The sequence below is a fragment of the Dromaius novaehollandiae genome, chromosome 6 (assembly GCF_036370855.1).
Source record: "Dromaius novaehollandiae isolate bDroNov1 chromosome 6, bDroNov1.hap1, whole genome shotgun sequence".
Classification (NCBI taxonomy): domain Eukaryota; kingdom Metazoa; phylum Chordata; class Aves; order Casuariiformes; family Dromaiidae; genus Dromaius; species Dromaius novaehollandiae.
In genome coordinates this window covers 17023566-17311923 of record NC_088103.1, presented here as the reverse complement: position 1 = coordinate 17311923, position 288358 = coordinate 17023566, and the positions used below count along the sequence as shown (strand labels likewise).

The 288358-nt window shown below is 40.9% G+C and overlaps 3 long non-coding RNA genes across 3 annotated transcripts; all 3 read left to right on the top strand.

Annotated features, from left to right (window-relative positions):
• The first annotated feature begins 10038 nt into the window (after nucleotides 1-10038).
• On the top strand, nucleotides 10039-20802 carry LOC112993331 (uncharacterized). Its single transcript, XR_003261702.2, has 8 exons — nucleotides 10039-10237; nucleotides 13803-13864; nucleotides 14006-14094; nucleotides 15610-15680; nucleotides 16390-16478; nucleotides 17406-17510; nucleotides 20058-20190; nucleotides 20643-20802. It is a non-coding gene; the product is annotated as an uncharacterized LOC112993331 (long non-coding RNA).
• A 5254-nt stretch (nucleotides 20803-26056) lies between these two features.
• LOC112993269 (uncharacterized) lies at nucleotides 26057-38420 on the top strand. The gene is made up of 3 exons (XR_010389672.1): nucleotides 26057-29644; nucleotides 31409-34185; nucleotides 34402-38420. It is a non-coding gene; the product is annotated as an uncharacterized LOC112993269 (long non-coding RNA).
• Nucleotides 38421-150898: 112478 nt separating this feature from the next.
• Nucleotides 150899-261461, top strand: LOC112993282 (uncharacterized). Its single transcript, XR_003261691.2, has 6 exons — nucleotides 150899-151128; nucleotides 211099-211384; nucleotides 250298-250383; nucleotides 258903-258955; nucleotides 260643-260819; nucleotides 260968-261461. It is a non-coding gene; the product is annotated as an uncharacterized LOC112993282 (long non-coding RNA).
• The last annotated feature ends 26897 nt before the right edge of the window (nucleotides 261462-288358 follow it).

Below are 288358 nucleotides of genomic sequence, written 5' to 3'. Positions count from 1 at the left end.
CCAGGCTGTGGGTTGTGTCCATGAAAACACACCTTTGCAGCCCGATCTCTGAGGTCAGGCACCACAAACACAGATAAAAATCTTATGTGCTCCCTGTGGCCAAAGCTCTCCCGGGAGGAAGCCTTAGCAGTCCTTTTTCCTCCTCATTTTACCTCCCTATTAAATTGCTGTAAAGTCTTTCTGATAGTCTTAGAAATGGAAAAGACCATTAGTAAGGACTGTTTGTAATGGCAGAGTCCATCAAATATATAGAAAGAGGTTTCACCTACCTGCAAAGGAATATTTAGGACAGTCTTGCATCATCTGAATCTAAGTCATCCAGCGAAGCCTGACTTTTTTCTTTTCTCTTCCCATTTCCAAACGCTTTATACACTGCTGTGCCAATCCCAGAAAGGAGGGAGAGGAGGGCTTAGCGCTGTCTGCGGGGCACACAGTGATGACGGCTTTTGACCGTCATGTGAATAGACCATGATCAGGAAATGGACTCAGGTCAGGGCTGGAGGCCTAGTTAAATTTTTATTTTTGCTTGGCACTCTGAAGAATATTAGGTCCCTTCTTTTTGAATGCTGATCCCAATAATTGTAGAGGACCAGAGACTAAGCACTGGGCTCAAGGAGTTAACAACTGGGCATAAGGTGGATTAAAGTATTTTAGGAGTTGGGAGAGAAAGATGGTGTGTCTTGTGGATGTATTCGCTGATGCAAGTAGTTGGTGGCAGGGTAGTGCAGGAGGAATCCAGGTAGTGCAGTGGGAATGATGAGCAGATGCATGTCAAAGCCTGATGTGTAACATGGTAGTGTAGATTTTTTTTTCTTTTTAAAAAAAATTAGGAAAGCATTTACTCATAATGCTGTGCACTTTAATGGACAGGGCGTCAGGCCCCTGCGTGGCCAGCTCCTTTGCAAGCACATTAGTGATGCAGCGCAGCTGTGCAGAAAAGACTGAGGAAGATGTTGGAGGCCCAAAGGGAAGTGGAGCTCAAAGCATAACTCACCTGGAGATTCGTAGTCATCTCTGCTGGTGGAACACAGAGACCTTGCTGAGACAGCGAGGACTAGATTGGGCCCAACCGGTTGCATTTTACAGACACTCAATGCTCGTGTTTCAATACCAGACTTAGGTAGAATTTATTTCTTCCCTAATTATAGTTCATTAAAGCTAGGTAAATTGACAAAGGGCAGCAGGTTATTAAGACCGTATTCCAAATGGCATTGCTAGGCTGATGCGGGAGTTTGTGAGGAGAAGCTAGCATGCTGGAAATTTCCCTGGCAGCCAGAACAGGATTGCTTCCTTTCAGATCAGGGGTTTATTTAGCCTTCTAAAAGTTATTTTTACATGGTGATCATATTCCAAGTGAAAAGCTGATAGCAAAGTATTATAAAAATGAGGACTAAATAAAGAAAAGCCTACAAGGAACACCTGAGGAATGCTTAGCATTAGATATCTTAAAATGTGCCCTGTTTTCCTTCTCATAAGAATGTTTTAAGGCTTTTATTTGGATCAGATTTAGCAACAGTAACAAATTTCAGTGCTGCAATATGGCATTTAGGGAGAAACAGAAGGTTTACCTATACTTTAATTACACAAAACCATTATAATTAAAAGCATTTCAAACAGTAGGTAAACAATGAAATAAATTCCTCCATATAGTAACATTAAATGAGCAGACAATGTTCTTCTCTTTTCTCATGGCCAGAAAACAATGAACCGATTATTCTTTACTGCTTTCCGAGAGGGCTTCTCAGTGTACAGCGAGGCTTAACATCTGGATCAAAGCTTGCATAGTTTTTAATGAAGTCCTTTAGCTCTTGGAAATTATTGAAAAAGCATCTCCTGTGGAAAACAAAGATTAGTTTAGTTGGATACCATGCTGAGCAACGGATGTTTTTCTTGGCTTGCTCATCACAAAACTGCTTCCATTCTCTGTATTGTATAAGGATCTCCAGGCTTTAGTCCAGAAACAAAGATTATTTTCTTGTAATTCAGTACACACTACAGCTTCTTGGTCATCTTTAAGGATGAGTAAATTGGGCCAAATTGTGGCTGTTAACATTGATTCTTTGCATTGCACTAGTTCGGTAAAAGACTTGAACGGACTCCTGGAGGAGAAATCTCCCTGGGTGTAGGTGACGTGGGACTAACTGTAAATCTTATATCTCTTTCCCGTAAGCCCCCCTGCGCTAAGATTTGTCAGCAGAAGTAAGATTAAGCCGTTGGGGAAGGCTGTCGGCAAAGCCCCGAAAGTATGTGCCTGAGTGCGAAGAACAGCACTGCGCTAAGGTACCAGCCTGCAGAGGCTTTCCAGTTTACTGGGAGGTATGTAGTCAGCTCAGAAACAAAAAGAGGGGGGGGAAAAAAACCCTTTTAAATGTTTGAGATGATTGTTTTTCATGTGTTTTTCCCTATCCCCCTTACAGTCTGCTGCTGACAGGCAGAATACGAAACCTGCACTTGCATTTACTGAACAGTGTCAGCGCTGAGGCAGAGGCTGAGCTCAGGCCTCCCAGCACACAGCCGCCCGGAGGACCGTGCACGGGAGGGGCCACAGCAGCACTTGCTGTGAGAATTGATCATGCAGTGATTTTGATATTGCCCCCAGTCTTACTCAAAAAATGTAGGTCTTTTCCAGTATGACTCCAGGTAACCCTGTCAGGTGAAGTCACTCATACACCTGGAAGAGCAACTTCTTGCTCCTCAGTGGAAAGCATTTGAGCAGCCTGAGGAGACTGTGAGCCAATCCTTTTCTTGGATCCCAGATTTTATTCCTAAATTGCTTCACTAGTTTGCTTAAGGCTCCTTGGCAAGTCATTTCAGTTCTCTGTGTTTTCAGCTACATACTGGCTTACTACAGACACCTCTGTCTACATAAGGGCTTTCTACAGCGCACACACCCATTGCGAACAAGTATTGATAGTGCTTGCTGCAAGAGTGGTCGGGCTCGATAAATCTCTAACTGTGAGTAACTTTGATTTTTAGTTGAAGGAATAAATGATATGAGAAAGGCAGTCATGGCAATGTATTGTTCTGGTACAATGAATCGTTGCGCTCTTAAGAACGTCCCCTTCTGGGACCTGTGTTTAATGGGATAACCCTGAGTATGCTGCAAGAGCGAAGCCACGAAATCTTTGCTTTCCCTCCGAATATGAGAGAGTTCTGTGATTAAACGATTTTTTTAATGCTTTCTTTTTAAATTAAGGCATGGAAGTAGAGAGACACTGAAAGAGGGGCTTTCCTAGCTTCCCAGCAGTTATACCCACATTGATGAACAGCATGGCTCTGTGCCTTCCAATGGAGTAACTGGGGAAATGAAATTACATCTGACAGGTTCATTTCTATATTACTCCAATTTTCATCTAAAGGCAGAATTGATTAAAAAAAGAAAAGGTTTAGTATGTAAGGAGTTGTAGCTGTGTTTCTATGCTGGATTCCCAGTGTTAATCTAGACTTGACATTGGTTGCAGGAAGGGAAAAGATAATTTTGTACCTCTTTCTGTCTATGTTTATAAATAAAAGCATTGATGTAACAGAATTTTTAATGCATGGGGTTTATAAATTCATATTTTAGGACAAGTGCAGCTGTGAAGCAAAGAAATAAAAATATTTAGTAAGAAGCACATGAGAATGGTGCATTTAAGAAGGTAAATTATTGGAGCGAATACAGCCATTCTGGAGAAAAATTGTTGGGCTAGTAAAACATTAAAGTGTAATTATTATTTATAGAAACATAAAATGTTTTTTACAGGTAAGTATATAGCAACAGACATACATATAAGGACAAAAGCATCCACCTTGCATAAATGAGCAAATTTATAAGTGTTGGGAGGGGAAAACAAGTGATAAATGAAAGATTCTGCTTCATCCTCGGTGCCAAACCTTTTAGTTTCTGTTTAGTGCTTTGAATAACAGGCACTGAGGATACGGTATGGTTATGGTTTTTAGCCAAGTTGACAATTCAGACGTCAGCTGGGATGTGCAGTGCACAGTTTGCTTTACCTACTGTGTAATATTAAACAGAAAAAAGTATTTTCTGGCTTTTCATGTTTGGAGTGTAAATGAAATCAACACAAACCCCTCCATGTAAGAGAATGTTATAATAAATTAAAAGATTCTGTAAGGAACTAAATTGTTAATGTTTTGAAGAAGGATGCAGCTGCAGAAACAACAGTGAGGGATCTGTCAGAATTATTAATCCACATGTTTTGCATATATCAACCTGTGAGGCCAGTCAGTCTTTTAAATTACCTTTTTTATTTTGTGATGTTGAGTCCTGTAGCAAGTCTCTCTCAGAAAAGAAAAACCCAATCTAAATAAAACTTTTTAATATTTCATGGAGCGCACATCTTCTAACTTGGCTTTTATTTCATTTTTATGAAAATTACCCTTCAAAATTAGTTTTCTTCATCCCAGGAAGACCCATATCTTATGCATTATAATTTTTTTAATTATCTTGATTTATGTACAGTTATGACTAGAGCAAATTCCAGCTTGAATTTCCAGAACAGCTACTGTGACATGTGGCATGTAAATGATGTTCCGTATCTCTCACAGAAGACCATTTGGGATGGTTTTTGACATCTTTTCACCCAGTGGCTTGAAGGTGACTATTTCAGTTTTGTTTTCTTTTTGCGAATTAGCTTAATTCTGTGGGAATACTGGTTGTATGCAGTTCAGATATTAATTCCCCTCCCTCAGCCTTCCCTAACCTCTTTCTTAACAGATGGTGTTCTCCCCAGTGAAACAAGTGGAATGATTTCCTTTTACAGGGAAACTGTAAGTGAGAAATGAGGCATGCAACACTGATTCGTGGTGGGAAGTGGTAGAGATTAAAATACCTTTAATAAACATTTTTAATTGGTTGTAATCACCGCAAGTTTTATCTTTGCAGTGTTTTGACATTCAGCGACAGAATAACGCTATGAAGCTCGGCACAGGGTATTCCAGACCTTGCAGTGTTTTCTTCCCAATTGTGTCAACTCTGACCATTTTTCAATGATAGGGCCGTGGAAAGGAGATAAAGCTTTTCTGATTTTATATTGTTGCAACTATTATAATAAGGGAATTGGAGGTAGCCATGATGGCTGTGGTGTTCTGATAGACCAAGAAACCAGGCAAATATCCAAACTTCAAGCAGGCATTTATGTATCACAGACTACTAGACAATCTAACCAATAACAGCTAAAAAAAATCAAGTATTAATAAAACAGATTAGTCAAGTGATGTTCGTGCAAGTCTGGCACTGTGCTTTTGTCTCTGATGGCTGTGATCTTTGGTGTTTCTTAGTGTCCAAGGTCAAGATGGTAGGTCTTGAGACCTCTTTGATGAGGAAAGCCAGAACCAAAGTGGGGGTCTTCTCTCTGCCCCAAGCTGCACTGTGCACCACTGGTGTTTATGTGCACTTTTCTGTTGGTCAAAAGCAGCCTGGGCTAAAGACTTACTTTCTCTTTCCACAGGTCGGAAATAGTTTGTTCCACCTTGTCCAGATGGGTGTTACCTTCCGGGTGCTGGTCCACCCTGGCTTGCTCAGATGAGTGTTACCTGCTGGATGCTGGTCATCTGACCCCTCCTCACGGTTACAGATTGGATACCAGAATTAAATTGTTTTACTATTGTCATGCAACCCTGCCAAACAAGCAGATGTTACAAAGCATTTTGCTTCCTACCCTAAATCAAGCAAGCAGCCACGTGGTATGTCTTGGGTGCAGGGCAAGCAGGATACATTTCACTAATAGGCTACCAGTAGCCTTCAAAGTATTTCCTGGCTGGGAATGTCAAAGTAGGCTCCTATTTTTAGTCCAGATTAAGTCCATTGAGCATAAAAGCATATATGCAAAGAGATTTCTAATTAAATTACCAGAAGGGTGAGACCAAAGCAAGTGTGAACCCTTGTCCAGATCTGAGGACATCTGAAGTAAGGAGAAGGATACTGGCGCCGGAGAGAAAGAGGCAAAAAGGCAGAAACAGCACAGGGAGCTGAAGGTGAATGCAGGCACTCCAGAAACGTAGGCTGAGGCACACTCACTAACGCTAATTGTAGGTGTTGCATTACCTTTTGTCATGTTCCATGCTGTATCTTTTGTCCAAGTACATTTTTATCTTGGGAAAAGCTTTTTAGCCCTCTTTTAGCATGTGTGTAGTATGGTCATTACTACCTTTATTCCTGTTTGATTTAGACCGTACTTTCCCCCAACTGCTTCCACTTCTGCTGGTTCAGTTAGATGCTTCATCTCCTACACAATGGGTCAAAATTGTCTGATTTTTTTCAGTGTGTCCTGGAAACCTTGCAAAATCAGAGGCTTTCAGATCAGACATTCAGTTCAGCTCAGTACCAAGAGAAGCTAAAAATGTTCTGTGGGTCTATTTGATGAATTTCGATATTTTTCTTCTATCAGGAACTTAGAAATACAGAACTCTGTGAAAATGAATGAAAAGCCCCACATTTGTAAGGCTGGTGAAGCTTTACTGTACATTCAGATTATATTTGGAGCAAAGATTAACACGAAGATCAGATTTGATTATTCTTCATCCCTTATGCAGTTCCTTCTTTCCCAGTAATGGATTTTGGTTTATTTGATGATGGGACCAGAATTCTCTCCTTTGTATCATCAGGGACCTCTTCATGTTTTGCACTAAGGAAAGGGAGGGGATGGTAAGATTTGCATTATGTTTATTTGTGATTTTTCTTCCGTTGCAACTGAGATTTGAGAATCCCTGGCAAGAACAGCATGGGTTTTTTTTCCTAGCTACAGGTCCATAAACCAATGAGACTATATAAATATGCATATATGTACAGATAAGAATTATTTAATACATTATGTTACTAGCTGGATCAGAAGTAGCTGGAGGTAAAGCAAATTATTTTCTCTGTGTAAGAATATAAATGAGTTAGGCAAATTTTCCCAGCTGAGAAAGTTTCTACTGTGTATTTTTATCATTTTGTCATTCTTGTCAAAGAAAAATTGCAGAGAACTCTAACGTACTCTGAATTCATTAGTAGCTGGTAATGAGTCTACGATTCTACAAAATGCCCCCCAAACAACTGCAATGTCTGTGTACATTTGTCTGCTTTAATATTCTTTCTAGAGCTATCCTAGGTCAAATACGTATTCATCGCACATCTGTCTGTGCTTGCTGGCAAGCAGAGCTAGTAATATATGCACCAGTTTGTGTTGTACTGAAGTTTAGTTGTGTGCAAGTCTGTCCGTATAGTTCTCACTAAAAAGGAAAAAACCCTTAAGCTTACAATAAATCTTTCTATTTAGCTTCCTTATTTTTATTCTGTTTCATTTCATTATTATTAACAGACTTTTATTAATGTTACCATAGAAATGGAGAATGCCAGTTACTACACCATGCCAGAACTCATTTTCTTTCCTACTTGCTTAGTTATCCTATAGCAAACAGTGCTTACTAGGGATCAGAGAATAATTGGGAGCAGCTGAATTACTTGACTAGTTTATTTTTTTGTGTGCAATATTCTTGCATTTGGACAATATGTTCCATGTATTTTGTGGAAATGATTCTTGAAAATATGCTGAATTTTAAAGGCATTGATGAATTTCCAGAATAAAATATCCATGAACTTGAAGAGAAGGAAAGATGGGGGCCTTAATTTATCTTCACATTCTGAGTAGGTTTTTTCTCTTTGAAAACAATGTCTGACTAATCCATGGTACATACAGGTTTTAATGAAACTCAGTAATCGTTAGGCATAAACCATGTGCTGCAAAACTTTAATATTATTCCCGAGAGCTCAAACTGTCAGTAGAACTTAAGGTAATGCTCTATCAGCCTGTAGCCATCTAGAACCTAGCGGAATCATTTTACCATAATATTATAATGTATTTAATTTTGAAGTACAAATTAGCTGGGAAAATTAGAAGTTCCAGAACCGTCTAATAACTACATTTGCAATGCAGAGATTAGTTAGAAGATTAACTCTTCTAAAAAAAATCCCAGAATTCCATAATTAGTATATTTAGAGTATTCCACATTGAATCTTACAAGTTAGGAAATAATAATTAAACAAGCATTCCTATTGTACCAACTGAATCCAGTTAAAATCAACATGTTGTTTATGCTTCGTGCATCATCATCAGCTACTGCAAATTGCGAATGTCCTAGAATCAGGGCTCGCCAGGCAATCTTGTTAACGTAGCAGAAGGTGGAAAAGAATACAGTTTAGTCTTCCACAGCAATATTGACTCTGCCGTGCTGACAGCCCTGCTCATGCTTTATGGTACTGTATAATTGGAAAGAGACAAACAAATCAAAGATGCACAGCAGAAAAAGGAACATATTTTTATATAGCTGTCCTCTGTTTTATTCTCCCCCCAACATTCACATTGTGGCCATGATTAAAAAGAGAGAAAGAGGGAGAGTAAGGAAGAAACTGTCATCTAAATGTAGGATTCTGAATCTACATTTCGGCATTTTGAATAAGTGGATTGATTTTATAATGTACTCAGCACTTGGTGATTTCCTCAAGGCAGTATTTTCAGATTTGCTTGCCTATTTTATGTAATTTTTCTACCTCCTTAAAGAATGTTTTATTCAAAAATGATCTCTATAGTGTATAGTCTTTTGGCATTTAATAGTCCTTTTGTTTGCTTGTATAGTACGCATGTAGACAGCATTGGCATCTAAAAGAGTTAAGCCTTAAAGCAATATAGGTAGTAAATAACCGGTGCAGCTTTTACAATGAACTTTTTCACAACTGACAAGTTTCTCCAAGAGATAAGTAAATCCTGCGTTTTCACATAAACGGAATGTATAACTCAATTTGTAATAGCACCATCTGGAGATGCACTAATGTTGCAGTCTCTAAATCTGTACCCACACATTTGAGCATGCAGCTAGCATACTTCATTAGCCAGCGACATAGACAGCGTATTCAGATTTTTGTATGGATATTGCATATACCAAAGTGACCTCAATATCTTTTCTCACTTCTACCTCAGAACTCCATAGCTCTATGCATCGCTCAATGTATTAACCTTTTTTAAAACTATCCACCTCAAAAAAAAAAAAAAAAAAAAAAAAGTCTTGTAGTTAGAGTAGATCTTTAGCTATTAGGACTTGGAGTTTTCAGATCCTTTCAGTTTTTCAATTTGGCAGGTTTTGCCATGTGATACATGGGTGTCTGTCTATGCATGCAAACTGGAGATGCTCTAGTTCAGTGCTGTTGACCTTTTTCCCAGTGTAAACAGGAAGACTTCAGATAAATGTAGAGTGATCGTAGTCCAGCACCAGCAGTCTGCATGGTAACAACACTTTGGAACTAACCTAAAGCTGGCGTAAACAGGTACTGCTTGTTAATCAGGATTTTTTTAACTACACCTGAAAAGAGGTTTTTTTGCTCAAGGACGTCTATTTAAAAAGAAATCCCATTGTTCAATACACGTGTTGGTATCAGATCTTCCTCTTTACGCATGCTATCTGTTCATATGTCCTCATTTAAATTAAAAAATGTTCAACTCAACCCAAAACATGAAATCAAAGCAAAACTCTTGATGCTGGCAAAACTGCAGTGAGATTGTATATTATGGTTTCTTGTGTCCTAGCCATGATTGTAATATTCACAAAATGCTTAGAAAAATGCATATGTGATCAGTGATTTATCATATGCACTGTAGATTTGAGTTCTTTATAGTGTTACTTCTAAAATTCTTGCTCACCTGAGCAGAGTGCACCATGGTTATTGGCACTGTTTAGTAAATGTGTCTTTATACATGGTGGAGCTTTAAGCAGAGATCTGCTTTCCCCTGGCAGGTTCTGTAACATCTTTGTAGGATAACAGCAGAAAGGGCGGGCTGAAGATTTAGCACCGTTTGCCACGTCTGTCTGTGTGGCCATATCCAGTGTCTGACGCTTGACTTTGAACTCCGTTTCTAAGAACAACGGGATGGACTAAAGATCTCGGTATCACTGACTGATTAATCTCACTTCCCTGCACCCCTTCTCTGTGTGAATGCCAGGTAGCCTTTGTCCACCTAAGTCAGCCCATCTGCAGGTTTTTCACTCTCGGGCAGTTTGCAGAAAGTACCTCTGGCTCCTCGTTCTCACTTAGTTTATGTTTATTGTCATTTTTCTCCCTCGCATTTCTACCGAGCTGAGTATTCTCTGACTTAACTGACCTCCCACTACGTTCTTGGAAATACAGAGTCTGACCGGTCCACGCAGCTCTGTTCCTGTAGAAAATACAAAATTGGGGAATCCATCCACACTCCTCCAGGAAATGGTAGGAACACGAGTTGTGGGCTCTATAAATGGGTGATAAATTCTGATGCACCTAGAGAGGAGGAAAGTGTTAATTGCTTTGTCTGCAGAAGTGGACCACAGGGATTTGGACACCTCAGAGTTTTATACCTTTCTGCGCTGATGCCAATTTTTAATTTCTATCTTTAGTGTTGTCTGTGAAGTGTTATCCTCTTGAAAGAGTGTGCATTTACTGGAATAATCACACTTTCTCTTCCCCTCTGTCAGCTATTAATAGTGATAAATTTTAATTACATATGTAAATAAAAACACTGTGTACTCATTAGTTTAAATATGTTTTTCATTAGGCAAATGAAGTGCTCATTGGATTTGATGCAAAGCTAAAAGCAGAAGAATGTTAACAGCATTGAGCAGTTTGGGAAGTATATTGTCTCTTGATATTTTTTTTCTTGGAAAGAATAAAAATAAACCATTGTTTAAGGGATTATTCCGGGTAATTTTTACAGTATAGGCATCTTGTTTTCAGAACTGGAAAAGCCGAAGTGATGTGACTGACACGTGGGTATAGTGCCAAGACCAATGCATAATTAAAATTTCTACTAAAATGGAGATAGCACATAAACTTTTATTGCTATTTATAACCTTGGTTATTTTGGAGATGATAGCTGCAAGGAGGTTAGAGTTTTTTGGTTTCTGTTTGGAAGAATCCTGACATCTCCAATTTTGATAACTTGAAATATATTAGCCCCAAATTACATCTCTTCTTAATCATTAACTTTCAAACTCTTTGAACCCAACACTGCAAATACATTTTTGCTATTTTCGGGGGCTATGCAATTACAGGCAAGATGATACAATTTTTCAGTTCAGTAACTCATACTTTCAAGGTTGGAGTATGTTTATTTACCTACTAGGTCATAATTTGTTTCTTTCTATCCAGAATTTCATACCAGTTTACCTGTACACAGTCTTCGCCATCTCCTTCCGCAGTTCTGTTCACTGGGAAATGATAAAAATCTTCTTGCAGCCCCAATTAGTGAATCAGAATCGTTTTACACAGAACACTTCAGTCTTAGCAAAAGGATACTCTGTGGGTGTGACTTTGTGAAGTTATGGTTCAGAAGAGATCGTCTCTGGGAAGGAGTGTGTTCCCTGGGTGGATCTTCTCTGGGGCCGGTTCTTGGTCCTTATGGTGTAGTTACACATTGTAATACCCAAGCACGTAACGTTTCCTGATCAATGTGAGCTTACAAAATATTTTTCCCTTCAAAACTTGCAGCAAGAAATACACTTTCTTCTCAGTTGCTTTAGTAAGAGAGCCAAGATAAAAGCCATTTTTATTTTATAAAGATGAGCTCGAATATCCTAGTCTTGGCTATACTTCCCCAGTTCACATTCTATCAAAATTTTATATCAGAGCAGAGTTAAATATTTATATGCAAGATGGAGTGAAAAAGAGGCAACAGCTGACTAGAGGGCAGTCTCTTGGAATGAACACAAAACCAAAGCTTCAGCAGGAAATCTAAAAAAAAGTAATATGTCAGTCTTCCAGATTCTTCATTCACCAAACTTAATTGTAGCTTGGGGGATCCATTACCAAAAGAATAAAAGCAAAAAGAGATCCCATTTTGTAGTAAGAGCTATTGCACTTGACGTGGTTGAAAAAAGATTCATAGATTTTAATATCTACATGACTACTATGATATCAAATCAGAGTTTCTATGTAACAGACCAGAGGATTTCAGCTGCTAATGCCCTCATGGAGTTCACAGATTCTGGCTGAGGTGGAGCATAGCTTTTAGGATTACATTCAATGTGGTCTTGGTTGAAGGAGTTGAAGAAACAGAGAATCTCTTGCATGCTTAGCATCTTGCAGCAAATGGTTAACTACTTTCCCATTTAAAAAAGAGTACTGTATGTTTGATTTCTACTTGTCTGGCCCAATCTTCCCATCATTGCATCACGTTACATTTTATCCTGCCAGTGGGCCATCTGAGGAGAATGCGAATTACAGAGTTGGTGAGAAAAGATACAGGATGTGTCACACAGGACTGTTTAGTTTGGTACTTTGTGTTGGGAGATTAAAGGAAGCTGTGATTTAATACATGATGATATCCTGTAATATAAAATAGGTTGCGGTCTTGCTTTTGCCTTTGCTGCCCTGAACCTTCTGTTTTTCCAATCTGCTATATTAAAAAGAGTATACAGTATAATACAAAATTAATGTTCACTAGGTGTTCGTACTTACAGGTTAAATACAGTAACAATGACCTACCAAAATGTTAGCTGAGTCTGGATCCATGTGCTAATGGACCCGTGGACTCATTTTCAAAGAATTTGATCATAGCAGCTCCACATGCCCATTTGTTTATGGACTTAGGTGAACTAGAAAGCAGTCAAGTCCTGACCTTGATCCTTGCTGTAAATATTGTCTTTGCTATTCAGGACACAAGTTCTCGTTCATCTATAATCCATGTAGTGCTCCTCCAAAGTTGTCAGTATTCACAGAAAGTGGTTAGCTTTTATAAATGATTGCTCTGAGCTCCAGACTGACTCCTTTGATTCTCATCCATCATCAGATCCTCTTTAGTGATTTCTCATGAGGTTCTCCCTCCCTCTTGCTACAAAATTTCTCTAGGCAGGAGAGGATGTACTTGAAAGATGCATTAAATCTTGTAGGAAGGTATCTGCACATGCTGACACACTCACTGTAACATTTGACAGTTCCTTCTCTGAGTTCCTCGAGAAGCTTATGGCAGAGGTGAGAAATCTGAGGCTATATAATTCTTAAATCAGTAGTAAGATCTCAAATATTTGAACTGTAGATTCCTTCAGACTGAATGTTTTTAATGGTAAAATGTAACACACTACACAGGTAGATGAGGAAACAATTTTGGTATAACTCATTTCAGGCTAGCATGTCAAATTTTATCCACATTCAAATTTGTTATCTGAAATTTGCCTTAGCAGGAAATGGCAACGTGTCCAGGAGCCAGTTAATATCATCTTGCTCTTTTATTTATTTATTTCTGTGCTTTCATGGGAGCTATTTTCGGTCCTCCTATTACTCAGAGTGAAAGTATTGACTGACTTACGGCATAGTTATGGTTTGCTGATATCTTGACTACTACTGGGATTTCTGAATTTGAATAAGAGATGAAACTCCCCACAGTGAAAAACTAATTCACCAGTCCTTGGTAAGGAGCTGGATGGCTACTTCTTTGTTCGATTTGGATTACTTTATGCAAACTGCAAATCCTTCTAAACCTAAACATTATGGAATGGCCCATTTTGTACAGTCGTCCATTTTGTGCAGCGTACAACATCATCAGGAATGTGCTTTTGAAGTACAGTCAGCTTTCCAAAATTAAATTTACAATGAGGAAACTGGAATGTATTATAATAGGAGAGTTAGGAACATAATTATACACTGCAGTAGACACTAAGGAATACAAATAAGAGGAGGGGGAAGAGAGAGGTATGTGATCCATACATTTACATATTAAGTTAACTATCAGTTATAAAAAAAGAAGCTGCTGGCACAAACTAGTACATCTCACTATGTTATTTTACCTTATTTCCCCCAGCTGGCAACCATAATGACTCGCAAAGCAGTACCAGAAAGGAGTGGCCATGAAGTGGTTCTGAGGTGAGCAATGCCAAATGTAAACTATGTGAATTTTGCAAATGAATTGCCTTTCAGCAAAAACAACAGAGACTCTCTGCTTTGTGTGTTTGTGTCCCCCCCACCCCGGAAGATTCCTGGTTACAATATATGTATCTCAAACAGGTGCTGAGCTGGAGAAGATTTTGCCTCTGTTGTTCCAGGATGAATCAAATACTTTCAAGATAATTTGCCAGCCTCCATTTTGTCTTCAAGTAAGTGATCATCTGTCATGCAACTGTTAGTAGAAATTTCAAGTTAGGACGGGTCATTCACCAATGAATATAGGCAGTTGTGAGAAGTGAAGCAGGGGAAAAAAGAAGTAGGTTTCTGTCAACAAACTGTTCCCTTAATGCATTCCAAGACAAGCAACTAAAGATATGATGTGAATTAGATCTGTTTTGTGTTATGTAGTTAAAAAAGCTATCTTGACACTGTATTTGTTCCTACTGACTTACATCACTTTTGACTTGCTGTTTATCTGTATTTCAAGTAGCAGTAGTTGCAGTTCAAGTCTCAATATCCTCAGTCCCATTGTGAAGCATTTACAATCTATGAGTAACTAAGCAGCGTGAAAATTAGCGGAAGTTTGAACCAACTTGAAGTTGGCAGCACCATAGAGATAGCAACATACAGGACAATTATATAAAAAAAAAATCCATCATGGATCAGTTTTCATTCTTCTTGCTGTGTTTCTCCCTTGCTTTTTTAACAGATGGAGGGATTTACCATGCAAAGAAGTATGTAAGATAGGATTCTCCAGAGGGAGGATTAACATCTTTTTGAGATGAATATCCCTAGTGTTTTGGGAGCTATTGTTGCTTTGGAGGAAAGCTATACATAAAAACATAAACATGCTCTCCTGGGTGAGCCCAGTGATCTATCTAGCCCAATATATGCATGATCCCTGGGGATGTGAATAAAAATCCATGTCTGTGAAAATACAAAGAACAGCAAATTACTAAGCAACTTGCACAAGCCACGTTAGATCAGTTGTCAGTTTTATGAACTTCAGTCTCAACATGGTTTGAACCCCATCTGGCATGAGCCCAGCAGATGTACATAAGCCCTGATTCAAAGCATATGGAAAATGACACGTTTATCATTATAATTAACTTTGGAACAAGCTCTCTGTGCTGTGCCTAGCTGTGAGCGTGTTGCAGTGCTGGTGAAGTCACTGACAAACCACTTAAGTGCTTTGCTCTGCCCTGTGTTCAGGCCTTGGCAAGCGCAAGTGCAGTGGCATTGATAGCCTTCTTCAGTGCCATCGAAAGGCAGATTCACGTAAAAAGAAGTGCTGTGCAAAAACATCCCCACAATTGTTGAAGGGTTGCAATTCTTCATGTTAGAATCCCCTCATTGCCTGTAGATATTTTCACTTTAGAGATAAAGGAGTTCCCCAAAGCACCTACAGACGGTATGTAAAAATAATAATGAAAGCAGATAGCAAAAGAAAAATATCTTGCCACAGCTACAGAGAGTACAAGTGAGATAAGAGGTGGTACAGACAGAGTAAGTATCAAATGGAGGGTAACTCACTTGACTCCTTCATATCTAGCTCTGCTCATTAACTCACCACCTGTGTTATTAGCACAACACGATAATATACTTTGATTGGTGCTGCCTTTGGAAATGAAGGCATGTTAGGGGAAGAGGCACATATACAGCATGTAATTTTCAGTGCATTTAACCGTAAGCTTGGCTATAAGGCAATGAATCTCAATTCGCAGAATGGCTGTTCAAATACTGAAATTCCTGGGCACCCAGAGGTAAACTACAAAGCGGCCTTGTACGATTTACAGTAAGTATACAATATCATTTACCGTAGCAGCTAGGGAGCCCTGTTTAAAAGATCGTCTCCAAACAGACAGACTGACTGCTGCGAGAGCGAACTTCCTCTGCATCATGGCTCTGTTAGTGCCATGATTTCCTTGGATTCAGCAAAACTCTTCAGCACCTGGTTATGCTTATTCCTAGTTATAAGTGTTTAATACGTGGTGATGCTCTGATTTCTGAGACCCATGATTAATTTTAAACAGGTGCTTAAACAGTTGATTAGTAAGGTCCTGCTCCAAAGGCCGTGGACCTTAGTGGGAAGAGTTGCAGGTGTCTTTGAATGGTCCTAGATTACATATCGCATTAAATGATAGTTGGGCTCTTTTATTTAAAGAAGTTATAGTTTGCAGCCCCATACTTCCAGAGAATGTATTCCTAATTAGGAAAGCATTTAAGCATGTTTTTAAGTCCTATTGAATTTGAGGGTTTTGGAACATATGTTTGAAGTGAAATGCATTTTGAATAAGAAGGGGTATACAGTACAGCTCTGATAAAATGTCATTCTGAGACTGTGCCCAGAGCATTTCATGAATCATGAATGTTTCTGTTCCCTCTGGATGCTTCATTCTCTACATAGGTTGCAAGATCACAAAAAAGAGAAACTCACTAGCAAACTAGTATATATTAGCCATTCATAATCATACTTACCATTCAGAAAAAACTTTGCACTGCAGATACACAGCATCCATTGATGGATAATGGAGTATGAAGACTGTTGCAATAAGGCCCTGGCTATTTCCTTGGTTCCTTTGCAGCAGGCATGGTAATGCTGTTATTATGTTAACTCTGTGTGTGTTTGTGTGTGTGTGTGTGTATAGAATTATAAAAACTTATATATCTTTTGTAGTAATTACATAACTTTCAAAACTGGTCATCTGGTTGCTATAAACCCACAACATTATATAGTCAAGGAGGTACCTTTCTATACATTACACTGAACAATAAATATTGAAACAAAAATCCTTCTTATCTATGCTTTCTCGAACCAGCTTGTTTGCTTTTTGTTAGCAAACTTCTAACCTAAACTCTCCTAAACGTAATTGTTTCAGGTGAAATACTTGAAGACTTGTCCTCGAACCTACAGAATAAGAAATGGGCGTGAGCTTTTATCCTAACCAATGGCATTTTATAACATCATCTACATCAAATTACTTCATGTACTTAGATAGATTCTGTCTCAAAATCCTCTGAAATTTGATGAACAGAAGGTTTTCACAATGACTCTTACACTAAGTAATGCACAAAAAACCTGTCTTTAATTCCTTTTTATTAAACAGTGCAAATAATCTCTGTGTTGCATGATTTTATCTGCTGATATAGCTGTTCAGTAGGTATCTGCAGAGAACTGTTGCCTTTGAGAATGATACCAGTTCCTTTTCTAAGTTTCTCAGATAGGGGCATTCTGTTGAAAAACTCTTATAATGGGGTTTTATTCCTTGCACATCTGTATGCTCAACTCTTAACAAAACAATAAAAATTAGACTTTCAAAAGTACAAAACTAAGTTAACAAAATGTGGCCCTAGAATTGCTGTCCATCTAGCTTTATCATCCTTTCCTTTCTTCTTCTGAATTACTGTGCATTATGTGATGCAAATAAAATATCTGCTGTGGCACCTACTGACATGTAATTAAATTATTTTAAAGTAATTTATTGAAGTAGTATTATTAATTTTTAAATTATCTACAAAGGATGCAGCTGAAGATTAAAGCTTCGGTTCAAGCACGAAGGATAGCTGAAGTCTACTTAGCTGAAGGTCAGAGATCCAGATGTGAATGCAAAAAAGCCAACCAAAGGTAAAATTTAAAAAGCTTAGTAAGTCCAAACTTGTTGAGACCAGGGCATCTACATTTTGACATTACTAACTGAATGAGACACCTCCATGAATATTGGCCAAAGGAAAATTGGTCAGTGAAAGTAAGTGAAGTATCCTAGCAACAGGAAAAGTGAAAGCACTTTTAATTGGTAAAAGATTTTACTAGGAGTTTTTAAGAAGTTAATCTGCATTTCATTCCCCCCCTCCCCCCAAATCTAACATTACTATAAGGAAGAAGTGATTAGTGTACTGAAGGGTAAAGGGGGAGTGCATGATTTCTCTTTAATTACTTAAGGAAATTTTTTATCTCTTCTTATGTTTTTCAAACCTTCAGAGTTTTATAAAAAGTGCTGATTTCTGTTTGTATAGTACAGAGGTGTGGATTTTCTTAGAGTATGGATTTCCATTTTTGACTTTTTAAAATTTACCTGTCCAATAAATGTATCTGAAGTTCTTGCAGAGATTTCAGGTTTGAAAATTTGACCTTTTAGAACTTGTCACTGTAGCAGTGTGTCATGACTCGGGAGTCAGCAGGCATTAGTGGGTTTCAAGTTTCAGTTTTCAAGGGTGTCTTAGACTTTGTAGGAAGAGGCCTCTATCTGTACAAGAATAGTACGTGTGAGTATATGCCTTTGGAAGAAGAATGCTCCTCTGTTCCTGTGATTGGGACAGAAAATACAGTGGGAAAGCAAAACATACGTTTGACCGATCATACAGTGTAAAATGAAGTTAGGCAGAGGGCTTTGGGCATGTACTTAGCTTCATTGGACTATTTATCTTTCGCTATTGGTTTCTCTTTAAAGCGCCACCCAGCCTCCTCTTAATACTTCATCAAATTTAGTGGAGAGGTAGTATTTGCTGTTAGATCAACAGCTGCAGGTAGAAAAACAAGCAAGCATTTGGGCTCAGTGTCCCTTCCTGACCTCTTTTATTTTCCTTATATCCTTAGACTGTCAGAGTTATGAATACAGAACACCTACCACATGAAGCGATTTTATCAGATCCTTTCTGCCCATATAAGTTACATTATCAAATCAGAAGATAAAACCATGTTCCATGAAAAAGGTGAACCAGTACACAGACTTAAAGAGGAAATTTTGTTCAAATAGCAGACATGCAAATCAGACTTGCCAGGCCAGTATCGATACACAAGTGTATGTATGTTGAGGGAACAGACCTTGAAATCTGGTGAACACCTACTACTAATGTAACTATGCTTAAGATGGGTGTTGGCTGAATGGTGGAGCTGAGTCTCTGAAGAAAAGCATGGTCATGCAGATTTGAGGCAGGGGACAACTATAAGCACTGTAATATTCCAGTGTATTGCCTTGTGCCTGTTTTATATAAGGCATTTCAGTGATCAGTATGTAGTGGAGGACAAATCCAAAATAAATAGTGTGAGTCAGTAAAACAAAACAATTAGGTCAGTCTTATCAGAAAAGAACCAAAAGCTTTAAAAAGACATTGTACTGAAAATAGAAGGAACATCTCATAATATAAAAAGTCAGTATATGCAGTATTTAGATTCTTTCTTTCCATGTGATTTTTTTTCTTTTTCCATGTTTTTTTCCTTCCCTGTGATAGGAACACTGGATCTTATAAATTAAACCACCCATCAAAAATCAAGACATCATTAAAACTATCATGAAAAATCACCCACCTTTATATGTGATACTGAATGCTACCAATATCAGTATGTGGTTATGTGTAACAAGAAGTAAATTTTCAGCCCAAACCAAAAATGATTACAAAGATTTGTTAATTACTAAATATTATTTGAGGATTTGAGCACTGCGGAAGCTAAAAGATAAAAAAGAATGTGAGAGAGGGAACCCCCCCTCCATACTTCAGAGATCACAACCACTGTTTTAAATGTTTGACAATGAATCATTTGCTTATTGCATCTTTAATGTCTAATGACTGTAAAAGCTTTTCCTTGGTAAAAAGCAAATATACTTCCATAAATACCACAAGAAAACACCTGCAGTTTCTCAGAGGTGACACGCGGTCTAGCCCACGGAGCTCTTATGCACCCGTGCCCCGACTGCCCTATTCAGTTCTTCTCGTTCCTTTTCCAGCTTCAGGCTGAACCGTGTTATTAGCAACCTGCTGCTGCTTTTAACCATGCACCCTCTCTGCCTCTGTTTTAGCATTGGGATACCTTTGCTGGCCTTGGGAAAGGAAGTGTTCCCTTCTGGAATTATGGAACTGTAGTATGTCCACAGGGGAAGGGAGAAGATATAAACTAAACTACTCCCGATTTTCCTTCTAGTTCCTCAGCAGGCTTCTCACCGCTCTCAGGGATGAGTGCTTGTCTTTCACTAGGACCATTTCATCACTGAGAAAGTGTGGAATAACTACTCAGAAATGAACTGTTGAAAATGTGATCTTCATTTTCTTACACTGTGGATGTCTAGCATCACCCTGCATTAAAAAATCCTATGAACTGTATTTGTTTAAATTTGGCCATTAAAATTAAAGACACACAAACTAGGTTTTACCTGAGAGTTTTGTCTTACTGCTATAGGCTCCAGCCGTAGGACACTCGGACCCAAACAGCCAGTTTTGTTTGTAACTGCCTCCGTTACTGCTTTTGAAAGAGCACCCTTTTTCCTGCTTGGTACAGAAAAAGCACAGCACATCTCTGCAAGAAATCAAAGGTATAGCTTTTCCTCCTTAGCTTCAGAGTGTAATTCATAGAGGTTTAAGATGTCTCCTCTCCAGACTGAAGCAATGAATGTACAAGATCGTTTCATTTCTGGGCATACACCTCAAGTTTTAATCTCTCTCTCTCCCCCTCTCTCTCTCCCCCTCTCTCTCTCCCCCCCTCTCTCTCTCCCCCTCTCTCTCCCTCTCCCTCCTCTATTTCTCTACCACTCAGGTCACCCAACAAAGAAAGATGTATGCCAAGAAGACATTGTAACTATCTTTGCTAACATCTGTTACACTGCAATTTCAATGCTATTGCTACTTCCCTTCTCATTCTGTATGTATGAGCTGGTATTAATATCTCCAAGGGAAGTAAACGCATGAATCAATGTGTCGGAATTAAACAGGGCTGAACGAATGAAGCATGTGCATGAAAAAAAGTATGTTGTGTTTGTACATGCAGGTGTTGTGGCTGAGCATCAGGGGAGCCACGGGACACCACGGGAAGACCATGTCCAGCGTGGCAGGGAAAGGCAGACCGTCTAGAGGGAGAGACGGGGAGCCCCTTCGTGCCAGGTACCACCTGTAAAGGGGGGCAGAGCCCTGGGGCTGGTCCGCCTGTCCCCACGCCGCTGCCACTAGGTAAGGGGGACGCCAGGTCCTGAGGAAAGGACTGGGAAACGGCCACCCTCGTGAGGCAGAGCGACTCAGTGCATCATGGGGGGGGGGGGGTAGGTACTTTCTGAAAGTTGAAGCTTAACAGATGCTGTATATGTCGCAACTGCCTATTTAGCTGTTCATTTTTTTGTTGCAAGCAGCCCTTGCACAAGCCGCATTCAGAAGTGATGTTTTTTCCATTGCTTTAGAAAGTGGGTGGGCAGTTACTCACCTGATGTTTGACTTGTGGTCAGCTTGCTCAGAGATGCCACAGCTCCGTGTTTTGCTCTGGGATGTGTGCAACCGCTGCGGTGACAGTGCTCTCACTTTGCAGCCCTCCCACCCTGGGTCACCCCTTTGTCAATAAAGCAGCCCGCAGAGACTCAGTGAGTAATAATCACTGTCAGCGCAGTATTGACGCTTTCTCTGGCCCTGGTGGCTCTCTCCCCCCTGCTCATCCATCTTTGCTGTAATGTAAGGCAGGCATTTTACAGTCAGCCGCCCCCAGCTGTCCGGTCCTAACAGCACAGTCCTGGGAATTTTTATGAAAGAATCAGGGGAAATAGAAACCAATAGCTGGCTTGTAAGGGAAAAAACCTGGTTTGGCTGGAATATGCGTGGATAATAGATACCTTTCTGTATTGCTCAGATTTGCACCTGCATTATAGGGAGTATAGTGGTGGCTGAAAGCTGTCTCTGTTCGTTCTTATTGTTCTGTCCTACACTCAGTGCAGAAAGTATATGGCCCAGGAGCATTTACAGAATGTTCTGCAGAGTGGTGTCACTGATATTTTGTTTTATGTGGTAGCAGTGGGCATTTTTTGCAAGAGAAAAATATGTTCAAGAAGCTCTCCAAGGTCAGTAAAACAATGTAAATAGCCGGATGCTATTTCCATGTGAATTACAAGGTTGAGCAGCCAAACATCTCTTGGTCATGTAAATTATGAAAATTCTCAGACCTGCAGTGCAGACAAGAAATCTATGGCTGCTGAATCATTTTCTCTGGTGCAGAAATGACTATACCTTATCCTTGTGTTCCAGATTTTATTTGCATTGAATGATTGTGTTTCTTCCTGTCAGATATAGGGATGGAACTAAGATCTTTGCTTTAGGATATTGTTCTTTTATTATCAAAAAAGGCATTCAGCAGACTTGCAGAGATTCTTTTTAAGATGTGGAGGAAATAATATAGAAAAAGTATTGAGCTATTTCTCTTAAACTATCTGCAGTTAAAGTGATTATTAAACCCCAAGACAGGTTTAAGGGTAATCCAGATGAATATTTCATCAAAGCAATAGGTCTTTGGTGAAGTCATCTGGTTTTTCCCTGTTGCCTTAGGACTGACTTTAGAAAGGCATACCATCAAGTGAAATTGGAATTATTTTGCTCCAGTTCCCCTAAAGTTCAATTTTTATCTGTTACTGCTTGTAGGTATCTGATGTAAGTAAGACTACATGCTTTCTGAACAGTGCCACTAATAGTTTTTTCCCTCTTTCACTTGGAAGCTTAGAAATATAATTGTAGTGAAAATAACAGCAGTGCACTGCTTTTTCCAGTGCAATAAATACATAAGAGCCACATGCAAAGCAACAGTGTGATTGATTTGAAAGATGGGTGAGGAGAGGAGACTAAAGTCTTTTCTAAGTAGTATGGAGGTATTGCTCTTTTGTGGCTACTTCTGGCCATCACTGACAGTTGAATGCAGCTGTCCAGGTGCTAATTCTGATCCTTGAAAACTTTAGAGGGTGAAAGCAGACTGGAGATTGCTAAGACACAGGAGTGAGACACTAGAAAAGGAATATACTTTGCTGACTGTGTTTGTTAAACTCCTCCTCAAAGCTGCTGGCCACTCCTGGAGGCCTGATGCTGGGCCCTGCTTAGCCGTTTCTGATTATGTGTAGTAGAAGTTGACAGCAGAGGCAGCATGACTCTGCTCCTTGAGAAGGAACGGTAAGATTGAGACAGCTACCTGGATAATCTTCCAGAGGAAAATTAAGCTTTGGGGCTATTACAGTTATTGAGGCACCTCATTTTCTCCTCTTTGCCTAGGCAAGGAGAACAAGCAGCCAAGTTACTGGGGACGACTGCCCTTCCTGCTCTTTATCAACCATAGAGGTAATCCCTGGGATTCAGGCCCCCCTACCCAAGAGAGGTAATTTACCATCTCATTTCTCTGCTGGAGCCTGGAAACCACCCAGGCACCTACAGCTGTGACTGACACCGAGAAGAATCTACACAAATAATTGAAAAGATAAGCAGAAATCTGCAAGTGTGCGGAGAAAAAACAGTTGGCACAGCACACAGAAGTTGTCTGTGCAGGGCAGGGGTAGTGTGTATGGAACGTTATCCCACAGTCTGCCCCCAGCAAAATGCAAAGTCTCAAAAGGAGCCAATACATTGGTATGGTTCTTTCAAACATTTCCAGGCCAAGGACAATCACTACGCATCAAATTAGGTGCCAGCAGTGGGCAGTTGCCACGACTCAGATTGATGCGTGTGAAGGATTAGAGCTAATCAGCAGGAAGAATACTAGAAATGGTGACCTGGGCATGATTTAAGCTTTGAGAATTTTACAATTATTTTTAATTATGTCAGGAGCACTATTACTTCAGAAGCTCTGTTTCATTGAATATAAAGTCAAATGACAACAGACAGACAAAGGGGCAGAGAGAAATATAGGGCATAACATTTAATGAAACGACTTTTATAATATCAGGATTGTTCATGTCAGCACAAAGTTAGTAGACAATGCAACTAAATTAGGATAATCGGAGTTAATATGCCCTTTGCATTGGCATGAGTAATTATATAATCTGCAGGTCAGAATCAGTCTCCTTGGGTTCCTCTGGTACGTTTACGTTTAATAGCACATAAAAAGGTAATAGCAGAAACAAATAGCGCTGCATCTGGAGGAGGTCTGTTGCCCATATAAACTTAATCATTTAGCCTAATTCCACCCCTTTCACTGTTCAATGTTTACTGTTACTTCAGCTTGGCGCCTAGTACATTGATCAGCCTAGCTGCTTTCCTAGTGGAGAAAGCATTCCTGTTTTTTATACTTTTTCTGTTAATCATCTTTCTCTCTTACATGGCTTCTCTCAGTGATGCTGTCAGCAAGATGATGCCTAGTCCCAAGTAGAAATTCAATCAATACTCCCATAATGAGGGTTCTAGCAAAACCATGTCATTTAGTTCAAAGACATGGATATATTACTGTAGCTATTCAGGATTCAAGTAATTTAGGGCACCTCAGTGAAAAAAAGATAAAATAAAACTGAAAGGCTTAGAGGTAGTTAATTGTTACTATGGCAACTTCCTAAATAAGCTTTAGATGCTACTCTTTATTCAGTTTATTTGGAGGCAGAACAGAATCATTAAAGATAAAAATTAGTTAAGGCTCAAAACAGTTCTGGGAGCTTACAGTTTCATGCTGGTCCTTATAGAGTTACTTAAAGTTTGTCCATATTTCAGCTTTGAACTGTGTCCAATAGCTAGATGCAGCCTGCATAGATTTAAAAAATGGCAGCATGTTACATAGCAACGATCTAATTTTAATAACTTAGGCAATTGCGTTTTTACATTTTTATATCCCAGTAGAACCCTTTTAAATGTATTGTGTGGGAAAGGAGCAGTCCTCAGTGAATACCGCTCTCATCTGTCCATTAAATGAAGTGATTAGGATATGATTTTCAAAACTGGGCTTTGACAGTGAGCATGCTTTTGTCACCTCCCAGGACAGGGTGCAGTCACCTCAAAACCTTTTGGGAACTCAGCCAGTTTCAAATGCTGACTCTCAACATCAGCGTCGTGTGCTAAAATTCATATCCGGATCTGTGGAGAGTGTGGTGCTGTTGAGCTGATCCCGGAGTTCTTCCTTCCACCAAACAGCCACGTGCAGAAGAGTGGGGATACATTTTAGCTTAGTCCCTAGCCAATGTGGTAATTATGAGCCTGGAGATGTTTGCATGTCCATTTATATTCCAGATGTGAATATAAGTGAACATATTCAGCTCATGGAGCTGGTCACTTGTGTAGGTTTAAACAGCCTCAGTCCTACAGGCAGAGATGGAGACGGCCAATTCTCTGTACAGAGACAACTCAGTTGGTAACTTTCAGCCACTAAACCTGAATTAGCTGAAGATCCGTATCAACGTCAACCTTCTCAATTTTCTCTGAAGCTATAGCTCCCTCCTTGAACTACTCTGTAGTACAAGCTAAGTCTGCAAAGGCCATGAAATAAAATTGTGTCTCAGTAGGAGACACTCCAAGGCATCTTGCAGAAGTAACTTCATAGCTCAGACCAGTTTCCCCCCTATGTATGCTGCAATGCTCTGTAGTCACTGAGTCATAACTAAAAAGTTGTAAGGGAATCATGCCTTAAATACGAGGATAGTCGGTACCCCCAGAGGTGAATGCAGAGCTGCACAGATTGAAATGACATGGGTTTTTCCCAAGCAGCAGGATATGTCAGCTAGCCACGAGCTTGGGGCTGCTATGGGGGAATGGCTGCTGGCATGGCGGCATCTTTAAAACTCCCTCAGGGAGCTTAGCCATGATGGGCAGGGAGAACTGCAGTATATAGGTGTCTCTGAAAATGGGGGCAAAAGAAGACCAGGAGAGTGACAGGCTGTTTTGTATGTGGCCAGGAGTTCGTTTAGCGTTGTCATAAAATAACCCCCTTCCCTCCCACCAGCAAGCCTGTCTAATGTCCTTCTTTTATGAGTTAATGATCTTGGAGATGGGGAATCACGCAGCACAGGGCACATCTCACTCTGGGCGACAGCCTCTGAATGACAGCGCTAGACTTCCCTCAGAGTCAGTGTGGGGAAACTGCAAGGACGTGATTCATTCACCCCTTTGTAGATATTTAAAAGAAACCAGGGGAATTGGCCTGTTTATCTTTCCAGATCCTGAAGTATGAAACAGAAGAGTTTTAAAAGAATCAGTGTCTTGTTTTCATTTTTTCCCCAAATGTAGTAGTTCTGTCCTCTTTTTCCAAATGGCTTTGTTTTGAAATATAAGTTGAAAATCAAAAATTCCTGATATAAAATAGTGATAAAGGACATAAACTGGTTCAAGATACTTCAGTAGACTTAATTCTATTGATTTTTTTTCTTCTTATTTTTTTTTCATCCTCAGAAAACTCATCCAGACTATGCCTTTTTTTCTGATTTAGAACAGTAAAAATATTTTTTAAAATTTCAGCTATTCACATGGTGGAAAAGGAGTGTGCATCAAAATGCAATAAAAACTGATTTTTTTTCCTCCCATCTGAAAAGGCTGTACGATGTGCTGGAAGTCTGCATTGCCTAATACTTGCACCATTCCTCTTTTACTTCCTGTCTCCAGAGTTATAATTCAGGGAGCTACTGTGAGGACTAAATTTACTTAATTTATAAAAAAAGAAAAAAAGTCTTGCCGAGGAGGAACCCAAAGGAGAATATGGTCTGATCCTAAATGGTGTTGTTAAATCAGTCTGAGCATTATTTACTGTATTTTATTTTCTTCACTGTTATAAAACCACTGCACCCTTCTGTTTGTTAAGTAGTAGGGGTGGTATTTTCAAGGTTAGCACAGGAGTAATCACTCAATGGTGGTATGAATATTCATATCAAGACACATTATGAGAAAGTAGACAGACGGAAATGTGCAGTTTAAATATAGACTACAGCAGGAAATGGGACATGAAACAGTGATTAGATAGTGAAAATTACATGGTATTTACACAGGTAAATACACTGCGGGGCAACGCATATGATCTTTTCTATTAGCATTTGTTTGTTTGTGATTCAACCCTGATTTAAAAAGAGGATGGTTTCTTAAAGATAAAAATAGGAAAAGAGGAACACTTTGTTAGTGCTAGAAAATCTGCATTGTCTGCAGGATCACTGATTTGGGTTGTAAACCAGGTTTCACGGCTAATCTGGATCAGAATGGGCTGGTACTGCAGAAAGCAGTGGTGTCGATTCCCCAGCAGACAGACTTTCTCCCCAGCACTGCTTGTGCAGGTCACTCCGATCTGGACTGCTGGAAGCCTGCGAGTGTCAGCAATGAATGCCCGAGCTCCTCTTGCCCAGACTCTGTGGAGGTTGTGGTACATCCTTTAATTTCTTGTGGGAAGAGCAACCAAAGGGTGCAAACGCCTTGTTTTCCCTTGTTAGGGGAATATGCAGAGCTAAAGTTTCCTGCTCTTGCTTTGAAAAACAGAAATGTGTCTCTAGCCTAGTTAGACCAGTATGAGGATGCATCATGAGTCTCCATGACCATAATATCAAAGGCTGTGCTACCCGTTTTTAATTCTGCTCTGAACCACCAAGTCTTGCTGTGATTCCCTTCCTCACTGTCACTTTACTTGTGCCCTTCTCCTTTAGCTCAGAAGAATGGGAGAGAAAAGGGTTGGCTAATGCACCTCTTTTCCTCCCTTCAGCCAGTGGTGTCCTCCACTTTCCCCAACCCGCTGCTATGAACGCAGAGTTAGCTGGTAGTCTGGGATTCCCAGAGAAAGTGGAAAGCAGGAAATTAATGAAGGCAAGAGGGACGGAAACAGATGCCCCCCACCCAAAGGCTTACGAATTCCTTCATCTTCATTTTCTGGGTCACTTTTGGCTGAGCACCTTTTACTGTGCTTGAGGAGTCTGCAAGCAGGAGAAACATAACTTAGGAATACATAACTTATTTATTGGTTAATACATGCAGTGGATCGCCATGCTGCAGGGCTGCGTGAATATCTGCATGACTCCAGAGGAGTCTCTGCTGAACAAGCCATCGTCTGACAGGGGAGGAAGGGTTGGCCTCCTGCTCTCTGGGACAGGCTGATCCTCAATGTTGCTGATTTGCTGGCTTCCGATTATTTGCCTTTTCCCTAGAATTTTATATCTTTTCATGTCAGCATTTTTCTTGTAAATCTCCCTGGGCTTTGTCTAACCTCATCTCGACAAAGACACTTGAGCCTATGGTTTTGCTTTTTTTACCCTGCATGGTGTTAGCTCGTGGACTTTGTCACACCTTAACAATTTTTTTTTGTAAAACTGAGCCAACGTCACGCAATTGTGCTCTGTGAAATCAGGCAGGGCTTGTAAATAGCTGAAACCCTCAGCTGAGGATTACAAAGTCGTTACATCCTACAACCCTATTCACATTAGCTGATTCAATGGCATAAAGCATTGCAACATAAAACTCACAGAAAAAATTGCTAGACAAGTAAACGACACTGCAATACAGTATTTCCAGGAAATTTCTGTGCATGTAAGCTTCTGAACTGGCATTTATCAAATGCCCAGGATCATGTGAGAAGGCATCGTGCTGCTGGAGCCACTGCGCTTCATAAGAGAGAGAAAACTAAGACTTTTGATAGCAACTTGGTGGTTTCCCAAAGGGTAAGTCTCTCAAACAATCACTCTACCTATTTTTAAAGTTCATCTGACGTTGCAAAATATGGGTTAATCTCTGTTCTTTTTAAAATCCAATTAAGATTTCAGTTTAGAAGTCAGGATAATGTGACTTCTGTTTCTTTTGGTTCCCATTTCCTTTTCATCAGCAGAGAGGTGCTTGTGGATATAAGGGAAAAGTCAAAGATCTCTTCCCATCTTTTATGCATGCTTTCATGTGCAAAGTGTGTGTGAGTGTGTGTGTGTGTATCTGTCCTCTGTGGAATAGTTGTGTACTGCTAAGGATTTGCCACTTCTCCTTGTGGAGGTGGCAGCATATTGGTCCTTATCCTTTACAGAAAGTTTATTACTTTTTGTGAAGTACCTTGAGACTTTGTGGAATGAAAGAATGCATTGAGATAAAGATTATTTATTATTCATCACTCCAAATACATTTGTTCATACATTTTAAAGCTGGGAACACTGTGTGATAAGAGACAGCTGCATAGCTAAGACACTTACAGCAAGCATGCAAATTATTTTCCAGATCTGAAAAAAGGTGGTGAGCCCAAGCGCGTCTTTTTGTAACCGTGTCAGATGGACTAATAAAAGCTATTACATTCCCCATAAAACATAATACAGTGAGACCCCCCCCAAAATGAACTAAATCTGTTGATACTGATCACACTGCATATATAACACAAGCACACAGAAACGGCAGTAAAAATGTCACAGAAATCAGCTAGTCTCTGATTTGAATCTTTTATAGGAGGAAGACGCCCTTTGAAAAGAGCAGTGTTTATACTGCAAACAGAGCCACCATAAGTATCTGTTATCCCTACGTGCCCAGCTTCTCAGCCGAATATCACTTAAGGCAGCAAGAGGCAATTCAGCAGAAGAAATGAAAGCAAGACTAGTCTTCTTGCAGAAACTAGACATTTTGTAAAAACAAATGGAGCAGAGAGAAGACTGGATGTCCGTGACTGAAACAACCGTGACAAGACAATCTCTCAGTATGTCAGATGGATAAAATAGCAACAGGCTTCTCTGTGGAAATCTGATTGAAACACACTCATATGAGGTGTCTGGGTTTTTCTCAGAGAATGGAAATTAAGATTGCAGTAACTTTTCTACACCTGTTCGAATACATTCCAGTCCTCCATTTTTTTCCCAGTAAGGACACAGAGAGGCTTGGACATGTCCTGTAGCTTTTGGATCCAGTTCTGAATTGCTGAAGATTTCACATGAAGCAATTTTTCTGGGGATAATGCCTCTAACTTGGGCTGAAATTGTATCAGCGCCTGTGGCATTTCAGAACCAGAGAAGGCCAAAGTGCCACACAGCAAGCTACATTTACTGCAGTCACCAGACAGCAGAACAAAAACATTTTATTCCACCCTATTGTTTGGCAGTAAATAGGAGCCTCTGGGGAAGGGAAAAGGTAGGTTTTTTTCCTGCTAATGGATTTTCCTCTGAAGTAATCAATTCAGATTTGAATCAATCCCAAAGGATTATTTTTTCTCCCTTTTCCAAGAATCTGAATCTGAATCCAAGAATCCACATTTAGGATGTGGAAGTGTTATAACTGCAGACTTATTTTTATAAAAAGGATAACTACAGGTTTCATCAGTGGCTTGTCTCTGAGAACTGCAGTTGACTCTTTGAATCATAGACATAAACAATACAAAAAAGATTTGTTCCATATGCTGTTCTGCTCAGCAACATATGGTAGTTTGGTGGAGTCCATTTTCAACAAATGACGCTTAGGAAAGAAACACAACCTGAAGTGTCCTGTGAAGAAATGATAAATTTGTGGATAAAACACAAAGCTAAATCTCAGGTGCTTTTGAATTCAGGGGCAGACACCATCCTATACATTGTGTGTGACTGTGAATTCCTCCTCAAATGACAGTAAACAACCCTTTTCAGGGTAAACAGGCATCAAATCAGATTTCCAGAGCTACCTCCCTGCCTCACACTATTCAAATCTGGGCATTTGAATAGCCCTTGACAGCCAACTTCATTTTTAAGCTCCCAAGTGCCCTTCAAAAAATATTCCCTTCAGTCCTTCTCTGATTCATTTCTCCCATCCTTCCTGTTCCTCTATATTAAAATCTAAGCCTGTCTCTTTTAAAGTATTTGTATGGAATAGGGCATGGGGGCAGGGGAGTGTCTAATCTCAGTTTAGAAATTTAAGTACTATTGTACTTAAAGTGCTATTCATTATTTCTCATCTCATTTTCACTCCCTTAAGATACTCCATTTCTGTTCCCTACTGATTTTTAGTTCTCAAGAGGGACGACTATTTTTTTAAGTATTAAGTAGCTTGTTTTCCAGCTTAGCTTGTCTAGATGCACAGGCTTCCACTTTGTAAGACAGTCTCAGACAGCAGTTATTCTGGCATAACAGTTTGAGATCCTTGATGTGGGCAATTGATTTCTCCATTTCTCTGCATGTTGCCCAAGATAGGGCAGTGACTGTGACTCCAGAATGTTGTTTCAAATGATTAATTCATGCCTCACACTCAAGAACACACGAAACATCATGATGAACTTTTGCATACAGGAAAACAATATCTCTAGGTATTTGTGTTCAAGATTTGATTTATATAAATGACATTTTGCCTGTAAATATACAGCCAGCCATTTCACTGCCTGCCAGGAGGCATTTGAGCTAAACACAATGAAGCTCCACTTAATCCAAAATGTCATGTTCTCATGTGCACCTAGCACAAAGGTTATCACACACATCAGAGAGTAAACAAACTTAAATTATTTGGCAATGAATTTGTGCCTTTTTCTTCCTGTGGTTGAAATAACTTATATCAAGGAATATGACTCCCAAGTAAGCATCCATTAGTTTGTGTGCCTGATTTGAGATCTGAAAAAAATTCCTCCTCTCTTATTCACCCCGAGAAGAGTTGAGCCCCAGCTCCAATGCGAGTCAATAGACGTATGCTGAGAATGCCAATCCCAGGTTTGCCAAGTCTGCCATGTGCTCCTGCCCTTTTTAGCTTCCTCGGGGTTTTATGAACAACTGAGGGCCTCATGTTCCCATCTTTGTTGAATCTAGAGTTGCACTGGAGCCCTGCAAAGGTAAATCATTTGCAACAGGAGATCACTCTGGCTGAATGTGTGTTGAGGTATGGATTTCTTCAGAAAAGTCTAAGTGGAAAACCTTACAGTTCCTCTGCTTTTCTCCTCAGGACTCCAAAAGGTTTCCAGGCTTCTGACCTACTGCTGGAAGATCGGATCTGCTATTTCAACATGTATCTACTCTGATGTCTCCATTGTCCATTCTTCAACCACTCTTCAACTGCTGCACACCTCTCCCAAGCCCCAGCATGTTTCCCCAGTACTGAGACTGGAGAGGTAGTACCTGAAACATCCCTGACTATTAATTGACTACATCTGCCTATTGATTTGACATGTTATAGGTAGGTCTGTGGATAATACAAATCCTCAACTCTGAAAGAGAAAATGGAGTCACGATGATTGCATGAGCCTCACCCTCCTTTTGCAGAAGGCTACAGTCACTGCCTCTGTTGCTGGGCAAACTTCTGTGCTGTTGTGCTGCCAGATATATAGATGCAGACGATTCTCCAAGTTTCAGTCAGCTTTTTTACTTTTTTCCCTCCTTTTTTAAGTAATCAAAGTCCGAGTTGTTGATTTCTCCTCTAGCTAAGAAGCCCTGCAGTCTGTATTTTGTCACAGGTGTAGATATACCACTGTCATGCAACAGTTATTCTACAAAGTGACATTGAAGCCTATAGAGTGTGCTGTTGTTCAGATGGCGTTACTTTATTTTTCTACTGAGATGGCTATGCATCTCAGCCGAGTCCTGGCTGTGAGCTAAGTATCAACAACGTACTTTATTTTCTCTCAGATATTTCTCGCTAAGGCAAGCCCCCAAGGCTATTGGTAGCAGTCTGTTTGAGTAGGAATTAACTGAAAACAGTCTTAAGTTTTGAGTCTACAGGAATGTAAACCCTAGTCTAACTGCTGAAATGTCTGCAGGCTTGCTCTTGAACATGGATCCAAACCTCACATGAGTACAAGGACCCCTGTACATGAGCAGCAGAGTGCCCAGAAGGCACGGAAGGCTTCTGCATGATATATGTGACATAGGCAAAGAAGAGTGGCAGGTTGCAAAGTACAGGGGATCAGCTATTTTAACCTGAAGAGCTATCCTGACCTCCCACCTGTGATGGATGCTGATGAGGGTATCTGCTCTCACATGTGGCCCTTCCCAGTAGCAACAACAGCAGAAGTCCTCGGATTTTCTGGGCTAACCCAGCTCTTTCCCTCTCCCCTCTGAAGCCAGAAGACTGGCTTCAACTCTCCTTCTTCCCCTTCAGGCAGCAAAGAGACACTTGAGAATGGGGTAAGAAATGCTGCAAGCAGGGGGGAGCGGTTGTTTGGGGTAGGAAGGGAGAGAAGGGATGGTGGTCTGTAACAAACGGTGAGTCAAATGTTAAGGCAGAGGAAGAACTGTAGTCAGCTGTCAATGCCACTTTTTTCTATCCTTTAACCAAAGCCCTATTTGAAATCTGAAATCTCCTCCTTTCCTGCCCTTACATGTTTTCTCTCTCATTCTACCACCACTGCAAAACTTAGGTTTACCTATAGAACTGAGAAGTTTGGAGCTGGCTCTGCCTTGTGTCTGTGCCTATAGGTTAAAGGCAGTCTGCAGGCCTGAAACAGGAGGAAGAGTGGAGTGCAAAACTTTGATAGCTGCTGCTGGCCTGCATTTGCAAGTTAATGTTGCCCTTTTTCAAGGGTTGCAGTAGTACTGCTTATTGTGCACTTGCCAGCATCCGGGGCATTTGGTTCAGACTGAGCTAAATAACCCTTATGCTTATTAGTTACCCTATGCATGGTGTAACCTCTGGCTTAAAAGCAAGTGTGTGTCACTTGAATGGAGAAGGGAGGATGGGCTAAATTCTTTCCTGACTGGTAGCTGTAAATAAATATTAGAGCTGATCAAACAAAATCCAATACTCTGAAGTAACAGCAAAACCAGCAATTAGTTTAAATTTGCTATTGTAAACATGGTATCTTTTGGCTTTCAGCAAAACACTGTAGCTCTGAACTATTTTCACCTTCCAAAAGAGTTATGTAACCTCTCTTCTAGAACCCAGCAAGGGAAAAGAGGATAAAATGGAGGAAACCCCCAGATCCAGCACCTCATGCATTTGCACATCAGGACTGTGGTTTTGTTTTGGTTCCATATCCCACCATGACAGCCACAGCACACAAGCTGCTGACTGACCTGGCCCAAAAAACCCTGTGAGAGGTTGTGGTGCTATACAGGCACCGAACAGGAGTAAAACCCAAAAGGACCCTCTCGGTAGCTTCAATTTTATGCTATGGTCCCTGTCCTACCAGGAGAACTGGGAACAGGGAGCAGGACAGCACTCACAGGCCAAATGTTTTGGCCACCACCACTAGAATAACAGGGATGTCTTTTTCTCTAAAAATGCTGCATTAAGTCAGACTTTAAAATGTCTGTCCATACATGACAAAATCACTGGATGCTCTCTGATGCATACAGGCAGTCTCCTTTGGAGCCCATCTATCTTTTAAGCTGTCATGTGAGATATGAACTAAAATTAACTTTTGTAGGTGCTGTTGAGACCATTAACGTGAACTTGACACTTCTGTGCCAAAAATTGCATGTTTGGTTTTATGCACTTTCAGGAGTGTCACATGTTAGTAAGGCAGGGCCAGGACTGGGTTTTAAGTGCAGGCACTTTAAGTTGCTACTTGGTGCCAGGTATGCTGGGCTGGCACTTTCCAGTTTGTTTTTTGGATTTGTAACTTTCCCAAAATTATTCAGGAGAGATTCAGATTACCTGACAGTACTCTGCCTTTTCTTTTAAGGACCTCTAAACAGTTATCCACCTGTGCCCACAGTGCATAAATGCAAACTGACTACCTGTCAATGCTTTGTGAGTCACCTGAGACCTTGAAATTAAAGGAGGTACGTAATACTCCATTATATTGCATTAAGTAACATACACAGAATACATTTTCTTAAATGAAACATGAGAGATTGTGAGCTTTCAAGAATTACTCTCTGAAAATTATCTAGTGAGTTGAACTACCTTTTATTTTAACAGCATAGTTAGTAGTTTTCACATAGTGTTTAGGTGTGAAATCATTACCATGAATAATTCACCTGTGTTTTTTTTTTTAGCTTATTTTTTCCATTCACACTCCCCATTAACAAAGAAAACCCAGTGAGTGGAGAGCTGCCAGAACACTGAATTCATGAGTTCATGAAATAAAATATATATGCTGAAGCATTTCTGAGAGGGATTTATTATTCCTGAAGTACAATATAATTACAGCATTTGTTGATTCTAGCTTTGTTATTACATTTTCTGTGAATTATTTGTTAAAAACTACTTGCATAAAATGTGTTTCTTGTACAAAGCAAATATGTAGAACTAGATAGAGAATAGCACTACTGACATTATTAAGATATAGCAAGAAAAAATAAAAAATGAGCTTGTTAATATCTTTGTTTTATATCTATTACATATATGACTATGTAGGGTAAAGCACTGACAGGCTAGGGAGTGTCAATATTATCCCTGTACACACTTAATTCACCATTTAAGTCCATTTGCTTTGTTTTTTGACCAGATTCCTGCTTCATTTCATGCTCTTTGCTCATGACCTCCTTTCTCATATCTTGCACTCACTGCGTGGCTAGTTATTTAATATTTGTTTTTATCTTTATCATTCATTGCATGGCCTCAATGCCTTATTTACTGCACCACTCAGACTCTGTGGAAGGAAGATTTACTAGTGCCCTCAGAGGCTTTTGTTTGCTTTTTTTTTAACTACAGAATCTGAGCACTTAATATACATTGATGACTTTATCTTTACAACACCTCTGTGAGGTAAAATGGTATTCTTCTTCCCATTTTACATACGAAGATTTGAAGGACAAGATAATGGCAAAACCCTAAAAAGCACAGAGTATTTTTGATACCCAATTTCTGAGGCATTAGCTAACCACTTATATTAATGTGTATATTCAGTGAAGAGTTCTGATGAGCTCTGTTTCTTTTTTGAGTAGCCCTTCTGCAAATCAAGCCCAGATACCTCTTCTGCAAAGAATGAAATGCACTTTAATGGGCACCTCTGGAAAGCATTGGTTTTTACTAATTGCCTAACAACACATGTGTTTCTTTGCCAGGGCTAAAATCCAGTTTTTCAGAGCAGTTTCTATGCTTTGAAACCCTAAGACTGTCCTCTCTTTTCTGCAGCTCCTTGTTTCACTTTAAATGCTATCAACTTCTGCAAGAAATGCAACATTAATCGTACAGGTGTCATTACACCACTCTGACCACAATCCGCAGCTCATATGAACAAAATACAAGTAGGCAATGAAATACTATCTTGTGAAAGCACATACCAGAAAAAGACAGAAACTGAGGTGATACTAGTCTTGTTTTTCTGTGAAAACAGCTCTCCAGTCCCACAACAGCATCTTCCTAAGTTTTTGAGTCCATTTTCCAGACCACATAGATATTAGAATTTCCCAATTAAACAGTTTTAAAGTGTTTCTAATAAGATTAACATATAAGCTTTTACCCCCAATGTCTTTCTAGTAAGTGGCAGAAGACTTTTTCCCAATATTTTTAAGCTTATGGGAAGTTTCAATCTAAAATCTGACGAGGCCATAAACCACTGATAATGGCCTCCCATAATGGAGAGAACACCAGAAACCTGCTGATTTTGAAAGTTTAAGTAAACCAATAACTTCCAGTTAGGAAAAGCTATCCTTGGCATAGGTAATTTCCTATATTTTTAGGATTATGATCCTTGCATCTACCTTGGAAATAGCCTTCCAAGATATGATAGATGATTTGAAGACCAGCTGATTTAATCCAAAAGTCCAATCTCTTTATTTCTATGAGTTAGTCTGCAGGAATTTTGATCTTTTTAAGTATATTTTTCTGTGGGAAAGCTTTGCAATTATATTTAAGTGAACATGAAGTTAAACCTTGCTCATGATTTTATGTTGATTTTTTAAAAAGCTACAACTGGGCTTTTCCTTTATTAAATATGATTATTAGCTGACTTTTGGGTTAAAAGTGAGAAAAAAATCCCCATTATTTGTTTAGCTCATTTCATTGAGTTGGAAAATACCAATTAGCATGCTTTGAAAAGATAACTGTGAAGTCGATATTACAGTAATGGTAGTTGGTGCAAAGTAATTAACAATTCTAATTTTCCATTTAAATAATGGGAGTAGCTGCTTATTGGAAAAAAAGACATTCAGATGTAGATCAAAAAACATCATTATGAAACCTTGGTAAAATCTAGTGAGCTGCCAGGCTTTCTCTTTTTGGATGGCTAAGTGTGTGTAAGCTGGGCATCAACAGAGGTAATGGCAGCTGTTTTGTTCTCTAAAAAAAAATAGAAAGCTGACTTACCAATCAGTTTTTCCTATCAAGTTATGATCTTATAAGGGTCTGTGTTGTTTCATTACTGTTGGCCTTAAAATACTCAAGGCATGGGGTCCATATACAGCCAGTCATTTACCCAGCTGGCCTAGGGTGCAGTTTATTTTGTTTCATGGACACTTTGCACAGGCCTATTGTATATTATTTGTCTACTTGATTCAACAAATGAAGGATTTTTACAGTTGTTTCATCATCATGCTGGGAAGGAATATGTTTGGTCTGTTTTTAACAGCTTTGTGTCAGAGAAGGAGGTATCTTCTTTTCAAGGCTTTTCAAAGTAGAGAGACCTTAAAAATGTACTCAGTTTATATCAGCTCAAAGTGCTCATGCAACCAGAAATGAGACAGGAAAGAACATGAAGGTCAAACTTGCATAAACACACTGTTGCCCATGTTAACTGCTAGGAGAAAGAACAACATACATTTGAACTAAATTGCATTATGCAGAGAAGACAGAAGATGCTATTCTGGCAAAGTCACATTTCTTTCATGCAAGCTCCCATGTGATAAAACGGAGAAGTACTATTTCCTTTCAGTAAATAAAGAAGCATAAACTAAAATGAATTATTATGACTCCGCCATGATTTTTTCTTAACAACAAAGGAAGAAGGAGCTTTATAGTTCTGTTCTTGTTTTACTTTAACGTTTAGAGACATCAAACTTTTTTTTTTGCTTCTATCAGCAAATAATTAAATTTCCTAGCAGTATCATTCTAATAAAGCACAACTTCTTTTCAAGAATTCCACTCTCTGCTACAGAGAGAAATCCACCAGAAGCTGACCTCCTCATCTTGAATATCGTATGTAGTGGGTATCTAAATCTGACATCAAATGACTTCAGAAAGAATATTCAAAGTCAAACCATCTTTTCTGAAAAAGCTATTCAGAACCTTTGGGGGGACAGACATTTTTAATGGGGCAAATATATAATTGTAAAGACACACCCTCCCTCAAGAGAATGAAATTCTTTTAAGGAAATTTAGCATTTATTATGCATGGAAGATCTCTTCTTCTTTTACAAGACCTAGGCACTTTGGACAACTTTCTGGTTACAGATCCAGCGTTCATTTTGCTGCTTCCTAGATCAGCGCTCCCTCATTCTGCTTATGCCATTCATTCAAATGTGTTTCTACCTTCAAGAAAATGCTCCTTTGTTTATTCAGATTAAGGTAAGGACTGCTGTACCTGTAGGATAATTGCCTGGGTTTCCCTGTCGCCCAAGGAAGCAGCACCCTGCAGCCCCATCTCAGGCCTCCCCGGCAGCGTGCAATCTCTGCTCTGCTCCTCAGACACCTCCCTTTCTCCACTGACAGTACTCAAGGACTGGGGGAGAAGTTATGCTGTCTGGCACTATGTCTTTGAAAGTGTTTGTATTTGTAACGCAAAGACGACATGATTTTAGAGCCTGGTCTCTTTGACATTGAAGAAGAAGATTGGAATTGCTTAGGTCTGCATTTTATTAAAAAAGTGTTTTACCCCATAAAAGAATTGTTTTCCCTACGTTATTTGCCTTGCTTTTCTCTTGTGTGTATATTTCCATTTGTGACTTAGTGCATTTTGGTAGTTCTATGAACTGTGAATCTTTTTTTCAATTAGTCCCTCTGGGACTCTTCTATTAAAGTCTTTTTGGCATTTTCAATATGTAGATTCTGTCATTAGATTAAAGTGTAGGTACAGGTGTATAATATGAAATTGTGATAAAGCAGTGTAATGTATAATTAATAATAAAATTATTTTCATTACAAATACAATGAAATTTTCTGTTGTTTCTCACTTAAGCTTTTTAATTTTTCCCCCACCTCTAAGACAAGTAGGTTTTTCATTAGCTGTGATCTACTGTTGTGAAAGGGAGTCTTCTGTTTCTTTACAAGTAATAAGGTATTGAGGAATGAGGTGGAAAGATAATTACTGGCAGAGGGATACATGCCTTTCATCTCTCTCTCTGTGACTGGTCTGAACTCAAACTGATGAAGACAGCTCAGTTGTTGTATCTGTTCATTTTCCTATGGGAATGAGCCATTGGGCTCTCAGTTTATTTTCCAGTGGACAATGGTTTTACTGCAGGATCATAGTCTTGTAGGTAGTGTCAGGAAAAGAAGCCATGAAATACCATTTCATCTCTAGAAGTGTCCCAGGATTGATTTTAAAGACCCACTCCTTCCTCCTTCACTGCCAGGCTACCGCCAATGACAGTTTTATGTTCTGGCAGGATTCATTTAATACCTACGCTACCGTGGCTCCTGCATCTGGGCATGATTGGCAGAGAAATAAGGTGATAAAAATTACAAAGTGAAGATGATGATGAGGAAGGGATGAAGAAAAGAGGTTTTGTTTGGAGAGGAAAAAATTAAGCTCCTGGGATTTTACACAGACTCATCATAGTATAATACAATTCTGTAGAGGAGCTATTGTGTGTTGAACTAAAATTGGGCTGTACCCAACCCCCCTTTTTCTCTTGTCCACTCTGAGGGAGTGATCACGGAGGAACTGTGAACTGGTGGAGACAGAATGGAAGAGAAATGCTGGCTTTGAAGCCCACTAGTCCACAAAGAGTTCCCACAACCACACTGTGGCTGAGACGAATAGGTAGAAAATGCTTTTTCTGAGTTTTCCATGTTGCTTACCAGACAGCACTGACCTGAACTAATTCAACCAGATACTTCCAGACCTAGATCCCTTCAGGTAGTAATTCACAAAGTTGAACGTGTTGATGTAAATTAAGGAAGACTTAATTCACAAGGCTAGGATCTGTGCAGTGACTCATACCTACCTAATCCAGGAATTTCTTGATCGCTTTGTTAGATCAATGGGGCTGGAAACTAGAATCTGTTCTTCCTTCCAACATTATCTCAGTACAATGTGTGTGGTGGGGTCACTTTATTCCTTTGTATTTCGTGTGCTTATCTATTAAATGAGTCTATGATGATAATTTGGATTTTTAGAAGTATTTTTTTTTAACTCATTAGGTGCTACAATAGCCTTTAAAGGCTCCACACATTTCTGTTTGCATTTGCATGTGTGCATGCTTCCTTGTCTTGCTCTGTTAAAGTGCTTTCCAATTGCATGAGGCTGCAAGAGCAGTTAGTGAAAATGGGGACTGCATATCAGTGTAAATTAGGGTGAATTAAGCATTGAGCATAAAGCTGTACAGGACGTATTTTCCTCCTAGATTTGATCTTCTCAGTGTAAAGAAATAAGAAATACTTGTACAGGCTCTATTTAGTCTGTCCTGATGGGAAGCAAGTGAACGAAAAATCCAAATCTCTCTTAATCTGTATGACACCTTAAAGAAGCACACAGGAAATAATTCTGTCTGTCAGCCACAATTAATGGTTGCAAAGCTACCCTCAAATCTCAGTGAAGAAAACCCAGTATGTGGCTGCCATTCAAAAAACCTCAGCCCTACAGGCTACCCAGTTGAAGTGCTGAGATATGACACAGCATTAGAGAAGCAGTGTGGAAGAAGATAGCAAACAAGATCTGCAGGTGATGGCTAACACATATTTCTTTGCTGAACAATAGCAAAAAGCTATTAAGTATTAAAGCATCTGACCATACAGAACACTGGATTAATGTACAGCTCTGACACATAGGAGTCCCAAGACAGCATTCAGAGCTTTGCATGTAGGCTGGATAAAACCTCAGAGCCTCGTTTTGTGATATTTTGAAGGGCAAAGATTATTTAAAAATGTATTAATTTCTCTACTGCCTAGGAAGCAACTGAGACTGAAGCCTCCTGTCAAAGGCACTGATCCCAGAATAGGTGGCAAGACCTACAGTTGCATCTTGACACGACTGGAGTCAGTGCAGCACTGGGCACTGAAACCCCCTTTTCTGGCATGCAGGACAGTCCCTGGCATCTGCTCCTGCATGGATTCCTCTGAGCGCTGCCAGTGCTGTGGCCCTTGGCTCTCTCATTCTGGGCAGAATTTGCATCTAGGAAGATTCAAACATACTTTCTGAGCCTGGGAGCCCCTTTAACTTGTCCAAGGTATTACATAATGTGTGTGGAGTTGCCATGCATATAGCACATCTGGAGTGAATTATGAGCTACTGGTAAGTAGTTCCATAACTTGAGGGGTGGAAGGTGTCTAATTAGGAAGAAAAATACAAAACAGAAAGAAGAATGAAGAGATAACAATAATGAGGAGGCAGGAGAGAAAAAAAGAAGCAGATGTTCAGTGACTCCCATGAAGAATAGAAACAGATATGAAGGCAACTATTGAGGAACAGTAAAACTCTAATTGTGTCTTGTTTTCAGTGCCACTAAGCTATTGTAAACAGCTGAAGGGAAGGCTTTCTGAAAGAAACAAGCATGGATTGCAAGAGAATAGCAAGCAATATTCATGAAGCATTTAATGATAAAAAAATGATCAACAGGCTTCCTAATGCAAGACCTTATCTCAAATATTAGAAATGCTTTGAAGTCCGATGGCTGTTCTCTCTCTTCTTCCTCTCCAAAAATGTGGTTGTCTAAAGAGAGCACCTTATCCAAAAGGAATATGCTTCAAAAATTTTCAAATGTTGACAGAAAAAAAACCAGAAGAAGCAACAAAGAATTTGTTTCCTTTTGGGTTATGTAAATTAGTTCTACTGTTGTAATTCTATTAAAAGGGGCCTAGAGGTCCAAAAGAGGTCATGTATTAAGAGGTGTTGTTGTGTTGCATACCACGGAGTCCCTCAAATACAGAAGAAAAAGGAACAAACATTACATGAGATGGCATAGGATATCAATCATACTCTATGAATACCAGAGAATTACAAGCAAGTAATCTCTGGACTAACAGTTGCGCCAATAAAACATCTACTGAGCAATCTCAAGTAACGCACCAATTCATTCAAAATTTCAGTCTGAGGGCCATTCCTTATTAATAAAAGGTGTAGTAGGTGAATGTCTGTTCTGCATAGTTTGACCAAATGTAAGCTCAGCACATTGTAGTTTGAACTGTAGTTTGAACCTGTTGGAAGAAGCTACTATTTCTAGCAAATAAACAAATTCTCAGCACTTTTAGCACAAGTGGTGATAAACTTCATATATATTGTTTAGGCGTATTTTGAAAATTCTTGAAACAGCAGCCCTTCTTTGTAGCGGAAAAAATATTCCAAATAATACCTCTATTATGGAAAATTTGGTCACCCTGGGCATTCAAGGCTAACTTGCTTTCCTAAGCGCTGGCCAACCAAACCAGCGTAATAGCAAAACCTTTGGTTAGGAGCACTCTTAATGTTTGGCGAAGTTCATAAGATTGGTGCTTCTGTGAGGTACCCAAGCGCTGGGATGTGAGACTGGGATTTCTTTCGGTCAGCACAGTCTGGCTCCATGGCTGTTACTGCATGCTTGGCACATGGCTGGAAAATCTGAGTATAGGCCATTCTCCCTTACCCATCCTATCTGCGTAACGGGGTACAAGGAGGCTGACAGGAACGTGAAGCTGGTTACTTGATTTAAAAGATACAGAGTTTGTTCAAATTAGAGGTATGGCAAAGATAGTACAAAGGAAGTGGGGTTATTAGCTTTTCTTACAAATGTTGCCGTGTTTGAGAAAATCTTTGTTACTTTAGTCCATTTTAGTAATCTCTAGGTTTCTGCTGTACTGGCATATCTACAGTACGATGGAAGAAATCTGAATCACAGAGTTTCCTTTCACTGTGTTTATACTGAATTAATCTCAGGCCTCCAGGTTTCTTCTGATGTACTGGTGGGAGAGCAGGAAAAAGTTTTTGATCTTGATACACAGTTTGGCTTGGGGGTGCTGTTTCTAGTGCGCTCTGTGGCACTGGGGTTTGGCTCCAGCTACAGGTAGGATTTTGGTGAAGCACACAGGGTAATCTGCACTTGATGTATTGTGTTTTTCACACAAGAGAAAATCTGGATTCTGCAGAGAACGTGTTAGTAAGCTGACAGAGAGAGCAAAGAACATGAAATTCAGAGGCATTTGGTTGGTGTTTTGCTAATCCACTTAGCATAAAGCCAAGCACAGATATGGGGCTAGAAGGGGATTTTCTCTGCATCAGATCATGAGAAGGTATTAAGGTTTGTTTTCTACCTTCCTCTGTAGAGTGAGTCACGATCTTTCACTAGGGCCCCCTGGCAGCATCATTTAGGAAAGTCCTTGTTTTTATGGGGATGTTATTAGCCACATTACTACGTTATTACCTCTCTACCCCTGTGTCATTACAGCACGTTTGAGTAGGCTGTCTTAACGGGCACAGGGAGGTATCGTATCTCCTCAGGTGTGGTGGTGGTGCTTGGGCCTAACCGCAACAGGCATCTCTGGCGCTTTCAGAAAACGGTTTTATATCCAGACCCCACGGTCAAGAAACACTTTCCTGTGCTGTGCTCCCGCGCCAGCGCCATCCACATACCTGTGCACCTGGCCTGCAGGTGGAAAGGCAGGCAAAAGCTTGTTTTCTAAGCATTGGCAGAGCCCTTAAACCTGAATGAGACACTAAGCAGACCTGTGCCATCACAGCTTTGATGGCTGAGCAGGGCGTACAGCAGCAAATCTTCAGATCCTGTGGGATTTTACCTCTGGAAGTGTAAGCATCAACAAGAATAGCTGGGGTGTTTGTGACAGAGTAATGCCTAAACATTGGGAAAAGGCTATAAAGGGGAGCCAGTTGCCTAAAATGCCTCCTGCACACAGCCCTATGTGAGATCCTGCAAAATGCCACTTGCTTTCATTGTGAGTGTTTTTTTACCTTAGTTCAAGAGAAACAGCAAAGCCAGAAAGAACAAAAAACTAAACCACAATGAGTGAGACACCACAATGAGAGACCACTGTGTCGGTGCCTTCGCTTTCAAGTGCAGCCCCACAAAAGGGGAGCAGCCCCGCAGGAGGCCGCTGCTTTGAAGTGGAGTGCTGCGAGGCAGAGAAAAGGCAGCCACCTGCTTCAGTCAGAGATCCTGAAAGGTGAGCGCTGCGCTCTGCTGTTGCCTATTTTACAACATAAAGTTTAATGGGTGAATGTATCAGCTTTTATGCTGAGGTCTTTATTTTTCATAACAATTTCAGCTACTTCTTAATCTCTATTTAATTTTTCAGGTTAGGTTTGTCAGCGAGAACCTTTTTAATGCCGGAAAATTTTCAACAGAGTGGATCCAGTTGCTCTTTTTTTCTCTCCACTATTTTTGTTGGCATTTTGTCCGCCAGCCTTTTGCACACGCTTTGCCTTGTGACAAATACACTGGCATGGCTTTTAAATGCGTTCAAATACAGTAAGGTTTATCGTTTGCACGACCCTTAAGAAAGCATGCCATAATCTGCTCCTGAAATATATTGTTTCATCACGTAAAAAGGTAAAAATCGGAACTGTGCTGAGAACACAGCTGACAAAGATCAAACACTGGGGTTTCAAACCGCACCGCAAACAGGAGAAAGGGAAAAAAGGTGGTGGTGGTGGGGGGGTGTCACTTAAGAACTCGCGGAAACGCCTCGCGATCCCGCGGCGCGCGCAGGCGCCGGTTAACGGCCACATGGCGGGGAGGCGTGGCGGTTAACGGCCGCGCGGGGCACGTGACCGCCCGGCGGGACGTTTAAACGCGGCGGCGCCACGCGCGCCCGCCTTGTGTTGCCTTGCCTGGAGCCGCCGCCGCCGCGGCAGCGGCAGCGGCAGCAGCAGCAGCAGCAGCAGCAGCAGCAGCAGCAGCGCGCCGCCAGCACGAGGTACTGCTTTTTATTTTTAAGTATTAGACGAAGCGAGGGGGCTGTGGCGGTAGCTTGTGGCGGTGGCACGTCGAGCCGCTGTGAGAGCGGCGTGGGCTCGCACCTAGGGGCAATGCGGCGCGGCGGGCCCCGCGGCTCAGCCTGCTGCCCGCAGTGAGCCTGCCTGTGGTCTGTGAGAGAGAAACCTTTTAGCAGATGTCATTACCATCTGACTGCGCACTGAGTGGTTCTTAAAAATCTTGTGCCTTAATTAAACAGAACAGCAGGTTTAATTAGAGGCAACAGGAATAAATGATCTTTTAAGTAAGACTAAATATGTAAGTGTTCACCCCAGATAGAGTGTATTGGTTTTGTGGATATTTGGATTTGAGGAGGTTTTGCCTTTGACTGGAGTAATGGGGCTCATCACAGAATGGCGATGGGGCTGCTGAGGCTATTTGTGGCTTTGTAATCAGTGAAATAGTTTATCTTTGTAGCATTTGAGGTGTTGTGTGGGAGTTGTCCTATTAATGTGATATGAATTAAAACTGTTTTACTCTTTCTGGATTTTTCTCCATGATGTCTTTGCTGGGAGTTGTAAAAGAATTGTTTGTTGACTGTGTTTTTTTCTTTTCTTTTCTGGATTGTGTCATAGAATTTTCTAGCAGTTTCCTTCAGCATATACCTTGCATTTGCAAAGGCCAACATGCTGGTAAAGCCCACAAGTTTGTCTGCTATTTTTTTTTATTGGGCATGTTATAATTATGGGTTATGGCCTTCCCTTTGGGTGCATTTTGTGGGTGTTGTGTGTAGCAGTGTATGCAGAAAAGGCTGGCTGACCCTTTTGAGCTGGACATGCATGAGGGCTGGTAATGGAAGAGAAGAGGAATTGAGTACACAGGTGGTCTCTTGCAATTCTGTTTCTTCCACATAGCTATCTGCACTACTGACAATGACAGTCATAGATAATCTAGCTAACAAGATGCCTTCATACTGTATAATTTCATTGTAATTGTTGCTAGCACAGTTCCCAAGTATGGGCTTTTTTGATTTTGTCAGGTGGTGGAAGGAATTTTTATGTGAGTTTTTTCCCTAATGTGCTGCTACTTGAACAAAGTCTTCAAATTCTGAATGTGAAAGTAACATCTGGTTTGGTTTCAATACTGTTGCAAGCAGCAAATGCAAATATTTTTCATGTCAACAAAAGACTCTTGGATTGTCATTCTAATGAAAGCTGATGCCTATGTCCCAGTTATCCTAATGTCAGGGATTTGCTGGATCTTGCTTTGGCTGAGAAGGAAACAAATTTACTAAACATTTCAGTCCAAAACTTATCCCTCAGGATGACTTTCACTTTTAATAGCAGTAGCTAATCTGCAACTTGCAGTTTCTTCCACTTACCATATTTTAAAGTCTCTAGGCAATGTACAAAATCTCTTTATAGGTCTCCTCTACAGATTGTATCAGGCATGGGCTATTACTGATAAGCTAACACCCCACCCTTCACATGCATGCAAGACTGAATGCTCTGAGAAAAAGTGGTATGCTAAGGAAATGTTGACCTAGAAGTGCTGTAACTATCTTAGTTTCATTGATGTGCATATGTGACAGGGAGAAGGGTTGTTTGAGGCTCACACAATGAATATTCTCACAGGATGGTCATCCTTGTACGAGCAATTCTTGCTGGCTTTGCTTCTTGGATTTAATTTGTATGCCTGCTGTGTTGTCTGTTTTCATGGGAAGGGGTTTGTTGTTTTTTATCAGCTTTTTTAAAACTTTTTAAAATTGTTTATTTTGTAGCAGCTGCTTTGTGTATAGTTTGCTTAGTGACCTCAGATAACTTATGAAGTGTTTCCCAGGCTATACTTTGTGATAATGTGCTTGTTTCTATGTGGGTGACAAAACAAAAACTAAAGCTTTATGGGAGCTTCTTTATGTTAATGTCCTTTTATTACAGTTTTGCAAATAATAAAAAAGTATCAATAGACTTGTATTGTCCCTTTATTTCTGTCCTTCATGTTAAGCAATAGTATCTCATCTAAAAATACTTGCTGAACTCACTTGAGTGTGGCTTTGAAACTGTTATCTAGAAATTAGTCCTAGAAAACTGTATTTGTAGAAACAGATGCTGTTTTCTGAAGTGGATATAGAACTTCACAGAGGAGATTTACTTACTGTGTTCCATCATGCACAGATATTTTCAGTTTATTTTAGACTTTTATTAAACAAATATTGTTTAACCTTAGGTTAAAAAATTCTTAGAAAGGATAAGATCTGTTTCACATCAGGAAAATATAATACAAAAAGTCTGTATTCTGAATGGGGAGTTTGTAAAGCAAGACATAATAGAATGTGATAACAGGGCTAAAGAAAGCTCCTGCTTTAAAATCTGGGATGAAATGTGGAATTTATTTGGAAGACCTGTTCAGAACTGCATTTTTAAAGATTTTTATCAAAGTGTGTATATGATTGTGAAGACTGTCTGATAGAAAGAAAAAATCCAAACCTGCTCTCACTGTAAAATCTCTCACATGCTCTTGTGTGCACATGTGCACATATATCAACATACATATGTAAAAAGCTTCCTCTTTCCTTTGTAATGAAAAAGGATTTGGTTCTTCAGAGATCAAATAACTTACTCAGTTGCTTTCTATAACCAAGTGAAGAGATGTTGTTCTAGCATTTAATAAGAAGAGTAATGTGTAAATGACTTAAACTCTTACATAGAATGTAAGGATTTAAAAGAGCACTTACAAAGTGCAAGTTAAATGCACATTTTTTTAGATGGAAATGCATAGAAATTCCTGTGTGTCAAAAGAGTGCAAATTGCGGTGCTGGTAAAAAGTTAAATGTTTTTCCTGCTTACTGCTTGTAATTCTGGCAACATAGGAAAAGTTACTGAGTTTACTTGTGTTTTGGTGTATAGAGTGAGGTTGTAGGAATCTGACATCGTTTAGATAAGAGAATTAATTTAGGAAAGGACTGAGGGCTAGATTGACTGTATTAGACTACCCCTCACTTGTTTGCATTTTGAATCCTCTTGAGAAGACTGGCAAGATAAGAGGTGAGGAGGGCAATGAAATTGCCATAAATCAGATCTGATTAAACTACTGGCTTTCCAATGTGTGGTGACATTGCAGTATTGCTTTAACAGGTTTCAGGGAGAGAAATGTGATGAGAGTAAGTGTTGCAGTACTCGGGGGTAGTGTTATACATATGCTGCCATTGGCTTAGTGTTTCCTACTCAATGATCGCCTACCTGATGTGGTCTCGTTTCTCTTCCCTGAACAAACGATTCTCCAAATACACCTGGAAAGAACTGTGAAAAGTGGCTCCCCTGAAAAAAACTTGTAGGGAAGTATTTGTGGGGTTGGGATTAGTAAATAAGCAGGCAGATGATCAATTTAATGCAGTATTGGTTAATGCTTTCCTGCTTTCTCTATGTTGTGCTCCTTTGCTGACAAAAGACTAATTAGTATTTCACTTCTGTATCAGTTTCCCCTTTCCAGATCAAGTTTAATGTGATATGGCCATTGAACTGGAGCACAATCAACTGTTTAAGTAATGAAAAGCTTTCCAGGTCAGTGCAGAAACCAAAATGTTGTTATCAAGATCCTGGCACTTCATAGCTATTGAACCTAATTATCAGCTGGTACCTGGTCCTGTCATTTGTGACCTACTTCCATTCCATTTTGCTATTCTATGCTTAAGATATTTTAGGCAGATTCAGTGCAGCTGTCATTTAGCTGACAGAAAAATGTTCTGATAATCATTAATAAAACCATATTCACCTCACTGTGTGATGCTCATACTTGACCCTATCTGGTATTGGCCTATTTTATCCATTTTAATTCTCAAGCCTGTTTTGCTTGCTTTGCTAATTAGAAACAAGGATTATCTCCTCAATCCTCCACAGTGTCCTCTAGTGTGCAACATGTGTATTCAGGAACTAAGTTTTACAGGATGAGCATCTTTGATTTTCTACAGCTGCATTTCTATTTGTAAATTAGGGTTTGTTTTAAAACAGTCCTTTTATGAATTGTGATTTCTGTGTAGCATCACTGATCTTCATTGCACTGATGTGAACATTAGTACTTCAATTGCTCCAAAGCTTCCCCCAAAGTTTCTGCATATAATCTTATCACTCATACCTTGCTAAGGTACAGTTTATTTCTCTCTAGAGAGGACACAGCTAGTGCTGTTGTGTAAAATTTATGCTGATCTTTGTGCCTCTAAGCTTATTGCTGTGGGTACCAATATATAGTTCTTCGGGGTTTGTGTTGTAAAAAGCTTTGAAGTGCATCTCGTACTCATTTGTCACTCATTTTCTATTACATCACTAAGCTTTTGCTGATCGTGATAGACACTGCAGTACCACAGGGGAATACATTATGGGTTTTGGCTGATTACAGCTGAATAAATGGAGTTTGTTTTGAATTTTGGGGCCTGACTTGCATTTAGAACATGAGTAAGCTGCCTGGAAAAGTTTTATTTGAAAGAAAACTAACCAAACATATATAAACTGTAGCTTACGTCCTGTTTCTGCTGGATAATTCCGTAAGGCCTTCTGACATTGAACCCGCCTGGGGTTTCCTGTGAAACTAGAGTGAGAGAAAGGAAATCTAATACTCGGGAGTAACATTAAGGGTGAGCACTCTTCTGGGAGCTCTGGCAAGGGGAGGCTCAGTTGCTCTTTTATTCCTTTTCTGAATCTGCTATTGCCCACCATTGCCCAGTGTTCCCTCTCACTGTGACCATACTGGCAATTTACATTTCTTACCTATCTGAAATGTTTGAGACAAAAGTTATGTTACTTTTTACAGCTCTGAGGGTTCTGGCTGATAGCTGTGATTGAAGCTTGAAGCTTATGAAAATGGTGCTCTCCCTACACAGTCCTGACTGTTCTCTGAGAGAATGGATTGCATCTGGCTGCGCACAAGAGGTCTTTGAACAGCCTGCCTGCCTATTTGCACGATTAGAGTAAGCTTCTTAAACTCATTCATTCCTTAATCATTCTGTACATAAATGATATTTACTGTTTATTCCCCATGATATCCCCTGACAAGTTGGGCTGCAGAATTTTAACTTCCCACTTTGAGTGACTGATCATCTGCATCCATGTGATGCTTGTACAGATCGTGACACTAGTCTAATTGTGAACAATAAGAGCAATCAAAGTAAATATCCTCTGAGCTAAATTTCTGTTACAGGGTCCTTCCAGTCACATGCATCTAAAATGTGGATATAAATGTACTGAAGCATTTAGAACCAGCCACTGCCAGGGGCAAGATACAGGACCAGATGAGTGTTCCCTATAGTATAAGTTTCATCCATATTTTTTTTGTTGTAGTCAAATTCCAGGTCTGTGTGACTTTGATTTTAAGCATGATGCTTGTGCTTTTAAGACAGAACTTACCAAAGTTTTTCTTCTCGCAGAAGTACAGGGTGAGGCTGGATTGCTCTCTGAAGATGCTAGCTCCTCAGCTTCCTGCTTGTAAAGTCCTGCAGAGAGATCCAAACAAAAATCCCCATGGAAAACAATAAAATATGTTTACACATTCATACAAATAATGGCTTGCCCATTAATGGTTGTTACCACTAGAAGTCAGCATAATAGGAAAGCTTGCTGATTAAAAAGTTTATTGTTCCAAAGGTTTGAGAATTGTTCTCAGCCTCTGTTGCAAGTGATGTATCTCTTTCAGCTAGAGACTTCAAGCCATAGACCTACCCTTGTGCTTGAATTTTCACAGCCTTTGAAGAAAGCTAACTATTTTCAGTACAATCCTACAGTTTCTTTGTGCAGCTGATTTAGAAGCATCTCTATAGACAAAGGCAGTCAAAAGCCTGTCCGGTGACACTCTTAGATGTATGACTTATATATTGCTGATTTAGCTAGAACTGTTGTCTTTTAACAATGTGCTAGCTAAAGTGGTAGAGAGAACTTGACCTAAACAGTACAGAGCTATGGTTGCATTCTTCTGTAATGAACCAACCGAACAATACAGCTTATTTCTGTTTCAGGAGAACTTCTCTGGAGAAATGCCCAACATTGCTAACAGATATTTGATGGAAATTTGTGTTGTGTCCTTTCCTAGTGCTGTTGGACTAGGCAGTAGTGTTCTTAATATTTTAAGGATGAAGTAAAAAAGCTATTTGGAAACCTGTTTGGTTTTTTTCTTTGTCAAAGGATAATGTCACAGTGAGATAGGCAGCCTTCTCCTTTGCTGAATAATCAGGAAAGTGGTTGCCACTGCTTCTGAATCCTGCAAGAATCAGGTTTGGAAATAGACAGAGTAGCACCATCAAATACTCATCTACTGTGCTTTTCATTTCTTTTTCAGTACTTGATCCCTGCATATGCCATTTTTTCCATATTAAGAAAATCCTGTATCTGTTGAATGACTCTTTCCAGAAGTTCTAACCTGTGTGGTTGTACTCAGATGCATATGGTTGGAGAAAGAAGAGTGAGAGTAGGAAGGATAATAGTTAATGGAGTATATCTCTGTCAGCTGTGGCAGGTTTAACAGTTTGGATGAAAGCAAGCTACTTCAAAGCTCTTTGAAAACAGACAAATGTTTCACAGGGTGTAGAAGTTCAGAGTGAGGGCAAAATTGATGAACAGCCAGATATATCATCTGAAATCTGAAGTTGCTTTTCTGCTACATATTTCTGCTTCATATTGTTGTGTGTAATTCATGGCCATAAACTGAACTTCTTGCTGGAGGAGAATAGCCTCTATAGTTGCACAGCAAAATCTATAAACTGGAACTGGTAGGCAGCATCAAAACAGGGATGCTGTGCTCTTACTGAAAGCAAACAAGTTGTGTTGCTGACATTTGAAGGACACACATGGAATTTTGGGTATGGAGTGGAATGACAGATGTCAAGGGAGATTTTTTCCTTTAAAACAAGTTATACTGTTACCACCTGGGTAGTAGTCTCTGGAGACTTAGTCTCCAAAGGCTCTAGATTGATTCACCCTTTGTGTGCTCACAGAGCAAGCTGAACAGGTTTGAAAAAAATACTTAAGAAGTGGTGAAAAACTGTCAGAATTTGGCTTCTGCTCAGTCTAACTTTATGCCTCAGACTGTTCTGTGTATCCTTGCTTCTTTCTCCTGAATTATCCTGTTAGCTTTTCTCTTTTTGTTCGACAGTCGACAGTCGCAGCCTAATGGCAACACGTGCCAGCAGGAATGAGAGTTGTCTTTGTTTAGCCACCTAACTTAATGTGGTCTTCTCTGTTATGGTAAGTAGCTCACATCTAAGAGCAATCTGAGCCCTTTACTCAGCCTCTCTTATTTACTAATGTACACTGAGCTGTCTGTCTTAGTAAGATCCTTTAGCTTTTACATATCAGTATGAGTCTCCTTTGATGTGTGGCATACATTCTCCCTGTCTCTTTTTTGTAATTCCATTTACTTTTACACACAATAAGATTTTGCAGTCTGCCCAAGAGATGCTCTTTAAGAACACACAATCCCTTAATAGCTGCTTTTCGAAGACTTCAAGATTTGTAGGTTATATTCTGCATACCACTGATGAGCCAGACTTGTCTATTTCAGTTTTTGTGTTGTCCCTTCAAACTGATTTGAATCTGTCCTCAAATACCAGTGTCTGTGTCCTCAGCTACTTTCTGTTCCTGTGAGCAATAAAGATTGAAGACCTAATCTTCTGTTATGGGAATACTAGAGAAAAGCAAGATAGTCATGATCACAGCTGGTAACAGGTTGCTGGATTCAGCAGTTATATAAGCCTGCTATGAGACAGAAGTATTGAGCTTGAAGTCACTGTCCTCCTTTTTTTGGTGATCTGAGATATGCAAAATGTAGAGCTCAACTTTAAAAGCATGGTTTGTAACAACAGTAATAAAGTTAAAAAATACATCCTAGGTCGTAAACCCTTGGCTTGGTTGATCTGACTGTGGAGCTCCATCTGCAAATAAAGCAGGTGAGGAAATTGCTGCCAGGTTTCCCGATTCAGGGTTGCCATCTGATCACTTTTGCATGGTACAGAGACAAAAAAAGCTAACACTAGCTGCTTGCCTCCTGTAAGTAAATAGAGGCAAAAGATGAGTTTGAAACTGGCCATCAATTCTAGTAAAGAAATATTGAAGCATCTGTCAAATATTTGACACGAAACTGAACTTTATTCACTCTGGCACTGCTGGGAGAACATCTGGTAAGAGCAGAATCTGGAACAACTTCAAAGTCTTGCTCCTGGAAGGGTATTGCTATGGCAACTAAGTCATCTTAGCCTCACTCAGATCAATGTTCCTTTTTCCATTAGACTAGCCAAAAAACTGTCAAATTTTCCTGAAGTTAATACAAATTCACAGAACAAGTTTAGCGTTCATACTAGTAAAGATGTATCAGTATTCTTTTTCCAGGTGGGTTACAAATAATATTCTTAGAAATTAGATGTCTAAGACTAGAATGGCTAAGGAGCATAGTTGAAAATAATAAAGGCAGTGTGGCAGTTTCTATGGAAGTTGATGTCACTTTTGAGAGAGAGTGTTATAATGAATACTTGGGAAGTCAGGGTGGTTTTTAATTTCTGCTGTGTGGAAGGCCCAAACATAGCCCAGGGTTTCTATCATGATGTGAAACGGTAAAATCTTGAGCCTAGAAGTTGGTACGTTGTCTTTGTTTTTCCTGAAAATTATACCATTTGCAGAATAGTCGTATTGTAAATCTTGCCTTGAAAGTTTTATGTCGTTGGGAGAAGATGAAAGCAGGAGTACAGCTCTCACTCATGATTTGTTGAGCTCTAATCTTTTAACAATACTGTTTCTTGGGAGTATCATTTAGCTTTCCTGCTACAGTTCTCCTTTCTTTAAAATGGAGTTACAATTTGTTTGTCCCATGAAGCTGTTTTGAAAAATGCTTAATGTGATATGTATGCACTGCTTTGAAAATTATGGCATACAGGTGAACACTATTAAGTAATTATTATTAATATACTGAGTTATAATTGAAGCAACCATGTGGAAATAAAAAATGTGGAGTCTGATTTGCCATCTTAATATTAAGAATGCTACAAAGTCATAAACCTGATATAATGTGGTAAAGAAGCAGTCCTGGGAATCACTGTTATTTTTATAGAATTTCTTTCATCACTATAACCTAACTCTAAAATGAGTAAATTTTAGCATTTACTCTAAGGGAGATACAGCAGGAACTAGAGACAGAAAGGCAAGGTTTAGCATAAATGGAAACTAAGTAAGCTTCCTACACATATCTGGATAGATGATGAGTGATTTCAGGCAGCATCTTGAGTTCAGTCTTTTGTGAACACACAGCTAAATGATGCTGAATTGTGTAGTGTTTTTTTATATCATAATTAAATGCTTAACATGTATTAATCTAGGGGAAGTTATTAAAAAAATCTCAGCAATTGCATATATGAATGTGAAAAGGTCATTGTGTTAGGGTTAGGAGGTTCTCTGAGTGCAAATCACATATTCAGTGTTGATATCCAAGCTGGAGATGAAGGCTGTGATTTATGGAAGTGAGTATTGTAACACTCTGTGTCATCTGAGAAGTGCAATGTACTTACCCTCTCAAAATTAGGATATTGGAATTGCTCAGGCTGGGCACAAAAATATGTGGCTGTTGAAATCTAGGCTAAAACATCTATCTGCCTTCCTCAAACCCTTCCAGTGAGTTTTCATTTGCTAAAGACTTCTTACTCAGGAAGCTGCAACCTGGTGTACTGGGTTATAGTCAAGTCTTCAAAAAATTTATGAAAGACAGACCTCCAAGCCATCAAAATAGAAATTTTCACTTGTTGAAGCACTTTGCTATTGAATGACCTGAATCCTTTATTTTACGTCTTTACATCAGGTAAGTTCTTAGAAGTGTGTATTGCTAAACTGTACTTCATTGAAGTGCACTTTTGTTGTGTTAGACTTATGCTGAGGAAGCTTACATTCTGAATGGTCTTGAAGATTTCCTAGCAATGTTGGCTTTTCAACAGACTACATTTGACTGGTTTAGGGATATCCCTGGAAGATTAAATGTAAGTTAACATTCCTTCAGCCAACGGAAGAAATTATACTTGTCTGATTTTTTTCCTGGAATTTATCTAGTCTGGAGGCAGTTATAAAATCTGGTTGGCCAGCAATTCATTCCTTCTCTGGAAATGTCTGAAGGAATATAGTAGCTGAATTTAGTGTGGAGTCCAGTCCTTTCGGCACATGTTTACATGTGCTCGGATAACAGCAAATTCAAATAAGCCCTTGATCCTTAAGTGTATTACTCTTGGTTAATGGGTCTTGACAAGCCCAGCTATCATGCTGTATAGTCCAGTCAGCAGTTCCAGGCATCTCTGAATGCGTGGCGGGGGGCCTTTAAGTAAGGAGGTAAGGTCTTTAGGGAGTTTAGGTATCTCCAGGGTTAGATGCTGGCTGATTTTTTTTTTTGAAAGGAATGCCTAAATTGTGGACATGATATTTCTTGGCCTGGTCCTGTATGAGAAAGACATGACTGAAGTTAACTTACCATGAATGTGGCTTGTTTTGACCATCCTTACCAGTGCTGGAGCTGGAGGTCTTCTCTTGTTTCTTGAACCCAGGGAAAAACTTGTTCTTTCACCTCTCTAAAGGAAGCCAAGTATGTATCTTCCATTTTCATATCAGTTGTATTTCTTCCATTACTGCAGGTCACTAATGAACACTAAGGTCTGATTGTCTTGCCTGCCTTTGTGTGGTCCAGTATAGGTGTATTTATATAGTATTTTTGTGTTCTTTCATTGTCAGCTAAACTGACTGTCTTGACAGGAAGTAATAGAGAACAGTAAGTTTTAAAATCCTTCCAGCTACACTTGTTTTAGCACAATAGGAGGTGATCATGGGTTATGCTTGACTTCCACAACATTTTTTACCTTCATCACATCTTTCTTAATTACAGCAGTGCATTTTTCCTGTGTTGTGAAATTTTTCTATATCAGGAATATAGGTTAACTATTTCAGAATTCCGTCCAAGATCATTTGCTGCAGCTAAGGATTATTTTTTCTGAATGAAGCTTTCATCTTGAAAAATGGTTGGGAAAAGAATGCAGTCCCTAGCAATCATGTTTGACTTTACTGCCTTAGTACAAATGATGAATGTTGAGGAGAAAGTGTGGACAAATCCAGGGATTCACACAGATCTGTGTCATTTTTTAACAAGTTTCTAAATGAAGCTGATACTATGCTCCATTTCTTCAAATGATCTTGACTGTTACTCAGTTCATGGATAGCAGCAAAGGAAAAATACTGTCTTCACTGAATTTTGCTTAGTTCATTGCTGCAAAGATAACTTGATGTCCCTGACAAATTCAGATTTTACTTACTGTTAAACGTTGTATACTAAATATACTCCCTCCCCATAGGGAATGAAAAGGAACAGCAAGATATTCACTAGGATCTTTCCTTCATGTATATGACCACACAGCATTTCCAACCTGGATGAATTTTCTACAGCATTCCAAATCCTGGTATTGCTAATAGCTTGGAGCTATATGCAAATGAATTGCTAGTGATTTTTCTCAAGGTATGAGATATACATGCTCAAAAGTCGTCTAATCAATATGCTCTTGAACATATTACAGCTCAATATAAGAAGTGTCTGACATCACTGTTGCTCTGGGACTTGAAACTTGTTGGTAGTATATAAAAAAAAAGGTTAAAATTCTCTTGTAGATTTGGATGATTATTTAGTAACATATACTATTGTGCAGTTACATCTGGGAGACCATGAACCAACAGCTCCTTTAATTTTGGTACAGCTGCAATTGAGGAAATAATGATAGACTGCAAATAAACTGAGCATCTTTCCTAGTATGTACCTACCACCAATAACAAGTACTAAAAAGAATCTGTTAAAGTGACCTCTACATGTTTTGGGGAGGAATGTACTCAAAACCAAACCCTAAGAGATGGAGGACTTGGGGACTTGGTCTGTTAAGCTTTTGTAATTCATATCCAAAACCACCTTATAATAAAATATTGAAAGTTGTCAGGATAATGAAAGTAAACAATTGTTTATTTCCACTTCATGTTATACAGAAGTCTGCAGCTAAAAAGTTATTAAAGAGCAGTCTCAGAAGAGCTGAATGTGTGTGACACCTGTGTCTTGCTCATCCAGAAAAGGATTGGGAAATATTGTCCCATGTTTCAAGATGGCTCTAATCATTCTTTGCATCATTCTGATTATAAGTTTCTTGGGCTTTAATTCCAAGATCTGAAATCTATTGTGTAATGAATATCATTAAATGTTAATTTATTGCACTGATTCTTGAATTATCTCTTAAGTGATCATGCAAACCTAACAAAGTCATTAGATTCCTTTGGTAGGTTTGTGTTAGCTAGCCAATTTTTTTTGAAGCATAAAGCTTCATTAAAGGAGCTCATTTAACATGCAAGTTATATTTCATTACTTTATACATGCTAGTTTTTCTTCAAAGAGCAGTTATGTTCTTTCATCATGCAGCTGTTTATAAAGGTCTAACATTAAGCACAATATTTGCAAAATTATTCTTTAGGATAATATTTACATGAAAGCTATTCATATAGCTAAGCTATTTCAGCTGATTTACATTTGGATCATTATCATACAAGTCACTTTTCTGTGCTCACTAGCAATTTTTTTCTAATGAAGGCATTTCAATTCAGTTTAATTTAATTTTCTTCATTTTTTATTGGACATCATCTGCAGTGCTTGCTTTCTTGCCAGTGCATTCTTAGACTGTAGGCAATAAACAACTGTATATGAGCCTAGACGGCAAGCTAAGAAATCTGGGGTATGTTGGATATCAGTTACCAGAAATGTGTCCTGTATTTTGAGGATGTTTTGCTCTAGGTAGCAGGTTAAAATGGTTTGGAGAGCCCTAGTATTCATTCAGGTTTTGATTTACTTTTTTCTTCCTAGCTTCTAGTGTCAAGGATTTAACTGGTTTATGAACAGACTGCATATACAAGCTGGGTCTAGAAATGGTAGTTTGATAAGAATGATTATAAAGCAATCCTTGGCCTTTCTGAGATCTACCATATGCCTTATCTCTTCTACCTTATTGTTGTCAGACTGATAACATTTGGAATATAGGCATATCTCAAAGAAGGGCAATGGTTCTAAAACTCCCTCTTCATATAGTTCAATATAGCACAAGTATTGACAAATATCTTTTTTTTTCCCCCCTTTTTAATGCTGACTGTGTGAGGATGCTAGCAATATATCTTGTTATATGAAGTATATTCTAAAGCTAAGGCAGAGTTTGGAAAGCCAGGTGATAGCAGTTCCTGGTTAAATTGTCTTCAATGCACCTGAAGAAGGCAGATGTGGAAAAATCTGACAAAATGGTAGTTAACTTTTGCTCTATTTTGCTAAGCTACAGCAGGCCTAAAGTAGGCTTTAAAACAAATATAGCAGGCTAATAGGGCAGTTTTTTCTTGTTCTTAATGTTGTTTTGTAGAGATTCAGTTTGATAACAGATTTCAAAGGAAGACACTGGGGAGATAAAAAGGGATTATCCAGCCTTGGTGTTTCTGAGTGTTTTTGTTATGTACCATTTAGTATAGTTGGTAATAAATCCTTGAAGGAGGATTTGACTCTGAAGTTTGTTGCTGATTGAAGATTCATTTCGTACTGATCTTCTCTGCATAGGTCTGTGCTCTTTTACCCTTCTTGCATGCTTCCTTTCTGTACTGTTTTATACCTTTTCTTTTACTACATACATGCAAACTTCAAAGAAAAAGAATGTATAATCCCTTGACTCCAGAGTGTTTTTCTAGGAAAGAAACAAAAAATGCCTTATAGATCGGATACAAAAGGCAATATAAGTTCTCTTAGTGGCCTGTATGAGTTTGAAACCAAGAGATGGAGTCTCATTCTGGTAAGTTCTGTTTAAATAGGATCTGGTGCATAATGAACTACTAATCTAAACAGACAGTATGACAGTATGTGCAATGAAGGGGAAAGCTGTTAACACATATTGGTTGGTGGACAGAATAACAACCAGTAGAGGATGAATAACAACATTATAGTAGAACTTCACTCCCTTCCTATGGCACTGTCTTGTATTGAATCATAGAGGAAACAAAAAGGAATGTGGAAAAACATCTTCAACTGCCAAAGGCCTTTCCAAACTGTAAGAGTTTGGAAAATGATGCATGTTGCTCTATCAAGAGGTGATTGTGGTAATGCAAGTGATTGGGTATATGTTTCATAGGTATGACTTCATAGTCTCCATGTCTCAAAAGAAATCTGGTATATCTTTTCATGGCTAGGATCTGTGAAATCTTTGTGTATTCCTTTCCATGTTACATAGCCACTGTGCATTGTCTTGTTTTTTAACCTAAATAGTTTGCTGAAGATCCCACATACCTAAAACAAATTGTGCAGAGAGTGGGAATGGGACCCAGACCTAGTTTCAGTTTAGACACTTTTGACCAGGACAGAATCCCTCCTTCATGGGCAGTTTACTCTGAAAGTAGCTCAAAAATGGGGGCACTGTGCAAGTTTTATCAGGAAAAGGAATATGATTTAAATCTTCTTCAATTTCTTATCTTTTTGGTGTGAGTTAGGCTACAAGAACTCTACTCTTGAGCAAAATGAAGGACATCCAATCAGCTGCCCCTGTGTAGAACACACAGCTAGAAACAATTCTAACTTGGTTTTGGTTGTGTCAGTCACTGACAAAGCTGACACCTGCAACTGAGTGTTAAATCAAAGAATTTGGGGGGGGGGAGAGAAGACAGATTTATCATGAATATCATGCAGGTTGTAGGACATAGAACCAGTGAATCAGTAAAATTTATTTTTGATGGCAAATTGCCCAAAGCCAAAAATGTACTATAAAAAAATTTTCCTCTGTAATTCACTGGAAAATCAACAGCCTGAGGACATACTGATTTACACTGTATGCCTTGGTTCCTGTTTCATGCCATCTGCCAATATGGCCTCCTGTCTGCTACACATGTTTTAAAGGACTATTATATAATGCTGGATGCTAAAGCAGATCTTATAATTTTGCAAAACTATATGGAAAATTGGGCATATAATTCAAAAATCATGATTATTCTTTCTTTTAGAGTATGCTTTAGCTAAACACCAAATTTTTGTAAATATTTACATGCTATAAAGCTGTAGGGTGTCCTCCAAGGGATATTTTACTTTCAGTTATGTGCTTGCCAAAGGTAATGCTTAATTACTTGCTAATAGCTTCATACTCTTATCTTTCTTTCATCCTAGATAGTTATACCTATGCCAATACTACATTATTATACCACAAAGTTGACAGAACAGTATTGATATCTTGTACAGACTCCCATGTACAAAAAGGCACTATTACATGGCAAATGTGCTAATTCTAAAGTGAATCATTCAGATTAACATGAACAATAGTTTGCCTGTTCTCACAAAGTACTTTTTGTGGGATTCATTTAACTCTGGTTTTTGGTTATTGTATAGTCTTTGTTTAAAAAGAGGATGTCTCAAGCTACAAATTGTTAAATATGTTGGTACAGCATATCTTCAAATAGGAAAAATGTAAGGTTTAGCACCCTGAGTGGCAGTACAGTGGTGGTCCAGATGCACTAAAGTGCTGTGGGGAGGTATAATTATTACTTAGTCACCCAGTCCCTCTGGGTTGTCCTTCAGAAAAAATACTGTTATGTAAACTCTCTTGACAAGAACTCCTGTAATCTGGTTAAAAATCAATGTTGCAGCTCCTTAGTTTGTGTAAATCGGAGCTGCTTGCAGTATTATTTGGAATGGGTATTTCCTGATTAATTTTTTGGATTTAACTTGGCTCATCTAAAATCCTCTCATCTACTGCTTTGTAACAGCTGAATTATCTTCCTTCTTGTGGAGGCCATGATTTTTTTGCAGGTCCTCCATTGCAGCAGTCCAATATTGCTAAGCTTTGCAAAGTTCAGTGATTCCTTCTCCACAGTATTCCTAGAAATGTAAAAAGTAGAAGTTCTGGACTTCTGGATTTTTCCTTTCTACTGCAAACTGGTTGTCTTTTCTTCTTCCTGATGGGTGTACAACTCTGTTATCCCTGTCGCAGGTCTCAGCTGCTTTTCTGTCACTTTCATCCTTACCATTTCAATAATACTAAGCTGTGTCCCACATCTGAGCTATAAAATCCTTTTTATTCCATCTCTTCTACATTTCGTTTGCTATGATGCCTGCACAGAGTCTTCCAAATACTGATGTTCTATTTGCACAGCTGTTGGAGAAACCTATTTCTTTTTCTGAAGGAAAGAAGCAGTCCTTTCTCCTCACAAAAAAGACTAATTCCTCTGCACTGCTGTTCTTTGTGTTAGGCTCTCATGTTGAGCTTAAGATGATGAATTGGCGCTGTGCCTGTGTGGCATTATATCAAAGAGATAGCAGTCCAGGTGGGATTAGCCACAGGTTCACTTGCTATTTACTGTAATATGCATGTAGTACTTGGGTCACAGCTTTTATCTTATGATTGGTACCTGCTACTCAATGAAGAGTCTGGGTGCTAAGAGTCCAAATGTTGACTGGTGATAACAAATACATGTATTCATTGGAATACACTTATTTCTGTGGAGTTATACATGGTGCTGGGAGAAAGTCTCAGAATCTTTGGGCATACTAGATAGGCTTAATAGTTGACACCAGTAGATTCCTAATGATTTATATGCTTTCCAGGCTAATATTTAGGGGAAATACTTTCAAGTGCTACACATTCCAAGAACAATTCAAGGACTCCTAGCACTCTGGGGAGATGAATCTTCCTATTTGTCACAAGCTTTCTACTACAATACCAATACATCATCTCTCAGGAAAAATGAGATGGGTCTCTCAAATATTAACTTTACCTCAACTTGCTGAACAGTTTTTTTAAAAGGACTGAAAAGCAGATATAACAAATGGAGCAGTTTTGTAACAAGGATTTTGCATCATATAGCCTGGGTGTTATAATAAAAACAAACTATAAAGCAACTGATATGCCATGTAGTATTTGTAATAAATACCTGTGTAGAAAATAAAGGCAAACTAACAATAATTCTAGAAAATCCAGTTAGTGAATAATTATCAGTATTTGTTATGAAGACTCTAGTGCCAGAATTCTCAATCAAATGCTAGAGAAATAGAGGAGCCTGGCTGTAATGAAGCTTCTAAAATAACACAAATGTAGCAAAAAATGAGAAATACTCTGAAAAATGTTCTCTTGGGGTTTTTTGGCCACCTTTTTTTTTTTTCTTGCCTTAGTGTTTTGTTTTTCTTTTGAAGAAGTAGCTTTGTCCATTAATTATGTGTCTGTTTTTGAAGGTGAGGGTAGAGGGAAGGTGACTAGTAAAGGATAATCAACTAGGAACATTATCTGTAAATCATGTTTCTCTTCTGTTGGAATTGTTCTTGCCTCAACAGCATCTGTCTTTACCAGCAAGAAGAACTGTTTTACGATACAGAAGATGCTTTAAAGTCTGGAAAAATTCTATTCTGTTATTCCTGGACAATTCTTTTGACCTGTTACTTGTCAAGAGAAGACATCAAAGTAGATCTTTGCACTAGATGGAAACATTAAATATAGTTGATAATACAGGATTTGATAATGCATAAGATAATGCTGAGAAGAAATCATGAAGAAATCAACAAAACAAATGCAAAACTTTTCACTTCTTGTTCCTTTAATCCATTCTAGATAGCAAAATGATATTATTGTTTTCAAAAACAGACTTTGCTTATCTTTAAAATCTCTGAACACTGGGCTTGGAAAATTCATCTCCTATCCACTACAGTCTATATGGATGGTGTGTGTGGGGGGGAAATGGTATGAAAACAAGAAGCACAGCTTATTTGTTGTATTTGGATCATCCAAATACATTTCATGTTACTTAGATTTCTTCAATCAAATCAGTTTCTTCAATACTTCTGTCGTAAACAGCCTTCCTGCTTAAATTGCAGTCAAAATTTAAAATTAGAAGTGGGGAAAAATAAGACTTGAGTCACAGCATTAGATGGTATTAGATTCAAATTTGGCTGAGGTTTTGTAGAACTTGATAATGTTCTTCATCTCATCTCAGCTGTTGGATCTTCCACTAAGAAGCCCCACGGAGGATACAGGGCTGGGTAAAAACAGAAGATACTCTTTGCATTGGGCTGGACTGGCACACTTCAGAGGACATTGAGAAAGAAGGATCCCCATTCTAGATTTTGTGCTTTGGTCTAAACTTAGTAACATGTAAAATTCAATAAGGCACAAAAAGGACTATAGGAAGACTGACAAAACCCATAAACAAGATGATTTTTAAGGGAAATCTTGCTGCTGTCTGGTTGAAGAATATTTGCTTTAAATGTTTGTGTTTATTGCTTAATTTTTGACAAACAGAAGAGGTTTACATTAATCTTGTGCTATCCTTTTCTGGGTTGTCATCAATGCCACTTGTACTACTGGCTTCTGTGCTCTGGAAGAGCTATTGGTTTAAACTAACTCTGCTTGCATTGCTCCTTGTAAGTCAGGTTCTGGCAAGAAAATCCTGAAAAGTGAGATTGCTTTTGTGTTCTACGAGTCTCTTAATATAAGTATTCATAATAAGAATTCAGTCACCAAGATGAGACTGTGTTAACAGTTTTAATGAAGTCTGTACTAGATAACTCATTTTACCAGGAACTAGGAGGCAATGCATAATTCATTTCCTGTTCCCTTCACTAAAATGCCATGTTTCACAAGTAGCTGTGAATGGAGAGTAATATGTAGGTGTCCCAGCTTCCCAGAGGGAAGATACTCTTACCAGAAAGAGGGGCTCAAAACTGATCAGTGACAGGCGGTATATGCTGACTTGGAGGATTTTACTGACAACTTCACTGTTGTTAGCCTGTATAGCACTGGTTTTCCCAAACTGTATTTGTGTGGATAGCACTGCAAATGGTCACTGCCCTAGAGAAACAAAAATGCCCTTTTTTAATGCTTTTTATCCACCAGTGAAAGCTTTCCAAAACTGCCTTTCTGGAAGCTGTTGTTGAAAGTCATAGCATATCAGTTTTACTCTTTGACCTCTGGAATGTGAAAGTACTTCTACACAAAAAATGTCTCAAAAGATAGCTACAGAGGCAATAAATTAGAATATCTTTGGTAATACAATAGTTCTTGTAGGGATGTAAATATGTTGTTCTGTTGCATTGTGGGCTTATATTTGAGAAAATAAGTTTTGCTGGTTTTGATGGGAAATATTTGCAGGAAAACTTAAGAGCCATTAATCTGGATGAATTGAGTTATTTTGTTTGTCATGAATTCCCTGGAAATAAAGACTGACTTTCAGAAACATACTGGCTATTTAATATCTTTTGAGAGAGATGCTCTTTAGATTACCCTTATTATATATTACTATCCATCATGGTTAGAACACTTTGATATTTGGATTTCACTATTTGAATAGTGAAATTGCATAAAATAACTTTAGCTTATTTATACTCTTAACCAGAAATACAGTACACAGAAATAATTGGGTCTGACCTAGCTGCAAAGAACTGCTTTAAGAAAAAAGAGTAACAGTGGGTGTTTTAGTCAAAGCTTTCTAAACAGAAGCAACTCTTCATGGGGTAAAAAGATCAAAAACAACTTGAAATACAGTCCATAAAAGCTATAAAGCCACATAGAACAGAGTCCTGAAGACAAGCTTACGGGCTTCTTGTTCATATCAGTCCTTTAATGTAACTTAAAGCATACTCAAAACTTCGGTAAATGTAGGAACAATACTTGGTTTCATAATGTGCTCTTTTATATTGTACATGACCTAGAAGTTATTGCAAGACGATGTGCAAACACTTTTCTGATTGGTATGCAACAGTAGTACCATGCAGTTTCAGAATGAAAGACATCAGGACTCAAATCAAAGTCAGTCTCTGAACGTTAGCTTCAGAATGCTGACATGCTTGTAAATGCATTTGATCTGTTGAAACTTAAGTAGGAACAAGTAAAAGGTTTTGCTACAACATCTGTCATGAATGCAGAGAATAAATTCTACCATTGCTGTTTTTTTCCTTCAAAACATAAGAAATTTTCCCCAAATTCTGTGTTACCTTGAGCTTTTGTATGTCAAAATATTAAAATGATTTATATATAAAAGTTTGTCTATACCAATAGTCTAATGCTGTTTTTTATGTAGTTTCCAAATTTGTCACTTTTATGCTTCCTAGACAAATTACAACTATGTAAAACTGTTTTAGGTTGTCAGTGCCCTCAAAGACAGAGCTGGGCATGGTCACTCATACATGCCTGCCCCAATACAACACTACCCTGGAGAAAGGGGTAGGTGGCAGAGCTAGTGTCCTTCCCTGTCAGATTCTCCCCTCTGAATGTTGCTTGTGGATAAAGGGTGCGCACCAAACTCTGAACTGGGTGGTAAGGTCAGCTACATACAGAGATGGAGAGTTCTCAATTATTTTTACCTGAGAGACAAGTAAATTAAGTGTTATATTCTTTCAATCTGCCATCTCTGTTATTTTGAATTTTTGGTATTTTCACTTATTTCCAGGATTTTGTAGCTAACTTTTTAATTTGTTCTTCTGTTAACATGGCTCAGGCTAAAGGATAGTTTGGAGGGTAGCTTGCCAATACCAAAATTCTGTACCCAGGGATATCGCCAACCTTAAAGCCAGGATAGTGAGGCATTCTAGCAGTGTCCACAATCCCAGGGCAATTCTTTGGCTATCTGAAGTGTTCAGTGCCTTTCTATTTAGCTATGCAGGCTAGCTTGGGGATTTGCAATGCAGTGTTGCTGTGGAAGGAAGAGATTTCTGGTGGTCAGCTCCTGGCAGCGGTACGGTAATAGGTTGAGGACCTGAATTCCAGCTATCCTTAAGCAGTTTGTAACAGATATATGGAATTACTAGCTACATGATGTTTTTTTTTTAAAAAAAAAATAAAAAACAACAAAACAGAATTAGGTTGTCTGCTTCTGAGAGGGGGCATTACTGGCAAAATAAATCTTTATGCCTTCACAGAAGTTTTGATTTTGCTTTTAATAAAGGCTTATAATGAAAGCAGTGTAGAACACAATAGCTGCTGTTTCTGCATTAGCATGTTGAAAATAAAATGCCCCAATAAGCATGGTAGGAAAAAAAAGCTTACAACTATCCCCATATAATTAAGGTCACCATAGCATTGTCATCATGCTTATTATTTTAAAAGTTAGTATACGTAGTATACTGTCATTGCTTTCTTTCTAATGGAACCTATTATGTATGTTCTTGTAATGTGTCTTCCATTCAGCACTGTCAGCAGAAGAACTGTACACTGTTCTGTGTACTGGTGCCTTATCACCTGGTAGGAGACAATAAACCAGGAAATCATAAAATAAGTGTTGTGGTGTTTTGTTTTGTGGCATTTTCTCCAGTAGTTTTGTAGGGAACATTAACTTTGACTAGAGCCAGCTATCCTTGGCAGATACTTAGCTTTCTTTTGCTCACACTTCAGAGTGAATTCTACTGCTGGAACATCCCACAGATTTGCTGGTAGAGTTTGTAGGTCTTATAGTAGGATAACTAGCAAAGTATCCTGAAGCAATGTCAGATAAGGCAGCATCAGCTTGAAAGACAGATTTCATAAAGTTATGGTTATGCTTAAATAACCACATGTACCATTTTCAACCATTTGTAACTTACTTGCATTTCAGTAAGCCTAAGGCCTTTACAGCTTCCCGGTTTGAGCTCAGTTTCCTATGGTAGCTAATCTAGTTTATTTGATACTATCTCAGTGGAACAATTTTATTAATTATGCCTAGCTGTTGGCAGTCTGCTCCATTTAATGTGTGATTGTTTTAAAGAATTGCCTGGAAACAGAAAGGAACTTCCTAACAGCTTTTTTAGTTTTCCTTGTTTGTCAAAACTGAAAATATCTGATTACGTCCATGTATGCTCGTTCTACTGAGTTTTGTCCTACAAGATGGTTGGGCTGTTCACTTAACAGTAAAAAATCTTCATGAGAGATGGATTTCTAATAACAAAGTCCTCTAGTGAGGAAACTATGAAAAGGAATGGCTTATTTCTCCTGCATCTGTTCAGCTGGAAGGGAATGGGTTAGCTATCAGTATATCCTGACTGAAAAATGTGAGTCAGTATTATGCAACTTTCTTTTTCCTAGAGAAGGACCTTAGTCATGAAGTGTAGAGCTTTCACTGAACCTACTGAATTCAGAGTGAGGAGAAAAGTGAGGTGATTGGAAAAAGGCCTAGTCTGTGATGTTTGGATCCAGATCCAAACCCAGCTATGGTTTAGATATGGCAGCCTTTGCACTACCTGTCCAGAAAGCTTAGTAGTGAATTGCAGCTAAAAGTTTGTGTAATGCATCTGTACAGTTGCTTTCTGGCAGAAGAATAAAATAGTTTTGGGAGATGGAGATGTTAAAAGCAGAGGTCCCTGATATGTGTTGGTAATAGAAATATGCAAGATAGTATTCTAGCACATCAGGTAGATTGTTAAATAGAAAAACAAGCCCATGTTGGAAGGGGGGAGAAGATGATGGTAATAGTGAAATATTGTTGGGTATTTTAAAAAGTCAAGACTTCACTCCCTAGTAAGCACCTCAATGTTTGGTTGAATTTACCCATTAGGGATTCAGTTTTCCAGGGCTCAGGTCTGTTGGTGACCTCAGAATTGTCTTTCCAGAGGTCTTCATTTAAATAATGTGTACACTTTAAATACACTAATGTGTATCTTTACTTATGTGGATTGCTCAAGCTGAGTAGTAGTAGTAGATGGGAATTTTATTCATCTCTACTAAGTGATTGGCAGTGATGAAGACTGAAAAGCTAGTTAAAGCCTTGAATTTAATTAGCTTGGGATTTAGTTGGATTTGCAAATCCCTTCTTGACAAATGGAGAAAAATTTTGGACAAAATGTAATTTGACATTAATGAAATGTTTTCAAAAAACCCACAAAAATGAAACAAAGATGTTTCACTTTTTCCTTTCTGGGGCAGCATTTTTCATTTCAAAATCTGCGCTACATCTTTAGAGGTTGTACCAGTTCCAACAGTAGGATTAACCTGTATCAATTTTTATTCTAATTGTATGACATGGCCCTCAGGCTCAGTTGGTGCCTCTGCAATCACCATTGTCTAATGGGACAAGCACTAATTAACTGACACTAGTAATGATTGGCATTGCTTAGTAAGAAGATGAATAGTAAGGCTAATTGAATATACAGCGAAGTGCCCTTTTTGGTTATATTTGAGAGCCTGAGGACTGTGCTCAGACTACATTTTCTCACATTACTTAACAGTTGCTGATAAATACGGTACTAACCTACAGGAGATGTGTGCTCTTCTGGAGCACCTGGATGTGAGGCAGCGTTCTACAGGGCATGTAAGATGGACCTAGATCATGCGTTTAGGCAACTGAATCAACCTCTTTGGGTCTGACTTAGTATTTGCATGCCATTAAAGGCAGATGACTACAAGTTCATTAACAGATTGCCATCTAGCAGCCTTTATTACCATGCTACTGGAAGATGTTGACATTACATTCACATTCTTGCTCAAAGCCTTGCAGATGAGGCAAAAGAGCTGTACAGACCAAACTACTCAATATGTCTCCCCAAAAAATTTTATAAAAAATTGTATGCATTGTCAATAGCAGTACAGGAAAGACCATTCACTAAATAAAAAGAACAATTTTCTAGGTGCCTTTCAGAGTATAGCAAATTATATTCTAATAGTTCATAGCACGGTCAGTACTACCAAAGCATTATGGCAGTGTGGCCGCTGATGTGGAAGGTAATCTGTTCTGCTGTCTGTAGCTTTCTAATTTTGATACCAGTCAGATCATCTGTAACTTTCACCTATGTGGCAAAAAGAAAAGGATGTGTATGTAACTCGGTGATACCGTGACAAAGAGGCTGAATTTTAGAAGAAGAAGAGATCCCTCAAACTGTCAAAGGAAGAACTTGCTGTGGAGAACATTCAGTGCCATCGTAAACTACTCCAATGCTTTTTGTCCATCCAATTTATTTTAATTATCTGAGACTGTCCCTTACTTGCAAAGTAGGGGAAATATTTGTTTTGCCACCTATTACAAAACAGGAGAGATTTTTAACCCTTTGTTACTACTTCTGCAAGCATCTGAATGCATAGTAAAACTGCAGGTTTTTTTCTAGGACAGGGTCTTTGTTTTCTCTTGTTTTGTTTTAATATGCTGCTTAGTATTTCCCAAAGGGTTCCTTTCACAAGATCTGGAAGATGTGGATTTTTTGCAAGATAAGCGTCTTATTTTCTGAATATGTTGAATATGTGTTAATTTGAAAAAGGTAGCATGTGTCTCTAAGGGACTAATTATGAGCTTTGCCTTCTACAAAACTGAATACTGACACAGAGGGAGGAAGGCATGAGGCAGGTAGGGCAATGACATTTCTCTCCCTTGTAGCTTTGCATTTGAGTTCCTTTGACCTTTAGTTGGAGGGCAGATTGTTCTTGCAGGTGCCATTGTGTGCAACAGTGCACGCTGTGGCCCATTATGTACTGCACCGTGATAGTATACTTGTTTTATAGAGGGAGGACTGCATTCTAGAATAAAATTGTACAAAACAGAAGTATCTGTCTAACTATGTTTCATATTCCCTTTGCTGTTTGCCAAATTTTTTTTAAAAAAGGATATGGATTCAGGGTGAAATAAAGATACTCTGTGCTACTTCAGCCTGAAAGGAAGGTTTAGGTAAGACATAGTCAAACAGACAAACAGGGTTCTCCTCCTTCTCGTATTCTCTTCTGAAGGAATCTCTCACTGTCTCAAATTCATATGGAAGAATACTTTGGATACGGTTGAAGTCTGTTGTTACTGGAGAGCAATTAAATGGTATGTGAACCTGCATAGCCACAGAAGTTGTAACCACAGCTTAACTGAAATAGAGAGGAGGAGGAGGAGACTGAGCTATCCCTCTTTGTCTTAAGGTTTGTGTTTAAATACTGTGGTATGGACTGTGCAAGAATCCTTACGGATGGAATGGGGGGTAAAATGCAGACAAGTGATGCTTTTCTTTTTTTAAGTGAAGCCACACCATATGAGACTGTAAATTTGGGGAAGCAAGAAATTACTTGTTGTCAAAACTTAAAAACAGTAGTGCTGCCCTGACTGAGCTTGGCAGAAGTATTACTGTGAGGACCCTGTATGGAGTCCATGGTCCCCCACTGTGTAGTCTGGGTTTAGCACACTGCTAGGTCATGAAGTATGAGACATTGCTCAGAACTGGGTACCCAGCCATGAACATAATTAAAAGCTGGATTTTGGAAACTAAGTCTTTCAAACTAAGTTTCAAACTTAGAAACCAAGTATTTGATATATGAAGCCTGGATGCTGTAGAAGAATGAAATTTTCTGAAGCATTAATACAGAGTTCAGAAAAAAATGGGTAGTAATGAACTGGTCTTGATGTACATTCTAACTCAGGTGCTGAAGACTTGTGGAGCTGCTGTACAGGAACAACAAGGAATACATTTATATTTCCCCTGAGAATTTCCCACAGTGGGCTATTGTTTGTTTGCAGGAAGACCCTGTAACTTGTGCTGTATATGCTTTTTTTAGTTTGCCCTTAATGCTGTGTTTGTTCATCAGGTGTATATATTTCATTGAGCTCTTATGAAGTCTGTGAATGACAGAGTAGCATTTAGGAAGGGTTGTTTGCTGGGCTTATGACTTAAACCCTCTATAAATTGCAGTTTTGTTTGGGGGGATGAGGGAAGGAATGGTGCTGAAATGTCAGCTGCTCAGCATGAAACTCCTGGGAGAGAGGATTTACAATCCTGACCTGAATGCATGCAAACTCTGTAGATTCTGGACTGCCAAAGTGCTGTGTTGTCAGTATAAAATAACACTGCGATATCAGTAAGCCAGCAGCAATAAAGATGTACTGCATGTGTCTCAGGAATACCAAATTCCTATGTAAAGTTCAGATAGAAGCAGTTTCTCATGCATCAAGTCGTGTTTGCTGCTCTTGTAGCTATCTCCTGGTTGCATATGTAAACATTTCAAAGTATGCTTCTAATGCTCAAACTGCATGAAAGAAATTAACATCAGAGACAAAAGCTTTTACACAAGTTAATGTGATGTTCAGTGCAAACTCCATTATTGATTGATCTGGATGATACAGCTTGAGGATGCAATAATTAAAGACCAACTTTGCTATTTTATTCTGAGTTACTCTTCTCTTGCTCTCTAACTCCTGTCTCTCAGTAAACTCAACAGCCATTTGAGATGTCAGAATTGATAGGTAATACTAGTGGACTTACTGGTTACGTCTGTACAGATAAACTAAATGTGCCTTGGACCATTCTCAGGCAGTAAGGTTAACTCGCATGCAAAAATCAACGTGCATTTTATGAAACTGCTTTACCCTCTAGCACAAAGGGGAGGGATGGGTCACATTCAAGCTGTCATGTTCTTAGTGGGAATGTTCCTTGCTATCTGCAGTCTCCTGAACTATTGAATTGTTTGGGGGAGAGTGAGTTGCCGCATGCCCTAACTGTTAGAGACTGTGTAAAAGAAAAAGTTAACAATTTACATGGTAAGTTTCAATGCCCTTGCAATGCAGTTTGTGTTTTCAGGCATGACTTAATTTGCTGGTATAGATGTACCTTTGGATAAGGTTTGCTTTGCCTTACTCTAGTTATCCAAAAGTTAGGAATCTAAGATGTTGGACTATGGCTCATGGAGTGAGACAGAAATCATCACAAGATTAATCCTTCCTATCCTAACTTTTCATTTTGTTCTGAATTACTCTGTAGATGTATAAACATGTATAAGGCAGATCTGTGGACAAGTAGATGACATTGACCTTTAATTACCTCTGAGGAGATACCTGTCTGGGAAAACTAAATGTTAGGTTGAAGAAATGTCACAAGTAGAGCAATAAAAGTGAGTTGTGGGTTTAGAGACAGTTGTGGAAACTGTATGAATATGAGGTCAGGTAGAGAAGAGTGCAAAGGTGAAACAAAACAAGGAGTATAATTGTGTAACACTGGAGGAGAATGGGACTTTAATGAAAAGAAAGCTAAGGGCATGACCAGAGATCCTCGTGGAGAAACAGCAATGAGAAAACACAGGAGGTTATAATGAATGGTGTTAAAGGAAGTCTAAAGTAAATGGAAGTGAACAGACCAGAGTTTTAAACAAGCAAAAAAGGGAGTAATGTGAGAGCTGTTTTAGTGAAATTTAAACATTCAAAAAGGAGGTGAATCTCCCCCAAGTTTAAAAATTGTTTATGGAGTGCTTTTGAAAAGATAGTCTCACATGAGTCTCAACTATGTAGCAAGTACTTCATAATTAAATTCTAGTCTGTTGGATTCATGTTCTGACAGGGATATCAGAATCCTTGTCCAGTCACATAATTAGACAATAAAATGAAAGTGTTCCTTTCTAACAGGTACATAAACCAATAATGATATTTTAAAATCCCTGTCAAATCACTTAATGTAAATTATCTAATCAAATACCATAGCTACATAATGTAATGCTAAAACAGCATTATGGAATCAGCTCGTCTCCTTCCAGATTACAGGGTGGAAAAATACAATGTTCCAGTGTCAACCCACTAGACTCCATGCTATTGCATACCTCTGGAATTGCTATGGACGTTTATCTCTGGATATTTTTATCCTTCTAAAAAAGCATGGTTTTAATCTTATTTTTCTTAGAAATCCTGTGTGTGCGTGTGTATGTGTGCATGCACTGATGCTGGTGTGTGGGATCAGCCAACTAGTGTAATGGCAAAACAGAGGCTCTGCAGAGCATTGTTTGTTCCAAAAAATAAAGCAGCCTCCTGCTCCATCACTACTGTCTACCTGACTGTAAATCCACAATGGAAGACACTGATGAAAGTCGGTCTTGAAAGGGGGACCGTGACAACCTGAACTTTGGGAGCCAGCCCGTTCATCTTAGAAATGCCCTGAGGCTTTGACCTAAGCTATTGCTATGTAAAAATGCAGTGATTTTGCATGGCACTCAAGGAAATGAGATTAAATGTAGTACTTACCAGCAAGTGTCTCTTTAAATATTTGGGGATTTGGTAAACTCACACTGACACTGCCTTTATCAGCTTTCATTCACAGAGCAACGTGGCTAATCTAACAGGTTCGCATCTTCTTTCTCAGATGCAAGGCTCTGTGCTATTTGAAGGAAATCAACTAAATTTGTTCTTGATCTATAGTTTTTCCTTCTGTGTTCAGTTTTGTTATCCTTTTTATAACACAAGCCTCTTTCTACATGTTTGTCATCATTTTTCTGTACATAAAACACACAACAAAATTTGAAGTGATCCTGTTAATGATTTTAACCAAGGTAGAGAGCTTTAACAGCCCCCCCCCCCCCAATCCTGTTTCACTGCAATATGGTGATTCAGGTGAAATCTATTAGAATGGCTGATAATTTTAACACATAGAAACTTAAATTTATTTTTATTCAGACTCAGCTTATATGAACTGCAAAAGCAAGAACATAGGTTGATTGGTTACACTGAGTTTTGGCTTTAATATTAGCATGAAGCAAGAAACCTGATTTAGTAATTAAGATCCTTGGGTTAGACTCTTCCACAGGCTACCTGATTTATTCAGTTATGTGAGTGATGGTCTGTGTGTGTGTTTTTTGCCCTGTTCCCCTATTTGGTTGGTAAGCTGTAGTGCAAAGTCAGTGTAATAGAGCTTATGGCCTGTTAATAATGATGGGCAGAGCCTAACCCAGAGATTCACCTGAAGGTGAATTTTAGGAGGGGCTATCTACCTGGGTGTGAGAAATTATTCATACGTGAAGAAACTTTCTCTAGATCATAGGCAAGGCACTCCTGCCTACTGGCTGAGCTGGGTTGGTCTTTTTGCAGACATACTCACTGAAATGTCTGTGATGCTTTTAGGGCTGTGCTGGCAGGAAGTCAGTCCAGCCAGCATCTATCTCTATCAGTTTCATATGAAGGCCTAATACTGGAGCACCAATTAAAAGCCAGTCCCCTATTTGTTGCTGTGTCATCTTACTATTTTTTCCCTTCTAGCTTTCTTCTACAGAAGTAAAAATAAGTGAGGCTAAATCCTGCAATTTCAATCATTTCAATAGTTATTAAGAGCTGTGTTTGACCCTTTCACTATGTGTGCTGATTTTTACAGTACCTTGGTGACATATGTGGGAATTTTTTGCTGGGGTGAAAGCATTTAAAGCATTTATTGGAACACTTGCACAAAAACTGCTTTTAATCTAGCAAAATTAATGTTAGCACAATGGATATTTCAGGTTTGACAGTGGCAGGCTTTGTTTTTTTTCCCTCCCTTCTTGCTGTAATGTCTTATCTTCTGTGGAGGCTAATGTAATACCTGAAAAATCGTGTTACATTTTTGGCCCAAAGACTTTGGCAACCCTGAAGGTTGAAGGTGACTAAAGTGGTAAGTGTCTAGGGAGCCATAAAGTCATGTAATGGACTTCTGGGATTAAGAAAATGGGTCGAAGGCAAGTTTGTAGGCTTTATTCTTGCATAGCTCTACCATTCCCCCTCTCCTGTTTTACGCTCCTGTTGAATAGGAACTGCTCCCAGTAACAAAACTGACTACCCAGATAAACCAAAGATAAGGGCTGCTCTTCTGCTCCCTCTGGTCTCCAGCATGCATTTGCTGTGTTTGCTACCAACCTTCATCCCCTCTGCCTAAAGAGCTATTACAGCTGGTATAAACCAGTTAATAGTGACAACAGAAGTCAAATAAGGCAAATGAAGTGCTGATCAAGAAAGGAATAACAGAGGACTTGCTCAATTTTCAGCTAATTGGTTCAAGTCTTCTGTTTAATTTTTCACCACTTTCAAGTTCATTCCCAATCAAGAACAGAATCTGGATTTTTTTTAGCCATGTAAGAAGAAAACCATTCTGTTACTATGTCACCTAAAAAAAAGATGATTCTGTGATAGGAAGAGAACCTGGAAGAAAGTACCAGTGAAAGCTGGCAGGAAAGCTATGAGCCTGGTTCACTGGTGATGTGAGTATAACGCTTATCCAGACTGACAGAGTAGTTTAGCGCTAAAATAAATATGGCCTCTTCTGTGGAAAGTGCCAGGGATGGAAAGGATGCCTGGCTTACAGATGGGAGCTGAATCTTTTTTGCAAAAAGAATAGAAAAGGGCAATGTAAGTCACATTTTGGGTGCCCCTCATCTGAAAGGGACCTAAGAAAGAGGATGATGGTGCTTGCATGCAGGGACCAGCCTGAACAAGGCTGACTGAAAAATGTTTAATGAGAATTTTTTTCATGGGAATATAGGAAAGGACCAGCTCAGAGTCCATTCCATCGAAGCAGCAAATCACCGCACACCTCCGTGGGAACTTGCTGGGCTGCTGAAGCTGACACATTTTGCACAGAACACTTTCATTGCAGTGAAACTGAGGTAGGGCTCTGACAGATTCCTGCTGAGTTTCTAGCTGGCTTTCCTGCCTCAGCCTTTGGCAAGCTGCCTGGCAGGTTGACAAGCAATAGAGAGCCTGACAAAGCAGGGATTTCTGGCACCTGTGTTCATCACTCTTTGGTAGGTCAAGCTTGCAGGCTTTTTAAGACTCGCGATTCCAAGGCAGCTTTGATAAGTGGACTGCCCCAGCGTGAAGGCTTGCTTTTCTTTTTGAACTGCAGTCTAAGAATACAGCTAGCACTGATGCTGATCACAGATTACAGGGTTTTAAATAGCTTTGTGGAAAGGCAAGCAGGAAAAACTAAAGTCAGAAGTTTTCATAAAGTATGTGAAGGGAAAAGTATGTCAATCTATTACAAAACATGAGGCTTTGGCTGTGTTTTTTGGTTGGAGAGAACAAATAAGTGTATACTGTTTTTATTAAATTACAGTAGTTATGTTGGCATTGCTGTTGCTTAATAGCAGAGTCCAAACTTAAAATTGCAATTTGACATTACAACAGTAATAAGATAATAAGGGCTGCTGTATGTCTTTGTCAATAACTGAAAATTAGATATTCCAAATCTTATTATCAAATATGAATTGGGAAATTCATATGTGAAGTAGATCAAATGAGATGCAGAAGGTTTGCTCTTTGGTGCTTTGTGTCTGACAGTTTTTATCACCAGGCTGTTCTGTTTTGGCTGAATGTGTTGAAGGGGAAAAAAAATAACAAGCTGGAGGCTTGACAAACTGCTCAGAAATAAGAATGTTAACCTGACCTCTGAAGTAAAACTGTGACATCCTAGAATAATTTCAGTGTTATTGGTCAAATATGAACCTAGGAGAAGTGAAAAAATATTAACTGGGCTCTATTAATTGAGCTGTACCACTCCCTAATCTGATTATGAATACTTATACTTCTGGCATCCAAGTCAGTAAATTCAGAATGAAGTTTGGCCCTTTTACAGAAGGGATATACATCTCAGCTTTAAAAACACAATCGCCTACCACTGCTACTACCTTACTTCCACCATGCACACAAAATAGCATTATTATTCTGTGGACTTGCACAAGTCTTCACCACTGGCATTTCCAGTGGCTGAGTACCACTCTCCCTGCCAAATGTTGACAGAAAACAGTCAGCATGTGAATTGTTTTTCATTTTTTTCAGTGCTAGAAACTCCCTGCAACTCTTTCATTTCTTGAGATTGTAAGGGTCTTGCTCTTTTGTTTCAGTCCTGAGTGAGGGTTAGATTGATGTGAAAAAGGCTTATGAGCACTTTTTCCTAGAAAGGATTTTAATCAGACAGATCTCATTTTTATATATGCCTGAAATACTTGCTTTAAGGGAATGAAATAAATTTGCAGTGCCATCTTGTAAATATGCCTTCAAACCATGTTAGCTTTCATCACATTTTGATCAGCTGCCTGATATTTTGCGAAGCACATGATTTCTGTTCATTTCTTAATGTCAAGCAGAAAGTGGCTATGAACATGGTCTTACAATATTGCAGGAAAAATGTTTCCTTTTGGTGTCATTCTGCAATTTTTTATTCCATTCAGGATGTAGCTCATACAAATCCTTCTTGCTCACTGTTCTAACTTTTTTCTTTGTTTCCCTCCCAAAGATTTTCAAGTCTAGCTTCTTATCTTGCCCTGCAGCTCTGCTGTAATTTCCCATAATATTTCCAACCATATATCCTTCACTGCAGTACAAATTGGCTGTGCTGCTGTGGTCAGCATGCATATCTGTCTTCTTTCTTCTGCCCTAGGCTGCTACTCTTGCTGGAGTGTACGTCTACACCCTTTCCCATCTATTGGAATCCATCCTCTCTGTAGGCTTTTTGTCCTGGAAGTTAAATAGTTCTGCCATTTTTCCTGATTAGACAAGGTCTCTCAGACTGCAATTTACTTCACATTTCTTTTTAAATTCACTTACTTGAATTCTTTCTTTCTTGTTTAATGTTTCTTGCATTTATAGAGAACAGAAGGTCCTCACATGTCACTGTCTTCTAAATGATCATTCTTAATTCCATCTTTTTTCACTTGCTACCTGTGGCTTCCCTATTTCTTTCTGGTTCAATAACACACTTAACCCGTAGGCCTCCTTTTATCCTTTTAAATTTGGTTTTTTATTTTAGATTCCATGTGTACTTTATTTACTGTGAATAGCTAGTATATCTGATTTTTTTGAAGTTTTTCTATTTTCCTCAAATAGAATGGCATATTTTACAAATATATGCTTGCTAATTTCTACTTCCCAGAATATAGTAATATTTCTCTAGTGTTGCTACAGAGAAACAAAGAATTTTCACAATTCGTTGTTCTATTGCATCATTAAAAAGGTTTGAAATGAGGCAAGAGTTAAGGGAGAATTTAGGTTTAACTTGATCGAAGGCAGGGAAAAATCATTAAAATCCACATACATTGTCAGAAACAACAGCTAATAAAGTCTGTCTCCCTCTGCTGAATTAAACTTTTCCTCTGAAGTATGTCACATGCTAACTATACTTCAGTGACCATATGGGAATACTGCACTTCAGAGTAACCATAGACAAAAATCTGGTGGATATATTTGTACTCTAGGAGCAGCGTGGAATGCATTACCAAAGCATGTTCCTGTAAGGATCTGATTGAAATAGTGAATTAAGGGCCTCAAGCGCCATAGCTAAAGACTATTTCTCTCTTACCTGCTGTGACAGCCCATAAACCAGGGGCTGTTCCAGCTCTGCCCCAGCAGGGATTCCAGTTGTTTCCACCATAGCCCAGAGATCAGCATGAAGACTAGGATCAATCCCTTTTCTCTACTGTATTGTCCTTGGGTTGGTTACTGCTCTGCACTTTCTCAGTTCCCTTTGGAAATACTTCCTAGTAGCAATGGCTTGTTGTAATTCTCTCGAAGGCCATGGGATCTACAGGATAGTTATCTGGATCAACTGTGTGTTTCACTTGTTGTTTGTGCACAGGCAATGCCATCTTTTTTTGTTGTATTTCCCCTGTCTTTAGCATTCCCTGCCATGCACAGAGTCCAGCCTAGGGCATCCAGTAGTCATCTGCTCTGATTTCTACCATATGTTGTATATGGAGGCTCTCATGGAGGAGCAGGAGATCAAGGTTTGTGATGACAGGGGTAGCATAGCAAATGGCTTCTTCAGTTTGTTTGCGTCACTCCACTGAAATAAGGATACCTGTCTCTTTTTCTAAACTGTCTTTTTGAGTTCCTGCTTCCATCCCTGTCCAGAAACAGGGAGAAATCTTGCAGCAAAAAAAAAAAAAAAAAAAAAGACACATCCTATCTGTGGAGCAAAGAGCATAAAAGAGAGCTGTGAGCTTGTGAAGTTCTCCTTGATGCACAGCTGTAGGACATGTGCTGTCCTATATCTAAAAATCATGAGTCTGAAGTTCTGCTATTTTTTAGTCATGATAGAGATGTGTGTTTAATGAAATAGTATGTTAAATGATAATCTGAGTTCTAGCATGCTCTGTGGCAATTGCAACAGGAATCTCCTTTGCCTCCCTAAGTTGGTTTCTGCTGAAATGTTAGATAAAAGCATAACTGCATAATCCATATAATTACATGTTGCGCTCTCATACGCATTCAGATCTGATTAAAATAATCTCTTCTGCCATCCTGTTTATATATTCATAAAGGTCAAATGTGTTATTAGGCTTGACTATTCAGCTGCAGGATATAGAGGACTTTTTACAGCATCTGTAATGTGATACACATACAATGCCTTTCTGCTTGCAAAATGACACCTGCTGGTCTCAAGGGTCAAAGGCACACTTTTTTCACCTGCTTGATTGAAAGTCATGGTGCTGATTCCAGTGAAGAGAATAAAGTGTGAATTTGATTGGAAAGCTAGGGTGTTACCTTGATGTCGCTCATTGTTGTTAGTTTTGAGGGTCAATTATCTCTTTAATCCTTACTGTTTTGTTGCATTCAGAAAGCTTATTGCCATAGTTATTTATGGGGAAGCATACATAGCCCTCTTCCCTTTCTTTGCTGAACAAGTAGAACACACTGCATTAAGTCTTATTTTCATGACACTGCATGTAGGTGATATTGGAGGGCACAGTGTATTTGAACGGTGTAGCAATTTTATCTGGATCTGTGCCCTAACTACAGCTAACTAGTACCCTGCTAGGATAGCCCTTGGACATGTGCACTTGCCAATATTCATGGAAACTGCAGAACACTGCATGAGTTGCATCTGATAATTTTGAAGAGGACTGTCTATGTTCTGGAGAGGTCAGAAGGGCACACTTTGTTTTTGGGCAAGTGCGGTGATGTAGCAATATATTCTGTGTATTTTATGTGAACTTATACATCTAGATGCAAAACTGTATGGACTGTGACCTACCAATACCAAATAAAGTATTAAGATTCTTACTCTGTAAGCTGTTCCCATGTTTTAATATGGGAACTGCAGGAATTACTAGAGAATAGACAGGCCTGCAAGGTACCAAATGTGAAGTAATAGATTTCAGTTTTGAACTGGGCCTGAGATCTGAATTTCATTCCCAGATCAGTAACATGATCTTAAAGAATTTTGTCATTAGGTGCCAAAGATCTCTCTTCCTAGGGAGATGGAAAAATTATTACAGTCTTCCTCTGCTTGTGATGCTTTGCAGTCTCCTATGGCATCAGTTCTTGCTTTCCTTTTAAATCAGAAGCTTCTTCAGGTGTTCCTTCTACTTCCCAAAAGATCTTTCCAAATTCAGCCATGGCAGATTATTACTTTAGAAGAGATAAGAAATGCTTAAGCAAGTCCATTGACTTTTTTCAGTGAAGGTGAACTTCTAAGGGACTCTTCAGTAGCATAAATCCTAGGGGGGCTCTTTAGGATTTGTCCTCAGTGGCTCATTTTTTTCAACTCTGCATAACCAGAATCAATTAGCCTCTAACAGCAGCTGGATAATGTGTGTGAAATGAGTAGGTGTTTTCATCCTGTTTTCTCTCTCTCAGAGCTCCCTCTTTTCCTTGTAATCAACAATGTTGAGGTTATTGGCAATCTCTGGAAAGGCCGAGAATACAGCAATATTAAAAATAGAGGTGAGGTGAATAGAGGCTGAATGATGGGTTACATAGGTATGAGAAATTTAAGTGAATAGCTTCCTATTTTATTGCCTAGCTTGCTGAGCAAGCTTTCGTTGGCTTGTAACCTGCAACTGCTTTCCTTTAGTTACTCTATAACTGAATATGTACAATATATGCATACTGTCCTGTAATGTGTATATATACACACTGTATATGCTATACTTTATATGTAGTATATGCACTGAATTATATGTATTTACCAAAACTTAAGAATTCTGATCTCAGTTACATAAACAATTAAAAAAAAAAAAAAAAAAAGCCAGGTGGACTGAATTAATGATAAAGATCAGATCCTTTCCATTTTCTTGCTACTGTATCCCCTTTTAGTCAAAATCCTTTGGCCCTCTGCAGAAAAGAGTTTAGCTAGTGTGAAATAAACTTAATCTGGCAGTCTTTTTCCTATCTTCACATCCAAAACTCATTAGAACTAAACGGAATTCTTCCAATTGAAATAAACTTTCCTACTTGGACAATGATTTGGATCCATTCTTGTCTTAATACAGCACCTTTTACATCCTGCAGCTGTTACACCTTGTTTTTTAAAAATGAATGAAATGAGGAAACTGGGTGGGTTTCCATTCTTCACCTCTGTTGGCAGAAAATTTTTTGTAAATTTTTGTATGGCTGTGCCAGTGACAGACCAGAAGCTTGTGCTCCCCCTTCAAAAGCTGGTGAGTCCCATGTGAAGATATTTGTCTGAACCTACACATATGTGCATTTGAGTCAGTTATGGTTCCAGTGCATGAAACATCTTTATGTTAGAAGTCACCTGCCTTGCATGAGAAATAGTAAGATCTACTGGTCTTCAATGATGTCTGAACAATATATATTCTTGAGTGCCACCTACTGGTATTACAGGTGTTAACTACCTAGCTGGGACTATATAGAGATATCACTTAGAGTATTCTTGAATCAAGGTGTCCTGTGCAGGTGCTTTGTGGTTAAACAAAATAAGTTAAAGCTTTTTCCTGTTTCTGCTTTCCTCCTCACTTTTAATACCATCTACTAGTATTTTCTCTTATATCTAAAATTCTGGCTTGTATAGACTTGAATCTGATTCAGCAGGGCAATTGCTGGTGCTCAGTGCACTGGTATTATGTAGGTGGAAGTGCTCTTTGATCTCATCAAACTAGTAGTCACAAGATGAAATGGTGGAGGGCAGACAGACCAGAATGCTGATGGGAGGCTGTAGACATTTGTTCACTAAAGAGTTGATGTCTACCCACAGCAGGATGTTAGAATCCAGTGCAGTGGTTCTTTCTTAAAGGAAGAGATGACCTATTTTTGTTTTGCGTGGCCTCATCAATCATAAACAGCCTCTCCAATTCTTAAGAATATTTTAAACTACCTCTGCAAAAAATTCAAACTCTTCCCTTATGTGAGAGAGTCTTTAGAAATTCACTATCCATCTATTCCAGAAGCTGCTGCCTCATACTGTGAAAGGAATATCCTGCCATGACGACTGCTCCTTTGATTTTTCCATTGCTCAGTACAGAGACTGTCGGGGCACTTGACAAACTGTCAGTCATCAATCATCAACTTTATGGGATTTGATCTTAGTACCTCAAACCATGTAAACATGTTAAATGATCAGCCTCTGATTCCTAAAAGCTATTTGGTTGTGTTGCTTCAGTGTTTTTTGAGAAATTATCATAGTCTTTTTTTTTTTTTTTGAGGCTTTCTCTATGGATTCATTTCTTTCTCGCGTGTGCTCTTTTTCCTTTCTTCTTTGTATGGTTTTGAGTGGACCATGGAAGGAATACTTGAGCTATCCTGAAGAACTGATCTTTCCCTCTGCTGTTCTGCTATGTGGGAGCAGCAGATTCATGTTCTGTATATGAAATTGGGACAGAAGTTAAGAACAGTGGCCAATCTTTCTTATTTGTAATCTCATGACCCTTCAAGATGTTTCTTCAACCTACTTAGCTTTTCCATTACGCAGTTGCTGTCTCTGTTTCAGTAACATTCTCTCTTGCCCCTCAGATTCTTTAGCAAATAACTGATGGGGTTTCTTCTTGTTTTTGAAAGAAAATTATTTAATATTCTAGCTCTTTGACTTCTGTGTAAGAGGACAGTGTAGTAAGCAATTTTCAGCCAAAGGCTTTTGTAATTTTTCCTGAATATGCAAGATTGAAAGCAATGGAGAACTGATAGATGAAAACTTCAACCCTTCTACAGAGATAATAGTCCATAGAACAGATTGGTTTTATATAATTTCATGAAAACTCAGGTATTTCATGAGAAGATATTTCAGGACTAGGTATTTGCATGAAAAATATTAAGCAGAACATACAGATCCAAAGGTGGCATTATATGTAATGAGAAAAGGTAAAGGAGAGAACAAATTCTAAGGACAAATCCTAGTGCCTGCATATGTGGTGCAGCAATTTAGGTTTGGTAATTCTTCTGAAACTGCTGATGTATAGCACAAGTGTCCCTTTAGTTGAGGGGGAAAAAAAAAGAAATGGATCACTGTTTTAAAAACATTTGAATCTTTAATGCAAGACCTAGACTGATTCTCTTTTCATTAACATAGATTTTGAGCCCATAACTTACTGGTCCTCAATTACTGTTATACTGTGTTAATCTAGTGGCAATTTAAAGCAGAGCAGTAAAAATTAGAATGAATTTTTTTTTGAAAAGCCCTTAAAATACATGGACAAATTTGTTCTCTGTTCCAAGATGTAGACCTGTTACTAACTGAAAGCACACAGAACTGGCTCAGGAATGTTCACAGGAATAAAAGGTGATCATTAAAATGGCAAGGTTGTGACAGAATCCCTTGGCAAGAGTCTTTGGCCATTTTGTTCTTAGATGCTCTGAAATGGGAGAAATCTGATGTTTAACGGTTGATCAAACTGGGTATTCGGTCTCTGAACAAGATTCTCCCATTTCAGTAGGAGATGCTGTTTCTAGAAGTTGTTCCTAGAATAGCAGTGGCCATTCCCAGATGGAAAGATAAGCCTGTGTCATGTGATACGGTATGTGCCTTTCCTGAAAGAAGTGAAATATAGTAAGAGCCTGAGTGGTATTTATGAGACTGTAGAAACATCTCCCTCTTCCGGTAACAAAAATACCTTGTTAGCTGTTGAGGATGTTTTTCAGAAGTGCAAAAAAGGTGTTTCGAACCCTTTTATATTTGACTGTATTATTCTGAGGCTGTTGGGAGTTTTAATTTGTGGTTACCCCACCTGCTGTTTTGTTATTAAAACCTTAGGTCTGATTAATCAGAAGTGCATTCTGGAATCAGATCACAAGTTCTATAAAATTTGTATGCATGAATATACTGTGGAAGTTGTGCATGACTGAAATACTTTTAAAAAAATTCCTGATTTCTGCTGTTCAGAACTTCCTTTATTATTACACACATACACACCCCCTGTGTGCAAAGGCAGAATTCAGACAACAAGGTATTTTTAACACTTAAAGATGTAGTACACTAGAACTTTATGGCTGACACAGTGCCAAAATATTTTCTATCAGGAAAATGTTGGCAAGTTCAACTGCCTAAGTCATGTGGTTTCATGCATCTTTAGGGGAAAATGCCATTGGGACACTTTGTGTGTGGGGGTTTGTTTTGTTTTTGTTTGTTTGTTTTTTTTTTAACACATATATTGCATGAGGAGGGTATTAAAAAATCTTCATACTTCACCTAACCGAACTCTTACATGTAAAGAGGTTTATTGATCTTTCACTGGGTCCCTGTTCTGCTGGAAGTTGTTCTGTCTCTCACAATGGAAGGTATAATGAAAACATTCTTGTGCAGTTAGTGTGTTCATTAAGGTCTTTGTCTGATACCTGAATAGTGAAGCCTTTGGTCTTTCATGTAGCCTAGGGATAACTGCATTTCTCAGTCCATTCATAACTTTTGCTGTGGAAACTAGTTTTCTTCCCTGCCTTATTTTTGTACAGAACCTAGCACCTTGACGTTGCTGTGTATCTGGACACTTTACTGCACTTGCCTATGGATTGGATAGGAGCTAAGGCTGGTATGCTCTGCTGGTCTTATCAGCTACTTTGCCACACTGGTGCTGTCAGATCAAGCAGATGTGGTGAGGAAGCACAGCAGCTCCGCAAAGGAAGCTTGAGGAGGAAAGTCTAGCGTGCGGGGACAGACAGTTGCAGAGGTGTCCTGGAGCAACTGAGGACAAGGAATGTAGCTGTAAAGTCAGCTGGGAATGGGAAGTTGGAGAGCAGTGTCATGGTGGGGGACAGAAAGCAGTAACAGTGAGGCTCGCACTAAAATGGTTAGGAGACGCTACTATGGTATTTGTGCAATACAAATAAATAATAGCAGTAATGCTGTGGGTGAGTAAATGCTTGAGTCATGGTTTCAGTGCAGCTGACCACTGTAAATCATCACTTTCCCTAATCTTTTGGACTCAGGACAGAATGAAAGCAGCTTGTCTAATGTCTTGAAGCAACTCAGAAACAGTTAATATTCATTCATGAGGAATACTTTATACGAGGCCTGTTAAGATTAAAATTTACATAGCGTAATTTTCAGTCGGATAAAGAGTGCCTTTTAAAGAAAGAAAAGGGACTGTCTTTTGGCAGGCCAGTCCTTAGCCGGCCTTTCTGGTTGCAAAGCAATTAGTTCCATGTACAATGCTCTGACAGTACAAAAGGCACTGTGGAATGGCAAAAGGTTTAAAAGGAAGAAAAAAACAGTAAAAATAGAAGTTCATCTCATAAGATCTTACTCAAGTTGCATGGAATTAACTTCATTGTGAAGCAAGTGAAAAGGATCTGGGTATATGTGTGTCTGAGTTCTTCCTTATCACTGCAGGCTATATAACATGATTGTTTTAAACATTTGCACATGTGCTTGGCTTTCTTCCTCTTAGCAGTCTGATTGCTTTTGCTGACTGTCACTGGCCTTCTCATGTGTGTGTTGTCTTTGTATTAAGAACTAGAGATGCAACTGTATTTGGAGCTTACCAGGCTTGTTGTTGCAGTTGTTCTTCTGCTTCCCCGAAAGTGGGAATATTTTGATACTTAATTACCTGCTTGGTCAGATCAGTGTCAGGGAGCCTGAAGAATGGGCTGCTCTGCAGAGAAAGGTGAGCCAGGAGTTGAGAATTGACAGCAAGCTAGGCAGGGGCAACAGCACCTGAACAAGAGCAGCAGGTCTCATGGCAGTAACCAGAGTCAGCTGGAGTCCAGTGAGCATCACATGAGCCTGTAGTGATGAGGCACGTTCAAGGTCAAGCCAAGAAATCAAATCAGCAAGGGAAGTTTGGGATCAGAAAGGTACAAAGCTGGGCACAGTCATACCTACAACACAGCATGGGCAAGCACCAAGGGCAAGGGTCTGAGCTTAAATGCAGCTCCTGAGCCAATGGCTATTTCTCACAGCTCTTTTTCAGAACTTACCTGTTTTTACAGTGGTCTGATTCAAGGTTACACAGCTGGTGCCATAGCAGAGCTGACCTTGACCAGAGGTAGCTAAACCCCTCTGCGACAAGCTGCAGTGCCTGTTGGTGCCCTGAGGTTGCTGACACATGCTAGCAGCTGGATTGTTCCTCCATGAGGACAGGAGGATGCATGAACCCATATCGATGCAGCTTTTAAGACTTACCTTGTACTTTATGTAGGGAAACTAGCTGTGTACAAGTTGGACAAATGAGGAGTACTTGGTCTGGACAAGACTCCTTTCTTCCCCTCTCCCTCCCCCATTCTGGTCCTGTAACCACTTTCATTTATGTGCTGCTTAGTTCAAAGACAGACACTTTCTAAACATGTTTGATTATTTAGCCAGTTAGAGACTAATACTGAACTCTGGAACAAATCCTCCAGCTCCGGATGGTTGACCACATGTTCTGAGTAGTATAATATACAGTGTGACGAAGTACCTGGTCTCTGACCACTTTTCAGGTTCCAGTGCTACCTTTGGCAGAAAATGTGACTAGCTGGAACTTACTCAGCATTGGGCTTTTGATACCTAAGGTATCAATCAGCAACATCCCATTCAGCATTTTAGGAGGAGACTGAAATGGATGTTAAGCTCCTCAAATTTTGTTGCAAGTATCAATCAGTTATATAACGTGCTTCTCGTGCTGTCTGCCTTTCTCCCTTGCCCTCACAAGATGGACAGTTTCTCTAGAGAAATCTTACTGGAGGAAAATTGATTATAGCCTATTTCAGACTTTGAAACTCAAATTCAGCCTCCTTACACCCTGTGAATGTGATGATTAAAAAGAGATTGAATCTGAAGCTTGTAGTGATAAGCTGCTATATGGGGCACCTTAGAGGTCACCTTTGATCTTTTAAATTACATTTCAAAAAAAATTCTAAGTTGTGTAGAGGTAGAACAGATTGTTTTGGGGGGAGCATGTTGCGATACACATGGTGCTTGGTCTGTGCAGAAAAAGGGGATGTTCCATTCTACTGTCAAAACCAAAGGAAGCCATGGTTTGACCTTGGGTTGTTCATCTGTCTGCTAAAATTAGTTGAGAGAGAGCGAGCAAGAATGAGACATGCTTTTCAGACTTCTGTTTTGTTACCTCATGTGGTGTTTAAGGTGTTGAGCTTTGCTTGAGCAACTCTGCACCAGAGCAGGCTGTATTGTTAGCAAGGTGTTGCCTTAATTTAAACTCTCTTCAGGAAGATCATATGGAACTTTGCTCTTCATGGTGATGAGTAGGGTTTTTTCAATTACAGAGACTATAGACATCAGTAACAACAAAACTGCTATTGTCCTTCTAAAGCTCTCAAAAATAAGCAAAGTTATTTTAGCACTTGGCTAGCTTGAAGGATAAAAACCTATTTGTGCTCATATTGTTCTAAAAATAAAAGGTTTAAAACATGTAAAAATTACCTGGAGAATGTTATGCTAATTTTTCTTTAGAGCCATAGAGAACTTTGTACTCACCTGCACATTAAGCATTAGAGCTTACAGTCAGAGACTCCCAACTAGACTGAATGGTTCTGTGGTTGTTCCTGCCCCTTGCACTCCTTCCCTCACTTTACTTTGGAAAGAGCACTAAAAAGATTCAAAATTATTGAAGTCCTGGTGGAAGGGACCTCTGGATGTCTTCTGTCCAACCTCCCACTGGAAGTGGGACTATTGCTAACACTAGATCAGGGCAGCTGTGGCTTTGTCTAGTTGAATTTTGAATTCTCCAAGGATGGAGTTTCCATGACCTCTCTGGGTGACTTCTTACAGTGCTGCATTGCCCTCCTAGTAAAAAAGTCTTTCCAAATGTTCAGTCTGAACCTTCCAAGCCCCAGCTCACATCAACATAGGTGGCTAGTGCCATTTGGGGTACCCTAGTATAGTTAAGACATGCAAACAAGGAGAGTAAGTATGATTTAGGACCTTCTGGAGACTTGAGTCCTTCTGAAACAGTGGAACGCTGGGCAGGATATCCCTAGGGAATTTTAAATGACATACTTAAGCAGCTGAATCAAGCTCTACATTTTCCAGTGTTTAGGGATAAAAAAGCTGTTCAAGGGAAACAACTATTAAAAGAAAATTAAAAAAAAGACATCCCAAGTGTCCTGTCAGAAAGCAAAGAGATATCCTTCTCTTTGATTCAATAATTCTGGCTAAATACAGCCTCTTGAATTTGAACTCCCATGAAATACAGCTGTATATAAAAGACAAGTAAAAGCTGCTCTGGGAAATGTATTTTAAAGGGCCAGCCTGATTGCTAAGGCTCTTGTGGGGAGGGAATGGGCTTTCCTGTGCTTGCTTCTGACAACAACTCACTTGGCAATGATGCTTTAGATGCTGTCTGAGGTAATGGGTGAAGGAAGAGGAATGGAAGGATGAGTTAACTTTTCTAACTTCAAAATCTAAGTGGGTATTCATGTCAAGAAGATAGGCTACCTTTACTGTGGAGTTCATCAAAAGCCCATCTGCTGAAGACAGGATGGGAACAGAATGAGCAAGATTCAAATCTAAGTGTGCCACCTTATCCCTTTTCATTTAGCCCTCAACAGTCACTTCGTATACTTGGAACTGGAGTAGATATTCACGCCTTCTAACTTTAGCTATCTTAATTTCCATTAGTCAATGGAAAGAGACAAATGCCTAATTTATAGTACTGTACATTGTGTTTTGGAAGCCCCATAAATATTTTAGGGAAGTTAGTCTTCCTCTTTCAACAATGTGGGCACATCTTTGAAGTCACTGAAAAGCAGCCTTATGTCTTTGGCCCTGAAATGCTTCAGACTTGTATACAATGGAAAGGATATGTTCAGTTTGCTTTGTTTGTGAAGGGACATGAATGAATATGTCCTGGTCATATAATAGAATCATCTTCATAACTGCAAATGAAATGAGCTCTGTAGAAAACCCTCACATCATCTGATTGTCTGGCAAAAACATCTTCTAGTGACCGGAGTTCTTGTTCATAATAATTAAAAGCAAGATGAGATAAAACAGAAGTTTATCTGCACTGAAAATCAGATGGGCATTTTGGCTTCCAGTTTTTCACTAGTAAGATGAACTACTCTCTGAAGGAGTCCTGCACTGCATATTTTACAAGATCTTTGATATGACCTGGGAATTATCACTTGGTAGTTTCAGGCTCATCTCTGTATTGAGGCTTTTTGGAAGTAATACTGCACAAAGGAAGAATACTTCATAAAGGAGGTAGTACTTTACATGGAGTTGACTAGATTTCAGTCAGCTGGTCCCAGAGCCTCATTTCCCTCTTAGTGTAAGCTGTGAAAATCAAAGTATCACCAATGATTTCTGTTTTGATAGACAGTGTAAAACAAATGTGGTAGGATAATTAGAACCATGGCAGCATTGGTCAGGGAAAAAAAAATCATGTGATAGCAGAAAATAATCTGCCAAGAAGTAATGAGAAAATTGCACGGACTTTAGGAACACAGGCTGTAAAGTGTTCTTTTCGTTGTCTTTCTTTTTGCCTGTCTTGTGAGTATAACATGTCTACTCTAAAAACTTGGATTAAATATAAAAATCTGGGGGAAAAAATTAGTATTCATTAGAAGGCAGGGAAATACAGAATCAGAGTAGTTGAGGTTGGAAGGGACCTCTGGAGATAGTCTAGTCCAACCTCCCTCCTCAAAGCAGGGTCAAATTAATAATTCAGAAAAGAATGAGGTTAATTATATTTCTTCAAATTCAAGTCATTGCATATACTTCTGGCTAAAACACTACATATTAAGATTTGATTTAAGAACTGAAAATGCAAACTATTAATATGAAACTTTCCATAGCTTGCCAAATACTGCCTGATTCTCATCTATGTTAAGGAGTTGCACTGCTGATAGCGCAGAGAGACTTCAAAAGGAGCATGAATTTGCACATCTTTCCAGTATCAGAACATTCCCAGTGACTGTGGTGTGTTGTGGTCAGTAATTTTTAAGTTGATGAGGATTCACATTTTGCATGTTTCTGTTTGAGACTCAACTGTCTTAGGAAGTAAAGATAAAAACTCTTTTTCCTCATTTCCTTACCACTGTATTGAAGTGGTAAGGAAAGTCATAAAGTTCATTGAGTGTCCAGGTATGCTTTGTCTGTGTTTGGGTTCCATAACACAAGTGTCTGCCACCATGGACTTGAGTACTGCAGTGCAAAAAAACCCAAAAAAACCCAAACAAACAAAAAAACCACCTTTTATCAGATCTCTCAAGTAATGAGAGTAAAAATCTCTCTCAAAACAGTGTGATGGGACAGGACTGCTTCCTTAGGTAAAGTCAGTACCATTGTTTCTACTTGTTCGTTGTAGCAAAGGGGAAACGGTTTTGTCTTCAGCTGTGGAAGATGCTGTTCCAATAATAACTGTTTCCTATCACCTATACCATGTATTGGGTTTCTTTTGGAAAAATTCCTTGTTTCTTCTAGAAAACAATTCTAATCTTCATTCTTGCTTTGGTATGTGAAAGAGCTACCGAGGGCAACTCATCTGTGGTTTTTGTCCTGTATCACTTCTGGTCCAATTTCAAAGATCTTTTCAGCATAATCACCTTTGTGTTCTTTATTTTCCATCAGCCCCTTGTGGGGATGCAAGGCATACTGAAATATTAAGTTTGCTCTGGTAGCAGAGTGAGTGTAAGAATTGTCTACTTTCCACCAGCCAGGTCTCTCACTCCACTCCTGCACCACTGTTCAGTGCTCCTTCAACTATGCAGCTGCTTGTTTTTCATTTTGTCAGTTGCATCTCTGAAATCATCCAGGTTAAAAATCCAAAAGCAGAAGTGGCCTGGGGAAGGGGGAATGAGTTAGCTGGGGTAAGGGCAGTGGGCTATTCTTAAGCCATTTCTGCTGCCAGGAGAAAGATGCCTTAAAGTGTTCACTTAGTCCAGGTGAAGGCAAAAATGTGATAAAGAAATCACAGGATACAGTGGACTTCAGTTATAGTGTATCACTTCAGGAGATCTGTTTTGCTGTCAGTCACAAACTGAATGTGCCATATACAGCTTGATATATAGTATTCGACTCCTAATTCGGCCCTGTAACTGCAGCCGTATAAAAAACATAGGCTCAGTCTGGTATTCCTTGAGTGAAAGATTACAGCCTGGAAGACAGATGCAAATATATGGTTACAAGCAGCAGGCAGGTAGAGCAGATGCAATAAGAAATGCTTGAATCTTCCTTCCTCTCCTAACAGTTTTTCTTTTGACTGGATGTTTTTTGATATTGCAAGCTTGACCCAAATGTATCTCAATGTCATAGGTTCCTGCATAGTATTACAAGTGTTTGACATAGTCCTTATAGCCCAGATGTAGGCAAAAGGAGTTAGGTAAGATGGACAGTAGCCTGAAATTGGAAAACCTTAGTGTTTACTCAGCACAGTCTGGTAAGCAATCTATTCCATGTGTGCTTGGCCCAGACAAGAAATTAAAGAGCAAGAGGAAATTCAGTGAAGTGACTGGAAAAAGTCCTGGCTGTGATCAGTAAGTCCAGGAACAAATAGGTGGAACAACAGAAAGCTGCTGGTGGCAAGCCTGACGTGAAGTGAAGAGAGCGGGGAGGGAGATTCCCTACTGTCCTGCAGGATGTGATGCAGCTGGGAAAGCAGGGAGATCTTGAAAATTGAGGCACAGAGGAAGAGAAGGGAGAGAGCACTGTTAGGACGCTTGGCAGTGCCAAGTTTCCAGAGAGGGAACGCAGCATGGTTACATGGATGTAGAAGAAAGCAAGAAACAGACCTGAAGGGCATTCCGGGCTGCGGAGTATATGGTCTGCTTTTGTTTTACATGGTCTCTTTTGTTTTAACCAAATCTGTCTACGTGTTGTGTATCTAATGATACTATTAAAGTGTGCAAGCATTTGTAAATGCAAGATCCATTCCAATGGAGGAGAAAAATTTACTTTCTTGGGAACCTTGTTTTGGTAACAATGCTTCCTCTTCTGTAAAATAGAAAATAAAATCCCACCAAAGCAACATGTCTTACATTTTATTTTGAACAGTTTGAAAAGAGCAAGAGGAAACCTCAAGGTTGGGCTGCAGCTAGAAGCTCGGAGTAAACACTGTGGTTTGCTAGTGGTAAGAATTTAGCAGAGATGAGGGCGTTTTGTTTGAGTAATCACTTAGTCTTTCCAATGTGACATTTTACATCCACTGAAGATGTGCCTCACAGGAAATAGTCACCTACACTATGCGATTTCCTTGGGATGATACATTTTGAAAAGCATGGGATACTCTAATGACAAAAAAGAAGAAAAAAGTGGAACAAGGTGGATGAGACAGATTTCGAAGAACCCTACTAATTGAAATGGGTATGAATAACATGAGAAGACCCGATGGGTATTTTAGTTCTTACTTACATTGCTTCTGTGTCTCTGATTATCTTCTGATACTATGAAGGATTGCTGCAGAGCATGCTTCACTCTAACTGTTGATCAGCTATCTTCACTGTAAAATTTAAGTCCAGAGTTTTAACTGGTATAAAATGATAGAGGTTTTTTTCTGTGGCATTAGGCATATTTGTACTATCTGAAGATCTCTACCCTTTAATAATACATAGATTATTACATCTAAAGCCATGCACTAGAGCCCTTAAATATTTCATTAATGGAAAATAAGTTGATGGTAGATGGTATCAGAATGAATTGTCACATTTCTATACAAATTATTATCAATTCTTTAAATGCATTTAGCATACTTGTAACCATTGAGGGCTTTGGGATTCTAGGAAGAAATCTTCTAAAGAGATTCTTGACAAAAAAAAAATCTGTCAAGAAAAAGAAAAATGCAATACAAAATAAAAATACTATAAAGTCAATAAAACTGTTATCAGGTTTCCTTGTCTCTAAGGGAAGAGAATTCTGAAACAGAATGAAAATAAAAAACTGAATCAAATATTACTGGAGGGGAAAGGGCTGAATCCATGCATTTCTGAAGTCAAGGGCAATAAATATACTATATCTGGAGAAATACTGGCTGACTGGACGGCATGGGCTTTTTCAGTTTGATCTTTTAGTACAGGTTCAGCAGAGGGCACCTGGTTAGGCAGGAGTCTCTACCACACAGAGGTGGTCTTCTGGTTTAATTGCTACTATGACTAGTTGCTGTTCACCTTTTATCATAGCTGACAATGTTCATCATTGTTATTTACTACCACTATGCCAGAAATCCCTGTTGTGCCTGGCACAGTACCAAGCATAACATAGATGGTGTCTGTCCTGGGAAGGTTTACAGTCTGTATAGCCAGAGAAGGGAAATAGGTGCTCTTAAGTTGTGCCTTCTCATCCTGAAGTCCTTAATGAATCATACTGAGAAAGCCCTTCTCTCCATTAATCATGAAGGGAGCCTGGAGTGCTGAGCTCTACCACAGGGTCTGCAGTGGCACTGAGTTAAATGAGGTGGGTTCCCCCCATATGTTACAGCAATAGGTAGTGTTGTGGCTTAGCAGAGCTGAAACTTTTGACAGCCTTCTATTGTGCTGGATGTACATGTGTTTGCGGGAGGAGGGTTACAGGCAATATGGCAGAGAAAGGTTGGAAGGAGAATAATGAAGATATTTGTTCATCTGAAAATCTAGCAAGGGGGTCAGTGTACAGTGTCTAGGCTTTCCCTGATGGAGGACCTCTGAGATGAACTCTAGGCAGGCTGTGTCAGCCTTCCTTGCACAGCGTTGATCTCAGCTGTGATGTAGCAGACTAGATGCATTGTATAGGTGCTGGTTTGGGTTTTTTTTTTTTTTTTGGGGGGGGGGGGGGCAAAGGTAAGGCCTTGGCAGGAAAAGTTCTCTGCAGTTTAAAAAAAGAAATGTATATGTATATATAGAGAGAGCATACAATACTGAGAAATGAGACTTGTATGCTCCCCAGGGCTGTTGGGGAACAGGTAACATCTGTTATTGGCAGGAAAAAAATTTCTTTCGATCATGCAGAAGTGGATGAATCATCCCTGAAAGCAGGAGGAGAAGGCTTGTACGTGTTAGCAAATGGAGGCGCTTGTGTGACCTGACCCTTGCTAAGGCAGGGGAAAGTAAGTAGAGCCAGTGCAAAAGAGAAGAGAGAGGGCTAATCAGATGTGGACCAAAGTGAGTACCTTCTCTAATTTTAGGCTCAGCTAAATACTGCACGTTCTACTGCTCTACTCATGAGAAGAGTGGCTATGGGTTTTATTACTAGAAATGAAAACAAAAAACAGAAGTTGAAAAGAAGAAAAATTCACTGTATTCTTGAGATTAAATCTTTCAAATTCTGATTCTTAAGCTTTTGAGCTCACTCATACTGGTAGAATAATACAGACAAACTCCTTGTGAAAGGCAGAAAGGATGGCATTCAGCATTACCTCCCTCAGAGCACAGTCTAAAAATAAATCACTCCTCTTGCCCTGGAAGTTTTCAGTATCTATTTTGGTTCCTTATAGTCACAATGATACTTCCAGTAAAACTAAGCTTAAAGATCTCTAGAAAAAGGTTTTCTTTTGCCTATGTGAAGCTAGTACAATGATATTTTGGTCTATCTGGTGCCCAGCAACATTGACAAAAATGCAGAGCAAGACTATAGTAACCCAATTTGTCAATCAAACTAACAAGACAGAATTGGTATAATTAACCGAACTTATCCAGGCAGAAGAATACAAGTATTAAAGACATCGCTATGGAGCCTGCACAGTGATGGACAAGATCTGGTTTGTTTCACTCTTCTCTTTAAGGATGTACATTATTAGTAAATATTGAAATCAGCAGTGTGATTTCAAAGTTAGAGCTTTCATATTTCTGTCTTAGCTATATAGAACTATGTAACTTTAAGTGGCAAGGATAATTAGGATTGGTTGTTTTTTCTCAGGGGCTGTATGCTCAGTTAAAAAGAAGGCGGGTGGATAGGAGAGTAAGTTAGAAAAAATATTGCTGGCAAGTAGCTTCAAGAGCAGAAAAGCACATTCTAGCTGAAAACCTTCAGAGACAGTAATTGAGTTTACATTCAGCTTGCATGATTCTTCTAGAAAGCTGAGTAACGCATAATATTTCTTGAATAAGAGCCAGTTACAGAAATGGGTTTCCTGCAAGAGTTTCAAGACTATAGAATTAGTTCTTATGCAGCTTTTGATTTTTCACACGCATTTGGTGTAATTATTCCTAATTTTCGACCACTACAGTTGGATAAAAGATACAGGAAATGCACAAAACACTGATTCTCAAGGCCAAGAAGAATAAACTAACCAACCAAATAAAAATACTTGTCCTATTTGTCACGGGAGGCAAAATAATATAGAAGAAGTTTATGTTAATGAAGGTTCAGGATAGGCATGAGAATTATTCAGACACCAAAGGACTTGATGATAGACCAACATAAACAGAAGCATCTGTCTTTCTGAAGCGCTGTCTGATTAAGAAAATGACTGCAAATGTTTAACTAAGCTTTTATACTAACCTTAGGTTAGTGGTGAGGATTAAAGGCTTTGTATTTTTTTGATAGAGAATTTTTAGTTTCATCTCTGTAGAAAGGTGCTTAAACATTTCCATTTATATTACATGTTGGGCTTGAATATGACTGAATATGACCTGGAAGCTGAAATGTGTAAATAGCTGTAACTAATGGGGAGAAATAGTATAAGAGCTATTGGAGGGAGGACTTGCCACCTGGTCATCCACCTGCACAAGGGAAGAGTCTCTGAGCACCTGATTCATTGAGTTTTACTGTCACTTGGCAGGAGTGGGGCAACCATTGTGTAGGGCGGAGGACAATTTTTTCTGTAGATAAACTCCCTTTCAGTGGCTGCCACTGTTTTCAGCAGCAAATATGAGTGTTTGGCAACTCCTCTGAAAGTGAGCGAAGTCACTATGTAGTTATAAACTGTACCTCACCACAACAAGGCATAGTGGTGTGTTGTGTTTTTTTTTTTTTTTTTTTTCCCCCCCTCCCCCCTCCTTTTAGAAGCAAATGTGGTGCATGAGAAGGTCTGGGAAATAGACTGCTCTCATAGTACATAGACCCTAGAAATTCCTTCTGGGACTGGACTGGCCAAAGTGTTGTGAGGGTCTAAAACAGATGGTTCCTATCTCAAAATCCAGTTGCTGAGACTGCATTGTAACATACATGTACAAAGAAGTTACACAGCATGTGCAATATTATTGCTGAGAAAAGCAGTCAAGTGTTTACTGGTGTAACGCTTTTGTTTTGGGAAATACATTGTTCGCCTCATGTACTGCAGCACAGCATACAAGAGGGAGTAGCCCTGGGGAGCCCAGCAGGCTGCGGCTGTACAGCAAACTGAAGGAATGCCACTTTTTTTGCTGTCGCTGTAGTCCAGCAGCTAGCAGAGCAGGAAAGAGCTGGTTGAGCGAATTCTAAATTCAAGCAAGGTGCTTCTTTGCCATGGAGTTCTCTGGGGGGGGGGGGGGGGGTGGACGGGAACAAAGCAAAAACCTGCAAGGAAACAGAAGGGATTGGCATTGACCCTTCAGGAAACTAATTTGTAGAAAAGACCCTTTGGGTAGCGTGATCCCTGTAGGGGTCCCTCCTTTTAGCGTAAACAGCTGTATCTGAACAGCCAGGAAGTAGTAGAGACTCTGGCATATCCATTGAGTTGGAGTATGGTAGCATAACCAGAGACTTGCATTTCAGGTGTGCCATCGGGTGCTTCCTGCCTGTACCTTGATTTCCCACAAAGCAGTACAGTTCCTAAAATGAGAGAGCTTACTTCTCAAAGACTGGATTGAGCAAGCTCACCTTACTGAGAAAATCTTTTACATGAGTTTTAGAGAGCTTACAAACTGTGGCTTTTCTTTCCTGTGCATTATGTTGACTAAATAGAGATCCATTAGTGGAAATCAATTTGTAAATTCCACAGACCAAGTGCATCTTCAGTACTGAACATCATTCCTCTCTTCTGTCAGGGTTTTATTTGCAAGCAGAACAATTGAAATCCAATGGTAACTAAATTCAGGGAGAGATCTTTCCTAGGCCAATGTTCAAGAAACAAAGTTGCTTTCAATTCTGGAAGCTTGTTAGAAATCTTAAAGAATTTCCTCTTCCTCATTGTTCTCCTTTATAATGATTGTTATTTTCTTTGATGATAGTATTTTCCATGGATCAATTCAATAGGCACTCAAGTAAATGTGATGGTTTGGAAGAACTCTGTGTTATCACCTCTTTGGCTGTTTAATGAACCAGACCCTTCCTTCCTGCAAGTTTAATGGATTATTCTACAGCAAAATGAAAGTCATCCACAATAGCAGTGAATAGGGCAATTATTGATAATTTCATCAAAGAAATGGATTTCAGCTTTTGTCAATCTAGTGAGATGTCTCTAACTTTGTAGATGTTTGTTACGGTTTATTTTAGAGAGATCTATTACTCATTTAGGTTTTGTTTTCACAAATGTGCCTTCCCAGATAATAGATACACTTAACAATCTGTTCATTTCAAGGCAAGGCTTATTCCATAGCATTTGTGTTAAGTAAGGGGCAGTAGTCAACCCTGTTTCCAAAGGTGGTCCAAGAGAAGGAGCACCAAGGGACTTCCTTGATTTCAACCATATTTGCCCCCCCCCCCCTTTTTTTTTAAAGGGACCAGGGATTTACTGAAATCTTGGAAGAGGTGCAGCTTTCTAGTCAGACAAAGTATTATCACAGCAGCCTTACCAGAGGTACTTCATTGCTTCCAATTCCAGGAATCATTTAATTGTGGATTTATATTAATTTTAAATAGTTAAGTGTGTGTTTAAAGCAGTAGTAACAACTCTCAAGCCAAAAATCATTTCTGCATACCTTGAGATCCAATCTTACATCATTCATTTTGCCCCTCTGCAACTCTGAAAACTTAGTTGTACCTACTGCCTAAACAATGTATGACATGTTGATTAAATGGTATCTTATTTCCTTTGATTAAACAGAACACAGAACCCTAGTTGCTGGTTAAGAAATAAAGAAGTGTTCAAGATTTGGTGAGAGAGAAAACTTTGGTTTGGGTTCTTTTACAAGTTTGTGCTATATTAAGAAAGCTTTCACAGAAGGATTGAGGTTGGAAGACAATCCTTCAGGATCCTATCTTTCAGGTATTGGTAAGACATTGAAAAGACTGAGGGGGATTTTATCTTCTCCAGGCTGAACAGTCTCAGCTTCTCAGCCTTTCCTCAAGGAGAGATGCTCCAGTCCCTTCATCTTTGTGGCCCTTTGCTGGACTTGTTCCAGTACCTTCATATCCAGCACTGGACATAGTACTAAGGAGGTTGCCTCAATTTTTATGTATATTGACACTTGGTCCTTACTGTGTTCTATGTGTGGTAGAAAGTTTCTATATTTTAGTTATAAATTAACTGGGTTGGTAATGGATCAAGAACTCTTGTTGTCTATTACCAAGACATGTGGTAATCGATCAAGAGGCTGTGTTTGAGGCGTTGTTTTTGTTCTGTGTTTGTATGCTCTGTAGCCCAAATTAAATGATTGCAGGGCTTGGCTAATTGCTTATAGGGTGAGAATCTAAGTTTACTTAATTCAGTGTACTGTAGCTTAGGATTGGCCATACAGGAATTAAAGCCATTATAGCTATGTGGGACTGAAATAAAGTTGTGTGTGTATATCTTATTTGTACATACATATGTATATATGTGTATATATATGTCAACACAGTTATAGTCTCAGGTCTTGTATCTCTTTCCCTCCTGATTTTGTGTCCTTGAACTAGGTAGGAAAGTGGAAAATTATGACTACTGCTAATAGTCTATACAATTCTGTTATTTATTTTTACCTGCTTTTCTCATCTTCGCTGGTTGTTAGTTTGTATCTTTCCTTGTAAAATATAGGATTGAGGATCAGAAAGTATTACTTTCTTTTGGGAGCCCTACCTGGCTGCTGACTTTAGATATCACTACTCAGTGTTACACTGTGAGGCACTGTATGCTATGTGCAATTATGAAGATTGCATAGACCGTAAAGCTGTGGCATACTCTCTCACACTAAGGAATGTCTAATGACTATCCACAGTCATCCAGAGAGGAGATTTCCTTACCAGGGTAATCTTCCTTTATCTCCCCACGTAGTCCCTACAGGAGCCATTATTTCCCTTGCCGTGGCTCAACCCGTTTTCACCTTTGTAAAAGGCTTCTTAATTTTTCTTGCTCGTTCTTAATCTTACACGACATACTGTACCTGAGCACTTTCGGCAATTCTTGAGCAAGCTTTTCCTGTCGGCAGAGAGTCTGTTTTGGCTCATTCTACTTCCACAGTGCAGCTGGGCATGCAAGATTGAATTTTTCTGCTTCATACTTGCCCAGCTGCCAGACCTTAATCTCTTTCTAAAACCAAGAATTATCAGATTCCTCAACTTTCTCTCATTACCATAGCTGAGGCCCATATGGCAGATTTACATAGGAAGACAAAACAAAGCAATTCTGCAATTATCCTCAAAGCAAAGGCTTGTTGAGTCAGACAGTCCTGCTAAACAGATTTTGGTGGAGCAGTCTCATGTGTCTTTCTGACAAACTGGTAGACTAAATTGGGCACTGACTGAGAGCCCTGAATTTTAATCCAGATTTTGACATTGACTGCCTGTAGCTATTAACTTCACCTTTTTTCAGTTTAGAGTTCAAGGCCTCCAGAACAGAGACTGTCTTTTGCTGTCTTGCTATGTTTTGTGCAGTGTTTGCATGGTAGGCTCTCTAAACTGTAAGCATTACCACATCAGAAGCGTGCTTCATTCACTGGCATTGTATTTACCTTCTAGAAACAGCGTTAGCTGCTTCTGTGTATTAGAGGACCTCACAACATTTTCAGCTCGGCTTGAGTTTTCATTCACTCATTTTTGCTCTGAAAAGATTAGGGACAAGGAAATCTTCGCGCTGAAGCTATATAGTGACTGTACTGTGTCTTTTAGAAGGACATCATATCCTTGATTTGAGGTAAGGCTGCAGCAAACCAACTTTTCTCCATTTACTTCTGAAAAATGAGAGTTGACAGATACTGCTTTAAATGTATGTTATTACACTAGAGTGAGTTAAGGTAGCAAAGGTGACAAGAGGATAGAATGGCTGAATTCTAATCCTTGATTTGGGGGGGGGACATTTTAATTATAAAACTGCGTTACTTCATCAGTTGCTTAACAGTACACGCATTTTGGTTTGAGGATGGCTTCTGCAGCATCAAGAAATCAAATATATGAAGGCATAACGGATTTAGCACTGTTGGTGCTAATCTGATGTCCAAAAGTCTGTTTCCTGCCAGTTGCCTGTCTGAAACTCTGGCTAAATTGTTTTAATACTTTGACCTAATGAATTAATATAAGGGGTAAGATTTTTCCCATGGATCCTTCTCAATATCAACTGTAAATCTGAACTTTGAGTTAATCATATACATACTACTGAAGGAAGAGGCAGCAGAAAAGCATTGTCTTAGCAAAGCTTGTATTTTACCATGTATGTCAAACATCTGTCAGCAGGCATATCAGAAGGAAAAACTGAGTGAGCTAAAAGTGAAATACCTACAACATATCACTTTTCTTCTAATGCTTTCTACTTTCTTACTTTACTATGGTATATGATTTTGTTCTTTTGATCACTGAATTATATCCCAGTATTTTTCTTTCAGAATCAGGAATGCAGGCTACTGATCTTTAATCTTAAAGAAGATTGTTTCCTGTGTTAAGTCTGACTGATTTTGTTTGTTACTTCTGTTGATACTAAGCAACATGTATAGCAAGGTATTGACACACAGCCCCCCCTGTGAATTTGGTGGGGGGAGTCAATGGAGATTGTTGCTATCCTTTTCCTGTTGTTTCTGCTCTAATTCTATCTTGGAGGCCACTCAACAGGTGTTTCCAAGTGCTCAGTTCCTCATACAAGGTAGATAAAGGAAAATACTGTAAATAAATGATAGAATACTACCTGGTGCTGAAATTGTGAAGTGACTTATATGGTTATTATCTTGGGAAAGCTGCCGTTGTTTCAGCAATCACTTGGATCCCAAAATGACTCTGGGTGCATATATTATATTAGTGATGTGGAGTAACTTTGTACCTGCTGCAAAGTCACTTTGTGGGCCGTTGTTTCAAGTAGACAAACCACCTTATTACAGTGGCACATAGCACATTTTGTAATTTGCGGTGCCTTGTGCCCCAGGCAGCTGTCATCTCACAAAGCTGCTCAGTTTAAACCAGTGTCTTCCTCCTCCTTAAAGTAAGCCAGATATAAAACCTTGAGAATTGGTATGGGGGGGCGGGGCACATGCTATTTCCAATATTTTAATATTTAAACTGAGGAGCTAAGAGGATGGCTTTAGATCCTCTTGCACTTGCCAGTGACACAAAATACATGGGAAGATACAGTGCTGCTTTAGATTTTGGGAAATCTTTGATTGCTGTTTTAGGCTTCTTGTCTCCAGTGCTATGCATTAGAGGAAAAGTGGTCAAAGTATCTAAGCTTGGGGCATAAATTTGCAGCACCATGAAGCTAACAGCAAAGTATCAGAAATGATGGTTATGGAGGGTGGAGAGTTGTACTTGTTTCATCTGGCCATAATTTCCAAGTTAGGTGAGTTCTGCTGGTGTAGGCTGACGATCCAGTGAGTGCTTTCACTCACATAGTTTATTCAATAATATGGCTAAGGATCTGAAGAAAAGACCATTAATTGCAGTGGGCTCAAGGACTGGAGCAGGAAAACCTAAAAGATAGGAACAGAGAAGAGGAAAAAAAGGAAAAAATAGTATAAATGAGAAATGATAATATCATGGAAAAGGTGGATTTTTTTCAGAATACAGTGAGAAGAAAAGTCCTCTTACTCAACCATTCCCTGCCTAAATAAGAAGGGCAAAAATAATAACTTTTAGTGCCTTTTCACGTGTGTATTCAGGCAATTCTGTCAGTATGGAAAGCTAGACAAGAATGGAGAGCAGATCTTCTGTGATGTACAGTTCCAGTGGTTCCAAGTAAACATTTTCTTCCCCGTAAACCTAGCTTTCTAACTTCCCAAAGTGTATTAATTCAGCTAGAATTACTACATTCCAAATAATGGTATTCACATGCACTTAGATATTCGTAATCTCAATAGTTATCAAAACAGCAGCAGTATTAAAACAGTACTAAAACAATGATTGCTGTCTTCATTATTATAAGTGAAAAGCCAACTGTAATGAGACCGAAAACGGAATGAAACTCTTCCTCTGCTTAAATTTTATAGCCTTGAGTTGTGAGGTGAGAGATTTGGAGCAATTTAAGAATTTCTGAAAAGTACCTTTAAGGTTGAACACTTTTGACAGTCTCCTTATGGATTACAAGCCTTTATCGAAAGACTTGACAGAGGATAGCAAGAATCATGGCAGAAAAGCTGACAACTTTAAAACCCTTGTATTAACTTATATGCAGAAGGCACCGTGAATTCCCGTGTGCCATGATCACCTCAGTGTCCCAAAGTCCATCCAGCAGCTCATACCAGATGCACAAGCCATACTGTGTCATATTTGTTTGAAAGTCTGGATCGCATCTCTGGAAGTATTCTTCCTCCTGATGCTTCCCTGAGTAAACTGAGAAGAAATAGTTCATGGAATTGTGTAGGCTAAACTAATTCTCTAATTTTCTGTTAAAAAATATTCCTTCTTCCTATTTGCTCTTTCCTGTGTTGGTGCTTTATGGTGACTCCCTGACTTTATAGATATTTTATCCTGTAGAGTGGTTATTACTGTTAAAGATTATCATCACTTTATAAATGTTACATATGTGAAATCAAAAAATTCTCACCAAAGAGTGATGCTACTTAGAACTTAAAATGATGTGTCTTTAATAGAGAAATGCATAAAGTAATAGGAACTAGACTGAGGGAGGGAGGGAGACTCCTTTCCCAGTCAGGTTGCTCAGGAGATAACAAATGGCCCAGACAGGATATCCCAGGAGCTGCTGTGTTCCAGCCCAGCCCACTGAAAGGATCTGTCTTGATTACAGACTGCAGATGGAGCTGCCACGCAGAGCTCCCAGCACTTCTTGGTTTCCCAGTTTCTCAGGTGTATAGGACATCGTGCTTGTTCAGCCTGAGGCTGCACTGACAGCACTGTTGTGTTCCAGAGCAGCACTGCAGTCTTGAAACAGATTCCCTACTTGCCTGCTAGTTGCCTGCCTGTCAGTTCAGTTCAAAGAGAGGTTTTGGTGCACGCCAGCTGCTTTCCTTTGGAGAAACCAAAGTTAGAAGCTGCTGTCTGGGTGCGCAGTGCAAGCACCCAGTGCCCACTGGGGTCAGAAAGGCCTGAACCAGGGCGTGTTGCATCAGAGTCCTCCAGCACCTAACAAGTGTTTGCAGGCTGTGGTAGCATGTGCTAGGGCTGTCAGCAGTGCCTCTAACATCCTAAGGAGCTGCTTGTGCTGTGCAAACAGCAGAGTATTTGAATGCACCTTCGTATTTGCTATCAGGCACCAGCCCTTGGTTCTTAGCTATTCAGCTGTTTTTTCCTTACCTACTCTGTGTATATTTTGTCTGTTTAATACTGAGATAGGAATGTTTGGCTTTATTTGCTGAGGCAAAGTTATCAAAATTAATGACAGTGACTTAACAAAAAGAAATCTATGCTGTTTCCCCCTTTGGGCTTTTTGGCTGCACTCTGGTCATACTTTCAATTTTTTTTCCTCTGGTCCTGTTTTTTTCCTCTCTTGCTAATAAAAGCTGAGATGCCCATCTACCCTTACAGGACTCAAGCTAACTGTATTAAGAAAAAGCAGGTTGTCATGACAGCCTCTGTAAAATCCTTTACACTGGTAATGCAATGACTTTAGTTTTGGTGCTTGGTCTTTTTACATGTGCATTTAGAAATAAGATTTTAAAGAGGTATCATGTGTATTAGTAATGTCTTATCACTTCACCTTGGTTCAAACTGACCTTCAGTTTATGTGGAGCAGCAGCCACTGTGTCCTTGTTTGCAGGTTATATAAGTTTTGTGGGCTGTATCATGAGCTCTCCAGCTAATAAAATATATATTTAAAAATAGATAGAAAAGTCAAAAAGGAGAAGGAGCTTCACAATGGTGATAGTTTGACATTACGCTTCCTTTTTTTCCCCAGTTCCCCTTATTCCTGCTCATCTGGTTGATATATCATCTCTATGTTGCTAGCTGCTTTAGTATGAAAAGGCTGAGTTCTGTACCTGCAGCTAAGGAAAAGGTTTTTTTCTTATGATCCTGTCTTAGGAGTCCTTGAGGTGTCTCCTATTCCCATCTTTTATTGTTCTGTGAAATGTTGGGTAGAATCATGTCCTCTAGGACCTCAAGAGGAAAGTGAGCTCTTGAGCTCTTGCAGTTTGTGGCGCGCAGCAGTCACGGTGCCAGGCTGCTCCCACTACCCAGCCACTGTGGACAAAGGAGAAACGCAGGTTGAAATGGCTTGGGCTGGTGCCTCCCTCCTTCCAGGGGAACACTTGGCAGATACAGCCTGGCCAGGGGACTTAGGCTAACTTACCCTGTTTCTTAAACAAGATCTAAAATAGCTTGTTACTCAGTTTAGCATATGCCTGCAGGGAACTTGGAAGGCCAAAGAGGGAGATGCACAGCAAGTTTTAGACACCTAGAGATTTAAGTAAGAATAGAGCATGTATTCTTCCAGTGTAGAATTTTGCAACTAATAACCCCAAAATCTCTCTGTCACGGTTGGTTGTGGCTCATGACTATTGCTGCTGGAGTGTATCCTGGGAAAGGTCATCTCTAAATGAGCGCGCTCATCCTTTAAGTCCAATGAAAGGAATCACAGTGAGGTGGTTCTGAGGTGGTGAATAGTGAGTGGATGAACAGGAGATAGATAATATCTACTCAAGGTATGCTCCTGAATACCTGCTGTTGTGGCCAGCGCTTATTGCTAGCTTTATACTTTTAGCAGCTCATCTGGCTGAGTTATGACAACAGTAAGCAGGAATGTGTTTTCTTAATTTCAGGGCATCAAAATGTTCTCTAAAAACAGATTTGACATTAAAAAAAATATTACTGTAATAGTCTAGATGAAGTTCCATGCAATGCCTAAAAATGTGCATCTTCTGTTGCTTGTAAACACTATATCAATAATGTTATTTAATCCATTAAGGAGGTTGGACTTAGTTTTTGGTGGTTATGTTGGTTGACTTTATGACTAATGGCCAGTATTTGTACAGAGTGATAAACTGTGATCTGTCTGACTGCTCCTTCACTGCTCAGAAAAACCTCCTGACATATAGCAACAAAATGGCATCAGATGCCAAACAAGAACAGACATCACTTTAATAAGCTGAGGGAGAGATCCATAATTCACATCCAAGGTCTTATCACAGCTTGCCTCTTTCTCTGACAAGGTTCAGGAGTCCAGCTACCACTTCTGAATGTCAAATACAGCAAGGCAAGCAGAAGCTCTTCTCCTTTGCTGGTGTTGGACTAGAGACTATTCTTCCTCTCCCAGAGAAGTTTGCATGTAATGCCCTAAGGGCAATACAGAATTACCTACTTGATGGTGAATGCTGTGCACCTGGAGACAAACAGGCATACCCATTTTAAGGAAAGAAACATCCTTCTCAACATGAATTGTTATACCTGAAATGCAATTCCAGCCTAAATTGCTTCACTGGCCTATGTGTCAGCAAGCTCATGGAGAAGTCATATGGATATAAAAAGTAAAAACAAAAAAATTAACAGGGTTCCAGGCTGATTGCACTAAAGAGTCTGTGGAATCACATGGAGACAGACTCCCCTGCTGTCAGGTTGAGAGACGGATTGAAAAAATCTGCAAAAGAGATGGTGTCTCTAGCACTGGTTAGGAGTTTTCCATAAGGCAGTAGTTACTTGGGTGCTGCTTTGGCACAGAAGGAGTAACATATGATTCTAGCAGTGATGATAAACTTATTTTTTGAAGAGAGATTTTTACAAATGTATTACCTTTGAATAAAAAGAACATAAGGATTTTTATTAACCTTTGTATTAAAGGGAGATGAAATATCCTAACTGCAGTTGTTCAGGTAACATGAATTTGGGAGAACACACTCCAGTATGGAAGACAATATAGTAGAGCAACCAGTATGCTAAGAGGCATATAAATAAATGTAGTATAAATGTAAATATAAACAAGTTTATGAAAGTATCTGAAATAATTTATATGCATTTCTTTTTCATGTTTCAAGAGTCTTTTTCTGTCTAGGTTGACAGTGATGCATATTTTAGAACCTAGGTTTGTTTTTTATATTTATTTGCATGTATTTGTATATACACTGTTTTACCTAAACTCAGATTTGTCATCTTGCTACATTGTAATATTATATTTAAATATAATGGAGCTGCAAGTGCCATGCATGTATCTGTTTACTGGACCATTGTCTAACTTGGAGTGGCAGCTACTTTGAGTGGCTTGTAGTCCAATTTCCATTAAAGAAGAAATCAGTATCATACCTGGTTTACAAAGTCGGTTTTGTTTGTAGCTATTCATCTATCAGATTTTTTCTTTCCAGTTCACTGAATTTAATCTCTGCTTACAGGTGATCCCTCAGTTTTTTGAAAAGTCTCTATTCTAGTTCCTTCTAAGGTGATCATGCTGCTCTGTGCCCTGCTCTAGGGCCTCCTATAATTTCTCTGAGCTTTTCATGTCCCTTGGGTAGCTTAGGGCTTGTCTGTCTCTTCCATCCCAGTTCACAGGAGTGTGCCAGCTTATAACTTGTCTCCTTAGAGATGCCACCCTTCTTCCAATGCAAATATCAGTGCCCTTCCAAGTAGATTTCAAGACTTTGCAGGTCAGCAGGTGGTTGGAGAGCTCAGTTAAAGCATTAACTCTACTGATTTAAAAAGTAGATGAAAACTATGCCTGTTTGCATCAGCTTTTTGGAGAAATTGTTGACAAATGAACAATGGTAATTTTTTCTTTTCAGGCAGAACATATTAAGAAGTAGGCTCATAAGACTACCTAAGACTATCCAGTGACTCCTGGTGTGATGATATGTATTCTGTGATGCAGTTAAAGTTCATTTAATAACTTTGCCCACTGTTGTGAAAATAAAGTTCTGTTCCATAACTCTGTTCAGAAGAGAGGGTGTGACTGTCCCTCTCAGAGGGCACCGTGTGAAGCTGTATTGCTGTGCTAACCTGGCTTATGGGACTACAATAACTCAAGGCTACCAGTGTTCTTATAAACTGTATTTTATTTCCCTTGTAGGTTATATCTTTAAGTAGATGTGTTTGTGCTGTGATGAAATTTACCACGCTGGTCTCAGAATGCAAGTGCCAGGATAACCCTTACCTTGTGTATGGGGCCGTGTTGTGCCTACGGTCAGGTTTATATTTCTACACGTTGCATTCTGCTTTCCAAAGATATTTTACATTCTCTGATCTGACTTCCTTCATTTCCCTCTTTTTCATTTGTTCCTCTTTCATGATCTTCATTCCAAGGACATCAGACCTTTTGTTTGGCTCAGCCACTCCGGTTTTACATGTTAATTGCCTTGTCTAGAAGTGTCAGACTGAATCCAGCTCTGCTGTTTTTAAAGAAGGACGCATGATATTTCTATAAGCTTCCTCTGTTTTATTTCTCCTTTGTGCCAAGTATGATTTACTGATTGGTCAAAAGGCTATTTTAAGCACATAGAATACACATAATAGATGTTTGTACCAGAGGTTAGTCTCACTGCTGTTGAGGTCATGGGCACAACAAGAAGAAAAAGCAGAGCATGGTTATGACTCTGTGGGGCTTTTGTGCATTTGACTCAATGTACAGATTATAGTGACCCAAAGGAGATGAACAAAGGGTTGAAAGTTAAACCAAGGTCTCCCAACCAGTAGAACCTTTATGTGCAATTAGGCTGAGCACCAAGCAAACAACTGTTTCTCATACCTTGAAAAATGTCATAGTCATTAGAACAAATGTACAGGAATAAGGGCGGTGATAATGAGGCCTACACGTACGTACGTTTATGCCTGTGTTTCAAGTAGCTCGGAGTGTGCTGCCTTCCCATCAGTTGTGCTCAAGCTTTCTGCACAGAAAATCTTCTCTAAATTGAAGAAAAAATATGGAGAATTAAGACTGCCCATATACATATTTATCAATTAAAATGAGAAAGCTGGAACATCAGACCTGACTGCAGATACAAGGACAATGCTATTAATTTGGCCTCAAAATCAAGAGGAGTTGCACAGAGCAGCTAGCCTGAAATGACTTCCACCCTGCAGAAAGTACTGTGACCTGGAAAGCTATCAGCGTGGTCTAGGTGGAAGCGGAGGGTCTTATCAGGCTTGGAGCGTACGCAAGCATACCTGAGTAATTTAGCAAGGTGTAGCCTTATGGGGTGTGCATATGTATGTGTGCGGGAGTGATCATGAACGTGCTCCCCTCATTGGGAGGGTGCTGAAAGGCAACGCTGCCACGGGGCTCTTGGATTACTTTTATTTCAGTCAGAATGCTTTTTTCAATTAGGCAAAGTGATGAGGAGGTGGGACATGGACTGCAATATCGTCTATATATTTGTTACTGAGGGGCAGACTCATCAAAATCGAATTATCTCAAATTTAAGTATCTTTAGAGATCATGATGTAATTTTAGTTTTTGTTTTAATCAAAGCAGTATTTGAATCTTATCTGCATTGCGGGTATCTCAGAAGAGAAGAGCTTTCGGTTTCATGGTCAGAGGAAGAGTAGTTGAATGCAGTTTGTTAAACCATTTGGTTTTTTCTTTCTACCAGCAAGCTAGAAATATTCTAAATGGCATTTAGATATTGTTAATATGCTAACAGTTTTAAATCAATGGATCACATTTTTTATATGCATTTAAAATTTGATATAATTTGTCTTTTAATGTCTTTTATAAAATGAATTTTGACATTTCTATTTACTGGAGATGTCTCAATTTATACTAGATTTTTCTTTAAGTAGTGGGCAAAATGGAGTACATGGCAACCATTTCTTTAAGCTGGCATATGTTAAGCAGAGGATGCCAAGGTACAGCTACGCAGATTTATTAATGCTGCTCCCTGGACACACTTTACATCCAACCTTTCATTCTGCCTCTTGTACAGCCGTTCACCAACTCTGATTGTCAGAAGCCTCTTGAACCTTTTCTTTGCAGAGCAAGGAAGGATGCATACACAGAAAACTAAAGCAAGACTGTGCCCAGAATTTTACTTCCAGCATCAGCTTTTAAGATGTTCTGGAGTGAATAAAACCAATGAATGACAGTATAGTGAGATAGGTAGTCGAAACACCGCTTTGAGACTTTCCTGAGATGGTTTCAGTGGCAAAAGTTCACATTCAAGGTATTGGAGAAATCGTGTTTTCACTAGCTTTGTTTTTGGTCTCCTGAAACTGCAACTCAGTGATGAGTGAATATTCAAATTATTATTGGAATTTAATTATATGTAGGTTTATTTCATAATAGGCAATTATGGATTAATAATCATGTCTTTATATACTTATGACATAGTCCAGATAACAATTTTGGTGGTGACAAGACCATCAGAGCAGGCTCTGTGGTGAATTTTCTCCACTATGAAGTTACAGCAGTGGCAGAGTGCCAGACACCCGATTTTTTTGATCTATAGCATAGTCCTTTGCAGAAGATACAAACAACAAATTACCTGCTGCTAGTGCTGGTATTTGAAAGCAAGCAATTACTTTGGAATCTGATTGTCCATCATTGCTTAAGGTATTATATGCTTGAAAAACAAGTAATTTAACAACTAGATTTTCAGGTGATACTGAAGGACAGATTTGCAGAGTGACCTCTTCACTTGGTGTAAATTTTTACAGATTGCAAGAAATTTGAGCAGTTTATTTTCCCACAAATACTTCAGTAATGCAGTGACCCAAGTTTAAATGCTTTCGGTTAATGTGCTATTAATTTTGCTTTTAGTGCTACTAAAGAAAAAGCTCAGGTGCCATGATCTTTATCAAAATAAGTTTGAAATGTTTTCTGTTAGCCAAAATGCTTTGCCAATTTATTTCTCCTCAAATTTTGGAAGTGAGCCATTTTAAAATGCTGTTTTGATCCTCTCTGTGATCTGGCCCTTTCTCCAGCAAGATCAAGACTAAGATTTTTTTTCTTACTTTACTGAGGATTGTCATCAGATAATGAGTTTCAGTCACAACTCCTTAGAAATGAAAGGCTTGCTATCCAGTTTTTTAGTACTGAGTGAAAGAGTTTGCTGCTAGACCCTGCTTCTTTTTCTCCCTAGACTTTAATTGGTACTATAGTTAAAGGTGTGTTGTGCCTGCACTTTCTATGATGCCAGTTCCTTTACTCCAAAGATTACACATAGTTATGCTTTAAACAGATGTAATGTTTTTACAAGTTTATGCTGCTTTTGTTTGTGCTAGTAAACTCTTCTGTATGCTACAATGAAAATTAGTCTCCTTTGAGACAAAATGAAAAGTTAGTATCTTCCTCCAGGCATTCTTTAAATTTGAGTTGCCAAAACCTCCCCTCACTGAATCTCAATTAACCTCTACTCAATCTTTTATTAGATTTGTCTTTGTGCATTTAAGACAGCTGTTAAATTTGCAGTAAATGGGTTCACTTAGGTGATATGCTCAATCAAATGTTGCACCTTAATATTATTTCTGTTCCTCTGCAGAGCAGCAGCTTTCTTCTGCGACAGCTTCACAAAGAAGAACCTCAGTAGAGAGGGAACTCTTTTTTGGTAGTGATAGTTGTGAAACACCTCTGTCTCAGAGTGTATTGCAATCTTACAGCATCTGTGACTTCACTGCCCAGTCATGGCTCTTACTATGGAGCTCACCTTGGCTTGTCAGGCAATTGAATACTAGATTTAGGTGTGGGTCGTTATGCTGATTTCTGACACTTGTCTGAGATACCTTAGTAAAGGCATCCAGAAAAATCTGAGCGAATCCAAGCAGTGGAGTCTTCTCTTTAATGAGGCCGAAGCTCCTTGGGCCCCTTCTTCTGGGGCCTGTCTGCTAGCACGAGCTCCGCTGCGGGGGAGCAAAGGGCCCTCTCCGCCCTTGCCTGCTGGGGAGTGTTCTGCCTTCCTCACTGCTGCTTTGCTCTTTTGCAGGGTTTCCTCTTGGCACACTGTTGCGTTGAACAAATGTGAGGCCTTAACACAAAGCATGAGGCTTCCAGGTGACATTTTTCCTCTGCTTTTGGAGGACAAAACTCTTGCAACTGTTTTACAACTGTCCTTCACTTTCAGGTCTAATTTTATATATCTATTTATTTTAGATGAACACTTCTAGGCTGTAGTAAGTGAATAAACTTAGGGAGCCTTGAATCTTAGGAATTAGGTTCATGTGACAAATTCAGGATATAGACTTCTCTCATGCTGTTTCTGGTCAGTTATCTCTTATCTCCCTAAGCTTTTTCCTAACTGATTCTGTGATTTAAAATAATAATCTTTGTGGTAAGAGGCCTATAAATGCTTAGACTATATGCCAGAAAAGTGTTCCATGGATAATTAAGTATGTCAGTTTAACACAGTAGGAGTGACTTAAGATGTTAAAACACTGGAAAATCATTGACGCTGCCTACTGCGCAGGAAAGAAATGCAAACATGTTTCTTATGGACCATTAAAACTGTTCAGAACTGTTATTTCTAATTTGCAGTAAAATCTAAATTTGGAAATCCTTGTTCTTCTGTCCAATGTGTCTTGTCCTGTTTCTGCTATGTCAGTGATCCTTGATCTCTAGAAAGATGCTGTTTTGTTCTGACTGGCAAGATTTTCGAGGCTTGCTGTGATCTGTTTCTGTGAGTGGTTTCATTCTCATTTTACAATGGAGGACACCTGTCTGAACTTGATGAATTTCACAGAAACATGGGTTCACGCTAGAAATGTGGCCACATGTTGCTGTGATGCAAATGATGTTTCCTGGCCTCCTTAGAAAAATGAGCGTGGCAAATGCACGTGGTCCAGCATAGACCCAACATGACATAATGTATAATTTCCTTAATGTAGAGAAATATCACCATAGATCACTTAATGGAAAAGCAGAGTGAATAAAAAGATGCCATTGTTTCTAAAATAAGTCACTACTAAAGTCCTGCTTTGATGGCTGCATTGATGTAGCACTTTGGGAGTGAGTTTCAGCTTGGTATCCTGTTCTGTATCTGTATTTTGGCCTCACAACTAAGTGAGCAAATAGGATTTGTGCTCAATGAGACTCAAACACACTGAAATTCATAGAATCACAGAATCATGTGGTTTGGAAGGGCTCTCCAGAGGTCTCTAATCTAAGCTCCTGCTCAGAGCAGGTCTGGTTAGAGCAGGTTGCTCAAGACCTTTGTCCAGTCACGTTTGGACTAGCTCCAAGGATTTTTGTGTATGTCATTTTTTCTTCAGCATGGTTAGTGGGAGAATTTCTCTGAACAATTAAACCTGCAGTGTGGAGAGATACAGCTCCATAGTTGGTGCCTGTGCTGGGTCTACCCAAACATAACATCGTAGGAAAACAGTTTCTCCTCAGAAATGCGGCTGCTCTTACACTATAGTATATGATACTTTTGGCTTCCACTTGGAATCCAGGGCTCAGTAACCGAACATTGTTATTTCTGGATGCTTTTTTTGGTGATCAAGGAAAAGGAGTCTGGACCCATGCGCATTTGCTAAGGTACTAGGACAGGTATCACTACCTTTTTAGTGAGCCTGGCAGGAGGGTCCAGGCCACAACAGACAGCGAGGTTCAGCTGTCCTTTGGGCCCTCCCTGACTGCCTCTCCCCATCTACTTTTTAATCCTTGGATGAAAGCTAACTTCCCCAGATACCCTGGTTGTGCCTAGGTATTTCACACTCAACCATTACTGATTTTACACCTTTTATTATAGTCACACTACCAATACCACAATTTAGGTGACGAAAAACCCATGGCACACTTAATTGATGATATAACAAATATTTGATTTAAACTGACAAAATTGGTTGTCTCTTTTCCTGGTTTTGCAGGTGCATGGATATGTGATTATAGCTTCTTAAAAGTTTGTCTGCCTCTGATTTTCACCTCTTAAACCTGTAGTGCTTTCTATTTGTGACATCAAAATTAGTTGCCATGGAAATGATTGCAGCATTAGAAACGGAGAGGGTTAGGCAGCAGCAGCAAGAACAGAGGATCTCAAGTAGAGGGAGAAAAAATATTGTGTATGTGTGTAGATGGGCTTAGCGGTAAGCAGTAAGCAAGGAAAAATGCCCAAATTCTCAAGTGTAAGGAGCAGGGTGGGTTGTTTAGAAAAGTCTGTCTACCTTTTCAGTAGTATATCGGCATCTTTTCAAACCCTTCATGATTTCCCAGAGGACTCTATGCATGTAGCTGGTTTCCTGGCCTCCAAATTTCCATGGAGGCATACGTGTCCCATAGCATCTGTGGGGACTGACTACCAGCTTTAGTGAGATGCGTGGTAAAAGGAGTTGCAGCAGGTGAGAGAAGGCCCCTGTGCGAAACAGGAAAGGGTCAGAGGGCTCCTTTGCTGGTCAAAATATTACACAGCCCATATCCCCCATGTGCAGTGCAGTGACCACATCTGCCTGAGTGCAGTGACAGCAGCCACCTACTAGGGGGCTGGTTCTGCTTAGCTATCCTTTGATCCACAAACTGACCTCAGGACTGACCAAAAGTTAACCTCCTTATTTAAAATTTGGGGGCGGGGGGAGGGGAAGGGGCACAGCACTTTATTTTCTTGGCCCAAGAAGGGTCTGACTTGAGATATTTTAAGGCTGCTTCTTCTGATTTAGATAGGAATAGAGTTGAAAACTGGTGGGATTGTCAGGCTTAGACTGAGGGTGGCTTTCTGTCACACTGATGCAAGCATTCTCCTAGATCCCTTACAGAAATGCAGTTTTTCTTATGGGCAAGTGCAGTCTTCTTTCTATCTCCATATCTATATCTGTAGTGATGGGAAGCGGATTGGCTCTTGGTCCATGCTCGATAGATTCAGCTCCAATATGATTGATGGTGATGGAGTTTCAGTGTGAATTAAACTAAACATCACAGAACGTAGGAGATGGTATTCAGGTCTGCAGTTTTTTGCTTTTTCATAGACATACTCTGTCTGGAAATTTAACAGGATATTTATAGATGTCTATTTTGTTTCCCACTATTAAAAATTAATAAATTGGAGCCCTAATAAAAGTCATGGAAATATTGAAGGGTAAAGGAGGAAATATTTTGGTAGGTCCAATCAGACTTCCTCTTATTCACTTAAAAATTAAACAGTTCTAATAGTTGCAATATACTTTGATTGCTGTACTGGGAAAAAGGGAATAATTTTATATCTTTTGATATCTTTGTAAATGGTCAGATACATGCTAACTTCCATCACATATCTTAATGTCTACATTGCTGCTGATGTAAGCCACAAAGTTTGCCTCTGGCGTTTGCATGCTTCTTGGCAGACCACCACGCAAGAAGGACAGACAGGGAAAATAGACAACAGGCCATCTTAATTCTGTCTTTTACAAAGAGGAGAATACTTAAAAAATGTGGGCTTGAACATCATTTGGTTTAAGAAAATCTCTGGAAGTCTGCCAAGGTTTTGACCTTAAAGAGCATATACTGCTTCATGCAAATTTTTGCTATGTGGTAGTTGCAGCAGGAAATAAGATTAAATATTTTCTTGCTAAAAACAATCTAGGATTACATCAACATGTTAATATGAATGGAAACAGATTACAGGCTGAAAGCGGACAGTAACAGCAAGAGTCAACTTAGCTGTTGTATCACGTTTGAAAAGGGCTCATCCCCTTTAAGGGATAGAGGACAGCATTGTGAATTTTTGCACAGTGATGAACACAGGAAAATAAGAATTGTTGGACTGAATGGTTGATGTTGAGGCTGTAGCTAGGTGAAACCTGGATGTAAAAAAGGGTTGGTTATTTGAACCAGGTGATGCACAGAGCCTGTTCTTTGCCATAAAAATAGGAGAAAGCTAAATTGTTTAGGATTTTATATCTTCTATGGGTCATATAAGCAATAGCTAATGAAACTTTCCATGCTTCGTGGAAAAATTTTCAAGAATGACTAAAGGGCTCGAATTTGCTGGCCTCCCTGCCTAAACAGTTGCAATGATAATTGTGCTTCTATTTGCATGTGTACTTTTTGCTTAGATTTAAAAGATTATTTCTTTGAGTTTGTTTCCTCCCATCAGAGTAGTTCCTTGGAGTAGTTCTGACAGAACAGGAGATTATTGGCTCCTCTTCTCTTAGAAAACCAGTTCCTCAAAGCAATTGTTTCTGCCAGTTCCCTGATTGATCATTTATGACAAACTTCACTGCATATCTGTAGGTTGCATTCAGTAGGGCAAGCCTGGGGGCAGCTGAGAGGGTCTGGGATTTCAGATGAGTTACATTGTTAATTGAGGTCAGATTTGTGTCAAGTGGTTTGGGAAGAGCCAGGATGAAAGCAATTTCTGAACCAGCATTTTGAAAACATATCCAATCTCTTGTTTTGATTTTGCCCTCTGGACACAGCTTTAGTATATGCTATATTGGTAAAAGTCTTCTTGAAAGTGGTGGTACTTGAACTGCTACTATGAGAATCACAAGCACAGAAGAGACAGCCCAGGCTCAAATAGTTGTTCTGTGATTCCCTATAGAGTCATGAAGTTTAAGAAACTTTACTGTTTTTCATGGTACAGTTTGGACTTAATCCTGATCAGCTTTGTGAATGTGCAGTCATCTCTAAGGGTATTTTAAGATGTACAGTAGGCATAGTAATCAAAAGATCATCTCTAGAAATATCAATTCTACATATTTGAAACTCCTCTTGTGAGGTTATTTAGGTCCTAGCTATATAAGAAAGGTAGCTGGTGGTGTGTTATAGTAAGGATTGTCCTAAAAGATAGGATTTGCTTGCTCTCCCTTTCTAAATATGCGCTATGTCCAAAAGGTAAGAAATCTGTCATCTGCAAAAATCTAGTTCTGTTCAGAAAGGAGGGAGGCCGTATAAAGACATACCATGTAAAAGCCACAGAAGTAGAAAATCAAACCGGAGTTTACTGAAAAGAAAGCTCTAATGGAGAGGTAAGAATTGGTGTGGACATTGGAAGCCAGCAGATGCTTTGGAGGTCAAGTAAGGAAGTCATTTTCCTGATAACTATCTTAAGCATACTTGAAGATGTGGAAAACATTGCCTTTTTTGCAAAACAAACTCTCTGGTTGGGGTTGAACCTAATATTCGTATGTATACTAGCAGAATGCCTGTTGTGCCCTTTAAAAAGTCTTGCACTGCGCATGTCTGAAAGTACTGATACTGGATGCAAGAAATTAGCTGGCTTGAAAGCAGTAGATCTGAGGTAGAACTGTATAAAAATTAGTCACGCATAATCTCCTGGCTAATTATGGGCATCAAAATCAAAAGCAGACCAGATGGGAGGTACTGGATCAGTTCATGGAAACTCGCTAGTCAGTGTATGTTAACATGTTTCCCTTTTTCCCCAGTCAAAAAGCCTTTGTGTTTGAGCTCAAACAGTAGAAACTTAGCTTTCAGATGTGGGCGTTCCTGGTTCAGGCCTCAGTTGGTTAGCCAAATCATGATCATCAAAATAAGGGCATGAAAAGTATTGGAAGCTCCAAAAAGATCCAGGTGAGATGTAATTTAATGTGTACAGAGGAGGTTTTTTTGTCACAAAGGCTGTTACTGAAATCCTTACCTTGTTGCAGACAATTAAAGGTGGTGGTTGCAGTCCTTCAGAGGGCTCAGAATCCAGAAAGCTGGGGAGTCCGCGGTGGTTTGGCCCCGATTCTGCCCTGTTGATGATTGTGACCTGGAATGGGAGGACTCTGGAAAGAGAGGGAGGGGTGTGGTTGGAAAGAAGTCGGTATGAGGGATTGATTCAGCTAATGATTCTTCGTAAAGTGCGATGATGACATAAAAGCATTCAAAAATATAAAGCTTCAGCAGGACAGTATAGTTCAGCTTGTGTTTTCATTCTTGAAATGGTCAGGGATGCCATTTGAGATATCAAGCTTAATTTTTGCATTATAGCTATCTTCCACTGAACTTTAAGGAACTGCTGTGTGGGAAGCGTGTGTAGAAATAATTGTATTTAGAAAGCACATTTATGGCTTTCCTGGAGTGGAGGCAAGACCCTGGAATTTCCCCGTGGGGGGGACGCCATGAAAATAATACTGCAAATGTCCTAGCTGTTTTACCCAGCTTTCAAGCTCTCCAATTTTCAGGGAGAGCCACAGGATCAGAGATGCACACTGGAGAGCTACTCCCTTCTGTAAGGGGGGAGGGAGGGGAAAACACTCCTGCATTTTTGGGAGGAGTGCTGGTCTGCAGGCCTGTGCTGAGACAGCAGATCCTCTGTGTACACAAAGAACATGGATAAATGAAAACCTGTGTCTGTGGTAAGAAATTGATGTCAAGTGATACAAAGTACAAGGTTAAACTTTCCCATGTAGAATGAAAACTGGCTGTTCAGAAGTAGGACAGGCTTTCTGTCATTTCAGACTTGGAGAGCCACAAATCCTCCAGTCCTTGCTGTGATGCTGATGTCCAGGCTGATTTGAAACTTGGGGCACACTCCCCTGTTTGTGCATAAACTGATTCTAGTTAGAGTAGATGAGCCAAGGTAGCATTGCTGTCAACCAGCACAAAGAGGTGTCAGTAAGAAAAAGCAGGGGATGATACTTATATGCAATTTATTTATACAGCACTGCATTAATGTTTCTACTGTTGCTTGATTAAGCTTTGGAGCTAAAAACACTAACTGAAAGCTATCTTGGGATGTCACCCTCCTTGCCACACCTGCTGTACGGTAGTGTACGTTACTACGTGCTCCTGCTTGTTTATGCAGTGACCATGCTGAAAGGCACCGTTGTCTCTTGCTGATAACCAGAGCATCTCGTTCTCTGTGCAAGTTATCCGGAAGGATCTCATGCTGTCTGGTCTGAGTCCTTCTTAGAAACAAACCTTGTTTCCCATGTCTCTGGACTAGTTATAGTTTTTGACTGAAATTTTCTAATGTAGTTATTGTCTGTAACTGTCACTGTAAAGCTTTATATTATGTCTCAAGTAGAACAGTATGGCTTTACCCATGACATAAAAGGAAGGGGTGTTGTGATATGGCACAGCATATACTATGCCATCATTACACGGCGCTGTCCTCTCATTACCATAGAAACCTGTGGCATTGGCCTTTGGCTGAGTATAAATGTGAGCAAATACCTCAGCTTTTCAAGAAGTCAGTGGAAATAAAAGAATTAAACAAAAACCTTAAAATTTAGTTTGGGCCATTTTTTTGTTTGTTTGCTTTCCATGAATTTTTCAGTGTATAGAAAATGTCTGTACACACCATGAGAATTTATGTAAATAGGAAAATATTTGTCAAAATCGCATTATGAATTTATAAAGATCAGTGTTTAATCAGGAGACCCAAATTTAAGGGTCATGCATCTATTAAAAACAAAAAAAAAACAAAAAAAAAACCAGGCACAGTGACAATTCAAGCTAAATGGCCACTTGAATTCTGCTTTATACTCCACATGAAGGGCTCATCAATAACCCCATGATGAAAGGTTATTTGTAGAAATGATTTGGCAAATAAACTATGAAATGCCACAAAACTGTAAACTGCTCAAGACCAACAATGACTAGAAAAATAATGCCATATAAATGATTGCTGCAGTTGGGAACTTGCACAGCAATGGTCAATGTTGTCAGAGTTAGTGGTCACCTTACCGTTTGCAGCCATTGCTCTAAGTTTGCATTGAACTTTCACCCATCTGCCACATTTTGCAATGCTCTCTATAGCTCTGCAGTAACTTTTATGATTTTATTTGGGATGCTCTCCTTTGTTTATTTTTTAAATAATTTTTCCTGTCAGCACAACTGATTAATTCAAAACTCAAATCTCAGTCTTCAGCAGAGCTCTGTCATGCATAGGCTAAATGTTTATTTTCATTTCAACGAGGAGTTCTCTGTTAGCTTTGTGCCCCCTCATGTGTTTGGGATTGTTGAGGGGGCATGGAGGTGTCTGCCTTTTTTGTAACGTGCTGGGAAGAGAGACAAACTAATGAGAAGGGCATCTAGCAATACCAACAAGACAGACAGACAGGATTGTAATAGTGATGGGAAAGAATTTATTAGATCTCAACATGTCTTTTCCAGGCAAAAGAAAGTCCTTAATGAAGATTAAACTCTTGTCAGGGATTAGACTGGTGTAGTCTGAACTGTTTCATATGATGAAAATGAATAAGCAGTGCATTATTAGGTAAAATAATGCCCTGCAAGGCATATGTATATTGTTCAAAATTTGATTTTTTTCCATCCATGTTGTAATTATCTTTAGCGTTGCTAGTAGTGTTTTGTTTAAAGCTTCCATGGATTCAGTTCTCCAAACTTGCCCTGAGATATTCTATGCCATACAATCTATACAAAGAACAGTAATATTTTGTAATCTAGAAGGTGGAAAACCTGTTTAAATAAGAATGAAGCCATTGATAGCTCAAGTTGAGGATTCAATTGCTTCTTGTGCTACTAGTGAAGCGTCAAGGGAGGCATCTGCAGCAAGCTGACCCCTGTGTGCATTCAAAACTCATTTGGGTAAATGGTGAAGATGCAAAATCTTTCTGCGTAGCCCCTGACTATTGAGATAGTTGCTGTTGTGAACCACTTGCAAATTCATCTTAGATTACATCCTAGTAGCAGTTAAATGGGCCTACTTCATGCAAGTTAACCTGAATTTGGAGCTAGCAAAGCTGTCTTATAGAGACCCAGACACAATGATGATGACTATGACTAACTTTATTTTGCCTGCTAGATTAAAGTGCAGTATGATTCTCTGATATATAAAAGTTTCTTGGAATAATACATACTCCGAGATTTAAAGGAGTTGTAAGGGCTGTACTTGTCCCTCCTCACCTGTGGCTATGCAGCAGAGGAGTATTAAGGCTCCTTGGAAATGGTTAAAGTTCACAGCACTGATGAGCAAGGAATTGGACCCAGAACCTTTTTTACATCTTCCACGCCATTGTCTGGTTTAGGCAGCAGGGCCACAAGGGCTTTTTTAGTCTGAAGAGACTGAGACCTCTATGAACAAGCAATGTCAAGAATAAAGGGATGGCCCTGCCTTGCTAGGAGGCCTGGCTGGGAGCATAAAATAGGTGAACACTGTTTCCAGGAAATAAGTCATGAGTCCTGCCAGGTAGTTCAGTAAGGAATGGAAAGTTACCCCTTAAGAAGCTTCTCCAAGTGCATGGAGAAGGGCACTATTCTTAACTATACTCAGACTATGTAAGATTTTTCTGGTTTGCAGTCATACATATGCGTCTGAATTACATATACATGATATGATGCTGTACAGCTTGATTGCATGATATAATTTTCTGGCAGTCTAGAGGATTTGTATGATGTGCTAAGACCCAACAATTTTTGGTTTAGATGATACAGTAGAGATGGTAAAAGGTGAAGGGAACACAGATTTTTCTATTTGTAACTTCTGGTGTTTTCTGTATTAATTTTTCTGCTCTTAAATATTTTATTTTCTCATTTGTCCTATCCAAATTCCAGTGGTCACATGAGTTGATCTTGCATCAAGTGGCCCTGTTTAATTTGTGCCACCCTGGCCTTTGCTGCATCCTTTGATAATGAAACGATGCAGACAGCTGTGCCTGTTGCAAGCTGAAAGAGGAAGAGAGGATGGCTGTGAGCATCCCCCACCTTTCCAGAGTCTGTAAAAGGGTAATGGGAACACTTACTCAAGCTGAGTATATTTCTCTTTTCATGAATGGTCTCTTCTCAAGGTTGTTCCAGTGCTTCTTTCAATATGATTTAAGTATGATTGTTTGTATTTAATTTCCAGTCTTTTTAATTCAATTTTGAAAGGGAAGATAATACATCATTATTTTCCTCAAAGACTTGCAAAAAATACTCCAAAGCAATGAGAAACTCAATAGCACATGATTGATTGCATCGTGCTCACCAGATCAGGGACGGTTTGATATATACTTTATTTTGAAATGTCCTTGAACATTTTAAATAATTTAAGGTTATTTTCTTAAAGGCTTGTTCTTACCCCTTCTGATTAGTCAAATATGCTAGGAGCATTTCTAGTCTATTGTAGTGAAACCTTTTGAAACAGTTTAAAATACTTTTGGCCAGGGTTTGTAATTGCCTGCCTTCTTGATAAGTTTGTGTAGCCTATGGAAAACATTTTCTTTCAGTGCAAGGTAGCTGTCTTGTATTGTTTGTTTTAAGTATTTTGACTGTTTTTATTATAATAATTGTTTAGACAATAACAACTCGCAAATCTGTCCTGTTTAAATATCTTGCAGTCAAACTGATTTGTTTTTTATAGAAACTGTTTATATTTGATTTTCAAAAGAAGTGTCTAAGTGTGAAATTTGTTACTCTTGAACCTATAGCTGACTTTTTGTGCACAATTAAAAGCAGTTCTTGAAGGGAAAGCTTCCACATGCTTCTGTGTTTAGCTATGCAGTTACAGCATCCCAGAAATCACTACTTTTGTGACTTCATTATTTTAACTTATACACCTTCTGATTCTGCTTTGTGAACTGCTAAGGGCTGGCTTTCTCCCTTGGGCTGTACCAAACAGTCAAAAGTCTCCAGTGCTGTTTTCACATACCATCAAGTAAGCAAGCATCTGAATCCCTCTAATCCTGGTTTTACACTTTAGCATCAGAAAATTGAACATGAGGGGAAGGATTGTACAGTGTGAATCAGGCTTGTGGCACTACTGCAAGGTGATGTGCTTTCCTGGGTGGGTGACTGCCACAGTGCTATGGGACGGTGCACCGCAGCTTTTGCTGCCATAAACGAATGCAGCCTACTGACTCTGACATGCAAAACATCTTCTGCCTGTGAGACACAGTTGAGGTAAATGCACAGTACCCTGCAGGATGGAGTATTAAATGCTTGTTGGCACTCAGCTGTGACTGGGGTTTCTAATTTAGTGGAGGAGAAATCCAGATGTTTCAGTTTTGGTTGAGGAAAGGAAGATTTCCATCCTGGAAAACACTGTTTCATATCTTCACTACTTCCATCTCATTAGAATTTCAGATGAACGTGGACTAGCCCGAGGCATGGCTAAAAAGGCAGAGCAAAATCTCAACCTCCACAAACAGGATCTCACTCTGAATGTAGGAGTGTGTGTGTGTGTGGTTTTTTTTTTTTTTTTTTTTTTTTTTTTTTTTTTTTTTTTTTTGAAACAATCATGGACAACATGGTTATCACAGCATATAATGTATTTTCTTACCCATCTGTTATTTTCAGACATGGTAACATGGCACCTTAACCAAAAAGGACTATATTATGTAGACAGCCTTTCTTCAGGGAGAGCTTTTTGCAAACTAAACTGGACATCTCTGCTGACTGACATGAGACTGTTTTGTTTTATTTTTTTTCATGCAGGATCTAGTTTTCATGCTTGTCATCTCGTTCACAGAAAAGTTCCCTTCCCTCTGTGTTAACACCTAAAAGCATGGCCATACGCTTTTCTGCGTTCTGCCTGGCTTGAGTGGTCGGCTGGCATTTCCACTACAAAGCCCAGCTAGAAAGGGTTTCTGGCTTGACCTTTTTCATTTGTACCTGGACTCCCTGACAAACTAAATCTCTGAGCACTGTGAGCTTTGGCTTTTTGTTTTTATCCTTAAATAAATTTGACTTAAATTTTTCAAGGCATTTTTTTGTGATTGCTTAGCCTACACACCATTATTTCTACCAGTGAGATACCTTCCTATTTCCAGGACTTCCTTAGGTTGAAATGAGCTTCATTTTCTTCTGGGAAATGACTCCAGCTAACTGTGCCCTGCAGTACTTTAGCTATATAGGTTAGATAAATCTGGCATAGGAGAGTCTATTCACAGCAGCTGGCTCTAGATCTGCACTGTTGATATATTTGGAGGCTAAGGTACCAATGAAGCAGGAATTTTTTCTTCTGAAGATGTTTTTAAGTATCATAAAACTTCTGCCTATGTGTAAGAAGCATGGAAACATTTCCTATGGAAAATTTTCTGTGGTTTTCTAGATGCCCAAGCAAGCAAGATGTGATGATATTCAGCTAGAAATTTGCTCATGCCTCTTGTTGGGAGATGGACAATTCCTACTTTCTTACTAAAGGTCTTTGCATAATTGTTGCGGCACTGGTTCTTTCATATTATCAGTCATATTCTGGAAAGTGATGATGAAAGGAATCGCTGTCTTGCGCTACTGGCACAACAGGGTTTTGCCCAGCCTGAGTCCTAAGTGGAAGTAGAAAGAAGGTCAAGTTAATGCAGAGAAAAAGACACGATAGCCAGGTGAAGAGGAGGACAAGCTACCATTTAAATGATTCCTCTGTAGTATGGCACCAAACACTTGTTGCTAATATAGCTGGGCTCCCTTCCACAGGCTACTGCTGTCGGAGGTAAGCTTCCAATTTGCCATGCAAAATTCCATACCAGCTGAACAACTTCCCCTTTGAGCCCCTTACATTTTGTGGGGTTTATTCCTTTCCCTCAGTTAAGCTTTCAAAGTGGTCAGCACATCCTGCATGCAACCTTGCACAAACTTGCCTAATTGTCCCCAGATGGTTTAACTGCCCTCTTGGTCTTTGCCCTGGAACAGAGGAGAAGCATTTGGTGTCTGAGCTGCTCAGAGGCAGCCTGAGAAGTTGTCCTCTGCTGCTTTCTGCTGTCAGTTGCTGTTTCTGAGCTGAACACACATGCCTGATTATACACTAGCTTGGACCCAATTTCAAACAATAATGATGTTTGCCAGGCCGAAGGACTGGACTTGGGATCTAAACATACATTAGGATTCCTGCTCGAAACAGAAACAATGATGTTACTGAACTAAATAAACCCAGATCCCTTGCAAACATAACGTAAACCTGACAGACATCATGAAAATCAAAGTTGATGCATGAAATGCTTTCAAGGGCATGTGTTGGACTGCTTTTGCATGTTTAAAATTTCTGTCTTTCCTCAGTTTGAAGAAGAAAATGACTTTTGTCTATGTGAGTACATTTGGTGCTATTGAGAAAGCACTTTGTAACATGGCTTCACATCTGAGTTTTAAAAGTTACCTGAGGGAAAAAGCCAAGGCTGAAGAGCTCAACAGAAAGCAGTCAGCTCCCAGTACTTAAGCTGTGTAATATTCCTAAGCGTTAGAAGAGAGAGACTCGCTAAACCACTGAGGCCCAGCTCCATTCTCACATAGCAAATACAGAAAGAACTGTATTAAAAGATGTTTCAGAGCCTACAGTTGTGTGATATACCTCTGATATGGTGCATTTCAAAAAAAAAAAAAAAAAAAGACTAAAATCTCAAGAATTTTAACTTTCAGGATCTGGAAATGAGTAGCAGCTTACTGTTAACCATCTTGGAAGCCCAAATAGCAGTATGTTAATTTAAAATGGTTTTGAGAAGGCAAAAATATAGATGCCTGCTGTTGATAGAAACCTAACGAAAATATGAGGTGTGAAGTTATTTATGGTTCATAAATCTGCATGACTTCTGGTGAGACTTAGGAATCAGGTTCCTAAATCACAAAGGCGTTTTAAAAGTATGACTTGAAAAAAAGCCTAAATATAGCTGTGCTTTGACTTTTTAAAACCTTGTGTCTGAATATTTCAGTCCTGCACAGAACTGCGCGCAGTCGGTCTGCCTGAGATGCAGGGCTGTCTGTCCGGCTTTCCGACCTGGCGGGGTTGGAAGGGGCGTCAGCAAGGCTGGTGGGGCAGGGCATGTGCTTGCTGTCTCTGTTTAGAACAAAATGTACCATTTAATGAATAACAAACAAAAATGTTAAGGTCAACAGAATGTTCCGTCCCTAAGATTTTATAGTGTATGAAAAGAAAGGTCTGGAAATTAAACTGCCAAGCTTGCCACTGACAAAGTGGAGGGGAAGGGAGGACTGGCAGTTTGGCAGCAGGAGCCAAGAGTAAGCACAGTGCATGGGGTGAGATGCTGGCTTTGCTTTGAATCAAGGCAGGGCCTCCCTTGGCTGCTGAAACCCTGTAGGATGCAGAGGCTGCTGCCCCAGTTGTGAGATAACGCTGTACACCGAATTCCTGTGGGAAATCCTGTTAAAGAGTGCAGCTGCTTATGTAAAAAGTGATTTATATACCTATACTACGCTGCTCCCAATTCCTGTTCTGCTGTGTAATAAGACATAAACAAGCCTGGCATTTTTTGTGAAAGGAGGAAAAGCATTCAGATTGTCTTGTGCATCCACGCCATTTTGGTCATCATAGTGGCCTCGGTGACTCTGGCCCTCGGCTCACTCACGTGGGAAACGCTGGGACTGTATGTGGCCTGCTCTCCCTCGCCCTGGGAGGATCTGCCTGCGGGCGCGAGGAGGCAGTTCCTGCTCTGCCCCTGTTCAGACTGGTCAAAGCCCTTGGCCGGATGTCAGTGCCTACCCTGCGAGCAGTTCTTAACCTGGTTATGATCTGAATGTCTGTCTTGGCATAGAGCCCTGGGCTTGCTGAAATAGCTTCACACAGATGCTGAAAGAGTCTTGAGATTTTAAGACCAAGTGGTAAACTATGTTGTCTTTGAAATAATGTCCTTTATTCTGTTACTGCTAGTCAATGCAAACTGTGGTGTCCTCGCCCCTCTGTTGCTGTTCAACTTTATTGTAAAATTGCTTCAGTGCTTTCAAAGGGCAGAAAGATCCTTAGCTCTGCCTATGACAGAGTGCTAAATTCCTTGTCTGTTCAGTTCTGTTTGCTTCTACGAGCACCTTCATTTCTTTGAGGTTCATGAACTATATTCTCTGCTGTTTGCATCATCCTTAATAGTAAAGATAGTGTAGTCAAGAGTTAACTAAAATTCACAAGTTGGAATCTAGCTCGATACTCCAAACTTGTACAGACTTCACATTTGTAGCAGCATAAAAAGAACATGTTCATCAGCAAGATGTCAAAGGCATGGTGTATTTACTGCTTCCTATGATTTTTATAGAAACAAAACAAAAAAATTGTCCTTCAGTGTACTTTTTTTTTTTGCTGAGCAAGCTACTGAAGAGCTGGAGAGGACAATGATGTATCCTCTATGCCATGCAGAGGAGGAGTTGCTAGACTTCTGCTCTGATAGCATGCACGTTCATCAACATGCTCATTTAAAACAGCCTTTGAGCTTCTTCCACTCTACTTCCATGGAAGTGCTATAGTGAAACCTAACATTTTGAACTCTTACCAGATACCAGTGGCTCCAGCAGGGTTTCATCATTTCTGCAGCAGTCAGTCACCAGGGAATAAGAAATCTTTGGCCAAATACTTGCTCTGACATTGTAGGATGGAGGCTGTGTAGTAGTCATAAGGAGGCCTTCTCTCTCATTTAGTAATTCCTTGCTCTATTTTATGAGCTGAGGAGCTACAAAGGTCTCAAAATTAATATAGCTGGTTCATGCTTTAAACTTTACAACCATTCTAGAAAAGTCCAAGAATGATGTACAGTTGGGAAAAATTGCTGCAAACATAAATGTTTAAAAGAGTTACTATAACTTCATGGACCATTTACTATATCTGATGTGTCTCTTGACACAAGACCAGGAACACTTTCTCAAAGTATCTTAAGCTGAAGTATGATCTATAGCCTCTACTGCTTTGTTACGTTAACATAATGTTTGTTTTGGGATATGACAGTAAATAGCATATTTCCTGTGTTCTTAAATGTAGCTGTGTAGGCCTTACTGAGGATACTACTTGCAACAGCCCCAGCTGCTGCTATTCCACGGTTGGGTTCTACCGTGCTGTTGAGGCAGAACGCCCTCTGAATTACGGGGATAAAAGGGAAGAATCGTTTTGTTTCTTTATTAGGAGATAATAAGACCACACAAAAATGGCCCTCAGGGAAAGATAGGTTTTTTTTCCAAACAATAACTTTTCTGCGCATAACCTCATGAAGGTGACTCACTTAAAATTTTCCATCATTTAGAGAAACATGTTATCTGTAGGGCCTGTTGGCAGTGTCTATTAAAAGCAGAAACATTTCTTCCCTTTGTTAAACTTAGACACTTCGATGAGTTCAATTCTGCAGGCAGAAATGTCTTTTACTCTAAATATATTTTGGTTCCAAGTCTAAATGTATTATGCAAATAAATCACTTTTTCATAAAAACATAACAAATGTCTCTGCAGATTTTTTTTTAAACTGTCCCAAACATGATAGTTCAGGAAGCTAGGGTAATTTTAAGAGCTTAGGAAGAAGCAGCTACAGGATAATGGGATCTGGGTTTTATGCAGATAAAACCATTATGCCCATTACTGGAGCATAGCAAAGCAGAAAGACCTCTGCACTTACAGGTAATACGACAAGTACTTTGTAACTCTTGAATTTGCTCCTAGCGTTTTATGTGCAGTATCGTGTGGTGTCCAAAAGGCAGAGTTATATAGTGCTGAGAAGAGTTCTCAATGTATTAATAAGATGCTGAACAAATTACTTATATACATATTCTTCTGAGACTCTTGTTTGTTTTGTTGCCTTTTAGCTCTCTGGCAGTTCAATATAGTCTTGACATTACAAAGGATTGCACTTCAGTGATATATGGATGATATAACATAAACGTAAGATGGGAAATTTCTTTGACTTCATGATTGAACTGATCTTAAACTTTACAAGCACAGTATGTCTAGAGTCAAACTGAAAATGCCTTGCTGGGGTCAAACTGTGGAGTCCCCCATTCACTCTCCTAGTGCTCTGGGCAGTGGAGTGTATGGGTTTTCTAAAGGTTTTGCTCTCTATACTTCTAAACTGCCTGAGAAGGAGAGTGCATTTACATCTCTAGCATCTTTATTTACATGCCCTGACTACCTGAGCATCTCAATCTTCAAGTATATTTGTGTTATCAGCAGTCAGGGGCTTGCATTCTGCAGCTGGAGACCTAAGGCACGGAAAAACTGTGCGATTTCCTCAGTCTACAGAAGAGCAGCTGTGGCCGTAGTGCCCCTTAAAGCTAAGGGAATACCCTGGTTTTTTGCCTTTCTTTCCTAGGAAGTGTGGCTTGTCACATTACAGGTGTTCAGTAATACCATACTTTTAATGATTCAGTTCCTTCCAATTACACTGAGGAAAATACCAAACACCTGCAGGCTAAGGTCTGCCTGAAGTTTATCCACAAAGGGCTGCATCAAAGAGTCTAAGGATCAGGTTCTGCAATCAGATTTGCAGAGGGGTATCCTTAAATGCTTCCCTAGGCCCACTCATTCAATTTGGCCATTTGGACTGGCTGCAGAATTGCAGTAGCACCAAGCATTCACATGGATAGATTTTTGGGGGTTCCCATTTCTCTGCCCTAACTTTCATTCATATTCTCTTTTAAATCACGTTTTTCTTAATTTGGTAATTAGTGGTTTGGCAAAGCATCATAACAGACAGAATAGCTTTGATTTGCATGAATAATAGCAATTTCAGATTAAAATTAAAGAGTGAGTAGATCTTCCTTAATATCACACTAGTGTTTTCTTACCAATAAAAATGTACAAAGTCCAATTAAAAGACTTTTGAAAGCACCATCTCAGAAGAGTTAAACCTCTGAAACAGTACTTTTACCTGTCTGTAAAAATAACCAGTTGATAGGTTCCTTACCATGGCCAGATTTGGTTAATATTAATTGTATTCTGCTAACTGTATCTTTGCTCTATGAACTTGAATATATATAGCTAGAGGAAAAAATTTGAGCTCAGTCCTACATTGCTGTTGTGCTGTTTTGATAGGCATGAATTTCACTACATTGGCATTGTAATGACCAATGAATGGTTTCTTTTGTTTCCCTGCAGCTTTTAAACTGTGCCATAAAAATGATTATTAACCTGTTTTATGAAAAGAGGAAAGTCCATCCACCTCAGTTGCTAGAAGCTTATGCCACATGGTGAGAGTCACTATAGAAAGTATTTTATTTTATGGTGGTGCTATTGTTGCTTTGTCAAAACATATAAAGGGTATAAAACAGGATTTTAGGGAAACATACACTAAAGCTTGGCCACTTTTGTTAACCATATTAGTTGCTGTAATGGAAATTCTTCTAGGCAAACCTGGTTTCCCTTTTATTTCCCACTCTTGCTGGATAAGTCTCACTTACCACAACCGAGAGCAGTAGGAGAGACAGAAAATAGTGAAATGTTCTAGCAGAAAAGGAACAGACAGTATGTTCCTATACATTTGTGGGGTATTTTGATATAACAAAATATTTCCTTACAAAAAAAGGAAAAGTCTAAATGTGCCACCGTCAACCACAGAGATTATCAGAGTTTACATACGTCTGAGCTCATCATGATAATTTCTATTATGAATCTAATTAATCCCCTCTTAGTTCAATCAGTGCAAGCCAAAGCATTCTGCTCTCTGTTTCCAGGTTAGTGTGGGGGTTGCTATACCAGCTGTTGACCCTTAAATGGGGCTATTTGCAAGAGAAGACAAGCATGTTTTCCAAAAATGGAAGTGACTCTTAGGACCACAATGTTATAGCCCTAAGCACCTGTCGGGTGCACCTTTCCCATGTGGAATAACCACATTGACATCTTCCGGTGGTTAAGATTCCAGTATGGTTTGCTTCAGCTTTTGTATATAGCACATAAAAAAGTGAAGCCAGCTCCTTGAAGACATTGTGCAGCAAGGGCTGACCTGAATTCTGTCCCCTTGTCCTTGTTTGCCAGTGGGAGGGATTTGTCAGCTGTGTCTTCATAAACAGCTTGGAAAACCCAAATCTCTCATAATTTTATTTATTGATGCTGACCTAAATATACGGCAATTGTAGAAATTTATGGATGAAGCATTTCAAAGGATGTCAGCAAACCACCATCCTTTATGTATAGTATGACATTCAATAGCCCATGGGTCTCATCAAGCATCTTCATGCAAATATATGAACACCACTAAATAGCCCTTGTGAGCTCGGCATAAAGAGTTCCCTTGTCGAAAAATACTTCTAAGCAGAAGTACTTATATTTACCTTATTACTGCAGTAAGCAGAAATCCAGATATTGCATGTAATTAAATGTAAATAGCTACGTTAGGGAAATACAAAGCTTGTGCTAGCAAGTATTCAGGACATGTAAGGTAGGTTCTGCTATTCCATGTGTCCCAATAGGCCATGGCGAACAAGTCTGGTTTCATAGGGCAGGCTATGAAAAAGGAAAAAGTACATATTTACAACCACATTTTTACAAATGTGTTTCTGGAACTATCAGCTTTTGAGACCAATGCTAGTTTTCCAAACAAGTCAAGGTACTTGCACCTAAAAAACTCAATCCAGAACACCCAAGTCTGCTAAATATTTGTACAGGATTCTTTTTTCTATGTTTCAGTAATTCAGTTTAACATTTCATTGACTTGCATCTTGCAGAAGATTTGCTTCCCAGAGTTTTGTCATTGAAAGAACTTTCTTGCACAAATAGTGACCTATGAGAGAGGAAACCTGCCTTTTAAGTAACCCATTTGTGTAGAAGGTAATGCGATTGTCACCCAGAGGCTGTTTGACCTTTGAATTAAGTTGTGCTCTTCTAGATTAGAAAACTATCACAAATGGCAATGACAGCTAAAAGCTATGTATACTGTAGAGAGAATGATCCATCTTTTCTTACTTTGCTTACTAAGTTGCTTGTGTAGGAAGGATAAATCCTGCTGCTGCCCAAGGTGAACCTGTGCTACACCTATAAGGGATTTCTCCACCTCTGCATTTCTAATCTCAGCGCTAGGTTTCATAGTAGTAATCTTGGCAGATGTGTGGCCAAACCTAGGGAATGGTGAAAAGCATGTTAAGAATTGTTAAGAATCAGCTGATAAAGCATCTGATCCACTTCAATTTCACACACTTGTTTTTATGGACCTAAGAGACCTAAGAGAGCTACTTGTTCTGTAAATTAGGATTGTTAGGATGAGTTTGGAGATTGTGTTGTGTTTAATTTGTTTTTAAAAATACAGCATAAGGAATTTATTAAACCTAATACTGTTATGCTCAGAGCATCACCCAACCAATATACTGAACATGCATTCTGGGAAAAGATACAGCAACTGCCTTGGCTAATCAGCTTGAGTTATTTCCTTTGAGTCGTTTTCTAAACCAAGAATTTCATGTGTATTGGGAAAACATTTTTGAGCCCTAAGAGGCATACTAAAATGCTGACTGGAAGAGGGTGACAGACAGATGCCTGATAGTAAGCAGAATCTTAAAAAGATAAAGGCATTGCAGAATCAGAAGAATTATTTCAGTGATTGAGGGTTGTAGGCCTGAGGCTCTGAATTTAGTTGTTTAAATTCACATATGCAGAACCAGAATAGTTGTATTAGCTCAAACGAGTGATACACTGAATTTGAGTGTATGCAGTACTGCGACAGGATTAAAATAACCTGCCAGTAGAAATGTGCCTAACTATGGGCTTTGGAAGTGGAAGGGCCTGACTTCTTGCAGGACTGTCTTCTGGCTCTTATTAATAAACTATGAAGATATATAGTGGGAAGAGAAAGGAGATTAATATTTCAGAAGTCTAAAAGGTGGGATGGGAAGGTAATTGAATACTACAAATTGGAAATTTTTATGGCCTGGGATTTCAGAGAATGAAAAGCAAAAGTTTCATTTCTGTTTAATTTTTCGTACTGGTCTCTTATCCAGCAATAGACCATTGTAAATATGTGAAGACACTCTCTGTTCCTACTTATTATGAAAATACAGTCTAAGTTTACAAAATGAAAAATACTATAGTTTACTGGATAGAAAAGGGAATTGTTAATATAGATCATCAATGTACATGTAGTTTTGTGATTAAATTTTTCAAAACTATGAGGAGAAATGAGTTAAATTTAAGACAGCCTCTGACATTATTTTTGCTGTGAGATCATACTCTTAACTAGTCTGGCCTGGGATACAGTGCCCTGCTGTCTTCGTCACTGAATCTGCTAGTGCGGTTGCCTAAAACTGAAGGATCAGCTTTGACAAAATATGAATTCTTTGTCGCCTACGATTCCTGTAGTTGGTTGCGAGTGACTGACGTTCCCACTGTGTGTGTTCACACCAAACGTTTGTAAGGGAACCTGGGAGAAACCCCTGGTACTTGTTGTTCTCAACTAATTCCTCTCATGAGATGCTGATTTGAGTTGTAGACATTCAGCATACGTGTTGACAGCTTCCACGCTAGGCATCTTCCTCAGCCTCAATTTCTGGGTTAATTTCAATAAAAATGATTATGCCATATTGCATAAATAAGATAGAGTGAAGTATGTGGTTGTGCTATATTATTTCTTACAACCATTTAATTGAGAATCACTCATGTTTTGGAACAGACTAAAAATTTGGCAGGAGGCTAATCTAATATCATGGCTGTGCCCACATTTGGCCTGCCTACAACACTGAGAAACGTCTCCTGCGTACTCCACGGAGGCTTGTCACGATTCGACTGCTAAATTGTCTGGGGGTGTTTGTGTTTGCAGGGGGGCTGCTGGGGCTCGTACTCGTGTCCCGGGAGTGCTGCTGCCCCCAGGCAGGGCTGCGGCAGTGCCAGGCACTGGAGCGCAGGGGCTGGTCCCCGGCTGCAGCAGCAGCCCCGCGTTTTGGGCAGCACGGCCTCTTCCGAGTACAGCGAGAGCAGCCAGCGGGGCACAGGCAGAGGGAAGCTGGTGCTGGGAGAGCTACAGGAATCTTTTCCAGTCCTTCTCTCTCGTGTTGTTCTGCATGGAGAATACCTACTCGCCACTGCTCTGAATTGCCCTGTCAACTAGAGGTATGTGCTCTTGATCTAAAAATAGCGTCACAGTGATGACCAGTGTGTATCTGAGCATAGTTCCACCTGATGAAATTGTTTTTTTCTCATTTGCTTGGGAAACAATCTAGGTAAATTAAACTCTCTTTTTGGGATTATGCGTGCGCAGTTGTCTTTACTTTTACGATTGTCTAGTATGCTTTTCATGGGAATATACTTCTTTCATTGCAATTGTCCTTTGACTCTGAATTCCCATTACACTGACAAAATCGTACTACTGTGAACCAGCAATGGAAGCAGCTTTTTATTTTTATTGTGGCATATGGGAAAGGGCAGGTGAAAAAGTAGCAATAACAGAGCCAGTAGTTTTCTGTCGTTTGCCTAAGGTAGCACAGGAGCAATGCAAGACTGATACGTAAATAATGGTCTTAAAGAAGAGCGATTACTTGTGTGAGAATAGCTTTTACTCTCCTTCCTTTGAACAGACCTAATGTTATGTCTATAATTAGGAGTTTCTTGAAATGGCAGTGTACATTTGCAATAAACATGCATTAATCAAGCCAGCAGAATGATTGTGTGTGGTGTTATAACTGTTCTGGGAGAAACTGGCCAGGCTACCTGGCTTTTTTGCAGGGCCCTAGTTGTGAGGCGGTCTTGTGAATGGCATCCCCATGCTTTAACAGGACCTTGGAAAGACTTTGCTATGAGGTGTCAGTGTCTGTAGGGAGAACTCTCCAGGCCTTTTGCATCCACTTGGGTAAGGTGAAAAGCTAATGTTTCAGGTGGATGCCCCTGTGCGTAACACTACTCGGAGCTGGAACGCTTGTTTCCCCTGAGATCCTCCTGATTTTAGTCATTCAGGTAGAGCCTTATGGAAGCAGTGGATCTGAAAGAAAAAGGTGGACTGTTTGGGAGGTCAGAGCATTTGAATTTAGGTTTTGGTCTGATTCAGTCTCCAGCTTAGGGAATTTGGAGATTCAGTCTCCAGCTTGGGGAATTTGGAGATTCAGTCTCCAGCTTGGGGAATTTGGAGAGAGCAGTGTTGGCTGCTGGCTCGCTGCCCCAAACACTATGCCAGAGAGGCTGTTCCAATTCACTACCCTGAATTGCTTCAGCTCTTTTTTCTATTTCTCGTACAGCAGTGAGATATGCATGTATGTGTGTAAGTTCACAAATGACTTGAGAAATTTCTATTCCAAACCTGTTCAGACAAGTTATTTACTCTGTTTTGTTTTGTTGGCATTTTCCAGAGCTTCCATTTCATGCTATTCCTCCTGACACGAACTCAACAGTACCTGTCACCTAGCAGATAAGTACTATCTGTTAAATCAGCATTAGTACTTTCACCCTCAGAGCCCCTAGAGAGAATGTGTCAGGAGGAGACTGAACAACTGGATGGTCTGTATCAGCTGGGTCTGCTCTCTTTATTTCCACTTTGCTACTTCTCTACATTCCCTGCCTCACCACCATAGCTGTCACTGCAATAGCTCCAATATACTTGTTCAAGCGTGTACAAAAAACTTGCCTTAATCCTAATTGCGGACAGCACACCATGACTATCTAAAGGGAGAGAATATCACTGGAATATAACTGAGCTTTGATTAAAACTGGGTTTATTAAATTAAAGCGTATGTATTTTTTTAGATGCTTGGTATCCCTTTCAGATAAGAAACATTGCTTCCTACACATCATTTTTTGTGGAGACACTCAGGCCAAACACTCAGTCTGAGTCCATGGGCCGTGACCATGTTGTTTGCTTAAACATGACGAGCCTGACTTGGTTTAATGCCGTCAGCGTTCTTCATGCTGATTTTCCTCATGTAACCAGTCAAACCCTTAGGTCCTTTGGTTTATCTGTATGCATTCAGGCAGGATAGCATCAGAAAAAGGTAACCTCATAGGTATATGATACTCCAGAGTAAGGTCTAAACATGCTGTGGCTCTGGATAGCGGAGAGAAGATTAATACATTTCCTGTAGAGAAGTATCATAGACTCCAGGTGTTCCTGCAGCCCCCAACAGGGGTGAGTGGTGCCCAGTAAGTAAAGAGGTTCCTCACAATAACAAACACTGAGTTTCTATCTGCCTTTGCTCTGCTACAATAAAGTGTAATTTGTTTTGTCTTTGACACAACACAGCTTGTGATTTTGAAGGGGGTGTTATTACCATCATGCATGTGAGCTCTACTCATTTCCTTCGCTGCCTGAAAAGGAGTTGTGCTACACGGAAAAAACCCAGAGCCTAGTGTTTCAAATGATGTATGAACTGGCACATCCTTGTATTCTGCTGTGCTTTCATTTGTGATACAATACTCAGTTCATATGCAGCCATCAAAACCACATGAAGGAAAGACAATTTACTATAAAGAACTTTAATTTTTTCTTTCTGTGGTAGTCTATCCTTATCCTCACAAATCTTAAAAGCTATCTAATTATGCTATTTGAGAAGAAAATAACTAATGACATTCCCGCCACCAAAAATAGGGAGAGTTGTCTTAAAATAACACCTTCACAGAATGATTATTTATCTAAAAATCTTGCCTCTTTTATGCCCCTGATTTCAAAATTGAGGTCTTTGTGTCTGAAAACCATTGCAGGTGAATGACAAGCATTTGGGCAAAGAAATATCCTTGATCAACACTAAGGAGCAAAGCACTGGCAACACCTAGGAGTGCCTAGGGCGTTTACTGTCTTACTATCCCACGTGATTACAGATGTGAAATACTCTAGCTTTTCAAGCCTATCCTGAGATACTTTAAAGTGACCTGTTCATAGGTTGTTGCTCTGTCCCAGTAACAAAGTGCCTTTTAAAAATGTCTTCAGGAAAGCCCTGAAAAATCACACCAGCTCCTAGAATTTATTGTGTCTGTGGTCACAATAATTCAAATAATGTTAAGAAACTTCTCTGTTAGAACTGTGCATTAGCATTGAACTTGTACTAAACAACAGCCAAAACTCTGTTGCCTGCTCTGAACAGATTATTTTATAAGGACAGATTCTGGTAACCCTACTTATGTTAGGGAAGTCTGCTCTCCCTGAGAAAGTTGTGAAAAGGTAGAGTAGATAGTATGCTCTGTATTTTTCTGGGTCAAACTCTACCTAAATCTCCCTTGTCTTTATTCTCCACAGTATGAGGCTTCTACGTAAAAATACTAATGTTCAGATTATGACGCATCAAGATTGCGTTGAGACTGATTTCACTTTAAGCTACTGTATATTGTAACAACACTTCCAGTGAAGATGAAGAAACCTGTGGGAGAAATAATGCTGATCACAGTGTAAAATTCTGATCCTTCATAAACCTCCATATGTGAGTTTTCTATAATCTCCATATTCCTCTAAACCAGTTTTAATTCTAATGCTGCTTTTCTCATGCTGTGTGAAATTTGTGTTGCTCAAATCAAATGACTTGGCTTCTGATAAATTGAGTAGCTTAGGAGATGGAATGCACCACTGATGCCACCTATGTTCCCAGATAGGCTTTTCAAGCTCCGAGTGCAATCTCTTTTAATAGACTGATTTCAATTAAAAAGGAGTATGCTATATTCCTAGCTTTGGTTTGATTGGAACAATTGTGAGACTTCAGTGTAACTGCAAAGGTTTGATAAGCAAAGCATTCATAATTTAACAAGTGCTGGGGGTTGTTTTAGATGCATTTCCTCAAGCTTTCTTTTAGCTTGGGGGGGCGGGGGGGGGGGGGGAATAGCCCTGGAAAAGTGGTGGAGAGTGAAAGAGTTAAACTTACAGTTCATGGAAAGTGTAGATTGCTGGGATTAGCCTGTTGGTATGTACATGTAAAGCTTTAAAGTTAAGGTTCAAATTGACTAGTCAAGTTACAGCTAAGTAGTGGTGAACCACTGCAGTGAGGACTTCACGTACTGAAACTCTTTCCTTACTGTCAGTGAAGTTGTAGAGGAATTGCAATACCTGTAAGGTAATGAAGTTGCAATTAATTTGTAATTTAATTAATAAAAAAGTCTGAGCTTCAAGAATTCCTGATTACCATTTTGACAAGATTTCATGTTGTAAATGGAAAGAGGTTTTCATCCTTTTGAGGAGGATTCCCTACAGAACTCTCAAAAATGCGGCACGTGGCGACTACTTTAGGAAGGCAAGTATTTGTTGCAAAAGATGAGTCTAGTGAGGTTCTGTGTGGCTTGGAGTCAAGTTACAGAATTTTCTGATCAGAGATGTATCTTGGCGAGAAGGAAGACTGCTTTTTTACTGAAGTCCTACTTAGTTTAGCCTCCAAGGAAATGTATCTTCTGGGAAACTCCCACGCGTGGTCATGGCATTACTCTAGGTGGCATTTTTAGTATAGTCATGGAATTAAGGATTTGTCATAAGTGACAAGTGTAGCTGGGGAGAATGTCATTTCTGGCATCAGTTAATGTCTAAGAGTTCTGACCTTCCAGGGTAGCGTTCTATTAATTATTTCTTTGCAATCACAATTACGTATTTAGATGACATGAATAAAATGACTGGGAAGCACTATTATACTAACTTCTAGCAGAAGGTTTTGAATGTTTTTATGCTGTTCAATAAAGGACAGTAATTCCCAGCACAAAGACAGTATTATAGAAAGATGAACATCAGCAAGTTCTTCTAAATGAAGGGGAATTGTCCTTCTGTGGATCTTGAAATGTAGAAACGCAGTACTTTGCTCCTTGAAAAGTAATACTTTGAAGCTTTCAATCTCTCGCAAATAAGAAACTTTATAAGACTGTGTTACAGCCTATTTTAGGTGATAATATCAGTGTTTCATACAAACACTGGTAATTGTTTAGAGTATTTTCCCTTGAGCTGCTAATACAAATATGTGGATTCTACTGACTATCATTGTGCTGAGTCCCCCTGCTGAACATGCTTTTGTTCTTTGAGTCACGGTATTACCTATACTAGTATAGGTATCTTCATTTTAATCTTGTGAAGAGGACCTTAACTGTGTTACTAGACCTGAGCTTTATTGTTTTACTTCCTTCCCCAGAATCCTAAATGTTAATTTGGATAGACCTTCATACAAAACATACATTTAAGGAGTGAGATGATCAATAGCAGTATTTCACAGCTGGAGAGGCTGTCCTGGCTACACCCAGAGATTTCTCATTTTTATGCCAACAGAAACCTTGTGAATTAACTTTATTCTCCCTCCAGGAACATATGTTAGTTTAACTGAGATCTATAAAAATCTCAGTTCCTGCTGACCCAGCAAATTTATACTATACATCACTACTTGTGGCTTCTATATTTCCATAATGGTGCTCATGCGGTATTGCAGAACACTCCATGTGTTAACTGAGGACTCAGCAATGGCCCCTGTATATATTTGTATAATGTGGTTCTAGAAATAGGTAGTTGCTACACTCCATCACCAGCTGATGATGTAAAGTACCTTGTTATCTTTAAATAAAGACAAGAGTCAATTCCCTGAGAGAGGGTGGATTAGTGTTTAACTTAGATGGTTTTCCAGTTGTCTGTAGTGTTGGGCATTCCCAGTCTCATGATGACTTGTAAAGAGAATTTAGTGCTTTTAACTGACAAACTGAGCCGTGGAGAAATTCTGTTTGTATCTCTGAACTGAGTATCAAGGGATCTTCTCCAGACAGTGTTGTCAAGATGTGTCAAACCTGTTCTGGAAGGACACTTTTTGGAGAAATGTTTCATTTATAGTTTTAGTAATCTGCATTTGCTACAGTCCTGATTCTCTATTCTAATTTGCTGCATTTTGGCACTTCATTTTCACCCTTTTCCAAATTCAAATCCTGGAAAAGTTTCTCCTAGTTCTTGTTCAGCTGAAATACACAGTCACATCTGCACTTTCTCTCTTCCCCTTGCCATTGATATTTCTGAAGTCCATTTCTGTATCATCTTTGTTTCATTTGTGCTTGCTTTCTGCATTTGCATGGTCCCATGCTCCATGTGTGCGAAGTAACATCCATATGATGCATACTGCAGTCTTCTGCCTTTCTTATTCCATCAAATTATCAGCCTACAGTGTACATATTCCACACTGCTTTTTTGGTCTTGTACTTATATGTTTTTAATCTAATACATGCAATGACACAGTAGGTACTGCTATCTTTTTCAGTACTTACTGCTTATAGAACAGACAGAGTGAATGCTTGCAATACTGCAGCAATTTGGGTCCCTTTGCTGAAATAGTCAAAGATGTGGATCTTCTATCGGTTTTAACATGGATATTGTTCCATGGGAAACTGGATTTAAGGTTGTCAAGCTACCTGTTTTTCATTTCCTCTGTTATATGTGGGCACAAAGACTCTTAAAATCTCTTGGGTACATATTTTAGTGCCATGAAATTCTTTAGTGGAGGTGAGCTCTTGGGAGGGTAAGCAACAGGCAATTAATTTGTGACCTTAAGAGGTAGTGTGTCTGGGAAAACTAAAGGCTAATTGAGCTAAGCCATCACTTTACTGTTTATTTTCATAACCTAATTGTTCATTTCACAATGGCTGTAGGCAATGTGATTAATAAAAGCTGTGAGAGCAATCAAGCTGAAAGAAGATGGTAATGGACTACATGAGGGTGTTCTTGTTCTCTGTCCACTCGTTTTGCAAAGCTCATCAACTGAGCTGCGGAATGTGCTGCAATTACCTTGCTAGCCAGCAGGTATACCAGACCAGTTTATCAACAGGCATATTGCCATTGCTGGTATTGTTTAAAGCAGTAAAATGCCTAAATACATTCTGGCTTTTGTTGTTTGCTTGCTTTCCTCTGTATCAGTCTGTGCTATCTTCAGACCTAAACAAAGTACAAATACTGAGTTGCCACTTGCAGGTCAGGTCTCATTCTTCAGATGGGAAGGCTCCTTCCTGAAAGACACTTTCACTCTTACTTATTATTTCAGCTTTGTAATATTTCAGCCACCCCATTCAAGATCCATTACTGCTTCATTTTCCCCTTTTCAAAAGTCATAAAAGCCCTTTGTCGTTGGCCTTATTTCCTGCATCTCTTTAAAGCAACGTGATGCTTTCTGTATATGAACAAGGTGAGGCTGATTGAATGAGATTTTCATGCACTTGCCTGCATTAGATTTTTAAATTGCAGGGCAGAATTAAACTAGATATGCGGTGATGCTCTTATAAGATATTTAAAGTCCAGTTCTGCTGGCAGCTGTCCTAGATAGTCACACTATTAGATTGCTTCAGCAAACTGGAAAAGCATGACCTTGACATCTTTGCTTCTGTTAGTTTGAAATAAAGGTGGTACCAGTCACTTGTAAGTGGAAAAAATACATTACAAAGCTACAGAGGATTAACGCAGTGAATTTTGGAGCCTAGATCTGCTTGTATTGGAGCAGCTGAACTTAATCTCCAGAGGCCAAAGGCATTTTCTTTGGTTCAAGTTTCCTATTTGTGAGCATTGTATGCTGAGCAACATTGCTTACAATCAGCTGAAAGACACGTCATGCATTTGATTTATTTTTTAATTATATTCTTCCTAAAAATAAGCCAAAGGCTGCATAAGTATATTTAGTATATACTACTCAAAATACAAAACTTGTAGCACAGCAATAAAGCGAGGCTCACTCACATTAAGATGAACAATCTCCATGCAGAAGAAGGAAGCTGTATTGTCATTAACTATTATTTTATTCACACTTACATTGTGACTGAGGGGTCTCACTCTGGTAAATTAGTATAAACCAGCGCACACATGTCTTGACCACAATGAATAAATCCATGAGGGTGTCTAAAGCCACTCCTTCCTTTCAAAGCATTTTTACTTACAACTCAAATAATAAGCTCCTCATGGTGCAGTGGAGGGATGTGACCCCACACTTGCTCTTTGTGTTCTAGTAACAGCCTGAGCTAGACTCCTCGGTGATGTAGGTGGTGTTTGTACTGCATAGTTATTTTTCCAGGTTTATGGTGTCTGTGACATGTTGATGCATACACCCAAAAGCATTGACTGAGGGTGAGTTTTCATAACTTTGTGTTCCAGGTGATAAATTTGCCATGATGGGGCCAGCAACACTTACTTAATTGCATACACTGTCAGGAAAGGAATGTCAGAGAAGATGCTATGAATGTAAAAGTAGCCAATAAATTAATTTCTCCTGTTTTCTTATCTCAACACAGATTGTATGAGAAAGATCTAAATCCTTCAGCCTTTACTCATGGAAATGCAGCAAAGTCCAAGATTGCAAAATATCTTTTCTTAGTAACAAGAAGCAGAGGATGCTGTTATGGATTACTCAAAAATAAGTTCTTTTTAAAAAGCAGTCAGCATTTGTACCTCTAGTGCATGTAGTGCAATTCTTCCAGTGGACTAGAAATAGTGTCTTGACTAAGTTACATCTGAAAGAGCTGTGCTAGTGATCAAGGCTGATGCATATCAAATCAGTGGTCTGAACACCACTGTTGGAAGGCTCTAGAGACGAACAGCAAACCATGCTACTCAGTAAAGCAAGCTAAGTCATCAGAGCTTCTCCTGACTTCTTTTGGTGGTGTCAGGTAAAACAGTGCGTCTCATTTGTATAGCACCCTTCATCCCAAAAATTCTCAGGACAGTGGAAACACTTGGCTAGAAGAGCCCACCTGAACAGGCAAGCAGGCTCTTGTAGCTGATCTGCACTGTGCCCTGTCCTGACTGCTCGCAGGCTCGCCCGGCAGAAAGAGGCAGTGTCAGGAGGCTCAGACCTCTGCTCATGCCCAAGCAGCACCGCCAGTATGTGGGTTACTGCAGCACATCCAGTCAAGGGCCTTCTGCAGGCTGTTCTGCTTTGCACCGTGTGCCACCCTGCTCCTGCTTCTGTTTCTTCTTTCTTTTGCTTCACCTAAGATGAGATGAAGGTGAATGTTTTCTTTTTCATGAAGTTAACCCAGAGATGTCACTGCCAGAAAAAAAATCTTAAATGTGAGAAGAAATAAATTGTTTTGAGCCATGAAAAAATAATAAATACATTTACTCTCAGTAGCAGAAGAAATGCTGACAAAAGGTTGCATCTGTAGGTACTCATTAACATACAATTAGATTTTGAATGTAAAACAGCATTTCTCCCACTGAAGAGGTAAAGAAAGGGGAAAAGTTGAGTTCTCTAACTCCTTAATTAATTTTTATCTAAAATACTGCTTGCTTGTAAGCAGTCAGTGTTGTAAAATCAAGAGCTCTTGGTAAGTGCTTGGTGAGAATGCACTGGAGAAGAGGAGCCTGAATACCTGTGACTTTGTCCGCCTTGCACTGCTGTGGGGACGTGGGCCAGGGAATCTGCATTGTCTTGTAAAATGCAGCCTAGTCTCTTCCCCACATCTGCAGTTGGATAGTCAACTAAATACTTCACAGTTGAATGGCATAAGGCATTAGGTCCACAGTGTGTTACTCTGTATGTGCTACTAAGTTCTCTGTAATTAGTGGCCCTTGTACTCCAATTTATAACTAAGGAGCTACACGCACACATGCTCACCCTTGCTATTAACCAGGCAGGTCTACATGTGCATTATGTCAGAAAGTGAGTGAAATGTGCTTCTGAGGCAGCACTTGAACAGCTCATCCCCATTAACTCTGACTTCTCTACAAGCTGTGGCTTTAGTTCTAGGTATAATCAAGATGGACAGAAATGACAGGCTATTTTACATGCAGGGTTAACTCTGTAGACACTATATTTCCTTTGTGCCTTACAAAGGTTGAAGGAGCTGCATAGACACCAAAGCCAAATCGTAAAAGCCTTAAGGCACATCCTTTATCTCAGCTTCTACTGTCTCCTTCTCTTTGCCCTCCTGGGGTCATAGTCATTTCTGTAAGTGGGTGTTATTTTTTATGAAAAAGTTTTTTTGTAGCACTTTCACATTTATCTTTGCTGCCTCATCACCTTGTAAGAGATAATTTGTGACTTCTCCTGAATTTTTATGTTCTGCCAGAAGAGCGTTCTTCCCTTCACAGTCAGTAATTGAGTACTTCTCTGGGCTGTCTACCTGTCCTATTCCCCATCTGACCTAGTCTGTCCTTGATGTTTGCAGAGTGGTCCCTGGACCCATCCTGCCTTTTTGTAGAACAGCATGTGAAAACTCAGCATTTTACTGAGCAGCATAATCTCTGCCCAATAGTAATAACAATATATATAGTAAGGCACTCCTAAAACAAAGATGTTTGAATTCCTCTTTGTACAGATAATATAAGTAATGTTGGCAGGGCAGTGGGGAAGATGGATGATACACATTTACCTTACTCCTTAGCTCCCTTCTTTTAGGCTCTCATTTTTGGAGTTTCCTTGATGCTGCTTTCAGTACTCATATTCAGCCAGTTGCTTTGTCTGCCATTCTTCAATCTCTTTCCAGCTTTACCACAAAATAATGCTACATGTATGATTGTTTTTGCAAGGTATAAAATAAACAGGCCTGTAAACATGGACTTTTTAAGAGATTTAAAAAGCCTTCCTTACTGTATTAGCCATCCTTAAACATAGCTGAAGTCAGCATTTCACAGCAGTGCCCAATAAAGAGCTGCTTAGCATTGGCACAGTGTTACACTGGTTTCTGCCCTATGGCAAAGAAGAAATTAACAGCTGGCCAAGATAACCAAGAGAAGAGCCTCTAAGAAACTCCCAGGATTTAAAACAAACAAACAAACAAAAAACCCATTTACTCATTTAGGAGAAATCTCAATGACTGATTAACTGATAAGTTTTTTTTGAGAGCCTCCCCGATGGCATTTCTCTGCTGAGCGCTTGTGCATTTTCATTTAAGAACCACACGTTGATTCATTCTGAAAGTGCAGGATTTGTTCTCAGAGAGATGCAGGGAAAATCCAAAAAGGAGGAAAAATGGTAGAAAGGAGAATACAGGTTGTATGTACATGGTCTATACAGTCTACAAGTCCTGGCTCTTGAGCCAAGTGGGAGGGACTGTTTTTTTTCCGAGCTGTCTGGTGCTAAATGTCTGTTGTTCTGCCCCAGGTATCTTAACCAAGGCCTCGCTCCTGAGCGCGGAGCTGACTAAGGTGCAAGCTGGGTGGTGGGCAGAGAGTTGGGGCTGGCGCAAAAAAGAAGAACGAGCCTCCTTTTCTGTGACGGTGCGTTAAGTCCCTGCCACTGGTTTAGCATAGTCACAGTTCCTTGGGCTTCTGAACAGCTTTCAGGTAGAAGAAAGAGATACAGTAACGAGGAGAAAAGGGCAACAGGGAAGTGGAAGGGGAAACCAAAGCAGAGATTAAACCAAAGGACAGGACTTGCAGGCAGAATTGCCTGGAGCCTCCAAAGCAGGGGAGGGCAAAAGGATGAGCCCCAGGAGGTGGCTGCTGAAACTGGGGGTGCTTCAGTACAAAATGCTCAGCCCAAAGAAGTATTGAAATTATCCACCCCGATACAAGCAGCAGAACTGTGGAGGGAGGCATCCTCAGCCTTCCCCTTTTACAGGGTAAAAAGAAAATAAGGAAGAGGAGAGAGGGCTTGGGTAAACATCAATGATTAAAAAAAAAGAAAAGAAAAAAAGAAAAGAAATGGGTCCACTCTCAGCAGTACAAATAAAAACAGGTTAGGAATTTTTCATAAGATTGTTCTGAATAGCTCTGAAATAAGCAGTCAATAACCACAACAAACAACTCCCTATTTCTATTTGCTTATTTACAAGATAAAATGGGGCAGTTGTTGTAAATTTTCAGTCAATCTATTAATGGACTACATTTTTTCTTCTTTTTAACAAAGACTTATATTTGGAAAGGAGCTTTAAGAGAGTCATTCCTCTGCTGGAGGAAGGTTTAATAAGAATGATAATTACAAGCTGGTGGATCACAGGCCAAGTGTGTGTTAGCAACAGTTTTTTTTTCTGTGCCATGTTTCCATAAATAACTGAGTTTGTAATTCTGAACTGATAAATGTTTAGACATTTTGTGAAAGAACCTGCCTGATATTTGTGTAGAGAAACACTACATTGTCCTAGAGAAAAACTGAACAAATGGAGGTTGTCCTTACTTGCCTTGACAGAGTGATTTTGTTTGCTTGAGTAGCGGTTTCTGTTCTGGTTAATGGAAAGAGAACTATTTGTTTAATCTGGGGATGCAGTTAATACCATCCATCCAGAAAGAGGGCATCTCGTTTCAGTAGAGTCATTGCTTCTTCAGAGCGCTCTTTTAAGAAGCCCTTGAAATATAAATGGGGATGGTGCTAACCTTTGCTGCTGCTATTGTTTCTTATGCTTATATAAAACAATTCTGATAATAACATTGTCCAAAGTCATTTTTAAGATTAAAAAAAAAAAAACCAAGGTATTTACTTCCTCTGATTTTTATGCCACTACGTCTTTATAGAGATAGCAGCATCTTTTACATATGCATCTGACAAAATGTGATACTGTTTTTCTCCTTATCTGATTCATCTGTCAGAAAATACGCTGCTTTCCTCTCTTCCCTCCCCTTTCACACTGCCTCTGGCTGGAATAGTGGAAAGGCAAGAGGAAACTAGCTTTCTTTGAAAACGTGTTATTCTCCACCATTTTGGTATGAACTGAGCTCAGACTAGACTGAGAATTTATGCAATATCAGTTTCCTGATCTGGAATTCTCTTGGGATAACACTAGCATTGTTTTAAGGAAGTTTAAAGCCTTTTCACTGAAGGCCAAATCCAAGCCTGAGAAGATCCCCAGTCGTTATGATGGACTTTAGAACATGCCCTTTAATTCTGTCCTCCCCCCAAATTAGCTCCTTGAGTGCAGGATAAAAGGAAGTACATTTAGACTGAAGACTTAGTTGTCTATGAATGCTTATAGATTATGGCATAACTAATGACTGGGATTTGCAAAATGTCAGAAGGAATAGTGATTTTATTTTTCCTATTCCTTGTAGCTGTTGTGTGACACCAACAGCAACTGCGAAAGCTGTTTCCTATGTTCCAAACTGTACCTAAAAAAACAAACAAAAAAACCTTATTTTTACTCTGTCCAGTAGTGGAGTCTGCACCTCTTTTGCATTCTTTGCTATTACATAAAACCAGATGAGATGTTCAAAGCGCTTGCCTCTCTCAGAATAGCAGTTTTCTTAACTTCTATTTTCCCAGGCTGAGATATAGATACATGGATACCTTTTCACAGCACAGTCTTTTCTGTTTTTGCTGGCAGTTACACATTTTAAATATGATGCAAGTTTAAAACTTGGCCAAATGCTTGTAAATAGAAAGCAAACTCTGGAACAGTAGATACAGCCTCAAAGGTCCCAGTGTAACACAGTTTGACCAGTCCGGCCTACTCATTCAGAATGAATATAGAGGCACTGCCATGGACATGTGTGCCTAAGATTTTTTTGCTGAGCCCAATGAGTATTACAGCTGCCTGCCTCTGAAAACCATATTTTGATGAAAATGGTACCAAGTTTTTGTCTGTCACCTGTAATCTTTGTTTGCTGTGAACCCAAGCTTGAGCACCCTTTGGGCTTGTGGCCTTTTAAGGCAAGAAACAATCAGGCCTTAGCAAGGATCTTTTCCCCCCTGCCCAAGTGAAGAGGCAGGCCAGCTACGTGGCTCTTCCAGGATGTGCCGTTATGGCCAGGTTCGCTTTCCTGGACCCAGTCACTACACATCCACGGAAGCCGTGGAGGTGTGGGCGTAAAGATTATTGCTGCGAGTCTGCAGTTTCCAAGGTTCTCTTCAGATTTCAAATGAGGAAATGAAACGGTGAAAAGCAACAACAGAAACAGTCATAGCATACCTGTTATGGTATTTTTGTTATCTTTTATGTATTAAAATGCAGTAGAAAGGTTTTTTTGTTTGTTTGTTTGTTTTGGTTTTTTTTTTTTTTTTTTGCTTCAGTATTTATTGTTTTATCTGCCGTGGAATGGGTATTGTATATGCTTTGATAAATAGATAGGAAAGTTGTCTGCTTTCATTTCTCTGCGGCTTGTTAAATACTGTGTGCTTTGTTGAAATGCTGCACTGTAACTTCTATGTGTATCCTCCAGAGAATCAAAATGTTCTCCATCATCTGGAGGAACAGCACTTTTTGGAGGACTAATTGTCCTTGTTCCTCCAAAATGGAAGAATGCCTGGCAACACAAAATTATAATAAAGTCCCAGTCCTTTGTCACACTGAGAAATGCTGTGGTTGGGAAAATCATTCTGCAAGTAATTTGTCTAAACAGAGAGAGCTCTGCTCGGAGAAGGGAGTTTCTCTGGCTGTTTCCTTAGCCTAAACACAGAGGCATGCTCCAGGGCCATAGGCTCCCCTCTATAGAGACGGGGAAGTAGCAAATTCAGTGATGATATTGCGATTTATTGCAAATACAATGATCAAACTTGCAGTTCTTAGTCATAACCCATGAAATGAGATAGCTGGAGGCTGGTAGGAGTGAATTCCCTACAGAGGGGTCTCTTCTGTCTTGTGTGACTCTATTGATCCTATAATTCCTCTACAATACGCAAGAAAACCACAGTTCCTCTACAAGTATATTCTTTGCATTTAGGAATAAATTGGGGCAAGAGTTTTGCACTTCAGTGACTATAATCATTCGATATTGGTTTGAAATTTTCCATTACTAGTTGGAGCCTTTGGATCAGAGTAAGCCAAAGTGTGTTTCTGTGAAATTCCTTGAGATTCATTCAATATGTTATTTAGCAAAGATAACAGAAATATGTAACATTAGCTCTTTGGAAAGGAAGAAAAAAAAAAAAAAAAAACGAATCCAGGCAACATGCATTCAGTTACTTTACATGATAACTGTTCAGCTTTCAACTGATTTAAATTAGAGATATAGGAAAATTAATTCATAGTGCTTGTAGCTCCTTTCAATAAAGAAATGCATGATTACTTGGGTGGAAACTATTTTCCCATCACCTTGTGCTGGACTTAATTATGACATGACAGTCCTCAGGACAGCAAGAAATTCAAATATCAACTGTGTATTTAGCAGTCACTGCAGAAGCCACGGTTTGCAGCTCCTGAGACCAGGAAGGTACATGTAGGAGGACTGCAAATGAAAGCAGATTAACTGACAGGTAATGAAAGCAAAAGCAATAGGAAGAAAGGTCGCCACTGTTGCATTCTCACTCCAGTGTGCTTTTGTGAAAACATCTGTAGAAAAGTGAGTAAACTGAGAAGCAGCAGCTTCTCAGGTGCAGCTGTATAAGGATGCACAGTCTGCGAGGCAGCCGCTAGTTCTTCGATAAGTAATCACGCTGAAGTGCCATGTCCTTCATTCGTCAGGCCAGTTCCCCTCACAGAGTCAGAATGGCGTCAGCTGATTTTAGTGGCTACAACATGTTTCCCCCGCTGCTTGTATCCTTTAACCAGGGATTGCCAGTGCATGAGAGGACTGAGCTGCTCCAGGGCTTTCTGTGTATTGCCTGCTCTATTGCCCGTAGGCCTGTGGAGCTGCGGCTGGGCCAGCGCCTGCTGGGGGCTTCCTACCTGCTGGGGCCGGGCTCCTCTGTTGTGCTGCGGCACTGGGACCAGAAGGGGCAGGGGTAGCCTGGGGTTTCTGGAGGGAAGGAAGAAAACTGCTGGTTTGGGAAGTTTGCACTCAACAATTCTTCCCTCGTGTGCCAAACACCCTGCTACTCTGCATCAGCAGTGGCTTAAGCCAAGGAGAGAGATGCTGGTTGGTTTGGCTCCATCTGTGGCCTGCTGCCTTAGGCAGCTGTACTTTCTGCTTAGGCTTATATGTTGCCTTGAGCTAAGCAGTCCTGAGGGGAGTGGATTTGCAAGATGTCCCTGTAGGTCTAGTATGCAAAACTGATTCAAAAGGCAAAAATCTTTTTTTTAAAAAAAAGGTCTTTTGACTAAAAGTGGCAGCAGTAGCAACAACCAGTAGGGAAAAACAATGCATTAAAGATTTAGAATATAAGCTGAGAGCTAGACCTGTAGTCAGTATAAAATGTGTTGCTGCACTGATGCCTCATTGTCCCCAGCTGAGAGAGGAGCCTGCAAAGGAGGGCTGAGGAAACTGGAGAAGACAATGTCTGCTATGTGCTGAAAGAAAGTCACAATGGTATGTGCTTGTTTTATAGAAATTCTTTCTGTAGTGCCTGTCTACAGGTATTATACATATGTAAACCAAGGCAGATCAGAATAACTTAATTTTCTATCTGTTAACCATACAATTGCTTTGAAAGAAAGGGGGCGGGGAAACGTGGTCATGACTCAGGTTGTAGTACATTAATCACTCAAAGCTGTGGCACCATCCTAACAGCATGATCCATGGTGCTAGAAGGGCCCTACCTGCCTGTTATCCTATATGGTCAACATCAGTTGCAGTCTAATGCCCTCCTTGATTCTGGTCTGTATTTAAGTTGCAATAGCTGACTGGAAGGGGGAGGAGGATCAGAAGAAACAGAATGCAGACTCAAATAAAATGTTTAAAAAATATATGTGAAATGACTCTACCACTTGGAGCCTGAGGCTGTAGCAACCTCTGAAAAAGCAAATAGTGGGATGAGTTGAATGTGCAGTCTAGGAAAGACAAAAGCATTCTGTTAAAAGTAAGAGCAATGACAAATCTGTTTTGAACATAGGAGGTTAGGGAAAGATAAGAGGAAAGCCTACTGGAGTGGGCAGTGGATTTTTAGTTCATTATTTAGATCAAAATTTAAAAAATGTATTATGATGATGTAAAGCTGGGTTAGAGAGTACTGAAGAAATAAGAGGTATACATAGTATTAGGTGGTAGGCATTTAATGGTGGGTAGCATTGTGGTACGTGAAGTCTCTGTAACACTGCTTACCTAGGTCTTTAGCTGGACGAGTAATGCTGATTCTCCGTTATGTGTTGGTAGCATGTGCTCACCTCAGAGGCCTACAGGCAGATACAGACAATTATCCATTACTTATCCAGCTTTCCGGGGCCTCGGTGGGAGGGAAGAACAGAATCTGTAAGCTTCTGGGTTTAACGTATGGCTCTGTGAGCCCCGGTTATTGCAAGCGGCAGCCAAGGCTCTATCCGCTTCCACGCTCTCCTGACGGTGCCTAAAAGGTGGGTGCCCCCAAAATCCTGACATTTTGCATGAGGAGGGAGCAGTGCCCTAGGCACTGCTGCTTCGGCGGTACAGTGACTAATGCGAGATGCTCATTACACATGCTTCTCTGTGTGCGTAGGCCCAGCAATGCAAGACTCTGTAGTCTGGTATCTCTTTTCCAGTCTTTAAATGGGATTGTAGCCTGCTAAATGGCTGTTGGGGGAAAATGGGCCCTGAGTCTGGAAGTCCAGGACTCTCTTCTAAACTGGTAACGGCAGGTATTCAGGCTGGAGCTTCCAGTGGCCTAATGGAAATTTCATTGACTAAAGTAGCGAACGGAAATTAATGCAGAACTTGTTGGGCAAATACACAGAGATAGTTAGGACTGTGAGCACAAACATTTCTATTCAGGAGGAGGAAGGGTCATTTTCTTTGGTGCGTCTTTGGGTGTTCGTCAGCAGATCTGAGAATCCCTTCTGTCTCACCTGTCCTAGGCTAGCTTTGCAACTGCTCTAACTCGGTTCAAAGCAATGTTTTGATTCACAGTGAAAGGAGAAGGTATGTAATTTGAAATTAAAAAGGAGAGGCATTTTGTGCGCTATGTGCAATGTAACTCTTACAGGAACAGAAAGAATGGTGTAAAACCAAACAGACTGTGGCCTACCTTCTTTCCCCTTGCTTGAGTTCTGAGAGCTCTGGAAACTGTTAACCAGATTTTTAAGCTTGCTAAGTTTTAAGTAAGCAGTCCTAATGGTAAAAGTAAGATGTAGTGGCTAAAACTTAGGTGGATGTGTATACTCTGTATTAGGCTCTCCACCCGTTAGTGTAGCTGCTTTGATAAATGGTTTGTACAACACCTGCTACGTAATAAGCAACCTGTCCCAGAAGGTATTTCGGCAATAGCTTAAAAGGTGTATACCACCAGCTTTCTTTAAGGCAGCATCAATGGTACTGAGAAGTTCTTGGTATCTAGTCATTAGACTCTTACTGCTAGTCAGTATGGTGCTGTAGTCCTAAAAAGATCATATGCAGGTTACAGTGTACTTTCCTGCTTGAACATTTGAAAACTATCACGTAGATTGTAAAACTGTGACAACTGCTAAGAACTGAACATGGAGTAAGGTGCATTTTACTTTCTAGTTAGAATCTAACATCCTAAATTGCTTCTCGTACTCAGGGAAGTTTGCAGTAGAGGTAGTATACACAAACCCTATACAGAAGACCCTCTTTACTATCCAGAATATTCTGAAATGTCTGAATTTGCTGCTCTTAACTATGTGTCTCTAAAGCTATGGATTGAAATGGTTGCATGCATCTTTGAATTGCAGCAGCTATTTAAACATTTATTTAATAGTACTGCAAAATGTATGTCTACACAGGCATCTTTTTAGCATGGAGATATAATTAAACAGGCGGATAAGCACGTGAATTTTTGAAGTGCTCGTTTATAAGTTCTTAGGACTTCTTCCAAAAGTGATAAAGCAATGCTAATACTGGATACTCTAAGTTACAGTATGAAAGAAAGATCAAAGTACAGTGATCTTATGCATGACATGAAGACATTTTTTATTATAGAGCTGAGAGAGATCCAGAGTACACACTGTACACAAGCTGTACTTGGCAAGGAGCAGGGCCCATTGTTTGAATGGCGGGTGTATGGAAGAGTCCCTGCCCCAGCCCTTTGAGAGTAAGCTGGGGTGGGCTGTCTTCTGCATTTATGCAGTATTACAATATTAAATGGTAGTGAGAGACTGCAGCTGTAACAGTCTTCACTTTCTTGTTTTTCTTGCTCATGTTTCTAAAGTGTTTAATACCATAGCATCTGTTTAGTACTACTTGTCAGTGCAAAGGTGACTGAATCTATGTAAAGATTGCCATTGAAGTTGCTTACATGTAAAAATTAACACCAGCCTTTTTAGGTTGCTGATATTCCAAGGAAAGCTTGCCGCCTCAGCGTTCAGGTTAATTTAGTAGGCAAAAAAATATTAGGAAAGAAGCTTAATTACTCTTTGAACGTTTGCTTGTTTTCCACAATAAGAAGCATTGGAGGCTTATCAAAAGTTACGAGAGCATTTAACAGAATTTCTGGGGCTGATGGACTGTTCCCATTTAGAAGCGGGAAGGTGAGTTGTATCTAGGCTTGTCAGAGCATGCTGAGGTCCATAGAGAGCACATCAAGCTGCAAGGGAAGACAGCAGTGCATGCCCTGAGTGACTGGAGCTTATTTTTACATCCCCTCAAGCCTGGAATGACAGGTTTTTCAAGGGACTAGCTGCATATGTTAGAGAACACCTGGCTGTAAGTGGAGTTTAGAAACCTAGCTATGTGCTCTGACATGTTACTCATGTCAGAGAGTAGGAACCGTAGCAGCAGTGCTGGAGTTTCTACCTCATCAGGAGAGCTCTTCTAGCTATTTCAGTCAGCTCTATTTCCAGTTCCACAGCAATTCTTCAGAAAATAGGATTCCCAGACAGCATTCTGTTCTTCCAAATCTCACTAAGGATGAAGACAGCTGTTTGAATGGAAGGTGAGGTCTCAGAATATCATACTTTATACCCTTATATGCCTGGGACTCAAGTTAAGGGATGTTGGGGCCAGTATATTCAGTGGTAGATACCTTCTAATCTTCCTTAAATTAGCCATCTGTTTATCTGAAAACCTGGGGAAAAAAAATTTCACAAAGTACAAATGCAAATAGGCCAAAAAAAAAAAAAAAAAAAAAAAAAAAGCTCTTTAGACACTACTAAGTATAGTAAAGTGGTATTTCAGTGGCACCTAACTGGGCTCTGGAATGTGATGGGATCGGGGCTCTGCTGCAGGACTTGTTTCATCCAAGCAGCCTGATTTGGAGGCCTGATCATGTTTAATGATGTCAGCCTTCTTGACATCACAAATTGCCTTGAACAAAACCGATAGGATGTGAACAAGCTTCTAATTATTATCAAGTCTGAAATCGAGACACCAATGAATATAGAGGAACTAATGGCATTCAGTGTTTGCCTGCTCCCTGTACTGAGGGTCAGTGTTGAGGTACTGTTGCAGATGTTTTACATAATGATGACTTTGGGTTTTAGGTCTGTGAAAGTGATGGTTCTAGTATGTGCTGAATTGATGCAAAATTAAAATTGAGCAGTGTAAGTATTCATTTATCTACAATGAAGTTAAAGTTCTCTTTAAAAAACATTGTTTATTTGCTGCTGAAGAAACAAATGGGCTGGAGTGCCTCTGCTAGCAGCTTTTGGTGTCATTTGTGTTACATCCCCTAAATTTGACAGTATGTGCATAGTGACTGCAGGAGGAGAGTAGCTCTGCTTTTACTGAAGTTAGCTAAGGAATTTAGTATAGGGATAAAATGACATGTTTCAGCCTTCATTTCTGATGATGCTAAGTACACTTCAGGCAGATCACTTTAACAATTTATTAATTTCAGGTCATGATTTCATAACCACCAAACATTTTTTCCAAATAACATAAAAATATGTTTCTGTTGAACTTCATAGAAGAAGCTCCATGATTAAGAGTTGTTGTTCTTAAGTGTGGATCCATATTTTTGTACAGGGCAAGGGCAGAATCACACAGTAACCCACAGTAATACCCCATAAAATGCTGTACAGTTTTATACCTTTTTTTCATTTAGTTTCTGCTAAATTGCCCACATTTTAAGGTAAGAGGAGACCATTTTGCCCATCTCATCTGGCCTTCAGTATAAACACAGCCTGCAGACTTTTACCCATTTCCCCATTGAGCCCAATGGGCAAATCAGAGAGGGGTTTTAGAAAGCTGCAAGTTCTCAGTTTAAGACCCTCAATTGATAGGGAATCCTCTATATCCTGTGAGCAATTCCAGGTGTTAACTTCTATTACCACCTGGACCCACTTCCCTCTGCCCCGCTCCCAAATCCTCTTATGTATACTTGACTATTTCTAGCACTACTTTCCAGCCATTGGATCTTGTTATCCTTTTCTGTCTGCTACCTCCTAGAGTCTGATACCTTCTGCCACATACAAGTAATTAGAAAATGTCTAACTAGCAAATGTGAGAAGTCATCATCCCATAACTTTTGGTATGGAGAAAAGACTAATTTCTCATGCAAAGCACATTTTGCAGCCGTGAAATATTTCTTATGGTGGATCCATGAGCCCTCTCCAATTTTTCAACTACTTTGCAGAGGCGTAAATACAGCAAAACTGGACATGACAATTCTGTGCTGATAATATACCCTTTTATCTGTACTCAGTATTTCTGTATTCTTGGAAATTGTATTGGAGAAACTAAGAAAGGACTGTGTAGGTTTTGCAGCAATTCTAGCACATCTGCGCTGAAAGTTGCTGATTTCAAAGTACAACATAGAGAGCAAAAGGGGATGTTTTCAAACCTTTGTCTCATCTGTCTCAGCCAGGACATCCACACTTTCTCTAAGCAGTTATTTTGTTCTTGTATAATATTTCTGTGATCCAGTAAGAGACTTCGGTATCATACAGCATTTCCTATCAGCCTAGTGTTCCAACAAGAGTTTCTTCATGTCTTAGTTTAGGACTGCCTCTAGCTTATTATTAAATTTATTAAGGAATTTGTAATGACCTTGAAGGAAAATATAATATACTGTATATAGAATTGGTCATCTCTTCTACTTTTATATAAGCTATACATGAAGCTCTGAATAATAGCATTTGGCACTGTGCAGCAGCTCACCTTGCTTTGTCTATTGACAGTAAAAGCCTAGCACGGAAGAAGGATGCTAGCTGCCCCTCTTCAGAAGCCTTGCTCAAGCGTAAGGCCTGCTGGACCAGACAAGCTGGGTGCAGATCTCCATTCAGTCACAGGTTTTCTCTTTAATGGTGGGCAAGCAACTTTGCCTGTTGCACTTCACTTTGAGATAAGATGGGGGTGATAACAGTTCTTTTTTTCTTTCTTTTTTTTTTTTTTTTAACCTGTACTGGACAGTATCTTTCTCATGTTTGTTTTAATATTTTGCTCATTTGTTTTAATGTTTCACCTGTTTGTTCTAATGTTTTGCAATGGGGATGAGAAGAAAGAGAATCAGGAAAGTGCGTGGGCTTTGGCACCCAAAAAGTCTAGGGAAAATAAAAATCCTGCCATGTAAGGACACAGTGGTCAGAGCAGAGATTGCTTCCTATTCCCCTTTTATTTTTTTCCCCTCTCACTGAATGTTTTTTTGAGGGTTTGTTTTTCTCCTTTAAAAGTTACCTATTCTGGTTCCTGTTGAAAGAAATCTCAGCCTTTCAGTTTAAACCCCCTTTGTTCTTTCGGGGATATTGGTATAAGTGCAGTCTGTGGTGAGTGAGGTTCCTGTCACCCCGACTCCTGGCTGATTCTAGCTGAGAAAGTTGGTGCAACATTCACGGTATCTTTCCTTGGGCATCTGGACACTAGTCGAAGTTATAAATAACACGGTAGATCTTCTTTTCACAGAAATTTTTGGAGTTTGTTTTGTTTTATGTGAATTTAGATTTTCGAGTATTGCATGGGATTTCTGTTATTGCCAATTAGAAGAGAGGCTCTAGATACTTTGCTTTTTTCCACAGAAGACAGACTTCCAGACTCTATGTCTAGACTTGTACAAATGGCTACAGACAGCAATAAAACAGAACAGCACAGAACACATCTCTCTATCCCTGAGAAAGTCTTTTGTCTGCCACTATCTCAAATGTATGTGTACAAAATCCTCTATATGTTGAAGCTCAAATCATGAAATAAGTGACTATCAGGTGAATTCTTGAAATCATAGCAGATGGCCGTATCTAGCTTGATATAATTTCATCTAATCCGTGATTTTTGAATCATCTCAAATGTCATCATCTATGGTAAATTACATACTGCATCTGTTCCACAGGAACAAGTGAGATCAGGGCTGAAATGATATTAAGCACTCTCTCATCTGCCTAAACCAAGGGGTGCATTTAATGAGGTCTCTTCTTTTGCGCTTCCATTGTGCCAAATGGAGTTGAGCATAGTACAGAGAATTTAGATTTTTTTTTTCAGGCAAATTTTAAACAGTTGGCCAATGGTTATAGCTTTTCCAGTGTCAATTAAAAAGACCACCAAAAAGAATGAAGCTTCTTTCCACAGAAGTTTTTGGAGTTTCTTTTGTTTTGTTTTATGTGAATTGTGACTGTAGAGTATTGCATGGGATTTCTGTTAATGCCAGTGAGAAGACAGGCTCTAGATACTTTGATTTTAAATTGATGAGGCAACCTCCGAACAGACCAGTTCAAGACAGAAAATTGAAAATGCATCATGCTTTTTATGAACTAAGAAAATTGCACAGGATATTGTGTATAGATTCATTAAATGAACCTAGACATGTCCCAACAGTACATTAGGTCCTGTGAAGCCCAGTTGGTTCTGGTATTGGAGTGCTCTGATGGCCCATTGAGCCTGTGACCCTTGTTGAATGTCTGTTCTATCAGAAAAATGAGGGTAAATAGGTTTTTCTTCAATTTCTGTCTCTTTCTCTAGTTACTTGTGAGAGTAGAGTACTATAGAGTAGAATAAGGAGGAGGCTACTTCTTGTCCATGCGTGCTGTCTGTGCTCACTGGGAAATGTGCCTGCCCGTCCTGTCCTTCACTCTCACCTGCGAAGCTGAAGCCAGCGGCCAGGTTGGACCCTCTGCTGTCAATCATGGCATGGAGGGGACTGTCACTCTTCTCCGAACCGCCCACAGCAGCGACTGAGTTGGCAAAACCACTCAAGCAAAGTGGAAGAAGAGGTATTTGAGAAGCTCGTTGACAGCTCCATGTGTCATATCCTAGAGAAATCTGCGTTTGTTCTAGCTGGAGCATGTGGTTCTTCTTGCAGCAGCAGCTGCAAGGTGGTTATGTGCCCTGCCCTTCAATATGCTCTATAAAGCTATTAAAGACCGACCGGTTGTGTAGCAGTTAAGATCTGCTTTGCTAGTGTTCCTCTGATACCCTGCTGGGTTATTTGTAAGAGACCTGGAGGTCCCTGCTCGCGCGTGTACTGCCCTGCTGCCGAAGGACTGGCAGCCGGCAGCGTAATAGCTGATAAGCTGAAGTTGGCGGTTCCTAAGTGCACTTTCCTCTTGTTCCCTAAAAACTATAGTGCATACACCTTTGAACATGTTTATTCCTTTTCGCCTGGAAATTGGCCGTATATTTGATGATATCAACGGAACTTTGACACTCTGAGAAGGGTTTTAGCCCTTGTTTGAAAGGTCATGCCTACCATAATTCTGCTGAATATGTATTTTGTACTGAATAGGTAGCAAGAGTCCAGGTTTTTTTCCACCTATTAATGTTTTGGGCCTTTGATACTGTTATTTTTTCCTGATTTCCCTTTTTTAAAATTTATGCTCTTTGAAGAGGCTTGCACTCTCCCCTTTCATCCTATTGTAATAATGATAGAAGGGCAGGCTGAAATTCTGAATCTTAACCTGAGAAAATTTGGTATTTTAGAGTACATCAGAGAGCCTATCCCTTCTGTACCCCCAGCCAGAAGTGTGAATCCAGGCCACATTGCAAAGTTTGGATGAAAATATGTGGAAGTCGATTACAGCAGTAGATTTTATTACATTTTGATACTTTTTTAATTTTATAAGCATAAACTAAATATGAAATTGTATTTATTTGGAGGATATTTTTCATTAAATCATAACGGGTAGAGGGTAGACTAAATTTTGAACTTTATCTGAAACATCTTATTCTCTAAAGCTGTCTTAAAAAGCATAAATAATTCAAGCCTGCTCTTGCACCTTTTTGTGCCTCAGATGTCTTGTATGTGGGACCTCAGAAATAAGAGAGATTTCACATTTTTTTCAAATTCTTTAAAGGCATGCATTTTTTTCCTAATGCTGTCAAATACAGTCAGTAGAGCTCCTCTATCTAATTAAGTGGTCATTTAATCAATCCTCAGGCAGTAGTTTTTCATTTTGAAGGACCTTCTCAGGAAAGGCTAAGTGTTCCTCCAAGGATGCGAGAGCGCTTTCTGTCGTGGTGTTCAGTCTTGTTGCAGCCAAATTCCTAAACCTCCCAATAAAAATGAAGCACTTCAGTCTGCGTTAAATCTCCTCTTTCAGGAAGAAATTTCCTTCTGCAAGAGAAGGAATTACTCTGAACTCTTAACTTGGCCTAGTTTGGGACCAAGAAGTAAAATGACTGATACTTTCTGTTCAGAACTGAATTATTTGAGGTTTTTGTTTTGAACTACAGCTCTGGGATTTTTTTTTAAGGCAACTTAGTTTATTGCTCGGATGACATAAGGAAGCTTTTCAATGCAGAATCTCTTGACTTAGTGCCACAGTTCAGAGGTTGGTGGTGTTTGCTGTGGCTCCCTAGGCTTTGGATGAAGCCGGTCCCCCCACGGTGTGGCAGCCTGCTGTGCCCGTGCCACGGTCCCCGCGCGGTGGCAGGTGACTGCGGTGGGCGCGAACAGTGGTGCAGGCGCCTCTGCTGCATGGCAGGAGCGGGCGACCAGGCAGGGTGACCCAGATCCGGGCTCCAGAAATAATGTACCTCTTCTTACTGTATCCTGTTTTTAGCCAGTGACTACCTAGAAATGGCATCAATAAGCTCCTAAGTGATTTTATATTGTTCACTAGATTTTTGGTTGATTCTTCCTCATTCAGTTGATTTTTATCTTTTGTCTGAATCTATCCTTTTTGCTGTTAGGGCTTCCTGGCTGGGGCTAATGACAGTATTTCAAGCTGTAACAATTGCTGCTGCTGCTGCCTATTTTGGTTTTGCATTTACTGTCTCGTCATGCGCATTCATCGCTGCTTATTTTCATCTCCCTGTTCTTCCTGGTCTGCCAAGCTGTACAGCTTGTCCCACATCTGCCTTCCTTCTCACCTATTTGTTCTTGTAATTGCCTCTTGCCCAATTCATTATAAACCCAGCATCCTCTGCAGGCTGTACGTATTTCCTTCAGCTTTTTCTGTGTTCTTGCATTTATTTTTCTATAAACCTGCTTTTCTCTACCTAGCTTTATTGTTTTCTCTATAGCTGTGTGCCGCACGCGCCCTGCTGACAAAAGGAGGCTGAAATGAGTAGGGCACGATTTTACGAAGGCTGCGCTTGCGAGGCACCAACGCGGAGAAGCAGCAGTGTACCAAGAGGCGCCGCAGGCTGGGCTGGTCCCAGAACTTGGTGCCAAGGGTAGAACTTCATTTCGTTTTGGGAGTGATTGCCGGTGGGCATGGCAATAAATTGGGGAGTGGGTGGGGAGGTTTGCTGATAAGGAGAGTTAATTAGCATGGTTCCTCTTTCAGCCAGCCCATATATAATGACAGTTGTAGGACAAAATTGTAATTTTCTCTTGGGGTGGGGCGTGTGTGTGCAAGCGATGAAGGTGCTAAGGAGGGGTTCTCGGGAAATTGGGAACCAGCCTATTGGGACTGCAGTAATCCCAGCTATTTGCAAGTGCTGCTGAATTAATCTTGAGAGCATAGGATTTAGCAGCTTCTGCACAGGAAGTGGGATTTGCAAAAAGGATATTCTTATGCCTCTGTGGATTGCAAAAGCATCTATAGACGAACATCATATGCGAGTAACTGAGTATTAATGGGTCAATTGCATTCATTTACTCTTACAAATAATAAAATAAGAGTTTTTAACCGTATCTGGACTGGGGCAGCATTAACTGGATATGCCTGCAACAGTTCAAGAGCACCTATCAGCATCTGTTGCAGATACGATGCTTCTACACATAAGGGAGCAGGATGAGAGGTGGCTGTGTAAACGCTCTGAGATGATGGTGACACCAGTCACTAAGTGACCGTCTTCATTCTCTGTGTTGAAAAATGCTGGTGTGAAGGTGTAGCTCTATTCTATTTCTGGCAAAAGTAACAAGTAGATCATCTATTGCAACTAGACGGCTTGGGGCTAGACAGGCAATTGGTAATTGTATTGGTAGGGATACAGGTCTCGAGGCCCCCCAAATTAACAGGGTTTTAAAATTGGTGGTCTCAGGATGACACACTTTATAAAGGCAATAATACTTCTCTGGAAAACGCAGTGCTGTTAGGATCCTTTCCCAGTTTAATGTGACTTAGGCTGTTTCTAAGCTTGAGTGCAGCTGTCAGAAATGCATAATGGCTACTACGTGTGACCTGAGCAGAATGGATCCGTGCTTTAATTCAGATGCTAGTACTGAGTGTGGACTGGTTTTTCTTGTAGTCAGGAGAGAGACCTGTGGCATCTACTTGAAATTCCCAGGCATCTGGCATAACTCGAGCACTGTGGTGGACTTACCATCTGAGCGCCAAGGCTAATGCATCATGAGTCAATAGCCAGAACTTCCTAATCAAATAGGGGTTGCATATAAAAAATAATTACCTCTCAATAACCTGATAATTGCAATCTTAATCATATTGCTTCACAGAGGGGAAAAACGAAGCAGAGAGTCTGTTATGTGGCATTAGCCTCGTATCTCATGTAAACAGAATGCAGTACACTTCTTAATGCCATCAGAAAATGAATGCTGGCAATAGTGCTTATCATATCACTCTATATGAATCATAAATTTTGCAATTTATGTAGGTAATAAAGGGTTTTAAAAGTATTAAGTCTTCAGGAAGGACATTAATCCAGTTTGATGAGTCTCTGCTATAATAGTCTAACACTCTTAAATGTGCCTATAGACTAAGGGTGATTCAGTTAAGCGGTGTGTGCTGAATTGTCATCTATGCATAATATGCAGGGGACCAGATGATCCTATGGAAAATAGAGAACTTTGTCCTCAACTGCACTGAATCTGAAGAATTTTGAGACTTTCAACTGTGAAAAGTGCCAGACTTTAACAGTGAATTCCTTGGCTTTCACCATCTACACGAGTGTGCACGCACGCACGCGCCCCGATGGGGTGTCGCGGGACCAGGCCGTGGAAGGCTCTTTGCCGTGTCTCCCCCGAGCCCCTCTGCCTCGCGAGGAGGGAACGGGGAAGCAGCTGGCGTTGGCGTGTGCGCGGCCTGCGTCCTCATTGCTGGGGCTGCTAGCAGAAATTGCTTGCTCTGACCACAGCTCTGCTAGTGATTTTGGAAGTGTGAAAAGTGCAATGTAAGCAAAGTACTGCCAGTTACAACAGCAAAAAGTTAGTATACGAGGGAATTCATTTCCCCTAAATGGACATTTAATGATAGACAAATTCTCTGCTCCAAACCCTTTATCACTGAGCTTTTCAAGAGTGTAGAGATGCAGTCAGGATGATTTTGTTGGCAACATTAGTCGCTAATACTTGTCAGTCAGAAGAAGGACGTTAGGCACTTATGATTAAGGCCAGGGAGCACTTTCCAGAAGGTCTTTAGGGGAAGATCCAGCACCATAAATCCTGTGTTTTTATGTATGAAAAACTCTCCCTGTGGAGTTAATAGCAATGCAGAGGTTGAATCACATGCTGTGTAATTGAAGCAAGATTAATAATTATTTAAAAGTAATAGTCTCGTAGCTGAAACAGTGACTCATTTGTGCTTTCCTGCAGCTGTTGCGGGTTTTTGCTTTTTGAAAGATTAAATTAGCTTTACATTAGCCTGTGTTTCCATTATGTTTTCCAACTCTGTGACAGATATTAGCTACAGCATTATTATATATGGGTAGAAAGAGAAATGTTGTTTTGTATTTCTTTCTGCATCCTGAGTCTGGTACTATTTTGTATTTTCATTGAATATCTTGGATAACAAAATCAAGAGCGCACTTAACACATCTGCAAATGATACTAAGCTCTAGGGAAAGGCCCTGAAAGCATGCAAAATAAACCTGGCCAACTGGTGAAATCACCTGAAATAAGCAGGGCACGAAGGGCTGAACGCAAACCGCAGGTCCGCAACGGGAGCTGCTCTCTGCGCGGCCGCAGACGACTGCGGGAGGCAGAAGCCCGGCAGGGGCCAGGGGGTTCTGACCCGTGTGCGCATCAGTGGCCTCTGGCGGCTGCCCAAAACCAATGCTCCCGAGTATCAGTGTGCGATATAAAATGAAAAACTATGAAAAACTAAAGTGAGATATGCAGAGCAATTCTCTGTGTGCTACTTGGCCCTGAGAACGTCTCGGCTCGAGTAGCGCCGCTGCTTCCGAGCAGTCGCGCACCTGGGAAGAAACCCGCAGCCGGCAGGGTGAGTCCAGAGGAGAGCGGCGAGAAGGGGCCGAGGTGTGTGAGCATCGCCTCTCGGGACGACTCGTAACGAGCTGGATGTCACAGTTAATTGAAGAAAACACTGAGGAGTGACATGGTGACAGACTTTAAAAACCCCAAAGGTTGCCACGAAGGGGCAAGGACTTGCAGAAAACAAGACAGCAAGCAATGGGCTTGAATTGAAAAAACTCTTTAGTGTGCACCAGTGGCTACGGAGTTGGGGAATTTCCATCACCCAGCCCCCAAATGCTCTATTCTGCTATTCTGGAAATTGACATACGGTGCTGGAAACAAAATCAACCATTGCACTTTAGAGTGGTGACTTTCTGGATTTGATATGGCTAAAAGTGGTTGGTATTGTAATTTTATATACAAATTAAAAACATTCTTATTTAAATACATGTAGCTTGTGCTTCAAAATTTTAAAATAGATTTTGTAAATATCCCCTGAATTCCTACTTCCTGAAGCACAAGTTCTTACTTATTTTCCATATAGTTCTCCATTTTATTCTTGGTCTGTAATTTCTTTTGCAAATATTCAGTATTCAGGTAGTTTAAATCGGAGACAGAGGCTACATGTTGTGTTGGTGGTCAGGTGGACAACCAGAATTCTTGCAATGCTAGTGCAGAAGCTTGCAAGTACTGACTCCTAGTCCACTTTCCATGGCAGTCTGCAAAACTTATATAAAATTTGTTGTTGCGGTGAACAACAATGCTAGGTAACTTGTTTGCTTCAGTAGTCACAGGATGTGGCCATAAAATAGATGGAAGCACAAGAGAAGATTTTTTTGTTTTAATATGTAATTTAATTTGAGGAAAACTTTGGAAACATTCACTCAGAGTATCTGTGCATCCCTCTTCCAACATAATTCACAGATGCATGGAAAATGGCAACAAATTGTTTATTTCTGAACATGACTTTGCACATAGGACCAGAACAGACAGTTATATTATACAGAAAATGTATAAATAACTTCAAAAATACTATTTTTTATACCTGTATAAATCTGTATTGCTAAAATGATTTCAAGCCTGAAATATGAAAAAGCTGTTACATGATTCAGTTCATTTTGTTCCTACTCCTTGGCCCTTAAGGTTTGAAATACCTAAAATATTTTTGGTAATTTGTCTTTCTAAACTTATTTCTAAGTAATTACAGCATTTTGACGTGTGTCTTGTTAGACTAGGTTTGTGTTTGGATTTTTGTGGTGTACAATATATTGATCTTAATCTGAGCCGCTTTTCAAAACTTACTTTTTTTTTGTAGTGTCTGGTATCGGGTATGTTAACGGTTAGTAGCAGGTGAAATAATGATCAGAGATCCTCTCCCCTTAACCAGAATTTTCATTTCAGTTCACCCTGAAGTACCAAAATAAGTGACTTTGGTTCTTTTCTGTAATCATCTAGGTGATTCTCTCTAAATCTGATTTCTGTGGTTTGGTGGCTTGACGTGTCCAGATCTATTGCTACTGTGTTTCAGAAGCCTTCTCTGCATTGCTGTGGTGGTGCCATGTGCAGTACAGCACACTTTTGGTTTTGATCCAGAACAGGCATCGGTCTCTCTCCTGGGGTGCATTTTTGGACCTTCATTCTCTGTAAATCTGATCCTAAAAGAGTAGCATTCAGTATTCACCCTGAATTCACTCTGCATAATATGTAACACCAGTTGGCCTGGGAAGACCACCTGCACAAAGATTATTACACTAGCAGATCTATTTATTTATTTTTATTTTTTAAATCTTAACCAAAAAGGGAACTGTTAGGTTGTAGAATTTGATTGCTGCTATACCATGCCTTGCAATTTTGCCCGGTTTATAACAACCTGTGTAATTTCCTGGAAGGCTGCTGTTTCCCATTTTAGGTGTCCATCCATGGAAAATTTATCACTTTCTCTTTTAACTTATTTCAGTTGTGGTTTTACTTATTCTATGCTTAGCTGACTCTATGGGCCCTGGAGAGAGAAGTCTTGGGGATTACTATGAATTTCCATAGCATCCTGGAGAATTTTGTTATGTGTTTGATTTTTTCCACTTAGATCTGCAAAAATGGGGTATATATGCTGTTGCAGACTCTTCAATTTTTATTAAGATTGTATATTATTTCCGTAAATTATGCATGTGTGATCATTTCCAAGAGAATTTCTCAGTTCCAAATTCATGATGGCTGTAATGGGAGAAAGTAGGTAAAGCTGTTCCATTTCGGGTGACATGCTCACACGTAAGTATACCTGTAAGCACAGGGGTCATATGAGAATGAAATAAGAGTAACCTGTTCATCTTCATCTCTTAATTCTCTTTCAAAAAGCAACAACTTCTGGTTTGTTTTGAGGTTCCTAGCTCATATTTTTTATCAGTTTATTACTAAGCTGCTTCAAATTTCACGTCTTTCAAGTAGAGTGTAAAAGTGAAGGGGAAGTTATTGCCACATTTCTTTTTGTGTGGGTATTCAGAATGATCGTTCGATACTTGGCATATAAAAGAGGGAATGGATATGCATGTTACTTTAAAGCATAAGAAATGTCTTAAGATAGATGTTAATTACATTATCGTTCAGCCACTTTGCATAGTAAAACTTCATTATGAAGTAAGTTCCTGTTCACCATAAGAGAAAGTCAGTAACTGTGATTTACAAAGCCATCAAAACTGTGGAAATGCTCACCTTAATCAGGACTGTAATTATGAGGAAAATTGCTTCAGGAAAATTTACTTACAGAATAAAGATTTAAAAGATCTGAACGTTGTCTATCAAAGTGCAACGATTAAATTTTCTTTCCAAGCCTTGAGAGATCCTTGTAGAGAGAAAAAAGAAAAAAAAAAAAGTAAAGTTCTGTCTTTTCATTACAGTAGAGAAAATATACTGCAACTGTTATTGTAATTTGCTCAGATAACAGTAGCAAGTGTCTATGGAAGTACATACACACATGCAATAAATGGATTTAATCTGCTCTCTTAGGCTGGAATTGCCTATCAACACTGCTACCTGTAATTAGCGCTCTCATGTTCAGTAATTCTCTTGGCTTGAATATAACAAAATTGCTAACCTGCGGAGGTATTTTTATTATTTCCAAGGCTTCTCTGTCCGCTACCGCTGCTGTGTAGATACTTGTAATATTTCATGCACTTGCCTTTCTAACAGCTGCTATACAGCCGTCTCCTCCCCTCCTCTCGGGAGACGGCGCTGAGATGTTGGCAGCCCATCGTGAGCAACCCGGCAGAGTTGGCTGTTCAGGGGACAAGGGTAATGTGTAAAGTGAACTAGGGGACCTGAAATCTGTTGAGAAAACAATCAATTTTTTAAAAATCATCATCAGTGAAAAGATTGACTTTTCCAATAGTTTCCTGCTAAAGCTTTCCTCTGTGCCTTAAACTGGTTCACAGCGAGTACGCGTGTCAAAGTCCAAGGGTAGCAGTTGGAAGGTGGAAGTTCACCATGTCAACCGATTGCTATGTCACACTCAGTGGGGCTGTGACAGTTCAAGCTTGCCTGCTCACTTTAATGCTGGAGGGTCATGAGAGGCTGCCACTGAGCCAAGAACTGAGTGTTACTGTTCTTGACTTTGAACCAGAATAATTTAGAGAGAGATTTGGGGGGAAAGAAATAAATGTTCATTTTTTTTGTGGTGTGTACAGGCTTGGAAGATAATAGTGAGGCTGGAGAAGATGGGATTAATAATAACATGCAATTTATCACGTGACTGCAATTTAGCGACACATAATATGTGGTAAAAATGTGTATGATACAACTGTTCCACCTACCCATCCTTCCAGTCTCAAGGCAATCGCACAAATCTGGTATCCTGAAAGTAACTGAAGATGAATTAGCGGGAAGGCTGTATGCACCTCCGGGTGGAGCAGTGTGGTGCTATGTTAGTGAACATGCTGTAAGAAAGCCAATTTCTGATAATACGTAGTGTCAGGCATACCAAGCAGTTCCAGTTTAGAGGAACAGCTGCATCACCTACACCATATGCCTGGAGTAGCTGGTCCAGTTTTGTTGTTTCTGATTCAAGAACTGGATTGCATTCAGGGCTACCTTGTGACTCTCTGCGTTGCATTATACTGAATAGTATGGAAACCTTTATAATCCTACTGCTTCTTCATTAGTCTTCTCACACTATTTCATACTGAGCAGGCCACTATCTTTCTGGCCTGGCATATGGTCTGCACTATGGAGAAATATGAGAATACATAGAAATGTTGCAGTGCTTTCTCCCTCCTCTGCCTGCAGCGAGAATAGGGAAAGAGAAATGCAATTTAGGCAAGTCCGAAGTCAGTCGCAGGATCAGAAGACTAGACCCAGAGGTCTAGCCAGTTATGCTGTCAGTGGGAAGAAGGAATGATCCTATGAGGCAAAATCAGTCACATCTGGAGCATTAGGACGTTGCATTCCCATGCTTGCTGATGCAGCTGGATCGCAAAGGCCTGTGCGGATGGCACAATGCAGAATAGGCGCCATGTTAGCTTGAGGCCTAGTCTGAGCTAATTACCCCTGCTCAGAGGCAACGTTAATGAGCCTGAGTACAGTCCGGCCCGCCTAGGAATTTTTTTCAACTTTCTTGGAGCTACCCTAAGGCTTTACCATAGGAGTGCAGCATAGACGTGCAAGTTACCACAGTACAAATGTGACTTCAGGATCCTTGGGTGGTTTAATACAACACTCTCTCTTAATGGTGCTGTCACTTTTCTGGGCTTTGTAACTCTGTTTTAGAGCTTTAGCTGTGAGAAGTGCTTTGCTAAAGGACGGGACTAAGGAGAGCCCATAGGGCAAGTGACCCATAAAGACCAAAGAGAAGGTAGAGTGGGCAGCTGGGCTCTGGAGGTTGGAGGGGTATCAGCTTTCTCATTCAGGCTATGCTGGCTGCTGATTTCACTCCGAAATTTCTATACAAGTTGCTGACTTCAGTAAAAGTCTCTGTTGTTATCCTGATCCCAATCTCTGTTGCAGACCCAGCCACCCTCCAGCATGGCTTTAGACGGTGGGACAGGAACGTGATCTCCGTGACCCAAAGGCTTCCTTTTGGCCTTTTCTGTGCAATCAGGCACTTGTATAATACATGTAATCCAGAAAGGTCCACACATTTCTGGTCATAGTCCACAAATTATTTCCCCACAAACAATAGAAGACTGAAGGTTTAAAAAACCCCAGAAGTTATGAACTGCAATATGCCACGGGAAGGAGCAGGAGACAGCTTATCGTTCGAATCTGAGGTCTCTGCAATAGCAGGGCTTTCTGAAGTACCAAAGTGATGTAAGGATCCTCTGTACTAAAGAGGAAGGCAAAAGATAAGGGCTGATTTGGCCTGGGAAAAAATTCCTTCCTAATTTCTTAAACCTGGCAGTCAGTTTGACCCTAAGTTACTGAGCACCTGAGAGTTTCAGTGCTTCCCCTGAGCACCCAAAATTGTATCCAACACTGGGCAACTGCGGCTGCTTTAGAGGACCGGGTGTGTGTGTGTGTGTGTGTGTGTGTGTGTGGAAAGTCAAGTTATACCTTAATTGAAGTAAAGTCTTCCTGGTGCTGCAGGAAACCTATGGAGACCCCAAGCCTAAACCATATTAATGATACGATATAATGATCAACAGATTGTCTCCTTGCCACAGAGCTTTGCTGCTTCCCCTCCCTTTCCCCTTACCCAACGGTCCAGCAAAGCAGGTACCTGTGAGCCACCTTGCTGCTTTTAGTTTCAACTCCAAATAGCTGGAGGAGAAAAAAATATGAAATTAATTTTTTTCTCCATGTGGGTGAATTTAATAAAAATCACAATAGTTATGCACACAATATGTGAGAGTAGATACTTGTCATGAAATAACAGAAGCTCTACTGTAAGTAGAATAAAATGGGTAGTCTTCTAAAATGATTTTGGACTATCTACTTGGGGATAGTTCCTTCGAAAGGAGTATTTTTTTTTCACATTAATCAGAGCATACAAGTAACTAACACAAGTCTCGGAAATTAACTGTTTCTTGATAGAATATTAAGCTGCAGTATCTCAGACCAGTAAAGAATAAACATGATATTACAGTTTAGCCATAAATTTCCAGTGAATACTTTAATTTTTCTCTCTCTCTCTCTCTCTCTCTTTTTTTGTGGATTTCCCATGATCAGCTTCCTGTATTAACTGATTTTATATGGGAATGTCTCCAGTAAATAATTCCTGAACTACTTTCTCTCCTAAACCAATACCCTAAAAAGGGCCATTCTTTCTTACGTAGTTACTTACCTATGTCTCATAATCCCAAATTTCTGACCTTTGATTGGATGTCTCACACCAGTTTCCTAGAACGTGATTTTTTTAATTTAAAATATGATGCGATGTTCAGCATGATTATTTGAACATTCAAATTTAAAATTCATCTTTCATACATATTTAAACTAGTAAAATGCAGCTATTGAAAAGTTTGCAGAGAGTAAATATAAAAATGGATACTGATTAGTCCAGATATATTTTTCAGGACGAATATTGGCTAACAATTTGTTCCACCACATACTCTTATGTAAGTGATGTACTCATCTCGGATTAAATGTTTTAGCATAATTTATAATAAAATTTGATACTCTGATGTCATCTCAACCTTGCCTTTGGCTTTGGCTATGTTGGAAACAGAGCAATGATAATACTGAAATGTCATCAGAAAAGCTAAGCAATCTGAAAGTGCTTTATAAAGAGAATAGGTATCATTATTCTCATTTGCAGATGGGGGAAATTGTGGCATGAAAAGCTGAGAAAACTGCCCAAAGTCATTCAGGACTCCAGCATTCAGGTCAGAGCAGGAGCGCAGGTCTGGGGAGTTCCATTTCTCGCCTTACTGTTAGAGGATGCAGGGTTTAGTAAGCAGAGCCTGGGGCAAAAATGTCGTAGTTCCAAGTAACCTTTAATAAAGAAAAAGCAATTAACATTATCAAAATAGTATTTTCTGTCAGTGAATTTTTTTTTTTAGATTGATAAATCTTAGTGCTACTTTCTTAAGCCTTTTTTGCTTTCAGCCAATTTCTTTCCCAGCAGTTAAATACATGCCCTGAACATTATTTTAATGTCTAGAGGAAACTCAAGAAATAAAAGGCAAAATACCCAAAGTCCAAGGCTGCTTAATTAAGAGATGGAAAATCAGAAAATCTTGTTTAAAAAAAAACTGTTTTCACAACATTTCTGGCTGAATTTTGCAATCCAGACCAAATCCACTTGAAAAACACAAGGTTCACCTTGCTAACAAAGGGCAAGGCTGTTCTCCCTGTGTTGTTTACTGCTTTGATTATTGTTCTCCTGTAATACCAGCATATACAAAATGTTTCATAACAAATCTACTCTTTCATTTATGGATGTGAGTATTTGTTAATGCTGGTCTTCAGTTTTTGGTTTGAGATTCAGCAAGTTCTCAATAACACTGTTGACTAAATTTGTTTTAATCTCAGGTTCCGAGATTAAAAGGAAAGATCCTTCAGGTGTACATCACTTGTTACTTAATTGGAAAAAAGTATTTTTTCTGTTTCCACATGGGAGGAATGAAAAAAAAAGCAGACTTGTTGCAACAGCCTTTTTTTTTTTTGTTTGTGTGTTTTGTATTCTTTTAAACCTACTGTGGAAGTTTTAGTTGAAAGAGGTGTGTGCGTAAGTTCAAAGCCTCTCCTGGTTGATCAGTATTCCCCCAAGAAACATGGATGAGAAAAGGTAGATCGGGAAAGCCTTGCTGGACTCATCTCATCGGCTTGGCTAAAAGGAAATTTAAAAAGTTCTTTTTGTTTACTTGCTTTCATTTTTATTCCCCTCTAGGCACAGAACAAGCAAACTGAGTTCTATTTAAAAACAGTGTGCACTTGCACACCATCTTTTCATTATCAGAATTTTGGTAATTTTGCTTTAGACTTTTTCTATGAGCATTTTCAAGGAGAAGAAAATGCTGAAGGAGCACCTGGGGGAAAACTTTGCAGTCTCACAGAAGATAATTTTCTACCTGATTGCATAAGAGCAAAAACTGGTGTGTTGAACTTTTTGTATTTGTTAGTTTTTAGGCCATGGTTCAGATAATTGTTTTTGCATAGGTCCAGACTTGTGTCTGAGCTTTTCAAAGTACTTCTTCACTCTGGTTATGTTCATTATATCATCATGAAATGATATCCCAAAGGATATGGAATAAAACTGCAGTGGGTTTCACAAGAGACTTAACCTACATCAGACTGTTAAATCCTTATGTCCTTTGCAGCTTTCTTAGCCAGTGAGGTTGTTTAATGAGGCTGTTGCAATTTGAAAGGCAGATATATTTTTCTTGTGCCTTAGGGAACAGGACAACCTCCAGCTGAGATATTAGGAAGAAACTTCCCACTGCTTAATCTGCAATTGCCTACCTCAGGTTTTCTTGGACTATTCTCTGGCAGGTCTGATACCAGCCTGCCCGAGACACAGTAGCGGACTAACTAGATTCTGATATTGTTTATTTCAGTAAATTTTCATAAATAAATGCAAGTAATGTTAGCTCCGGCTCTTGGTGACTGGCTATACCTGGCATAGAAGCTGGCTCACAAGCCTGACAATCTGCAGTTTAGGAAGGAACCCCATCAGAAAATGGTTCGGTGCTTGTAAGCATTGTTATACAATGAGCTTTTTTATTTTTTTGTAGAGTTATAATCTAATTCCCTCAAATAAAATTTCCATCTGCTTTCAGTACAACAAAGAATATGCAAGTTCTATTATTTGCCACTATAAATTAGTTAGATATTTGTTAGTGGTGGGGAACTGATAATTGAGATTGAAGAAGTGATTCAAATAAAGCAAAAATCAGCAGTTTAGAATTGAAAGCTTATGTACAAGCAGGTTTTTAACCGTGTTTGGTGGTAATATTTGTTGAGTTTCAAAGGTCTATCGTGAGAACTGAGAGAGCTTTCTCACCCTGCAGATTGAAGGTCATATGAACTAAACTTCTTGAAATTTGCTCACTGTTAGTTGATAATATTTGCACCTCTGATACTTTGGGGGAACCACCATAGCATTTTTGCCACCTCTTTTTGGAAGGATGAGCAATTACTGTTTGACTTTGTCAAACGGTAGAGCCCAAGTGAAGCTGACATGATGGTTGATGCATTTTGCACTTGTATGTCTGTTAAAAGCAATAGCATACAAGTGTTGGGATTATTTAGACTCCCAATGACCAGCAACTGACATTAAAAAGAAAAGTTTTTCAGCCCAGCCCTTTAGGAAAGTCCTGTCCTATTCTGACTCCTCCAGTTGGGAATCAAAACTCTGTAACTGCTGTTGAGAATCTGCATTAACATTATCTGCTTATCGGCTTGAAACTTCAGTGCAGAGCCATTTTAGTTTGAAAATGCACAAGCAGCTAGTTATGCGGTCAGTACTGATGGATACAGATGCGTTGAGGGTTTGTGAAGGGCTTGCCTCTCATAGCGCCTTCATTGTGGGAACGCAAACCAGCTATATAAAAATTGAGATGACTGGTACGTTTTGGATGAAATTTCATACTGTTAAAATCAAATGCTTAGTTCTTGTGTGTGTGGGGGGGGTTGTGGTGAAAGAGGGAGAGAGAGTCATGGTTATGCAAAAATTTCATGTCCAGCTGTGCTGATGAGGAGCAGAGTTTCTATCCCAGAATCTGCCCTGCTGCAGATTTGTGCCCTGGCTCTTAGGTTATCCACAGGCAAGCACTTCTTTTCTCAGTCACTGAACTCAGATTTCAGACCAGAAGTGGATGTTTTGATGGGCTTTCCATTTCAAGAAAATGTTAGAAAAGCTTTGTTTTCATTCCAGTTGCAAATACAGACAATTTTCAGGACTCGTAAAATTGCCATGGGATCGAATTGTGTCCCCCAACATGTTGAACTGCAGTCAGGCTCCATACTTTCCATAGGAGCTACTGAAGCACACTTCTGCTGCACATATGTTTTTTTCCAGGCAATGGAGCTGGGGAGCTTTACATTTGAATGTCCCAGCCTGTGAAATGCTGAGTTGCATGGAGAAGTGAACTGCTGGCTCCTGCTGGGTGCCCCTAGCCTGAGCTCAGGTGGCAACCGATGGGCCTCCTCCTGCTTGTGCGCTGTCAACGCGTGCGCCTGGGGCAGGAGGGCTGCAGAGGTTGCGCCGGACCTGCTTTGGTCAGCGTTGGGTGTGCCGTACGTTCCCCCTCACACACACTGTACACTTGTGTTGCTGTTAAGTCTGCTTTTAACTTCTTTACCATCTGACCTCCTTCAAGACAGTGCTAGAAAGCGGACCCACAGAGGAAAGGTGCAGTGATCCATCCCTGAACGTAGGAAGCAGCAAGAAACCCCTTTTACAAGGCTTCCATGGGCCCTACAATCTACCAAATTTTAACCTCCTTGCTGAGACTTACTGACTGCTTTCAGAGCCTTTAAAAGCCTTCCTAGATAGGTGGAGTGTGATCTGTAGAAAACAATGGCATTTTCCCCAATATTTTTTCCCCTCAAATACAAGAAAATGGCCCTAGAAAAGATCTGATTAAGACCCTTGAAGGTGGAGTCTAGCGTTTATGTAGAAGAGTCAGCCTTTGAGGCATACGATCAGAGATTGCTTTCTCGTGTTGCCCTGCTTATTTCTTTCAAACTAGATCCAGAAGGATCACTCATGTTAGAGGAAAGGGTGTATTGATTCTCAGCTCCTACTTCTGTGCTCCTTTTGCCTCTAGTACTGTAGATTAAAGTGGCCCCTGCTCCTGTTGAATGAGACCAAGCCATTGAATGAGCTTCTCAAAGGCTCTTCATAGGGACTATAAGCAGAGTGGCAATCTGAAGGAAAAACACTTTCCATCTTACTGCAAGTTCCATAAATAACTGGATCTTCCCTCCTGTCTGCTGCCTTCCTTGACCTGTCTTTCCTTTTGAACAATAATTTACACTGTGATCTGGTGCTTCCAGTGGCTGCCTCATAGCTGTTCTCCAGACAGAGCTTGTGGCTGACACGGCTTCATGCTCCTGCTTTGTGTTCATGGGTGCACTAGGCTTAAGCGGAACATCCTTGTCTGTACTGAAATAGGTTTGACGTATGGGCGCATGGAGGAGTTGTTAAACCACTGATTGGTGACTGAATCTTACTGTTCAGATGAAGATCTGAAAACATTGCTGGTGCTTGTGGACAAAGGGCAGTCCATAAATTACATCAGAGCAAATAAAAACCAAATACAAGATCTCATTCTGCTCTGGACTCTCTCTCCCAACATCAATGTGGTTATAAACACCTAAAGCAATGTCTGGTATTAACTACTGTGTAGTTTTATTATGGAAGGTAATTGGAAGTTTATGAGACTGACAATTTAATGATTTTCTGTAGAAAGTCTCTTAAGCCAGAGAGGCTGTGAATAAGCATAATTGAAAAGCCAAGGCTGACTGGTAGTTTCAGTTTTAAATGGCTTCTTTTGAAGGGGTTATGTGACTGAGCTATCAAAAACTTGGGCCCGTATTATGTCCTCAGTTCTTAAGCAGAATTGCCTCTTGAAATCGATGGCCTAATGTGACACCTGGGGTTTGATCAATGCATAACAAGCTATTGAATTCAGGTAGGCATCCTCACATCCTGTCCCCAGAGAGCAATTCCTCTATAGCTTTCCCTCCCTGTTCCTAAGTTAGGATGTGCATCTTTTTCAAGCTGGGCTGAGGTAGCTGGGGAGGGAGCACTGATTCTAGGCATTGATAAAATGCAAGGCAATGACAATGAAATCTCGCACATGAGATGCAAATCTGAGAGCTGCAGTGGTCTGACCTGCACAGATTTGCAGTCATTATCGTCACAACAATCATCAGCGTCTCGCAGAAAACCAAAATGGAGGGCAGCTTCCATAAGCAGAAAAGTAAACATCAAAGCCAGGTATTTTGCCTTATTAGTCCTCATTAGGCTAAGAGAGGCAGGTAATACGTCAGTGGAACTGAACCGGGGCATAACGAATCTTCTCAACAGGGGGTGGTGCTTCCCAGTCAGACGAGGACCGCTGCAAAGGGGCAGACTCATTCTGTAACTCCAGCTTCCTATTTATTTACTTCTGTGGGAAGTAATTTCTGGCACTGAATGTGGAGTGAACCTGAAGTTCAGGGAATGGGGATAAGTTGGGGGACTAAAATAGGTGAAGTTTCTAAGAAGTAAGTACGCAGGAGGGCGTAGTTTAGCCCAGTGCTATATGTAAACAAAGCAAAAAGATTACTCAGTTGCATTCTTCCTTTCACCGCCTGCTGGTTAAGGTATCCACTGATCTTTTTTAGTGCAGAAATGTCTATGGCTGTGAAAGGCAGGTCTCAACCAGGAATATATTAGCATTGCTTTTAGCCTGCAGAATTTGCACACGCCTCAGTCCAGATCTGTAACATCCCTTCATTTCTTAAACTAAGTGTATGGTAACAGTTGATTGTGCCAGTCTGGATAGGACTCTGTATGGCAAACGCAAATGAGAACTGAAGTTTTGTCTAAATTCTGGTTTGCGCTGCAGCTTCCAGAGTTTAACCCAACGTGCAGCTGAGCACTCTAGAGATCGGCGTGACTTGCAAGTGCTATCACGAGTGTGACCACAGTCGGATGTCTCATGAATTAGATGAATGCTTGTTCCTGTGGAGCTCTACAGAAAACAAAGTGTCACTTTGTCCAAGTATTTTAGTAGTCTGGATTACAGCCTTCTTCCAGTGGGAGCAAGATTTATGAAAGGAAGAAAAGTTTCCCACCACATACAGCATCCATGATTCTCTGTTTCTTTGTAGTAGTTTGTTTCATTAACAAAGTATTAGCATATCTTTTTCTGTAATTATCCTCTTAATTTCATTGACAAACAAGTTTTTTGGAAGCTGTACCTTCTAATGTCCTTGGATTATTTGAGGGAAGGGGGAGAAGAACATTTAAGTGCGCTGCAGGAGGAGTGTGTGATTCGTATGCAAGGACGTTTGCATTCTGTAATTGGTTATATATGAATATAGACGATGGTAGCAATGCAGGGATAGTGCACTTCGTTAAGCACACAGTGATGCAGTGACACTCTTAATGGCAGCTGAGGTTTTTGTTTGCGTATACCTGGAGGAACAGCAGTGCCTAGCATAGCCCATTTTGTCATGAAAATCCCACTTTGCAGTGACTTTTCCAGGCTGGCAAGACATTTGGCGCAAAGGGCCATCTAATTTGTTTGTACAGTGCCTTAGTCTGAAACAAAAATCAGAAATTATAACTAGCCAGTGGCAGCATAATGTTCTTCTGAAATAAAGGTGTGTGTAATCAGTATATATGCTGAACAGAAAGTCTGTTTGCCTAAGTTTGCTTTCCTAATGGGTCAGAGCATCAAGCCATCCTGGGACTCTCGTTTTCTTAACTGTGCTTAGAAAAGTTGCTCAAGTGGCAGGCAGATTAGGTGACCTGGTCGATGCGGCATCTTGGCCCTGTGGAATAGGCTACATAATGGGGTTATACAGCTGTGCAAATTCCTCACTGCAGACATGATGCTAGTGGCAATTTGAAGAGCGTGCCAGTTCTCAGACAAAGAAATCGAAAGCCAGGAAGCCAGTCTGACAGAAATCCTGATCTTTTTGTAATGCAGACCCTTATTAGGACGGACTTGTTCTCATGACCCTCCCAGGCAATGGTGCTTTTCCAACATGTTCCTTCATCCTTTTGAGCTACTGAGGTCTGTTGAGCTCCGTGGTGAGAGCAGATGCAAGAAGGTGGCTCGTGACTAGGGCGGACTGCAGTCGGTTTGGTGCTGGAGTGTGTGCAGAGCCTGCTCAGGGCAGCCGGCCTCCCTGTGCACAGAGAGAGTTCAACAGGAGCAAGAGTCTTTCTGCTAAGTGTGACGATCCCTTAACGATTAACCACTTGCATTTGGTACACTGGGCAGTATAAACCGGATTTATATAGTGGAACAATAAGAAAGAACGTTATGCAAATAAACAGCCCGTGTTTGCTTATCACTTCTTCCAGGTGGCTGAAATAGGAAAAAGACTCATCAAAATCATACAAGGTTTGTGAACTCTGTTGCCTCCGTTTTTGCATGGAGTCAGAAACGCATGCTTTAGGGACTCAGCTGCTTGAATGGCTGAGACGTAACCGTTTAAGCAAGGATCATTTTCCTATGAATGTGAAGGCAGTTGCTTGTGGGAAAGAAGGACAGACTTCTGATTTCTTTCAGTAAAAGCTTACTGTTAACCCATCGCTTCTTGGTTGTAGATTTGAAGGTGGAGAGATATAGGAGGAAATAGAAGAGTGTATATTTTCTCAGTGATATCATAAGAAAAAAAAAGATTTTCTAAAAAGGTTAGCTTAAAACAAGTGTGATTATTAAGACCATTCAGCTCAAAATCAGCCCATGATCAAAGGTGCATGAGTTTAATACGTGCACGTATACTGCAGGTATTTGCCCTGATTGGTTCTCGATGGTTAGTTTTACATGTGTAGTTTTCACTGGAGAATGTGGCTACAAATACACATCCTCCATGGTGGCAACCGCTTGCTGCTGTGGTTTGTGCCGAACCACGTTCATAAGAGGTCGCTGTATGGTAGTGCAAGTCACAGGACACCTTTACAATATCTCTGTTTATCTGAGTCTACTTTCCTGTGATCAGTAGGTGTCTTTCTCATCCAGTTAATCAGAGAGTGAGATTGTTGATAGATGCATTCTCAGATCCAGATAGTTTTATTCTCCTTAAAAACAAAGTGGGAAAAAAACTCTCCCTTCCAACAATGTATTACCTACAAAGAATCTCAGATTGAAAGAAGTCTTTCTTCCTCCGAAGGACAGAGAGATGGAGGAGAGAGCAGGGTCAGGCCTGGAGTGAAAACTGACTCACTCTTGTCTTTGAAGTCACTACTGCCTTTACACAGTCGTTGTTGCCTTTCCCTTCAGTAGGACCATTCGTAATGCTTGAGTAAGCTTCTTGGTATTGCACCATAAACAACATGTAGTAGATTCAGCACATCTACAAGTTTCTGGGGCAATTTTTTTGCTTGTATAAGTGAACTGGGGCTTTATACTGGTTGTTTTTTTTTCTGCCGTCACTACTAACAGGATGAGAAGTGTATTGAAAAGGTGTGAGGAAGCACAGCGCGGCAGAGTCGATGTCCTGGTACACCCTACGCTCCGGCGTTAGGCAGGAGCAGCAGTTTAGAGCTTCGGGATAGCAGTGCTGCTGGAGGCCATTGCTATCCTGAGGGATAAGAAAATTTCAATTGCTTGTTCCTTGAATCAGAAATTTTGGTGTAGAAGAAAACCAGTCTCAGATAGTTACATATCTAATGTTTCCTAGCTAGAATTTTTTTCTCTTCCTGAGATGATACTAACACATGAAAAGCTCAAATGGATATATTATTTCAGCAATGGAAAGGTAATGCAAAAAGCAATAAAAAACCTGCCTTTTTAAATGAACTGATGAAGCAAAATTGCTCATGTGAGCTGTCAATGTTCATGAAAGCAAAAGACGCTGTCCGAACAGAGCGAAAAAATCTTGCAATTGCTGGTAACTTTTTTAATACCCCTTTTGAAGGCAAAGAATTATTCTGTAGAACAAGTAAGAACTTCAAGGTGGGATTTGTTAACCTTAACCGCTAAAGCCAGAATTTGTCACTAAGTCATTATTTGTATTAAACTCTCCTGTTTGGAGCACCTAAAGGACAATACCAATAGTTGGCAATCCAATCCCAAGTCTTTTACATAGTTTACAAGTTAGTGGTATCCAGGTTGAATAGTGTGGTTCTTTGATGTGACACAGAAAATACATATGTAGGGCAGTAAGGATATGTAACCAATTAGCTAGTAGTTTTTATTCAGCTAGTGTTTCTTGCATAAAAATCTGGGTTTATACTGCAGGAAGAGCAGCCTCTCTGCAAAAAAACTGCAAGAGACCAGTTGTTTTTTTGGGGCAGGAGGGAGCAGGGGAGGAGTATGGAGAGTTCCAGTCCAGAGTCCTGAGTGATGGCCCTCCTCCCAGGTACTTTCTTCAGGCATAATACAGATCTACTTTTAATATTGTACCAATATTTGCATAACTGGAAGTGGCTGTTTCAAATTCAAATCATGGAGTTGCTTTGAGCTTTTGCTTATCAGGGCCTCTTCTCCAGCTTTGACGTAAAATTGTCTCTTGATACAACCAACAGAGGAGGTGTTATTTCACCTGTGTATTGAGTGTTTATTTTCAGGGGTTTTTTTTCAGAAGAAATTGCTTGATTACATTTTGCATGAAAATTGCATAAAACTTTGAGGCAGCCACGCAGTCGCAGATCCCTGACTTCCCGGAGGCAGCTGCCCAGGGCACGGGGGCTCTTTGCTGCCAGCAACGCTGAAGGTGTGAAGCCGTATTTGGGAGGCTTTGTGTGCCGATGTGTTGAGCTCTGGTAAAAGAAGCACTTTTAAAGACTGGTGCTGGTTTTCACAGTGGGAAAGCAGTAATTTCTGTAAGCAGCCAATCTGAACATAAACACTGGTATTTTTCACACCACCAGTTAATGAATTAAGGTTATCTTTTTGAACTATATGCGACAGATAAGCTCACCCAAAGCTTACAGGCACATGCTGTATAGAAACACCAAAGCATTTGCAAGCATAGTCTAGCGGGTGGCTTTACAAAGTTGATTAAACTTCCACTATGACCAAGTGGCTTAGTTTAGAGACCAGGACAAATAAATTGTAACAGAAATAACTGCAGGTGACTTCAGCTGGGTAAACTCTGCGTGGTGAATAATATGTCTGGGGACTGAAGCCACCTTTTCTGGTGTGGTCTGTGAATGAGCAAGCTTGTGATACAGAGAGCGCCTGAATGATTTATGGGCATTTATTTCTAGCCGTGGGTTACTTCTGCATTCCTTGCCCACATCACTACTCTTCTACTGTATTTCTGGTCCACATGACATAGTGGGATTTGAAGTCAGGGTTGGGGTGTCTTCTGTTTCTTTGCTCACGCTCAGTAGTAAATTTGATATAATTTACTGCCAGGGTTTTATCACCAAAAGCCCCTGCTTGCAGATCAATGCAGAGGCTCCTCTGAAGGCCGGGGAGCTGAAAGGAAGCAGGGAGGAGTGCTGACAGGCTCACTCTTGACTGCATGCTATTAATAAAGCAAGCTGCATTGCTCCGGCAGCCGTGTGGGTAACACAAAGTTTGCCTGGCATCACATGCTAAAAGTGCTTTTGATGATAAATTTGCTCTGCTACCCTCAGCAGTTTTTGGCCTCTGCGGTGCACTTCCCTTCAGTGATGAAATTGCAATTCAGTGCCATTGGAGGTGTGCTGTGCCTGGAGGAGGCTGGCTGAAAGGAAGAGGTCGTGGTTTCCTAAGAGTGCGTTAAGAACGGAAATTGTCAGGCTATGAAACAGCAGTGGTACGCTTTCTGGCTTCCTGAAATATTTATTAAATGGATATCTAACACCTTCAACCAGAAATATGCCAGTGTAGCATGAAATTCTCTGAGATAAAGCATGCTGGGCTAATGCAGTCCCTCGTGAAATACCGGACGGTAGAGTCAAGTGATGTTTAAAGCAAAACAAATAAGCCACTAGTGCAAAGGGCAAAGTTTCTTGTAGGAAGTGTAGCATAGCAAACATATTGCAGACACCACGCTTTACCTGTTTTCCTAAGAAACAGCTGAATATCCTTGCTTCAGAGTACAAGGGCATTAAATGGCTCCATCTCTTTCCCATAAGAGTACAAAGCACCAGCTGGAAGTAAAGGTACAAAAATCTGTCCACTCAAATAGTAGACGATTGCCTGATGTTTCAGAACCTGAAAAGTAAAACGGGAGATAGTCAGTATCTTCTGAATAGCTGCAATTAATTAATCTGCTTTGAATAATGATATATATCTGTTTGATACTTAAGCCCATTTTCTTGCTTAGTTTTTCAGGTAACCAGCTTCAAATGCTTTTTTGAAATAATTACATGTGTATGTGAATAATATAATGAAATATATATCCGTTGTCCACTGCTCTTGACGGTCTATTTAATTTACCACATGTGTTTGCGTGCCTGCAGTCCTTTAGCATTTGGAAGATACTACATGGTCTGAACAAGCTACGATGCAACAGAGAGCAAAAAAGAAGGGCTGCATTTATTCAGTGAGGGAGCCTAAAGGCTACGGGCCCGGCTAGCTTTGTTTTGTAACTCCTGCCTTAGCACTGTTAGTTGGCCTTCGATCATTGGGAGATTTCTCTGTCCAGGAAGAAGTCCACTGCCTCCCCGGCCTGTACGCCCCTCGCACGCGTGCGTCCCCGTACTGAGAAAAGAGCAGAGCGGAGTGAGGGCCGAGCTCCATACAGACGTATTTGCAGGGGCACTGTCCTGCGCCAAGCAAAATATCTGTTGAGCAAATGAAGGCAATTTATGACCCTTTTATGCCACTTAGTTTACCAGTCTAATCTGGAACAGAACAACAGCAGATTATTAAAGCCAGAAGCTAATGAGTGAGCCAAAATGTTTAGCTTTGCATGTGTTACCTAGTCTGCATGTAAGATAATGAATTATGTTTGCAATAGGAATAAACACAGAGCATATCACTCATGCACAAGTCTAATTAATTAAATTCAACTGGATAACAAGTCAAAGCATAAGAATGTATCACATCCACCCAAAGTTTGTATTTCTCAAAACCTCAAACAAATAAATGTTTTTTGGCATCATGCCGGAAAATCTGAGCTGTCCTGGACTAAAGCCTTTGTTAGAGGTAACAAATGGACTCTAATATCCTGCAGTTTAATTTTGTAGCGTAAATATACTTGTTTTCCTAAGACACAGCTGAAAATCATTGCTTCGGAGTACAAGTATGTTAAATGGCTCCATCTCTTTTCCTTAAGAGTACAAACCACCAGCTTGTGTCAGCTCTTGTACTCTGATCACTCTTCTTCACCGAGACCCCCTCTCCCCCCCACCTGCTTTATAAAAAATATGCTTGGAAAATAGAGATATTTGGAACTCACTTATATAATCTCTCTGTAAATATGAAGTCACTGGGGGTAGCTGGGTAGCTGTGTAAAAAGTAATGCAGAGACAGCTGTTTTCACTTCGGTTTTGCTCTCTCTCAAATATGTAGCTAAGTGTTAGTTTTAGTGCAAAGGAGACGCTTGCGACTGGGAGTGCTGCACGCGGTTGTCCACTTCATGCTTTAATTACGTTCCGTGTACGAAAATGTCTTGTGAGATCTCGTAACATGTACTTACTCGTTTTGAGAATACTTCTTGTAGCCCCTTAAATGGGCCTGTGGGATCTGCTTATTGTTTAACCCATGGAATTTAATACGTGGCGGTCCTCAGTTATGCAGCTGTGCAAAGTCGTGCCTAACCAGTAACAAAACGAGCACATGCAGCAAAAAGCCTGAGGGGGAGAGGAGGCAGATGCGGTTCGCGGCTGCTGCCGAGGTGGTGCTCAGGGGAGCTTCGCCGGCGGCTAGCGTTTGCACAGACGCGGAGAGGGGCTGCTGCTGCGCCAGCCCTCTGCTGAGCCGTCGTCAGAGGAGCTTTCTGGCCCCAAGACTTTACTCGCCAAGTAGGGCAGGCAGATGAAGGCTGGGGAAGGGGCACGCTGGTTGCCTCAGTTAAGTAGACAGAAGAAGAAAGACACTGCCGAACGAAAGGACTCGCTCAAGGCTCTTAAGAAGCCAGGGCAATACTGGGCAGCTCTTTGAGTTAGATCTGCACCCTTCTTTTCTTGAAATACAGCCAGTGTTCATCTTTAAAAAGGAGAAAAAAAAAAGAAAAAAAAAAAAGAAAAAAGTCTTGATGTTGTGCTAAAAATCTGAGGCCTTGCTAGCGCTCTGTAGCATCTCCTGTGAAGGTGTTTTGGTCAGGTTATCGATAGCAGGTACAGTGGGGGAGAGAGGAAGCTGAAGGAACACGTCCTTAACTTACATCCACTTTTTGCCTGTATCAATGCAGTAGAAAAGAGGTGCAAAGATTTTGTACACAAGGGACGTTTTTGCGATGAAGGTGCTAAACTGGTCTTGGTTCTGCCCTTGATTTGAGCATGTGCAACTTGGACAAATTGTTAAGCCTGTACTTTACAAAGTGACTTAAGGGTGTTAACCACAAAGAAAGCCCACATCCCTGTTTTCCAGGGACTTGTTTATTCTTTTTGTTGGGGCAATCCAGCCTTTTTCTTTTTCCCTGCATCTCATTTGTAAATGTACATGCAGTCTTCTGTTCTTTTTCTCCCCTATCTAATTATATGAAGAGCTCTTCAGGATAGGGACTGTCTGTAATTGCAAGTGTGGAGCACTGCGAAGAACAGAGTCCCGACTTTAGCTCGGACATCTGGGGACTGCTCAACTGCAAATAACCATGCTAGAAATAAATAAGAAGGCAAGAACCCCTGGGTTTCGTAACACAAATAATCTGTGATTAAAAAAAAAATCGCAGTTTTCCCCTGATTTTGGGAGGCATCAGCAGCTCCCTTTCTTTTGGCATCCTAAATGAGATGAATGTTCACTGATAGCAGTGGGAGGTTAACAGTCACCCACTTTAATCAAAAAACTTTACATTTCAAATGTAATCTAGAGTTAGGCTGGGGAAAGCTTTCAAAAAGCTGTGATGTTGAACAAAATGGCTGTAGCTTAGATTTTATAATTGACTATTTTGTGTTATATCATAATTCTTTTTCTTGTATGGATGCTTCTGATTCAAAGGGGAAGAGAAAGTATTAAACATCTGCTTTAATTCATTAAGATTAAATATCATCCTTTTATTGTACTTCAGCTTCTAATAAGTTATGACATCTTTGGAGTCACTGTCTGTCTTCCTATAATATCTTCATCCTATACCACCACATATATTTAGGAAAGCTCTTCGTAATGTTTTTTAGAATGCAGCCCTTTTATTTCATTTCTTGATCTAGAATTTGACTGCTAAATGTCATAATTTTGTAGCATCTTCTAGACCTTGGATTAAATGAGGTTCTCTGAGCTTTAGAAGATGGCAAATGGGAAGATAACAAAACTAATAGCAGTGGAATAATATGGTAACATTGCATGCCTCATACTTTATTTTTTTCTGTGGCTTGTGGACCAGTGTCTCTTGCCACTGAAGTTGCCATGATCTTCGCTACGGACTTCAGAAGGGATAGGTTGGGTCCCCATGGTTTTCTCAGAGCCAAGTTTTTTCAAACTACATTACGTGGTTCCTCACAAGCAGTCCTTGGCTTCTTCCAGAATCTGTCAATCCAGCAGGTGATACGGTCGCTGTCTACAAATAAAAAATGCATTTCCCTTTGAAAGTCAGTTTTCGCCATGCGGAGGTAAGTTCTGGCTTCGTGCCACAGAGAAGGGCCAAGGATTTAGAAAATCCATCCATATAACTCTATTGTAACTGCTCCTGCATTGCTGTGAGTAATCCTTTACTGACAAGTATCAAAGGGCTTTAATGTCATCTTTATGACTTCTCTTCCTAGAATGAATCTGCGTGCAAATCATATTTCTTTGACAAAGTCAAGATCATTCAGTAACCTTCCCCCATCCTTCTCTTCTCTTTACAGCTCTTTCTGGTTTTAAAGGGGTTGTATGTAACAGAAGCAAGCTCCCACGTTAAATTCATTTCTGTTAATCTCATCCTGTTAAAACTTGGCCAAAGTAAGACTGGCTATTAAAGTTGACAGCATTCTTTGAAAAAGAGAGCAGAGTGACAGGCCACACTATTGCTTTGAGGACTCTTTGCTCTATTCATGTTGTTGACAACGACAGATAAATAGCAAAGGAATTTATCTTCATCCATGTTGTCCCACTGGGATATTTTCATTAGCATCGTGATCGTTGGTGGTTTAATGTTATAATCATCAGTGATTATCTTTGGGTGAGAGAGATCATTTAAGGCAAAAATTAATTAGAATTAGGTTAATTTTATTTTGGATTACATGCTCAAGGGTTCTGGGCTATTTTGCTGTTGCTGCACAACCTTTGTGATTTTTCTCTCAAGGCGCCTATGTTTAGTTGTTTGGCTTAATTATAGTTTCATGTAAATTTGGCTGTTCTGTTACAACTAACATTAAAGGAAATGTCTTCCCTTGCGCATTTTGTTTTTTGCATTTGACACAGAGTATTTCCTTTTTCTTTCTGCTTTTATTTCTATAGCAGCCTGAAAAATAAAGGATACCTTGCTTTTCTTGTTAATTTTTCAGCTCAAGTGTGGACACAGAGGAGTGGCTATTTGTGTAGAATCTGCTATTGAGATTTTATATGTTGCTTGCCTTTGGGGGAGACGGTACCTTCCAGGTAAGAAATATATACTTCCAAATAAGTGAGCAAAAGAATCTTCTGGAGAATTCATCAGCAGACATTTATTGTCTGTTGCTTTCCTTCTAAAGATGAGTGGAGTGAGGGAGACAGATCAGTAAACCCTAAACATCAATGCCCAGCAGTTAGTGTTAGAGATCAAATTTCAGCTCCGTGACTCGCAACATACCTTGTCTTTTGGGGATAACCTCTCTGGCAAAGTGAATGCACTGAACAGTACCAGTGTCGTGTACACTGAAGACTCCCTGTTTTTAAGTACTTTCTGCTGCTGGTGACTTTATAAAACTCAAGGAAGCTTGAGTATAATCCCTGAAACAATAGAGCCACTCTTACATATCATGTGCAGCACCACTGATTTTAAGTATCGCTATTGATTGCAGTGGAATTATTCCCAGAGAGTAAGGGTTACAGAGTCTGTCCTTTATCATCCCCTTTCTCTCCTTCATCCACCTCCTACTGTCTGCTAAATACAGAATCGCAAAATCATGGAAGAGTTGAAGCTGGAAGGCACCTCTGGAGATGGTCTAGTCCAACACTTCTGCTCAAAGCAGGATCAGCTAGAGTAGGTTGCCCAGGATTGTGTCTAGCTGGATTTTGAGTATCTCCGAGGATGGAGACTCCACAGTGTCTCTGGGCAACCTGTTCCAGCATTTGATCACACTCAAAGTAAAAATGTTTGTTCTTGCATTTAAACAATGTCTTGTATTTCGGCTCATTGTGTCTCATCCTGTCACTGGGCACCACTGAAGTGAGTGTGGCTCTGTTGTCTTCATGCCCTCCCATCTATGTATCTGTACATATTGATAAGTTCCCCCGAGTCTCCTCCCCTTCAGGATAAATAGTCCCAGCTCCTGGTGTCCACTAGGACCTCCAGGTCTTTTTCTGCAAAGCTGCTTTCCAGCTGGTGGACCCCAGCCTGTACTGGAGCATGGGGCTATCCCTTCCCAGGTGCCGGACTTTGCACTTCCCTTTGCTGAACTTCAGGAGGTTCCTCTCTGCCCATTTCTCCAGCATGTTGAGGTCCCTCTGAATGGCAGCACAGCCCTCTGGTGTGTCATCCACTCCTCTCAGTTTTTATTGTCTGCAGACTTTCTGAGGGTGAGCTCTGTCCCATCATCCAGGTCATTAATGAAGATGTTAAACAGTATTCACCCAAAATCGATCCCTGGGATACACTGCTCGTGACTGGCTGCCAGCTGCTCTTCGTTTCACTGATCACAACACTTTGAGCTTGACAGTTCAACCAGTTCTAATCCACCTCACTGACCATTTTTCTAGTTCATACTTCATCAGTTTGTCAGTGAGGATGTTAAGGGAGACAGTGTCAATAGTCTTGCTAAAGTCAAGATGAACATCAGCTGCCCTCCCCTCATCCACAGAGCCAGTCATCACATCATAGAAGGCTGTCAGGTTGGTCAAGCACAATTTCCCCTTCATAAATCCATGGTGACTATTCCAAATCAGCTTCTTGTCCTTCATATGTTTGGAAATGGTTTTCAGGATTATTCGCTCCATCACCTTCCCCAGGATCGAGGTGAGGCTGACTAGCCTGTAGTTTGCTGGATCCTCCTTCTTGCCCTTCTTGAAGTTAGCAATGACATTTGCTTTCTACCAGTCCTTGGGAACCTTCCCTGATTGCCATTGCCTTTCAAAGGTAATTGAGAGTGGCCTCAAAATGACATCAGCCAGCTCCCTCAGCACTCATGGATACATCCCATCAGATCTCAAATACCTCCTAGCTTTCTCCTGTCCTTACCCACAAGCTGAAAATATATATAATTAATTCAATGTAAGTCTGTCCAAAATGGCAACAACAAGTTGATGACCATCTGTTTCCCCTTAAAGACATAGTTACCTAGATCTGCTTATCCACTGAGTTCTTGCCAAGTGGTATCTTATCATGTGTGTGGTTTAAAATCTTTGATAAGCATTACAGAAAAAGTCAGACAATTCTCTTACAGTAAAGAAGGAGAAGTTGCATTTCTAATTTTATAGGTGATAATTATCCTAGTGTCATTATTCTGTCTCATGCTTCAGCACAGATTTATAATACTGATATGATATGCCTCCTAGGCCGACTCTGAGAAGCAGAGAGAATTTTATCTTTTACAAGCCTGCAGGGAAGAGCTAATTCAACCAGGTTAGTAATGATTTATGGGCCTTTATCCTAATCAGCTTTTCTGACAAGCCTTCCATTAGGACACCACTAGATGTGGAAGCAGACACAAAAAATCTGATTTTGTTTCATATTATGAGATGTGCAGAACTTTTCAATTCGGGGACTAGAGTCTGAGTACTTGGGTCAAACTAGCTTAAACTATGCTGCTTCAGAAAACTATATAACAGCTCACTAGGACCACCAGGTGTTTTGTAAAGCTCAGCTGGGGCTACTGTTAGGGATACTAGTGAGCATTCAGCTGATGCGTCACCTTTTCAGTGAATATTGATCTCAAATCTTTATTTTAATTCAGAATCCAGCCTGCTGGGGTTGGTACTTATTTGTAAATTAAGAAAATGGAGACAAAGAAATGAAATGATCTGGTAACATCACTCAAACCAGAGATTAAAAAGCAGATTTTTTTTTTTTTTAATTTTCCATCATCACACATTGAACATTTGCTGACTTTGGGGATTCTTGGCACCTGTTTCACAGAAGGAGAAGTACATGAAGTGCTTTCATGATGATCTGAATAATGATTTACCACCTGCACCTGCTGATGGTTTTTACTGCCTGATGTCCATGAGGGATGCTATCTTCTGTGACATTTTTTCTGGTTACTCTCTCTAAGAGTGACATTTAGAAGGAAGTAAATGTTCATTAAATGGAAGATGTAGGTCTGATGTGTTTAAATGCCTAAATATCTCTAGAGAGCACAAGGACTTTCCTTGTCAGGGAAGTTTGTGAGGTACAGACCAAATTTCATGAATAGCCCTAGCTAATTAGTCTCTCCTAATGCTTCAGTGTATATCACTTTCCATATATACTTTTTTTAGGAGTTAGCTTTTAATACTTATTATAGCAAGAAGCACCTTTTTGTTTAAAAAGAAAAGAGTTAATTACAAAATACAAATGTAAATTCTCTGAGGGCACAAGGAGACTTCTGTTATTTTGAATTAAAGGATATGGAGGGGGTGAGGATTTTGGCAGTATGGTTTGCATCTTCAGGTAAGTTGCAATTTGCCTTAGACATACCTGGGGCCTAATCTGGAGATGCTAAGCTTAGTCTGAAGGGTAATTTGTTTGTGATTTTCCTTTGGTTCTGAGTCTTCATTTGCAAACAGTGACGTTTACGTGGACCTGAAGCAATGGTTCATCTCAGATACAAAGAGCATTAACGTTCTGGACAATGCTGGAGAGTCTACTTTTACGCCAGAGATCTGTGAACCTTTGGAAATGAAGCGCAATCCCAGCAAGCTTCACAGGTTTGTGCTTCGTGGTGGAAAGGCTGGAGGCTTCCTTCTCTGAGAAAGCCCAAGTTTTTAGTTTATCACCTCCTTCCTGCCAGTGGTTTCCGGAGCAGCTGTCTGGAGCTTAAATACTGGCTTGTGTACCAGGAACATAACTGTCTAGAGCTCCGGCAACCAAGCTTACGCTCTCTCTAGATGAATTAGGACAACCAAACGCATGTTTCTGGAGTAGTGATCATCTTGTCAAACTTCTGTAGTTGGTGCTTATGGCTTCACTCACTCCAACATTAGCCCCTTCTTTTTATCTGCATCTGAGAGCTTAGTTTCACATCAATGAAAGAAACAACTTTTACTATCTGCAACAACTTCTAAAACAGCAATACATGTCCCTTACCTGCCAAGGAAAATGGAGGTGGATAAGCTCCTACAGCCAAATGAATTAAAAGCAAAAGGAGTAATGAAATATGTATGGCCACATTTGCAGAAATTCTGTACACCATAGCTCTGCTGGAAGCAGAGTCCTTTGTCTGATTTGCACTGCAGGAAGATTTGCCAGTAGTATTTGAAACCTCTCCAACTGCAAACAGTAAAACCCTCCAAACGGCAAAAACCCTTTTTCACCACTTCATTTTCAGTCTTATCCTATAATGGTGTTTGTTTTGTTTTTCAAAAAGCGTAATTTCTTTTTGGTATTTGAGTCTCTCTAAAAAAAAATTTCACAGACACTGAAGACTCCCACACATAGCCCAGGCAAGAAATACGTGGATTTGATATCTACTTGTTTAGTGTAATGTGTATTTCTTTGATTTCATGCGCACAGTGATAACAGCATTCTAATTTTTTGCATCTTATGCAGGTACAACGTATGTCTTAGCTCTCAAAGCTGCATTTAACAGAAAAATGGAGAGAGAATTAATGTTTGGCAGCTGTGTAGTTTAACCACTTTCAAAATGTGGACTTAGTAACATTTTTTGTATATGAAATTTTCATTTACAGTTAGAACTAGGTTCCCACCCACCCTTGCTCGTTCTCATACAAGTAAGTGTTGACTTGTGAACAATGATCTTTTTTATCTTCTAAGTCATACAAGCAAACATTTCTTACTGGCAGGAGCTCCTATTTTTTCCCTGATGGGAAATGTTTTCCTCCACTGTTTTCTGTAGTTAGGATCTTTCTTTTGCTAACAGATAAAGCAGCATGTGACAGTATGAGGGCTGCCTTAGGGCAATCTAAATATTCATTCAAAGGAAGAAAAGGAAAGATATTAGAGACTGGCAGGTATTCAGAATTTAGCTAACGCCACAAAACATAGCTTTACATCTCAGGAAGAATTAGAGAGTCTCATCCTATAAAAATCTTTATGTGAATTTTTAATATCCCAAAGTTCAGGGCTGTCTAGTGCCAGAATTGTGATTTGGTCCGTCAAAAAAGAGAAGCATCATCTGGAAATTGGGGCGACAGATTCATGTTCAGAATATTTATACCACAGTCATCACTGATGCATGAATTCAGATGAATTAATTTGTAGATTTGCCTTTGCTGTTCCTTCTGTGGTCAGTCTGGGGTTTGTGTTCGTTACTGCAGAGCTCGAGGTGCCCTGAGATATGCTCCCAAGCCCCCAGTGCTGTTTTGTGATCAGATGTATGGGAGAAACCAGCTGCGAATTATTAACAACCTTATCAACACCTTTTATTCTCAGCTGGAGTAGTTTTTAAAAGATGTCGCAGGGGAAGGCTGCCTCCAGCTCGGAATAAACAGGTTACTTGTTGGGCAGGCAGCTGAGCGACGCTGAGTATGTGCAATGGAGTAAGTAGCTAAGGTGATCGCGGGCATCGGCGCTGAAGGCAGCGGAGCTATTGCCCCGGCAGGCTGCCCCAGCACCCAAGTGTCGCAGTCAGGACTTTGCATGTTGGTAGGCACATAATTGCAAACTTTGGGTCATATCCTGCTTGTGCCGAAGTCAGTGGCAAAATTCCTATTGATTTCTGTGAAAAGAAGTAACCTTGTTTCCTACTCCCGGCCTAGCTGTTTTCTATATGAGTGTCCAGTCTAATTATTCAGGTTATCCTAATACTTTAGCTGTGTGCACAGTCACAAGGACTAAAATGGCTATTTTCAAGATTGCGAAGACAGCAGGGAGGCTTTAAACAATCTGGCTTGTAAATTTTGCTATGACACTTTCTCTGAGTAAATCTAATCAAGGTCCCCAAATGTTTTTGCTTGCAGGTGAGGAAAAGGTTATCTAATTTTTAATTGCCCCAAAGATCACTGAAAGCCTTTGATCTTCAGCTCAGCTCTTCAGTATCCGCTGATCTGATATTTTTTGTATCTGTGATCTTTACAAATCTTCTTCAACATAAAAATTAAATTCTCTGTAAAATATTTTTGAGAAATGTCATGTTAAATTATATACAGTGTTCCCTTAATTATAAAGCTAGATACTGAAAGAAAAACTAACACCACGCAAAGGAGGATGATAAATGACTTATTACAGCTAAGAATCCACAGCTGTCTCTGCTGTATGTGCAGAATTGTTGAATACCTGGTGCTGTAGAGTGTTGATCCAGGGATGCCTTAAGCTTAAAAACATAGTCCCAGAATCAATTCTTTTAAGGAGTTTCAGATAAATTCATTTTGAGATGAAAGCGTGTTTTCTAGTATGGGGTAGAAACTATGCTAAAGTTACTCTTGCTTGCTTACAAAGCTTCAGTGGAACGTTATTATTCCTTTTTGCTAGAGAAACACATTCTAGTGTAATGCAATACCTTTATGTGATCATAACCAGAGTTGTTCTGGGTTCAGGGATATAGCAGAAAGAGCTTAGCTCATCTAACGGTCTCTAGAATGGAGGTAATGGCCCAAAGAAAACTTAGCATGTAAAAAACCATATTGTTGTGCACCATGGAAGTTTTCTTACAATATGAGTTTTCTATGGCATCTTATCACTGTTTGCATAGAGCAGCCAAGCCTAGTGCCTTTGGTGAGACTTCAAGTATGCTCCTTGCTTTGCAGTATTTGGGCTAGGGTGGCTGTTAATAGAATAAAGCTTTTGTAATGCTTTAATGCAACGCTGACAAAGCTGGAGTCTGGCCATCACGAAGAAGCGGCAGCATTTTTCAAAATCAGATGCAAAGCTTCACTGGGCTTTTTTCCCCCTACTTTCTTTTATTGCTTAGACTGAATTTGCTCTGAAACATGACCACAGGAAAAAATGGCAGGAGAGACCCTGTATTTGTGGTCTCTCAATACCCACCAGGTCGGCTCTGTTCATACCATGCGGGTGCTGCGGACGCCAGCCGGAGCCTGCGAGGCCGGGGGGTGCTCGCTGCCTCCGGCATGAACGCTGGGGAAGGGCCTGGGGGCTCGCTGGGCAAGCGTTGCCTTTCTAGTGATTTTTAAACTAGAATAGGCTCAAGGTTTTTTTTCTCCCAATTAGAGGCATACATTTCTCTTGACCTACTACTTAAAAACAGATGTGAAGCTTGCCTAAGTTGAAAGGGAGTTGGATTTTAGCTGCGTGGTTCCACACCGATACCTGAGGAAAAGTATCTCGAGAGAAGGCTGCGAGTGGGTGAGTTTACCAGCGCTTTAGCTTTCCAGGGGCCATCGTTATCCCTGCGCGTTTGTGTCGCGGGCGGCTGGGGCTGAACTGCTCCTGCGTCCTGCCCAGAGTGGCTCCTGCCCTGGCAGCGGAGCTGCCTGCGCAGCCGGTAGCCCCAAACGTAATGCCGCGGTCCTCTCTGGGCTTGTCCTCGAGTGAGCCCGCAGGGCTGAGTTCCTTGCTGTGACGGGTGCAGTAGGCAGTAAAAGGTGCGTACAGGGAGGCGCCCAAAAAGCAGTACTGCTGCGTGAGACAGCTTCACGTGCAATATTTATCTAACCCAGAGCAATACGTACCGGGCTGTCAGGAGCACAGATGGGCGTTTGCTATGGCCCTGAACTGAGAAAGACAAATAATCCAAGCAAAGTTTTTGATCTATATACAAGAAAAAAGGTAAATCTCATAAAGAAGAGGTGAGCAAAAGACACTTTATTCCTCCTTTCCTTTTAGCATTGAAAGCATGGAAAAAATTATGGCTGCTTGGCAGATATTTTCTTTATAAGCCTCTGTGAAATACTTTTAATATTGTCTTTAATCAAAGCACTCTTTTTTTTTTTTTTTGGTTGGTTGGTTGTTTTTTTGTTTTTTAATGATTTGGGCTGTATTAGTCTCTTCCATCAGATTCCCGAATGCAGTTTTTCCACAGAAGGTAAACCTGGGTGAATTTAGCTGTCCACTAATGATTGTAGCTAGCAAAAAATTAACAGTTAAATTGTGCTACCAAAATGAAGTATCAGTGTATAATGACATTCATTAAATGCACTGAGCAGGGAAACTGGCCTCTTTCTGGCAGCAAACTGCATCTGGTAATTATAATGTGTATTTCCTACAAAATGCCATGGATTGTGAATGTTCGGGATGAAGTAAGAAGCATCAGTGACTTAGCTTTAGGTTCTGTGGTGACATTAGTGGCGAGTGCTGAACAGCATTTCACTCAGAATTAGCACCGGGTCTGAAAATAAAATACACTCTATAATCCAAAAATGTTAATGCTTAAGCTGGTAAAAAGCCTGGAATCAGCGCCAGAGCAGTTCATAGATATAGAGTTGATTGTGTTTAGAGGTAGAGAGACTATTTTTATTGTAATTTTCTTCTTTATCAGTCCCAGCCTAGGTCAGAGGAAAAAATAAATAGAACATATATTTCTTTAAAAATGTAACCTCTCTGAAATGGGAGCTGCTGTAAAAAGTAAAATATCCTGAAGTGTCTTGTATGTTGGCATTTGAATTATTGTGTTCTTGCTGGAAGGAAACAGGGTTATAAGAGAAGTTTCTTGAACACAGAACCTCATTTCTTCTATTAGCAATGGTGATTCATCTTCACCTAAACCATCATTTCTTCATTTATAAATAATCAAGACTATCATGGGCTGAAAAGAGCAAGACAAATGTCAAGCTTGGCATCTCAAGTCGTTCAAGTCAACATGATGAAATATAAAGAACGAACTCTTCTGTATACTATATAGAAAAGGAGAATGTAACAGGAAAAAAAAGAAACAGCAATGCTGCAGTATTGCAGATAAATGTGGCTAGATTGAATGATGGTCATTTTACCCAGTTTGTTACGAACTCTGAGTATTATTTACACAGGAGCAAGCTTGAGCATGGTGTTCTCGGGAGGGATACAGGGACTGCATCCTGGACGAAGGCTGGAGGACAGTTAGCAACACGAGCATCCCACCTCGGGTATAATTAGTGATCATGACCTTGACGGGTGGTATTGATCGTGCCCAGTGGCGTAAGAGAATAGTGCAAATGCAATTAAACTAGACCCAAAGTCCTCCAAAGTTTACAGCAAGACTCCTGTTGATTTTAAGAAGTTTTTGGTAAAGGTGTTAGAGAGGGCAATGGAAAGGTTAGAAAGTTAGAAGGCAATATTCAGCTCAGGGAAGTGAAGCAAATACCTTTTAGGAAAAATAATCGAAATTATCAGCAATCACAATGGAGAAACCTGTTAATCAGTTGTGTAGATGGCGAGTTATTAGATAAGGGGTGGTGGATTGAAAGCTGAAACAAATCTCTATATGATAAAGGAGCACAAAAGGCCAGAGAGATTTTGAGTAGTACAGTGATACATGCGCTTTGGAACAGAAATTAGTCGTTCATGTTGACTTGGCTCCAGTATGGCCATGTCTGGAAAACTGCATTGAGTTCAGGATACCGCTGTGTCAGAAAGATATGAACACCAAAATGGAAGGAGTTCAGGAGAAATAAAGAATTATGAAAGAGATCAAAGGTATGAGATTAGTTTATAAAAATTAAAAGTTTAAAAATTAAGTTTTTAACTGTCTTACCTGCAAATTAAAAAAAAAAAAAAGTGGGGGAGGTTTAGGAGGGAGTTGGTGACACGACGTAAAAAATTCTGAGAGTCTCAGTGAAGAAAAGGAGAAATGAGAGAGTGTTAAAGAAATAACAGATATTTCCTCTGGATAAAATTCTTGATGATAAAATGATAACAATGAATTACTTAGATTTCAGTACCATTCATGATGCTATATATTTTGCAAGTACATAAAAAGATCTTTGAGTTCAGTGTCTTAAAAACAGACAATGGCTGAAACAGCACAGGTTTCCAAGATCAAGAGAGGAGTTAGAATGGTTTCAGCGAACCAGAGGTTTTAATAGTTACAGTGTCTGGCCTCCTGCCAAGGCATTTCAAAGGGTTAAGTTGTCTTTTTGTACAGCTGGGTGCATCTCTTACCACTTCATGGGAATGTGCATATTATTGAAGGCAAACTTGTGTTGACGCTGGATCATTTTATCTTCTTTTATGGTGTTCTGATAGGAAAAAAAAAAGTGAGAAATATATAATTCAGTTAAATGATGATTCTACATCATGCAAAGGTGACAAAAATAACAACTGGCCTTTTTTTATGAGTATGCAGATATACTGATGTATTGGGTTACGACAGTCTATAGATACTGAGACAGCCTGTAAACATTTATGTAGAGTGAGATCAGGAAAGAGGTTGTCATCTGTGGACTTGACGTGATTAAAGTGAAGCACCTGAGTAATAGTTTGCCAGGACTGAAGCTATTATTTTTTTCTAGGACATTCTGTTTTCCAACTACCTTGACATTCAGATCCAAGGTCTCTTACTAAAGTTGATGATTTGCCTTTCTTTACTCTTAAAAAATTTGCTGTTGTTTTTCAAAGAACAAGTTAATTCTCAACATACTTTCCATCATGGAGCGCAATCAATTTGTCATATAAAGTGAAGAATCCTAACTGAAACATATTTATAAAATGAAGTAGTTGTTTTCTGGTGCGTTTAAGTCATGTAGTTTGACTATTGCTTTACTCTTTATACAGCTTTACCAGAACAGTCATGTATGGCTTGAAGGCCCTTGTGGCTTTTGTTATATACTAGACAATAGATTTAGACAATAAATAAACCTAATCGCTTCTGCCAGCAATTTATTTTTATCCCTCAAAATAAAAGGCACCTCCCTACACTAAGGGCTGTTACAAACCCAGTGCAAATTGGCTTTTTTCCTACATTTCTGGTGCTAAAAATGTGCAGCAAAGTACATCTCAAACAACTGGTGATCAAAGTCTAGTGATCCCAAGATGTCAGTTCTCTTGTATCGCTATGTTGCAAGTGCAACCTGTTCCTATGACATAAAAAGACAAAATGAGTCATGAGTGCCATGATTCAGATCTCAGGAAAAAACAGAATTGGTTGTTTTCCTACAGCATTCATTTTTTATAAGGGTAAAATACAAATATTTGAATACAAGAAATTCTGTTTAAATGTAAGAAAAAAACTTTTTTAATGGAAGGGTGATCAAACACTGGAACAGGTTGCCGAGAGAGGTTGCGGAGTCTCCATCCTTGCAGATATTCAAAACCTGACTGGACACAGCCCTGAGCAACTTGCCTTAGGTAACCTTGCTTTGAGTGGGAAGGTTGGACTAGATGATCTCCAGAGGCGGCTTCCAACCTCAACCGTTTTGTGATTCTGTGAAAAAGCCAAGTGTTTCCAACAGTCAAGCACTCTGCTTTCCCAGTTGCAATATTTATGTTTTCTATGTGGACTCTGGTATAGGGTCCTGTACGCAGGTTGCTTAAATCAGTTGCTCACTCTACTCTCTGAACAGCTGAGTTCATGTTGGAAGTGATGAGTCACTTACTCTAGGTGACTACTGTTAGGTTTTATCTTCTCCACCAGAGTCTTCGCAGAAGGGACAAGTCACAATTATTGATGGCACTCTTTGAAAACTGCTTTTTGCACGTCCTTTTCTTTCTTTTCTACATGTCTTTATTTCAGATTGTCACGATAGCTACCAAAGATCCAAATCCCATGTGTCCTATCCAGCAGAAGTTTGCTGCTTGAAAGCGATGAGTTTGATCTGCGACTTTTATGCTAGCCTCCTGGACATTTTACTTTCTGCCTTTCCACTTTGCCTGTTATGTAATCTAGTTGTATTCAGTTTAAAAACTAAGCAATGGTCAGGAGATAATCGCATTATAGATAGGCAGCCTTTTTAGTATCGACTCGGTGGCAGAGGAGCATCAGTAGAGAACACCCTTAAGGGATATTTTGGATGAAAGAGCAGTGCAAAAGCAGAGTGCTATAATAAAGATATACTGAATGTATTTCTTTGTATTAGTCTTTTTTTGTACCTATCATTAGCTCCTAAGGATTTGTAACAGCAGAGCTGAGAGAGTTGTGTTTAAATGAATTAAGTAATTAGGCATGCATTTTATGTGATATAATTAAACTCAGTTTCGGATGTTTTTGTATTGTGGTATACCAGAAGAGATGTAGATTGGCAAGACTAGGAAAACTACTGCTTGCATAAGAGCACACGCTTGAATTGGATTGAATTCCCACTGTGAGTCTTCGTGCTGGATCCAAGTGCTTCTTTCCCAGTGCACTGGGGTGATTTCCCATGCCCTCAGCTGGTTCAAAAGGGAATCCTTCTGGTATGACCCACATGCTTTCTCTCTTCTTTTGATGTTTACAAGAAGCTCTGAGAGACAATTCAACCTGAGGTGCTATGGTCCATATTGTCACAAGGAAGCTGGCTGGAATTACGATTTCTTAGAAGAAAGTCTTGTGCATTTCAAGATTCTATGGTAAGTTGGTGAGACTCTTTGATTCCTTGCAAGTTGTAAATACAGCCTCAGCTGTGGCCACAAGAGAACCCAAATCACAAAATATACAAGCGAACAGGACACACCACATGGAGTTCATAAGGGAGACATTCAACCTGACAGAGAAACCTGTTCGCCTCAGAGCTGGGTGATCAGTCCGAGTCCCAAAACTCATTTTGGAGAGTGCTTCACCATTTCAGAACACGCAGTCTTCATCATACTGTTCAATCTGACATAAGATTGAGTGGACTTCCAAAGATATGAGTCATACCCACTTTATTACCCTACAGGCAGGTTTATTGCTTTTCAAAGACTATTTTTGCTGCTTCTAGCTTTTGGTCAAGGTATAAAAGTGGGAAATGGTACAGTTCAGTGATGATAAGCAACAGTACTTAAAATGTAAGGTGACTGATTCTCTTGGTAGCTAAAGGGGCATAATGAATGGAATCACAGATATTGTAGATGTTTTAGCCTCCATTGAGATGAATAGAGCTATGCCTAATTGCTAGTGTTAATTAAAATAGGAAAAGAAGTGGAGAAAAAAAAAAGTTTCCAATTAGTTCTTTAAAAAATGAAGGCCCTTTCAGGTTCTGAAATTTGCCTTTGAATGAAATTATGATCCAGAGAAAATTTTCATGAAAAAATCCAAATGAGAAAGAGAAGGGAAACCAGAGATTGGAGAATGGGGAACACCTCAAATTCTTCCCTCTCCTTTCTTTTCTCTGTTTTCTGGGTTTCACCTCCACTTGGTTTCCATCAAACTTTATTATTTCAATGAGTTTAGAGGGCTTCAGTTGGATGAGAGACTCGATGCAGACCGGCCTTATTCCTAATCCTTTTCAATGTCTCAAGGAAGAGGAGAATTTTCTCTGGCTTATTAATGGTTTCATTTAGTGAAATGCATTTTAACGTGTGGCTCAGCACCAAGTTATTCTTACACCCTCCTAAAGTACCTCCCATCCTTTTTTAGGCTGGTTTTCTGAAAATGTAACCATATATGATCTGTCACTTCCCAGGGACTTTTGAACTCACCAGACAATTCCAGCTAAACTTGAAAGAGGATGGAAGTAGTAGGCATGTTTGTTCCTACAGTTTTTGTAGAAAGTGGAGGCTGGGCAGAGTAGACAAGTGTAAGTGCTTGTTCACTAAGGGGCAGGTTGGCAGAGTTGGGCAGTCACACATGCTGCCTGGGAGCAGCTGGTGTGCCAGTCAGCATGCAGGCACTGGCTGGCCAACTGTTCTTTGACCTGGGTATTGCTTGTGCTGCCTTTTGTTTGCTGCAGATGTCATGGAGATGAAGGAATAAGCTGGATTTCCTGCAACACATGATGGAAAAGGGGGGAAAAAAGACACACAGGCTTTATTAGTTCTAGTGCTTATGGAGTAACTTGCCTGATGTGCTTGTCTTGACCTTGGGATGAACTGTCTTGGCTTCCTGATGATGTGAGGAATGATATTCCCATTTTATAGGTTGGAAACTTAGGCACAGATGAATGAATTCACTTCAGTAAGACATCACTGGTTATGTGCTAGAAACCAGGAGACTGAACTACAATCTTGAGAGTCCCAGGTTACTGTCAGGGCCACTCAACAGAGCTCTAAATACTTCTGATGGAAGGAAACTCGCAGCCACAGACCAGAGTCTTAGCAGGGTAGTGCCAGCTCGGTCCCATGATTTTTAATTCCACAGAAGTTTAATGTTTTTGTAGTGGTATTGTTTAGGGCTGATCATGACCTCAAAAATGTTGTTCTAAATTGTCTTTCAGGAAACTGATTGCATTTTTAAATGGGGACTGTTAACTTCTTTTAAAGGATGAGTTTGTCCACTTAACCTATTGCTAGTGCGCCATGAGTACTCCATTGTCTGCTGGAGATGTATGAGCTACTTAATGGAAAAGGTCAGTCAGCACTTATTAACATTAAAATCTCATTTAGATCTGCTAGTCCCCTTGAGGGTGCTTTGGTTCTTATGGTGCACTGGGTTTTATACCACTTTTCAGTGTTTGGAACCAGGGGTATTTCATCGCTCCTGTTGAAAGCTAATAACAGCACTGAAAGGAAGAGTTAGGTGTCATGGTGCATGTAGATCGTTGCTCCTACATCTGAACTGCTGTTGAACCTCACATACTCCTCTTCTCGGGCTCTTTTAGCTTGCAGCAAGTCTCTAAAAAGATAAATAGCTATGAAATGCAGATGCTTTTGGTGTGGCCTGGTGCAGCTTTTTCTGCTTCCTGCCTGTCTTCCAAGAGGACAGAGGTCCCTCCTGAACAACCTGTAGACACCTGCATGGCATTTGTGGTGGTCAGCTACCAAGATAGCCAGCTGATGCGCAGGTATTGAAGGGAAATCTGGTCTTGCATGCTTTCAGCAGACAGAGGGGCATAGGCTTTAGAAGACATGGCCACTGTGTTTTCTGGGTTTTTTTCTTTTTTCTTTTTTAAAGCAACTACTAAGATCACTAAGGTAGACATAGATTAATAATGATGGGACATGTCTGTGAACTCTCAAGTATGCAGGTTAGACTGAAGGCAATATTGACTCTGTGTTTTATACATATAGCTGAGGAAATGTTTGGAGAGGAGTTTTTAATCTGCAAAAATGGTTCTGTACTGGCCATATTCATCCTCAGTTTCCGTGGACCTAAAATATTCTGCTTCCTCTTCAGAGCTCAGCCTGGTGGCCGGCCGTTCTTTATGTGTAGTGCTAACTGATAGCCATAGTTACTGCAAGATATTTGTTTGCTGCTTACCTGACTTTGCTTGACATTACAAATTACTAAATCACAAGCAGGGATTTCTGTTTTACCTTTCTCAGGATATGAAGTGTCCTCCTCACAGAAGTAACTTTGTTTTAGTCTAGTGTAACCTACACAGGCATGTAAATACTATAGTGAGCACCATAACACCTGATGTCTTCCCAAAGAACGTTGAGAGCAGTCACTAGTGTCCATTATTTGTGCTGCATTTGCTTCTCTTTTCTCATAGAGGTAGACAGGGTAGGTTTTGTTTTAGTAGACTTCTGGGGTTGTTCTTTGTTCAAGTATGTATTCTGTTAGAGAAGTAAGGTGAAAAAAATCACCTTTTCCTGAGAACTGAAGGTGATAAAGTTTGTAATAAGGTTTTTGGGTTTCTTACAAGTTTCATCCACAATCTTGAAGTGGCCCCAGGAGAGCTCTGTCTCCTGCACTGTTGAATCTCTGGTGAAGAAATACTACCTGTGCCTGGCATGCTCAGTTAGTAGTAACTACAGTTTCCACCTTGATGCTGCGGAAGGTGGGTTTTAGATCGCTGAGCTGAAGCCAAGGACGTCAGCAGATGCTATGGGGATGGGGCTTCCCAAGGCAAGGCAGTCTCACCCGAACCTCCCTTTCCAGAGAGACAGGCCACAGCACTCTCTAACAGCTGGGGTTTGCTAATGAACCAGCCTCTGTAGGCTGCAATATTGCATGTATATTGGATTGGTAGTTTATTTTTATATCTACTGCTGAATGACAGTTTCCCCTATTAATTCTCACTTGAATGTGCAGCGTGGAACATTTAAATGTATCTGATGCTGTGTATTAATAATAGTATATTGATACGATTAACTAGAAAACTCCTTGGCACACAGACTGTCTTTTTTTTGTTTCTTGACCAGAATGCCATACTCCATTATTGATAAGAAATAACAAAAATCCTCATTTTGTTTCCAGTGGAGGGGAAACTTCAGTTTTTAGCTTTGTTCCTCTGGCACAAGGAATAAGAATAAAAAGAATCTAGAGTTTCAAACTTGAAAAGAGCCATTGGAGGGAAACCTAGTAACATATCTAGCTTGTCTAATAAGCATGCTCACTTGTATTTTTGCTGTATTTTCCTCTCTTTTTTTGTTCTTTCCATTTCTTCGAGTGGCTAAGTCAGGCTGTTCTTTTCTCATCAATCCTGATGTTCTCTTCCTAGAAGCCAGTAGCTGGTTGACCTTTCAAATAACCTAGCGTAATATTGCCTACTTCATAAAACTTAAGAATTTATGAAAAATATCTCAGCTTAATAATGCAGAATATCATTGTTTCATGTTTCTCATTCTTACTGATTTGTCATAATAATCTGTCATATACAGAGAAACAGAGTAGAAACTGATAGACCTTGTCTTCGCGCCTCTGTAAAGTCTAGCACTAGTGTAAAAAAAATCTTTCACTCACTCACTTTATGCCATAAATACCTGTATTGAAAAAGCAATTCTGAAGAAGAAAAAAGACGCATCCTATTTTTAGCCCAACAAAACAAAATAGAGTTTTTAACCTCATATATGTAGACCAATTCTTTCCTTTCAGACACATTACACTTCTAATCATTTAGAGTCTAAGAGTAAAGTAATGAAGGATAAGGCTGTGATTTTTTTCTTACTATGATTTTTCTGAAAGTGCTTTGATTTCTATCCAAATGAGTAATGAGGATCTTAATCACAATTAGCATACTTGAGAGTAATGTATTAAATGCTAATTTGAGGGTTGCTATTTTGTATATTTTAAGAAATAAACCCCAGAGAGCTATGTGATAGGACTAGACACCATTTCTAGAGTTTGCTTTGCCAAAATTGCAGGTTAATGTTACCTGAATTTGAAAATTGATTTGAATTTGAGCCTTGTGAAGTGTTTGCAATGAAACTTGGAGCTGAATAAAGTATCTAGTTTGGGTATTTGAAAGAAACACTTAGTCTGTGTGCATACATTTCAAATGAACCTGGGCTGACTTATGCATTTGCATTAAAATTATGTGGAGCATCTACTTGCAACTTAAAATCAAGGCAAATTCAGCCACGTTGAATAAATTTCACCCTTGAGTTTTGAGACACGTTTGACCCTAATCCTGGAAACAAATCTCAGCTGGCATAGGATGGCTTTGCTCTCACTAAAGTACATATACAGATACTATTTGCACTGAATGATTGGGACGATGCTAATTTATACCAGCTGACAAACTGGTCCAGCATGTTGAAAATCGTAGTCATAAAAACACTGTAAATGTCTGACCAATCTTTCTAAGAGCTTCCTGCATATTCCTTCTGGAATTTGGACTGTGGTAAAATCTCTTATGTTTTCTTCACCACAAACGCTTAAAATGCGTAAAAAACTTAAAACTTTTTCCATTTCAGGCTGAGGGTATTGGAAGTAATATCCTCCCAAAGGCAGCAAATTTCGAATTGAGCTTCACAGCCTGAAACAGTGTCCTCAGACTCCTTTCTGCAAGTGCCCCAGCGCATGGACGGCCTAAAGTCAGGAATGCTAAGACTTCCTGATTTGACTTGAAAAGGCAAAATGATGGTGTGCTGTGGGGGGAGGAACTGTTAGCTGGCCCTGAGCAGCCCATGACCCTGCCATGATCTTTTCACTGCCTTATGTATGCAGAAGGGAAATGTTAAATAGAGCCTTCGCCGACCCTGTGCACGGTAGGCATACGGCAGTGTGACCAGTGGAGCCAGCTCAGAGTCTTCTTAGGACCTATTTAAAAGCAATTCTTGGTGAATCTGCTGATACTTTCATCTGCAGGCTGGCTGCAGTGACATCCTAAGGGCAGTGTGAGTAGATGATGAAAACAGTCTGGCAGTATATGCTGGATCTGAGATATCCAGCATCTTCTGTTATACTCAAACAGAGCTCCCCTGCATGAGGAGTCATTTTTAACACCTTTCTGTTCTTGACTCCCTCTAAACTGGATCTCTGTCTGCTTGCCATCACAGTGGCAGTGCGCTGAGAGAGCCCGTCTCAGTGTCTGAAAAGCCCTGGTCCGCTGAGGGGGTCGATCACAGACAGGGACAGCTGCAGCTTTCCAGGATGGCAAAGCCAACTGAGATTGAGGGAGACCACTCGATAGTCTGTGCACATGTTCACATTCATCCTATAGTAAGACCATGGGAATTACCAGCAACCAAAGCAGAGATTAAATCTGATACATTTTCATCCGAAGGCTCTCATGACACAGAGTCCTAAGTCGCTGAGTGGGACACTTTGCTGTCCGGAGACAACATGGCACTGTGCTGCAATGCTGCTAGGAATGGGAGAAAAGACATGGTTCTGGTCATTTCAGCAGGTGTATGCAATACATTTCTTTCCATTTATTTTGAGAAACACATCACTTAAGTTGTTTCTTTGAGACCAATCAAATAATTCACAAAAGGCCAGAAATGAAATCCTTAATTAAAACTTAGATAATAATTTCTATTAGGGAACCATTTGCACGTGGTAATTTAGGAGTTAATATATGACAAATAGATGTTACAAACGTTACAGGTGATTATGAGGAATATTAGTAATTTTTTTGCAGATTGTTATAAATATTACTGACCAAGCTTGGGAGGCTTTGTGATTGAGCTGGTGGAGATATTTTGTCTGAATTTTGTTGGCGTTTTTTTGAACGTTACATCCAGTTGGTTTCAAAATTAAGCAAATGGTCTAAGCATTAAATAACAAAAGCTATTCGAAAAAGAGAAAAGGATCCCTCAGAGATTTCTAGCATGAGTTTAACAGATGAAGAGCTAGGATGTTGTAAAGCTTAAACTCCTGCTGGCCCAACAGTTGTGATGAAACTCTGTCCTGGGTCTTGTCTGACTTGTAAAATATTGAGTCCTGGCAAGTGTCATCTGGGTTTAAGCATTGCTATTCGCTCTGGGTCCTCCTTGCAATATAGCAAGAGCAGCCATCGACAGTGGAGGTCAGCTTGATGGTCCGCAATGCCTGCTACCTCCTGTGCTTGGCACTCCTGCCATCAGTCCCGTCCCCACCTTGGAAACACCCTAATGCTGCCCTGAACATGGAGCAGGTGAGCAGCGGCGTCGACCATCAGCACTACTTCCCCGTTGACTTAGCCCAACAGGCCATTGCTAGCCAAGCAGCGTACCACCAGCTGGCCCCATGTCATCCTATTGCCATCTTTTGCTGTTGGATTTTTCTACTGTGAAAATACCCTGCTGACAGGAAAGTCACAGGTTATGAACTTCATACTCAATATACTCATGCACACTCTAGTTCAGGCCTTAGGCTGGAGGAATGCCCTTCAGGACACCATTGCATCAGAAAATTCCTGAGCAGCTCTACTTGGCAGAAGACGAAAGTGATGCTAAGGGAATGCACTGTAATTATCTCTGGTCCACTAATGTAGCAAGTTCAGGAAAGAGAAAATCAGATGGAGACATTTGCAACAGGCCAGCTGTGCTAAAAGCTGCAGAGAAGAGTGTCTGAAACATCTGAAGACAGTCCCTCCTTTAGGTAGGATGGGACTTATACCCTGCTGCACCTTCTCAGCCTTCACTAATACTGACACTATTCAAAACAGCAGGAGCAGATGAAAAGTCGTCTGCTCTCCACTCTGCATCATATCTTCCCTTTGCTTGTTTTCTTTCTTGTGTGGGCTTGCGGGGTATTTTTTGGGTACTGGATGAATCTGTCTGACGTGCTAGTATGTGGAAAGGCCTATCTGGACAGCTGTAAATGACAATATGTTTGGATTTCATTGCAGCCCTTGAGAAGGTCTTTTGTTTTGTTGTTTTTATGACACCATAGATCAATTTTGTAATCATAATAAGACACTCTGGGCAGTACTTTGTTGCCTCATAATCACAGCCTTTGTGCAGTTGAGGGCTCTTATCTATCTGCTTTGTGTCACTCACTCCAGCCTGACACACGCTTGTGACCAGACAGTGCACCTCTCGGTGTCCAAATTCTCCACACCCTATTAGACCTGTCTGCCGGCTTCTTTGGAAGCACCTGCAAGCTTTGCCAATGTACAAAATCAAGATTAAATTACAAGTGTCATGTCATTCTCATAGTCTGTGTCCCAAAGCAATTCAGGGTACTAATAGAAATGTAGACAGCTCAAGCTGATAAAGGTTTAATCCAGGTGATATTTGAATTGCTTTCCTAGGAAACGACTAAAATAAGCCAAGACTTGTTTCTTCCATCTGAATGAATTTGATATTCTCTGTAGGATGGTTTTGATTTTTGAACAGTTCTATCCCTAATTTATGTGTCAGTCTCCAGAAACAAATATTGGGCCAAAATTGACACTTGCCTTAGCTTTCAACTGTTGCCTTTCTAGCGAAGCAGCCAGTCTTGCTCGGTCAACTTCATTAGCAGTCTGGCCAGGATTTCAGGCCTTGAGAAGCGGAAAAGTCACTTAAGATTCCTGCCTGTATTGGAAAGTAATATTTGCTGAATGCTGCCCAAATCCATACTTCCCTCTGTTTAAGTTTGCTTTTATTTTTAATTTGTGTGAAGCGAATTCACTTCTCTGTGCAGAAATTTCTGTCCTTAAATTAAGTTGATGTGGGAGCGTGAGGCACTGGTGGGTGTCATCTGTGGAATTACAGTTTTCAGATCTACGGACAAGATCTGCTTTCAGACTCACGTGATCGCTTAGATTGCTGCTCAGCTATGTTTTCTGTGGAAAGGTATATTGGTATCGCCAAAATACAGAATGCCCTTGGTCCAAATGACCTCTGACTTAGGACTGCTAAAATATTCAGGCAGAAGGCCCCATCCCGTATTCCCTGCAATCAGAGGGCATCTTTCCTTTCACTGAATTTGACAGAGGAATGGCTACTTTGAGTAGATTTTGAAAAAAAAAATTGTTACAATATGCGTTGTGTTTTAAAAGGCATTTGCGTTGACTTTGAGCCTCCTTTAGCTCATCTAAATCTAACTTGCCCTTCATGCTGGCAAGGGAATTCAGTTTGAAAATCTTTGTTTCTGTCGTTCCAACTGTGAAAGATTGAATTAACATCCTAAGTCTGGCAGAGCTGCTTGGGCTGGAAGAATGAAGCTAAATATCAGTTTTATCAATTTGCTTTGGAAAATGGAAACACTAATTATTTATGGGATTGTGCAATATTTCATGACAGGCAATTTCATTTTTGACAGACCACATAATTATATTACTGGAGATGGGCATTGCAAAGCCAGGGTACCAATCCATGCCCCTTCATGCCAAAAAGCTTAGATGATTTATAAGGATAAACTATGATTTTTCCCTTTATGATTCCTTCTCTCACCAGTTGTAATGAATTATAGATATGTTCATGCATGTGCACAAGTGTAAGAGAGTGCATATTTTCTTCAGCCATTTGCGTTATGGCTTTCACTGAAATGACCTCTACAATATGGATTTTCCAAGGAAATAAAACAGAACAAACCTTCTGTAGACATATTGGAAAAGTGTTGTCTTTCCAGCTTAAGCCACTTCTCTTCTCTCCAGGTAAAATACTTGAAACAATATTAAAAAAAAATCATGGACTGGCAGTTATTCTTGTTTTCTGTTTTTGTACAAAAATCTTTTCCATCTCAGGTATTCTGACCTCAGCTGGAATTTCTGCCTTCCTTCTGACATCCAGGTCTTCTTTATTAGAAGAACGCTATTGATGAGATGTAAAATCAGTTTATGAAAATGTTATCTAGTAATTAAACAAGAGCTCAGCGAGCAATGCTTCACTGAACTTTGCAGAAATAATTTCATCTAACTGTATATTTTTCTTAAGTGAAAATTATAGCTGGTACAATTTAATGACTATCTAGTCTTGTGTTTGCATTAAGTGTGATCTGCCTTAACTTATGCAGTATCTTGTCAAAAGGTTAAAAAAAAAAAAAAAGAGTATGTTATCTTTCTAAAGGTCATGTCTTCTATGATTAATGTGTTTTTCTGAAAACAAATATCACTTAGCAATTATAATGTGAACACAACTATCACAGTTTAAGAGAAAAGGGGCTTGCTTATGTATTTATTTAGAAACATGCTACCCAAAGCCATTTGGAAAATGAATGCCTCCTATAGATATCCACAAATCATTCACAAATCAGACCAAAAAAAATTGTAAAGGCCTTGAGCTCCTTCATATTTCCATGCTGCAACTTGTGATTTCAACCTGACGTTTCCAGTCTGCTTTCGATGAGTGGCTTCTGTGTTAGTTTTTATTCCGTTGTTAAATACATGGTTAAAAATGTGGAAGGTGAAGGGTGCGGGGGAATGCTCATAGACCGTGGGTGAAGGCAGAGAGAGCTTTGTGTCTTTGGTGATCATAATTACTTTCTTTTCTTTCTTCTTTTTTTCCCCTTGTATAGCCTGAAAGTGCTGCACAGACTGTCCTGAAATGCCAACTGTCTGTCAATGTCATCTATCAAGCGTAGATCAAGAATTCACTCTGACAGATTCCTATGGCTTAAAAGTAATGTACCTTAAATTTAGTAACAGTGAAATACACTCTCGCTATAAAGTGAGACACTTAAGGCCAATGCAGAATGTAAGATAACTGCTGTTTTGCTTCCTACTTATTTTACAGCTTATTTATTTATTTTCCTTTTTATACATACTGATGAAATAAATTAATCAGTTTGCCCTTCCTGGATCGTGTGAATTGCCTGTATTGATATTAGAGTGGATGTTACCTGGCACAACAGCAGACTGCATTGGTGTAGATGTTATTGATGGTAGTAGCCAAAGGAGCACGGGCTTGAAATGCAGGCATCAGGGCTCTGTCCCTGCTTCTGGGTGACGATAGATAAATCATTTTCTTGCTCTGTACTTCAGTGTCCTCTTACAGAGAGCTAGAAAAGAGATCCTGTACCTCATTTGGAGAATTTTCTTACTCTTTTCTAGTTTTTAACCCACTATCATTTTTTCAGTCATACATTTAAAAATTAGAGCAAGCGGACTTGGGCTGGAAGAATGAATATGCTGCTTTTAATCTTGTAATTTTGGAACTTAGGACTATGTACTGTGTTTTTTCTCAATGGCTAGATATGTAACACCATTTTTTGGCTTCTCATCTATATAATTAAAGCAAGCCCATTTAGCAGAAAAGCTCACCTGAGATTTAGCTGCCCTCCTACATATTCACCATTTTATGTCCATTAAAAATTATCTTCTAACTTTACCTTAGATAACGAAGCTGTGAAAACTCTATAAAAATTATCCCGCTGGCAATTTGTAGAAGGGAAAATAGGGTTCAATTGTTTTTTCTAACTCAGTATCTATCCAAATACATATTGGGCATGTACTATCTGTAGATATGAGATGATGCGAGGCTATGTGTTTTTCCTCTAGATTGTTTTAAACATGTTGTGATAATGGTCTCCTTCCTCAAGAATCCTCAGCAAGGAAACATACGGGGCCTGTCTATGTGTATCCAAATGCAGACTTAATTTTGACGTTGCTTTTGTTACTTATTGAGCTATCAGATTCCTCATTTGCAGTGGACCTTACATGTTATACAACACTTTCTGAGCGACAATGCCACCCAAATTCATGCTGATGCACCATATTGCTAGGCAAACCCCCCTGGTTAACTTTGGTGTCAGAGGTATGGCTCTGCTCTCATTTGCACCCACTTGCTCCCTTCTGAGAGAGACAGGTAGTCCGGGAAGTACTGAACTCGTCAGTAAAAATTCTGATATGTGCAAAGTAAGTGAATAAAGCAATGCAGTTAACTTTCGCAGTGAAAAAAAGGGGGTTTCCCATTCGAAAGAACTGGTCTTCCATATTCATCCGTTTATTTGTAAATGCTCAGTATTCTTATGTTACTTTCCCAATCAGGAACACCAGTGATGACTTTTAAAGCTTTGGGATGGTGTTGCTATGCTGTGAGGATGAGTCAGAACTGAGCGTATTGGTGTAAGGTACTTGGAGCATCTATTCAGCAAATGGCAGAGAAAATGTTAATGCTGCCCTGCTGTGAGAGGAAGGAGCCCAGCTGCACCCACTGATGGCTGAGGCTGGCAGCCCAGCAGCCCTGGTGATGTGCAACCTCTTCCATGTTATAGGAGGAAACTCCCCATCTAGAAAGGTTTGCTACTATGTAAATGTGAAGTTTTGGGGTGGGTTAGTGGAAGAATGAAAAAAGCTTTTCCTGTTGTTCTTTCATGGTTTATTTCAGATGTAGTCTCAGCTGCTTGTAGCCTTTCTGAATTCTGTCTTTACTGCTTCGCTGAGGGTGGCTGGTTGGTTGTTTGATAAGAGCCCTAAAAGTGCCACCACAGAGGAAGTGTTCAGCTGGGAGTGTAATTCACATTCTGTAAGGAAAATGTCTTGACTCTCCTTTAGCCTCCTCAGACCGAAATTCAGGGCACTGGTAGGGAATGTGACCTCAGATGCTCTGCTCTGTCCTCATATCCACTTTCTGTGAAACTCTACTGGCCTGTGAGGAAAAAGGGAAGGAACTGGATTTTAGCCCAAACAAAAGACAGCTGAGGGGAGACATGCAGCTGTCCTTAAATATTTTAAAAGTTGCTGCAAAGAGGAAGGGGAACAAACTGTGCTCATGTTCCAGTTGTGAGGCAAGGAGAGCAACAAAGGCAGATATAGGAGGAACTTTGTAGAAAAAATTCTCCGATGACAAAGATAATTAAGGACTAGAATAGGTGGCACAGAGAGGCTGGGGAAGCTTAGTCCCTGGAGATGTTTAAAGAGTGGATACAGAACCATCTGTTGGAAATGTTTTACCTGATATGGGGCAGGAGAATGCACCACATGATGCATTTGAGTCTTTCTTACCCCTTTGCATGATTTAGCAATAATATCCTAAGCAAAGGGAGAAGCCTACACCTAATATCCACAGCAGGTGACATTCATGTTTGGGTTTAAGGAGAGAAGGTGATCGATTTATCCAAGCCTAGCTCCCGTGTTGTGGTAAGAACGGAGGACTCCAAAAGCTTAGTGCGATGCCTGTGCATTCCGTCAGCCCTGTGCGGCATGAGCCAGGGCTGCGCTCCAGAGAAGCAGAGCACGCGATAGGAAAATGGACGGAGCGGTACTTTTTATGTAATGCACACCTAGGGAGAATGCCTGGCGCGGGACAAGAAGGAAGAGACTCGCATGCGACCAGCCCCTGCAGTTCCAGCAGGTTAGCTAATCCAGAACGGTGAGATGGAATTGCTGTGTTTTAAAGCAGTGTTTTTCCCCTGGAGAGTCATTTCCCCAAGGAATATGTGAAGGGGACAGTCCAATATTGAAAATAGAGCTGTAATCAAAAACTTTCTCACATTCTACACAGCTCTAGCCAAGCAGGTCTGCTGCCTTCTCGCCAGGCACTTGCAGTGCCTGATATGTGGCGGTTGTTGTATGATTGGCTTGAAAATAACAAGGACTCTTTTTAAGTGTATATGGTGGAGAGAGATGTACGGCTTTGACTTGTGGTAAAGTGCTGTCAATTTGAGAAGGATTAGAGTTACACACATTTGTATTCAGTTGAGGAACAAAATAGAAATTCTCATCAAAGATCATAGGCTTTCTTTCTTTATAGATATTTGCTGATATTATTTGAGTAACAAAATTACTAGACAGAGTAGAGGGTTGGTCCAGTTTGTTCTTCCATCAAGGAGCAAACGATTTTTAACTGGAGGTGAAGGGGTTAGTTGGTTGAATCTTTCTAAGTCACACAGTGTTAATTTAAAAAGTTAATTTAGTTTATTTCACTAGCAAATATTCTGCCTCCAGGAATTATCCTCTCTGTGAAAACAGTTCTGAATGTTTTCTATTGTCTATTAACATGATGCTTTGAGGATATTTTTCTGTGGGAATGTTCAGACTTAGAGCTGTGCCCACCTGCAATGATATAACTACCAAAGCAAATTGCATTATCCTCTCAGTAAGCATTTTAGCTTCTTACTGTTTTAACCTGAGTTCCTGTAAATCAGCCAGAGCAATCAGTTTTAATGACCCCTCAAAGAGAAAAACAAACAACAATGGAAAAGCTCTGTTTTTACAGTTTAATCCAGAAAAAGAAGAGACACTGCGTCTTTGCTCATCAAAACCCTTGGTGCATAACTGGTTCCCATTGCTTGCCCTGTGCTGGAAGTTATGAACTTCCTGAGTGTGTACCAAGGCTGGGAAGTTATTTTTGAGTGTTTGCTGTGAACTACAGTCATTCAGCAATTTGTGCAGAGGATTTGCGCCAATAGGGAATGGGATGGCCATGGGCCAAAATACTCTGATGCTGGTCATTACATGTTTAATGATCCCCAAATAAGTTTGCCTCAGTAAGTTCAAATCAATAAGGAGCTGAGCTTGTTTACACTGAAACCCAGTGCATGACTTCTCAGCTTAGTTCAAATGAACCATCCTTTTCCCCAGCTACCTCTACAGAAATGAATTTCCGTGGGGACCCTTTGGTTTCAAAACAAGAGACAAAGTGGAAAACTCAAAGGACTGAATGTAAAAGCAAGATGATTAACTGAGTTCTCCCCCTTTCTTATTGCTGGGCTTCTGTTTCTTCCAGCTCAGGGAATTCCCTTAATAGCATCCACAGGCCTAAATAGAACATGGCTAGACCAACGAATTGTTTAGATCTGCTGGCCTCCATTCTTTTCTCAGCAGAAAGCATGTTTCCATTCTTGAATTATAAAAATTATGTGTTACAATCACAGAGTCACAGAACAGTTGAAGTTGGAAGGGACCTCTGGAGACCATCGTGGAAGGCTTGTAATGGATTTAAGTAATTGCATTCTAAATCTGGTAGTTTATCTCATTGTTAGATGACTGTAAGATAGTATTTTGTTGTTTCAGGCCAGAAGCCCCATTTTGAGGAAGGAGAGAAGTACATTAAAATGATGGCCCAACTGGAAAGAAAATTAAGAAAGGAAGAAAAGAATGAGAAAGCAGAATAGGTTTGTAAGGACCTTCTTCTGCCTGAGAAGTAACAGTGTGCAGGGAAAGTGGCCCATTTTTTCCAACAGTATCAGTTACTCTAATAATATAGTTCTTTCTCTTATGAACAGTGCCTTCCCTCTGTCCTGAGAACAGTTCTGCTGCAACAGGAGTTCCCTCAAAGATAGGGTTTAAAAAACAAAGAGCATTGTTAACAATTGCTTATAAGGGAAAATTAGCAGCCTTGCTCAGTAATAACAATTAGTGTATGCTGTTGTTACCCAGCAGAAAAAGTCCTGAAGCCTGTTTCCTTTCAAATTTGGATCTCTCTGCTCCCTAATCCCTCTCTCCTGCCACAAAGCTTCAAACAACTCTCCAGCCCTAGATAGGCGACAGCGGTTCTGCCGCTGGTGCTGGGGCGTGTGCATATTGACTGGGCTGCGCGGGCTGCAAGCGGGTTGCGCCGGGTAACACCTGAGGCAGGCTGGCCTTGCCCCAGCTGGTGGGAATGTCTCTGCTCATTCGTGGGTCGTCACAAAATCCCTGGGAACCGCTGTTCCTGGGTAGAGATGATACACGGGTCATTGAATAAGCTTTGTTTCTAGAGGATACCTGACAAAAAAGCTTTGAAGAAAAGCATTTCCTCCTAAATCTTTTGTGTCAGCAGTGGATCACAGTTGCTATGCAAAATCTGTATTCCCTATTTACACACACACACACACACATATATATACACACACACACACACACACACACACATATATACATATATATATACACACACATACATATATATATATACACACACACACTTGTGTGTGTATATACATATATTCTCTACCTGTGTTGAACAGAATTCTGGAACAGTTCCACCGGTGGTGAATCAAGGCAGATTTTGGTGATAAACCATGATCAAACTGTTGTGGGATAATAATGGTGGTTTTGTAGATGGTTGTTTTATTTAAGATGTAAAGGAACCAAATCAGGTCCTTGGGGAACAGAGAATTCTCTAGGGAAGCAGGAAAGCAGCTGCTATAATATATTTTTGCCCATATGCACAGTTCATCTAAGCAATTCAGTCTCTCCATGGACACATAGGATCACAACACTTTCTGTTCACCACTATGGCAATACAACAAGAAGAATTTGAATGCTGATAATTAGCTATTTGGTTAAGTTTCATTGTCTTCACACATCTCCATGTGAGTCTGCCCTTAGCAAGGAATAAAGTAACAGTCCACAAAGAACTGTAGGGTCTTCAGTATCTCTTCTTTATTTGTGTGATTAGCTTTTTCATATATTTTAATTAGTTAATTGATTTAATTAACGATAAGATTGTCACAAATTAATTAAATCATATAGAGATTTAAAAGAACTTCTGAGCTAAAAAGAAGCATGGAAAAGATAAGGAAACTGAGTTTTTATCCAACAGTTTCTTCCGTATCCTGATGCTGGATATATATATTTTATTTATTTATATATTATGTTCTTCAAAAAGGAAATGACTTCTTGGAAAGGAAGAGACACTCTTCTGGCCTTGGAGCTATTGAATGTGCTGCAGGGAGAGCAGCCTCAGGGCAGCGGGCAGGGGAGCCCGGCCAGAGGGAGCCTGCAGCACCGGGCAGGCTGCGAGAGGAGTCGGTGGCAGATGTCTTGCCGGAAGGACGAGGTGACAGAGAGGCTCTCACTAGTGCTGAGAGGGAACCGTGCAGTCTACCAAGACCCAGAAAGTCCCTGTGTTGGATTTCAACCAAGCCTAAAAGGATTTATCCAATGACAACACGGTAAGATGTCTATGTACAAATGCTCTTATTTTTATCGTTTGTTTTGTATTTTAAAAGTTAGTCTTTCTGTTTGTATTTAGAAAAGAACTAGATTTTACTTTTAAAAAGTCTTTTGAGCACTTCTTGGGTGTGTTAGGAATGATTTAGTGATGAGCTGGTACGACTGTCTTAGGGTCTTGTCATACATCTTCTCAAATTGTTCTGTGGAAGTACTTTGTCAGTTCTTCAAATTATTTTTTTTTTCCATCCATGAAAGCCATGATTTTCTGATTAGTAGACTTGGAATCTGCAGTCTATGTTGGTGCAACTTTTGCTAAATGCAGTAAATACACTTCTAGAGAAATCGCTCAAGGCATACTGGTGGTTTAAGGTATTAATTTTATATTTCATCCATAGGTTCTGAGTCAGATTTTGCTGTCCTTATATAATACTTAGAATTACCATGTTTTACTAGTAATACTGCTGTATTTGTGTCCCAGTAACAGAATCAGACCTTTTCTTCTTTAATCTATTTGATTTTTTTTGCCTTTACAAAGTCATTTCAGTGATGGAATTGCAGACAAGCTTCTTTCCAAACCATCCAAATTCGAACCAATATGCTGAGACAAAAGCATCTCTTTCTTATAAGCCGTTCCATGAATTGCCCCGTTTTCAGTATCTTTCTATTTTAAAATTTATAAATGCCTTTGAGAAGGCCAATGCAACCTCAGAAAGTTCACATAGAAGAGTAGTTATTTCAGATGAGCAATAATTTCTAACCTACCTCAATAAAAGCTACTGGCCCAATACATAATTACAGCAAAGAGAAGTAGCTGGTACTTAGTACTCCATTTAATGGTCTGTCATCTTTAGAAGACAGGAACCTGTTCTCTCCAACCGGCTGATTTGAAGAGTACTTGTTCCACACAGTTCAGTCATAAAATGCATGTACAAACTGTTGAAGGAGACTGAGAAGAGAGCTTGTTCTTTAAAAAAAAGCTTTTGTTTTTACTGTATTGGGGCCGATTTAGATTCAATTTACACTCTGCTTCCTTCAGATTTTATGGAGCTTTTACTTTCATGACTATGAGCAGCATCTCTGTCAAAATCCACATCCTAGAATTAGGCCTGTGGAGGCACTTTATGGCACCTTCCCCTGGATAGCTGTAAAAAGACGAGAGTGTCCACAGTATAACTTCGGATCAGCTAGACAGCTTCCTGTTGTGAAAGCAGCCATGCCGCCCTACATAAAGGGAGCCAGGGGTTTCCTCGGAGCTCTGTCTTTCAGAAGGGAAGACTTCACTGATTGTTCCGTGGGATGGTCTCTATTTTAAAGGGCCTCAGGATGAAAGACTATATACTTCCATGTGACTCCATGAGCTTTTATTCTATTGTTTGGCTTATAAAGACATGAAAAATTCTTAACTGCAGCCTATTCAATGTATAATGTCTTTTTATAGGCAAAATACTAATATTTGAGAAGATAGCAACAGATCCTGCTCTTCTGCAGTGAGATAAATTCTAAGTAATTCTACTAAAATTCTTAATGTAACATGGCCTGTGAAATACATATAATTTAAAATAAAATATGGGATAAAGCAAAATAAAAGAATAATTTGAGACATGCCAGTATCAGGACTCTAAATTAGAATTGATTATTCAGCCTGCTATATCTTGTTTGAACTGAATGTTTGTTCTTCAACATATAATTGGACCGAGAGTTTAGGCTTTGCTGTTTTGGAAATACACAGATTCAAATCAACAGGCAAGCGAATGCCGAATACCTTCAATAATGTGAATAAATCCATTGAACCTACTCGCTTTATATGTCTGTCTCTATTCTCTCATATAGTGGGTACTACTTAAAATTAGAAGGATTGATGCATTTAAATGGAAATTCTTTTTTGTGAGATTTGTCTAACCTAGTCCTCAGGAGGCTGGCTAAGACAAGAAGGCTGCTCAGCAAGAGCTTGAAGTTGATTATGACAGATATTGGCATTCTGTCTAAAAACATGTTTGAAGTGGAACGTTTTACCTGCAGTAGACTGGAATCTGTCATTGTTACCTGGGCTAGCATAATGCTCTCCAGACACCCTTTAGAGTAAAACGGGTTAGTTGCAGAACGTACAATTTCCTGAAAGCCTAGTGTTTTACTGTAAAAGACTAGGCAATCTAAGCAGAGGTGGAAAATGCAATCTAGCCTCTCTTGTGTTACTAAATAGCAGTAACAATTAAACAGCATTTCTGAATGAGGAAGTAATCTGATCACCTCATGTGGTTTACAGCCCTTGGTTCTCCTCCTTTTCACCTGGTCCTCTTTGAGTTAGGGATGCAGTAGTCATTCCAGGATGCCCTGGAAAAAAATGCTTTTCCCCTTTGAATTGATCTATGTGTAGAAGAGATGCTTACAAATCCATAGTAGGCATTTGAGAACTTAAGTTATGAGGGCTATGAAGAGATATGAGATCCATCAGAGACAAGAAACATTTATAGTGTCTGCAGCGTTAATACCAGTGGGAAGCGTAGGTATGTATGAAGAGCTCTATTAGATGGGTATGACTGAGCTTACCAGGGTGGCATCTGGAGCATACAAAGAATAATGTATCTAAATGTCCCAATACCAGGGAGGCATCGTCTCAAAGAGCTTACGTGCTTGTTTGATTGCTCACTGCCTGAATAGATGGGAATTTTGGTTGCATATAACATAGATGGATTTGTTAAAGCTTGCTTGGGTCAATACATCATCACTAGTATTTCAAGCAGGATCACTTGTTTAATAGACCAGACCTCTCCTCTAGACTGTGGAACCGGAGAAGAGAGATGGTTTCCTATTAGCCAACTACTTGTAGGGGCAAATGTAAATATTTCACACATCTATGTGAGATATTTTTTAGGAAAAAAGAATCAGAAAACCTTAAGCCAAGAAATTTTTTTACTTTTGGTAGATATGACAAAACCATTATCTACTGCTATTTTTATTTTATTTTGCCATTTATAAAGCTAATATTTTTTCGCATTTTTCTGCTCCCCCAAAACCGCATGCAGTAGCTATTAATTCTGAAGCAACTCAGAATGTTAATAAGCACTGTGGAAGGAGAGAGAGATGAATTCAGGGTTTACCAGCTATTACCAGCTCAAACAGTGGACGCTTTAAATAAACGTTGGGCTTAAACTTGTTTGTGAAGTAATGGATTGTAAGGGAAATATGAGACCGAATAGGCAGTCTCTAAGCATTCCCTATGCCATGGAGGAGATGCATACAGCGTGTGTGCCAGATCGCTGCTATGATCTTAGGTGATTTTTATTTGCATTGTTGTTGTTTCTTAACGTTACTGTTGGACAGTGTGAAGGTGCAGCTCGGCAGAAGTGTTCAAAAGCCTATTTTACCTATACTTGTATACAAAGAATAAGTTTCTCACACTGTACCCTACGTGAAAATACGTGTTTTTTCTTAATATCAGCTGTTTTATGGCTTTCTTCAGTGGAAGAAGTCCTGTGTTTCCTTTAATGGGCAGTGCCTTTGGTCAGTGATTCAGTTTGCGGTAATGCTCAGTGTCTGCTGCCCGGGAGGAGGCCACCAGAGCCGGGTGGGTCGTGTTACCTCCAAGCGTGAAAGAATGGACATGAGTGGAACTCTGCTCATCTGCACGTTGGATGTGTTCAGCAGTCTCAGAGAAAGGCATCGCTTTAGGACATTGTTGCCCTCTAAAATTGCAAAATAATTCACTGTATGATCCTCTTTTGCTTTTAATGTGAGGTAAATCCTCTTGTAATTCTTTGTGCAGATAAAGGGATGACTATCTAGAAGCCAGTGCTGGTTACAGGTGTGTGATCCATTCTGTCCCATGTTGCGTAAAATGAGAACAGATGCCCTCACACTGCACCCTGTTAATTCTGGGGATCTGACCCTTCTTTCTGGCATCCAGGATCAACCGTGCTGGTCTGCTGTAGTTGAAAGTTTGGCCCTGCATGCTTCTAGTTAGTTCTCTGTGACTGTAACCAGTTCCTAGAGTGCTCAGCACTATTATTGATCAAAATTATTTCTTCATATGATTTACAGTTTGCATCGTAGTTCCAGTGGTATTGCCTATTCGCACCAACAGTTTGTCCCATTAACTTGGTTATCATGAGTATCACGGAAAGTCAGGATTTGCTTAAACAAAATAGAATCACGTTATTATGAAAGCTTGCGGAGCAGCATTCCCTAGGAAGGTTGGGTTGAGATTTATACCCATTGTAGGAGTAGTATCTCTTGGCTGTGACTGCTCTTCAATTACTTTGCTTAATTTTGTTTACATGTCTATAGAATACTGTCACTTTTTCTCCATGAATGATATTTATTCTGATGAATTGTTTCAATAAAAATATTCACAGCCTGATATGTCAACCACCCAATAAATATTTTAAAGCAGACCTTTATTTCTCATTTAAAGAAATAAGAAAAATGCCAGTTAGTTGGGTAAGGTCTAAAGCATTTTTCTGTCATCATGATTGTTGGCTTAAGACAGTTATTTTTCTTAGTTATTAGAAATGCTGGAAAGATTTAAGGAAAAACAAAGGAAAAACTGTCTCCACTCAGCAGTAAAATGATGTTACCTCTAACTACAGATGTAACCTCTCTTTGAATGTGAGTAAGTTGAAAACTATAGGTAAAGAGGAGACTGAAAAGTGTCCAATAGGCAGGACTGACCTCGGTGCCAGCCACGCCAGGCACGCTCCACAGCTGCGGCACGAGTCCGGCACGCGGGGATGCAGCTAAGGGAACAACAGCCTCAAATGGGAGGGGAAAACATGCAAAGGAGCTAGAGCGTCCAGTGTTTGACTCATGCTAGATGGGTCCTTGCGTTATCCAAACTGAGTTGCCTTCCTTCAACATACAGACCCTTTATACAGATAAACTTGCTTAATCAGCATGCTCTCTGATGAAAAAATAACTAACTAGAGTGCTTGTTCAGTGGGCATTTCCTTAACAGTTTTGATGCTTGAAGAAATCTGTTTTGGTGTATAGCAGAGAGAACGCGCACAGTCTCGTGGAGGTTTTCAGTGAAACTTGCGGCGCGCCGGGGCGGTGCTGTTTGGCCGACGCGCATTTCAAAGGGCTGCCGTGGGATGGTCTGACTCCAGAAAAATACGTGAGCGGGAAGGAAGCTGTCTGCTTTATTCCACTATGGTTTGTTTCTCATCTACACTGACATTGTTTTATAGTTTTGTGGAAGTCAGAAGGAGCTTTAAAATCACTGGAAATTACACTTGCACTTCAAAGTTTAGCGAAAATGAAAAATGGTTCTTTAAATAGCATTTAAGAGATACAAAAGTGTATTGAGTATATTTGAAAGATTAAGGTGACGTTTATGGCTTAGTTTTGTTTAATTTAAATGGTAGGACTAGTGTGTGTGTGTATGTATATCCTTAATATTTTTATACATGCTTAATTATTACATTTGGTAAATAGTCTAATGAAGCTTGTTTTCCCATTCACTAGTTGTTTAACTGGATCCCCAGATTTATCTTACAGAAATAATTCCAGCTTTGGGTTTATTGCTCTTTATAGAAATATTTACAATACATGCAAAGTAAGTTTTTGTGTGCGAATGGGATTTATTTGCTAGCTGTTGGTCACTGCTGTTCTTTACTCTCATTTACAAAAATCAATACCATACAAAGTTAGAAATCTATGTATTTTGTGTGGATTCTTTACAACATGGCATTGCTGAAAGGCTGAATGTTATCACAGGCAAATACTTAATCAGATTTTAATCAGCAAACTGGAAGAATCAAAATTGGTTCATGATCAAAATAAAATATAAATGTGTTCTCTAATCAATTGAGTGGCTTGGGAGATTCTGCCAATTAACAGATTTTGGCCAACTGCAGTGAAAATAAATCTGTCGTCTTATTTGCCAGCAAGAAATGATATTTAATAGTAGTTCAGCAGTCTCTGCTCCTGAGGAAAGTAGGAAGACGAAGGGAATAAATGGCTTGTATAAAATACCTGATGGTATAAGGAGTGCTACTTTGGACTTGCCAATTTAATCAGGGCTGTGAGTTGGGGGTGAGGGGAGAAGTCTTCCACTGTAGTGTAGTTTTTCACAATACAATTTCTTGCCTCCCATAGAAAAAAAATCATCTAACACTATTTTTTTTTTTAAAAAGGGAAACACTAGCCTAGGAAAAAAAAGCAGCTCATTGGGTCAAGAAGTGTATGCCTTCACCTTAAATCTAGCTTTCATGATATTGTGTGGGTAGGAGTTGTCACGGTATGTCACTAAATCCCATGAAGCAGGACGGCCACTGTGCATTTTAAGTCTGTGATGCAAGGAGGAAGGCCATCCTGGTGGGGAGGATGTCTCTGGTGGGTTTGTAGTTGCAGAAGCAGCTTTTCCAGACCAAAATATTTTGTTTCTTGGCCAAAATATTTCAGGTTTCAATCTAAATTTTTCAATATCTATCAGTTTGTCGAGAGAAAAGTAATTTTCCAGATGACTGGTTTCATGAGTTACAAGGGGCACAAGAAAAAAAGTACAAAACAAGTATAAAGCAGATTGGAGTTGCCATATAGCAGACTGGTGATGCAGAGGGAACCTAGCAGCCCATAGGAACTCTGTGCATCTTTCTGTATTTTTATTCTAGTTATGCTCATCCATTTGTCAGTTCAAACTGGACAAGATGTGTTGAAATATAAAATCTGCTATAAGTGAGTCGGGATGGCCTTAATATAGAAATTAAACTATCCTTTAATTATTTTAAGCACCTTGTATTTCCTACTCATCACTGCCTCCTAAGGAGCCTGAAAAGTCCTCTGAAGGGTTGGTGCCCCAAGAGCTTCTCTGCCTCGGGGAAGTGAGAGGCCCTGTCTAGATCATTAAAGTTGTTGTGCCTGGTGCTGGCTGGTGCTATTTTCAAAGACCTGTGTGCACCCCTATTGAAGCACTGTAAGGATCTAGCCATGACTTTTTAGTGAGACACAACTCACAGGAAAAGGGGTCGTGGGATGGATCACTGGAGAATTAACAGTATTTTCTCTGGGAAACATTAATAAAGGCTTATTTATAAATAACTTATCTCCATACTTTGGGGGGCAGAGGGTTGTTGGAGACCTTCCCCCTTCCAATTATATTTGAAATAAAATAATTATTTTACCTTTATGAACACATCTAGTAAAATGAAATGAAAATGAAAAAGCTGTCAAGCATACAATTGTAATGGGGTAGTGTGAAAAGCTAGGAAGTGAAAAAGATGGCATACTGAGAGAGACATCTAATTTCTGGAGTCCTGAAGTTTAATTTTGGCTGCACATTGCACTCTTAATAATAGAAGAGGGGAGGGAGGAAAATAAATCAGATAAAACTTGTTGAACAATAGCTCGTGCATCTCAGAAATAAGAGGAAGCAAAGACTTATCAGCCAACAGCTAGGGAAACTAAAAGAGCTTTTCTCCTTTAGAGGCAGGGCAGCCTCTCACTCAAATTCTCAGTCATTCTCTGTTTTCCTAAATGCAGCGTCCATGTCTTGATGGTGCGTGAGCAATGCACCTATAATCCTAGGTGCCTGGTAAAGGGAGGCTGCAATTCTTCAGAAATTTGTTCGTCGTTTTTCAAGGTGCAGGCAATTGAATGCTCTACAGTATCAGCTGCTGGACATACTGCAGAACATGGCATACTGGAAAAGAGATCAGCTAGCCTGCTGCTTAAAGAAAATGCCAGGACAATTGCTAGATAGAAAAATAAGAAGTGGAATAAATTGGAGGCAAAAGTAAAAGATGGAAAAAAGTGAGAATTATCTGTTGAATGAGAAAAAAGTCATCTATCTTGTCATCGATATCTCTTACATCAGAATACCCAGCAACTTTGGAACGTTGTTCTTCTCTGTTCAGCTAGCTCCAATTAAGTAGGTATCATGTGTGTTGTGATAAAGATCTTGAGAAATTCAGCAGGCATGATTATGTTTTGACAGAAAGACACTGTGTTAAGTATGTTTTAGATTTTCTCCTTTCCCTTTGCATCCCACCCTCCTGGTTCTAAATAGTTTTATTTTAAATGCCCGTATCTAGACTTCCTGGCAACGTGGACCTTTTGTAAATTAACTGCCTCTGCCTAGCAACTGCAACAACGTTTCAGGGAAAGTTAATGATTTACAACAACTCAAAATGTAACCTAGAGAAAACCTCACAAGCCAGACTGGCTCTCACACTATCTTTGAGAGAACTCATTTGCAGAGCAAGCTGTGCCACCGAGGAGCTTTTCTAAAACTCAGATGGCCCTTCCTGTTGACAGCTTAGTGTTCTGGCTTGGAAAAAGTATTCTTGACTCCCAGTGAGTCCTTTGCTGAAGTTTCAGGTTCTAGGTCTACAGCTATGACTTTGCAGATCAGTCACATGAAGTTTTTAAAGAAAATAAGTTAGTATATGAAGCTGCACAGCTGCCTTAACTCAGACAGCTAGTGTTCAATTTCATTAATTTTACCATGCACTCGCAACCATCATGTACTTACAGTTTTCCAAGCATATGGAAGGGAAATAGACCTATTCTCCTAATAGCTATAAAATGACAATGCATGAGACGGTACAAAGATGTAAATAAAATGATCAAGGCAATGTCAGGAAAGTAGGCTGTTACGCATTTTCAGGTCAAATAATAGGTATTTCTTTCCCTTTTTATTTTGCCACTGCTAGTTGTCTCCTTTCCTCATGTACTGATTTGCTTCTAGGACAGTCTCACTTTGTGTCCCAGCCCTGAGTGCCACGTAAGGAAACACTTCACTTGGAGGGTATCTAGAAGAAACGCATAAGCAGGTTGAAAGTGCAGCTGAATTGAGATCATTTGAAATTAAGAAGCTTTTGTACAAATAGGTCTAATCAACGCGTCTTGCTTGAGCAGAGGTTTGAATGCTGAACTATAAGATTTGGAAACATTTGCATGCTAATGACATTAACTAGGACCTGGCGCAAGACCCTTGAATTTCCCTACTACTGTCTTTGTCTTCTGAATGGGAATGGGGTGTAGACGTCGCGTCAGGAGTAGTTCATACCTTCTGATTACGATACTCAGACCTTGGAGCATCAGTCAAGGACTGGAACGCACTTGTGATACAAGCAGAGCAAATGCAGAAACCACCGCCAGCGACAAAACCCAAATCCCCCAAATAAATACCCCTGATCTGACTTCTAACAGCAAATTGTTAAAGTTAACAGAGCAGTGGGGATGCAAGCAGCCAGAGGATAATAAATAAACAGTGAGACAATATGCTTCAATATGATCCTGCTGAGAGCTTTGGAAAGGCAAACCATTGAATTCCAGATAGGCAGCAGAAATCGAGACTTGTGATGAGTAAATTGGATAAGGCTGAGTGCGACAGAATCTTACACAGACAGATCCCACGCATTTTTAGCTATGGCTGTTTTCATTACCATTGCTTTTTTAGTTACGCTAAATTCACCCACAGATGTTTAAAAAATGTGATTAGAGATTCTGTGCTAGGCACAGGAAAAGGAAAAAAGGAGCTGGATCAGCCCTGTCACTTTCTTTTAGGTTTCATGCTGCGTTCATAGGGGAGCCTCTTGAAAAAGAATCGGAGCTTATAGTGAAAATGCATCTAAAAAAGCCCATGACGGATCCTGAAGGTACCCTGTTGCTTTATATGAGCTACAAGTACACACTATTACAAAGAAAGTAATCATGATTGTAATCTTATGACATCTTCTATCAAAAGAGTGCTGCGTGTCCTACCTAAGAAAATAACTGCCCTCCCAAGCCCGCCGATAGGTAAATAATTTGTCCAGGTCAGGCAGCAAATCTGCGAGACAGTGGGATTTTCTTGCAGTTCTGTGCTTCAAACACACTCAGAGCGAAGGGCAAAGGTTTTTTGAGAGTCCACTTGGTGCAGTTTGAAAAACAGTCACAGTGCGTGTGTGTTGCCGAGTCTTTTGAATGAAATGGATTGCAGACATCCAAGAGGGCGCAAGCTGTTGGCTCTGGGAGGGCTTTTCTCAGGGCGTGAGTCTGGTGTTGCCAGAGCTAGAACTGGCACAAACCGTAAGCCTACACATGAAGTTGCAGAAGGGTTTACAGAATAAGCTGTTTGAACTTGCGTACAATGCCTAATTTTTGCTCATGGTTACTATTCAGTTTGGTCCAAGCATAGACATCTGTTGCCATAGGGATTTTCAACATTAATTTCTCCAGTGGAAGAGTATTGCCCTACCAAATCCCACATCTTCAGAACGCTTCAAGTGAGGAGCTAGAGCAGAGTGGAGTGCAGGAGAGGTCTCCCTCGCGCGGCGAGCAGTAATCCCTTGTGCACCGAAATGCTTGTCCCAAATCCTGTAAGTTATGGAGTGAGGTTGCTGTTGCTGTATTTCTTAGCTTATCCTTCTGGATGTGACTGCGAGCTATTATTGAGTCTTTCGAGGGAATAAAAGGCATATTTTGAAGCAATTTCATCTATACTGGTACTAGCCAAATTTCAGCGCACATTTACTTCTTCACACCTACCTTGGAGCTTGACAACATGTTAAAAAAAAAAAAAAAAAAACAAGCAAAACAAACAGTCCTTTTCTGAAAGGGTTTTAGAGTAAGAACAGAGGCAAATATTAAAGCGTAATAACAAAGGAGTAGAAGTGGATGAATTGTAAATTTGGGGAGCTTAAGAGCTTAATAAATACAGAAAGCAGAAGCTTTTAGTAGTTGGTGTTACTTTGCCACTGTGGACTTTGCTGTAACACACTGGCATGCTGCTGATGTGTGATATACTGCTGGAGAAGTGAGAAACCTCCAGGCTCCTGGTTTGCATTATTCCTGATGCCATTTATGGTCTCTGAGAAGTTCTAAAAGTAACAATTCATATAAAGGCTGCATACAAATTCTCCTTGGCTTGGGTGAAATTCATCCCTATGCAGGAGGCATTTGCATCACTTCTCATAGAAGCTGGATCTTCAGTGCCGTAGGGAAAATGGTGCTGAGAAGAAAAGACTAGCGAGAGGTGGCAGAATATTCTGGTCCCCGGGGCATGATGTGTTTTATGTAGTAGCACATATCTCTTCTGTGTAGGGATGGATTTTACTGAAGAGGAGCAGCTTTTGCGAACTAGCAGCTGGGTTTGAGACATGTGGAAGTATCAAAGGGAAGGGCAAGCTGACGAGGAGGGGAGAGACAGCTACTGACGTTGGCCATCACCAGTGTCCTGTAGAGGACTTACAACTACTGGTTGTTGTGCCTAGACTTCCCAGTGCAGGGGATCCTTCGTCAGTCTAACGTCTCTAGCAATGAGGAAGGGTCAGGCACAGCTCCTTTCTCCTCTAACCCATTAGGAAAAACAGACTGATAGCAGAGCAGTGCAGAGGATGCCTCTGCCCTCATCACGTAGGGAGACATCTGGAAGAGAAAGGACAGAGTTATGGGGCTGACTGAATGAAGCTGATAGAGGGCTTCAAGATTAAGTTCAATTTCAGCCTTTCAAAGGGGAATAAATAACCTTGAAAGTTTGGGCCATTGTCCTCTCTCATAAGCAGTTTTCATGTTCCCCATAAATTTTGTTGCAAGTCTCAAAATTATTAATGTTGTTCTTAAAGTCCTGTCTCCTGGAGTCATGTTATGAGTTGGAAATTTCAGCTTTGTTTGTTCTGATTTTTTAAGGTTATAATTAGAATTGCAAATGAAAATGCTAACAGATTATTGATAAAGGCTCAAACTAGAATAAAATAGGAGAAAATGATTGAAGTGTCCAGGTCATGAGCTTCTGTGAAAATGAGAAGACTCATTACATGAATTTCTGTGGGTTTTTCATAATATTTGAAGTATTTCAGTAGATGTTTGAGAACTATACATGAATGTTACTATATTTTTCTCATCCTACATCTTGTCTTTAAGACTAGGTGGGCATTTTAGTTGCAGCAAAACTTTTTGGTTGTTTAAGAATTGTATCATGATGATAGGAAGCACTGAAGAGTGGCATATTTGACCACTGCCTTTCATGCATTTGAAATCTTGATTCAAACTTTGGCTTGAATTTCAAGTGAAAGTAAGTAAATACTTTATCTGTAATCCCTAAGTTTTCCTTGATCCTGTTCATGAAAGCATTCATCCCACCAGTCTGTGCAATGTATTTCCTGCTCTCTTGAGGACCACAGAACCAGAATAACGGGGTTACTGATGGATAAGGAGGAAATGTGCTTCTTAAACTTAGTGCATACCATAAAAGCAGAGATTTGTACAGGTTAGGAACAGGATGCATTTTCAGAGCAGTTAGTAAAAGCTTGGACAGAAGCTGATCAGAAAAAACGAGCCCACAGTGTCCATGAAAAGAGCTGCTGGAATCGCTGTCGCTGTTCCAGGGCCAGTTTGGTACCCGCCGTGGCTGCACCTGCCCACGCCGCTTTGCTGACAGGTACAAATCACCAGCCATCAAGGAGAAAACTGTGGACCTGGCAACAACTGGCTCTGACTATATGAAGTAATTACCCAGCCCAGAGCCCTAGGCAGCAGTATCTAAAAAGAAGGTGGACCACCAGGGAAGCTGCTGCTTTTTTTTTCTTTTGAGTACTGTAACAGCCAAACAATACAAAGGCATTTTGCCAAGTGCATGCTAAAGAGAGCATCCCAAGGGTCTGACAAAACCATTACTCTCTCTCCTTGCTTTACACACATCTTTCAAAGATCTGCTTTTTCTCACAGAGATTTTCCATTTGTATTTTGAAATTTAGTATATCTTACAATTTATATGAATGCTGCTGAGTGTAAGCTGAGGAAGAGTTGCGGTGTGATGTTGAGCAGTGCGAGCTTTAGTTTGGCCATTTGTTTAATTAGGTGGCTTTTTAGTGTGTGCATTGTATAGACTAATTAGAAGAGCCTGGCCTACAGCCAGGCTATTCCATCCTTAAAGACTCTGTTGCTCTACAGCATTGTTGGAACAGGTTTGACTTTCTGGTTCAGGCTGGGAAGGAATAAATACCACAGGTGGCAAAATATGAGCGTAGAACCTTACCTGGCTTGTTGATAAAGAGAGACTATAAATCCTAAATGGATGATATTGGCACTTGTGAAAAGTCAGTTCTGCTCCTCACTGATTATCAGAGACGTTTCAGAAAAATGTCCAGCAAAGCTGCAATCAGAGTAATGGCATAACAATTGCAATCACAGGCTTGTTTGGCCTTTCTGGAAGCAGAACAGTTATTTGTTATACAGCTGTGGATGGTCTTGCAAACGCCCTGGCAGTAGCAAGTTTGTTAGTGAACTGTCTAGGGGTCAGGAGTAACATATGGACAGAAATGCCTGAGTTCTACTTGAGCTCAGCGTGGCGAAATACAGAGTGGTATCCAAATAAATTCCACCATCTCAGAGGGAGCAAGGAAGCTTTCAGACCAAAGTCTTTGGAACTATGTTTTTCTTCCCACTGCTTTTCCTGGCTTGTCCTTGTCATATGGGTACATCATGCTTATTACCTCCCTTATGCACTTCATTACAACACCCATTAAAAAATTTTAGATTTTATTACCTTAAATAGGGACTGTCATTACATACATTATATAGAACAGTGTATAATAATGACTAAACTTAAGAAAACTCAGGTAAAAATTTATTGTCCCTTGAAAGGCAGGATTTTCACCAGCTATGCAAAAAGTAAAATGGCCAAAGCAGGAGTCTAATGTATTCTGTAACCATTGCTCTATTAGCAGACATATTCTGCCTTTTTTCAGGCTCTTGACCATGGTTTAGCACTTTTCCTCACTATTTCTTCCACTTGGTGATGTTTTCCTTTCTGCTCCATATAGTCCTAGATGCTGAGCAGGGAATTGGTTTACCTGAACATTTACACATAAAAGGCCAATCCTTAGGTCAATGTGGGCAGCTGAATGGGGCTCATAAATTAGAGGGGAGATATAAGACCTGACCCTGCACCAAACTGTTAGACTGTGGCCTGGAGGAGCGAGGCTCAGCGGACTTTGGGCAGGGAAGGATACTGTGATATTATCAGTGTGCAGGCAACGAAGATCCCCGCTCTGATCCTTGCATTGGTGAGCGAGTGTCATCCTTTGGCCCTCTGTTCGGGCATATGGCTGTGATCTCCTTTTCTTTCCCTTTTTTCCCATTTCTTTCCCTGTGCTCTTTTATCTCTGCTTCTCCTGTTTGTGCTTGTTCTCATTTACGCTGTCAGTGGTTTCGTGGCCCTGTGTCTGTTTCCCTGCTAACCTTGTTCGTGTTTGGAGATGTTCAATGCAGTTGCCCGGAGCTGAGTCAGATATGGTTTTGGAGCTTAACCGAGGCTTGGAGCGAAGGAGTGTGGGCCTGCGAGGCCCCCTCCGAGTCTGCAGGGCTGCGAGTGGTTTCCGTGATGAGTGGGACTGAAGCAGTCATCTGCTGCTTTTAATCACAGACACAGGTGCACAGCTTGGCGATCCACAGCGCAGTTGCCTTCTTCCGACTTTACTGTTTTTCATCTGTGTTTTTACCTCCTTTGAACTGTGCTAGAATCATCCCTCACAAGCCCATCAGTCATCTCGGGAAGCACAGGCCCAAAGTGCCTTTTCAACCTCAAAGAAACAGTGTCTTGCAGATAGGAGGCCTGAGAAAGAGTTGGGGTCCTCTTTTCACACATCTGCGACTTGAGGAGCATGTGCTTTTGTGGCAGCTGCTTGGTTCAAGGGGCTTCTAGGCCTCCTCGGCCTGGCACCTCCGTGCTGGCTTCGAAGGCACGTGCTTCTCGCTGTACGCTGAGACGGCAGGGCAACACGGCCACGTGAGGGACCCGGGGCGACCAAAGGCTGAGAAAATGTGCATGTCTCAAAAAATGCAGGCCTCGGTATTTAGCTCAGAGCTTTGCTATGAGACTTGTGGCGGCCTCAGTCTTGTCCAAAAAGCCACGCGCTGGGCCACAGGTGGAAGTAAATGCTGCGTCCAGGTTTCCCACGCAGATCGTTGTGGGGACAGGAAGGATGCGGGAGGTTAACGGATGGTAGTTCACACAGGAGTCAAACTACCAGTCCCAAAGTCAAGGAAAGGCTGTCAGCCACTCAGTCGGGTAGCTTTCCGTTCAGAGCCAAAGGACAGCAGGGTTTAACATCACCTGCCCAGATACCAGAAAAGAGGGGGGGTAAAAATACAGTGGTAGCAGGAAAGCTGAGTCTGCGGTGTCATTGTGCGAAAGGCTGCAGAGCGAGAGCCGGAAAGGAGGCAGAAACAGAGCCGGGAATTAGAGCCAGCAGGCGCGAGAACAGATTGTCCAGGCAATAGGAGTCGAAACCTAATCTCTGGGGAGTTCACAGCCTGTTAAGAGTATCGGTGACTTTGGCAGGGGCTGGTTTCCAGCTCTTCAAGAGAATAAGGAGTCAACTATGTGCAGTCTGCCCTTACGTTATCATTAGGGACTCTTTCACAGAGGTGTCGTCTTGGTGTTATTTGGTATCATCTTGGTGTTATTTGTTGCTCCAGGTCCAGGGCCTGACACACTCAGATGGAACTGTTAATTGACTGTGGTTTCTCAGGTCGCTTCCTGATTCTAAGAAGGTGATCTCTTATATCTTGGCAAAAATACGCAATTCCTCAGCCTACTTTGGCTAGACATCAGTGTTCAGCATTTGGGAGGGACAAAGTTCCATATATTTCTGTGCCTAGGGAGCTTTAGGATATGGCTTTTACAGCTCATTATATTTTTCACATTATTATAAATGAAGGTATTTTTCAGCGAATGATGTCTGGCCCGTTGATCAGCTAATTTTATGAAGGAAACAGTATGAATATCTCTGAGTAGGTAAAAATAAGCTATCTTTCATTCCCTGCTGTTGTACTAATAATGACTGCAACTGGTTTGCAAGTCCAAACCTTCATTTTTAATCCTAAAGAATAAAAAGCTCTTAAACCACTAGGAGAAGGTAGGAGGAAGGGTGTGTGGAGTTAAAAAACCAAAAAGCCTCAGAGGATAAACTGCATAGAGAATTATGACTCATGCTGCAGCACAGATTGGAACTTGTCTCATGCAAAGAATCATCCGGAAGCAACAAGCAATTAAGGATGAACCCCGAGCATGCCTGCAATTTTAATGGCAGGAGCCAATCCTCCCTAGACATGTTTGTTTGTTATAGTGAGCACGCCGAGTTCATTTTGGATGCTGCTGCCTGAAGATCACTGTTCTCTTCCTCTCTGGCTCTAGCAGAAGCACGTAAGACAGTGATCTTGCATGAGGCCTAGTATTTCAGGCACTGTTTATCCGAGTTGGCATAATGTTAACAGAGCATTTTGGCACATGCATGCATGCTAACAGATTGCAAAGCCACACAGAAATCCAAGGAGAAGAAGCTGTTTCTTCAGATTAATGTCCATTAGTTGATAAGAGCCAGCCAGCTCTTCCCCCTTACATCTCATCCCACAATCTGTCTGGATTTTTCGCCTGTCTCCTGCATGCAGGCAAGGTGGTGATGTGCTGCTGGGTATGAGGGTTGTTCCTGGATCAGACTCAGCTGCTCTTGCAGTTTGAGACTTCAGTGTCAATTCACAGCTGCACAGTTTAACCAAAGAAAGAAGAGGCGAGGCGAGCATCTCTTCCCCTCGTGGCTTTGTCCGGTCGCTGCCCTTCACAATACTCTCCTACTCTCTACTTGCTGTGGACCAAGAGCAAGTAATGGTCCGAAATAACACAATTTTCATGTACCTCTAATCCTGTGATGAGGCCTGCAAAGCGCTGTTGTCCGTACCATGCTAGTCGCAGTTTGGGGCTCCCGCTGTGCATTAGCGGGTTTGCTGCGGGAGGCAGCGCTGTGCCAGGACTCTGCTCTTGCACAGCAGAGGTTTTCCTCAGAAGAGGTCATGTCTGTCCTCGTTGTCTCCGATGTAAACCCTTGGCAGGGTGACTGGCATTAATGATCTAGGAGGGAAGGTTTTCCACGTCCCATTTCATTAACAGCGAAGTTCCTACTCGTCGTAAAACTACATTTCATTGTTTTTGGAAATTCTGCGGTTTAACGAGGCAAAAGTTCTTCGTGAGAATGACAGTTCTGCTAGTGGTGCTGTTTATTTTTATAATGCTTTATGTCCTTGAGATTTCATTGCTTGGGATAAACTAGACAAAATAGAAAGCCAAAAAACAAATAAAGTTTAACATCTGTCAGGCATTCAGCTGACGTTAAGTGAAAGGGAATGTGGAGTTACTGTTACTCTTTTAAAAAATGGAGGCTTGCAGATTGAAACAGCCAATGGCAGAAAATCAAAACAGTGTGAAAAATGGCTTTGGTGGTTTGGGTTTGTTATTTTTTGGCGATACCCCCCATGCACTCTAGGGACACTTTGGCTTTCTAATGATAACAGGAAGCTTCAAGGTAAGAAATGATCACCCTTTCTGTGCTGTTAGGCCTTGCCACGAAATGCAGAGTATCTATTGCCCTGTGGTGTGCTAGGGCTGCCAGGGCCCCATCCCATGCGAAAGGTGGGAGGGAGGATGGTGGTCAGGTGTATGGATGGGGCACAGCCCTGCCAGCACAGATGGCTAAGATGTCCCCTGGGACAGGGGAAAGCCCAGATTTTTTTTCTCTTGTCCCTATCACTGGCATGTGGTTTACAGAGCTGAGCTGGAGACACTGCACTGTGCCACAGCAGTGGGAGTGAGATAAGGAGCTAACAGGAAGGCTAAAGCCCTCCTCACCCTTCCAGTAAGTCCGTCTGAACACAGGACAAAAGAAATGCATGTCTTTATCAGGCAAAACTTCCATGATTCTCCATGAAGACAGTGGCAGTAAGGACAGCCTGCCTGAGCAAGCTTTATACCGTTCTCTTACAAACAACTTTTTGTCATGTTTGCTGGGGTAATAGAGGCCAGGAGCTGTGCTGCCGGATCATGAGAGATCCTCCAGCCTCAGCGAACAGGCGTTGCGTGGAAACCCGAGCCAGATATCCACGTTGCCTGGAAAAGCCTACGAAGTGTTAAAGAGCAGCTGGCCGCATTTGAAAAAATCAGCCACTTAACTTAGCCTGCAGGGAAATGCCATTGAGACAGGAACATCTTCAGCTCCATTCTGGTCAGGACCCAGGGAGGTGTGATTTCCCCTTCAGCTTCTGCCTCTGAGGTCCTTCTTGGAGTCACACTTTGAATGTCTTCCTTCCTCAGCTGAAGGACCCCAGGTTTGTCCTTTCCGGGTGGGTGGAGTGGGCAGAGACCACAGCAGGTCGCGGTTAGCGTCAGTCCGCTCGCCCAGCTGGGGAGCACCATTTCCTACTGGGAAGTGTCTGCATCTCCCACCACACGTGAGGCAGAGGGCCAAGACATGAGGCCTCTAAGGCACCAAACACCGCATTCACTACATGCTTTCATGGAGAAACTGTGATACCGAATGAGGATTTCAGTAATAAGTAGAAAACCATTTCTGGACTTTTGGGGGCGGGGGGAGGGAGGGCTGTAAGTGGGATCAGTGTTCATAGTGGGCAATTTCAGTAACGTAGAGCAGTCACATAACCATTACAGTGGATCACACCAGCCTCTGCAAGGATGCTGGGTCGCTTGGAGGAGAGTCATCTGCTGTTTCCAGGCTTGGACCTGCTCGCTGGCCATAAGAGGCCTCGTGCATGTATAAATATGCTTTGGGAGCTGCTCTGTATGCCTCGCTGAGCAAGGCTGTTAAGCTATTACTGTGACAGGTATGATACTCGGAAAGAATATGAATGAACAGCAGTGGAGAAATAGCATATTATTTCAGAAAAAAAAATTATATTGAGAAATTTGACCACAGGGAGTGCTTTCTCAAGGCAGAAAATTCCAGTAACAGTGAGAACTTGGTCTTACTAGTGGACTTTTTGCTGTCTCTGTCTTTGTATCGGAGCTTATTTGTTTCATACTGATTAAATGAAAAGCTTTGAAACCAGCAGAAATGATTTACAGTTTAGTTCTTTAGAATAGTAAAATCAATCAAAATATTTTAAAAATAGAAGATAATAACTAGAGCTGCTCATCAAGATTGAGGACTGTCGGCTTGATTGAGGACTCTAAAATTAGCTTTTATTTTATTTTTCATGTAGGCATGTGCAAAGCACAACATGATAATTATCAAACTGAATCGTCGCTGAAAAATGACTGAACTGGATCTTTGTAGTAGATCAAAACAGAATGTCTTTTGCTGCTGTAAATCTCCTCAGCAAATGATCACTTTATCTCCAGGCTTGCATCTCCTTGTTTGAGGTTGTGTTCCCACTTTGGATATTGTGCAAGATAGAGGACATGTATGTAGTTGTACTTCAGCAGAAATACTCTGATTTACAGCAGATGTTGAATTGGCCCTACATTTATTCTTTTTTACAGATTCACATTTCTGCATAGATTTAAAATCTGAACAGCTCGTAGTGTGGTTCTCCGACACGCACCTTGTCAGGGTTAGCTTTGTCGCTTTCGGTGCTCTTACACCTACTGACTTCAAACTTAGCGTGTGCTGCCCTGGAGCCTTCTCCTGCTCCTCCCGGGGTGCTGGCGGCAGCAGTGAGCAGCCCTGCTGGGGGCATGCACGGCTCCAGGGGAATTAAGAGCCTTGCTGTGAAGAATCTGCAAATGAGTCAGTATGAAATGTTTCCAGGCATCATGCAACCCTTTGGAGTTGCATCACTTAGTAGCGCCATGACGTGGGGCTGATGTCAGCAAGCAGTAGTCTTAGTGCTGTCCTGCACCACTACTTGTCATTGCTGTCTTTGCAGTTTTTACCACTTGTGAGCAAGGCGGGGCGGGGGGGAGTTAGCTGAGACCCGGAACTTAAATGTATTTGCCATTGCTTTCTCCCACTTCTTTCCATGGCTCCCCATGGTTAGAAACACTCCAGAGTCTCTTTATGGGCAGTATGGTTTGCACCCATCATTAACCTAGCTAATTGCACCCAGTTTAGTTGATGAAATTAGCTTCAAAAAATGTTAACAATATCAAGTACGAACAAGCTATGATTAAAAGAATTTACTCATAATGCTGGGCTGTAATGAAGTCACTTAACTCTAAGTTGCTCTGTTGTAAAATTGTAAAATACATTAATATATCATCTACGTGCTGCATCTATGTATCCGTTCCACATATCCCCTTCCACCTCTAAAAAATGGCAGCACGTCTTTGTTAAAATTAGCCTATATTATACAGGGCAAGTATGTTGTTATGAAAAGAAAGCAAAAAATCAGCTGCTCAGAAGAAAAGTAGAAGGATGTTTCATAGCACAGTGAATTGATAGGGATTTGTGTAAGACCCAAGTTGGTGCTCTCATTTCGCTGGCTTTAAATTAATATTAAACATAATATAACAGAAACATTTCAGAATGGATTAAACATTTTCTTCAAATTAAATCATTGCCAAATATGAACTAAAATTTCTGTTACCTCCTAAGCAAGAAATGTCTTGCTATGGAAAAAAAATTAAGCTAAAATTCTGGAAAAATCAAACCAAGTATCTTCATTTGAAGTGTTCTTTTGCAGGAGAGTTTCTTCCAGAAACAATCTGATCAATTCAGAACATTAGCAAAGCTTTTCAGTCAGTCAAAATACCTGGTCATGTACTTTTCTTCACAAGAAAAGAATCTAAAAATGTTTTCCCGGCTCAAGTAGTCAGAGAAGCAGCCAGAACTTTCTGTTATCCTCCTGTGACCTCAAAGTCCTGCATGGCTTCATCTCCTCTTCCATTTAGGTCTGAACTTCTTCAAAATAGAAACTACCCAACCCAGTGCTGTTTTCTGAACCATAAAGTACATTAGCCATCAAGGGGAATGGAAACTTTCCTCCATTTACTGAAGAATTAATAAGCAAAGTGCAATGCCAGCTCGGCTTTTCCCCGGGGAGCTGCAGCCCGGCTGCGAGGTCACGGTTGGAAGGATGCCTGGGGACAGGCACCCGGTCCCTGTGGCGAGGGCCGCCTAGGGCACCGCTCTGCCCATCCTCTCTGTTCTGCAAACAGTGCTTTCCTCATGGCTTTTTGTCAAGCCCTTAATGAGTTCCAACATTCATTCAGCTTTTACTACCTTTATTTATTTATTTATATCAGTGTGAGGAGACATTACATGGTACGCATAATTAGAGCTGGACCTGAATCAAGGTCCAAACCACATCCAAACCTGGCAGAAACTTGAGCCAGCATTCACATTTCATAACTGCTTTTTTACTTGTACTGCTGGCCAAACTGCTGTGACCTGGGTCAAACTATGTGCAGGCTAAAGGAGGGCGGTGACTGTAGTAAGTAGATTTTGCTAGAAAGTGTATATGAAACAGGACTCAATTTAAAACCTGCCTCTCATGTTAACCAAGCTGATTTAAAGTAGTTTGCATAAAATAAGATCTGTTCCAGGTCTGCAGCAAAAGTAATATCAACTCCTGTCATGTTGCAAGAAAACTGAAATTAATCACTTTATTAAGGTCACTACTGCATTTAATTTTCGTGCATGCTTTCTATGCAACTCGAGCAGCAAAACCATATAAGTAATGTCGCCTGCAGTAAAAACACGCCTGGAATTCAGGGATATATGAAATATCCAGAGAGGATGAAATTATAATTAAGCAAAAGCTGTAAGGAGGCAGGTTAGTAGAAAGCTCCTAAGGTTTTATAAATGTTTCAGTCAGCCTGGGGTAGTTTCATGTCGTCCTGGGCCGACTGCAGTGCCAGCTCCATCCAGCCCTGTCACCAGCACGAGGCCCCAAGCAGGTCAGCGCTGCTCAGCCAAGTTTCGCCCCAGCCTTTGGGAGGTGTGCTGAACGCAGGGCACAGACCTTTCCCCCTGCAGCCGAGGGAGACAACACTTAACTCTTTTGAAATGACACTCGGGGGTTGTGCAAAGTTTGAGTTTGGGACGAGCTCTGTACATGCAGTGAAGCGCTGGCCCCGAACACAGAGAACCACCTTTGGGCTGCAAGGACCCAAGGAAAAGGAAATGTGGATATTCCCATTTCCAAGATCACAGGCCTTTTGAACGAAATGACTTACTTGAAGAAAACATCCAGAATTTGACCTGCTCTTTGGGTAAGGACCCCAAAATCTAGCAGTTTGTCTAAAATGCATCTTTCTTCAACCAACATAGAGGGTACTGCAAATGGGAGCAGAAAATGCCATGGCTATGAAGTTGTTCTTGCAAAAGACTCCTCATTCCCATCTTGTGAATAGGAAAGGTAGCAACATAGTAAGAAGAGCCTTTGACAATGCATGGAAGGAGTAAGGGTATTCAAAAAGGGTATTCAAAAAAGAGTGAAAAAAGGAGGGCTACTTTAGAGGGCAAAAATAGGGTAGATTCAAGGTAGTATCCTTATGCCTTACACACACACTATGTTATTGTTTAAACCTTTCATTACCACAGTTTCCTCCTGTGTAAGCTGGGGCTAATGTATTTTTCTTAGGACTGTTGTGACAGCTAGTGCTTCACCAATTGCTTTGATCTCTGCCAATAAAAAAATACCCTATCTGCTAAGTTTAGCCTGACAAGGCATTTTGAATCAGGTGCAAGTGGCTTTGACCAGATGCATGTAGAGCCCTCCATCGTGTGAGATGCAGTTGCTTTTTCAGAGCCTCCCAAAACACCGTGGTGTCCCCCAAGTTGTGACACTTTTGCTAAGAATCGTTTGTCCTTGTGTGTGCTGAGAAATAGGAGTATTTCATGAGTCTTTGTGCCTGGTAATTTTATCAGTTCTCATGAGGTTACAGAGAAAGAAATGGCAGTAAATTGGATGGCTTACCTTGAAAAGCTTTCAAAAAGAAAATGTGTGACATGGTGCACGGATGCCTGGAGGGTAGGGCTTTTTTTTTCTTCTCAGGTTATGGGAACGCAGGCAGAGAGTTGTGTTAGGATTCACCAGCCAACTTTCCCTTTGTCCTGAGAGCTTGCTGTGATGGATCGAGGAACGTGCTCCACTGCGGTGGCTAAATGGCAGGTTGTACCCAACACCAGAGGCCGGTGGAGTGATGACAGCTCCCGAATACCAAAGGCGCGGGTGCTGATGGTGGTTATAGTTTGCCCATGGCTGAGAAGTGTTTGAAACAGCGAAACCTTCCTGTTTACTTCTTTTGTGTGTGTTTATCATAGTGCGCAGCGAACACTGCGTGACAGCTCTGACAAGTAAATAATTTCCTGTCTGTGCAAATATTAAAAAACCCTCTAATTACAGCAAAAATATCCTGGAGCCTCAACGTGGTTCTTCCCAAATAAATTAATGAAACTTTGTGTTATCAAGCCAAAGAAGGAAGAAAAAGTGTTCCCTTGAGCATAGCTGCTTCTCTGCAATGGCATATTTGTGTAAAATCTGCATGCTAAAATTGGGCAAACCTCACCTGTGGTTAGATTGAATGCTTTTCCTTATTTGAAAAAAATACCAAGTTAAACACCTTAATTCTCTTATTTTTCTTAGTTCTTTGCAGTACTGTGGGCCAATACTCTAGCTCGCATAAATCAACATCATTAGGTGTATTAGCATAGCAGCAGCTGAGGACCAAGAGCTCGGTAGAGATGGGTTGATTTGTATTTAGCCTTTTTTGGCTGTATTGCTTTTATGGTGTCTGTAAGTGAGATCTCTTCCTCAACACTGAAGAAATAGCCATGTAGCATCTAATACGAACAGGCTGCTTACCGCTTTCATAGTTCCTTGTATTTGAGGCTCTCACGGCAAATTTTATGCTGCCCCAGCTTGGCACATTACTGCTCACGAGACATCGCTGAGGCTTGTGGAGGTGGCATTGGCAGGCAGTGCCGGCAGGGAGCAGCTGCGGAGGTAGGACCGACCTCAGCCCGCTCCCTGCGCCGTCTGCGCCCCAGTCAAACCCTCCAGCCCTGCGGTAAGGCAGGTCTTGCTGCTCTTAACAGACATATCAGAAAATAGAAGCTAAGGGAAGTGTCGCCTGGCTCGCCTGATCCTGTTTGTAGCCTAACTGCGGGTATGTCCCGGCCTTCCTGAGTTCTGGTCTCTGCTGCTTTGCTGATGAAATGGATTTAGGGACTGGCACAGCCAAAGAAATAGGCATCTCCTGCCAACAAGAAGCAGGTGCATGCACAGAAAGTGTACCTGTGCAAACTGTGGGTTGAGCAGCCACAGCTTTGTCTTATTTCGATGGGGTAGTGTTGGGGATCTTGGGAGAAGTCGATGGATTTGGAAGCTTGAAATCCCTGTGCTGCTGGGTGAGGCGCAGAGGGGGTGCAGAGGAACGGCCCGGAGCTCCCCGTCCCCTTGCCAGCGCAGGGATGGGGAGCGTGTCCTTGCCGGCATCGGGGGTGCCCTGCTGGCCGTACACATCCAGCACACAGCGTCTTTCCAGTTAAATGTGTTCTCATAGCATGTATTTGTTAGGCACATGCTTAAAGGTTTTTTGTTTTGTTTTGCGTTTTAAATTAGGCTACACAGAGAGCAGTATAAAGAGCCCTGGTTGCTCCAAGCCTGCAGATAGCTACTGAGAGAAGGCTTTATAAGGGGGAAAACACTCTGCCTGCCCCCAGGCACCTTGCTAATACCCTCACCCAGGCTGCGGTTGGGGCTGACCCACAGGAGGATGCGACGTAACGCACAGAGCTGCCTGTCTGGCGGCAAGCAGGCGGCTGGCGCCTCTGCGGGGGTACCCGGTAGCACAGGGACACCTGCTGGCGCAAACCCCCGCCGCAGCTGGAGGAAGTCGGTCAGCCGATTGTTCTGGACTGCGATTCTGTTTTGAGATGCAACTAAGATCTCATTTCAGTGCGACTAAGCTCTCGCTATTTTCCTTCCTCAGTTAATTTGTACTGCTCTGCATCTTTGTTAAATTTCCCCAGCATCAGCACATATGAGCAGATGATTAAAAATTCTCTTTGATTTACATGATAACACAGATGACTGACCTTGTGCCATACTGCAGCACTTGTCAAAGTGCTGCTCCCATAAGAGACTCTGTAGCTTCTGCCCTTCCTGCAGAGAGCCCTGGCTTAAGCCTTAGGGAGGACTTCAGGGCTGTGCTCATCCCTCTGAGAGAGGAACGTCAGTCGGAGCTGATACTACTGCAAAGCCATGAGAAAGCAATGCGTTTTGCTCTGTCCCATGAGCAGAGCAGCTTATTACTCCTTGCAAACTGTCCTGCCTGTGTACAGACACATAAAGCTGTGAGAGGCAACATCCCATCTCCTTCCCTCTCCCCCAGGGCCAATGAGCACCCTTAGGAGCAAATGGAGGGAACAGATCTTGTTCCTTGGGATCAGCTCTGCCAAGCCCCGTGCCTGTCACGCAAAGCAGGGACACTCCTATGCGTGGTGGGCACCTCCATCCTTACGCTGCGTAGCTGTCAGTACTGGCACTAAGAGATTTACTGCTCCAGCATTTAGGAGTTGCAAGTCAGTCACTTTAAATCACACATCTTGTAAGGAAATTTCATTCCAAATTCTTCGGTATCGTGGTAGCAGCTTTAGGGGTAATGTGGTTTGAGATTGCTAGGGATATGAAGTAATTTTTTTTGGCTCATATCCACTAAGCAAGCACCTTTCAATCACTCTGCTCTAACTGTGGTGGTGTGTTGGTAACTGTGCAACTGGTGATACCAAGTCATCAGCTGTCTGGGCCCCTAGTGAGCGGCAGGGCAGGGCAGGTAAGTCGTCATGTTTTCACTTCTCCTTAGAGGTCATTTTGCTGATGGTCAGACAGTACATGCTCCCACCTACCTGAGTTGTTTCTGATTAATCAAAAGGCAGTGATCTGTAAGATAACTGAATTTATGGCCACAAACGTTAATTCTGCATTTTTCAATAATATATGAATTCTGTAACATTATGTAAGTATTCCTCAGGCAAATACAGTGGTCTCTGCAGTGAGGCTTTGGAGACATGGGTAGATAATATTTCAGTCCTGTAATCCTGCAGCTTACGTAGCCACTACTGTAGGTAACATAAGTGCTTTCACTACTGTTTTAAAACTAGCTTTCAAGTGTTTTGAAACTACCAGTACAGCATTTGTCACAAACAGGCATGAGTTTCTGTAGAGCAGTGTTCATAATTCTTCTATCAAGAAAGCACGGTCAAGACTCGGTGTCTCATGCCGTGATGCAAGAGTTAGGAACGTGGGGCTTGCGGTGATGAGGAGAACGGTGTTGCCTAGGTTGGGTTTCAGTGTCAGTGGAGAAACTACACGTTTCCAGGAAAAGACAGAGCTATTTTCTGGCTGCTGAAGGGGTGTTTGGTAAAATTCAGCTTCTGCCCTTCCATTAGAGTATAAATGCAATGTGTGCTGGAAGTCATCGGAGCTACGGCGCACTCAGGCAACACAGGACTTGAGGCTGATAACTGAGAATTGTGGGCATCGGTCTGTGGAAAGAAACGGGCACAGATGCATGCATGTGTTTGAAGTGGGGTAAAATCTACCACATGTTAACTGTTGTGAGGTCTCTGCTCCCGTATGGTGTTCCTCAGCCACCCTGTCGATCACAGGTAGAGGATCCATTTTTACCATTGAGTTCTCCAATACAACTTCTCTGTGTTCAGGTGATGACTATCAATCGTTACGGCTTAGATTGGCTTTCAAGTCCATGCAAAGACAAATCTCTCCAGTCTTCTTCCTTGTCACCACTATTGATGAGCACCAGTCAGCAGGTTCACTCTCTTTGATAATGCCACTGTGGGCGTTTGCTTTAAGCCTTCATGATGCAGCGCCTCTCAGGGAAAACGATAGGTGATACATGTTTTATCATATGGGCACAGTATTAGGCTGAACTTGAATTCTGGAAACAAACTTTTTGCACAGTGTTTTCTCAATACTGTCTCTTGCAATAGGTAAGCGTGGAGCCTGTAATGTACTAATATTTGGTGCTGAAGTAATGCACCTGTTTATTATTTACATATTCGGTGCAGAAAACTATGGCTGCTTATAGCATTACCGTTAAACACAGTAGGAGATTCAGCAGCTGCAAGATCCAAAGTCATATTTACATTCAGGTAACGAAACAGAACAACACAGTGCTTCAGCTAGCTTAGCAGACAACTTAAATGGCAAAATTCCAATGTATTTGCAAATAAACAGATTCAGGTAGTATAGTGATTGCATAGCTCATGCCTGACCTGAGTTCAATGGCTCATGGCTCTCCTGATACAGCAGATACATTAACAGTATATGTAACTGTGCTCAGCAAATACAGGACTATTTCTATTGGCACTCGTAACAGGAACCTCCAGCACAAGTCATTTCACATACCTATTGCTCGGTTGGAGCAGTAGGACATAGTCTCACAAAATACCCAATTTTATGCAGTATTTGCACTGAATTTCTCTTGCAGGACATTCAGCATAATTTCCAATAGACTGTATAGGCACACAGTGGTAGCGAAGTTTTCCCTGTGTTTGGAGTCTGCCAAGCATGTCTGCAGTATTGTAATTTTCCATAGGCTGCGCTTTAAAGCCCCAGCTGTAACGGCTGCACAGCTTGAGCAGTGCTCGCTGTACCCTGACTTATCATTTTCACTTCTGCCACTGCTGACTCAGGCTGAGCAGCAACGGTTATAGCCTCTGCAGAGTCAGGTCGGATTCAAGCAGTAAACCCTCTGTAACCTGAGATGTAATTGTTTTTCTCTGTAAGCTGATCTCACATCACTTTGTCTGCCATGTTTCCAAACTCACATGTGGCGGTCGGCTCTCCTGAAGCTGCAGTGTAGCGTTCTGCCCGTTTTTCCCTTAGTCCCTTTCCCTCGGTGCCTTTCCAGGCTGGCAAAATGTATGGTGTTCATCTACGGCAGTTGCTTTAAGGACACACAATCGTCATTATTCCAAGAGTGCAATATTGTATTTATCATCAGCCTGGGAAAGTTTATATGGTACTCACTTGCCTTCGGCTCCCCTTAAGCCTTTGCACTTTCCTCAGGAACGTCCTTGGCGTTAGTCGTAAATATCTAGATTCCAGGCGTCCTTACTCAAGCAGCAGAAAGGGTAAGAGTCTTACTGAAATTTTGCAGGAGTGCGGTGGGTTTGCTAGGGAGTGTAGCAAAGTGGGAACGGAAATGGAGAGTCTAAGTTTCTCAGGTACAAAAGAGCAAGAGAAGTAGAGTCTGGGCATGCCCGTGGTCAGCAGTAACGCAGAGCACCCGCGCGGGGAGAGATTAGCTCATAACGAGGGCAGCGTCCGCTGTGTTTTCTTCATCTCAGAAGAGCTGAGCAGGGAGAATGCCGTGCTTTACCTGTCATAAAACACAGGAAATTTTACTTTAAGCACAGAGGGGATGAAAGCACATCAGAGTGACCCCAAACTGTTAAGAAGCAGAAGGACAGTGGCAGTCCTTTCCTTTGAGCTTCGGACAGTTTGGGTCTTGGTGGCTCTGGGCAGAGAAAGAGCAGGGCTGAGAGCAGGAGTAGTGTGTGGCGTCACCCTTCTCTAAACTACCGCAAGTGAAAATCATTTCTGTGGGACCGATGGGATGAGCTAGCTCCCAGTGGCTGCGCGAGGTCAGGCCTGCCGAGATGGAGCCCCTGAGCCCTCCAGCTGCAGAAAAGCATTTTTACCGATGGTACTAAAGAGATGCCTAGATGCTCTTCTTGTTTTGCATCTTCAGGCTGCTACCAAATCAACTGGGAAGCCATTTTGTATGGAGAAGGCAATTCCTCTCATGTATAAATTTACATGTAATTCATACCCTATGCCTTTATGTTACAGCAAACTTTCTTCTAAAGGTCAGGGCAGAAATTTGGGAAGGCATTCTGTCTCTCTGCGGGACAAAATGCAGCTTCATCTCAGTTATGGCACCCAGTTGCTTAAGCAGAGTGTTAAGATTGATCCTGTTGGAGCAGATATGTTCAGCAGGAGCGAGTTTAAGAGTAATTAGTAACAGGGGAAGTCGAAAAGGTAGCTTAAGTACAAGTAGAAGATAGTGTGTGGTAATGATTAGCTGGAGAGAGAATATGTAAGTAGAGACAAGAACAGTTAATTTATCAAGATAAACAATAAGACAGTTAAAATGAAGGGGAATAGAGGAGGAGATAATTAAAATGTAGTATTGGTTAAATAAAAAGCTACATTTTGTGATAGCTACATGTTTATTTTTTAATAGAGCCCAACTGAGCAATTGAGGGAATGCAAGGTGTTGGTAAAGAGCTCCTAAAAATAGTGAGGCATCAGTGTAAAGGTATCCTTTAGGACTCATTCACTCCACATATAAACAAAATTGTTTGGGTTCTATTTTGCCATCAACATAGCAAATTGCAGCGTGTCTGTATTTGTCTCCATCTTTGTAACCCTTAGCAGGATGCGGGCTGACGACAGGAATGTGATGCTGGTGTAAGGCGGGAGGCAGGAATTTTAAGTCCGTTCAGTCTTAGTAGTGTGAAAGTCGTGCCAGTGAAATGAGCTGTCTGAGGTGAGGAGACGCAGCGGGATGCATGCCGTAATGAGGGCGGGAGAGGAGCAGAACATGAAGAGATGCATCTGCAGCAAAAAGGCGGCTTGGCTAGCAGTGCTTTGCACGCCGGCCGTGCTCTGGACGTGGAGGTGCTCTGAGCTTCGCAGCGCAGGCAGAGCAGAGACGTGCCCTGGGGGCCCGGCAGCTCCTCGGCCCGTGCTGGCCAGCAGCCGCTGAAGCGCAGCAAGGAGGGGCACTGCCTTGCTGCCAGCGCTGCGAGGAGGAGAGGCGTGAGGGCAGGGAGCTGCCGTCAGGGCAGCAAAGGTGGCAGGGCTAAGACAGAGCCGTCCAGTTGGCAGCAGCAAGAAAAGCAGCCGTTGCAGGGCATTGCTGTGTCTGAGCGAGGATTTGGGCTGGGTAGAAAAACGAGGGAGCTTGCAGGGGAGAGAAGCTTCTGCAAGGGGCCCGGGGCAATGGTGAAGGGCTTCAGCTCACTGAGGCAAGGCCAGAAGCAGAGCCAGCAGTGCCAACAACCAGGGGAGCCTTCCTCAGGTGTCCTTCCCACTGTTCCCATCAGGCGGCTTCTCGTGAAAAGCTCTGCCTCCTGTAAGAAATCAGCCCGTGCCATGGGCACTGCCCCTCTTGGCCGGCTAAGTGTTTGGGAGGAGGAAGCTGATCCTGCTTTGCCATCTGGAGCAAAGGATTGCTCAGCAACAGATTTTCGCCTTCTGCTTCTGGCGCTAGAGAGGCAGATGTTGCTGCCTGCTCCCGCTCATTAGGAGCCTCCCGGTGCCTGAGAGGGTCACGCTGCTGCACGTCCTCGTCCTGAGAGGGTCACGCTGCTGCACGTCCTCGTCCTGTGTCTGGCCACCCTTTGCAGGGACCGGAGGCAGCTCTGAGCCCCTGGGCTGTCCCCAGTACTTCGGGACTTTTTCGAATGACAAAGAAAAGGGAAGTTAATAAAGAAAAGGGAAAAAAAGGTTGCAAAGATGGAGGGAGGGAGGAGAAAACATCCAGCAAACTATTTAAGTCAATTTAAAGGAAGGGAGATAGGGTAAATGTGGAGTATTTGGGTCCCCTCTTTATTTATGTAGGTGCACAGTGCTTGTGCAAGGAAGGAGATCAGTCTAGAGTGTCTTTGCTTGCAGTTTTTTCCATCAGTTTAGAGGTTTGGTTTTGGACATATTTTCAGTAGTTCTTAGATCAAAAAGGAGAGTGATGTGAATCCACCAGAAAAAGGGGTTCAGAGTAATGCATATTGAATTTGATTTACATACTTGCAGTCACCTTACCCCTCACTTTAGTTTGCAATGACACAGTGCCATGATGCAGATGTGGCACGTGGTGATGTGACAGGACTGTTGCTTTCTTTTGTCAATTGCTTTAATTCAATGACGATTGGAGAATACTGATATTGAATACAAGAATGATGTGTCTGATCCTTGTCTTCCCTTTTTTATCTAAATACTCCTATGTAGGAGAGGCTGAATAGCGCACACCATACAGCAGTCTGATTCCCCACTTATGTGTCCAGCACACGTGGGCATTTAGTGATAAAAATAAAATGTTTGGCCATCCCGAGCACTTTGTGGAAGGTTGCAGATGAAAGGAGAGCTCCAGCAGCAAAAATATCTTACTGTTTCTAGGCACATCTATCCCCAGGACTTTGGGGATGCCGGCATTTCTCATTAGAGCCAGAAACAGTTAAAGTTTCAACCTGGTTATTTCCTGTATTTCAAAAATGAGGTAAGCCATAGAAAAGTTATTTTGAGGCTTTTGTTTGCTAATTGACTTAAGTTTTTCAATTATTGGTGTAGGTATTATTTTGTATGTATACTGAGAGCATCTTTTATCTTAGATTCACAAACTCAGCTGAAAAATATGGGAGTCGTCACCCCTGTTTCATGGACTGAGAAAGATGACTAGAGTGAAATGAGATGGTTTGTCCCGAATCTCTCTGCCAGCCACTGGCCCAACGGAGAATGGTAGTTTTGTTTTCTGCGCTACCCTTGATGCTGCGCTATGACGACAGGCAACAGGATATTGAATATTGAGTGTAGTCCCCGCGATTCCATCCTTCTGTGTCCAGCATCCAGAGTGGGTGGTTGGGGTTCATGTTTGCCCCAGATATTTGGATATTGCCAATTGCAAGACAGTGAGCTGGGTGAGAAAAATGGGTGAAGAGGACCCATGAGCATCACAGGAAACATCTAGCAGAGCAACCAGCATCTGTGCAAGTGCCTCATGTTCTGCAGGGTATTTTTGAAATGATCAAGGACATTTAAAAGGGGGAAAATTCATCCACAAATGAGAGCAAAGGTCAAGGGAGTCTCTGAGGTGAATCTGCCACAAAAATGTCCATGGCTAACTAGAGAAAGTGCAAAATGATTTAGAACAAAAAGAAAACTCCCCAGTGTTAGCCTCATTGTTCGTTTAAGTGCCAGCAGCCACACATCATTTGATTGCAACCACTTTGTAAAGGGAAAAGACATAAAAGATTGTGTCCTTCCTAATGCTGTGTCTACTCCCTTTGTATCTGGCAGCCTGCCTTAGCGATGCTTCCGAGGCAGAACTTTAATGGGAAGCTGAAAACTATCCAAAATTTGGTTTATGTTCATTTCTAACATTTAGCATTCAATAAAATATATCGGAGGGCATATGCTGCTATAATTTTTTTAATGCTGTGGATCCCACTGAAAAGAAAATCATTTTTCCCAGGGTGACAGATTCTTTCCAAACCTTGTTTCACTGCAGCAGACATTGCCATAATGGGACTGAAACTGATTAAGATCTATAGTAGGTGACAGATTTGAGTAGGAATAGTGTTTTCGTTATTTAAAAATTAATAATGGAGGGGCTTTCTGCTTTAGATGGTAATACGTGTCAGCAACAAGGTAAAAACTGTCGTGCAGAGTGTTCGTTTATGTAGATGAAATGCACTGTAAGAAAATTTTTCTCATGTTGGAAGAGTAAGTGAAAGAGACTATAATATCGTTTACATTTATATATCACCTTTCATTCTGAAAGAGCACAAACTGATTACAGATTATACTAAATAGGGGAAGCACTTCACCCACCACAGAAATGCAGTCACCCCCAAGAGAGAGATGTAGCAGGTGTTTAACAGCATATAGCACAGTAGTGTGAACAAAAATATTGCTGCCAGATGAAACAGTGGGAAATTTTATGCAGGCAAAGATGCGCGCAGGCTAAAACTGAGGCCCGAGTTGGAGTCAAAGAATAACTGGATCCAGATTCTGCTCATCTTCTTCAGCCTGTGACTATACATAGCAATGATTAAATACAGAACTTGGACCATTGATTTTTTTTCACATGCAGAGATATATTTCACCACTCCTCACCATGTGCTGCACAGTGCTTTCCCGTACAAAGGAGAAGCAGCAGGCTCTAAAGATGAGAGCACAGTCGAACCAAATCTGAAAAATGGAGCAGTGCAGTTAAAGAACAGATCAGAGATAACGCCAAAGGAATGGCGATCCAGCTGCTGCTCTAATACGTTACTTCATTTCACTTTCTTTCCTCCCTTTTCACTTCCCATTTTATCTTCTTCATAAATGGCTTCTTACCCAATTTCATGTAGAAATTTCAGAGATTCTTTTTCTTGTGGTGAGTAACCTCACCTAAATGGGATGTCAGGGTATCCTCCTTGGGTAGGATCCCCAAAGCCAGGCTATCATCAAGAAGATCTGCTCCCCAGTCAACAGAAGCATCACAACAGATGTGTTGAGCATCCATTGTGCTGGGTTCTTAGGGCAAAGCAGCACAGGCGATATTTTCTGTTGCTCAGGTCATCATTATGTAGTTCTGCTGCTTATTCAACAAGGAGAAGGCACAAGATATTTTGAGCAGGATGTAGTTTTCAGCTGGAAATGACAGATGTTTCTCATAATAAAAGGCATTTGAGATGTTCTAAATTACTTATGTAGATGACACTGCTTGGTACGTTTCAAGCAGTCACGTAAAAATTCTGCAATCCTAAAATGTCTGGCTAATTGCAAACCCAGTTTTATGATTGTATGCCCTCTGGCTGCCTGAGACCAGTGAGAGTTGGTTGCCAGGTCGGAGTTGCAGGTGTGCAGCAGGTTTTGGGCCATGCCCCCCCTTCTTCCTCAGCATTGAGGACTGCAGGAACCTGACACTGTAGCTTGCTGATCCTGCTTTTAACACCCAGGGGAGATATTACTGTTCTTCCACCTTCGGGACTACTGAAGAGTGGGTGAACAGGCTAGATCTCTGAGAAGATCTGGTCTAAAAAGGACTGCACTCTAGTGGCCATGACATGCTAAATTTGACATCTTTTTCTGTAATTCATGTCCACATCTATTCAAATTGTCATTTCCACTAATACTAAACTCATTTGCTTTGATGTCCAAACTTCAGGGATCTTCAGATGTGCATGCACTGAAATTCTTAGAAAAACCCTATGTTGCAAATGACTTTTAAAAAGTCACATAGAGAATCAATGGCAGGATCTGGAACAGAACCAGAAATCCTGACCCTTTTATTACTTTCCTGGTGTGCTCTTAGCTGATAGATGCTTGCAACCTCAATAACCCATTCCCTATCCAAACTGTCTTGTGTCTCCTTCAGGGAGCTGTGTATTTAGTCTCTTTTAAGTCCACTTTAGTACACATAAAATGTAATCAAAGTCAGGCTAATATCTGTCAGGAAAGAATGAAATGAAAATTACAGCTGGCTACTGCGTTTAAAATAATTTGTGATGCTACAGCTGTGCTTACTATCTTCCAATGTGCAGTTCTTGCTCTAAGAAATGGAAACGTTTGTTATTTTTCCCTGTTTTTGGCTTTAATGGGAATGAATACATCACCTGAAGGCAGGGAGTTTTCAAAATGGTGCAACGCTTTTTTTCTTCAGATCCCTCTCTGAAAAGGTAAAATCTCTGCAGCAAATAAGCAGAGGAAGTGTTAAAGTTTCTTCTTGGTATTTTTACCTCTCTTTGACCACGGTTGGCTTTTTCCTTCCTTTGGCATAACTATCACAAATGATCCATAAAATATCCGTTCGCTCACCTTATTCACATCACCACCTGCACCGAGCGTTACCTCTGCGGAGGGAGAGAGGGAAAGGAGACACGGCTCTGTTCAGCGGTAGGCACACCACTGATCTCGGTGTGGTTGTCGCCATCACAGGTGACTCATCCAGAGCTAATAAAAGGGCAGAAATCCTTTCTCGCTGCTTCCTGGGAAACGTGGGTCTGATCGTATTGATAAAATATCCACTCTAAAAAGCAGAACTCTTACTTCTTTCAAGATAAATTATGCCAAAATGCAGTTGGCAGCTTAACATTTTCCCCAGGGGTAGATAACTCCTCTGAGAGAGATTTCTGTGCTTTCAGGGATGAAGTGTAATGCGACTCACACTGTGCAGGAGCTCCCACCTCTATGGGGGCTGGTAGGTAAACTACCCTAAATTTTGGCTGGTTACCTAGTATTTTCAGATCAGTTTGTTGTTGAGTGTCTCCATGGCTATTGTACGATTGTCCTTAATTTTATTTCCTCCCTTTAAATACTTATACAACTACAGAAATTTTCTCATTCTGTGTTTCTCATCTGTTCCTATATGGATTTTGTTTTACTTTGTTTTCTCAACAGCAGTGCTGCTTCACCTCACATACTAGAGCAAATTTAAACCCCTCAAAGAGGCAAGTGTGGTACGTTACTGAACCTATGTTGATGTGAAACCAACATTTGTTATGACAAGTTACTATTACTGATGTGATTTTAATTCTTTCAAAACACTCTCTCCAAATTATTCTGCTGGTTTTTATTAACCCAATGATGAATCCCTTTCTATTTTTGCTAAATCAAAGTTCCACTTGGCCATAATCACCTTTGATTGATGAGAGGACCAAGTTCAGAAAAAGATGAAGATCAGAAACATGACAATATAAAGTACAGGACAGATTTTAATATTGATGACAATTGTCTTGTTCTCATGAATTATCATTATTCATGTGATATTAGGTCATTATAAACTTGCTGCATTAAGAAAGAATCATGATTTGCATGTGCGGTGTTTGGAAAATGTAAGAGCAGGTGAATCCATTTTGGTTATTGTTTTATTAAATGAAGTGTTCAAGCTAATATAAGGAAATTGCTATTTTTTTACCGAGAAGAAGCATCAAGCAATAACAGTTTATCATGCCTGTTGTGACACCATGGGTTCTGACACAGCCTTTACAACAGCTATTTTACTGTAACTAATAACATTTTCTTCTATGCTGTACTTTTAAAGGTGTATGTAACTGTGAGTTAGGGTTATTTGAATGGAACATCTGATAGAAGCTTTCATTGCAGGTTTTAAAACCATCTGGTCAAAATAGCCAGAAGATTAATTGAGCGGTCTCATTAAAGATCAGACATACCCATCTGGCATGTCACAGAATCCTCATCTAGCAACGAGTTTTATCACCAGTATTAGGTTTTGTTAAGGGATGTATTATAATGTTAGGAATCTTAAAAGGAGATTTTTTGACAATCCTTCTCTTTTCAATGAAAACACCACATTCTTACAGACTTTTTTAACTGAGGAAGAGCTACATGATTTTGAAAGTGTGCTACAGCTAAAATGACAGTTCTTTCCCCAAACTCTAAGAAAACACTTGGTTTTCTGGAAGATCTTTTCTACTTCTTAATATTTAACATATTTCAGTAGTTGCTGCAGTGTCTACGCGCAGAACAGGAGAAGCCAGTGTGGCCTGAAAACCCAGAATACTTGCAAGCTGGGAACTGATCAGAAAGAGAGGTGCCCACACTTTATCTAAGCCCCATGCTGCAGAGGAAGAAAAAAAAAAATCTAAAGGTTTTATTAGATGAGAAATTATTTTCCTCTTTGCCAATCTGCCTTAAAACATTTGCATAAGATGTAACAGCCAGGCCAAGAAATGTCCAGGGTATCATCTTGGAAAACTGCTCTACGCTGTAGCGGCTCATGAGGAGGGGAATGACAACTGTGCATGAAGCAGTAGGAAAAACTGTTGTGAGGTCTCTAAATAACTGGAGCTCTGAAGCAACGTATTAGATCTTATTAATGGTCTCAATGCTCAGTAAATGCTATAGTTTCACTGAAGGCCATGCAAATAGTCTAGCTCTCCACAATAAGCAGAGTACTTGAGAGGTACCTGAAAAAACGGTAATTTTCTGATTGTAACTTCTGGAACACAGATACTGCCAGTCCTTCGGGATTTTAATTGAGTTGAGCTTCACTGCTAGCGAAAGGTTTGACTTCTCCTGCTAGGCAAATGGTGATAGCGAGCCCTCCTTGTTTTTGCTCTCCAGCAGAATCTTTTCTCTTTTATAACTTGTGCTGTCATGAGGTGCGATTCTGATTGTGCTGCGCCTGATGACTGTAGAGCCTCTTGGACACAGAGCAGATCTATTCCATTTACAACTCCCCTTCTCTCCTTTTCTTTCTTGTTGGACCTGTTTGTGCCTCATCCATCCGGCCAGACTCTGGGATGGAGCAGGAGAGAGAGGTCTGTAGGCTGAGGTTTTCTCCATGTGTGGCTGAGCTGAATTCCCCCTCTGTCCTACAAATGTGTCTCGTAAGATCATTTACAATCGCAATCTCCCTCCTCAGTTACTTTTTAATCTTTTGGGATCACTGGCTTTCTGTTGGGTTTTACTCATTTTTGATAATTCTTTTGGCTGTAGAGGCAAAATCTCTCATGCTGTGCAGTATGTCTTCTCCTGCTCGTTTATATGTAACATCTTTTGATTGTTCTTAATCTTCCCTTCCGTCACCCAGCTGTTGCTACGAGATACTTAGGTAGAGTGTAAAATCTTTTCTTTTCACATGAATTTAATGCTACTGAAAGACATTGAACTGGCAACTATAAAGAGCAGTAACCTGTATTCACAAAATGAGATGATGAACATAGGAGGTTGCAAACTGAATTACCCTGAAGTGGTTTGAGGTGGTCAGAGTGGCTAAACTCTGAGCTCCAAGATTTGGTCTCAAGACATATTTAGTTTTTTGGTCACTCTTTGCCAACTGCAGAACAGTTTTGTTCGTTTGATTTTTCTTTTTTGATAAAAATGTTAATGTTGGAACTTGGAAGTCATTTTCACAGAATGCTATGGAAATGCTATTTCTAATAGGACCCAACTCTGTGTTGAGAACTGGGGAAAGGTTGCTGGAAGGTGATGCAGAAGATACTGAGATGTTCTGTGATTCCGTGACGCAGGGAGAGCTTCCACCACTTTGTAGATTATGTGCTTACGTCTTTCCTAGGCCAAGTACGTATCATCTTTATGCTCTTTTAGCACTTACCAAGGTCAAGCCCAGGCTGGAGAAGAGCTTGCTAAAGCTCACGCCCAGCAAGGAGGAGGTAGTGATGGTAGGAACAGCGTGGAGGCGGCTGAGTGAAATCAGTTATCATACTCAGAACTGTCTCCTCTTCTTTACTTTCTTGTAGGTGGAAGTTGTGGTCAGCAAATATGAAAAATGTACTAAACTTGAAATGTACTAAACTTTCTTAATTTATGAGGAAGAGAATGAGAGAAGGATCATTGTTTTGTCTTTTCAGCTGTCCGGAAGGTACTACAGTGTTAAAGAGGTTGATCTGCCAGGTGCAATAGGAGACAACTCGCTTATTGTGGGCAGGATCCATCATTAAACTTAGGCCTAGCATCACTGCACACTTGTAATCTGTAATCAAATACTCAGAAGGGTATTAGATGTGTTAGCTTTGATGATGCATGACCTTTCTTAGGCAATATACCATTTCTCTGTCGTATGACTTTGTCTCCCAGATGGCTAAAACTGGAAATTTACAGAGTCATTCTGGAGAGGGCAGTAAATCACAAATGGAGAAGAAAAGCTCAGATTTCTCTGTCTGTGTGATGAAATGCAGGTTAAGACTAAAACTGAACTTACAAATATCTCACTGCTCCTACTTGTTTCACAAGCACAGGCATAGTGTTATGCCATAAGTCTAACCTCTTCCTCCTTTTCTCTTAGTTGATGTTTTGTGCACAGTTCCCTCATTTTTGTTGACCAAAATCTTGCTCTGGCTTTTTTTATAGCATAGATGCACTGCTTTTATGCAGGAAGTAAAATAGCTAGCAATATTTGCATCTCACAATGTGACATTTGTCCTTACAGCAACATTTTTACGTTTCAATTTCAGTTTGGTTAACTCTGCAAATGTCGTATCAGTGCTCCAAAACTTGACATCCATTTTATCAAAATCTCATAGAGAGCTGTGAGGGGTCCTGGTGGAGTTCACGATGGAATTGGCCTCGTTCCGTTACCTGAGCAATTAATAACTAATTTGGCGACACTTACTGTCTGTTCTCTGCCCTCAAGATAGGCGTCAACATTCCCCTTCATACGAATAACACGCTGGCTTCAAGCTGGCTTTCGAAATACCTGTGGTGGTGGTGTCATGGAGGCCTGTTCCCTGGGTCCTGTCTCCAGCGGCGCCCAGGGGTGCTTTGCTCCTTGGAGGCGAGGGGAGACCAGCGGTGCCCCACCGGGCAGCTCCGGGGCACAGCCTGCGCTGGCTCCCCGGGCCGGGGAGCGGGGCACGCGCACGGCACTCGCGGCAGCCGCCCAGACTGCTCCGAACCGCAGCCTCCTCCCGAACTCCGGATGAGCTCATTTTGGCAGAGAACGTTGCTAACCTGCTGTCTTGGATTTTCATTTTTTGCAGCACATCTCCGGTCTGTTTTCTAAGGGGAAAATAAAGGCAGTGAAATGAGAAGGTTGGTGGGAGGCCGATCTGTCTCTCCAGTCCAGGTAAGACATCATTTTTTGTTGATTTTTTTCCCCAAAGAAAAATACTTCAAAATAGTACCTCTTATTTACAGTGGGAAGTGTAAGACTGGGTGTGTAAGAAGTGTTATCCCAGTACCTGAGTTCTTGCCTGTTAAAATGAACGTGTCAGTTTATCCTTCAGAGCTGCGTAGGAGTCCTTGGGAGAAGTTGCAGCGGGTCCCTGACTGCCCCCACAAGGGGCCGAGCCTCGGACAGGAGAGACCCTGCAGAGGCTGGAAGAGCCTGCGGGGACCCCAGGCAAGCAGCGTTCACTTCGGTTTTATGCCACATGTTTTGCAGCATACGGCAGTGCACAGATAAGCCTGAGGTTGGTGAAGTGCAAAAGCTGGCTGTAAGCATTGAGCTGCAGCTCGGGAAACGCTGCTTCGGGGTCTCCCAGGGCGCAGGTCTGCTCCGTGGTCGTGACGCTGCTGGGCGCAGCGGCGGTAGCGCCGGGCGATGCCCGCTCCCCCCGCCTTCGGCGGTGCCTCCCTCCCGAAAGCTGGCCTCGAACTGCTGCCGAGGCATCCCGCTTGGTGCCAGTCTGGCAGGCAGGAGGCGGGGAGGCACGGACTGTAATCCAGAGCCTGTCAGCCAGCAATTACTGTCCAGAGACAGGAGTTTAAAACCCAAGGTGAAAAAACACTGCAGCTGTGGATTACATGACTAATACAGGAGCCAAACATCATCAAACACCCACAGTACATTTATAGGCTTTATTTTAACTTTTGTAAAGTGGATTAGAGACATTTGTATTCATTAAGGAGATAAAAACCCTCTCTCTGGAACTCAAGTGTTTTATTTAAAAAGTTTGAATTTTATAGGTGGCAAAAGAACCATAAACAGCGACAAAATGGTCAGAGAAAAAACAGCAATTCTGTAAACTGCTTTAAAAAGAACAAGAGCATTTCTTCTTCTTAAATCCCTATTTAATGGATTAATGTATTATTAAAAAAGATAGATGATATACATGGGTGGGTAAAAAGCCCTGTGACCAGGACCTCTCTTGTTTCTTCTCCTACTTATAATTTGTCTTCCAGTAGCACTTAGACGCACTGACTGAGACCGAGGCCTCTGAGCACTGCAGAAAGCCTGGAGAAGCTTCACTTTGAGGGGAGAAGTTTAAGGGATAGTAGGAAAAAGTTTAAAAATGGGCCTGACAGTTGCAGGCATGACTCATGTGAGGTTGCAGAGCCTGAACCAGCCCCTTCTCTCTCTCTGGCTCGTGCGGGCCCTGCTACCAGCAATATCCTTCCTGTCCTACTACTCATTCCCTTTCCGGGTCATGTCTTCTCTTTCCTCCCCAGCGTTCTCCATGTATCCCTCTCCCGCCGGGCAGTTTGCTTTCCGCAGTGCTCCCTCCCTCCTCTGCCCAGGCTCTCCTGTCTGCAGCCCTCAGCTCCCTTCGCTTGCCCCCGGCAGTAGCTCACAGGCTTTTTCTGTGCCACTAGCTTGTCACCCGCTTCTGTGGGTTCCCCAAAGATTCGTTTGGCAGGTTTGAAAAAGGGGTTATGAAATAAACAACATTTATAACCTGAGCATTTGAGTAGTTAAAGATCTTAATTACCTGACAAAAATAAGTTCATCAGGAAGATTCAGTAAGAATTAATTGTGTTGGGAAACCTGGAAAATTTTTTCATTTTTTCTGCACTCGATTGGACCCCCTAAATGAGCTAGCAGGTGCCTTTTCAGCAGGTATATGAAATTGTAGTTTAAAATAGATTGGCTTTAGAAACAGAGTGCTTTTTTTTTTTTAATTTGAGGGGGAAAGAGGTATGTGAATGCATCCAAGCTACTGTTTGAAAAGCATTTGCTGTAAAATTTGAAGAATTTCCTGTGACACTGGCTGCAGCAGGGTTAGAGCAAGTAGTGTTTTTTAATAGTACTCTTGTGAGTTATGGCATACCTGCTATCCTTCTCTATGAGTGAAGTCTCTGAGCAACTACCTTGCTATGAAGCTACTTTTGGGGAGCAGAACTCAATTAAGATGCAGATCTGAAATGCCGTTATGGACCTTTACTCGATCTATGAGCCATGAAGGTGCAGATCTGACAACCCTATCAAAAGGCAGCTCTGTGACTGTTTTCCACCAGACCTTCCTTGTACAGGGTTTCATCAGCATTTCAGTGTAGAAACTGTTTCCTTTTATGTGTGTGTTAAAAAATGGATGGAAGACAGGGTATTTTGCAGATGCACCTGAAAGCAAATTTTAAATTTCTAATATGATACTAATTACTGATTATGGAGAAAGGATGGGCAAGAGATTTCTGGTGTTTGTTCCAGGTCTGTGGCTCAGGCTCCGTCTGAGCAAATCACTGAATCTCTCTGTCCCTGAATTAACCATGGAATGGAGTATTTCTTTTTCCATGTGTGTGTCGTGTACTTAAGTTGCAAACTATTTGAAAAAGGTTCTGTTTTTTGTCACATATACCTATCACAACTCCCTCGTCTTCTAGCTCACTGCCGTAGTGAAGAGGGGAAACTGTATTAGAATGAGGAAAACCATATCCTCTGAAAGTTATTCTTTCTTTGCTTCATCTTTAATTTTCAGGTTAAAATAGTCCCCAGCCTCCCTCCTGACTGCTACATATTTAAAGTAAAAGCATGCATTCTCACAGCTCTCTCCAATATGGAGTAAAGACTCTCTGGGCCAAATCCACCCTGGAGTTAAACCAGGGATATGCCTGTTGCTCATCGTGCTGCTTTTGCAAAGTAGGTTTCTTTCTACTGTTCTTTGCTATTATTCCCAGAGATCTTCTATTGCAGGTCACAAACATATGCCAGCTCAATGGTCCTTCAGTTGATTTTTCTCTTCCTGCAAGGTAACCATTCATCCATGGAGTAATTTCTTTAAATGAGGCATTTTAATCCAAATTGCCAGTTAATACCTGCAGGGCCAGCTTCCCTCCTGATCAGCTCTGGAAATTAGAGGAAGCTTTGAGTGGTACTGTAAAGTTTTGCTTGCAGAAATTCTGAGGGACTTTTGAAACACCAAAAGTTTGGTAGCGCAAGCTCTGAAGACAAAGTGCAAAACTAGGGGAAAAAAGCAAATGCTTTTTGGAAGCAAAGTGCCAGAGCACTCATAAAGTGCTTGAGACTTTCTGCTCAAGTCTCTCAGGTTTTGAGTGTCTGGGTTCAGATCCTGAAAGTTATCATAAGTAAAAATTAGGCTGGGGCCTCACTGCACTGTGCTTGTTCATTAATGCAGAATTCCCAGAGAGTTCAGCTTTCTCATGCCTGTTTCTCTTAAACTAACTGATTTTGTCTGGTTGTTATCCATGTTACAGTAAAGCCCAATTCTTCTGGCCAGCGTGTTTGTAAAGAGGCAGCTACTGTAGCTTCCAGCCTAACTTGAAGGAAGTAGGACAAAGATCTGTCAAATTATGTCTGTGCAAGGTCCACTTGAGCATATTTCCTTTGAGTATCTAAGCAGACGTTCAGGACACAACCTGAAGAGCCTCCCATGTCAGAGCAGGTTTGGAATTTGAGGAAAAACTTCCCTCTGTGTATTTATTTGGTTTTGACTTTGAATTAGAACCAGTTTGATTCCTGTAAATGATGGTGGTTGTCCCCACACAATACTGGCCTGGAAGGAAACCATGTGGGCACAAGCAAAGTTCAGATAAACAAACCAGTTACATCCATGTCCTGTTGCTCTGTTGGATCTCATGGCTTCTTTCATCTGGGAGGAAGAGAGAGCTTTCCTGAGCTTTTTTAAAGGATGTTATCAAAGGCTTTAAGTCCTACCAAAAAAACCAGTGTCTCCATTCCCTCTGCTATTTCCCACTCTGCACAGCCTCTTCCATCTGCCGGCAAATGCGGTTTGGCAGTCAGCTACATCAAGGAATTGATCCGGAGTAGAATTAAACCAGAAAAACAACTCCTGTAAGTAAAAAAGCTGCAAGTAACCAGCTAGTGTTGTAAAGTTAAAAATGTTAGCAACTGTCATTGTTCTCCAGTTGCTCATTCTTGGCTTGTTCCTTCTAGCCTTATTACAAAAATAAAATTGTAATAAGCTGTTGATAACCACTGCAGTCTAAGGACTTTACACACCACTGGATGTGGAGGGTTTTACACTTGTTTATATTTTCTTATATATAAGCACAAACCATGCCATAATGCCATTCCATTTATCAGACTCAACCTTTAAGCAATCTGTCCATAATTGCAATAGAAAATGTTCAGAGCAATTTGCCAGGCACCTATCTGGGACAATAAGTATCCTCAATAAAATATGATTGCTGTGCTCTGAGCACCAATAATAAGCAGAGAGCTGAATGTTCTTGCTTTTAAAGCAAAATATAATTGTTTCTGGAATATGTGCATTTGAAAGAAACCTCTGGGTGCTTTAACTGATTATAATTTATTATTACATTTTGACTTTGGAATAATGCAATTACATAAATAATGCAGCTATGGGGAAGAGTTGGGTTAAAGAGAGATTGTAATTACATTCAAAATTGAAGAAATCCCATCATAAGGGTTTTTTTTTTCCTGTCATCCCAATTAATTTAGCTGTGGTGTACAAATTCAGCCTTCTAAAATTGAATTTTAGCTCAGGATGGTTAAGGGGGGTTTGCAGCTTTGCTTAGAGTTTTGTCCAATACGTAAGTGCTGCTAAACCCATCCAGATTTTCACAGAGGTTTCGCCAGAGGTTTCTGGCTTTGATTCACTTTTTTCCCCCTCCACAAACATAAATTCAGTTATTGTGTCTGTGCAGAAGACTCAGACTGACCACTGTGATATGATTCATTCAGTCCAAACTAAAATGTGCCATCACTTGTGGGTGTCTTATCCATCAGCTCAAGCTGAGGATGGCACAGAGAACTCTTTATCTTCTGCTTTTAAGCCTTCCTTCCTACCTTGTTTTACTGTGAAAAATACCAATGTCCAGCCTCTCATTTAAACCTTAACTAGACATCATTTCTTATTAGGTATTTCTAAGACTTGCTGATTTTTCTTTTGCAAGATCTCTAAGATACGGCCTATGTTCATCCTAACAGGTAAAATGCTTTTCTAAGCTCTCCCTCACTCTCTTTATATCTTTGATTGCTGCAACATTGTTTTCTTTGTTCTCAACAAATATAATCGTTTCCCAAACTGCTGCTGCAAAGTGTTTTTTCCTAATCCTTCACTTAGCTATATTTTCCTTCACTTTGTGTTCCTTTTTGCATCCTGGCTCCGTCTTCCCTATCCTGTTATTCACACCTGCCTTTCAGAAATCCTCTGCATCCATCCAGTGCTTGGAGTCCAGTTCCTGCTTCAGACTCATGTAGAGCAACACAGTTCACTTACTGGGTTTTCCAAAAAGTATATTCATGCCTCCTGCCACCAGCAGGGCTTGGGAGGAGTCCCTCATAGCTTTCTGCTGATTTACCTCACGGTTTGCCTTTGGGTCCCTCTGTCAATGTGGTGACCCTCCGTACATTGGCAATGGCAAGATCCGTTTCCAGCTGGGGTAAGCTACCCATTTACCTCCGAAGGAAGCATGTGAACAGGCAGTTCCCATGGTGCAGTTAATGTGCTGTAAATCTACCCTCTAGCTTTTCTCTTCTTCTCCTTTTCTACTTACATGAGCAGTAACTTGTTCATATAGCAACACCATCAAACTTCACCTGTCACTCTCACTTTGCTTTGAGCTAGGCTCATTTCTCTGCTTCTCCCTCAGTTCACAGACTGCAGCAGAATACTTAAACCGAAAGGAGCTTTCTGTGTAGTTAATTATTTTGCTATAATGTTTCTATTCATTTTTTATCATGAAACTTTTTTCTCCAAATAAAACCTTAAAGGAAAAGCGTACAAAGTAAAACCAAATGCTTTCAATTGCCGAAGCAAGGAATCTACAAAGAAGCTTCAGCTTAACAAAATGGAGAACAAGAAAGCATGTTTTATTCTATCATATATTAAAATTAAGGGAATGAGGGCCTCATTTGCTTAAAGATTGTCTATTAGTATTCACCTGGTGGCGAGCAGCCTTAATCTCATACCATTAATGAAAATAGAAGCTCATTAAATAGTAATTCTTTTTAATAGCGACAGGAGTCTGGGTTTGAACAGCACTGCTGTAAGTTCTCATGTAAATGTTCATGATGATCACCAATAACAGAATTTTTAGTACATCTCCCCACTTGTAAGAGCTTTCCCTGCATGTATAATCACTTACGAATGCCAGGCAGGGAAGAGCCTTGCAGACAAGGGAAGGTTTCACCATCAGATTTCTGGTGTTAGAAGGCATGAAGGAAGCTGTTGGATACAGAGCAGATGAAATAAGTAGTTGTACCTACTGCTTTACGTTTTTGTGGGTCAGATCGCCACCGTCTTCCCTGAACAGGAAAGAGGTGTTCAGAGAGACACCAGAGCTTTGGGGCCAGTGACTGTCCCTAGCTTTTGGCCCGTGTTGCACTAGCCTTGGAACGACGTGAGGCTTGCTGAATTTCTCTGCTTCGGTGGCTGCCGCTGCTAGTCCTCTCATCCAGAGACCGAACCAGCTTTCAACCTCTGGCCACACCGAGCCAGCTTATGCCCTCCCTTCCTGCGGAGGACTTAATCATTACCTCTGCCTTGTGTCTGCATAGGCTGGTTATCAGCACTACATCACTACATTTAGGTCTTATGTTAAAGAGCTGAAGTAATGGACAAGGCACTCCTAAGCTCATTTCAAATCCACAGCTAAAGTTTCCATTCCATTATAAATGCTATGAAATGCTCTTTGCTCTCTCCTCATGGTTCTCATCTGCTCTACTGCTTTGCACGTTATGAATCACTCTCTTCATTTCATGCCTACCCTCGGCTGAGCTGCTGGTGTCTCTTCTGGTGGAGAACTTCAAGCCATGTGGCCCTACTCCTGATTAGCAATATCGTGGTCTCTATGCTGCGGTTTCTTCTGTTACGGATGTTGCTGGGCCAGGCTTTGTTTGTTTTGTGTACACATGTGGGGAGGTTGCTTAGTCTATTCCTTAGACACAGTTAATTCAATTACCGCCAGATTTTCTGGGCCTCTTGACATTGCTAAATATAGTTCCTTCGTAATAATATTATCAATTATTTAAATTTTAATTAGTGCTTACATTAATTACATGAACCTTTACTGCCAGGGGAAAGAGATTTCAGTTTCCACAGTTATATGACCATGGCTTGTCCTCAGAGACCTACCTTTTATTTTAGCCTTGAATAGCACCATTGCAAATGATCATCAAATAGCTATTGTCCTGTGGGTATGTCTCTGTGGATAGATGTTGTCTGAGGACACAGCTTCTTTAGAAAGTTAATACACACTTAGATCACTTGACTGGCCTACAGTGGATGGAAGCAGATGTGCTCCAAAGCTCTGTCAAGATAGTTTTGTTCTCCCTATTGCCATTCCCTAACACATGTACTACTGGGGTCCCTCATGGCAAATCTGGTGGATGTGTACGCTGTAATAAGCTTGGCTGCCCTCTGATTCCTTCCACGTACCCTGTCCTTTCCCCCAGGCTGCTGGAAGGACTGGACAGGTGGAGACAGCTGTGGGAAGTTCCCAGGGGACTACTTGCTTAACGCGTAGGAAAGATGCTTAGGAAGATTTTTCCGTACAAGAAACCAGGAGCAGAACTAGCCAGACTGAAAGCAGGAGCTGAATTCTGGTTTAGCCTGCCAGATGAGCCAGCTGTCCCTAATATAAAAGCTTGGGTGAGAAAGGCTTGTGAGAAGATGGGTAGAAGGTTAGCGTGACATCTCAGTAATGACCCTAGTTAGCTCTTCTGTGCTTTACCCTCTGTTGCAGACTGCAAATAGCTTTTTACAGATAAAATCTGCATCAGTATTCATAACTGTGCTGTGTTATTAGCTATTGCAGTTGCTTTGGGTAACAAAAGCCTCTTCTGTGTTTAGCACTCACTGTTGTAAGAGGTAGCTTAGTATTCTGTAATGTACAGCAGAAAATGCTGTGGCGAAATACATTGCATATGTTTACACTAAATGTGCTGTTTATTAATGTTCCTGTACTGTATAAAAACTGGGTTCGTCCTAGCATTTGTGCTGTAACTGTATCAAGTCCATGTTTTTCATTTGGTGGGTTTCTTTCCTGCAACCAGTTAGGGCTTTTTGCTCAAAATGGGATGCAATGAAATTTTGGGTTCTTCCTCTCAGTGACACCACATTCCCTAGAACTCCCAGGGTTTTGGTGATCATTTAGTTTTTTCTTTTGTGTGCTGCTTTGCAATTTGAAAATGGAGTCTGCCTGTAGATAAAGCAGCAGGAAGAATGAATGCTGCTTCGTACTTTTTCTGCACAGGGTGTGGAAAGTAAAATGTTACCAGTAGAGGGCCAAACTCTGCTGGAAGATAGGATGGATCTCATTCCTACAATCCAGAGAAGCAGAGCAATTAATTCTGCCCTGTTTGCCCTCTTTCCTAGAGTGTACTATTTCACTGTAGAAGACACCTATAAGTACTTAGGACTTAGAACACTGTTTTGGCATCACTGAATTAAGGTGACTAATTAAAAATCATTTAAATTACAGCTACTCTGATGGCTTGGGGGAACAATGTGAAGTGTGGATTTATAGAGGTGATGGTAAGAGAACTGTCGCTCTTCCCTCCTATTCCTTGTCAATACTCACCCCCCACAGTCCATCTCTGCCCAGCCACAGGCTACGAGAGCAGCCTTCCTCGGCAGCCTCTCACCCGTGTTTCCAATGTATCCATCCCTGGCTGCTCATCGTGGTGATTCACACAAGCTCTCAGTGCCCAGGCTGTGCGTTGTTATATAATGGCACGCCTCACCCATGGAGCTGTACGTTTCCATTACCCAGGTACTAACACCATTTAAGAGAAAATAAAAACCAAGTCTCTCTTTTTCTTTGCTCTGGGATGATAGTCATGGGGCATCTTTCCTGGAAGCCACAACAAAATTGCTCTTGCTAGAGAAGGACGTGTAACTTTTATACCTGACTAAAAATAGAGAGACACAAAAACAAGCACAGAAATAAATGACAGGAGAAGATACGCCATCAGAGCAATCTTCTGACACAGTGCCCTGTAGAAAGGAATGAAATGCACCCAGGATGGATATGAGTTTTTTCCTCCAGTAGTGTGACAAAAGACAAAAAACAAAAAAAAAAGTGATTTCCAGAGGATCTTCTCAAACATACTCACTAAGGGTAGTTTGTACTTTAATTTTACCAGATAAATTTGTTACTTTGGTTTGGTCAGACTTAGAAGCATTTCCAATCGAAACAGCAATGACAAAAATTGAAGAGGTCTGGCTGAAAAATTTTGGTTTGGGCCAAATAGCTTTCATTGGAAATATAAACTTTCCACAGAAGCACATGATTTTCAGTGCAATGAAATAAATAATTTAACTGAAGTCCCATGTTTCCACCAAAAAAATGATTCCAGTAGATGTTGGGCAAATCTTGTTTCAGCTGCCCGCCAGCCAGTGCCAATCATAATCACAAAGGGAATAAGAACATGAAAGAATAATTACAGCATCATGAAAGTGTTTTCAAAGAGAGTTTCTGTCCTCTTAAAAACCTACATTTCTTGATTCTGCTTCTACCTGAGGTCAATGGCTGAAGTCCTTCTAATTTTAATGGGAACCACAGCCAACCATATTTGTGGCAAAAATGTAACCGTAGTACAATTGTAGTTGTTACTGTCTTTCTTATGAGCTAGCAATGGATGTGGTTGTGACCCATTACAAGTTCTTCCTTAGCATGTGAGATTGAAACAAAACAAGCAGTGACCTACCAGCTTGGGGCTAGTGACTCGGTAGCATTCAGATAGGCTGCACTAAATGCTTCGAGGGCGTTGCAGCGCTGTCTGTCTTAGCCTGCCTGCAATAAGGCATGTTGTTTTATAACTAATTACATAGGGTTAGTGTTTATACGCATACATTTTACTAGCGTGGCATTAGATCTTTCCTGTGGTCATGGTTTACGTTATTTTTGCAGAAATACACGGTACTCTGTGATTCACAAAGCAGTGTGCACATCCATTAAATATTGCATGAACACCAAAACCACAGGGAACATGAAATATTGAATGTGAGCAAATGGATAGCTCAGAGGATGAGTGGGGGAGTGCAGAGCTTTTCACCTGTAGGTCGCCAGTTCAAACAAACAGCTCAGACTGGTGACAACCTGACAGCAGACACAACTTGATAGCATTCACTGGCTCAGGGGATTTAAGTTATCTGGTTCCTACTGCACCAACAGCTGCATCACACAAGCGTCTGGTAAGATGGAGCATTGTTTCCGCAGGCTAGTCAAGGTTTAGAAAGACTTGGAGACTGTGAACTTCCCAGGCAGATCTAGGACAGCGTCAGAGCTTTGAGACTTGAGCATCGCACAGAAGTGAACTTTGTCGCTGCGGAAAGGAGCAGCTTTCCTCCTCCAGGCAGACTGGGCTGGCACCTCTCGGAGGGGTGTTGGACAGTGGTGAGACTGTGGAGCCCATCCCTGAACACCTTTCCCTGTTCCTTTTCTCGGGACAGCACGTGCTACCTACGGCACCTTCCCCGTGCCTCTTTCTGAACCACTGCCTCTCCTGTTTTTTCTTTGCTGTTCTCCCTCCGTTTTGCTCTAGGTTTTGTGGCTGTTGCTGCCTGCAAGGGAGAGGTCACCGATGTGTTTCTTAAGCTCAAAAGATGTAAAGCAGAAGTTATCGTGGTACAGGACTGACCTTCACTGAGAGATCCCTGAAGAGAGCATTTACATAACGGCTGCTCTTGGCTGCTGCTCCTGGCTGGACTCATTATTATTTGCTCCTTACCTCCCTGATCCATGCATTTCCTACTCGTATCTTCAGCACAGAAATGCAAGTCCTTCTCTCACTGATACCATCTTTACTGACTTCATTAGAGTTCTTTTTGATGCTTAGATATAAATACACCCTTATCTATATCTGTATCTTTCTTCAGGAGCACACCTGTTTTATTGCAGTTCTGTGGATGCCATTTTGTACCGAACAATACTTTCTTTCCTCCTAATCTCAACTATAGTAACAAATACAGCAGTCGTATATCCTTATTCCAGCTTCATAAAGCCTGTCCTTTAGGCTGTAATGAAAAGGTTAGAGTACCGATACCTAATTGAATAAACTGCTGTGATCAAAAATCTTGAAACTGTGGAAATCTTGAAACCTTTTGGAAAGTGGTAGTGAACTGTGTTAATTCTCTCCTACCTGGTAATGGTGAAGCCAATGCGAGTGACTACAGTTGCTCCTCTGCAGGTCCTAGTGTAGTCCAAATGTGTAGGATTTAAAGTCTCTAAGACACTAATAGAACTAGTTTGCAAAATTTAGCTTTTCTCCTTGGGTATAAATAAGTGAGAGGGCTGTTGATCCATGGGCAGGAGAGCAAGACTGGAACAAAAATTGTCTGTGCGTGTGTGTGTTAGTGCGACTTTCCACTGAGCGTTGAGGCCAGCCGTAGCTAAGTAGGACCTTTACTTGGCTGCTGAAGGAGCCCTGCTTCCCGGGAGCTTGGGGCCGAGCCCAGCACCCCTTGCGCCAGCCTGCGCTGCGCAGTGTACGCAGCCTGTTTGGGGCACCCGGCTTTCTGCAGCGACCAGCCTGCCGTGGGGCGGCAGCGAGGGTGTGTAGCAGCCGAGGGGAAAACCTCTGCTTCTGCTGCCCCTTCCTCGGCGTGGGAGCAGCTGGAAATCTCCCTTTGCCGCTCAGAGCGTAGCGAGGGGATGCTGTTGTCATGGGTGCTGGTGAAGACCCAGATGAAGGGGAGGCAGGTTCAGGTGTCCTTAGACAGCCGAAGAAGGGCACTGCACTAATCTCTCTTGCCCCTTCTGTGCAACACCATGTCTTGCAAACCTAGGGGGAAGGAATCACACACCGAAAAGTCACGAGGGAAAGGGAGAGCACCTCAGGAATAGATAACACTCAGATTTTGCCAGCCCAGCGGGTTTTGTAGGGAGCTAAAAATCATCATCAAAACAGCTGGCTTATTTACGCTGCCATGCTAATGAGCAAGAAAGGCTATTCAGAGGGATGGCTGCAAAACTGTTTTTCAGAAACTGCAAAACTGCTACACCTGTGGTTTGTGTCTATTTTGTGGCTAAAAGTCACATTTGTTTAATGACTGGGGGGAGAGCTGGGGGAGTTAGTGGCAAAAACACATTTGATTTGATTTTTTTTTTAACTGCGCCCAGGCAGGCAGAAACGGACACCTCTGCTGTTGCTTGTGGAGCAGATACCGCAGTGGCACAGAGCACTTTGGCAGCCAGTACATCCGCCGCTTGCCTAAATTTACAAGCAAATGAAATCTGTAAGAGCACTACAAGGAATTGTGAGTGGATCCCATTCCTCTGCTGTAAGGTCATTATGCAGCACAAAATTAGGCAGCCTCGGCTAGCAGCTGATGTCACCAGCACACACGAGCCCCAGACATTGCACTGGCTGGAGGAAATTCCCCCATTATCTTCCAGATTGTCTGAGGGAGTAAAACAACAACAACAAAAAGGTAATAAAATGTACAACTCCGAGACCACAGTCTTGCAAATACAGCTTGTTGCTGCAGTATAGAAGCCCCCGCTGAATTGAAAGCCGTATCTGGTACTTCTGCTGCGTGCCGCTCCATAAAGCTGGCTGAGCAGCCCGAGCGTCGCAGGCAGGCGCGTGCCGCCCTACCGCAGCGCGCGGCCCTCGGCACCGTGCTGCCAGGGGCCCTGCGGGAGAGGCCGCTCACGCGCACCTCCGTGCCGAGCAGAGCAGAGGGAGCTTCTGGGCGATAGCTGTCTTCAGATGGGTGCGCGTGTGTGTGTTGTTTGGATGCCTTAACATACGGTGTAGAAGAGAGTTACCAAAATTCCCCTCTGCTGCAGTGAGCTCTCCTTAGGTGGGAAGTGCGACTGCCTGGATTCAGTGTGGGAGCAGGAGCAGAAAGGGCACATTTTAGGCCGTAGCTCAAGCTGGTGATCACCCGCCTGCTCCCTCACACCAGCATCTCGTTTCTGGCATTGCTGCAACGATGCTGAGTGGCAGCAGGTGCCCCGGCCCCACATCAGCCCGCAGCGGGGGAGGAATTGGGCCAGGTCCTACATGGGCCTTGCTTGAATTACCCTGAGGCAGCTGTGCTGACGTGAGGTGGTGGTGCGGCCCCGGGGGAAGCCTGGCTGCCTCCCGGGGCTGCAGCAGCGGCAGCAAACCTGGCTCCTGGCACAAAAGAATATTTGCTTCAGCAGTAAGGAAGAGTTGGAGAGGCCACGTGTAAGAGTGTCGGCTGGTGGCTCAGGCAGCCCCTGCGAACCGCCTGGTCCCTTGGCACGCGTCCCTGCTGGCCGCGCATCCCTTCAGCAGACCCGGTGAGTAGCAGGCTGTCTGCCACCGCGGGGAATAACACTGGGCACCAGAGTGGGGCTAGGCCCAAGCGAAGCTAAGGAAACATCCAGGTTTTGGCAAAGAAAACTTTTGCTTTTGGTCCACCCAAAGTATTTGCTTTGATGTTGTTTTCTCTCTGGATTATTCAGCCAGTTTGTTGATCTTTTTCTCTGTTGAGATAGAGCACCTCTTATATGGGAAAGGACAGGCCAACCCTAACTGTTCTTAAAAATTTAATGATTCCCAGTATATTAAGAAAAGTTCCTCTTCCCCTTCCTCCCCTGGTGGAAACAATTCACTTGATTATTTCTGAATTTAGAGTTAGTCCTCATCCTCCTCTCATCTCCTAGAGACTTTTTAGAGTAAGTCGAACTATTTGTTTGGGGGGGAAAGCTTGCGCAGCTCTCCCCGCAGCGGTGGTACCTGGCGTCCTTGTTTACTAGCATCTGCTCTGGGCGTGCTCCGATTCACATGAGCCTGCCTAAACCCCTGCGGAAACTTGTGGTGCTTCTGTCTGAATAAGAGGTGTTTTTAGTTCTCAGATGTTTCTTTTAAAATTGTCAATGGGTGTTTTCAAGCCTTTTCCACAAGAAAAATGTTTCAGTATTTTTCACTAAATCAAAAAGCCAAATTTTATTCAGCCTGAAACATAGTATTGCTTTTTACATGGTGTGCTTCTAATACTTTTTTTTTAATGGTATGGTGTGGTTTGCATGGCTTTTGTTTTATGTAAATTTTAAACAAACTTTGAAGAAGTCAGAATCAGAAAGTCGGTAGTTTCATTTTGAAAGTATCGTGGAAGTCGGTGTGTTCGCCGCACTTGCTGACGGTACTGCAAGTACATCTTTCACCAGTGAGAAGTTCAGAGGAACCATTTCCTCAAGCCCTGTGTCTTAAAGCTTTTTGAACCTTGTTCTTGGTATTTCCTTCTATACTGAGCCGCAGAGCATGAACCCCTTTGGGCAGAGGACATCTCGCTTTGTCCCTGGCACAACTCTGTGGCTCATGTTAAAACGAGAGGCAAACTGGGAAAGGGGTGCCCCCAGGCCGCCCCGGCAGCAGGCGACGAGCCAGCTGGCTGAGCGGCAGCCCGGCTCGCGGAGGTGAGCACCAAGGTCGCCGGGAACCTGGGGCTCACCGGGAGCTGCCACCTGTGAAGAGAAGTCCAGCCAGGAGAAATAGCTTGGGAAACAAATGAATTGAGTGGCTGGAGATGCTGCCCAGTTTGCTCATAAGGAGGTCAGAAGAGAATTGCTTCAGAGGCTGCCAGGTTCAGGAAAGCAATGAAAATATGACTGTGGTTTCAAAAACTGCTTTGGAAAATGCTTGGTGAATTACGTAGTATCTTCAGATAGCTGCAGCTGAAATACCTGTAATGTTACACAGGCTTTATAATGACAGGGAGTAAAGCAAAAGGCCAGGTTGTATTCACAGGACAACTAACTCATTTGAAGAAGGTGCGTTTGTTGAAAACAAGAGGTATTACTGAGTATGGAGGGTAAAAAGTAACAGCAGAACATAGCTGTAGTTCTGGAAGAGTTCTTAATTGCGAGGAGCCCCAGGTGCGTGTGCCTTCCAAGTGCTCTTGGTGCAGACTGCATCGGTTGTTACACCACCACCGTATCCCCTCCTCCCCAGCGTGTTTGCTGTGCCCTCTTCTCAGTCTGCCTTTGCAGATCTGCTTTCATGTTTTTTTGGTGTTGCCCAGAGCAATGTAAGAGTGAGAAAGCTGTGTTTTGGACTCGGTGGAGTCAAGGGCCTGAAAGCCACCGCTAGTTGGTGAGAAGGTCTCGGGTGCTCAGGCAGACGGCCCTGCAGCCGCGGGGAGAGCGTGCTCACCTTCGCTCCCAGAAACCTTGTGGTTTGCTGTGAGCTTTTTGCATGGATGATACTGGGGCAAGGTCGCACGGCAAAGGGTGCCAGGCTCTGCAGAACTGTCTCCTGAGCTGTCTGCTCCAGGCCCATGTTTCAGCAGAATCTCAGGGAAGCTAATAATTACTATTATCTTTTTTTTTTTTTTTTTTAAAGAAAAGCTAATTTGCTGTCTTGCTGCTTGAGCTTGGTCTGAATCATACCAGTCGTCTTATTAATTATTGTTTAACATGGGGTATGCCTTGCTGAACGTACAGAATAGGCTGCACTGATTTTTATCAGTGTCCTTTGCATGTTCACAGTAACTGGAAAGGAACTGCCTCATCACAACTATCTTCCCTGGGAATACTTTCACCTCTACTTACAAAGTTTCTCCAGCAATTAACCATCATGAAACCATTCCACCTATGCACCAAATCAAGGTTTTTAAAATTATTTTAGGATGTTATTTACTTCATGACTGTGCTTCTCCCAGACAAAACTTAGTTTAAAAAAGAAAAGGGAAAAAAAAGAATTATTAAGCATCTAGGCTTGACCACTTCCCTCACTTATTCCTGGAGATCCTGATGATTATTTCATACAAAAACCTTAACAAAATTATACTTTTTTGATTCCAAAAAAATTTGAGATGAAAATTCTGTTCTTGTCATAAATTTTCAGCTTTATGTTGGAAAAATCTTCTGGAAGGGAGTGCTGCTGCAATCTTTTTTATATCAGACGCATAACTTTTATACCTTAGCTGGCCATAATAGTGTGCCTACACATTAAAGATACCGGCGATTTAATGATACATCAAAAGCTGAGGTGGGATGATACGGCCGGAGAGATTGATAGCTACAATTGCTGCCGCTCTGAATCGTCATGCTGAACCGACTTCCTCTGTGAACAGTGGATGGCGGGGAAGTAATCCAGCACGATACGCAGGCCGTTCCCCTGTACTGGCCAGATAAGCTGCAACGGCTGGTAATGTGATCAGTGGGGTTTTTGTGATTGACTTTTCATGAGTCAAAAAAGTAATTAGAAACGGGAGCAGAGGATTCTTAAAGAATAATGACTATTGGGACTTCAAAGAGTGCCTGTACTTTTCCACTTTGAAAGAAAGTAACTTCTTATAACGAAAAGCATAGAAATAGGGAATTTAATGTTTGTTCCAGGGTAATGATGTTTTGTGGTTTCTAGACTGTTTTAATAATTGCATAACAGCTCAGCAGAGGTGATGGCAAGGCAGCCCCGAAGAGGCAGCGGACGCAGGGTGCGGCTCCTCGCCACGGCCGTCCACGGGTGACGGGCACGTGTGCCGCAGGGAGGCTTTGAGGAACCTGGGAAAAGGGGCGCCTGCGGGAGCAGGCAGGGTGGCGGCAGGCTCTGCCTGCAGCGCTGGCCTTGGCTGGGCAGAGCGGGCCGGCGGCAACCTAGATGTGGCCAAGACGGTGATTCCCTTGCCAAAACCTTGAACAAAGGCGGCACTTGTGATTTTTGGTCACTAACTGAGACGCTGAGGCTCTCATTAACTCACAGCCTGTCTGACACTGACAGTAAATAGTACCTGCTCATCCCTGGATATTTTTAGCTATGTATGTTTTACCCATGCATAATTTATTTTCTGACTGTAATTGTGAGGATAAACTGGGATTTCATTGCGAATCAAAAATATCATGAATTGCTCCTTCCCTTATTTTAAATATATTCGAAAGACATTTTTATTTTTCATCTCTTCTGGGGTTGCTAATTTTGAAGTAACAGAGAGATTCTCTTACACACACAATGGAGAGCTGTTCTTCTGGGCTACCTTCAGAAAAGTTGTCAGAAGTCACTTTCTGGGACCATTTATTTTTTTCTTTTCCATTTCCAAATCCATTTAGTGCCCGTGAAAACTGTCAGATGAATAGTGTTGCATATCAAAGCAGAACCTCGGCAGCATGCAGGTTTTCTGCATCTTGCGTGAAATTTTTGCCACTGTATTTCTGGCAGAGCAAGGGGAATTATTCACAAAGAATCATTTATCTGACAAATTTTGCCTTTTCTCTGTTGTCTGGAAATTGCCCAAGTAATCTTGAAGCTTTTGGAAGCTACTGTAAGTTATTTTTTGAGCTATCCACTGAATGAGATCTGTGAATAGCGCATTGTCTGAACATTGTACTTACTGTACTTACTAGTCTAAATCTGAGGTTTACAGCTTAAATAGATCATTTTAACTCTAACCTATTAGAATTAAGCTAAAAATGACACACCCATTTGGACATACTAAAATTCATGGTTATGGTACTAGAAATGCATAAATCTCTTTGCAGCAGAACTTGAGAAACTAAAGCACAAAATGCTTTTTTCCAGCAGTTTTGTTCTCTGAATTCCTGTGAATACAAAATTTGTGTTATTCTGGAAGGTAAACAGCAATGTTAGAAGGGGTTAGGTTTTTGTTGGGGGGGTTGCATATTTTGGCATGTTCGGTTAACATCGCTCGGAAAAGGACCATTCCATCCATTTTTCGCAAGTGCTGTTGGTGACTCTTCCCGTGTGCCCCTGCAGCATCTGCCGAAGGCAGAAGTGTTTGGCAAGTACTAAAGTGAATGCAACTAGTGTCCCCTTTATACAGCATTTTATAATCATAAACCTCTTTAATCCTTATATCTTTGTCTTCTAAATGGTGTATGAATAACTAATTAAATGAATTAATCATTAATCCACCTGACATAAAAAGCAAAACGTTCCTTTGAAGTGATGGGGCATTTCCTAGTTGCTCTTTTATGCCAGGGGAGAAGATGACAACTAAATGGAGAGGTGTGTGTAATTCGAATAATCTTTGCCTGCTTTGTCAAAGGCGAGTCCTCATGCTCAAGATGATTTAGGCCCTATAAAGATACTTCCTAAGTGTTGCTGTGCAAAGCAGAATCATCTGTTGTGCTCCTGCAAGGCAGCCAAGTCCAAACGCTTGGCGGGGCGCTGCTGCTGGACCCCTTCCAAGAGGCAGAGCAGGGAACTGCTAACAGCACATTTGAACAGCTGCTTCAGCCTTGCATTGGTTTTTGAGTTTCTTCTGCCTTCAGCTTGATTTGTCCTTCATGATTCCAGGTTTCCACAGAGGCTTGAGGAGATCCCCAGACCAGCTTGCTGCGGTCTGGGAGGCTTGTACGTTGCTCGTATCTTGTAAATGAATGCAAAAGTGAGGATATCTGCAAATGTAAAATGCAAACGTGGCACGAGGCAGAGCCACACATAGCACAGTTGTACATTTTTATAAAATCTTTGCATCAGATTTCATATATTTTTCACCTAGGGCCTGACACGTTGTACCTATCTTTCATATCCCCCTTTAGATTCAGTTGCAAGGCTTTGGATCTCCTGCCAGCTGGAGTACCATATGTAGAAGACTTGGTATAGCTTACAGTGAGAGCAAAGGACTCTTACCTCCTCTGCATTACGTACAAGTCATTAATAAAGCAAGACAGTAAGGTTTAGCCGGTCCAATGTAATTTTTCTCTTTGCATCTGAATCTATTTCTAAATGGCATGCCTATTTCTGGCAGTGTTTCTTTGCTTGTGTGTGTATATGTGTATGTGTGCGTGCATACGCATGTTCTAATATTCTTCTTCTGTGGTGCCATAGTAACTAACAAAGGTGCATAAGTAATTTAGAGAGAGGAAGGAGGAGAGACTAGCTCCCCATGGCTGAAGAGCTGCATGCCCCAGGAGTAACCCCATTGATGCTGATGGTGTTACTTACATAGCGAAAGAACCCGCTCGGAAGTAGGAAAGAAAATTTCAATTACATGGTTACTAGGAGCTATTATGAACAATGATGTGAAGGGAAAGGGATTTCAGATACCTTGACAGTGTCTAGCTAAATCCTAAAGCTCTCTAAAGATGCAATACCCAAATGTATAAGAACCCTTTTGTTAGTTATATAAACTTCTATAGAGTAAGTTTTGGGTGGATGGGGGGTTTTTTTATGATTCTGAAAAAGGCTTTAAAAAACAACTTATACATTTAACTAGGAAAGAGCTGTCAGGCTAATGTCAACTGATATTGAGGCAGGGCAAGGAACCTGGTGATGGTAGCAGGGGGTCTGAGATCACTAAGGACTATTTCTGCCCCTGCTTCTCTGGCCCCCGTCCTGGGGGACCCGTGGCCCCAGCCTGTGGGGCTGCGTAGGCTGGGGGAGGAGGATGGTCCAGCCAGCTGCGGCTGCTGGCAGCTGCGCTCGGGGATCATTGGTGTTTTTAACAGCCCGTCTAGGAACTGCTTGTGTTTTTGATAACCCATTCTGCTGAACCAGACCAAGCTGCCCCCAGCACAGACCTGAATGTAACTGTCTTTTAAAGTCCATGTGCAGGAATGCAGCCACGTCTGGAACAAGACTGAGTAAGTGGTGAGAGCAGTACCATGCAGTAGCCCCTGACAAAGGCTAAAGAAAAATGCTGTAATCTGCTTGAGACAACAAAGCACTGAGTATTTAAGGGAGACGATGAATCATTAACTAAATATATTTTAATGTTGCTCAGTGCCTCAGATCTGGTTCCTAAGATGATCTTTGCACTGCCAGCATAGATGTGAGGCTCTCTAGATGGCCCCTTAAAAGATGGTTCAGTTAAATGGCTAACGTTAGAGGATATGCATCTCCCCTTTCTGCACAGAGCAGGGTGCCAAGTACTCTCTGGTCAAGCCATGCTGTTAAGCATGGGGACATAAGACGTGTTTGCAGTGAAGTGCTGGTCCAGCCGAGTGACTGACCTGGCTTGCTTGAGAAATGTCTGCGGAGACATGGTCCTGTAAACTCTTCTGAATGCAAAACCCTGAGAAAGTTATGCTTCACTTACTCTGATTTCCTTCTCTGTGGCATTTCACTGTTGCTTCTTTTTACTTTTACTATTTTTCTGAGCTGCCATCCAGTTTTTCTGAATCTTGAACAGTAGCTGTGACTTTGCTGCGAGAACTCTGAAACTCATTAACAGAAGGACTTGGCTTTAAGCAAATGTCACATCACATTAGTGTAATTCCTGCTCTTAGCTTGGCCCATTCATTCATTTTGGGCAGAGCTCAGAATACCTCCTTGCTGCATCATAGAGATGTTCTGATGATGCTGATTACTTTTGTCTGCATCTGTGTTGATTGATAACTTGGGCAATTATTAGCATTCAGCACGCAGCAGGAGCTTTTCTCGGCTCTTGTCAGCAATAAAGGACAGTGGCAGGGGTGGGGGGGAATTTGTAAGCAGTATCCCAGGGAAAATAACCTACAGGGTCTGAAAGTATTAATGAGAAGCGGTGCTACTATAATTAGATGCTGTGCATGTGTACGGTGCATACATTATGCTCTGCTTGGGGTGCAGCACTGGGATCTTGCAGTAATCAAGATACAGAGATATGTAAGATGTATTAGCAGCCTTCCACAGTGTTGCTTGCATCTGCGTTACCGGTGGAAGGACAGGGAGGTCGGACCTTTGCCATTCTCATCTGTGGCTGCAGAATCCTCTGCAGCGGCTCTTCCTGGGGCATCTGTGAATCCTTCGTTTGCAATTCTTCCTGCAGTGACTGCAGAAGTAGCCCACCATCTTAGTCTGCAGTGCCATGTCAAGGTAACTAGCATTACCACCGGTGCTCTTTAGAAGGGCACATTTTAAAACCCCAGACAAATTGGCAGAGGAAAGGGGTGGGGACAGCAGTGGCAAAGGAGACTTTAAAGCTCCCCCGTATACCAGCAGGGACATTGGTGCAGCGTTGCTTGATGTGCAACCTGTGTCTGCACAGCCGCCGCCTCCCCCCCATTTACAGTGGAGGCTGTATCCATCCCTGATGCCAACACTCTGGCAAATATCTATTCAATGACAGTATCAAAGGAATATTAAAGTCATTGTGGCAGAAAGCTGAAAAGCAAGGAAACCCTTATTACAGCTGATATATGACTTTAATAGTCTGAATTTCAAAGCACACTATTATCTTTCGATAATCTAGATGCTTATTTTGGGCCATGAGCTCTATTGAAAGTGTCCTCAAGTTCCTAGCGCACAGGAACAACAAAGAAATATTAAAAAGCTGCTTGAATACACAAACAGGTAGCTGGAAAATGTAGCTCTTGATCCTGAACTGTAAGCAGTAGATTAAGCGGCGAGCGCGCTGCCTTGGCTGTGGCAGGCACGCACAGCGAGCAGGCAGGAAATGAAAGCAGCGGGGAGAGCTTTTCAGGGGTTTGGAGCAATTACAGGCTGTTGAGGTTATTTCTAAAGAAAGCTTGCTTTTATGTTAGGATTTTCTTCCCTGACTGGACTGAGGTCTGCTGCTCTTTATTAAAGTTATGCTCCTGGGCATGTCTTTGAAGGCACAGCCGATCTGCCCACCCGCTGGCCGGCGCAGCCAAGGAGCCGCGGCCGTCCTGGGGGCAGCCCTGGGCCAGCCGCGCGTACGGCCAGGCCCCCTTCGTTCCTGCTCCCTTCCCTTCGGTTTTTTGGGGCGCGAGGAGGAAACAAGGTCTGTTCCTCCACGGGGCTGAAGCTCGGCCCCTCTCGAGTATGGCGCTGCTGCCGGGGGGAATCCTGTCACCAGTGGGACGTGACGGAGCCACCTCGCCCTCAAGTCCCCTGTGATATGGATGAGCGAGATCAGCGTGTGATAAGAACAAGGGATGTGGGGCCTTTCTTTCACCAAACTGACGTTTCTGGAGGCAGCTCTGTGCTGTGCTCGCATCTCTGTGAGATCTGGCCCCTGACCGCAGGCCTCCCGGTGCCGAAAGCGGTGGTGGCTGCCTGCGGCGTGGCCCGGGAGCTGCCTCCCGGCACCGCTCGGCAATGCCGGAGCGAGCCCTGCGGCCCGCTGCGAGCGTGCAACCCCAGCGGCGCCCGGCCTCGGGATCAGCCGCTGCCCGCTCCCGGGTTTCACGGCCACCTTGTCCAGGCGAAACTGCGCTGGAGGGTCTAACCAGAGCTCTGCCTGGAGCAGGGCCCCGGCTTTCAAAGTTCAGACCTGCCGCTGGTTTGCCGTGAGTCGGAAGTCGCTGGGACTTAGAGTTTTTCACTAACTCAACCCCCGCAGCTCTGGGAAATGCAGCTGGTATCATTTGTTCCTGTGAAGTCCACTGACATGGATATTGCTAATCAGGATCTAGCTTTATGGAGTACCACAGGGTTTAAATCTGCAAACAGTCTGACCCACACGGGGGATGGGATGACTGGTTCTGTTACGCTTGGGAATCTCTTGGCTCAATGCGGTAGAAAAACGAAAAGAGAGCAAGTCTCTTCCTTTTAGCATCTTTTTGCTGTGTAAGCTAGAATGTCAAAAAAAAGGAAATAAATGGAGTAGAAGAAATAACATTGCACAAATCCTGTCAGCGTTGGTGATGGTGATGAAAAGACATCATTTTTTTCTGTAAAATCCAGGATTTGTAGCTGGGGGCATGATGAGGGGAGGAGGGCACATCCAGATGCTATAAAACAAATAAGGATCATGCTGGAAGTCTTGATGGACCTCCACTGTTACTAACTGGATTAAACCTGGTGGGCTGTCAGCCCCAAATTAGTGAAAGGACAGTGAGGACCTCATCACAAACAAGCTTATTTGGGGAAAGAGAGAGAGAGAGAATTTTCTAAATTTCAGGGGTCTCAGGTGACAATCTGAATGAGTCAATGATGTGCTGTTCCACTAGGGAAATTCATACAGCTCATTATCAGTTTCCCCTGATGTTCACAATCCTTGTAGGGTTTATGGTGTCAGTTATTCGTTACCAGGCAAAAAGAATTTGATTTTCATACTCCTTAAGTGAGACACAGTTGGAGAAACAAATAAGACAAGCAAGGTCGTGTCCTGTGGATCGGTTTGTTAGTTAGATTCCATTTTACTTGTACAGAAAATGATAGCTGGTTTGCAGCTTTCTTACTTTGTTACAGCTTTACTTTGTGTCGAATTTTTTTTTTTTTTTTTTTAAGCCAATACAGAAGACAGGGACAATAGAGATGAGGCAAGAAAAGGGCACGGTTACCTTCAGAGGAAGCAGTACTCTAGTGACACAGGTTTGGTGACTTCTGCTGAGCTTCCAGATCCACAGTTAGGTATTGATATGTATTCTTTTGGCATTAAAACCATCTCTAAGTAGCTGTTACGGGGGCTTTTCCAAAATGGGGGTCTTTATGCTTTTCCTATGGAATGGTTAATGATAACACTTCATGCAAAACAGCATTTGGGATGGCTGCCCAGCTCTGTGTTAAATGTGACTTTCTCAAGGGAAATATCATCATGTGGCAGCTCTGTGGAAGAACTTGGTACCTTTTAAAGAAATACGAAGCATCCCAGGATTAATTTAAAATAAATCTGAGTTAGGTTTTCCTGAAATAAGAATGTAGAGGAACATATATTCTTAACCACTTGATGTGTTTTTGTCTTTTCAATTCTTAATAAGTCACATAAACCAAAGGATTCCAGTGCCCCAGAAATGCATGGTGCAATTACCTAAAGAGATCATTCCTTCTAGGAAGCACTGGCTAGCTACAGATAATTTCAGCAGTGTCACTAGACACCTTAGCAGTGTAAAGAGTGTGCATGTGAAGGATTTGTATTTCGTTCCCAATAGTATTGAGAATAAGGAAAACGGGTTCAATTAGAAAACAGAACAGTCATTTGTGGCAACCCAAGGGGGTGTGACGACCAGAATAACATGTTCTTAAACACAACACCCCTGCCTATACTGTGGGCAAAGTCACAGTGAACATTTCTGGTGTTTTATGTATGCTAGCCAATATCTTTTAAGTGTGTCCTATTTGCTGAGTCTAGACAGTGCTAGCTGCAGCAACCAGTATTTGTTATGTTTTGTTTGCCTACCTTATTTAAAAAAATAAAGAGTCAGGATTTTGGTTTATTCTCTTGATGTACATTAGGGGCTAAGAATTAAGTGGAGGAAAGTACGTGCTTGGATATGATACAGCGTAATTGAAAAGGAAACACTGAACGGTAATAAACCTATATTGATTCGGTTGTAACTGGAGAGTGAGTGCCATGCTCCTAGGGGAGAGGGGCTAATCAGATCCAGAGGAAACAAAAACAGATGAAGGCTTTTTATGGGCAGGGCTAGAATGGAAATTTGTACGGAGAAAGTTTTCAAATTGTAGGTAAATAGTGGATGCTGTGATTATCCATGATCTACTTATCCACCTGGGATCTGAGCTCTATTCCCACCTGCCCCACTGACTCCTCCACACTCTGGTTTTGCCTTGACATCATGCTTCATTACCAATATTGAGACAGACTTTACAGGCACCTTCCACATAAGAAAATAACATTACTGAAAAGGTACTGAAAGGAATAAGTGTGGTCCAAAGCAATTTTAACACAAAATGTCAGTATTTTATGCTTGAGATATTGAGTCGAACCACTTCTCCAGGTGGACCAAGTGATGTTAAGCTGGCGCTAAGGCCAGTAGAAGCAGGGCATTCAGCTCCTCTGGAGTCTGAGCAAAACATCTGTATTTAGAGGCTGCTGTTAAATAGGCAAAAAGTGCTCCTGAAATATTCCTGAAGTGAATACTTAGAAGGAAGTGAAGACTTCCTTCTAGTGAAGACTTAGAAGGAAACAGCTGCCCTCTGTGATATTCTTGGACAAGGACCAAAACGGAATAACACTTTCTCCTGAAATTTCAGGAAAATAATAGTAAACAAAAGCCTGCCTTCAGGTTGGAGGTGTCAAACTTCATGAGCTTTTTGTTGACAACCTCAAGGTCCTACCCCACTATTTAAGCTCCAGTAGAAGTCGCATCTCTGTCTTCTGTGAGTGACATGCAGAAATACACTGAGCTTATGTGTTCATTTTGAACTTCTGGGTTTTTCCTGCTATTAAACCCTGTTTGACAAACAGAGCTTGAATAAGAATTCAGAACATCAAATAACTGAACGCAAGCATGAGGAAATTAAATGCAGAAAGCCCAGTCACCCTTTAGTTCATATTTCCTTGGAGAATCTTTTATTTTCCTGTTCAGTAAGACCTTGCCTGACCCATCCCTTGTACAAATCCATGCAATGTAATCAAAGCAAGGTTTCTATTGGCATCTTTAGTTGTTCTCTAGCTATATTGAGATACTTGTTCATATCTGATCAATCTCTTTCAATCCAAAAGTAATCTTTGCCACCCCTCACTGTAAAAAGACCAACAGTTTTTAGGGAAAATGGCCCACCAACCAAGAGGAGGAATTTTTGCTGTGTATTTTGTTATGTCTTTTCTGCATCTTGCACAACATGAATGGTATTTGAGAAACAATGGGATTTAAGTGACAGTGCTTTCCAGAGAAATGCAAAGTGACATGAGGAGCAGTTGGATTTGGTACCTCAGTTCCTCAGGCTGTCTTTTCACTTGCTACTACTTGGAAACTGTCTTCAGTCTTCCAAATAAGCAAATTACTTTCATCTGAAAAGTGCCAGATAGCATTAGGCTTTTCTTAGGAATTAATCTAGATAAAAGAAAGGCTGCCCCTTTAGGCTAGGAAGTTTTGCATTTCTAAACTACTGCTCCTCATTACATGTGGAGCACTATAAAATTAATATGTTGCTGATAGCTTTATATTTTCACTTGCCTACACAGCAGTTGCATTCCAGTGACTACCCCAACTTGGATATTAATGATTTGCACTCTGTAATTTGAGTACCCATAAAGCAGGACTAGACAGTCTGAGAAATCAAAGATCAAGCCTAGGCACTCGAGGACTTTCCTTCTCAGTTACTGCTGGGTACTCTGTCCAGCCTGATCTAATGGCAGTCAGTACATGAAGAACGCTCCGTTGTCTCATCCACCTAAAGCAGGTGTCTGCTGTCGGCCTGGTGATCAGTAATGGTGGAGGAGCTTCCTGGAGAGGACCACGCTGAGCTTTGTGTCTCAAGGCTGCAGAAAGCAGGAACCACTTCTGGAGCATCCTGCGGTGACAGGCGGGAGCTGTGGCAGGCTGGGGAGATGTCTGCAGCAGTTGCACGAGCACAGGCACATACCTCACATTAGCAAACCTCCAACGGTCACTTCTGCACTCTGACACCTCTGGCACTGTAATGGTCACAGTACATCAGCACTGCAGAAACAACATAATGTTCCTGTGCTACATATGCAGATAATTATATGTGCAATTAACTGTATTAGTTCATTTTTATAGTTCTCTTGAGAAATGTTACCCTTTTTGCAGTTCTGCCACTACTACCTGTGGTCTTCTCATTAGTTCCCTATCTTACTGGCAAGGGAGACTTAGTCTGCCCTCTCCAGCTTACTCTGGTAAAACCGAGTGCTTAAGTGCTCTCACCAAAATTGGAGGCTGTTCGCTATTTATCCTGCGTAAGCTCTGCCCTGACGGTTCCACGGCCTGTCTGCAAGTGCTCAGCTCAGGAGTCTGCTTAACAAAATACTCCCTGCAGTAACCTCTGAAGGAATGGGTTGATACCCTGTTGCTGGGACAGCAGCCATTACCTCAGTGCTAATGAGAACATGAGGCTTCCTGGTTTTCAGATTACTCCTTGAAGCAGTGGACTGGCTTTCCATCTTTCTTCCTGAAAACTTTTGAGTATTGCTTGTAAACACTGTGATAGAAATGTTGCTGATGCTGATCCTTCAATGATAGCTGAATTCTTATGTGTAGATCTCTTTTCTGATCAGTCAGCTAGAGCTAAACAGTAATTTTCTTGCAGACCTTTTGTTCATTGTAATGCACCAGCTGTGATAAAATATTTCTTTGGAAAGGACAGTTAAGGAATTCATGAAAGGGACCTTCACTAACCCAAACTCTGCCATTCTTCTACATCCTTTCATCCATTCTCCTACATAATTACCCCAATGTACTATTAACTACTTAGGTATACATCTTTCTCAGTTGCTCTTTCTGGAGAGCTACTTTTCTCCCAAGAACTCTCCTGGGGCCCCGGACATCCTCTGGGAGGTGGGCAGGGAGCAGAGCAAGGCCCTTGGCCTCTCACCTCCCAGGATGCTCCCCTTGCCATCAGGCTGTTAGTTCTCTACAGGCGAAAATTTTTTCGTGTCCAGTACAATAATTGACTAATGCGGTCAAGACAGACTTGTACCTTACGTCTTGATGATATATTTACTGTTTAGCCTCTATTAAAGTTGGAATAACCTAATTTTTCTGCTGAGGAGTAAACAGATTTTTTTTGTGAAGCTAAGAAGTTAGTGCTTCAACAACAACAAAGCTTCTTGAACTGCCAGATGTCCCTCTTAGTAAGACCATTCATTAGAATGATTTGTATTTTCTGTATCATGGAAAGTCTAGCAACAGAACTACTAAGAAGGAATAAAGAAAATATCTAAAAATATAGCTATTTTTTTTTCCCTGCATGATTAATGACTTTGCTGCTGAAATTACAAGAGCTTTCTGTCAGGCGTATGCCTCCTGGGCTCATTTCAGACCTTGTAGTGATCAGAGAGGACCCTCCTCCCTCTCGCAGAGTCCCTTTCCTTCTACCGTCTTCCCATGAACCCTCTCAGCTTGCTTTCCCTTCACTCAACACTAAACTCTTTTCCTGTGCCCTTCTGAAAACTGAGATCTCATTTACCCTCAGCTCTTGTCTATCAAGACAGCGTTTGAATTAGGAGGAATAATTATACACTTTTTCTCTATTCCCTTACCTTAATCCACACGCCACAAGAAATCAGCCATGGAGATTATGCAGCAACCAAGAATTGCGGATGTTATTGTTATTTATATGGTCATAAAAGCAAACTGCTTGCAGAGAGCTGTGCCATGTGCTTGGGACCATCAGTCACCCATGGGCCTGGGATCTGGCCTCTGTTCCCTGCCAGCCCCACGGCCCCTTAGTCCTCACCCACAGCTCAGCCCTGGCCTAAGTGAGATGGGAATGTTCTCTATCCTTGCACAGCTTACGCCGAATCCTCAGTGCGCTGGGATCCAGATCGTCGCTGGAACAAAATACAGACCAATAATAATAGTCCATTTAAAACGGGTCGAAAAGATCATGTAATTGCCTTCTGGCATTGCCAATGCAGCAGATCTTTTGGCTGCGTGTATAGACACATGCTCGACAGTAGCTGTGCCTGTCCCTACTCGCTGAGCTCGGAGTTTAGTACTTCCATTTCATATAGCTGCCGCCTGCTGCAGCCAGTGTCCGGGCACTAGAGGATCTTGCTCACTGGTCTTGTGCACACTGCCAGTGTTGTCCTTGTGCCTTTTCCTACTGCCTTGCTGGAGTGACTTGCTCTGACCTGAATGGCCTGAATATACCAAAATACTAAGAGAAATACGCTGGTAGGAGAACCAAGAGATCAGGTAGTCTATCTAGCTCTTGCCGTGCAGCAGGATAAAGTAAATATCAAGTAGTTTGCTTATGATACATTGATCCACAAAAGGGCTAAATACAAGTTCTCAATAATTGGACTAATTGGAGCCTTTCAGGGCTTGGTCCTGTCACCTGTAGCCATTCTGAGTCTGGCATTACTTTGCTGATAGTGCCATTTAAATGGATGAAGCTATCATCTCCCTGTGTTGCTCGCAGTCCTGATGCTTGTGGTGGGAAGATAGGAAACTGCAATCTGAGCTGACCCCAAAAGAGGTTAAGGCTCAGGCTACATTTTGCACTTCCATTTTTGCTAAGGAAATTCTGGGCTGCTCCGCTCTCCAGCAGAGCTGAAATGCAGCTCTGAGCAGTGCCATGAATTACATGTTGTCATTTTTATTACTGCTTAGGGACATTTAAACTCAGAATCCTTGTAGGCGTGAAGGTGGCCTCCCATCAGTCCTGCACCCTTCGGTCAAGGCCTGCCTTGCCCAAAAGAGCTCTTTGCTGGCCTCTGGGTCCAGCTTAGGACTCGCGTGGACTTGCTGGAGTGACATACAGTGACCTTTGACTTAGATGACAAAGATCAGGGCTCAGAGGACGGGGCCCTGCAGTGTGACTTTTTTTCTTTGAAATGGTTTGTTGATCCATCACTCAGGACTGAGAAGCATTTTGAGTGGCAGTTAGGTACGCGGCACGCTAATCTCTGAGAGCCAGACAGATTGGATTTAATGTCAGAAGGCATTTTCCAGGGATCAAAGCAGTTTGTAGAAATAAATTATTTTTACCTTTAAATGAAAAGAAATACGATAAATGTTAAAATGGCCCTTAATTCATGAGCTTCACATCCCCGGGGTGTGATTAGCACCGGATAACTGGGTCTCCCTGCTGTGCCCTGTTGCTTAGTTACGCTACACAAGTACACTGCACTTTCATTTCTCTCTTATGCTAGCAGAAGCAGTATGGTATAAAAGTTCAGAAAGTGAAAAACTCTGAGAGTACTTGCAGCTGTATTGCAAATCGCTTGGACTCCAGTGATAGCACATGCACCGGCCCTGCTGCGAGTGGAAGGAGGCTTATTCGGACGGTGGGGGTAAGTCGGCGAGTGCTCTGCTGGGGTTGCTGGGGTAGAGCAGTGTAAACAAGATCAGAATCGTGCCCCAAAGATTGATGCTTCAGAGGAGGTAAGTTATTTTCATTAGGAGAAGAAGAGAGATTAGTGCCACAGCAGTGCAATAAACTTAAAAGGCCCTGGAAGAGCTATTGTTGCCCCTTAAGTAAATATTGATTCTTTAAAAAATTAGCAGAACACGTATTTATCTCATAAAGCAGAACTGGCTTGAAGAGCTGTATACTTGGGGCGCACGCTGTGTTTTCCCTTTCACCTGCTCTATCACGAGGGCCAGGTTGTTCCATGCGAGCGCCGAGCTGGCCGTGCTGGGTCCCGCGGCGGGTCCCGCAGCAGCCGGTGGGCCGCGTGCCGCTCGGAAACGCGGGAGGCTCCTGCAGCCGAGCACGAGGGCCCGGCGTGGAGGAGGAGGCACAAGAGGGCATGCTTTCCGAGCGTGCGGGGAGCGCAAGGTCAGGCTGCCGTTCACTCAGGGATCTTTTGCTGGCTTTATGAAGAAGAAACTACTCATCTTGCATAGCTCTTTCTCACTGTCAAGATACTTATCTTTCTGTTTTATTTGTCCTACTAATGGATTCTTAAATACATGCACATAAAGGTCCTATAGGAGTAGAGGAAAACCATAGTTTAGCCTGAAAACAGTATGTGGGAATTCAATGCATGTCTTGTGAAGCACTTGACTCTCAACAAGTGGCTTGGTGATGGCAACAGTTTCCTCAGGAGACCTCGAATGTTTTTTGCCCATGGTGGCTACAAAGCCCGTAATAGCAGCTTCTAATTAATACTTCTATTTCATGGCTGGATCCTTGATCAAACAAAGATTACAGGAGGACAGGAAAGGTAATATTTTAGGGGATACAGCTAAGTTAAGCTTCCCTTAGAGGAGGATGGGTCAAAGATCTCTAGTTTTTTTCCTGTATTATTTTTGTTAGTTGTTGACAATTTTTTGCCATGGAGGGCCTGGGGAAAAGAGGCTTCCAAATAATATTTTAGCAGTACTTTTTCATCATGCTTTAACGTGTGCGTGAACTTCGGCTTCCAATTTCAGAGAAAAGGGGGAGACAAGGGAGTCACTGGCACAGTGAGGCCAAGAGCTGGCAGAAGGGGGAACGCTCAAGAACTGGTAGTGTCATTGCCAGGTTTTGGATGGCCAATGAAATGTGCTGTTTTCTGGCAAAGAGGATCTTGAAGACTCTCATTCTTCACTAGTTTTTATGGGCTGTGGGAAATGGCAGTGGTTTTCGTCAGAGCTGCGAGTACCCCTGACGTTGCAGCTGTGACAGGAGCTGGGAATCTCTTCTCTCACAAAATCCAAAATGAGCAATTTCAGGGAGTCTTGAGATGGACAATTATCACCTTCCTTTACCTGATCTTTGACATATGGTAGTTCCAAAGCAGCAGATTTATACCGTTTATAATTTTTTATTTTCTGGTATTTATATGTGAACATGTACTCCTACCTCAGATGTATTCTGCTTATTCTCATCAACATTTTACACTGTGATCACTACTTTTAATGTCCTTGTATTTAGACAAGCATCCAGCCTTCCTATATCAATAGATAGCTGTATAATTTACTGAGAAAACATTTCCTTTCCTGGCTGCCTATTAATATGAAAGAAGATTCACTTTTATCTCGGGGAACCAGGCGTTCTTCCCCAGTTACCTATGATAGTTAAGGTATTGCATATTTAGCTAGAAATGCAAAAGGACGGAAGATCTCATTTTCACTTAAAATATCTCCAAGGCACTCATCAGCAAGCTCCTTGGTTGAGAGCTTTTGCCTGGTTTTCCGCTGACAAGCCAATAAACATGCAGATGTGTGGGAATGAGATGGGCTGGCTTGTTCCAAGCGGATTTTACATATTCATCGCTTTAGCTAGGGACAAAGGAGTCTTCCTTTTGGTTTTTTCCCATTTGATGTCAACACATCCAGCTGGGAATGTAATGACCAACCATGTAAATCATCAAATAAAGGGAGAGAAGGAAAATGCATGCCAGTACAGGAATGTTTTTTCCCAAGTGGAGATCTGCTTTTTTTTTTTTTTTTTCCCCTCTTACTAATTTATTGCATTTTAATACAGTGACTTCCTGCTTAATGTGGTAGATAGTATGGGAGCTGGAGCATTCAGTGTATCATTAAAAAGCATAATAAATAAATAGCTCATCAGAAATAAAGAACTTATCTTGGGATGAAAGACAACTTTTTTTTCTGAATCGGTGCGTCAGAGCAAGGCCTGTGTGCCTCCCTGTCTCGCTGCAGCGATGATGGGGAGCACCCCGGGCGCTTGCGCACTGGATGCACCTTGGATGTGCCTCATCCATAGGCATTGCTGAGTCCCTAAAGGTAATTTAAAAAAAAAAAAAGAAAAAAGAGGGGGAGATAGATCAGTATCTTACCACAGCTGTAATTACAAGCCAAGATGGCAAAGGCTTCATTTTGAAGCTAAGTGTCTACTGGCACAATATACATGCTATTCAGCAAGCATCTGGTTTGCTTTCCTGAGGAGAAGCCCTAGAGTGGGAAAATCTGCCCAGTCAGAAATGTCTGCGCAATATGAGAGGTCTTGGTGGACGAGGGATCACTCCTGCCTTGTGGTTTTCTGAGTAACATCAATGCAATCTGAGATGCTTTTAAGTCAATAGAGATGATAATTAAACATTCTGGTTTAAAAATGAAGGATTGATTTTCACCAGAAGGACATTTCAATAAGGTCAGAAGGAGGATGGTGATTAGTAAATTGGCATTTGTTCACAGTTTACAAAATCTCTATCACAGTAACTTAGATTTGTAAGGATTTGTAAACCCAGTTTCGCACTAGGGAGGAGCGGTATGCAGGGTGTTCCTTCAGAGAGAGGCGGTTAGCACTGCTGGGCACATCAGTAAGCACTGAGTGACTTGAAAGGTGCTCAGCTGATTTACACCTGCCAAAGGTCTGGATCAAGGAGATCAGTTATGAAGCACCTCCAACCATAACCTTTTCTGCTTGTTGCCTTTGAGACCATTTGGTTCAGGCTGTGCAAACTGGTGTCCTCTCTGCTCTGCACAGATAGCAAAAGACCCTGTGGTGCCTTTTATAAGTGATAAACTGTGCCCAATTGTCCTTGGCTAAAACGTACCATCTGCTTCGTTGGTCTTTGGCTAAAGTACGCCACCATGTCACTGCCTGCTAGCTGCTCACCCTTCAGCGGCGATGGGAGGATAGAAAAAGCCAGCTCCTGAAGCCACAGATGTGTGTAAGGTCTGTGTGTTACTGCCTGCAGGGCTGCGCCTAGAGTTCTTGGACCTATAGCTTCTGAATTTTCTGGCCTGTTTCAGGATGAAAAGTGCCACCAACCATAGACCTGATTCGATGAGGTGGGGAGGTATGGAGAGCCACGAGACTCCCAGCTTCCTACGCCATTCCAAGGGTTACAGTGAAGCGCAGTCTCTTACTGGGTCTGGACAGCAAGGTCATGCGCCTGGATGAAAAAGTTAACTGGAAAAATGGCAGACAGCTCTTCTTTCAGGGTGGTACTGAAGCCCCAATTTCTTCTAAATGGATGGGCTTTCTCTTGGGGAATGGCTATTTCCCGTGATACACCTCCAGCACAGCCCCGGAGTCAGTGCAACGGCTAGCTCCCTCGTTGTTAACAGGCTGCTGAGAGCTATTTCTTACCCTTCTTGCTATCCTGCTGCTCGAGGAGATTAGTGGAGTACATAGCACTGCTTACGTGTGCAGATCTGGGCCTAAGATCTAGTACCTCGTGCATCAGTGGCAGGTTAGTTCTCAGTTTCCCCTGACACTTGCCCAGACCTCACAGCGCGGGATGAGCAAGGTGTGTATCTGTCAAAGAGAATTTACAGATCAGTGAGAATCAGGTGAAATGACCCAAACCCAAATTTTCATGAGTGAGGCTAAACTCTCCCTTCCCTGGCTTACCCATTTTCACAGTTTTATCATAAAACTTATAATACTACCATGTTTTCCTAAAAACTGTCTTACCGCCATCACAGTCTAAGTGAATTTCAGATTTCATATACTTCCTCCCACTTAACTAGACATAAGTGATTCTAGAGAGAGAGATTTCCTTCTTATCCTGGAAGGCTAAAGAAACTGAGGATCAGTAATAAGAAACTCGTAGAGATCAGCTTCAGAGAAGACAATGATTTTTGAAGAAATCTGGATGGAGCTGATTGATTTAGCAACGCTGAGGATTGGCAATGTCATACTCGCACCATGTCTGTACCTGTTTTGTGAGGAAGCAATGGTGGAGGTGTCGGGACGCTGCATGCCAGTTTTTATCCAGAAGGTTTGACAGGAGACAATTCTAAATGAAGTATTTACAAAACAGAAATGACTGTAACATGGGAATACCGATCAAGGAGGATGGGTTATGCCCTCTTTGCCTTTTTAGCTGGCTCGGATGTGCTGACAGTGGGAGATGAATACAGCTAATCCTGGTGTAAGCAGGGAAGCAGAGTAGGAATTGCCTCTGAAGGAGGAGCTTGGCCGAAGTCCCAGCCAGAGATTATTTGAACTGACTGGCAGTGTAGGTGAAACCTGAATTAATGCCAATAATGAACACTAGATGAGGAAGCTGTTGTCAGGAGCAGCATTGACTAACGTGCATTTAAACCTACAGTGCACTTCTCTTGCGCAGCTTGCTCTTTTCCTTGGTCTCTTGATAATTTCATCTTCACCTAACGTACCCCGAAAAATGTTTAACCTGCCCTCCCCAACCATATGCACACACGCACTTGAACATCAAAAAGGGACCTCTCGAGGTTCTTCCTCCCAAGCTGGATGCATTGTGCAGCTTTCTGAAGCACTTGGTGGCCACTTGAGAATTTAAGCTCTGACACATGGAAGTGGATTTTTAGCTCTGTGAGTTGTTGGTACCCTGAGAAGTGTGGGCTGGGGGGAGGAAGGGTGTCTGCACCCTTTCGCTGCTATGTGCATCCTCACCAGGTCAGGGCTCGCTGCACTAGTCGTACAAGGAGACCTCTTTGCAGCGCAGGGGCTTGTTCGATTTCAGCAATTGCTCCCATGTAACAGAGCGGATCGCAGCTCCTGGGGATTTCTGTTGACTTGAGGAGATTTACACTGGTGTAAATCAGGAGCCAAGTGACAGAGGAAGCCCATATGTTCTCAGGGAGTGCTGATTACAGGGGAAGGGAGCTGGATCAGAAGAAAATGATTGCACCCAGATTGTTTTCAGTGCGTTAATGACTAGCTTAAGGCAGCAAATAAAAACAGAATCAGAGGTGATTTATATTTATGCTGAATTCCAAACAGGTCTGGCCCTAGGCATTTGCATTTGTCCCTGTCTAACACTGCGGCTGACTCTAGACCTTTTGAACTGCAGGAAATTGCTGGGATAAGTGAAAGCTGACCTGTATAAGACCATGTGAAGACTCCTAAATACAACGTAAAGGTGTGTGTATGGGAAGAATTGGTGGGCAGGGAAATGTTATTTCCATGGGCAATACTGCTGTTCATGGGAAATGCTGGCGTTTTTTGGCTAGATCTGGCCACAGTTCTTAGTGTTGTGAACCCGGGCCTGATTAGCAATAGATATGCCTGCAGATTGATCTCCTTGAAGTCAAGGAGTGTTGGGCAATTTACCCAGGATGTAGGTCTCCTCTGCTGTGTTGTGTCTGATCCAGAGCTTTGCCTGGGTGGGAGGAAAAAAGCACTAAGGCTTCAGTTGTGATTTACAGTAGTTCTCCTGCTTGTTCTGAGCTTGATTTTTGCCCAGCTCAAAGTCCACCCCCAAACAAAAGGTCAGTCCCAGAGCATGAGCAGTGTCAGAGCAGTTGGCACAGCCAAAAACAACAGCTGTCTAGGGCAGCACATTGTTGCTGGAAGGGAAAAGACCATGGCTGGCTGCTGCTATTGAGGGAGAGGTGGTAGGTTTTGAGAGCAGCTGATAGTACGTATTAGCAGCAGAGAAGAGCTCCTTTTCCAGGAGCAGGGTTTACCATTGCACTGGACTGCTCTTCTCCAGTGGCAGCAGCAGGAGCAGCCTGCCTGACTCTCCATCGCTGCTTCTGGCCCTCCATCCCAGCTGTGCTCTTCCAAAATTCAGTTTTGTTTATGTTGCTGAAAAGCCTGGGGCTGGTTCTGGCCCCAGAGATGAGCCAGAGCACCATGGTCTCTACAGCGGCAGGCAGGTTTGAGTCTGCGCTGCATGGGCATCAATGTCCTGCAGGACCACGAAGCTTAGAAATGCTATTGAAAGTGACTGGCCCCTTGGGGAGGAAGGTGGCTGAGGCCCTTTCTGTATGAGCAGCAATACTGTAGCAAAGTTGGTATGTTAAATGGATGTGTGCTTTATACATAGGCCAACCCCTTTTGCATTTAAGATCACATGAAAGTAATACCCAAGCCTGTCCCGTTCTTCCTTGTCTGCTCAGAGATGTGCTGTAGAAAAGGTCAGCGACATACTGAGTTCGTAGCGCCATTTCACAGCTCCTTGTTGATGCATGCTGCAGCAGAAAGCTCATTCATGGATGACACTGATCTTATCGTCGCTATTGATTCATCAGCCTGAGCTGGGAGCGTTAGTAATGAGCCTTTCCTGCACAGCTCTTTTGATGGCTCTGATGTCTGATACCGGTGGGATAAGCTGATGTTGTCTGATATAAGATGGGTGGTCTCACCAGAGCTTTTTTTCAACTGAGGCTCTTCTGCGGGTCACCGAGGGCTGGATATGAGGGTTTAAAGGAGGTATTCTGCATCAAAAGGGATTCTTAATTTCTTTTTCCAGCAAACAACAATTTGCGTTGAAATCTAAGTGTCTTTTTATTATGAAATAGCAGATCAACATTTTGATTGGGGGAGAAGGATGGAATGAACCATTGATATTCACAATTTTCAACTTGAATAATTTTTTCCAAACGAAATCTGCCGTACATAAATTGCAATTTTCCAGGATAGAACTGAAAGCCACAGTTTGAGGTGTTTGGGAACAAGCAGAATCGGGGAGGGAAGAGTTAGTGAGTGCAGGGCTTTACAGCTCTGGTGTCGTTAGTCCGTTTCCCTCCTGTTTGGGAAAGCAGGTGGAGGAAAAGCTGGAATTCCTGGTGAACTGGGAAATCCATTTGAAGTGGTTAAGCTTCATCACCCCCAGAGTGCTGAGGCTCAGTTAGAAAACTGAGAGCCATTTTGCAGGGGTTACAGTTCCCTCATCTGTACAGTTGAACCTGCCTGCGTGGGAGTCTGTGGACGTCTGCTAGTTTTCATGAATCTTGTTTCCCAGAATTCCTTATAATCTGAGGATTTTTTCAATGTCAGACTGTTACTTGTCCTCAAGCTTTTGCAGGAGGACTGAGGAGTTCTTGATGCATTTCTGTTCGTTCACATACTTCTTTCAGCTTCAGTGTATTGTCATCTTTGTGATTAGGTGGGCAATGGCCTGTGGCAACAGTCAGTGAGCTTGAGTTAAAAAAAAATATATATATATATATATAAAATAAAATAAAAATTAGCCCTGCTGAGGCCCCTTTCAGGAAACTGGAGGAGAGACTCAGAGAGGGAGACAGACGCAAGAGCCACAGCGTTGTAAGGGACAGGCACCATCTGCTTTGTTGACAGTCACTTGTGCAGAAAGGACAGGGCACTGATTAATTTGTCGAGGACTCATCTGAAGAGCTGTGAAAAGAAGGCAGACAGGCGTATTCACAATGCACAGGGGGATGAGATGGTTGTCAGGACAAGAGAGAAGAGTGGTTTGAGCTTTTAGAGCAGGGATTCGGACATCTCATTTGGAGAATGGGACAAAGGTATTAAGTGACACTCTTAGCTTTGCTACAAGATGGAGGTGAAAGCTGAAAGTTGTTGCTGAGCAGCAGAACATAAGTATAAATGGTTATTTATGGTGCACAGTAAGATATGAAAAAGCAAAGCATAGGCTGACTGCTAAGCCTTAGCTGAATTTTCTTTTGCTGAATCCTATGAGGAAATGGGCTGCGGTAATCTCCACTAATTGGCAGTGCTGCTGTCAGGCTCACCGTAGATACGGAGGGCTAGAAGAGCAGGGAGGACAAGTGGCTGCCAGGGAGGTGCAGTGGGGGGGTGAGACCTGCCAGTGGTCGTGGGAGAGCTTCCACAGCTGCAGTCCGCTTCAGGCATTTTTCTCAGGCCCCGGGTTCTCCTACAGCCGTGCTATAACACGTAGGAAAGCCAGGTCATTAGGCCAATGAAGGAGGCAGTTTGGGTATGTCAGCCTGCCTAAGAGGCGTGGACAGGAGGTGCCTCGCTCGAAGGAAAGCTGCTGAAGTAGCCACAGTCTCCTTACGTGTAGAGAGCGGAAGGAGGAGAACTGTCTTCTGATACTTGGTGTCAGTATTGCGGCTGAAAGGAGAAGCATGACTAGAAATGGATGGGAAAGATTCCAAAATTTAGGGTG